This window comes from Oncorhynchus gorbuscha, linkage group LG22, assembly GCF_021184085.1.
Source record: "Oncorhynchus gorbuscha isolate QuinsamMale2020 ecotype Even-year linkage group LG22, OgorEven_v1.0, whole genome shotgun sequence".
In the NCBI taxonomy this organism is placed as follows: Eukaryota; Metazoa; Chordata; class Actinopteri; order Salmoniformes; family Salmonidae; genus Oncorhynchus; species Oncorhynchus gorbuscha.
The window spans coordinates 9044224-9305389 of record NC_060194.1 but is presented as its reverse complement, the minus strand read 5'-3'; the positions used below and the strand labels follow the sequence as shown (position 1 = coordinate 9305389).

Sequence of the window (261166 nt, the reverse complement as noted above, 5' to 3'; positions counted from 1 at the left end):
TGGACATACACTACCGGTCAAAAGTTTTAGAACACCTACTAATTCAAGGGTATTTCCTTATTTTTACTATTTTCTACATTGTAGAATAATAGTGAAGACATCAAAACTATGAATTAACACATATGGAATCATGTAGTAACCAAAAAAGTGTTAAACAAATCAAAAGATGTTATATTTGAGATTCTTCAATTAGAAAACCTTTTATATTGATGACAGCTGCGCACACTCTTGGCATTCTCTCAACCAGCTTCATCAGGAATGTTTTTCCAACAGTCTTTTATGAGTTCCCACATATGCTGAGCACTTGTTGGCTGCTTTTCCTCTGCAGTCTGACTCATCCCAAACCATCTGAATTTGGTTGAGGTCGGGGGATTGTGGAGGCCAAGTTATCTGATGCAGCACTCTATCACTCTTGATGATTTCAATAGCACATTATTAAACAATACTGCTACAGCACTATCGATCAGCAATTTCATGTCTTCTTCAAGTTCTGTCAAGTTGGTTGTTGATCATTGCTAGACAGCCATTTTCAAGTCTTGCCATAGATTTTCAAGCCAATTTAAGTCAAATCTATAACTAGACCACTCAGGACCATTCCATGTCGTCTTGGTAAGCAATTCCAGTCAATATTTGGCCTTGTGTTTTAGGTTATTGCCCTGCTGAAAGGTGAATTTGTCTCCCAGTGTCTGTTGGAAAGTAGACAGCCAGGTTTTCCTCTAGGATTTTGCCTGTACTTAGCTATATTCCTATTATTTTAATCCTATAAAACTCCCTAGTCCTTGCCGATGACAAGCATACCCATAACATGATGCAACCACCACAATGATTGAAAATACGAGGAGTGGTACTCAGTGATGTTTTTTGTTGGAATTGCCCCAAACATAAAACTTTGTATTGAGGACATAAAGTTTTACTTTAGTGCCTTGTTGCAAACAGGATGCATGTTTTGGAATATTTTCATTCTAAAGGCTTCCTTCTTTTCACTCTTTCATTTAGGTTAATAATGTGGAGTAACAACAATGTTGTTGATCCATCCTCAGATTTTTCCTATAACACCCATTAAACTCTAACTGTTTGAAAGTCACCATTGATCTCATGGTGAAATCCATGAAATCCATGAAAACCAAGTGATAATGCCCTTGAAGCCAATGTCTTGAGGGTATAGTGGCACGGTCGACTATTTACTTTGTCTCAGGCCTAACATACCTGAAGGGCACTTTTCTGCATTTGCTGTATGATCGATGAGAATCTCCATATTGCAAATGTAATGTCCCTTACTAGACGTCCGCGAATGTGTTTAACATTCGCTGACGGTGTTGGGCCGTGCACCGGAGCCAGATCTTCCGGGAAGTCATCAAACGAAGTCTCTCGGACATAGTAGTAGTAGTAGTATATGCCATTTAGCAGACGCTTTTATCCAAAGCGACTTACAGTCATGTGTGCATACTATCTGTGACATTAGGTTTCCATTTGATAAAATGTTCAGATTTTGGTCATTTTTCCACTGTCCCAGTAAATTCCACCAGATGGCGAATGGATTCTTATTGCAAATGTACAAAACGTCACCAATCACGACATGGCCATTTCTCCTAAACGGAAAAGTCTTCAAAGACGAAACTTGGTGAGCATAGGTTTGGCCTAATGGGCTGTTACCCCAGAAACAAAATGTGTTGAGGCCTCAACGCTTTTTGAGTTAAGGCCATTTTTCTGGGATTAAAGGTCAAAAATGAAAATAGAGCGCTAATTTGACCACCTTACGTCAAAGTACATGAACCTTCGGTGTCAGGAAAAAAGGACCAGCCATTTATCTATCCTAATTTTAGAAAAATTGTACAATGTACAATCGGTGATGGTCAAAGAAATGTATTTTTGCGGCATGTTCAGACAAATCTGTTAAGGTGGGTGTTGTAACGTCGTTCGTCTATTGTAAGAAGAGAGTCAGACTGAAATGCAGCGTGTAGGTTACTCATGACTTTAATGAAGATAATAGCGGTACATGAAATAACTGTATATGAAAACAACAAACGAAACGAAAACCTATTACAGCCTATCTGGTGACTACAACACTAAGACAGGAACAAACACCCACAAAATACAACGCGAACTCAGGCTACCTAAATACGGATCCCAATCAGAGACAACGATAAGCAGCTGACTCCAATTGAGAATCGCCTCAGGCAGCCAAGCCTAACTAGAACACCCCTAATCATACACAATCCCAATTAATACAAACCGCAATACGAATACAACATATAAACCCATGTCACACCCTGGCTTACCCAAACATATACCAAAAACACAAAATATAATGACCAAGGCGTGACAGAACCCCCCCCCCCCCTAAGGTGCAGACTCCCGGATGCACCTCAAGAGCATAGGGAGGGTCCGGGTGGGCGTCTGTCCATGGTGGCGGTTCTGGCTCGGGACGTGGACCCCACTCCATTAATGTCCTATTTCCTCTCCTTCGCGTCCTGGGATAATCCACTTTCTCCGCCGACCATGGCCTAATAGTCCTCGCCCTGATCCCCACATAACTGAGGGGCAGCTCGGGACCGAGGGGCAGCTCGGGACAGAGGGGCAGCTCAGGACAGAGGGGCATCTCAGGACAGAAGGGCATCTCAAGACAGAGGGGCAGCCCGGGACTGAGGGGCAGCTCGGGACAGAAGCAGCCTGAGAGGAAGCTCAGTACCGAGAGGAAGCTCAGTACTGAGAGGAAGCTCAGGCAGGTATTAGGCTCCGGAAAATCCTGGCTGGCTGGTGGAACTGGAAGATTCAGGTTGTCTGGCCGATCTAGAAGATCTTGGCAGACTGGCACTTCTGGCGGATCCTGGCAGACTGGCACTTCTGGCGGATCCTGGCAGACTGGCGACGCTGGGCCGACTGGCGGCGCTGGGCAGACTGGGAGCACTGGGCAGACTGGGAGCACTGGGCAGACTGGGAGCACTGGGCAGACTGGGCAGACTGGAGACAGGCTCTGGCTGTGCTAAACAGGCGGGAGACTCCAACAGCGCAGGAGAGGAGAAAAGCTCTGGCTGCGCTAAACAAGCGGGAGACTCCGGCAGCGCAGGAGGGGAGAAAAGCGCTGGCTGCGCTGAACAGGCGAGGCGCACTGGAGGCCTGGTGCGTGGTGCTGGAACTGGTGGTACTGGCGCGAGGACACGCACAGGAAGCCTGGTGCGGGGAGCTGCTACCGGAGGACTGGTGTGTAGAGGTGGCTCTGGATAGACCGGACCGTGCAGGCGCACTGGAGCTCTTGAGCACCGAGCCTGCCCAAGCTTACCTGGCTCGATGCCCACTCTAGCCCGGCCAATAGGAAGGGCTGGTATGTGTCGCAGCTGGCTCTGCACCCGCACTGGAAACACCGTGCGCTCCATAGCATAACACGGTGCCTGCCCGGTCTCTCTAGCCCAACGGTGAGCACAGGGAGTATGCGCAGGTCTCCTACCTGGCATAACTATTCTCCCCTCTAGCCCCCCCAATACATTTTTTGGGGTGACTTTCCGGTTTCCAACCGCGTCGCCGTGCTGCCTCCTCATACCTGCGCGTCTCCGCTTTAGCTGCTTCTATTTCCTCCTTGGGACGGCGATATTCTCCCGGCTGCGCCCAGGGTCCTTTTCCGTCTAATTCCTCCTCCCATGTCCAAATCTCCAAATGGTGCAGTCTCTCCCACTGCAACTGCTGAAGCGAATCCCAGGCGGGCTCCTGCACTCGCTCTGGGTCGGCCGCCCACCTGTCGATTTCTTCCCACGTAGTATACTCCATGCTTCTGCTGTCCATAACGTCCTCCTTCAAATTCTGCCAGTTCACACGCTGCTCGGTCTGTGAGTGGTGGGTGTTTCTGTAACGTCGTTCGTCTGTTGTAAGAAGAGAGTCAGACTGAAATGCAGCGTGTAGGTTACTCATGACTTTAATGAAGATAATAGCGGTACATGAAATAACTGTATATGAAAACAACAAACGAAACGAAAACCTATTACAGCCTATCTGGTGACTACAACACTAAGACAGGAACAAACACCCACAAAATACAACGCGAACTCAGGCTACCTAAATACGGTTCCCAATCAGAGACAACGATAAGCAGCTGACTCCAATTGAGAATCGCCTCAGGCAGCCAAGCCTAACTAGAACACCCCTAATCATACACAATCCCAATTAATACAAACCCCAATACGAATACAACATATAAACCCATGTCACACCCTGGCTTACCCAAACATATACCAAAAACACAAAATATAATGACCAAGGCGTGACAGGTGTTGAAACTCTACGTGATTTCCGTGATTTTCTGAAATAACACTCACTCATTCAACCCTCTGTAAATAAGTCAGTTCTTAACGTAAAGACTTAAAACTCAAAATTGTGTATGTGTTCCCTTTCAGCTTCCTGTGTCAACCGGAAGTACCTGAAATTGGGTACCGGAAGTACCTGAAATTGGGTACCGGAAGTACCTGAAATTGGGTACTTCCGGTTATAGGGGCTGTTTGGAAGGGTTAAAAAGGTCAGATCATTCCAAAACTTGTGTGATTAGGCAACCCTCATGAACTGTAAATCAGTCATTTCTCCCAACAGATGTCAAAGAAAAAACTCACACATACACACACATAAAGGATGGAGTGACACAGTGCGGGGCTTAAAGACACACAGAGCCTGCAATAGTTACCTTTGTTCAAACTATCTAAGAACCATCCGACCTAGAGCTCTGAAACTTTAGAAACCTGTTCTAGAGGTCAAGTCGATATGTGGCTCTAGAAGGTTCTCAGACCGAGAAACAGCCTCTTACATTAACCATCATGAAAATTATGACATTTAGAAAAGTCCCAGAGTCACAAGACTGGGTGCATTGAAACCGCCTCGGCCCATAGAGGCGGACCCTAACGTTTCTGTCCGATAGCTTATTCAAGGACCCCGTAGCAAGGACCCCGTATTCAAGGACCCTGTAGCTTCTCGGGCTCCAAATGACCTATTGAGCCGAAACTTGGGATTCAGGGTCGCCTCAGCTAGGCCTACACATAATGTCAGAACTGGACCCGCAGCTAGAACGTAACTATGTGTTTTATGTTTTTATTATGGTTTAAACAGAAGGAGCTGTGAATTATGGACCTGCTCTGAAATATGTGATAGTTGGCTTCAAAACGAGTAGGAAAAAGTGGTTGTGGTGTCAGTTTGTATCAGTTTGGTATCAGAATGATATCTAATTAACTGATGGACGGTGACTTGCTGGCTGACTTTGTCCAATTGCAATATGTTTAAGCAGTGATAGACCATTACCAAATTGACATTCTAAAATCAACACCAACGAGCGATGCAGAGGAACCACTATCAATGTCCGGCCATCCCAAGCTCATCGGGCCAGTCAATTTTGCATTTCTGCAGTATTTTTTGAGTGTGTCAAATTTGTGATGGTAAATGCCCATTGAAACATACTGCGAATGGAAATCTGTGCACCTGGTGATTGGAATGGGTTACCAGAAGCACATTGGGAAGGGAGCAACGGTTGGGAAGGGAACACCCACCACCCGTGCCCATCCCTGGTCATTTTGGATGTTTTTCAAAAAATCGTTAAAAGACAACAGAGTCCCTCTTCTTCCTCATCATACATGACAAATAGACCATCTAGGTTGATTCATGGCTTTGTTATATATCATTTGGGCAGTATAAATGCCATTTGGACATTTGGGTTTGGAAACCGAATTCCTATGATCGTACATTGCAAATGGACATAACATCCTGATTTGGCACTTTCAATACTTTCATATTGCATTTGGACACTTCTTATGGCATTTGGCAATGGTTCACTGACTTTTGACTTCGATATTGTAAATGGACAGAACAGGAACATATGCCTTATGACAAAGGTATGTTCATACAGTTCTTATACATGTATAAATAACAAAGAAAATTGAAAAAAAATCGAAAAATGGTCCAGAAAGCACTCTTTTACAGGATGATACATTTTTTTTGTGCAAATTTATAAAAATTGACCCTTGGGTCTTGACTTGATGTGCATTTGCAATATGAAAATCTACTGTGGAGCACCCGTCATCTTTTGGATTTTTGCTGTTTGACACTTGGCATTTGCCATAAGCTTTGAATGAAATGCCGTCAATTTGAGTGGTATTGGACATCATGTATATGTTTCGTATGGTGCCAATATGTTCGCATTCATTTTTGTCCATTTTAGGGGGGTCTTCCCTTACAATACCTGTGACAATATGTGACTGACCAGCTCAAATCGGTCTTATGTAGAAAAATTTGAAATTGGGTTTTATATATTGGATAAAAGTAGAGACTCAGAGCTACAAAATGGTATATCGTACACTACATTTTTTTAGGAACAACGGGAAAGTAATTCTGCTTTGAAAGTTGATAAACTTTTAATCTCACTTTTGAGAAAAGGGCCTTTGAAAATTTTGGTACCCACTGGAGAGCTCTCCTTTGTATACACCCATTCAATCATTTAATCAATAAAATGTATTTATAAAGCCCTTCTTACATCAGCTGATGTCACAAAGTGTTGTACAGAAACCCAGCCTAAAACCCCAAACAGCAAGCAATGCAGGTGTAGATGCACTGTGGCTAGGAAAGACTCCCGAGAAAGGCCGTAAACCCAGGAAGAAACCTAGAGAGGAACCAGGCTATGAGGGGTGGCCAGTCCTCTTCTGGCTGTGCCGGTTGGAGACTATAACAGAACATGGCCAAGATGTTCAAATGTTCATAGATGACCAGAAAAGAAAGAAAGAAAGAAAGTGAGAAAGAGAGAAAGAGAGCAAGAAAGAAAGATAGAAAAAGAGAGATAGTTAGAGCATACTTAAATTCACACAGGACACCGGATAAGACAGGAGAAATACTCCAAATGTAACAGACTGACCCTAGCCCCCGAGACATAAACCATTGCAGCATAAATACTGGGGGCTGAGACAGGAGGGGTCGGGAGACACTGTCCGACGATACCCACGGACAGGGCCAAACAGGCAGGATATAACCCCACCCACTTTGCCAAAGCACAGTCCCCCACCAATAGAGGGTAATATCTTCAAACACCAACGTACCATCCTGAGACATGGCCGAGTAAAGCCCATGAAGATCTCCCCCACAGCACAAACCCAAGGGGGTTGTCAACCCGGACAGGAAGATCCTGTCAGCGACTCAAAAGAAGAGTCGGAAGAGCATCAGTAAAATGCTCTTAAGAGCACCATTAAAGAGTCGGAAGAGCACCAGTAAGCCAGTGACTCAGCCCCTGTAATAGGGTTTGAAGCAGAGAATCCCAGTCCCCTGCCTCCAGCTGTTTGCTTAGAGATTCTAGGGACAGTAAGGAGGTACGGCAGGACCAATTCGGAACGATAGGTAGGAGAAAGCCCATGTAATGCTTTGTAGGTTAGCAGTAAAACCTTGAAATCAGCCCTTGTCTTAACAGGAAGCCAGTGTAGAGAGGCTAGCACTGGAGTATTATGATACAGTTTTTTTGTTCTAGTCAAGATTCTAGCAGCTGTATTTAGCACTAACTGAAGTTTATTTAGTGCTTTATCCTGTTAGCCGGAAAGTAGAGCATTTTGGATAGAAGATTTCAGATTTTTGCAATGTTACGTAGATGGAAAAAAGCTGTCCTTGAAACAGTCTTGATATGTTCGTCAAAAGAGAGATCAGGATCCAGGGTAACACCGAGGTCCTTCACAGTTTTCTTTGAGACAATTGTAAGATTCATCAGAAGATCTCTTTGTTTCTTGGGACCTAGAATTAGCATCGGTTTAGTCCGAATTTAAAAGTAGAACATTTGCCGCCATCCACTTCCTTATGTCTGAAACACAGGCTTCTAAGGAGGGCAATTTTGGGGCTTCACCATGTTTCATCGAAATTTACAGCTGTGTGTCGTCCCCATAGCAGTGAAAGTTAACATTATGTTTCCTAATGACATCACCAAGAGGTAAAATATATAGTGAAAACAATAGTGGTCCTAAAACGGAGCCTTGAGGAACACCGGCATTTACAGTTGATTTGTCAGAGGACAAACCATCTACAGAGACACACTGATATCTTTCTGACAGATAAGATCTAAACAAGGCAAGAACTTGCCCGTGTAGACCAATTTGGGTTTCCAATCTTTCCAAAAGAATGTGGTGATCGATGGTATCAAAAACAGCTTTTTCAAACATTTGTGAGAGGAATGGGAGATTCGATATAGACCGATAGGTTTTTTAATTTTCTGGGTCAAGGTTTGGCTTTTTCAAGCAAGTCTTTATTACTGCCACATTTAGTGAGTTTGTTACACATCTAATGGATAGAGAGCCATTTATTATGTTCAATATAGGAGGTCCAAGCACAGGAAGCAGCTCTTTCAAGTAGTTTAGTTGGAATAGTGTCCAGTATGCAGCTTGAAGGTTCGGAGGCCATGATTATTTTCATCAATGTGTCAAGAGATATAACATGTAAAAACTTGAGTGTCTCCCTTGATCCTAGGTCCGGACAGAGTTGAGCAGACTCAGGACAACTGAGCTTTGGAGGAATTTGCAGATTTAAAGAGGAGTCCATCATTTTCTTTCTAATGATCATGATCTTTTCATCATGATCCACTGTGGCCCCTCATGACAAGTTCCTTTTTTTGTGGCCCCAAGCCCCATCAAAGATGCCCATCTCTGGCCTAGCTCAACACCTAATTTAATGTGTGTGTACTTTCTAAAGGCACCGTATAAAGCAAACATTATCCCTTATGTCAAGCTAAGCAAATACTTAAATTGTTAAAGTATGTTCCAGAACAGTGAGTACAATATTTTTTTTCAGAATATTTACTCCCGCCCCCCATGTTTAAGGGCCATCAGTGCCATTTTTGCCCCTAACATATCAGGTCTTTCAGCAGTCTGACGAAGTTGATGTTAGACAAAAATCTGACGGAGCTCATGCTTTACGGAGTCAACAAAAAAATAATTTATCTTCCTTTCAAGTGGTATAGACAGTAGCAATTTACACTGAACAAAAAATGTAAAACCCAACAACTTCAAAGATTGTACTGAGTTACAGTTCTTATAAGGAAATTATTCAATTTATCATTCAATTTGGGAATTAACATATACATCTGTTGGTCACAGATACCTTAAAAAAGGTAGGGGCGTAGATCAGAAAACGAGTCAATATCTGGTGTGACCAACATTTGCCTCATGCAATGCAAAACATTTCATTCACATAAAGTTGATCAGGCTGTTGATTGTGGCCTGTGGAATGTTGTCCCACTCCTCTTCAATGGCTGTGCCAAGTTGCTGTCATACACATAAATACCGAGCATCCCAAACATGCTCCATGGGTAACATGTCTGGTGAGTATGCAGGCCATGGAAGAAGTGGAACATTTTCAGCTTGCAGGAATTGTGTACAGATCCTTGTGACATTAGCCCGTGCATTATCATTCTGAAACACAAGGTGATGGCGGTGGATGAATGTCACAACAATGGGCCTTAGGAGCTAGTCGTGGTATCTCTGTGCATTCAAATTGCCATCGATAAAATGCAATTGTGTTTGTTGTCCGTAGCTTATGCTGCCCATACCATAACCCCACCGCCACCATGGGGCACTCTGTTCACAACGGTGACATCACCAAACAGCTCGCCCACACGACGCCATACACGACGTCTGCCATCTACAGTTGAAGCCGGGATTCATCTGTGAAGAGCATACTTCTCCAGCGTGCCATTGGCCATCGAATGTGAGCTTTTGCCGACTGAAATCGGTTACGACAATAAACTGCAGACAGGTCAAGACCCTGGTGATGATGACGAGCACGTAGATAAGCTTCCCTGAGACGGTTTCTGACAGAAATTCTCCTGTTGTGCAAACCCACAGTTTCATCAGCTGTCCAGGTGGATGGTCTCAGACAATCCCGCAGGTGAAGAAGCTGGATGTGGAGGTCCTGGGCTAGCGTGGTTACACGTGATTTGCGCTTGTGAGGCCGGTTGGACGTACTGCCAAATTCTCTAAAACTTGAGACAACATGTGGTATTGTGTTGTGTGACAAAACTGTATTTTATTGTCCCCAGCACAAGGTGCACCTATGTAATGATTGACATGCCACACCTGTCAGGTGGATGGATTATCTTGGCAAAGGAGAAATGATCACTAACAGGGACATAAACAAATGTGTTCACCAAATTTGAGCAAAATAAGTTTTTTGTGCGTGTACAACATTTCTGGGTTCTTTTGTTTCAGTACATGAAACATGGGACCAACACTAGACATGTTGCGTTTATATTTTAGTTCATTCAAGTATTTCCTCAGTTGCTTTATTACTCTAACACCTAATTAAAATGTAACATATCTGAACAAAAATGCAAATGATCTTTTATTCTATCAGGCAGATGAAGTTACATTACAAATGGCATTTAGTCTTACTTTTGATAAGGAAAGAGATAAACAAGTAATATAATAATAATAATAAAACAATAACTTTATTTAAAGAATAAGGTTATGGGAATATTTTGTCTCATTCAAACCTGAAAAAGTACATGTTATATCATGCTACCATAACAATATATACACAACATTGATCAAGGATATTGTCATCAAAATTGAACTGGAATAACCAAATATTGTTAGGCATATAATAACAATAATTGGCTTTTCCAACTTTCTTCTACATATATTCCACTAGGCCTAAAGACTAATACACGGAGTCAGAATGGGAACAAATTAAAATCCAAGCAAGAAAGGTTAAATGACCAGTGACTGTCTGAGCTACTGGGTGAAGACTAAGAGACGTCCCACTACTAGTACCTACTGTATGTATGATATGTACAATCAGGGATCAAGGTAAGACCCAAGTGCAGACTGTGTGAAGTAACAATGTTTATTGTAACAACAGGGGCAGGCAAACGACAGGTCAAGGCAGGCAGAGGTTGGTAATCCAGAGGTGGAGCAAAAGTACCGGACAGCAGGCAGGCTCAGGGTCAGGGACAGGCAGAGTGGTCAGGCAGGCAGGTACAAGGTCAGGACAGGCAAGGGTCAAAACCCAGGAGGACGACAAAAGAGGGCAATTGGAAAAAGCAGGAGCTGCGACACAAAACGCTGTTAGGCTTGAACAAACAAGACAAACTGGCACAGACAGATTTTAGCCTTGTCCGATCTAACATCTCTGGAGAGACCTGAAAATAGCTGTGCAGCGACGTAACAAAAGCCAAGGGGTCTGAACACTTTCTACATGCAGCGATTCAGGAGTTAACAAGTCACATAATAAGTTGCATGGACTAACTGTGTGCAATAATTTAACAAGATAGATTTTTTATTTTATTTTTACCCCCCCAATTTCGTAGTATCCAATTATTCGTTGTTACTATCTTGTCTCATCGCTACAACTCCCGTACGGGCTCAGAGACGAAGGTCGAAAGTCATGCGTCCTCCGAAACATAACCCAACCAAGCCGCACAGCGCTTATCCAACCCGGATGCCAGCCGCACCAATGTGTCGGAGGAAACACTGTGCACCTGGCGACACTGCGCATGGCCCACCACAGGAGTCGCTGGTGCGCGATGAGACAAGGACATCCCTACCGGCCAAACCCTGACGATGTTAGGCCAATTGTACGTCACCCCACAGACCTCGCAGCCGGCTGCGACAGAGCCTGGGCGCAAACCCAGAGTCTCTGGTGGCACAGCGCTGCAGTGTCTTAGCCCACTGCTCCAAATATTTTTGAACCCGTACCTAATCTCTGTACCCCACACATACACACCTGTGTTTATACCTGTGTTCTCTGTTTGTCTGCCAGTTACTTTTGTTCATCAAGCCTACCAGAGTTTTTCCCCTTGCTCCCGTCTGTTTCTACTTCCTGTTTTGTCCATTCTGCCTGCCCTAACCTTGAGCCTGCCTGCTGTCCTGTACCTTGCCCCACCACACTGGATCATTGACCTTTGCCTACCCTGAGACTGCCTGCCTTTCTGCACCTTTGGACTCTGATCTGGATTACTGACCTCTGCCTGCCCTTGACCTGTCGTTTTGCCTGCACCCTGTTCTAGTAAAAAACTTTTGTTACTTCGACACTGTCTGCATCTGGGTCTTCCCTAAAACATGATAGAAGCTGTGGCATTTTTTAAAAGTAGCAGACAAAGAGAACAGCTGCACATTACCATCAAACACAGTTGATAAACTATTCTTCCTAAATAGGCCTATGTTACATGAACTATTTCACTTGTTGAATCAGTCATGCACATATACACAGGCTCAAAATACAATGTTTTGAGAGATAAAATAGAATGGGTATTGAAAAGATCCCAAGAAACTGGAGGAGGAGATGAGGATGCGAGACAGAGGTGACGGGTGTGGTCTCCTGCTCCTATCCCATCCCACCAAATCCCCCTGTGGTTCTCCTCTCTCTCCCAGTGGTATAATTTCCAGCCCTTAGCTCTCCTCCTCTTGAACGGTCTACTCTTCCATAGACACTCTATCTCCGCTTGCCTCCTTTGGTAAACACAGAATAGGGCATGATTCACCCATGGATTATGCTTCTTCCATAGACAATGCACTCTTTGAAAAAAAGGTGATATCTAGAACCTACAGAAAAAACAAACATTTTTTCACATGTGGAAAGTCACATGAAAAAAATGATTTCTGAACACATCACGTGATCACGTTTTCACATGTGTAGTTTCATGTTATCACGTTGCTTTACATGTCACATGTTATCATACAAGGTCACATGTGATCGCATGAAAACGTGTTCATGTGGTTATTCTGTAAGGGCTAAAAGGGTTCTTTGGCTGTCCACAAGAGAACCCTTTGAGGAACCCTTTTTGGTTTCAGGTAGAATCCTTTTGGATCCAGGTAGAACCCGTTTGGGTTCCATGTAGAACCCTTTCCACGGAGGGTTCTACATGGAACCCAAAGGGTTCTAGCTGGAACCAAAAAACAGTTATCCTATTTGGACAGCCACAAGCACGGTGGCCAGCACTGTTATTAACAATAACAGTAACAAGCACTGTTATTGGCACATTGTTCATGTGCCAATAACAGTATCTGAAGATGATGATTGAAAAAGTCAAGATGATTCTGGGAGGGCCGTGGAGTTGTTATACAGGAATAAAGCTCAAGGACGGCTGCCAGAACCACTCTTTAAGGCTCACCAATCCAATGAGTAGGTTCTTCACCAGAGAAAAGAGAAAAAGAATCATAATAATCTAAAAAATAAAATAAAAATCCCCTGGAACAATGTGCCAGAAAAATCTAGATCAAGCATGCCTTGGACTTCTTTCCACAGTCCACAGACTCATCAGATGTATATTTGACATCTTATGTGTCGTATACTCATAAAGGGCACAAAACATTAGGAACACCTTCCTAATATTGAGTTGCACCTTTTGTGCTCTGAACAGCTTCAATTCGTCGGGGCATGGAGTCTACAAGGTGTTTAAAGTGTTCCACAGGGATACTAGCCCCAATGTTGATGCAAATGCTTCCCACAGCTGTGTCAAGTTGTCCTTCGGGTAGTGGACCATGGAAATTGTTGAGCACGAAAAATCCTGCAGTGTTGCAGTTCTTGAGTCACTCAAACTGGTGCACCTGGCACCTACTACCATACCCCATTCAAAGGCACTTATATCGTTTGTCTTGCCTAATCACCCTTTGAATGGCACACATACACAATCCATGTCTCAATTGTCTCAAGGCTTAAAAATCCTTCTTTAACCTGTCTGCTCCCTTTCATCTACACTGATTGAAGTGGATTTAACGGGGATTAAAGTTTTCACCTGATCAGTCTATGTCATGGAAAGAGCTGGTGTTCTTAATGTTTTGTACAGTCAGTGTACGTGTGGTTGGACGTTGTATGTCAGTGATTATTGAACTAAAACATAATAACGTATAAGACCTTGCTTACTCAGTGGAAAAGCAGGTTTGGGTGGCATATACTGTAGAATCTGCAGTGAATACAATACAATGTACATGGGCTGCTCTCACACATAAAGAATGGACATGAATATGGACATGCTTGAAAAGTAGCCTTGAAAAGCAGCCTTTCCTTTCAGTCTCTCTTTGCTATTAGAAAGGCATTTGGCGAGGTCAGCCACACATTAATGGTACCCTGGTTACCATGTTAAAAAGGGTTTTTGAGGCTCTTGAGTGAAATGTCAAACCTAATTACCATAAATTATGCGTGCAAGATGGGTCCATTAAACCACCCGCTTTGGGCTGGATGTGTCAATGTGCAGTTCATATATGCATAATCTATGAGCAGAATTATTGTATTACCTCAATTAGCCACGAAATCTCTATTTTGAAAGCAACTATTTTTCTGGACATTTTCCCAACATTGTTCCCCACCTGGGCCAGCCCCCTAACAATTCGTGTTCATAGCCAATGAGCTTAGCTCCGCGACAGCTAGCAAGATGCACACACAGCAGAGTGAGACAGAGAGACCAATGACGTGGTGCACATATCTGCATGTAACATAGTACGCGATTTTCGGGGACCACTTTTGGCTTGTGAGCACTACTTTCAGAACTACTGGCTAAAAAGTATGCAAAAGTACTGAAGAATCTCTTTAATTACATTACCGGCATTCAACCTCTCTAAAGATTGAAAAACATCTACATGGTTCAGATCCTCTTATGTTTATTACTTACTCACTCACTGATATGCATATGGAACATGTAGAACCAATACCAAAATAATAATTGTAAAATTAATTAAATAATTACTTTGTTGATCATGTTTAAGAATATTCCAACTATGTGAAGCATATGCCATTTACTACTACATCTTTGGTATGAATTTTGACAATTTGTAACATTTTGTACCAGTTTCATCTCAGGACTTTTATTTTGAAAGTGAACACATTCTTGTTCTTGCTAGTTCTTCTTACTCTTGCTTGGATCACACAGCTGACAGTCGGTGCTTTTTGTGCCAGGCAGCTTCCTTTCTGTTCCCATCCCAGAATGCATTGTGACTATCAACAGACCACAATAAAGCCACTTACAAAACCTCTGGGTGGACATTGTGCACTGCTGAAGGAAAAACACAACAGTGATTGAAAACAAATGTGCAAAACCGAACAGACCAAGTAATACTATGAGCAGAGTCACTATCCTGGCATCCAAAGCGCTGGTCGGTGCACTAGGTGTTGGATATACAGTGTTTTCAGTGATTTCCACAGGAGAAGAAAGGAAGAAGGAATTAATTCAAAATTTCCCTGAAGCTAACACAGTGAGAATGGAGGATACAAGGAGGAGAAATGCCCTTGTGATGCAGTCGCTTAAAGATGCTGCTGAGGACAGTGACTTGGACAGAGCATTTGAGGTGGCCAGAAATGGACCATGGGTGTGCAGAAAAGGACACCAGAAATAGAGAAATGATCAACCTGCTGCCTTCTATTGAACATCCAGATGAAGGGACAGATGACTTCAGCAGAGTGGAAGTGTAGGCCCTGCCTCAAACTTATGTGCTCTCTGTCACCTGGGGCTGCATGGGAATTTGCCCTAAAACAGCCCTTCCCACTTTTGAGGGGCCAAAATGTATCTCTCCCTCTCTACAGTATCCAGCCGACTGACTATTGGAATGTGTGAGAATAATACTATAGCATCCATGTTTGTTATCTATTTGAAAGTTGTTCATTGAGAAGAACTAACTAATACCTTGGATTCTCTTCTCATTACCATTTCTTAATCTTATTGCACATGGTTTTACTATATTAAATGGAGTCAGATAGTAAGATGTATTAAATGTAGATTGTTAAATATTATTATCCCTACAGTAGTTACTGAGGCAAATCGTCTGCCATAGGCCTATAATCTTGATGTTCACTTCCTGTTAAAAGACACACGATGTTTGCTCTGACTTTGGGTATGAATGTAAAGGAGTACAAGTGCTTTGTTTCATCGCATAAGATAGTGTTAAAAATAAAAATATCAGTTTGCAAAATCCATGATTACTTGACCAAATCCTGTGTTACAGGGAAACAAAACATGTATTATAAGAATATTGTTGTTGGGTGATTAGCCATTGTTGCTGTAGATACTTTATTGTATGACGAGAGATCGTAAGGCACCTATAGGGTCATTACAGATAAGATAGTACTTTATTAATCCCCCAGAAGGGAAATGTTGATTGCACCAGCCAATACAGAGAATGCCAATAAATACATAATAAAACACAACTAAAAACACACTAAACGCAGCACATACAGTACCAGTCAAAAGTTTGGACACACCTACTCATTCAAGGGTTTTTCTTTATTTGTACTATTTTGACAAACTATGAAATAACACATGGAATCATATAGTAACAGAAAAAGTGTTATATTTGAGATTGTTCAAAGTATCCACCCTTTGCCTTGATGGCAGCTTTGCATACTCTTGGCATTATCTCAATCAACTTCATGAGGAATGCTTTTCCAGCAGTCTTGAAGGAGTTCCCACATATGCTGAGCACTTGTTGGCTGCATTTCCTTCACTCTACAGTCCAACTCATCCCAAGCCATCTCAAATGGGTTGAGTTCAGGTGATTGTGGAGGCCAGGTCATCTGATGCAGCACTCCATCACTCTCCTTCTTGGTCAAATAGCCCTTACACAGCCTGGAGGTGTGTTTTGGGTCATTGTCCTGTTGAAAAACAAATGATAGTCCCACTAAACGCAAATCAGATGGGATGGCGGATTGCTGCAGAATGCTGTGGTAGCTATGTTGGTTAAGTGTGCCTTGAACTCTAGATAAATCACTGACAGTGTCACAAGCAAGCACCCCCACACCATCATACCTTCTCCTCCATGCTTCATTGTGGGAGCCACACGTGGAGATAATCCGTTTACCTACTCTACGTCTCACAAAGACACGGCGGTTGGAACCAAAAATCTCAAATTTGGAGTCATCCGACCAAAGGACAGATTTCCACTGGTCTAATGGCCATTGCTTGTGTTTCTTGGCCCAAGCAAGTCTATTCTTCTTATTGGTGTTCTGTAGTAGTGGTTTGTTTGCAGCAATTAGGACCATGAAGGCCTGAATCACGCAGTCTCCTCTGAACAGTTGATGTTGAGATGTGTCTGTTACCGGAACTCTGTGAAGCATTTTTTTGGGCTGCAATCTGAGGTGCAGTTAACTCTAATGAATTTATCCTCTACAGCAGAAGTAACTCTGGGTTTTCCTTTCCTATGGCGGTCCTCATGAGAGCCAGTTTCATCATAACGCTTGTTGTTTTTTTCTGACTGACCTTCATGTCTTAAAGTAATGATAGACTGTCGTTTGGTCTTGGTCTTGGTCTTTTACCAAATAGGGCTATCGTCTGTATACCACCCTTACCTTGTCACAACACAACTGATTGGCTCAAACGCATTAAGAAAGGAAAGACATTCCACAAATGAACTTTTAACAAGGCACACATGTTAATTGAAATGCATTCCAGGTGACTACCTTATGAAGCTGGTTGAGAGAAGGCCATGAGTGTGCAAAGCTGCCATCAAGGCAATGGGTTGCTACTTTCAAGAATATCACAAATAAAATATATTTTTATTTGTTTTACACTTTTTTGGTTCCTACATGATTCATTTCATAGTTTTGATTAATTTCCTAGTTTTGATGTCTTCACTATTATTCTACAATGTAGAAAATAGTAGAATTAAAGAAAAACCCTGGAATGAGTAGGTGTCCAAACTTTTGACTGGTACTATAAGTGTTCATGTTAAAATCCCTCATAGCATAAGGTAAAAATGATCTGTGGAAACATTCTGTTTGACTCCTAGGTAAAATTCATCTGTCTACCATTACACTGCAACGGTCCGAACAGATACTGTGGAGAGGTTGGCCAGTGTTGGTCTCTATGCTTGAGGATCGGCTTATTCAGAATGAGGTCTAGATTGTCCATGTGGGTGCTGATTGAAGAACCAGCTTTCTTTATGATTTTGTTCAACCTGTTGCCATCCTCCCTTATGATATTAATCCTTAACAATGCATCATTACAATGATTTTATATTGACAAATTCCATGGTCCAAAATATAATCAGTAAAATAAAGGTATTTCATAAGATACCATTCAAATGGAAACACATGGACCTTCATAGTGGAGACTGAACCACCACTAGAGAGCAGCAAATGCTTGGCTGTTACTCTACAGGTTGTGGAGGAATATGACACTGGCAAATCCTATTTAAACCTATAGCATATGAGAGAGTGAGTGTGTATGTCTTTGTCTGTCTGTGTATGTGTGTGTGTTTGTGTGTGCAGGTGCTCTGTCACAGCTGTGGAAGGCGGGTGGGTTGTGCTGTTGTGTTAGCACTTCCAAGTTCTCAGGAGGCCTTTCTGTAGTTTTACACCTGCCTGTTCACACTTTAGTCGAGCCAGACTGCTCACGTCACTACCGCACCTCTCAAAACTCCATCACACATTTCAGCCCATCTGTGAGAAGACTGGCCGCTATTTTTAACTGGCTGGTATTTTTCCTGTTATACTCCTCACAAAAGTAACACATTCTTCGAGTAATTTGATTGACAGTGATATAGAAGGGCTTAATTAAGAAAGGTGTTCCTGGAACATGCGGACTGTGTGTGTGTGTGTGTCCAAATGGGTATGTTTGTATGTACTGTGTGTTTGCATGCATATGTACTGTGTGTATGTTTTTACATTTGTTTGTACAGCGAGTAATTTAGTTTAATTTAACTGTACAGGGGAGAGGATCCAATGAAGGATTAAAAGGAAGGGGAAGCCAAGCCTGGGGAAAAAGGCATATTACAGCCTACGTGTTGTGATAATTGTTTGCTCATTGTTTGCTCTATAACCAATTAGTTAATACACCACTGTGATATACAGTGCCTTCAGAAAAAAAAATCATACTCCTTGACTCATTCCACATTTTGTTGTGTTACAGCCTGAATTCATAGTTTATTAAATTGATTGTTTTTCTCACCCATCTACATGCAATACACCATAATGACAAATTGAAAACTTGTTGAACATGAAATACAGAAATATCTCATTTATATAAGTATTCACACCCCTGAGTCAATACATGTTAGAATCTCTCTGGGTAAGTCTCAGAGCTTTGCACACCTGGACGGTACAATATTGGCCCATTATAATTTTTTAAATGATTAAAATTCTATCGAGTGGGAGAAGCAAGAGAGAGAGAGAGAGCTGGAGAGAGAAAGACATTTTGTCATTTTTTCCCCCAGTTTCACCTACATAGCTAGAAAATGCAGCTGGCTAGTTTAGTTAAACAACACGGCTCAAACAGAAGGATGCTATCTTAGCTAGCTGGCACTCTTCCAAGTCAAGGTAAGCTTTTGGTTTTATTAAGTTATTACCACCGTGGCCCGCCTGTCTAACTGCTTACTGACTATACACTGTAACATTACTGCATGATTGTAGAGGGTTTACTAATGCATTAGTTATATTAGCTATGCTGACTAGGATGTTATTTTAGCTAATATGGGGACAATGATGTAGGCTGTGTGTAGCGGTTATGACATGGTTGGGCTTCGAAAGGTTTTTTCGTCTGGTCACATACAGCTGATGTGTTGTTCAAGTCCACAAACGAAGGGAATAGCAGGAGAGTGCATAGAGGATAGAATGAATACAACGTGGCTGCTATGAAGTGAACTCTGTTCTGCTGATTCTGTTGAAAAATGTTTCTTAAACGGAAGCAAGTGAAACAGGGATAAAAATACCTGAATTTGTCCAATAGAAACACTCGTTTGCACCCTAGATAAGCTAGATGCAGGAAAGAGTGTGCCAAGCGGTATTGAATGTGTCACTGTCTGTCTTTTCAAATTTCTCTCTCGACCTGTTTGCACCTAAGCTGTAAACTTTCATTCATAGGCTAGGTTGTACCAACATCATGATGTGTATAGGGAAAATGTGAGACCTATGTAGGGGCCTAAATCTATTGATATTACATTGAACTAGGTGAATGGAACATGAATGACAGTCATCCAACATGCTGTAATAGAAATAAGGCCATGCTTATGAAAAATAAATTGTCCTCCGTCATCATAAACGGCACAGATCACCACTGACACTGTCACATGTCTTGTGTTCAAGATCCTAAATGGCCTGGCTCCCCCTCCACTTAGTACTTTTACTAAAACAGAAAACCCAAACCCATGGCAGCAGATCCAAAACGTCTTCCATGAGAGGTGACTGTATAGTTCATTCTGCTTTCTCTGTGAGAGCTTCCCATGTCTGGAACACATTGCCATCAGACACACACAACTGCACCACCTATCACACCTTCACAAAAACATAAAGACATGGCTAAAGGCCAATCAGACTTGAACATAATCCCTAGCTGTGTATTGCTGCTCTCCATGTTATCTGCACCATGCTATTGGGGCTCCCGAGTGATGCAGCAGTCACACAATTGGCCCAGCGTCGTCAGGGTTTGGCCGGGACAGGCTGTCATTGTAAATAATAATTTGTTCTTTACTGACTTGCCTAGTTAAATAAAATAAAAGTAACAGATGACAACCTTGGTATTCATGGTTTTGAGTAATCTCTCAGTGCAAGATATTGCTTCTATTTCTGTCTTACTGAGAAAGACGACTTTTAGACAGAGTTTAGTGAAGACAGTCCCAAGAGAGTATTGCAAACTAGAGATGCATGTGGAACAGTGCCAAACAATGGAGAGAAATCCCACTCTGCCCTAATGGGATGGGTAATCTTGCTGTCATGGCAGATTTCCTCCTCTTCCTCTGAATGAAGAGGTGAAACAAGGATCCGACCAATATGTGGCGTGGTAAGTGTCCATGGTATTTAATATGAAAACTCACCGTGAACTGACAACGAACTGACAAAAAACTGACACAGGATCACAATCACCCACAAAATACCCAAAGAACATGGCTGCCTAAATATGGTTCCCAATCAGAGACAACGATAAGCACCTGCCTCTAATTGAGAACCAATCTAGGCAACCATAGACTTACATAAACACCTAGAAAGGAAACAGCCCCATAAACATACAAGACCCCTAAACAAGGCCACACATACATCACCCATGTCACACCCTGACCTAACCAAAATAACAAGGAAAACAAAGAACACTAAGGTCAGGGTGTGACACTTGCCTGCTAAATTCATTACAGTACTTTCATACAAGTGAGAATTTTTCAGTTGATATCATCAGCAATATGAGGTGAAATTGCTACTACAACACATGCAAAAATGAGAATTTAACCTCAAAAGAAATTGACATGAGAATTTAGAGCTTCAACTATGGTTATATGGAAAGAAACAACTGCAGTAAAGTTACTTGAGGGTTCCAATGATTTGGGCTTAAATGCCATTCAGTCTTGGCGTCTACTATACAATCTACCACTTACCTTTGGTGAGTTGGTGTCTCCAAATGATCAACACTGGCATTTGCTGCTTTTGTTGCTTACAATAGTCAACATTGTATTTTCTCCAGTGTTACAGTCGATTTGTCTACTTGAATTTGAGTTAATTTTTTTACAGGGACAGATCACATTAATCAATGTTTCAATAAAAGTGACAGTTTTAGCCAGCCGGCTAATTTTCAACAGCAGTCCCTTTGCAGGTTATTAAAATCCATTACAAAACAATATGAACAAACAATAAGCAGTGAGCACATGCAGAGCAACATAGGACCGGCAACACGTAGCACGCAGACAGAGCAACAACACAAAATCCATAACAGCAACAGTGTTTCCACACCTCATAAGCTACAGCAACAGATTTAATTTTTATTTAACTAGGCAAGACATTTTCTTATAGAAAAGGACGGCCTACACCGGCCAAACCCAAATGACGCTTGGCCAATTGTGCGCCACCCTATGGAACTCCCAATCACGTCCGGTTGTGATACACCACGAATTTGGTGATCGTACAAGGGAACCTAACAGTAACTCACTTTACAAAATGTTTATATCTCATACAATTGGGTCAAGTAGTGAGTGAAACCCATAGGTTTTTATGTCTTGAGCATGAAATAGAGAAACCAGGTGAATATTGAGCAGAGAAATTCCAATTTGGAGACAGTTCTTAAAGTAAATTGAACCCAATTTATGCATGCCACGCGTCGATCCAAGAGGATTAGCGATTTCAAAGTCTTTTTGTGAATAAACTCTAACAGATGTTAGAGATGTTACAAAATGGGGTACGTACATTAGTTTATCTGTAACAATAAACTGGTCATATGTTCCAGTGGTTCTATTGCATTGTGCCAAGAACATATTCAACTGGATATTTGGTGGTTGAAGATATCCCTCTCGTGGTGTGGGGGCTGTGCTTTGGCAAAGTGGGTGGGGTTATATCCTTCCTGTTTGGCCCTGTCCGGGGGTGTCCTCGGATGGGGCCACAGTGTTTCCTGACCCCTTGTGTCTCAGCCTCCAGTATTTATGCTGCAGTAGTTTATGTGTCGGGGGGCTAGGGTCAGTTTGTTATATCTGGAGTACTTCTCCTGTCCTATTCGGTGTCCTGTGTGAATCTAAGTGTGCGTTCTCTAATTCTCTCCTTCTCTCTTTCTTTCTCTCTCTGGGAGGACCTGAGCCCTAGGACCCTGCCCCAGGACTACCTGACATGATGACTCCTTGCTGTCCCCAGTCCACCTGGCCGTGCTGCTGCTCCAGTTTCAACTGTTATGCCTTATTGTTATTCGACCATGCTGGTCATTTATGAACATTTGAACATCTTGGCCATGTTCTGTTATAATCTCCACCCGGCACAGCCAGAAGAGGACTGGCCACCCCACATATGCTCTCTCTAATTCTCTCTTTCTTTCTCTCTCTCGGAGGACCTGAGCCCTAGGACCATGCCCCAGGACTACCTGACATGATGACTCCTTGCTGTCCCCAGTCCACCTGGCCGTGTTGCTGCTCCAGTTTCAACTGTTCTGCCTTATTATTATTTGACCGTGCTGGTCATTTATGAACATTTTAACATCTTGGCCATGTTCTGTTATAATCTCCACCCGGCACAGCCAGAAGAGGACTGGCCACCCCACATAGCCTGGTTCCTCTCTAGGTTTCTTCCTAGGTTTTGGCCTTTCTAGGGAGTTTTTCCTAGCCACCGTGCTTCTACACCTGCATTGCTTGCTGTTTGGGGTTTTAGGCTGGGTTTCTGTACAGCACTTTGAGATATCAGCTGATGTACGAAGGGCTATATAAATAAATTTGATTTGATTTACAGTTCCCCACTTCTGAGAAATATTTCAACCTTTTTTCTTTCAGAATTCAATACACTGAAAGAATTTTCAATTTGCCCAAAACATTCTATTGTACACCCAATATAATTGTTGCCAGTTTCCTGTAAAGACTGACTCTTTAGCTTGACTGTGGATATCATCAACTATCTCTTCCATGGAACTGACTGTTGTTTTACCAACTCCCGCTGATTTGAGTTTAGCTATTGTTGCGGCACAATTATCTGCAATACTCTTATTATACAGAGCTGAATCACAATGTGAGCTTGGGGCTAGCACATCACCAAAATAGTTTGCTGCAAGACTGTTAGCAGTGTTTGAGGGTCCTCCACCATAATTACCAGAAACTGCTACAGATCGCTCTTCATTTTCCTTGTTATGATACTTTCTAAATCCAGAAAAAAGTGACAAATACATGTGAACAACCAACCTGACCACACTATAAACACAGAGATTTCCCTGGACAAAGACTGTGGATTAACTTCAGATGTTTTACAATGCTGTTGGCATTTGCCTGGCGGCATTTGCAAACAAAACAAAACATTTCTGTGTCTCAAACAGATCTGTTTACTGCAACATCCCTCAGCTCTGCTACCCAGGGATCCGCCTTAGTTGTATCAACGTCAATGTCAGAAATTGTCATTTGGAGAAAAGTGTACATGACTTTATGACTTTATGAGGTACCAAAGTGAGCTTTGAAAAGCTCATCAAAACTGCCCAGTGAGCCAGATGCCTTACAAGGTACTGCATGTTTATCAATCACTACTACATCAAGATGCTGCTGGATGCTGGTCCCTGCCTATAATAAGACAATAATGTATTGTTATAACATCTACTATTAATGATCATATCTACTAATAGTCTCCGAAGCCAGACAGTAGGGATTCTAATATGTATTACAGTGTTATAATGCCACATAGATATTATAGGGAAAGAGGGGTGAAGTGGAAGAGGGTGAAGGAAAGGGGGGGGGGGGGTCAGGGATCAGTATAGTTTGTCTACAGCAATTTGTGTTGAATTGTAGCCTGACCTTGATGAACTTCAAAAGATGTTCAGCTGTGTGTTTTGCTGACATCTTTCCCGGATTGTTGCGGCCTTGAGAGGAGGGAGGCAGAAGATGGATGATAAGAAGAATGGACGACATGTCACTGTCACAGCCTAGAAACACACATTGTAATTCTGACATTAGAAAACTTTCAGAACATGTCTGCCAGTGCTGGTGTGGTTTAACATTTAACCCACTTCCCTTTCAACCACAATCCTAAAATTCTTCTCCCTCCCACATGTACATACTAGAACTTCATATTACAGTGTAAAGTGGTATGCCTCTGCCATTTTCCACATCAGCTGTGAACTCAGCGTTGTGTAACAGGTCCTCTCAGTGCCAACCACCTGACCAGCCTGTTAGTGATCTTCGAGGGGACTTTATTCTTCCCTCTGCAGGCTCCTTTTGCAGGTGCTTCAGTCTCCATGCCAAGTAGCCACTCCCGTCTTCTGCATTGTAATAGTAGGCCTTGATAAACACAGAGAAATAGGAAACAAACGTTTTCTGGAAGAAAAGTTTAACAGTTGCAGTTTAACTGTTTAATATTTAACGCTCCTCAGTCACCTTGCCACGCCCTGACATTAGAGAGCCTGTTTATTTCAGCCTGTTTTCCACCTGAGTTTGTGGGATCTTGTTGTTGCACAGTAGCTGTCTAGCCCTGCAGAACTTTATGTACCTTTATATTTTGTTGTTTTGTCTGTGTTTCATTATTCAATTTATCATGAACACTTTCCACACTGCGCTTTGGTCTCACTCATTCAACGACGGACGTAACAGAAGATTCCACCACCAAGTCACCAAGCAGCGTGCCCAGGAGTGGTGGACATCCTGGACCTGGGAGGAGGTAACGGCAGGGGACAAGACCCTGCCATGTAAGCAGGCAGAGGCAGTGAGAGAGGAATGGCGACGAGACCAGGAATCAAGGACACGACGCAAGCATGAGAGGCAGCCCCAAATATATTTTTTTTTGGTGGGGGGGGGCACGGAGTGGTCGACGGAGCCGAGGGGTGAACCAGAGCCAGTCAGGGAGTCGAGTGAGGAGCTTGACGCAGGATTCCGGAGAGAGGTGCTGGAGTTGGGAGTGCTGCAGAGCGGGCGTGCTGAGGAGCTTGACACCAGTCCGGTGTCATGTGCACCGGTTTCACGCATCTGGCCTCCGGTGCACCTTCCCAGTCCGGTGCATCCTGTATCTCCTCTGCGAAATCGCCCTGGGGTGTGTGTCACCGTTCCGGTAAAATGTGAGCCGGTTCTTTGCACCGTGTCTCCAGTGCGCCTTCACAGCCCAGTGCGTCCTGTGCCAGCGCCCGGCACTTGCAGGGCTAAAGTGAGCATCCAGCCAGGATGGGTCGTGCCAGCTCTACGTTCCAGACCTCCAGTGCGCCTCCACGGTCCAGTATATCCGGTGCCAGCTCCACGCTCCAAGCCCCCTGTGCGTCTCCCCAGCCCGGTGCGTCATGTGCCTCCGTCCCGCACTCGCCCTGAGGTACGTGTCACCAGCCCGGTGTCACCTGTATCAGCCCCACGCATCAGGCCTCCAGTGCGCCTCACCAGTCCAGAGCTTCGGACGACGTTTCACAGTCCAGAACCTCTAACGACGGTCCACAGTCCGGCACCTCCTACGACGGTCCACAGTCCGGACCTCCAACGACGGTTCACAGTCCGGAACCTCCACCGACGGTCCACAGTCCGGAACCTCCAACGACGGTCCACAGTCCGGAACCTCCTGAGGTGATCCATGGCCCGAAGCCTCCAGTGATGATCCATAGCCCGAAGCATCCAGTGATGATCCATGGACCGAAGCCACCAGTGATGATCCATGGCCCGAAGCCTCCAGTGAGGATCCATGGCCCAGAGTCTCCAGCGACGGTCTGCAGTCCAGAGCCTCCAGCGACGGTCTGCAGTCCAGAGCCTCCAGCGATGTTCTGCAGTCCTGAGTCTTCAGTGACGGTCTGCAGTCCAGAGCCTCCAGCGACAGTCTGCAGTTGCCTCCAGCGACGGTCTGCAGTCCAGAGCCTCCAGCGACGGTCAGCAGTCCAGAGCCTCTGGCGGTGATCCACGGTCCAGAGTCCCCGGCGACGATCCACGGTCCGGTTCCTCTGGCAATGATTCACAGTCCGGTTCCACGGAATCAGCAAGCGGAGCGGGGTCTACGCCCCACCTGGACCCTCCCTCATAGTCAGGTTTTGTGGCTGGAGTCCGCACCTGTGGGGGGGGGGGGTACTGTCACGCCCTGACCTTAGAGAGCCTGTTTATTTCTCTATTTGGTTAGGTCAGGGTGTGATTTGGGTGGGCATTCTAGTTTTCTATTTCTTTATTGCCCGGTATGGTTCCCAATCAGAGGCAGCTGTCTATCGTTGTCTCTGATTGGGAATCATACTTAGGCAACCTGTTTTCCACCTGAGTTTGTGGGATCTTGTTTTTGCACAGTAGCTGTCTAGCCCTGCAGAACTTTACGTTCCTTTATATTTTGTTGCTTTGTCGGTGTTTCATTATTACATTTATCATGAACACTTTCCACACTGCGCTTTGGTCTCACTCATTCAACGACACACACAAAGCCTGATGTATGCCATCTTCAAAAGCAAGTGACAGAGGAGAAGCATGTAAACTATGTAAACTAGCATGTAAACTTAGACAGCTTTGTAACTTGAAAAGAGACTAGAAAAATGCTGTTTATCATTTGAACATCTGGTGATGTTGCAGTGGCAATTTCACTATCAGCAGTTTGAGCCTTCAAAACAGCAAAACCATTTTAAAAAATTGTCTACACCACTCCCCCTTGGCCATAATGTGTGCAGATCCATACCATGACAGCTTCACGACTACACTGCTTATGTCAATCCACACCCTTCAAATCGGCAAACATCAAAGGGTTAGCGCTAAGGGGAAGTGGTAGGGAGTGAACTGGGACCCAGGTTTATTTCATACTCACATAGTCAGTCATGCTTTTGGGGTCATCCAGGTACGGAAAGAAGGAAACTATTCCTCTTGCATATGCTTCCATCACATGTCGTGGGGGACTTGTTATGAACCAAAAATAATAATAATGACTAGATTGATCGAATTACGTCTGGTGCGGTCAGTCAAGCTTTTTGTCCGAGCACACTCGTTCATGATCCTTTCCCCTCCAGCTTTTCACTGGAGAATGTGCTCAATCATCTAACAAAAGGCACAACAGACACAGACCCTAGTACACCAGGGTTCTTTCTCAAAATATTTTTTTGTGATTCCTCGCCTCCTTCTCAAATCACATTTAATAATAAGACCCAATGTTCCTCTCCTAATTCTTTGTTCCATAGTTGGTTTTCAGAAGGATGAGACGAGGACACAAGGAGACAAGGATAGACAAATTGAGAAAGAGCTCAGTGTTAGCCAGCCATCCTCCCGGAGAGCTACTGTGCAAGCATTGGTTTCAGCCCTGCTCCAACACCTGGCTATATCACTAAGCTGCACATTAGGATCTTCCAAGATGATTTAAGTTGATAAGAGCAGGACTGAAAAAAAGCCTACATACTAAGTAACTCTCCTGGAGTAGGCCAACCCAATATCACAAAGATGGAACCTCAGGAAGATCAATACAGTTTTGAATGATAAAAAAGACAATCAAAGCAAATAATGAAAGGCTTACTTTGGCTGCTATCTTCCTCTGCTCTCCTGTTTCTGCTAGGAATTTGTGTCAGAGTAACAGTGTCATCAGAATCTGATAAACCAACAACATCCACAGTGCAGCTTGCAGAAGAGTTAAAAGAATCTGCTGATCACATGAATAAATAAATGCTCTGTTCTCAACAATGCTACAGGGATAATACAACCAAATTGCATATCTGTGTCTTTACATTTTAATGTTAGTCATATACTAAACCCCATTTAGCATGCTATAAATGGCAGGCCCAAATAATCTGTTGAGAAATCAAGAACCTACAATTCTATATAGGATGTTGAGAGAAGACACACAATTAATAGGGCCTGATGTGATCTGTAACATGCCACAGAATGTGTGACGTGTGACTCCATCCCTCCAAACCTTGGACCTCTGGTAAATTTCCCCCTCCGAAAAGTGTGTTTGGCATCTAAAAGTTTGTTTGGCATCCGTTTACACGGAATGGCATAGCTAGCACAATACATTTGGTTATCAAAAGTAGCTAGATGAGATGTGAAACAGTTGATTATACTTAGGCTAAAACCTAGCTTTTATATTTGTTTACTTAGCTATACAAGCAAGCTAAAACTGCACACCTCTTAGAACAAGCCATCTAATTATGATAGCTAACTAAATCAATGAAGAGGGTGTGAGAGACATCCGCACGAGCTCCGCCATGCACACAAAGAGACCTGCTTGCAATTATTGACTGGGAGCATTTTTAAGCTGTGATATGTTTTACAATCACAACACAATCAGAACGATTGGGATCTATTTCACGCTGTGAAGATTTTTACATGACAACCTGCTTTTGGGACAAAGTTACAACATTAATTTTAAAGAGCATGGTCTTCAACCATTATGTTACAGCACCTTCATAAAGTAGTCACACCCCTTGACTTTTACCACATTGTGTGTTACAGCCTGAATTTAAAATCGATTGAATCAAGAATTTGTGCCACTGATCTACACACAATGTCATTTTTACAAATTAATAAAAATTAATTGTCTTGAGTCAATAAGTATTCAACCCCTTTGTTATGGAAAGCCTAAATACGTTCAGGAATAAATATTTACTTAATAAGTTGCACAGACTCAGTGTGCCATAATAGTGGGTAATAGTGGGTAACATTATTTTTGAACGATAACCCCATCTCTGTACCACACACATACAATTATCTGTAAGGTCTCTCAGTCCAGTAGTGAATTTCTGTAACGGTTCTCTTGTGGTGAAGGAGAGTCGGACCAAAATGCAGCGTGTAGATTGCGATCCATGTTTAATAAACAAATGTAAAACACGAATCAATACAAACACTACAAAACAAAGAACGTAATGAACGTAACGAAAACCGAAACAGCCTATACTTGTGTAAACTAACACAGAGACAGGAACAAGGACACTAAGGACAATCATACACGAAACACACAAAGAATATGGCTGCCTAAATATGGTTCCCAATCAGAGACAACGATAAACACCTGCCTCTGATTGAGAACCACTTCAGACGGCCATAGACTTAACTAGAACACCCCACTCAGCTACAATCCCAATACCAACACACCACATACAAAAACCCATGTCACACCCTGGCCTGACCAAATAAATGAAGATAAAAACAAAATACCTCGACCAGGGCGTGACAGAACCCCCCCCCCCCTAAGGTGTGGACTCCTGGACGCACCTCAAAACAATAGGGAGGGTCCGGGTGGGCGTCTGTCCATGGTGGCGGCTCCGGCGCGGGACGTGAACCCCACTCAATCACCGTCTTAGTCCCTCCTCCCCGCGTCCTTGGATAGTCCACCCTCGCCGCCGACCATGGCCTAGTAGTCCTCACCCAGAACCCCACTGGACTGAGGAGCAGATCGGGACTGAGGGGCAGCTCGGGACTGAGGCAGCTCGGGACTGAGGGGAAGCTCGGAACCGAGGGGAAGCTTGGGACCGAGGGGAAGCACAGCACTGAGAGGAAGCTCAGCAATGAGAGGAAGCTCAGCACTGAGAGGAAGCTCAGGCAGGTAGCTGAATCCAGGCAGATCCTGGCTGGCTGGCGGTTCTGGCAGATCCTGGTTAACTGGCGGATCTGGAAGAGTCTGGTTGACTAGCGGATCTGGAAGAGTCTGGCTGACTGGCGAATCTGGAAGAGTCTGGCTGACTGGCGGATCTGGAAGAGTCTGGCTGACTGGCGGATCTGGAAGAGTCTGGCTGACTGGCGGATCTGGAAGAGTCTGGCTGACTGGCGGATCCTGGCAGACTGACGGATCTGGCTGCTCCATGCTGACTGGCGGCTCTGGCTGCTCCATGTAGGCTGACAGCTCTGGCGGCTTCTTACAGACTGGCAGCTCTGGCGGCTCCGTGCAGACTGGCAGCTCCGTGCAGACTGTCAGCTCCTTGCAGACTGGCAGCTCCTTGCAGACTGGCAGCTCCTTGCAGACTGGCAGCTCCTTGCAGACTTGCAGCTCTGGCTGCTCCATGCAGACTGGCAGCTCTGGCTGCTTCATGCAGACTGGCAGCTCTGGCTGCTTCATGCAGACTGGCAGCTCTGGCTGCTCCATGCAGGCTGGCATCTCTGGCTGCGCTGAACAGGCAGGAGACTCCAGCAGCGCTGTAGAGGAGGAAGGCTCTGGCAGCGCTGAACAAGTGTGAGACTCCAGCAGCGCTGTAGAGGAGGAATGCTCTGGCTGCGCTGAACAGGCGGGAGACTCCAGCAGCGCTGGAGAGGTGAGGCGCACTGTAGGCCTGATGCGTGGTGCTGGCACTGGTGGGACTGGACCAAGAACACGCACAGGAAGCCTGGTGCGGGGAACTGCTACCGGAGGGCTGGGGTGTGGAGGTGGTACTGGATAGACCGGACCGTGCAGGCGCACTGGAGCTCTTGAGCACCGAGCCTGCCCAACCGTACCCGGTTGAATGCTCTCGGTCACCCTGCCAGTGCAGCGAGGTGGAATAGCCCGCACTGGGCTATGCAGGCGAACTTATAGAGTCCATGCCGCAAACGGAGGCTGTTCTGAGGTCAAAAAGGGGTGCAACTATGGTTGTTATGATCATATTACCGCCACACCACCAGTCAAATTCCACAGGTCAAATTCCACAGTTTAGTAACAGTAATTAGGCTTATCCAAGCTCTAATGCTGCTGATGGTCATTAGTAGCCTACCAAACTTGCTAACTGACTGGTACTCCACACTCTATTGTCCCTCTAATCACTCTGACATCAATGCAAATGTAAATCTAATCAAACACTTCATGAGAGCCCATGAGCTCATGTTGCACAACATTTCTATAGGCCATCAGCTTTCTATAGGCTAGGCCTACTATATTTATTTATCAACTTTCCAAATATTAAGCACATTGCTTCTCTTTACAACAGGAGTATAGCCTACCGGGCTGGCATGAAAATGAACCACGGGAAAAGCGTCCTCCCATTTGCTTAGATGACATGTATTTTTTCCGCTGCCCCTGTTTCGAGACAGGTGCATGATAATGGTCCCTTTTAAATCATAAGAAATTTCACACATATATTATTTAGTATTGTAGCGGGTCTTATATGTACCACAGGGGAACCAAGAAATGAAGAGTGACACCTTGGCTGTCTTTTTGGCTTTTATGTTGATCTGTAATAGTATTGTGAAAAGACAGAACAGGAACACATCAGTCTCCAATGCACCATCTGACAAGTTGTTCTTTCTCTCTCAGTGTTTTTTTCGGACCCACACAAATCACATTCATACATAAAGCCATAGTGTATAGTATAAAATAATAACCCGTCCTTAATACAACAAATGTATAATCTTAATTCTTAGACAATAGAACCATACCTGCAATAGTATTGTGAAAAGACAGGACAGGAACACATCAGTGTCCAATGCACCATATGACAAATTGTTCTATACAGGAGCATGAAGAAAGGTAAAACACATATCCTATCTCAGTTCCCCAATACATTGCTAGGTGCTTTCAGTGTTGACAGTACCAAAATACAGTACCAAAATACAACAACTCATGTACAAAAACACTGCAACACAAACAAGTTACAACATGAAATCACCTCTATCCCATTCAGACCTTAGTGGGCCAAAACTACATCTCCCATAATGCAATGCCAGCACCAGTCGGCAGCTCAGCTAACCGTCTGCATCACAGAAAGGCATGCTAGCTAGCAACAGCAGCATTTTTAGCACTCTGTAAACTATATTAATAACAACAATAACATTCTGAAAGTTACATGTTTCAATAGGCTCACACTCCCTTATAACAATATACACAGCATTAACCTTGGGATGTTTTATTTATTTAATGTTATGGACTTCTACAAAGGAGTAATCTGCAATATAACTTTCTCTCAGTGTTTTCTCAGACTGAGGAGAACGAGAGCAACGGGTAGTACCAGGGTGTTAGTAGGTGCCGCAAGCACCCAGATTAAATCAAATGCATTTAATGAAACAAAACCCTCATCAAAAGTTCCTGGGGATCATAGCGATCTGACTCCCCCTTCTGTCTGAACTTGGAATATTCCTGTTTGTGGGCTTTGGCCACTGACCCTCAACCTGGTTGTTCTGTTCTGCGTTGTGTACTATTCTAATAACTTGAAGTTTGATGGAATAACCTTTAATTCTCCTACAGTATATGTAAAGACAAGATAAAATCAATAATAGTGTAATGCGTGACAATATTAGCCTTGTGAATTATATATTATCACTTGTGAATGATGCCCAGTTTAAGGCCGAAACATAGAAATACCCCAAAACATAGAAAAACAAACATAGACTGCCCACCCAACTCACACCCTGACCATACTAAAATAAATACAAAACAAAGGAAATAAAGGTCAGAACGTGACACAAAAAAACAAACTATTCTTGATATCTTGTCTAAATAACCGATGGAAAGGTTTGTTGATACCCACTCTATAGACATTTCTGTCAGTAAATAATATCGGCACACGCACTTTTAATCAAGCCCCTGCAATATCAGCAGCTCTTTTAATCAAGCCCCTGCAGCTGGACTACCGGGGAGAAAGGTAACATTTACCATTTGTTTAACACTTCTTTTGGTTACTACATGATTCCATATGTGTTCTTTCATAGTTTTAATGTCTTCACTATTATTCTACAATGTAGAAAATAGTAAAAATAAAGAAAAACCGTTGAATGAGTAGGTGTGTACAAACGTTTGACTGGTACCGTACATCGTTTTGAAATTAAACCAACCTGGTTGGTTGAAATCAAAGGGTGAAACACTTTCCTAAGTCTGTTTGAAATTAATTTAGAAAAAAAATCAACATTCTACGAGACAGTTGAGCTAATGTGATTAGCATGACGTAACAATAAAATTTCCCAGGACATAGACATATATGATATGGGCAGAAAACTTAAAATCTTGTTAATTGTCCACTTTATACTGTCCAATTTATAGTAGCTATTACAGTAAAATAATGACAAGCTATTGTTTGAGGAGAGTGCACAGTTATGTACTTGAAAATGTATCAATAAACCAATTAGGCACATTTGGGCAGACTTTATACAACATTTCGAACAGTAATGCAATGGTTCATTGGATCAGTCTAAAACGTTGCACATACACTGCTGCCATCTAGTGGCCGAAAATCTAAATTGTCTAAACTGCAATAATACATTGTGGCCTTTCCTTTGCATTTCAAAAATGATGAAAAAAATGTGTTATACATTTATCTAGTGTGTTATATTCTCCTACATTAATTTCACATTTCCAAAAACTTCAAAGTGTTTCCTTTCAAATGGTATCAATAATATGCATATAGGCATATAGGAAAAAATCCTATCCTAAAATTAAAATAATTTTTTATTTGTCGCACAATTTCTCTGTTACATTAATCTATAACGAGCCTTTGGCTGATCAGTGGGCAATGGCCGACCACCCTACCAAGATGGGCCGCCCGGTTTTCTTATAGGCTGAGCTGAGGTCACACAAACTCACATTCAAAGTCAAACACAGCCTCAGCAAAGGAACCTTTTCATGGACGGGTGGGAAGAGTACTGAAATATCCTACTCAAGTAGAAGTACTGTTACTTAAATGACATTTTGCTCATGTAGAAGTCAAACTACTGATGTAAAAAACTACTCAAGTAAAAGTAAAAAGTAGCTAATAAATCAAATTACTCAGAGTTAAGTAATTTATTTACTTTTAAAATAAAAACATTGACCTTATAGCTAATTTTGCTAAGGTTACCTGAACGTTGTTACACCTTATCTTTTCCATGTAATAAATGTAAAAAGGAAGGGAGGAAATTAATGTATAGTCTGAACTAAGTTAATTTATGGTTTGAGTTGCCGCATGGCACATCAATACTATAAATATTTGAAAATAAATTAAACATTCAAAGCAATTCAAATGTATTGATGAATTATAAGCAATACAAACTAAAGTACATAATCCTTCACACCCTCCCTCATTGTAACGATTGTCGTCGGGAGAAGGAGAAGAGGATCAAGGTGCAGCGTGGTAAGTATTCATAATACTTTTAATAAATACGAATACATGAACAAGAAACAACAAAATGACAAACGAACAGTTCTGCAAGGTGCAATACACAAAACAGAAAACAACTACCCACAACCCATAGTGGGAAAACAGGCTGCCTAAGCATGGTTCTCAATCAGAGACAACGATTGACAGCTGCCTCTGATTGGAACCATACCAGGCCAAACACATAGAAATCTAACACACAGAACAAAACATAGAATGCCCACCCCAACTCATGCCCTGACCAAACTAAAATAGAAAGTGCTTTCAGAAAGTATTCACACCGTTGACTTTTTCCACATTGAGATTGTTTTGTCACTGGCCTACACACAATAACCCATAATGTCAAAGTGGAATTATGTTTTTCAAAATTTTCACACATTAATTAAAAATGAAAAGCTGAAATGTCTTGAGTCAATACGTATTCAACCCCTTTGTTGTGGCAAGCCTAAATAAGTTCAGGAGTAAAAATGTGCTTAGCAAGTCACATAATATGTTGCATGGACTCACCCAGTGTGCAATAATAGTGTTAAACATGATTTTTGAATGATGAGCTCATCTCTGTGCCCCACACAAATTATCTTTAAGGTCCCTCAGTCAAGCAGTGCATTTCTAACACAGATTCAACCACAAAGACCAGAGAGGTTTTCCAATGGCTCACAAAGAAGGGCACCTATTGGTAGATGGGTAAGAAACATTGAATATCCCTTTGAGCATGGTGACGTTATTAATTACACTTTGGATGGTGTATCAATACACCCAGTCACTACAATGCTACAGGCGTTCTTCCTAAACTATTACCGGAGAGGAAGGAAACCTCTCAGGGATTTCACCATGAGGCCAATGGGGACATTAAAACAGTTACAGATTTCAATGGCTGTGATAGGAGATAACTGAAGATGGATCAACATCATTGTAGTTTCTCCACAATACTAATCTAATTGACAGAGTGCAAATAAGGAAGCCTGTACAGAATACAAATATTCCAAAACATGCATCCTGTTTGCAACAAGCCACAAAAAAATTGGCAATGCAATTAACTTTTTGCCCTGAATGCAAAGTGTTATGTCTGGGACCAATCCAATACAACACATTACTGAGTATCACTCTACATATTTTCAAGCGGCATTAATGTTATGAGTATGTTTGTAAAGACTAGGGAGTTTTTCAGGATACATTTTTTTATGAATGGAGCTCAACACAGGCCAAATTATAGAGGAAAACCTGGTTTACCAGACACTGGGAGATGAATTCACCTTTCAGCAGGACAATAGCCTAAAACACAAGGAGTTCAAATCTACACTGGAGTTGTTTGCCAAGAAGACAGTGAATGTTCCTGAGTGGCTGAGGTACAGTTTAGACTTAATTCTACTTGAAAATATATGGCAAGACCTGAAAATGGTTGTGTAGAAGTGATCAACAACCAATTTGACAGAGCTTGAACAATTTTGAAAATAATAATGGGCAAATGTTGTACAATCCATGTGTGGAATTTTATTTGAGATTTACCGAGAAAGACTCACGGCTGTAGCGCCGCAGAAGGGGCAGACGGAGTGGTCTTCTGGTCAGGCTCCGTAGACGGGCACATCGCACACCGCTCCCGAGTATACTACTCGCCAACGTCCAGTCTCTTGACAAAAAGGTAGACGAAATCCAAGCAAGGGTTGCTTTCCAGAGAGACATCAGAGATTGTAACATTCTCTGTTTCACGGAAACATGGCTCACTCGGAATACGTTATCAGAGTCGGTACAGCCACCTGGTTTCTTCACGCATTGCGCTGACAGAAACAAACATCTCTCTGGTAAGAAGAACGGCAGGGGTGTATGCATTATGATTAACGAGTTGTGGTGTGATCATAACAACATACTGGAACTCAAGTCCTTTTGTTCACCTGACCTAGAATTCCTTACAATCAAATGCCAACCGCATTTGCTACCAAGAGAATTCTCTTTGATTATAATCACAGTCGTGTATATCCTCCCCCAAGCAAACACCTCGACGACCCTGAAAGAACTTAATTGAACTCTATGTAAACTGCAAACCACATATCCCGAGGCTGCATTTATTGTAGCTGGGGATTTTAACAAGGCTAATCTGAAAACCTACATTTTATCAGCATACCCGGGCTGTCAAAATTCTGGATCATTGCTACTCTATCTTCCACGACGCATACAAAGCCCTCCTTCACCCTCCTTTCGGCAAATCTGATCACGACTCCATTTTTGACTCCATGTGCAGACCAGCTGGCTGGTGTGTTTACGGACATATTCAATAAATCCCTATCCCAGTCTGCTTTTCCCACATGCTTCAAGAGGGCCACCATTGTTCCTGTTCCCAAGAAAGCTAGGGTAACTGAGCTAAATGACTATCGCCCCATAGCACTCACTTCCGTCATCATGAAGTGCTTTGAGAGACTAGTCAAGGATCATATCACCTCCACCCTACCTGAAACCCTAGACCAACTCCAATTTGCTTACTGCCCCAATAGGTCCACAGACGACGCAATAGCAATCACACTGCACACTGCCCTAACCCATCTGGACAAGAGGAATACCTATGTAAGAATGCTGTTCATTGACTACAGCTTAGAATTTAACACCATAGTACCCTCCAAACTCATCATTAAGCTCAAGACCCTGGGTCTCGACCCCGCCCTGTGCAATTGGGTCCTGGACTTTCTGACGGGACGCCCCCAGGTGGTGAGGGTAGGAAACAACATCTCCAACCCGCTAATCCAATCCTCAACACTGGGGCCCCACAAGGGTGCGTTCTCAGCACTCTCCTGTACTCCTTGTTCACCCATGACTGCGTGGCCATGCACGCTTCCTACTCAATCATCAAGTTTGCAGACGACACTACAATGGTAAGCTTGATTACCAACAATGACGAGATGGCCTACAGGGAGGAGGTGAGTGCCCTCAGAGTGTGGTGTCAGGAAAATAACCTCACACTTAACGTCAACAAAACAAAGGAGATGATTGTGGACTTCAGGAAACAGCAGAGGGAGCACCCCCCTATCAGCATCGACGGGACAGTAAGGTGGAAAGTTTTAAGTTCCTCGGTGTTCACATCACGGACAAACTGAAATGGTTCACCCACACAGACAGCGTGGTGAAGAAGGCGCAACAGCGCCTCTTCAACCTCAGGAGGCTGAAGAAATTTGGCTTGTCACCAAAAACACTCACAAACTTTTACAGATGCACAATCAAGAGCATCCTGTCGGACTGTATCACCGCCTTGTACGGCAACTGCTCCATTCACAACCGTAAGGCTCTCCACGGGGTAATGAGGTCTGCCCTCCAGGACACCTACACTCCCCGATGTCACAGGAAGGCCAAGAAGATCATCAAGGACAAAAACCACCGGAGCCACTGCCTGTTCACCCCGCTAATATCCAGAAGGCGAGGTCAGTACAGGTGCATCAAAGCTCGGACTGAGAGACTGAAAAACAGCTTCTATCTCAAGGCCATCAGACTGTTGAACAACCATCACGAACATTGAGTGGCTGCTGCCAACATACTGACTCAAATCTCTAGCCACTTTAATAATTAAAAATTGGATGTAATAAATGTATCACTAGTCACTTTAAAACAATGCTACTTTATAATGTTTACCCTACATTACTCATCTCACATGTACAGTGCCTTGCGAAAGTATTCGGCCCCCTTGAACTTTGCGACCTTTTGCCACATTTCAGGCTTCAAACATAAAGATATAAAACTGTATTTTTTTGTGAAGAATCAACAACAAGTGGGACACAATCATGAAGTGAAAGGACATTCATTGGATATTTAAACTTTTTTAACAAATCAAAAACTGATTGCGGTATGCAATTGGAGTGGGTCTAGGGTATCCGGATGTGTTGACGTTAGCCATGACCAGCCTTTCAAAGCACCAGCTGTTCTGGATAACTGTGTGATAACGGTCTCGGTACCCGATGTGAGCAAGACCTTTAAACAGGTCAACATTCACAAAGCCGTGGGGCCAGACGGCTACCGACGTGTGCTATGGGGCGGTAATAATTTAGGCAAGGACAAATTAGCTAGCAACAGCAAGCTAGCAAAATAGGACAAATTAGCTAGCAAGTGCAAGCTAACTAGCTAAATTGCCATAAATGTTTAATGCTTTTCGACCTGTTCCCAAATTAATGTAATTAGTTAAGAGTTTGTTTTGATATTTTAACCTGCCTGTCTTTATCGCGTTTGGTGTAGGGGAACAAAATACATTTTTGTTACACGATGGTGCATGCGCGCAGCCGGTTTGGTTCCGTGTTAGTCAGAGAGGAAGTTTGATACTATACTTACTATACTTACCTGGTTAGTCAGTCCTTCCTCTCTGGTAACATGAGCAGAACCCCCTCCATTGAGCATAGGATTTCCTCACATTGCTAAATACAGTGATGTAACCATGCAATTTCAATACATGTGCAATTTGCCCCAAATACTGCAGATGTAGTTATTCCAGCTGTCAGTTTTTTTGTGGGAAGGAAATCTAAAGAATCCTGTGGGAACATACATTCTACGTCCCAAATGCCACCCTATTCCCTATATAATGCACCACTTTTGACTAGAGCCCTATCGGGCCTGGTCAGAGTAGTGCACTATATAGGGAATAGGGTGCCATTTGGAACGCATCCAGAGAGTGAGGGTGAATGCTTTACTAGTAGTGCTGCTACTGCTACTGTCAGAAAGGCCCCAGTTGTAAGGCATGTAGATGAAGCACCCGATGGCCATGAAATATTCATAAGGCCATAAGAGGTTGTGGTGATTACAAGAGAGGAAGATGAAATGGAGAGAGCATGAGGAGTCTGCTGTCCCAAGGCCTGTATGCACTGGAACACACTGTCAGTATAGAAATGAAATAGTTAGATCCGTTAACACAGTATTATTACAGTAATCTGTGATTATAGGAGGGTCGGATAATGATGTAGGACTAGATGGTGAGAAAAGACTGTGAAGGAGAAAAGAGGATGCCGACTTGTAGTCTGTACTCTAGAAATGAAATGAATAGAACATAGAAACAAACATCCTGCCAATTTGGTTGGCTATTTTTAATACTAATCTGAAATTATGTAATTGATTCCTTGCAGTGTGCTTATCACAACCAATTACAAAGAAGAACCTTTATCACTGCTCAGTGCAGATGCAACACCAATGCATCTTTAATGGTAAATATGAATGTGTCCAATGCATTACATTACGTTCTCCATTTTACCTACCATTTTACCTACCTACCTACCTACCTACCTACCTACCTACCTACCTACCTACCTACCTATTTGTCCGTTTCGGTGTGTCAGTGGAGCTGACCTGGAACTAGTGGACTGTGCCAGATGCACTGAACCTGTGAGGCGTGTTCTGCTCCAATGACTTGAATGCGCTTGCATGGGGGCCTCGGTCACCATGGTTAAGGCCCATCCTTCACCCCAGGCGGCATGCCGCTCTCCTGGAACTGGCTTTAGATGAGCCCTAAAGACTACAATGAAACAGGATGTCTGTGTGCGCAACACACACACACACACACACACACATCATTGTTTCCCCTATATTAATTTAGCAGTGGCGGGTCATAATATTGTATTTATTAATTTGTTGTTGTCCATCATCCATTTGTATGATATGTTATGAATTACAATTCGTATTGTCACGTTCTGACCTTTATTTCCTGTGTTTTGTATTTAGTTAGTATGGTCAGGGCGTGAGTTGGGTGGGCAGTCTATGTTTGTTTTTCTAGGTTTTGGGAATTTCTATGTTTCGGCCTAGTATGGTTCTCAATCAGAGGCAGGTGTCATTAGTTGTCTCTGATTGAGAATCATACTTAGGTAGCCTGGGTTTCACTGTGTGTTTGTGGGTGATTGTTCCTGTCTCTGTGTTTGCACCAGATAGGACTGTTTTGAGTTTTCACATTTATTGTTTTTTTTGTAGTCAGTTGTTCATGTGTACCTTAACGTATTAAAAAGAACCATGGACACTTACCACGCCGCGTATTGGTCCTCTGATCCATTTCGCCTCTCCTCTTCGGAAGAAGAGGAGGAAATTCATTACACGTATGATGTTACGTATTCCAATTTGTACAACATATTACAAATTTTCAAAATGTATACATAAAAATTCCAATTGTAGCTAATGTTAGCTTGGTGGCTAACGCTAACATAAAGTAGGTGCTAACCTTAGCTAGGCAAGGGGTTAAGGTTAAGGGAAGGGTTTGCTAGCATGCTAAGTAGTTGAAAAGTAGCTAAAAAGTAGTAAGTAGTTGTAAAATGCTAATGTTGTCTGTGATGAGAATCATACACAAAACCTTTGGGTTGCTAGATATTCACATTATATGCCTACCCATCCACCCTGACCAACCACCCTACTTTTGTTTTTGCCTTAAAGAACCTTCTGTCTTCTGTAATCATACCAAATGTAAAACTTTGTACAAATGTGAGTGTCCTTGAGTAAGCTAAACTAGCTAGCTCCATTCGCTTGCTAAGAAAGTGAAAGTGAAAAATTATCTGATTCTTTGATTGGGTGGACAACATGTCAGTTCAAACTGCAAGAGCTCTGGTTATCACGACTCAGGATATGAGCCAGATGCAGACACGAGGAAGATGGTTCGGTTATCAGAATATTTATTATTACCAAGGGCCAGGCAAAAGGGCAGGTCAAGGGCAGGCAGAGGTTCGTAGTCCAAGGTAAAATCACAAAGGGACAGAACAGCAGGCAGGCTCAGGGTAAGGGCATGCAGAAAGGTCAGAACCACCGGAAAGACTAGAAAACAAAAACTAGGAGACAAAGGGCTGCGAGACAAAGGTTTAATCCTAGAAACATGGAAAGTGGGATGTATACAGAGCGTACGGGGCAACAGAAGATGAATAGCAGAGGGGCTAAGGACTTGGGGAATGGACCAACAAAATGAGGGAAACGTTTTTGAGACTCCACCCAGAGGGGCAGATAAAGGGTGGACAGCCATACCCTCTGCCCGGGCCAATAGTGGGGAGCCGGGGTGGCGATCCGCCTGTCAACGATACCTGGAGGTGGTCTTAAGAAGAGTGGACCGGGCTCTCTTCCAGGTATGCCGACAGTGGTGGATGAACATCTGGGAAGAGGGTATGTTGACCTCTTCCTCTTGCTCAGGGAAGAGCTGGGTCTGGTAACCCAATGAACACTCGAAGGGCATGAGTCCAGTGGCAGGAAGGGAGTTGTGGGCCTACTCCACCCACACAAGTTGTTGGCTCCAGGTGGTGGGGTTGGCAGAGATGAGGCAGCAAAGAGTAGTCTCCAGGTCCTGACTGGCTCTGTCCGATTGGCTGATGGACTGGGGATGAAACCCTGAGGACAGGCTGGCCAATAGCCCAATGAAGTTACAGAATGCCTTCCAGAACCTGGACGAGAACAGAGGATCCCAATCGGAGACCATGTCGACCGATTGAGGGTAACTTGGGAAGGGGAATGAAATGTGCGGCTTTGGAAAACCTATCCAACACAGTAAGGATGGTGGTGTTGCCATCTGACGGAGGGAGACCAGTAACAAAGTTCAGGGCTATATGGGACCAGGGGCGATGATGAACGGAGTGAAGGAGGCGAGCTTGAGCTTGCCCCAGGGTCTTGTTCTGTGTGCACACAGTGCAGCCGGCGATGAATGCGGAGACATCTGGAACCATGGTGGAACACCAAACATGTTGGCGGATGAAATCTAGGGTCCAACGGGAGCAGGGATGACAGGTTAGTGTAGAGAAATGTGCCCATTCCAGGACCGAATCAGGACCAGGACCAAATCTGGGACGAACATCCGGTTAGTCTGGCCCCACCTGGAATGCGGCGCCTTGCAGACCAGGCTCTCAATACCCCAGACTAGTGTAGCTGCTCGACAGGAGGTAGGGAGGATGGGCAGCAGCTGGGGAACACATGAACTGAACCTTGGGAGAAGTGAATGCAGAGAGGTAGGAGGCCAGGGTACTGTAGCCCCGAATAAAGCGGCAGTAGAAATTTGCAAATGTCATGAAAAGTTGCAGCTGCACTCTGGATGTGGGTTGGGGCCAAACCACCACCACTCTCATCTTGTCAAGATCCATCTGAATGTTCCCTGCAGCGATGACGTATCCAAGAAAGGAGTGGAACGATGGAACGATTTTTCCGCTTTAACAAACAGATGGTTCTCCAGGAGGCGCTGGAAGACTTGTCAGACAAGGATTTCGTCGAGATAGACAAACACAAACCGGTTCAACATGTCACGGAGCACATCGTTGACCAGGGCCTGGAACACTGTGGGTGCGTTGGTCAGACCAAACGGCATAACCAGGTACTCGTAGTGTCCGCTAGCCGCATTGAAGGCTGTCTTCCACTCATCTCCTTCCTGTATCTGAACCAGGTGGTAGGCGTTCCAAAGGACCAACTTCGAAAAGATAGTCGCCCCCTAGAGAAGCTCGAAGGCCGAGGAGTGGTGGCGGGTACTGATTTTTTACAGTGATGTCATTAAGGCCCTGGTAGTCGATACCTGGGCGCAGGATTTTGTCCTTCTTCTCCCCCAAAAAAAATCCTACACCAGCAGGGGAGGCAGAAGGACGCATGATTCCGGCAGCTAGAGAGTCCTCAATGTATACGTCCATGGTCTTGGTCTCCGGGCCAGTGAAGGAATAAAGCCGCCCCTGAAGTGGTGTGGTCCTTCATTCCCGCAGGCGCCCATTGATCCTTATAGTCGATGCTATGAGGGAGTCGAGGTCCCTGGGTAACTCCCGGGCTTCGAGCTTGTCTTTGAATACCTCCGATAATCCATGAAGGAAGGTGTCGAACAGGGACTCCGGATTCCAGGCACTTTCGGCAGCCAGCGTGTGAAAGTCTACCACGTAGTCTGCCACACTGTGGGAGTCTTGACGCAGAAGAAGTAGCCTCCGAGGCGCCTCTCTCTCGGACAAAAGGGAATCGAACATCTTCCTTACCTCTGCCACAAAATCCTCCAGACTAAGGCAAACAGCGGATTTCTGATCCCACACTGCCGCATCCCAAGTAAGCGCCCTTCCGGACATTAGCGTTTTAAGATACGCTATCTTTGATCGATCTGAAGGAAAGAAGGAGGGCTGCAAATCAAAGATGAGGGAGCACTGGGAGAGAAACGGCCGGCAGGTTCCAGAATCTCCAGCATAGCGTTCCGGAGGAGGAAACCGAGGTTCTCGGGAAGCCGGGGTTGGCTGGGGAGAAGCATCGCTAGTAGTGAGGTTACTGAGCACCCGGGAGGCTTCCGTTGTGGCTTGCTCCAGTACTGAGCTGAACATATGGTCATGGTGTTCCAATGTATGGAGTTCTTCCATAAGGTTCTGAAGTAGCTCATCGTGTCTTCCAATGGTGACTCCTTGTAGGGAGACAGCTTTGTGGAGCTGGTCTGAGTCTGCTGGGTCAGTCATGGCCTGTTCGTACTATCACGAATCAGGATATGACCCAGATGCAGACACAGTAGGTGGATGGTTTAGTTCTCAGAATATTTATTATAACCAAGGGGCAGGCAAAAGGGTAGGTCGAGGGCAGGCAGAGGTTCGTATTCCAAGGCAGAGTCAAAAAGGGACAGAACGGCAGACAGGCTCAAGGTTAGGGCAGGCAGAAAGGGCGGAACCAGGAGGACTAGAAAACAAGAAGTAGAGAACATGAGAAACACGATGGTAAGACCTGACAAAACAAGAGAAAATTGGCAACAGACAAACAGAAAACACAGGTATAAATACACAGGGGATAATGGAGAAAAATAGGAGACACCCGGGGGGGAGACAAGCACAAGACAGGTGAAACAGATTAGGGTGTGGCACTAGTAGGTTGGAGGTAGTCCTCCTGAGGTTTTCATAATTACTGTGTAATTCTATGGAAGGGGGTGAGGACCCCGAGCCTCCTAGGTTTAGTATTGAAGACAATGTACTCAGAGGAGGACGGAAACTATATGTCCTCCGGCTACACCATGGTGCTACCCTACAGAATGCTGTTGAGGCTACTGTAGACTTTCATTGCAAAACAGTGTGTTTTAATCAATTATTTGGTGACATGAATATATTTAGCATAGTGTTAATGTTAATGTTTCACTATTTTTATGAGGATGAGGATGGTCCTCCCTTTCTCCTGAGGAGGAGCCTCCATTGCACAATAAGCACTTTACTCCTCATCCACTACAATAGGATAGGAAAAGCTTGTCTAAGCAACCCAATCGCTGACAATGTTTGAAAAGTATTTCTGTGTGGTATACATACACCGTTATGAGCAACTGGGTTGTAGTCAGACCTACACATTTCTGATTATTCCATGCAAAACAATTGCCCACATTTAGCTCTGTCATCAAAGTTATACTGAAAGTAACTGTATGCTTTTCATGATCAGTAAAAATCAATTCATCATGTAATTTCAGATACGTAGGGTAGCCTCATGATACCTCTCAATATTGGCCACCATTAATTGAATATTTCAGTGATATAAAATAAAATTAAACTATACCTGACATGTATGAGTGGTTTAGGTTAACTTCTTATCTTTTTTGGGCTCTGCCTGTCAAACAGCAGAAGGGTGCATTTGCTGTGGTACTGTTAGCTGATAATGTTTACTTTGTAAGCTACCAGTAAAAACTTTGTACAGATGGATAAACATATGGTGAGTGGTAAGTAGACCTAATGTACTTTTTCTCCAACCAACGGAGGCCTACCTAGCGAAATTAGGTAACGTGATCCCCTTTTCAACATTGTTTTTAATTATGATTGCTGCTGACAGACATGATTTAGGCTACATTGATTGATGTAGCTCAGTTGGTAGAGCATGGCGCTTGTAACGGCAGGGTAGTGGGTTCGATCCCCGGGACCACCCATACGTAGAATGTATGCACACATGACTGTAAGTCGCTTTGGATAAAAGCGTCTGCTAAATGGCATATATTATTATTATTATTATTATTGATGGACCATGTCAAATTGGCTAGTTAGCTACAGTAATAACAGTTGTCAATATAGTTAGTTAACAAGCAAACTTTCAGGGGATAAACTAGATGACAATATCTAAATATTGTTTTATTTGCATGCCATCTATAGTAGTGATGACAATAGTACGAATGACAACTTCACCAGGAAGAGGACTAGCCGATGTCAAGCTCTTTCCAAAAGCCTAACCTCTGATGAAGCAAGCTAAATTATGTTGTTTGCTGAGCTAAATGTGTGCTGTTTTGCATGGAATAATTGGACATCTGTAGTTCTGACTATGCTCAGCAGGTGATGATATGAAAACCAAATAGTTATAACATTTATTTAGGGCTGACCCCAATTTGTCGACTGGTCGATTGTTTGGTGTTAGGCTGTTGGTCAACCGAGATCTCAGTGAATTTATTCATTGCGGAGGCCTACACTAAAAGCCAATTTATGCTTGATTCAAAAATGGGGTGTGAGGCTCCATATGGAGGGTGTGATGCAATGGCGGAGCCTCCAGAGGCATGCAGAGGCCAAATCGAGCTCTGTACCGCATCGCCATTCGCCTCCCAAATTTTGTAACAATGCAGAGGGCTCTGTATAGCTCCGCATCTGAACTGCTCCTCGAAGCGCAATAAGTATTAATGTCCTTATTTCTGCTGAGGCCATTCTCTCCCTGACTTCTGCTGAGGCCATATTACCTTGAATGCTGCACAGTCAATGAAGACGTTGGATTGACCATGCGCCCAGATGCACAATGCACTTCTCTCTAGAATGCACTCTCTACCACCAATTTGTGCACATACATTGTGTGAATTGTTTGCATTTTATATTTAGTGAATATCAATTCCCCATTACATATATCATCAGTAGCACATGTACCGTTTTGTTACTTTGGTTACAGTAATTTATTTTAATGCATTCACTGTTATTACTCCTGTCTCCTTGTTCTCATTGTCAGAGTGGACACATTGTTTGCAGAGTGCACAACCTATTCTACACTTGTGAAAAACAAGTTTAGGTTTGTTTAATTCCATTTACGAGTTCTGTCAATTTAGTCATTGTCTTTTGTTTGGAGCGCTCCTGTAAATGTTGAGTAAGGATGCGCACACAATGAAGTAGGCCTATAGGCTACCTGGCCTGTGCACAAATGTACGCATATAAATGTAACCATTTCGGGATCTGATAGTATTTCTGATTGGCTTAACGCACGCCCACTAATGACATGGAGCTTCTCAAAGTAATGGTTTCTTCACCTCAAACAGCAAGCAAACAAAGTCTGTTTTCACATCCATTGAGAATTACAATTGTTCCTCAGTGTATTTGAAAAATCTTTCCAGCTCTCTCCCTTTCAATAAACACTCAGAGTGAAAGGGAAACATGTCATGCTCTGATCCAGTGGAAATGTCATAAAATAGGCTTCTTATCAGTGCTTGACTTGGAATGAAATATGTTTTGATACTCATTTTGGGTGCTGGTACTGTTTATATTTAGGTGCACGAGCCCCACAATACTTTTGAGGTAATATTCTATAAGAGGAACAGGAGCTCAAGCAGTAGAAAATTTGAGGTGCCGGCTGCCCAAGTCAAGCACTGATTATTATCCCTTGTGCAAATAGATGTTTCAAGTTCGTTGCAGACAGGCAGGGGCGCAACTTTGGTTTTATTTTTTATCCAGTCTGATAAACACTCCAAACAGCCTACCCGACCGCTCAGAGATCATCCACATGGTCCTAAACCACACCGTTCCCTCCTGTTGTATCCAATTCCAATGATAAAACTGGGAGGGGGACAAAAATGCAATTTCAAAATGTCCTCCCCGTCCCCAGTGAAAGTTGCACCCCTGCAGACAGGCCATGTGTAGCCAATGTGATTTATAGAATATTTATTTTTATCAGGATATTTTCTACCTGCAGGCTGCAATGGTAGCCTAGTGGTTAGAGCGTTGGGCCAGTAACCAAAAGGTTGATGAATTGAATCCCCAAGCTGACAAAGTAAAAATTGGTTGTTCTGCTCCTGAGAAACGCAGTTAACCCACTGTTCCCAGTGCGCCGAAGACTTGGATGTCGATTATGGCAGCCCCCCGCACCTCTCTGATTCAGAGGGGTTGTGTTAAATGCGGAAGACACATTTCAGTTGAATGCATTCAGTTGTGCAACTGACTAAGTATTCCCCTTTCCCAATGTATTTATTTGTTGGCTTTATGTAGGCTATTTTGACAAAGTTGGCAATGGAAGTTACTTTTTAGGTTTTCATTTAGATTTGGATAGAATTTTGATTTACCACATGACAGTGATTTTGAGATATTAAAATTTTATTAAAAATAAAATTTAACTGTTTCATGAAAATGTGCATAAGAACACCATAACTGGCACGCAGATCTGTAAAAATGGTAAGATAAATTGGCATTTCACATGAGAAAGGTTGCTGACTCCTAGTGTAGGCTATTCAAATCAAATCAAATGTATTTATATAGCCCTTCGTACATCAGCTGATATCTCAAAGTGCTGTACAGAAACCCAGCCTAAAACCCCAAACAGCAAGCAATGTAGGTGTAGAAGCACGGTGGCTAGGAAAAACTCCCTAGAAAGGCCAAAACCTAGGAAGAAACCTAGAGAGGAACCAGGCTATATGGGGTGGCTAGTCCTCTTCTGGCTGTGCCGGGTGGAGATTATAACAGAACATGGCCAAGATGTTCAAATGTTCATAAATTACCAGAATGGTCGATTAATAATAAGGCAGAACAGTTGAAACTGGAGCAGCAGCACGGTCAGGTGGACTGGGGACAGCAAGGAGTCATCATGTCAGGTAGTCCTGGGGCAAGATCCTAGGGCTCATATCCTCCGAGAGAGAGAAAGAAAGAGAGAATTAGAGAGAGCATATGTGGGGTGGCCAGTCCTCTTCTGGCTGTGCCGGGTGGAGATTATAACAGAACATGGCCAAGATGTTCAAATGTTCATAAATGACCAGTATGGTCGAATAATAATAAGGCAGAACAGTTGAAAATGGAGCAGCAGCACGGCCAGGTGGATTGGGGGCAGCAAGGAGTCATCATTTCAGGTAGTCCTGGGGCATGGTCCTAGGGCTCAGGTCCTCCGAGAAAGAGAAAGAAAGAGAGAAGGAGAGAATTAGAGAACGCAGACTTAGATTCATACAGGACACCGAATAGGACAGGAGAAGAACTCCAGATATAACAAACTGACCCTAGCCCCCCGACACATAAACTACTGCAGCATAAACACTGGAGGCTGAGACAGGCTGATTTTTTTTGTCAATATGGGGTATCGTGTGTAGATTGCTGAGGATTCTTTAAAAAAGGCTGTTATGTAACAAAATGTGGAAAAAGTCAATTTGTCTGAATACTTTCCGAAGGCACTGTAGTTTATTTTATTAAAACACATAGGGTGTGTCTATATATGGAAAAATACACCTTTAAAAATGTTGAGCAATCGATTGGTCGAAAGAACAGACGACTTTCAGTCAGCCAAGATGACATTTTTGGGGGGACAGCCCTACTTTAACAAACCCTTGAAAATGGCACGTCTTTGGTTTTTGCAGAGCTAGGGGTCTTCTTGCCTCCCAGCAGCTAAATCTAACGTATTATGACATTTTATTGAAACATTCAATAAAATCTACTTCATGAAAAGAGGCATAGTATTTTCAATTAAAATGTTGAAAGTAGTTGATTTAATGATTGAAGACATGGATTTTTACAGGCAATCAGTTCCTACAGTGAGCGCCAGGGAACTAACCTCTGGTGGGCCAGATGGAGACCAGGACAACAACACAAGGTTCGTGGTTTAATGATGACTTACACATAAAAAAAAACATTGTAACAAAGTCTACTGTGTATAGTGTTAAATTTAACCCTGCCTTATTTCAAATTCTGCTGCCTTAAATAAAACTTACAAAATGAATAATTGCAGAAGAGCACTGTAAATCAGATGAGTAAATAATAGGTTTAATGACAGCAAATTAAAATACTTTTCTACATTGAAACCTGTCTGTCTGTGTTTTTATTTTATTTTATATCCACTGCTTAAAATTGTGTAAGTGTGTGTGTGTGTGTGTATATATAGAGTGAAATAGATATTTAAATACATTGGTAACTAGTCTTTATGCGGCCGATATGAAATGGCTAGCTAGTTAGCGGTGGTGCGCGCTAATAGTGGTTCAGTCGGTGACATCAATCGCTCTGAGACCTAGAAGTAGTTGTTCCCCTTGCTCTGCAAGGGCCGTGTCTTTTGTGGCCCGATGGATAACGATGCTTTGTGAGTGACTGTGGTTTATGTGTGCAGAGGGTCCCTGGTTCGAGCCCAGGTTGGGGCGAGGAGAGGGACGGAAGCATTTACATAATGCTCAATCCTGCTATAGGAGTTCACTAATCTACACAGTACAGTATGTTGTCCATTGACGTTGTTGTCTCTGGCTCTTTTGATATCAGATCCAGAATGAATAATAACAAGGTTTGTGGTAGTTTGAAAGGGCTTGATCCACCTGAGGCCAGGAGTGTTTCGAATTCACATGACCGGAGAAGAAAAACACCAGCCCTGTAGTCACAGATGAAAAAGGAAGCTATCTATAATGATACTATTTTGTAATTGCCTACAAATAGGAGCCAGAGTTTTACCTGACTAGGTCATGAGATCAGGAAAATCCAGGCTCCAGAAAAAACATGTACAAATTTTGCCACACCACTTTTGAACACTTTTGTCATACACCTGACATGCATTTTAGTAATGATAAAATAAAGATATCACTGTGGGAGATTACTGGCCAGTTACCAAGGAAAATATAAAAATAATAGGCTCTATTTCATCATCTACAAAATCCCAATTAAAAACCTGCACGTTTCACTTTACTTGTCATGCATAAATCGGTCAACGTCCTTTCCCATACTGACAGGCTACTTTCAGCACAGAACAGCTCCTGCAGGTCGCTCCACCCATATTATACCACTTCACAAAGAGGATTGGCAGCAATATCAGCCACACGCGTGTGTCTACGACACTTCAGGTGCCCTATGCGATATTGGAAGGGATGGGACTATGAAAGCAATTTGCTCGAGCCTCCAGTATTTCCACTCTAATTCTCCTGCCTGCTCTAGGAGGATTGAAATAGTCGGCTTGTGGTTTACCTCGCCCATGGCTCTGTGTAAAAGCGACTACCAGAGCTCACCGCTGCAATAACATAGCTGTTTATAATTACCTGCTTGGAGTTGGGAAGGCGTCACGTCCAACTAAAAATGTCTGGGCAGTAAGAAAATTGGTTGACTGTGAAAACATCTGCCTGACACTCGGTTGCAAAGCGTGAACGGCGGTTGGTGGAAGCAAGTGAAGTCGAGCATCTCTGTATCATGGATAAGTAGCAAGTAGCCTAAAGGTTTTGGTAGAAGGCTATCTTTAAATGGCACCTTATGTTATAAAATAGGGAAGATACGAAGATACGAACGGATTCTTCACTGTGTCGGTAAAAGAAGTCAAAGTATGTGTTTTTTCCTTATTCAAATGCTTTTGCAAATGGGATTTGTTTTCGGATCCAATTATGGGTATGTAGAATGGTCGGATAACGACAAAGACGCAGAAATACGAGGAAAGAACCCTTCTATTTTCAGCACTCAAAATATCAACAAGGAATCGCTGCACCATCCAACTTATAACCCAGGATCCGCCACCGAGCGCACGGTGGTGGCGCACAAAATCGAGGAGGACCTGCCTAGAGTGGTGACAGCTTTCCTGCACACTGGAGACTCTTCGGCTCTTGAACAAGTCAACTGTTCTCGGAGGTATGAGTTGAGTAGCCTCCGCGGTGGAACCAATGTGGCCTCTCATTATTCTCTCCATAGCGTGCTGGACACTATAGCGCACGCGACCAACTTCCTGAACATGATTTTACAAGCCAACAGGTCGCGAGAGTACAGCCTTCGGAGGGATATTCACTGGTACCACGCGCTGGTTCGGAGTATTCTTGAAGGGGACCCCAAAATTCACAAGGCAGTGGTTACATTCCATAATGATGCTCCAACACCGGGTCCTCACGTTTTCCTTCAAGCGACAAGAACTGACAGGGAAGTGGTCCTTCAGGACCTTTCCAACTCTGCTCACCACCGTCTCAAGAGCAGGAGCCCGGATTCTGAGTGGTTTAACGAGTTCAGGGACCGAAAGAAAATGCACAGTCAGAGAAGGGCGTCAGGCAGAGACGCCACAGCCACTCAAAATAGCTACATTCTGGACAAAAGTCAAATCAAGTGGTCTGCGCCTTACCTGGAATGCGAGCATGGGAATTTCGTACCACACTGGTTACTCACCTTGTCTGCGGGGTTCTATGGGTTGAAGACAAATTCCGCACCCGAGTTCAGGTGAGGCTAACTAAGGCTGTCACTCGTGAATGTTTGTTTGAAAGTAACACATTCGGTTAAAATGTACCGCATCTATTGTTTATTGATTGAAGAAATGGTAGGTAGGCCTAAATATAGTTTTTCTGGCCCTGAGTAGACAGCATTGCTGAACTGACCGCGCGCTTCCCGCGCTTTGAAGGGCCCTCATACATCCTTTCAACACAAACAGTAGGATAAAGCTGCTTCCCCACAACAACGTTTTAAAGTTTAGCTAGAGCATCTTATTACGATAGGAACATTCGACCTATCCTCTATTCTGATGCTTGTGAATAGTTTGCACAGAGCTAGCCATTTTTGAAAACAGCGTTTGGTCCTGCTGTGGTAGTCGAATCTTCAGTAGTTTATAATTGAGAAAGCCAAAACAAACATAACCCATAATATTCCCTCTACTTTACAAAGAATAGGTCCAGTGAATATGAAATAAAACTTACTCGGTGAATAACTATGAAAAAATGATTAGTCCCATCCAGTGATATGCACAGCAAGAGGGCAATACATAACATTGAGGATAGGATAGACATTGTGGGACGTTTGAGTAGCCTATAGTTGTCTTCCTGCTTGTCTGATGCTTGTGCAATCCAGAAATCAGCCCAAGTGGAAGGAACAGATGGCTTGATAGAATCTCAAAGAGATTTAACATTATACTGTCTATGAACACTGCTGTCTGTCAAAAACAGCTCATGTTTTTTTTGTAATCACACTGGAAGATTACACTTCCTTTTTGTGTTTGCTGTAAAAACGTAAAACTGAAACAGGCCTAATTAGTTTAACTTTGCTATCATAGCTTGCATGGTTCGAAAGACCTGGCTTTGTTGTATGTTTTTGTGCGATAGGTGTTTGAAAGTGTAGGTTAGTTAATTAGGAAACACAAAGTACTTCATATTTCAAGGCTCCAGTCCAAGTGTGTCCAAAAATAGATTTAGTCATGAATAAATTATAAAAGACATGCAGTACAATGGCAATCTGAAACCACTTTGAATTTCAAGTCCACTTTACTCCCACTTAAATTTCAGTGCTGCTGTGTCCACATAATAATTCCAGCATGGTAGCTTATCACTGAGTTTGATTTGTTTATGCAGGACTACAAATCTTAATTTGAACCATTTCTCACAGCAGGAAAATAATCTTTCAGCAACAGGAAATGTGAATTATTATGTGTGTTATAACTAATATACATTTTTGTAGGGGTGATATATTTTTAGTTAGTCTGATATTTCTAAGTGGAAATTACAAACTTTTTAGAAGTCTTTTTAAACCATGAATACACTACACATTTGCATATCAAGTCGTGAAGGATAATTATCTGCGACAACAGAGTGATCAAATTAAGATAGTACATCTGTATGTAAGTTAGTCAGTTTTGTGCATTTCTTTTGCATAAATGCAAGATGATCTCAAAGCGGTTACCAAGCTGTGGGAGGACTGGCTCGTTGTAATGGCAAAAAAAAAACATATCATTAAGCCAGGGGCTCTGGTATGGAGTGCTGTAGGTACAGCAAAAGTTTAGCCTAAGTCCTAATCAAGCCCCACAACTGACTACTAATTTACAACACCAACTAAGCTGATCAGTGATTGGCAAAATTCCAGCTACCTGGCCTCCCAGGGATTCCATGACCAGGATTGCCCACACTTGCTCTAGTCCCTTGTTGAAATCTCTTCACAGATTAAAAAGGTTTTGATAGGTCTCTGCAATAGGGTAGGAACTGTCATGATGCTTGCTCACACCGATCCAGATAATTCAGATCTGGAAGGGGATAAACAAAGGCCTATGTGTTGAAAGGTATTATTTGGCATTGGACCATTGTTGATGTGTCTCCACTAAAAATTTGATACATTAGCAGCCAGACAAAGACCCCTGCTGTTGCTGCTTAGCATAAAATCATAGCAATCAACTCGAGCTCAACCATAAAGGAGGCATTATCGACCTTGGAGCTGCTTTTAAGAATTTTCGGATTTCAAGTCCAATGTACTTGATTTTTTAAAGTTCGGTCCTCTCTTTTTATGGCCACGAACACAACGTGACAGCCATTTTATGAGGACATTGGTATTAAGCCATCGGCAAGATGACCTTTAATTAGCTGCGAAAGTTACTGCTTCTATTGGTTTTTAAAGAGCTGGTTACTGTTCAAAATTTCAGAATGTCCAGAGGGCACATTAAAACTCAATTGACATTCCCACAAATGGATGTGGCATAGTCGTCTCGTGATTACCAGCAGCAGCATGACTTTAAGAACAGGCCTGTGGATTTGGTTTTACAACTACAACCCCAACGTGTCGAGATCAAAGAGAATCCCACTGCACTGTCTCGTCTTTCTTCCTTTTTCTGAGAGTTTGTGGGCCAACTCTTTAGATGTACATCCAAAGCAATCTATTCACCCCAAGGATAAAAGAAACCAAGACGGATCATGTTTTTTTGTAAACCTAATCAAAATGTAAATGATGCCAGTGTGCTTTTTTGGAGGATATGCAGAATGAGAACATTGGCTTTCAGCTTGAGGTATTGGTCCATGTCCTCAGAGGCGTCTCCTCTCTTTCCTCCCAGCTGGATACAGGTTCATTTAGATCTCTTTGAAAAAAAAAAAAAAATAAGCCTATAACACATTGGTCGAAAGATGATTTAATATAATGGCTGTTTGGTAATGGTTTGTTTGGATTAGACTGTTAGGCTAATCAAATATGGTTAAGTACTACTTAATTCATTTTTTGGGGTATCTTTACTATTTATATTTTGACAACTTTGACTTTTACTCCACTACATTCCTATAGAATATAATATACTTTCTACTCCATCCAATTTCCTTGACACCCCAAAATACTTATATTTTGAATGCTTAGCAGGACAGGAAAATTGTCCAGTTCACGTACTTATCAAGAGAAAATCCATGGTCATCCCTACTGCAACTGATCTGGCAGACTCATTAAACACAAATGTTATGTTTGTAAATTATGTCTGAGTATGGCCCTCCCTGGCTATCCGTACATTTAAAAAACAAGAAAATCATGCCGCCTGGTTTGCTTAATATAAGGAATTTGAAATTAGTAACACTTTTACTTTTACATTGGATACTTAAGTAAATTTTAGCAATTACATTTACTTTTGATACTTAAAAAGTATATTAAAAATCAAATACTTTTAGACTTTTACTCAAGTAGTATTTACTGGGTGACTTTCACTTTTATCTGGTCATTTTTTGGGGGCGGCAGCGTAGCCTAGTGGTTAGAGCGTTGGACTAGTAACCGGAAGGTTGCGAGTTCAAACCCCCGAGCTGACAAGGTACAAATCTGTCGTTCTGCCCCTGAACAGGCAGTTAACCCACTGTTCCCAGGCCGTCATTGAAAATAAGAATATGTTCTTAACTGACTTGCCTGGTTAAATAAAGGTAAAATAAAAAATAAATACAATTTAAAAAAATCTATTATGGTACAGTATCTGTGATTTTACTCAAGTATTGGGTACTTTTTCCACCACTGGTTATGTATGGCTGTATGGTTTTGTTTCTAGCAGAGTGACTTAAAAATAAAATCCCTCCTGCTTGGTGGTTACCCCATGAGTCCTCACATTCTCACACATTTTTTCTCACCTTCCTTCTCTCCCTAACTCCCTCCCACATGCACACAGATTATTCCGCTTATCAACACTTCCTCTATCACAGTTACATGTTCTTTCTTTCCCGTCTTATTCTTGCGCCAGGGGAAAGATGGCATGAGCCTCAGCATTTTTTCTTCATTGGTGTTTGTTCCAGTTCCCAACAGACAGATGGAGCTAATGGTTGTCAGACTCCTCTTGAGAATAACCCCTGAGGCCTGGGCATTATAAGATAGAGGGGCAGACAGACAGACTGGGTGAATTGGGAGATAATGTTTGATTTTGTAATAAAGAGTGGCAAGATTGCCAGACAGAAATACAGAGATCAGGGAGATTAGTGGCAGACTGAGAAAAAAAAGTTAATAAAGAGAGAGAAAAGGAAAGTGAAAGAGACTAACAGACAGACTGAATAAAGAGAGCGACCCACCTGGGGCTCATTTGATAATCTTAAACTTCATGAAAGAGAACACCTGATGGCAGGCTGGGAGCTAGCACCTCCCCGTCCATATAATCATATTTACTGTAGTCTAGAAGTCTAAACTAATCCTAGATCAGCACTCATACTCTCAGACTTTTTATGTATACAGGGCCTGAATAATAGCTAGCCTGATTTAACTATAGCTTACTCAATATGCATCCAGCAGTCCATCTATCCAGTTGTCCAAATGCAAACTGTGGTTTTATGAAGGTGATTTGGATGCACACCAATGCAGTAGCCTAATTAACCATGTGCCAGTAGATAGTGTGTGTGCAATATTGTCTCCCAGAGGTAAACAACATCAAGCGCACCATCAGTCTATTGATTTACTGTAAGCCTAAAATATATTTATGTTTTGGTTACAGTAAACATGATGCTCAGAGCTGGAGTCAACATAATTCAATTGGGCTATTTAAGCTTGGCTACTTCTCTCATTAGGGAACATTTAAATAAAGATGTTTATTTTACATAACATATAAACCAGATACACAGGATACATTTTTGTTGTTGTTGCAGTTGATGTTAAATTGGACAAAATACTCTGGCATTCAATGCTCATACCAATTTTTTCCTTGAATAGTTTATTTCCCTCAATAGTTCACCTGTAGACATTGGACCAATGTAGAGACTCTGTTATAGATGAGGTCACAATGGATTGCAACATTTGCCTTTCTTTCGTTCTTTCTTTCGTTTTCTTTCTTTCTTACGCTAAAAGAGACGTCTGAGTGTAAGCTAACTGCTCTCTCTAACCTCTATCCACCCCCCTCTCCCCCTCTCTCTCTGTTTCTTTCTCTCCTCTTACAGGGGTGTGGTTCGAGTGGATGTCAACCTACAGGATGTGGACATTGACCAGTGCTCCAGCAGTGGCTGGTTTGCTGGAACTCACCGATGTAACGTGACCAGCATGGACGTGAGTCTACTTCCATCCATCCATCCATCTATCTATCCATCCATCCATCCATCCATAGTTCATACATTTGTGGTGTGTGCTTCCTACACTTTACATGCAAACACAAACACCCCCTCTTGGTTAAAACATGGTTGTAATTGTTAATCCCAGTACTAAATCTAGTGGCACTTCCACAAATGTTTTGCTAACAACGAAAAATCATACAGTGCATAAATCAAATAAAATCAAATCAAATGTATTTATATAGCTCTTCGTACATCAGCTGATATCTCAAAGTGCTGTACAGAAACCCAGCCTACAACCCCAAACACAAGCAATGCAGGTGTAGAAGCACGGTGGCTAGGAAAAACTCCCTAGAAAGGCCAAAACCTAGGAAGAAACCTAGAGAGGAACCAGACTATGTGGGGTGGCCAGTCCTCTTCTGGCTGTGCTGGGTGGAGATTATAACAGAACATGGCCAAGATGTTCAAATGTTCATAAATTACCAGCATGGTCCAATAATAATAAGGCAGAACAGTTGAAACTGGAGCAGCTGCACGGCCAGGTGGACTGGGGATAGCAAGGAGTCATCATGTCAGGTAGTCCTGAGGCATGGTCCTAGGGCTCAGGTCCTCCGAGAGAGAGAAAGAAAGAGAGAAGTAGAGAGAGCATACTTAAATTCACACAGAACACCGACTAGGACAGGAGAAGTACTCCAGATATAACAAACTGACCCTAGCCCCCCGACACATAAACTACTGCAGCATAAATACTGGAGGCTGAGACAGGAGGGGTCAGGAGACACTGTGGCCCTATCTGAGGACATCCCCGGACAGGGCCAAACAGGAAGGATATAACCCCACCCACTTTGCCAAAGCACAGCCCCCACACCACTGGAGGGATATCTTCAACCACCAACTTACCATCCTGAGACTAGGCTGAGTATAGCCCACAAAGATCTCCCCCACGGCACAGCCCAAGGGGGGGGCGCCTACCCAGTCGGAATGATCACATAATATAATATAATAATATATGACATTTAGCAGACGCTTTTATCCAAAGCGACTTACAGTCATGTGTGCATACATTCTACGTATGGGTGGTCCCAGGGATCGAACCCACTACCCTGGCGTTACAAGCGCCATGCTCTACCAACTGAGCTACAGAAGGACCCATCACATCAGTGACTCAACCCCCTCAGGTGACGCAATGCAAACAATGTACTGTATGTCACTGAATATAATTGGTAATGCATATAAAAATTCTGGGTACTTGTCAAGGTAACAAATACACATCCTATATCTCTACTTCTACTGGGGAAATCAATGAAGGCATGAGAACAAAAACAATCGTGCTCTCAGTATTGTTTCTCTAGGTGTGAAGTTTATGCTTGAAATGTTGCTTGTCTCCATGTAGACAGTAAATTCACTATTGTCAGCAGCAGTGCATGTTTATTTTTGTGTAGGTTTATCTTTGTTGTTATGTAAAGAATAGCAAGATTAACAGAGCTCTGAAGCAATATTTGCATTGAATATGCAGGAAGGATACTGCATATAAGCCTTTGCTTGTGGGCGTGTATTGTTCACTGCTTAATACAGTGTAAAACACTCTGGAAGTGAAATGAGGTTTTTACTAGTGTTTTCATTACTGGTACCGGAGAGACATCATGTTTTATCATACTCAGAGTGCAGGCTATATCGATACAACCATCCGTCTTCCAAGTTGTTGATGCTATTTGGGTGAAGTAGGTGTGTGTGTGTGTGTGTGGTTTGGTTTGGTTTTACTATCCTTGTAGCGACCAGAAGTCTTCACAAGGATAGTAAAACAAGGAATATTTGGATGTGTGGACATTTCGACAGTCCCCACAAGAAAAATAGCTTTTTTAGGCTTAGGGGTTAGGTTTAGGTTTACAATTAGGGCTAGGGTAAGAATTACAGTTACAGGGGGAAAATGGGGGCACACTGAGGGTACGCGTTGTGCATAGCGCTCTGAGAAGTTCATAGATAATTCCGTTTTTCAACCACATTTATGCTGTTAACCTACTAAAAAAGCAAGTAGACATAACGCTATCACTTACCAGCTCCAAAACAAGATCCCTCCTAAAAAGACAGACCTTCCTAAACCCTCAATTACCTCCCCGTCAAAGACGGACAATGAGGCAGCGCCTGCCTGGTTCAAGATGGAGATGGATAAGACCATCGTTCAAATAGAATATCTGCCCGACTCAACAAAATTGATTAAATCATGCATCAACTACACCAAAACCAACTGGCCACAAGTGAGCGGTTAACCCAGTTGGAAATCAGGCACTCCAACCATGAAATCGCAATTGTTGATGTAGGCAAATATGTGGAGGAAACAGACAAGAAGCTAGTTGACTCCATCTTTAATCTAGAGAAAAAGGTTGATGTCCTCTAAGCTTGATGTTCAGGTTGGAGTTTTAATAACATCAACTTAGGTTGGAGTCATCTTCTGACTTCAACTGTGTGTGTGTGTATATATATGTATGTCAATAAATGAAGGGATTAGGAGTAAGTCACTTTAGAGTATCGAGAATGATGCACCCAAGGTGTCCGGTGTGGCCATTCTGGTGAGGGGTCTCATTTTATATATATATGGATGATCTAGAGGAGATCTACATGGAGGAATGGGCCAAAATACCAGCAACAGTGTGTGAAAACCTTGTGAAGACTTACAGAAAACGTTTGACCTCTGTGTCATTGCCAACAAAGGGTATATAACAAAGTATTGAGATAAACTTTTGTTATTGACCAAATACTTAATTTCCACCGTAATTTGCAAATAAATTCATTAAAAATCATACAATGTGATTTTCTGTATTTTTTTTTCTCATTTTGTCTGTCATAGTTGACGTGTACCTATGATGAAAATTACAGGCCTCTCTCATCTTTTTAAGTGGGAGAACTTGCACAATTTTTGGCTTACTAAATACTTTTTTGCCCCACTATATATATATATATATATATACAGTTGAAGTTGACGTCAGAAGATATACATATGTATTATTCAACAGAGGTGATGGCAATACACAATTTAAAGATGTATAATTTAATTTATCTTGGGGTCACCATGCATAGCAGGGCTAGGTAAGTGGGAATGTGTTACCACTTAGCTGTAATAGCCTCGATAGGGTTGGGTTGTTTTACTCTCTCTGTTGGGGAGAGAGTAGACAGGGTTGGGAAGGGGAATTAATACTAGCTCACACAGGTTGGAGAGATGTATGCTTATATACCAGTTATTGTACCTTTTCATTTGTTTTACATTTTTCTCCGCACTCAATATATTTACATCTCTCATTATAATTTGCTTCAATCAAACCCCTAAACGTCTGCCCCTAACACTCATCATCTCATAATTTGGAATGTGAAGGGTATAAACAGACCTGTGAAATGTATCTTAAGCTACCTGAAGCAGCATAAGGTGGATATGGCCCTTCTACAGGAGACTCATTTAACAGACGCTGAGCACAGCAAGCTTAGAATAGAATGGGTTGATCAGGTGTATTTTTCCTCTTACTTCTCACTCTAGCCATGATAAACCATAGTGCTTGTTGGCTTAAATTACAATCACAGATTAAGGACAAGTAGGTTTGTGATCATGCAAGGCTGTATTGATTCTGTGCCCTTGTACATTGTGAATGTTTATGGGCCAAACTATGATGACCCTACATTTTTATCAAGATCTATTTCTCAAATTAAATTGCCCATCGTCACAGATTATCATTGGAGGAGACTTAATTTGGTTTTGAACTCAGCCAATTATAGATCCTCCTCTAAGGTGACTAACCTCACACAAGCAGCTAAGAATGTTGAAAAGGGACATTTGGACTCGTAGATATATGTCAGCCAAGTAATACTAATTTTACTCTTCTGGCCATAACTGCTATTCAAGAATGGACATTTCCTATTACCGGTGGGTAAGGCCTCTTGATTCTCATTTGTGAATATCTAGCCAGAATCCCTATTGGACCATTCACCGCTGGAGGTTAGGGTCATATCTCCTCAATGACACTAACTTTGTAACATTTATAAATGCACAAATTTATATATTTGTAAGTATTAATACTAATTCTGCATCCCCTGCAATTGTATGGGGGACCCTAAAAGCATATGTAAGGGGACAGATCATCTCGTATAGAGCCAGTGAGTGGAAGATGTATACATCCAAAGTAGAATTCTTGAAAAGAGAAATTAAAGACCTTGAGAACAAACACAGCGCAACATTTGAGGATGCAACTAAACAAAAACTGACCTCAAAACAGCTAGAATACAACACCTTAATGACGTGTAAAGCAGAACATGCGCTCACTAGACTTAAACAGAACTATTACGGACATGGAGATAAAGCAGGAAAGTTACTTGCCTGGCAAATAACAAGGGAAGAAGCTAAGAGAGCCATAGGTTCAATTACATTGCCTAGTAATGTTGTAGTCTAGAGTACTGATTATATTAACTTGGCATTCAAGAGCTTTTATGAGAACCTATACATGTCAGAGTTAGAGAGAGTGATTACAGGCCTCTCTCATCTTTTTAAGTGGGAGAACTTGCACAATTGGTGGCTGACTATATACTTTTTTTGCCCCACTGTATATTCATACATTTTAAAACGCCCAGAAGAAATCTCCAGATCAAATTATTTTTCCGCATCCAAGGCAGCCATCAGGCTCCTGTATACCCTCCACACAATACATAATATTGAATAATCTCCAAATATTATTATGATTCGTACAAAGCCTGTCTGATCTACATTAACCAGGCCTGGTAAGACCCCATCGAGTCTATGGGTTAACAAGATATTTTTTTAACAAGAATTTTAGTTGCACTGGGCAGGGAATACAGTAATGAGGGCTTGATGATATTACACGTGGGTCAATTAACTTGGGAAGGAAAGCCTTGTGAAATTAAATGGAAAATCCATCCAGCCCAGGTTGCTTCTCCCCTGCAATGCAAAAAATGGCCTCCTGAATTTCATCAGATATAATTACCTCTTCAAGGTTATCTCTGTCCTCATTAGGAAAGGACTTTAATTTTTCTCTATGCAGAGACCCCTGCATCATTTCTGACGAAACCTCCTTTAGACATTTATTTATTTAACTAGGCAAGTCAGTTAAGAAGGCAAAAGGCCTCATGTGGGGACGGGGGCTGGGATTAAAAACAATATATATATATATATATAACTCATGCGAAGCAGCCACAACTGTCAGTAATTGTCCATGATTGAGTCTTTGAATGAAGAGAGAGAACGATCCAGTTTGAGTGTTTTTTGCAGCTAGTTCCAGTCGCTAGCTGCAGTGAACTGAAAAGAGGAGCGACCCAGGGATGTGTGTGCTTTGGGGACCTTTAACAGAATGTGACTGGCATAACAGGTTTTGTATGTGGAGGATGAGGGCTGCAGTAGGTATCTCAGAATAGGGGGGAGTGAGGCCGAAGAGGGTTTTAGAAATAAGCATCAACCAGTGGGTCTTGCGACGTGTATACAGAGATGACCAGTTTACAGAGTAGAGTGCAGTGATGTGTAGAGAGTGCAGTGATTAAGGAGCATTGATGGCAATTCTGATGGCCGAATGGTAAAGTACATTTTATTTATTTTTATTATTATTATGTTTCTTCTTGGGCCTCTATAACTATATCTATTGTTTTTTATTTTTCTTTGTTTTTTTGTTGTTGTTGTGTGATTTGGACTAATCCCCTCTACCACACGGAACCCCACTAATCTACTGACGGAACGCAAGAGGTGGCTAACAACAGACCTCCATCCTATGCTAGCTTGCTACCGATGTCCTGGCTAGCTGTCTAAATCGCCGTGACCCCCAAACCAACCTCTCCACTCACTGGAACCGTTTGATCACTAGACTAAGGATGCCTCTCCTTAATGTCAATATGTCTTGTCCATTGCTGTTCTGGTTAGTGTTTATTGGCTTATTTCACTGTAGAGCCTCTATTCCTGCTCACTATACCTTATCCAATTTATTAGTTCCACCACCCACACATGCAATGACATTTCCTGGTTTCAATGATGTTTCTAGAGACAATATCTCTCTCTTCATCACTCAATACCTAGGTTTACCTCCACTGTATTCACATCCTACCATACCTTTGTCTGTACATTATACCTTGATGCTATTTTATCGCCCCCAGAAACCTCCTTTTACTCTCTGTTCCAGACGTTCTAGACGACCAATTCTTATTGCTTTTAGCCGTACCCTTATTCTTCTCCTCCTATGTTCCTCTGGCGATGTAGAGGTGAATCCAGGCCCTGCAGTGCCTAGCTCCACTCCTATTCCCCAGGCACTCTCTTTTGATGACTTCTGTAACCGTAATAGCCTTGGTTTCATGCATGTTAACATTAGAAGCCTCCTCCCTAAGTTTGTTCTATTCACTGCTTTAGCACACTCTGCCAACCCGGATGTTCTAGCTGTGTCTGAATCCTGGCTTAGGAAGACCACCAAAAATTCTGAAATTTTAATTCCAAATTACAACATTTTCAGACAAGATAGAACTGCCAAAGGGGGCGGTGTTGCAATCTACTGCAAAGATAGCCTGCAGAGTTCTGTCCTACTATCCAGGTCTGTACCCAAACAATTTGCTATAGACCACCCTCTGCCCCCAGCTGTGCTCTGGACACCATATGTGAACTGATTGCCCCCCATCTATCTTCAGAGCTCGTGCTGCTAGGCGACCTAAACTGGAACATGCTTAACACCCCAGCCATCCTACAATCTAAACTTGATTCCCTCAATCTCACACAAATTATCAATGAACCTACCAGGTACTCCCCCAAAGCCTTAAACACGGGCACCCTCATAGATATCATCCTAACCAACTTCCCCTCTAAATACACCTCTGCTGTCTTCAACCAAGATCTCAGCGATCACTGCCTCATTGCCTGCATCCGTAATGGGTCAGCGGTCAAACGACCTCCACTCATCACTGTAAAACGCTCCCTGAAACACTTCAGCGAGCAGGCCTTTCTAATCGACCTGGCCGGGGTATCCTGGAAGGATATCGATCTCATCCCGTCAGTAGAGGATGCCTGGATATTTTTTTTAAATGCCTTCCTAACCATCTTAAATAAACATGCCCCATTCAAGAAATTTAGAACCAGGAACAGATATAGCCCTTGGTTCTCCCCAGACCTGACTGCCCTTAACCAACACAAAAACATCCTATGGCGTTCTGCATTAGCATCGAACAGCCCCCGTGATATGCAGCTGTTCAGGGAAGCTAGAAACCGTTATACACAGGCAGTTAGAAAAGCCAAGGCTAGCTTTTTCAAGCAGAAATTTGCTTCCTGCAACACTAACTCCAAAAAGTTCTGGGACACTGTAAAGTCCATGGAGAATAAGAACACCTCCTCCCAGCTGCCCACTGCACTGAAGATAGGAAACACTGTCACCACTGATAAATCCACCGTAATTGAGAATTTCAAGAAGCATTTTTCTACGGCTGGCCATGCTTTCCACCTGGCTACTCCTACCCCGGTCAACAGCACTGCACCCCCAACAGCAACTCGCCCAATCCTTCCCCATTTCTCCTTCTCCCAAATCCATTCAGCTGATGTTCTGAAAGAGCTGAAAAATCTGGACCCCTACAAATCAGCCGGGCTAGACAATCTGGACCCTTTCTTTCTAAAATTATCTGCCGAAATTGTTGCCACCCCTATTACTAGCCTGTTCAACCTCTCTTTCGTGACGTCTGAGATTCCCAAAGATTGGAAAGCAGCTGTGGTCATCCCCCTCTTCAAAGGGGGGGACACTCTTGGCCCAAACTGCTACAGACCTATATCTATCCTACCATGCCTTTCTAAGGTCTTCGAAAGCCAAGTTAACAAACAGATTACCGACCATTTCGAATCTCACCATACCTTCTCTGCTATGCAATCTGGTTTCAGAGCTGGTCATGGGTGCACCTCAGCCACGCTCAAGGTCCTAAACGATATCTTAACCGCCATCGATAAGAAACATTACTGTGCAGCCGCATTCATTGATCTGGCCAAGGCTTTCGACTCTGTCAACCACCACATCCTCATCGGCAGACTCGACAGCCTTGGTTTCTCAAATGATTGCCTCGCCTGGTTCACCAACTACTTCTCTGATAGAGTTCAGTGTGTCAAATCGGAGGGTCTGCTGTCCGGACCTCTGGCAGTCTCTATGGGGGTGCCACAGGGTTCAATTCTTGGACCGACTCTCTTCTCTCTATACATCAATGAGGTCGCTCTTGCTGCTGTTGAGTCCCTGATCCACCTCTACGCAGACGACACCATTCTGTATACTTCCGGCCCTTCTTTGGACACTGTGTTAACAACACTCCAGGCAAGCTTCAATGCCATACAACTCTCCTCCCGTGGCCTCCAATTGCTCTTAAATACAAGTAAAACTAAATGCATGCTCTTCAACCGATCGCTACCTGCACCTACCCGCCTGTCCAACATCACTACTCTGGACGGCTCTGACTTAGAATACGTGGACAACTACAAATACTTAGGTGTCTGGTTAGACTGTAAACTATCTGTCATGTTTTGTCTTATTTTGTCTTGTCATTTTGCTTTTCCCTCTTCGTTTTCCCCCTGCTGGTCTTTTTAGGTTCGTTCTCCTCTTTTTCTCTCTCCCTTCCTCTCTCTCTTCTCTCTATCGTTCCGTTCCTGCTCCCAGCTGTTCCTATTCCCCTAATCAATCATTTAGTCTTCCCACACCTGTTCCTTATCTTTTCCCCTGATTAGAGTCCCTATTTCTTCCCTTGTTTTCCGTTCCTGTCCTGTCGGATCCTTGTCTATTGATCACCGTGCTATGTCTATGTATTGCCCTGTCGTGTCGTGTTTCCCTCAGATGCTGCGTGGTGAGCAGGTGTCTGAGTCTGCTACGTTCAAGTGCCTTCCCGAGGCAACCTGCAGTTCTTGATCAAGTCTCCAGTCTGTTCTCGTCATTACGAGTAGTATTATGCCTTTTGTTTGTATAGTAACTTTACTGGATTAAAAACTCTGTTTTCGCCAAGTCGCTTTTGGGTCCTCATTCACCTGCATAACACTATCCTTCCAGACCCATATCAAACATCTCCAATCCAAAGTTAAATCTAGAATTGGCTTCCTATTTCACAACAAAGCATCCTTCACTCATGCTGCCAAACATACCCTTGTAAAACTGACCATCCTACCAATCCTCGACTTTGGCGATGTCATTTACAAAATAGCCTCCAATACCCTACTCAACAAATTGGATGCAGTCTATCACAGTGCAATCCGTTTTGTCACCAAAGCCCCATATACTACCCACCATTGCGACCTGTACGCTCTCGTTGGCTGGCCCTCGCTTCATACTTGTCGCCAAACCCACTGGCTCCATGTCATCTACAAGACCCTGCTAGGTAAAGTCCCCCCTTATCTCAGCTCGCTGGTCACCATAGCATCTCCCACCTGTAGCACACGCTCCAGCAGGTATATCTCTCTAGTCACCCCCAAAACCAATTCTTCCTTTGGCCGCCTCTCCTTCCAGTTCTCTGCTGCCAATGACTGGAACGAACTACAAAATCTCTGAAACTGGAAACACTTATCTCCCTCACTAGCTTTAAGCACCAACTGTCAGAGCATCTTACAGATTACTGCACCTGTACATAGCCCACCTATAATTTAGCCCAAACAACTACCTCTTTCCCAACTGTATTTAATTTATTTATTTATTTTGCTCCATATCACCCCATTATTTTTATTTCTACTTTGCATATTCTTCCATTGCAAAACTACCATTCCAGTGTTTTACTTGCTATATTGTATTTACTTTGCCACCATGGCCTTTTTTGCCTTTACCTCCCTTCTCACCTAATTTGCTCACATTGTATATAGACTTGTTTATATTGTATTATTGACTGTATGTTTGTTTTACTCCATGTGTAACTCTATGTCGTTGTATCTGTCGAACTGCTTTGCTTTATCTTGGCCAGGTCGCAATTGTAAATGAGAACTTGTTCTCAACTTGCCTACCTGGTTAAATAAAGGTGAAAAAAAAAAATTAGCCGCTCGAGAGCACCCTTACCCGCCGATCTATAAATTACCTCTCTGTAATCTAGCATGGGTAGGATGGTCATCTGAATCAGGGTTAGTTTGGCAGCTGTGGTGAAAGAGGAGCGATTAAGTCATCTCGCCACACCCCAAGTACTTGTATGGGGTGACTGCATCAAGCTCTAAAGCCTCAGAGGTAGTAATCACACCGGTGGGGAGAGGGACATTCTTCTTACCAAACCACATCACCTTAGTTTTGGAGGTGTTCAGAACAAGGTTAAGGGTAGAGAAAGCTTGTTGGACACTAAAGAAAGCTTTGTTGTAGAGTGTTTAACACAAATTCCAGGGATGGGCCAGTTGAGTATAAGACTGTATCATCTGCATTATACATGGATGAGAGAGCCTCCAACTGCTAGAACTATGTTGTTGATGTAAATTGAAAGAAACGTGGGGCCTAACATTGAGCCTTGGGGTACTCCCATGGTGCCAGGCTGTGGCTGAGACAGCAGATGTTCTGACTTTATACACTGCACTCTTTTCTGAGAGGTAGTTAGCAAACCAGGCCAAAGACCCATCAGAGAAACCAATACTCCTTAGCCGGCCCACAAGAATGGAATGGTCTACCGTATCAAAAGCTTTGGCTAAGTCAACAATTGCAGCCAGATCACAGTCAACCAGGGGCTGAACCTAGAATGCTCATTTTCTTTATGGGCACGTATTTGTAAACGATACCACTGAAAATATAAAAAAAGAAGGTCAAAGCATCTTCGACAGAGGGGATCAAGCTGATTCTATACCCATTTAAATCAAATCAAATCAAATTTTATTTGTCACATACACATGGTTAGCAGATGTTAATGCGAGTGTAGCGAAATGCTTGTGCTTCTAGTTCCGACAATGCAGTGATAACCAACAAGTAATCTAACTAACAATTCCAAAACTACTGTCTTATACACAGTGTAAGGGGATAAGGAACATGTACATAAGGATATATGAATGAGTGATGGTACAGAGCAGCATACAGTAGATGGTATCGAGTACAGTATATACATATGAGATGAGTGTGTAGACAAAGTAAACAAAGTGGCATAGTTAAAGTGGCTAGTGATACATGTGTTACATAAGGATGCAGTCGATGATGTAGAGTACAGTATATACATATGCATATGAGATGAATAATGTAGGGTAAGTAACATTATATAAGGTAGCATTGTTTAAAGTGGCTAGTGATATATTTACATCATTTCCCATCAATTCCCATTATTAAAATGGCTGGAGTTGGGTCAGTGTCAATGACAGTGTGTTGGCAGCAGCCACTCAGTGTTAGTGGTGGCTGTTTAACAGTCTGATGGCCTTGAGATAGAAGCTGTTTTTCAGTCTCTCGGTCCCAGCTTTGATGCACCTGTACTGACCTCGCCTTCTGGATGATAGCGGGGTGAACAGGCAGTGGTTCGGGTGGTTGATGTCCTTGATGATCTTTATGGCCTTCCTGTAACAACGGGTGGTGTAGGTGTCCTGGAGGGCAGGTAGTTTGCCCCCGGTGATGCGTTGTGCAGTCCTCACTACCCTCTGGAGAGCCTTACGGTTGAGGGCGGAGCAGTTGCCGTACCAGGCGGTGATACAGCCCGCCAGGATGCTCTCGATTGTGCATCTGTAGAAGTTTGTGAGTGCTTTTGGTGACAAGCCGAATTTCTTCAGCCTCCTGAGGTTGAATAGGCGCTGCTGCGCCTTCTTCACGACGCTGTCAGTGTGAGTGGACCAATTCAGTTTGTCTGTGATGTGTATGCCGAGGAACTTAAACTAGCTACCCTCTCCACTACTGTTCCATCGATGTGGATAGGGGGTGTTCCCTCTGCTGTTTCCTGAAGTCCACAATCATCTCCTTAGTTTTGTTGACGTTGAGTGTGAGGTTATTTTCCTGACACCACACTCCGAGGGCCCTCACCTCCTCCCTGTAGGCCGTCTCGTCGTTGTTGGTAATCAAGCCTACCACTGTTGTGTCGTCCGCAAACTTGATGATTGAGTTGGAGGCGTGCGTGGCCACGCAGTCGTGGGTGAACAGGGAGTACAGGAGAGGGCTCAGAACGCACCCTTGTGGGGCCCCGTGTTGAGGATCAGCGGGGAGGAGATGTTGTTGCCTACCCTCACCACCTGGGGGCGGCCCGTCAGGAAGTCCAGTACCCAGTTGCACAGGGCGGGGTCGAGACCCAGGGTCTCGAGCTTGATGACGAGCTTGGAGGGTACTATGGTGTTGAATGCCGAGCTGTAGTCGATGAACAGCATTCTCACATAGGTATTCCTCTTGTCCAGGTGGGTTAGGGCAGTGTGCAGTGTGGTTGAGATTGCATCGTCTGTGGACTTATTTGGGCGGTAAGCAAATTGGAGTGGGTCTGGGGTGTCAGGTAGGGTGGAGGTGATATGGTCCTTGACTAGTCTCTCAAAGCACTTCATGATGACGGAAGTGAGTGCTACGGGCGGTAGTCGTTTAGCTCAGTTACCTTAGCTTTCTTGGGAACAGGAACAATGGTGGCCCTCTTGAAGCATGTGGGAACAGCAGACTGGTATAGGGATTGATTGAATATGTCCGTAAACACACCGGCCAGCTGGTCTGCGCATGCTCTGAGGGCGCGGCTGGGGATGCCGTCTGGGCCTGCAGCCTTGCGAGGGTTAACACGTTTAAATGTCTTACTCACCTCGGCTGCAGTGAAGGAGAGACCGCATGTTTCCGTTGCAGGCCGTGTCAGTGGCACTGTATTGTCCTCAAAGCGGGCAAAAAGTTATTTAGTCTGCCTGGGAGCAAGACATCCTGGTCCGTGACTGGGCTGGATTTCATCTTGTAGTCCGTGATTGACTGTAGACCCTGCCACATGCCTCTTGTGTCTGAGCCATTGAATTGAGATTCCACTTTGTCTCTGTACTGACGCTTAGCTTGTTTAATAGCCTTACGGAGGGAATAGCTGCACTGTTTGTATTCAGTCATGTTGCCAGACACCTTGCCCTGATTAAAAGCAGTGGTTCGCGCTTTCAGTTTCACGCGAATGCTGCCATCAATCCACGGTTTCTGGTTAGGGAATGTTTTTATCGTTGCTATGGGAATGACATCTTCGACGCACGTTCTAATGAACTCGCACACCGAATCAGCGTATTCGTCAATATTCCCATCTGACGCAATACGAAACATGTCCCAGTCCACGTGATGGAAGCAGTCTTGGAGTGTAGAGTCAGCTTGGTCTGACCAGCGTTGGACAGACCTCAGCGTGGGAGCCTCTTGTTTTAATTTCTGCCTGTAGGCAGGGATCAGCAAAATGGAGTCGTGGTCAGCTTTTCCGAAAGGGGGCGGGGCAGGGCCTTATATGCGTCGCGGAAGTTAGAGTAACAATGATCCAAGGTTTTACCACCCCTGGTTGCGCAATCGATATGCTGATAAAATTTAGGGAGTCTTGTTTTCAGATTGGCTTTGTTAAAATCCCCAGCTACAATGAATGCAGCCTCCGGATAAATGTTTTCCAGTTTGCAAAGAGTTAAATAAAGTTCGTTCAGAGCCATCGATGTGTCTGCTTGGGGGGGGATATATACGGCTGTGATTATAATCGAAGAGAATTCTCTTGGAAGATAATGCGGTCTACATTTGATTGTGAGGAATTCTAAATCAGGTGAACAGAAGGATTTGAGTTCCTGTATGTTTCCTTCATCACACCATGTCCCGTTAGTCATGAGGCATACGCCCCCGCCACTCTTCTTACCAGAGAGATGTTTGCTTCTGTCGGCGCGATGCGTGGAGAAACCCGTTGGCTGCACCGCCCTGGATAGCGTTTTCCCAGTAAGCCATGTCTCCGTAAAGCAGAGAACGTTGCAGTCTCTGATGTCCCTCTGGAATGCCACCCTTGCTCGGATTTCATCAACCTTGTTGTCGAGAGACTGGACATTGGCAAGAAGAATACTGGGAAGTGGTGCGCGATGTGCCCTTTTTCGGAGTCTGACCAGAACACCGCCGCGTTTCCCTCTTTTTCGGAGTCGTTTCCTTGGGTCGCTGCATGCGATCCATTCCGTTGTCCTGTTTGTAAGGCAGAACACAGGATCCGCGTCGCGGAAAACATATTCTTGGTCGTACTGATGGTGAGTTGACGCTGATCTTATATTCAGTAGTTCTTCTCGACTGTATGTAATGAAACCTAAGATGACCTGGGGTACTAATGTAAGAAATAACACGTAAAAAAACAAAAAACTGCATAGTGTCCTAGGAACGCGAAGCGAGGCGGCCATCTCAGTCGGCGCCGGAAAGTAGGGTACAGAGGCCTGATCAAGAAGGAAGGGTTGCTCATGAAAGTGTTTAGCAAACGTCTATGACAAGTCAGGATAAGTCGTTTCACTGAGCAGCCATTGCGAACACAGGCTGTAAAATAGTGATCACTTAAGGTCACCACAGAAAACACCAGACTGATACCTATCAGGATTATTTGTAAGGATAACATCGAGGAGAGTAACCTTTTCTGGGTGTTTAGAGTCATACATTGTGGGATTGGTAATAATCTGAGAAATGTTTAGGGAGTCCCATTGTTTTAGGACCTGGTCAGGTGGTTTAAGCATGTCCCAGTTTATGTCACCTAGCAGGACAAATTCAGACTTAGTGTAAGGGGCCAGGAGAGAGCTTATGGCATTTAGAGTAAAGGCCGGAGCTAATGGTGGGCGATAACAGCCAGCAACAGTCAACAAAGAGTTATTTGAAAGTTTAATGCGTTAAACCGACAAATCAAATTGTTAGGGGACAGACTTGGTGGAGACAAACGAGCACTGAAGGTGTTCCTTGGTAAAGATTGCCACTTCACCACCTTTGGAAGATCTGTCTAGCCGAAAAAAGGTTATAACCAGAAAGGTTAACATCAGTGTTCAAAACACTCTTTCTTAACCACATCTCAGTAATGACCAACACATCTGGATTGGAGCAGTAAATCCACACTTTCAATGGATCAATTTTAGGTAATAAGCTTCTAGTGTTACCGTGCAGAAAACCCAGGCTTTTACAAGGGCTAGCAACAGTGATGGGCCAGGGTGTACATGCACATTTCCAGATAAAATCAACAGTAATACAAGCAGGGCACAGCAGAGGACAGGGAAGCTCTGCAATGTTTATTTATAACATTTGAATGTGCATTAGATGGCAACAACATCATATTGTACAACAATTTCATCAGGTAACATGAATACAAAGCTGGTGAGAAGTGGTTAGAATAGGATGGAAGGCCAAGAGTCTGTAACCAAACGAGAGTCAGAGTCCCGTGTGTGGGAAAAAACAGTGTCCCACAGTTGGGTAAACAAGCAAGTTCATAGTCAACAAAGCATGCAGGAGTCATGAGGCAAATAGCATAAAGCACAAGCAAAAAATATGGCAAATTGGGGCTAGCCATTGTAAGTTCAGAATCACTCGCCTTAACAGTGCATGTGTGCTGGAGGTAAGGGAAAGTTCGGGAGAGAGGGGGAGTGTGTCGGGGGTACATATACCTGACAGGGGAGACAGGCCAGGGCAGACAGTGAACAGATTGCCAGGTTGAATCCAAGCAGCAGTGCAGCAGGCAACGGGAGTAGGAGAAGCTTTTTCAGGAGGCAGATTCCTTGTAGAAAACCCCAGCAAGCTAGCTAATGTAGCTAGCACGTCTCTATCTGTCTTTTCCACTTGGAAAAGGAGGTCGTTAGCTAGCTATATCAGTATCGGCGAATGGTCCTTTACGACATCCAAACAAAGTTGTCCAGTGGCTGTTGTATTTTGGGGATTCTGAGGACGATATCTTCTCTGCACAGATGAAGGGAGCTTCAAAGGCCTCTGCATTTGGGTGGGGAGGGGCTGTGAAACTCTTCTTCCATTGTTAGGCTCAAGAGTTTTTACACCTCTAACTTCACACTTCAGTGCTAATTTCAGTCAGTTCTTTCCTAGCAGCTTGGTAGCCTTATATATAGTTATATATGCTTATATATGTTTTTATCTAATTAATAATTGGAATGAAGGTTTTGATGTTGAGGTTAGTATCCTGTATAAGCCCATGGGAAAACAATTATAGTTTATCTACATTTATCCAACTCTAATTCTATATTTTTGCAGAAGAACTCAGGAGCTCATGCTCTCTGAAAACCTTGTGAAGACTTACAGAAAATGTTTGACCTCTGTCATTGCCAACAAAGGATATATAATAAAGTATTGAGATAAACTTTTTTATTGACCAAATACTTATTTTCCACCATAATTTGCAAATACATTCATTAAAAATCCTACAATATGATTTTCTGGATTTTTTTTCTTCTCATTTTGCCTGTCATAGTTGAAGTGTACCTATGATGAAAAGTACAGGCCTCTCTCATCTTTTTAAGTGGGAGAACTTGCACAATTGGTGACTGACTAAATACTTTTTGCCCCACTGTAGGTCCGAAATATGTATCAGACTACAATATATATACAATAAGTCCTGTTGCCCAGATTCTGACTAACAACAATATTTCCTCTCAGTTTAAGCTTTTTCGTGGGATCAGGCAGAAATGCCCCCTTTCACCACTCCTTTTTGTCCTGCCTATTGAACCCTTAACGGAAGCTATTAGGTAGCTATCCATGGTATTTGGGTAGGTGAACGGGAACACACTATTTCTCTCTACGCGGGCAACATCTACTTATCCAAACCAGAGCAATCATTCCAAGCACTAGTAGAAACGTTTAATTAATTCAGTTCCTTTTTCAGGCTACAAGATCAATCTGACGAAAAGCATAACCCATTTCCTGGAGGTCTCAGATAATTACTTATTTAGGGCAACAAATTCCCACAGAAATGACTAACACCTGTAAAGTAAATGATGTGCCGTTACTTAAAAAGGCTGGGGAAGAACTAGATAGGTGGCATGATGTCACAAATGTTACTAATTGGACGTGTTAATTGTATAAAAATTTATATTTTGCCAAAAGGTGAATATCTGTTCCAAACGCTACCCAAACTTGAAATACTTTTTCTGACAAATTACAGTTTTTCTTAATTGTTAGCACACGTTTGCTGAAACAACATCTCAGGTACTCAAAACTCTAAACAAACAGTTAGCCAATTTCCCCAAAGCCCACACAGACATCTTGCAAAATGAAACACAGCAGTTAAAATCATATACTCTCTGCTAAAAAGGAAAATCTGCATACAAGTGAGACACACACACATCAAATTAATCTATCTAAGTGAGAACTAAGATCACACTGTGACGTATTCAAAACACTGCTATTATAACCTATTTCAGTGTAAAGACTAATATTTTGTTGTTATACTGTGTATTGTTTGTGTGTACTCAAACAAGAAAGGAACACAAATGCAAAAATGGAAGTTTTATATTTCAACATGACTCAATTCATGTCAAACAGCATACTGTAAGCACACATACAGTAAAAATGCAAACATACAGTAAATATATTTAGCATATGCTTTGGAACTAAATTAGGCCTATTTGTAACTACTTTACTGTATGTTAGATCAATTGAACGGAATAGATAAAGACATTTACATTTACATTTAAGTCATTTAGCAGACGCTCTTATCCAGAGCGACTTACAAATTGGTGCATTCACCTTATGACATCCAGTGGAACAACCACTTTACAATAGTGCATCTAAATATTTTAAGGGGGGTGAGAAGGATTACTTTATCCTATCCTAGGTATTCCTTAAAGAGGTGGGGTTTCAGGTGTCTCCGGAAGGTGGTGATTGACTCCGCTGTCCTGGCGTCGTGAGGGAGTTTGTTCCACCATTGGGGAGCCAGAGCAGCGAACAGTTTTGACTGAGCTGAGCGGGAACTGTACTTCCTCAGTGGTAGGGAGGCGAGCAGGCCAGAGGTGGATGAACGCAGTGCCCTTATTTGGGTGTAGGGCCTGATCAGAGCCTGGAGGTACTGAGGTGCCGTTCCCCTCACAGCTCCGTAGGCAAGCACCATGGTCTTGTAGCGGATGCGAGCTTCAACTGGAAGCCAGTGGAGAGAGCGGAGGAGCGGGGTGACGTGAGAGAACTTGGGAAGGTTGAACACTAGACGGGCTGCGGCGTTCTGGATGAGTTGTAGGGGTTTAATGGCACAGGCAGGGAGCCCAGCCAACAGCGAGTTGCAGTAATCCAGACGGGAGATGACAAGTGCCTGGATTAGGACCTGCGCCGCTTCCTGTGTGAGGCAGGGTCGTACTCTGCGGATGTTGTAGAGCATGAACCTACAGGAACGGGCCACCGCCTTGATGTTAGTTGAGAACGACAGTTTGTTGTCCAGGATCACGCCAAGGTTCTTAGCGCTCTGGGAGGAGGACACAATGGAGTTGTCAACCGTGATGGCGAGATCATGGAACGGGCAGTCCTTCCCGGGAGGAAGAGCAGCTCCGTCTTGCCGAAGTTCAGCTTGAGGTGGTGATCCGTCATCCACACTGATATGTCTGCCAAACATGCAGAGATGCGATTCGCCACCTGGTCATCAGAAGGGGGAAAGGAGAAGATTAATTGTGTGTCGTCTGCATAGCAATGATAGGAGAGACCATGTGAGGTTATGACAGAGCCAAGTGACTTGGTGTATAGCGAGAATAGGAGAGGGCCTAGAACAGAGCCCTGGGGGACACCAGTGGTGAGAGCGCGTGGTGAGGAGACAGATTCTCGCCACGCCACCTGGTAGGAGCGACCTGTCAGGTAGGACGCAATCAAGCGTGGGCCGCGCCGGAGATGCCCAACTCGGAGAGGGTGGAGAGGAGGATCTGATGGTTCACAGTATCGAAGGCAGCCGATAGGTCTAGAAGGATGAGAGCAGAGGAGAGAGGTTAGCTTTAGCGGTGCGGAGCGCCTCCGTGATACAGAGAAGAGCAGTCTCAGTTGAATGACTAGTCTTGAAACCTGACTGATTTGGATCAAGAAGGTCATTCTGAGAGAGATAGCGGGAGAGCTGACCAAGGACGGCACGTTCAAGAGTTTTGGAGAGAAAAGAAAGAAGGGATACTGGTCTGTAGTTGTTGACATCGGAGGGATCGAGTGTAGGTTTTTTCAGAAGGGGTGCAACTCTCGCTCTCTTGAAGACGGAAGGGACGTAGCCAGCGGTCAGGGATAAGTTGATGAGCGAGGTGAGGTAAGGGAGAAGGTCTCCGGAAATGGTCTGGAGAAGAGAGGAGGGGATAGGGTCGAGCGGGCAGGTTGTTGGGCGGCCGGCCGTCACAAGACGCAAGATTTCATCTGGAGAGAGAGGGGAGAAAGAGGTCAGAGCACAGGGTAGGGCAGTGTGAGCAGAACCAGCGGTGTTGTTTGACTTAGCAAACGAGGATCGGATGTCGTCGATCTTCTTTTCAAAATGGTTGACGAAGTCATCTGCAGAGAGGGAGGAGGGGGGAGGAGGATTCAGGAGGGAGGAGAATGTGGCAAAGAGCTTCCTAGGGTTAGAGGCAGATGCTTAGAGTGGTAGAAAGTGGCTTTAGCAGCAGAGACAGAGGAGGAAAATGTAGAGAGGAGGGAGTGAAAGGATGCCAGGTCCGCAGGGAGGCGAGTTTTCCTCCATTTCCGCTCGGCCTTCCGGAGCCCTGTTCTGTGAGCTCGCATTGAGTCGTCAAGCCACGGAGCGGGAGGGGAGGACCGAGCCGGCCTGGAAGATAGGGGACATAGAGAGTCAAAGGATGCAGAAAGGGAGGAGAGGAGGGTTGAGGAGGCAGAATCAGGAGATAGGTTGGAGAAGGTTTGAGCAGAGGGAAGAGATGATAGGATGGAAGAGGAGAGAGTAGCGGGGGAGAGAGAGCGAAGGTTGGGACGGTTGGGATAAAGAAACTGTCAAAACACAGTAAAAATCTAAATCATAAGTCAAGACACAAATACTCCATTGCTAAAACAATATCATTCATGCATGTTGTTTTTGTCTGGCCACAGATCTTTAGCAACATCACAGGCGATATTCTCCTTGGCCAAACAGAAGGAGAAATATCTTCTGGCATGACGCATCCACCCCTGACAGGACTCTGTTGAAATGTCACCACAGAAGGGCATTACTTTCATGGGGTTTGCGATCATACACCTTCCACCGCCATGCTGAAAACAACTTTTCAAAGGGTTTGAGAAATGGAGAATTGTAAACCTGGGATGGTGATGGAACCAGTTGCGGACCTGAGCAGCCCGGTAGAAACTCACGTTGTCCCAAATTAGAACATAGAGTACATTTGCTGCTCAGGATCACCTGGACCTCTCTGCACTGACTTTAAAAAAACTGTCATGTAAGGTGTTCAGGGCATTAAAGAGATTGGCAGTGTTGTATGGTCCAAGGGTGGCATGGAGGTGGAGGATCCTATTTTGGCTCATAGCTGTGCATACATTTCCCCTGCACTGGACAGGTACCTCAATGATGGTGCATTGACGAATGATGTTCCTTCCCCTCCTCCTCATCTTCGCTAAATTGAATCCAGCCTCATCTATGAATATGAGGTACCTGACCAACGCAGAGGGAACTCCATGATTATCAGAAATTACAGTAAATACTGTAATTGCTGTATAGTAAAGTTCACTGGCAACATCAATGAGTCTGTAATGTTTAAAGAGTGTAATACTACTTACTTGCACATGCACATATTCGTACCATTTGTGCTTCACTCTTTGGGAATTCCTTAAATGGGACTGTAGATTTGCTTCGTCCGGAGATGGTGTTTCTTAAGGATACGGGGCTATAAGCTCACTCTGATGTTATGGAAGATGGCAGGGTTTTTAATAATCTGTTGTTGGATTTCCCACAGTCTTAATGGCATTATTTTCAACTTCCATTTTCCCAATGGTGGCCTCCTGTTCATCTGTAAATAGACATGTTCTAACACCACGTGGTGGTCATCTTTCAGTTGTACAAAAACAAAATAGCATACAGTACAGTAAACACTATGGTAATATAGTATACAAGATAAACATGTTAGAAAGTAATATAACTCCCAATTTCGTACAGTAATGCATGAAACATTTACTTTGTTGCCCCTTACAGTATGTATTAGAATATACAGTCTTTACTGTGCTTTATGTTGTACTACTGTTAAGTAGTGAAAGTAGTAGATAGATCCAATGAATGCAGTACATACCTATTCTCATTTTGGAATGGATGCTACGGTGAAGCGGCTCAGATTGGCCTGCACTCTCTGCCCACCCTCTCAAGGTCAAACCATGGTTGGCCACATGGTCCACCACAGCTGCCCAAATTTCATCAGAGAGTACTCTCCTTGTACATGGTCTTCCTCCACCTCTACCTCTCAGCCAAGTTTGCTTCCATTGTTCTCCAAACACAGGAGTACTCACCTGTGGCATTTTTATCCATACCAAAGGTCTGATTGCAAAGTGAACATTTATGCAATTAGTGTTTGTACATGTGAAAGTGATCAATTGGTAATTGAGCTTAGTTTGTTGAACAGTGTTGCTTTTCATTTGCACACAATAGATTTGTGGTTGTGCCAAAGGTAGAGAATTGTGTGTTGTGTTTTGCCAAATGTTTCTTATAAAATTGCAATCTGAGTGTAAAGCAAAACGTGTGCCAGTATTATTGCAGATTTGGTGTATGGTTCTGCTAAATGAGTTACAGGTTTGGGTCATTGTGCCTCATGGACCAGTTTTAGTGTGTAAACAATTGGGAAAAACTGTAACACTGATTTTTAAATTCTTATGGAAAAAGGAAACCCCCCAGAGTTAAACTCAATACTTTGTGCAGACCATATTAAACACCAGTTCTGATCCACTGGCTTGGAGGCAAATAGAAGAAAACTCTCTTCATTCCATGTCACCAGGCAACCGTGCCTTATCACCACCCAAAGCATTTAGTAGCTCCATAAATAATCCCTTTATAAAACATTACCTTATTGACAGAAGTTCGCACGCTGACTGGAGGAAATAAATCAGTATATAAGCGAACTCCATTTCATGGAAATCCTATTTTACCAAAAACCTTAAGAGATGGTATCACTCTTTTCTGGTTCAAGAAAGGTACAGTATAAGGTCAATTGGTCAATTATGTGAGGTTGGGGTGATGCTCTCTTTTCAAATATTGGCCTCAGGGTTCCAACTTCCCCAATCTCACTTTTCAAGTATTTACAGGTCAGACACTACATAGCTTTTCAACAGGGAAGAAGATTATAACCTTTGGCCTCAACTGCAGCTGACAAGCTGTGGCAGGATAGAATGGGGTGAAAGGCTTTATAGCATGCATATACTCTGGTCTACAGACCTTGATAGAAAATGAAGCCCTGAATGTATAATATAATAATAATAATATAATAATATATATAATAATATATGCCATTTAGCAGACGCTTTTATCCAAAGCGACTTACAGTCATGTGTGCATACATTCTATGTATGGGTGGTCCCGGGGATCGAACCCACTACCCTGGCGTTACAAGCGCCATGCTCTACCAACTGAGCTACAGAAGTTCTAAATGGCAAGACGACCTTGGCCTTATTATTGAAGAAGAGACGTGGGAGACACTTTTCTTAGATACCCAACAGTTGTCTTTTAGCACTAGGCATAGAATGATGCTGTTTAATTTGCTGCATAGGGTATACTTCACCCCAGAGAGGCTTCATAAGATTTACGCAAAATACTGAAAATACTGCCCTGTGTGAGACAGGTGGGAACCCTCGTAAATATGTTTTTGGCATGTCCAAAACTTGATGTATATTGGGAGGTCATATCTCACGTGACCTCTTTTGAATATTTCAATAATTCCTTCCCTGGTACTTTTAGGAGATGAGTCTCTATTGCCAACTAGAAATCAATATCAAGCTAAATTAGTTCAATTAGCAATTATAGCTGCTAATAAATGTATTGCTCTGAATTAGAACACTAATTCCCATGTGAAAGGATAACATACAATACACTGAAGAAACCTTATGTATTTATGGTGGTTTGGGGAGACTTCATAGACTTACTAGATTATGTAATTAGGGTTGACTTTGGATGTGGGGCTTTAAAACAGATCCTTTTTTATTGAATAATGTATATTTTTTAAATATATCTTTAAGTTAGCTAGGTTGATTTGTGTTAAGTAATAAATTATGTATCTAAAACCTTATTCATGTGTAAATACGACTTGATGACTGTGTTTATATAAATCTAATTGGTTTGTTTATGCATTTTTTCTCACTGCAATTTTTGTATGTAGGACTTTCTGTCGAGCTAGTACTGGGGGAATAGGGAAGGGAGCTAGCCCTACGTGCAGTTAGGATACTAGGGACTCGGGGAGGGGGATAGAGGAACTGGTTGTTCTTGTTGTATGTATATGGATGTTTATATTGGAACATTTTCAATAAACAGAATGTAAAGAAATAAGACAAAAATATAAGAATTAGGGTTACAAGTTAGGGTTAGGATTGATTTTAGGGGTTAGGGTGTTCTGGGGTTAGTGTTAGAGTTAAGGTTAGGTTAAGCATTTAGGGAAAATAGGATTTTGAATCGGAATTAATTGTTTGGTCCCCAACAAGGGTGTGTGTGTGTGTGTGTGTGTGTGTGTGTGTGTGTGTGTGTGTGTGTGTGTGTGTGTGTGTGTGTGTGTGTGTGTGTGTGTGTGTGTGTGATGTGTTGCAGCTCAATTCAATAGTGGGGTCGGGCTTGCTGTTCAGGCTTGCGTGGCATTGCCCTGGCTATATAATGTATTATAAATGCAGTGTAATGGATTGCAGCAAGAACACTGAATTATTGACCATGCTCTTTGTCTGTGTGCTCTAGGCTTCTCCCCTCTTGTGGGAGTTCCACTGAAGGAACATTCCAAGATTCCATGTATACCACCAACCTGTCAGGATGTGTTCTATTGTTCCATTTTTAACCTTCTAGAGTCTAACGGGGAGAGGGGTGTCTGTCTCATATCTAAGAGGTATAAGAAAGTTCAGGAATTGTTGTTGTTTTATACACCTATTTTTACACCTATTTATTTTAGGCACTAAACTATAGTACTTCCATATATACTTCCATGTATTTTTTAAACTTGTACCGGGGTACCTTCAGACGAGGCTTGTCTTTCCGTAGAGGGGTCATATTAGTGTGTAGCACAAACTGTTTGGATGCTACAGACAGAAGTTGGCAGATCTGCAATATTGTTGGGGTCATAGAGGCTAAACCGTTCGGACGCTACAGACGTTTTTGTGAGAAGACAGATTTTCAGGATGTCTCATGGTATGAACAACACCGCTGTATCTCTGTCACCTTTCACTGCCGATGCGGAGGTGTGACATCGTTGAATGCAATGCATGTGTGCTCAGCCCCTCCTGTACTCCCTGTTCACACATGACTGCGTGGCCAAGCACGGCTCCAACTCAGTCATCAAGTTTGCAGACGACACAACAGTAGTAGGCTTGATTACTAACAATGATGAGACAGCCTCCAGGGAGGAGGTGACGGCTGTGGGAGTGTGGTACCTGGAAAGCAACCTCTCACTCAACGTCAACAAAACAAAGGAGATGATCGTGGACTTCAGGAAACAGCAGAGGGTGCACCCCCTATCTACATTGACGGGACCGCAGTGGAGAAGGTGGAAAGCTTCAAGTTCCTTGGCTTACACATTACTGACAAGCTGAAATGGACCACCCACACAGACAGTGTGGTGAAGAAGGCGCAACAGATCCTTTTAAACCTCAGTCGACTGAGGAAATTTGTCTTGTCACCTAAAACGCTCACAAACTTTTACAGATGCTCAATTGAAAGCATCCTGTCGGGCTGTATCACCACCTGGTACCACAATTGGGTGGTGCAGTCTGCCCAACTCATTACCGGGAGCAAACTACCCACCCTCCAGGACACCTACAGCACCCAATGTTACTGGAAGGCCAAAAAGATCAACAAGGACATCAACCACCCGAGGCACTGCCTGTTCACCCTTCTATCATCCTTAAGGCGAGGTCAGTACAGGTGCATCAAAGCTGGGACCGAGACTGCAAAACAGCTTCTATCTCTAGTAGAGGTCGACCGATTAATCGTAATGGCCGATTAATTAGGGCCGATTTCAAGTTTTCATAACAATCGGAAATTGGTATTTTTGGATACCGATTTTTTTAAAGTTTTTTTTTTACACCTTTATTTAATCCTTATTTAACTAGGGAAGTCAGTTAAGAACACATCCTTATTTTGAATGACTGCCTAGGAACGGTGGGTTAACTCCCTCGTTCAAGGGCAGAATGACAGATTTTCACCTTGTCAGCTCGGGGGACCCAATCTTGCAACCTTACAGTTAACTAGTCCTTGTGCACTCCACAAGGAGACTGACTGCCTGTCACGTGAATGCAGTAAGCCAAGGTAAGTTGCTAGCTAGCATTAAACTTATCTTATAAAAACAATCAATCATAATCACTAGTTAACTACACATGGTTGATGATATTACTAGATATTATCTAGCGTGTCCTGTGTTGCATATAATCTGACTGAGCATACAAGCATATACATATCTAAGTATCTGACTGAGCGGTGGTAGGCAGAAGCAGGCACGTAAAACATTCATTCAAACAGCACTTTCGTGCGTTTTGCCAGCAGCTCTTCGTTGTGCGTCAAGCATTGCACTGTTTATGACTTCAAGCCTATCAACTCCCGAGATGAGGCTGGTGTAACCGAAGTGAAATTGCTAGCTAGAAATTGCTAGCTAGTTAGCTCGCGCTAATAAAAGTTTAAATCATTTCAAATTCCTTATTAAGCAAACCAGATGGCCCGATTTTTCTTTTTTTAAATTATTTACTGATAGCTAGGGAGACACACTCAGACACACTCACACACTCAGACATAATTTACAAACAGAGCATTTGTGTTTAGTGAGTCCGCCAGATTAGAGGCAGTAGGATGACCAGGTATGTTCTCTTGATAAGTGTGTGAATTGAACCATTTTCCTCTCCTGCTTTCAAAATGTAATGAGTACTTTTGGGTACCTGGTGAAATGTATGGAGTAAAAAGTACGTAATTTTCTTTCGGAATGTAGTGAAATAAACACAAACACATCTGGTGAACCAACACATCAAACATGGCCGGGAGAATCTCCTGGCACCTTACTTATTGGCTTAATACACCAACCAATCATCTCCCACAACACCTTCCCTTATAGGTCCGATATCTTGGTAATAAAGAGATTGTGTTTGTAACTCTTATTGGGATAGTGTTCCCCACAAGTGCGACACATATAAACCACAGATTTTAAGGGTGTAGTCTTTCTTCTTCTTCTCTGTGAGGCCATTCGCTAGCTAGCTATGTCTTTGCTAATTAGCTAGCTGGAAGGTAGGACCGATAGTTTTCTTCTCCCTTGAGGCCAGGGTGAATGTTTTCCAATAGATAGCACAGCCATAAAGTCAAGTGGCTACATCATAAATTTTTATTTTATTTTACATAAAGGCTAAGGGAGTTTTCACAGCTAAAACAAATAAAGATTAAAGACAAGTTTAAACCATACATTTAAAACAATGTAAATATATAAAGTTTCAAAAAGTCCAGCAATGCAATAACATTGAACATTACACAGGGCTGTGAATAGTGTAGCTTGTTCCTGAGGTGGTGGACAAATGTTTCTTGCCTCTCTGCCTGATGGAGGTATTTAATGTTGATTTCAACCTTTATAAGTAACAACAAATAAAGTAAGCAGGTCTGTTAGGATATGCATTTGTCACACCATCTGGATAAGGGCATGTCTGTTCTGCACGGAAATACTCTAAATGGGGAGATGAGGAAACTCCATTTTATTCTTACTATTATATTCCTCTTTATTTTACAAATCTCATGACTTGACCTATAGCTGTAGCTAGCTAGCTAACAATTGCTGTGAAGTCACCAAAATTATTTGCAATAACGATTGAGGTAGCTATGTCATCTAACTCAACACTTAAATGCTACAGACTAATTTAAATGTACAATAAATAAAGGTTAACTTACTCAGTTTTCTCTGTCCAGTGGCACCACAAGTCAGCATTTGATTTGCAAACCTCATCACCTGTGTGCACTGAATTAAAGTGTAATTACACTTAGATTTTTCCCAGACCTCCAAAGTGGTCCCTTGGTGTGGTTTAAGCATTGCTGTGAACACAAGAACAAAAAAGATTTGTTGTTCTGTTAAACTGTTGAAAAAATGCCTCCCGGGTGGCGCAGTGGTTAAGGGCGCTGTACTGCAGCGCCAGCTGTGCCACCAGCGACTCCTGTGGCGGGCCGGGCGCAGTGCGCGCTAACCAAGGTTGTCAGGTGCACGGTGTTTCCTCCGACACATTGGTGCAGCTGGCCTCCGGGTTGGATGCCTCTGTGTTAAGAAGCAGTGTGGCTTGGTTGGGTTGTGTATCGGAGGACACAAGACTTTCAACCTTCGTCTCTCCGGGAGCCCGCACGGGAGTTGTAGCGATGAGACAAGATAGTATCTACTAACTAAACAATTGGATACCATGAAATTGTGTAGAAAAAGGGGTAAAATTAAAATGGTAAAAAGTGTGGAAAAAATGGGGGAATAAATAAATAAGGAAAATCTGAAACCTGGAAAAACAAAACCGCCAAAGCTGAAAAAAAATGGAATTAAGTTTTTTTAAAGGCCCTAACAATGTTTTTTTTTGAGCGGGTGTCATCCTGCAGCACAGCATTTTGGGGAAAGTTGAGGTCTGGTCCAATATTGCCTAGGTTGGGCCATCATAGAAATGTTAAAGAGTAATATAATATAAAATAATATATGCCATTTACCAGACGATTTTATCCAAAGCAAGTTACAGTTATGCGTGCATACATCAGAGTAAATTGGCACCCGCAAACCATTTCTCAAGCACAGACTTTCACTTTGTGGAGCACTGAAAAATACCCATAGCTATTCTGAATGCTCTGTGTCCTTCTCTTTGAAGAAAATTGATTAGTCACCATAGCGCTTGTCTCCAGTAGACTGGAATCCATGGTTACGGAGCTCAAGGTGATTGTAATACCACAGCGAGTCAAGTCATAATCATGCCTGGCGATCTCTTATGAGCTCATTTGAAAGAGGGAAACAGTTATTACAGTAGGGATCGATATGGAACCGTATAAATCTGTCAGTCAGGTACTTGGTAAGTGATTCTAAATCACATTAGTGTTTCACATTGTTCAGGCGGGGCACCCTACGAAAGGGTTAGCTGTTGATTTTGGGGTTTTGTGCTCTAGCTGGAAAATAATTAAGGATGAACACGATCACATAGGTGATATTAGTAAGCCTATGTCAAGCACAAAACCTGAGCTGGTTTAATTGTATCTGTTTTCAAAGCTCCCTGTCCTCTTCTCTTACTTGTTGTATTATCTTCTCTACTTTCCCCCATTCAGTATCTCAGTGCTTCTACCTATTCATGACTCATTGGCCCAATTCCCCCCTATTATCTCTATTATCCTACATTTGCAACATGGTTATCTGGTTGCAAACTGCCTTTTTGGTTGAGAAGACATAATAGAACCAGATTATAGCCAATTGGTCTCTGTATAAACCAGGTAACGACATATTTGTCATAGCAAGATCAAGACATCATGGGAAAGACGTCATAAAAAACGTTAACAAAATTTCCCTTTACAGTCTGACAATGTTGCAACCAGTTTTGCCCAATGGGATATTATTATCAGACCAACATGTTTGTTGAATAGCTATAGAAATCGTATGCAGGGCTCATCAAGTCCCCAAAGACTACAAAGACCTCCTCAGGCGCTACCCAAGATACCTCCCTTAAAAGAGCGATTTGCTGCTCTATCCTGACGCAGGGGAGCTGTCATGGACCGACAAATAACCAAAATATTCCCTACACACAACGTGCAACTTTGTGCCAACTATTTTATGTGGTTATCTGGTTGTAACAGAGAGCTGTTGGTTATTCTGGTTGTCTGACGCCTTCTCAACCAGACAACCAGTTTACAACCAGAAAACGATGTCATTACATGACATGGTATGCCAAAAGTTCCCCGTAGGTTCAGTATCTGTGTGTGCCACAACCTGACTTGCTATCATCTGGACATTTTGTGTATGAACTTTTACTTGTGGTTCCATCCACACATCTACTACTTCATGCAGAGGAGCTGCTGTTGCCCTTTTCTCATTTGCCCCGAAACAGGGAGCATGCATAGGAAGTGCCTGTGTTAAGAAAACAAACACAAGCGCTCATGCATTATGGAGCCTCTGTTGTAAGGAAGTATGTTACAAAAGGACTGTAGCATATGTAATTAATGGGAGTTAAGAATGTTTTGAGTCTGTATTAGGTGTGTGTGTGTTTTCCCTGCAAATCCTCTGAAACCTGGCGATGGAGATAAACAGCTTCAAAGTGGTCGTTTTGCTTATGAGCATGAGCTGCTGTGACAGCTAAGGAGGGTAGTCCGCCTTCGACTCTCCTCCATTCCCCCCTTCCTCTATTCATCTGCAGTTTCTTCTCTCTCTTTCTCACTCCATCTTCATGGAGGCACTTACAGTTTTTCTCAATTGCTAAAACACTAAAACCCATTGGCTGAACAAAGTGCTCAGTTGCCTGGACTCATTTAGCTAATTATGCAGTCTGTTTTTAATACCTTAAACCATTTCACATGGTAAAACACAATTTGCAGATCTCACTTAGACTTTTCAGGATAGAATGGATAGAAGAAACAATGTCAGAGGACGAGGACGAGTGCGTATGGGAGGAGGGGGAGGAGGGCAAGAAAGAGGAAGAGGAGGATGAAGAAGAAGAAGAAGAGGAAGACAAAGATGGAAATATCTGATGAAATTCGAGCAACAGTTATAGATGTTCTTGTCCATGGACTGACAATGAGGGAAGCAGGACTTAGAGTGCAACCCAATTTGAGCCGATTTTCTGTGTCCACCATAGTAAGGACATTCAGAGAAGAGAACAGGTACAGTATACTACTGTATTTTTGTAATTGCAAATTTATTGTACTACACTATATGCAGCTGTTTCAATAGACATTTTTAAAGTTAATCACTGTATGTATTGTACTACATGAATATGTTTTGTAACTGCACAACTACTTTTTGTAGAATTGCAAGGCTGCCACATGCAGGTGGAAGGACAGCTATATTCAATCGGGAGCAAGAGGCCATTATAGTTAGCATGGTCCTTCAAGATAATGCAATACGACTCAGAGAAATCCAGGAACGAGTGATACAAAACATTATTTCCACAATTGACCGTATCCTCCATCGTAACAGGATGCGAATGAAACAAGTATACAGAGTACCTTTTGAGCGCAACTCACCAAGGGTGAAAGAACTGCGAGCTCAGTATGTGCAAGTAAGTGTACATTCAGAAATATTTACTGTAATTCAGATTGTCTACAGTACTATGTGAATGACATTACTCTTCAGTACATACAATGTATGTGAATCAGAAGCCTAATTGTACTCTACAGTATAGCACTGTCTCTGTACGACTTACAAAATCCTACATACAGTATATTTTATTCCTACACAGACAATATTTGACTTGGAGTCCTTGGACAGACCCCATGAGTTCATCTTTGTCATTGAAGCAGGCTTCAATCTAACAAAGAGGAGAAGGAGAGGCCCAAACATGATTGGACAGCGGACCATTGTTGAAGTCCCTGGTCAACGAGGTGGCAATGTTACAATCTGTGCTGCTATCAGCAACCATGGTGTTCGACATCACCATGTTACACTCGGGCCATATAACACCCAGCACCTTCTAAGATTTATTGCCAATCTAAGAGAGATTTTATTTGAGGAGCAGGGTCAAGAGCTAAATGAGAATCCCATTCCCACCTATGTGATAGTGTAGGACAATGTCAGTTTCCAACGAGCTGCTCAGGTAAGGGAATGGTTTAACATCAATGGGCAGTTTATGAACTTGTACCTCCCTCCATACTCGCCTTTCCATAATCCGATTGAGGAGTTTTTCTCCTCTTGGAGATGGAAAGTGTATGATAGACAACCCTACCACAGAGTAAATCTGCTGCAAGCCATGGATTTAGCCTGTAGTGATATAGGTGAGGAATCATGTCAGGGCTGGACATGGCACTCAAGAGGCTTCTTCCCCCGTCGCCTCAGGAGGGACAATATTGCTTGTGATGTCAACGAAGTGCTCTGGCCTGACCCAGCCCAAAGACAAGAAGAAGTACATTGATCACATGTTTACTCCTTTGATTTTTGTCCCTTTTGGGACAAATTGGGTTGTTATTGTATACTGTAGTACAGTGCATTGTAGGCTGTATATTGTACAATGGACAAATTGTATGGGCCTGAACATTGTGCTTTCCATTTATTACAGTTTTTTTCCAATTGCTAACACACTAAAATGACATGCACAGCACAATTATTTAAACTGACACACAGAGAGCAAAACCTCTTCTCAAGTCTCCAAAAGTCTAAACACATTTTCTGCTTTACACACATTTTGCAATTCAAAATGGCACTTTTTAAATGCACTGCACACAGTTCTCTGCATAAGACACAACAATCTGACATAAAGTCACATGTTTGCCATTTCAAAACACTGCCATTCAAAATTACACTACATGGGCTAACTGGCCAAACACCTCAATGGTTAATTGTTACCACTTCAATCAGGAAGTAAGCACTATGTAAAGACCACAGGTGAGCACCTTTTGTTTTACAACAACAATGGAAGCCGTTGCAGAGAGAGAAAGAGAAAGAGGGAGGGTGAGAATGAGAGGGGGAGGGGGAGGAAGAGTGAGAGGTATGGGTAGAGCTGGTAGAGGAGTTCATTGCCAAAGAAGACAACATCTTTCAAATGAAATCAGAGCAACCGTAGTTGATCATGTCATCAACCATGGGCTGACAATGCGAGAGGCTGGACAGAGAGTGCAGCCCAACTTGAGCCGTTTTACTGTCGCCTCTGTCATCCGGACATTTAGACTAGAGTACAGGTATGTAACCAAAATTTATTTCACACTATGTAGTACACCCCATGTCATAGTGTATCAGTTGGGTGACACCTGTTTACTTCATGAATGGCTGATGTCATACACTAACTGCACAAACTTCCTGTAGAATTTACTCTACTGTGGGGGAAATATCTTTAGGCTGCATTGTCCAAGCCCTATTTTTTTGTTTTTCTAAAGGACTGAGAGATGCAACCATGGTAGAGGAATAGGCCAAATGTTCACCGGGGTACAGGAAGCTAACATTGTAAACTTGGTTTTGGAAAATAATGAAATCAGATTACGAGATATTCAAAGCCACATCATCCAAGACAACACCATATTCAACAACATTCAACGAGTCAGTCTGTCCACATTGGCTCGCATTCTCACGCGAAACCAAATCAGAATGAAACAACTTTATAAGGTGCCGTTTGAGAGAAACTCTCAAAGAAACAAAGAGTTCAGACGAGCATATGTGGATGTAAGTACAATATTGACTGCAGTACACTACACGCAACATTGTTTCCCAGTGTACTGGATAACACCATATTGACTGCTTTTGTTCTTTGTTTTCAGGGAGTACTGGAAATGGATGCTCATGCAATCCCACATGAGTTCATCTGTATAGATGAGGCTGGGTTCAACCTAGCAAAGACCAGAAGAAGGGGGAGAAACGTCATTGGCCACAAAGCCATTATAGATGTTCCTGGCCAACGTGGTGGGAACATCACAATGTGCGCTGCCATCTCCAACGTGGTCCAAGGTGTCCTCCACCGTCATGCCAACCTTGGACCATACAACACAGCCCATATTATCACATTTCTGGACAGACTCCACAACATTGTCATACCACCAGAGCGTATGAATGATGCAGATCATCAAAGAACCCGGTACGTTGTAGTATGGGACAACATGAGCTTTCATCGTGCAGCCCCAGTCCAAAACTGGTTTGCTGACCTCCCACCATTTCTCATGCAATTACCTCCCACCATACTCACCATTTCTGAACCCCATAGAAGAGTTGTTTTCGGCATGGCGGTGGAAGGTATACGACCGGCAGCCCTTTGTGCTCATGCCTCTTGTGCAGGCTATGGATGAGGCATGTGATGAGATTGATGTGGGTGCGATTCAGGGATAGATAAGGCACTCAAGGCACTTCTTCACTCGATGTCTGGCAAGGGAAGATATTGCCTGTGATGTGGACGAGGCGTTGTGGCCAGACCCAGCTGTGCGGCAAGATGCTGCCTCTTTTTTTCTATATATTTTTTCTGCAATTTTCAGTTTACTGTTTTTTTGTGAGCATATTTTTGTTCAGTCCAATGTAAATATATCTGCTGTGCATATGTTGCACTGACTTGTTTGGTTTAAAAATTGTAAAAAATGTAGGTGTATCTGCAAATATTTCTGTGTATCTGAAGATTTTCTACAATTTGAACTATTTTAGTATTATGGCAAAGCATACTAAAGATGAGAGTGCTTTTCATTATGCCCAACAGTGTGTAGTTGGTTAGACAAAAATCTGGTAATATGAATGAAGTGTGTGCCATTTCGTGCAAACGTTTGATTTTGATAATGCTATATGTAGTTTTGGTTGCAGTGCTTCATTTTGCAGGATATATGAGGTATTTTGCAGTTTGAGTGTGTGGTTTTGTGAATTGTGTTAAGTATTTTGATAAAACCAGCCTAGTTTGCAAAATTGTGTCTTAGCGATTGGGAAAAACTGTTAACAGTACTGACTGCTCAATAGATTTTGACTGGTTGCAGGTTCATATGAACAAAGAACAAGAATTACAGTATCACAGAGACAAAGGACAAGTTTGTGAGATGCAGGGTACAGTACTGTAAAAATAGGGGTACAAGGGGTGGAAGAACAAAAAAACATAATTGCAAAGAGCAAAGCAGAGTAGTAATTTCTGATCAATTTTGAGCTACTATGATAGAACATGTTTTCATTCATCAAAAGACAATGAAGGAAAAATATTATATTTTAGATTAAAAATGAGAATTGTATGTTTTGAATTGTATGTTTTGAACAATGTGTTTTCTATTTTTCGGTGTATTGTTTACTGACTGCTTGAGAGTGTATATCATTTTGATCACTTTGTTTATGATTTTAGAGCAGTGTTTGATTTTGAACACAGGTAAAACTGTTTTGAGGCGAATGTTTCATTTTGCGAGAGGAGTCAGAGGTTATGTAAATAGTGCTTGAAGATGAGGTTTTGTGTTTAATGTTTTCAGGAAATGAAGCAAGGTTTCAGAAATTGTGTTTTAGCAATTGAGAAAAACTGTAACACTTCAGAGAAGCCCAGAGACAGAATCTTCAAGTCATTTCCTTACCCGTTAATACCTCATTCTCTTTGTTTCTCTCTCCCTTCATTTTGCATCATCATGGTGACACTTTTTGTCTTGAAAGTCTAATATCTTGAAAACTTGACTGCTGACATGAAAAATGTTTTCGGACTGTATCAACAGTGGACTAATGATAAAATAAAATACATTTATGGTTTGCTTTGCAGTCTCAACCTTGTCTCAGCGCAACAACAGGAGAAGGCGCAATGTAAATATTTATGTTTCTACCTAGCTGCCTCCTTCACTTCCCTTATCATCCCTCGCTCAAGATGAGAGGAGAGTAGTGGATATTGACAAAAAAATATTGTGGCAAAGAAATAAACAAAACCTTTCTCGTTGTGACGTACGTGCCTGCAATGTACCATCACTAAAATACTCATGTTTTGTCATGTGTTCCACCACAATCAAAAGAAGTGCATCACTGACCCTGTCTGTTTTCTTTTGTTGTACTTTTCACTTTGGTGACTCATCATCTTGACTTCTTTCAAATTGAAATGTCAGATTCTACGAGTCATCCTATTATGTGCTGGAGAATAAAATAAGAATTGGCTGCCTTGCTGTGAATATTCACAAACCATAGGCTCAATGTCGCATTATTCTATCAAAGTTGTCATAAGGATTACTTCAAATCTTTCTGTTAAAATCATCTTAATGCACAATGTTATCACTCAGAATTCAAGTTGAGGTCATTTTCGATTACATAAAGCACAAAGGCTGTACTCTATACTGTTGGGGCCTTTCAGTCTGAGAACCACACAGGTTGTGTTTTATTTATCACCACAGCAGAATGGTCCAGTGAATGCAGTTCTAAAGCTGAACAGTCTCTGGATGTGTGTGCTGGCTCCGACAGAGTAGCATAGTTCCAGGCAGGCACGAACATCCATCCCCATTTTATCTCCAACAGATAAAAAAAACTGGCAAGCGGAGGAAAAAGCAAAGAGACAAAAATAGAGTTCTGTCAGAGTCCCCTCGTATCTCATCTTTCCAGAGGGAGTTTCAAACAAAAAAAGTTGGCTGCTTTGGTATGGCAAACCTTTATTTGGGAATTTGTATTTTTCCCTGTTAAAGTAAACCAACAAAAAGGCCTCCATAGCCTATTCTGGCTGAAGCCACTGAAGTCTCAAGCTGCCTGTTCATCAACCGTAATGAAGATGGTACATTCACAGATGCTCATTATGAAATGCCAAATTGCATTTCCGGTTGACTGTGATAGAATTTAACAGCTGGATGATAGGAAGCCCCAGCTATAGCCGTGGCTATAAGAACCCTTATGAAACACATGGGGCTACCCTAACAGACTTGGAGAGTGAATTGAGTGAATTAACATTACCTCATCAAAGCTTTGTTGTTTATTAATTCCACTCATCCTCATACTACACATTCTCAGATGTCTTGAACACACCTTAAGGGATGTGACAAGATGGCAAATAAGCCTAGGATGGAATGCAGCCTTGCAAATAAGGCAAGGCTGCTCAAAGAGATGGTGGGAATTAATAAGCTCAAGACTTAAGTTTCAAATGACTTTCGGATATTGGACCTAGGCTACTTGCTTACATGCTGGCTACACCGGGCACGCGCATGCATCTGCGTACGCCATCACCCGCATGTTGATTTCGTCCATCCACACCAGATGCGATCAGGACACGCAGGTTGACATATCAAAACGAACTCTGAACCACTTATATTAATTTAGGGACAGGTCGAAACGCATGAAACATTCATGGCCATTTAGCTAGCTTGTCCTGGGATATAAACATTGGGTTGTTATTTTACCTGAAATGCACAAGGTCCTCTACTCCGACAATTAATCCACAGATAAAAGAGTCAACCTAGTTAGTTTCTAGTAATCTCTCCTCCTTCAACCAACTGGACTGGAGTGTGGACCTCAGCTCATCTTTCAATCACCCACGTGGGTATATGCTCCTAAAAACCAATAATGAGATGGGAGAGGCAGGACTTGCAGCACATCAAGTGTCAAAAATAGAACCATGTTTTATTTTAGCGTCTGGCTACGCAGATGCTAGTTGACGTGCCCAAGCAGTTTGGATGTAATTATGGAATAACATGTATGTGTACATTTATTTTGCCACGCTCGTAACGCGAGCAGTGTGGTCAGCATGTTAGAAGCTAAAAACGAGTAAAAACTAAAGGGAGCATAAATGACTTTGTGTTACTGATGTTTTACGGTGTTAAACAGACTGAAACTGGCGGATTAAGAACTGTTTTCTGGCAGGACTGGGATAATGGTGTTATAATTGGTCCTTTGACATTTCGCCGGTGTACACCTCTGACAATGAGCTTTTGGGTGATGATAAATTGGCAATGAAATGCGTGCAACTCCCAGTTACTTACCCTGAGATGAAAAGCCACTATTGATCTGCATGAGTGTTACCACTGTGCAGGCTGAAGAACGATCTGTTGCCAACAGGAACAACTAAACCAACATTTTAGAGTGTATAAAAGACTTGATATTTTACCTACAAAGGTCCAAGCTTATTACAGTTTAATTAATGGCAAAAAAAAGATTACGACAGCAGTCTTCACTCACGTTTCATTATAGCCTATATTGTCAATTCACTTTGCAATTGGAAATTTTAACTTCTGGCAAATTGCATTCAGTTCTTCTACAATCCTATTATGCCATATTGTAAAAGCAAACGTATTCTCAATTACCTACTTGGATGAATAGGTAGTGAATAAGAATAAAAAATACCTTATGCCTGAATTTTTGGGGAAGGTCTGTCATTGTTAAGCCTTAGATACATATTGCCTCTCTTCACTTTCCTATTCTTTGGCTGTACTCCCCTGACAACAGACATGCTGGCAGGATAAGAGGGATTCAGCCTCACGGAAACATAATTTACTCCTAATCTAATGTCTGCAGCTCTGCGGCTGCCACAGCAATATTAAAGAGGCTGTCAACAGAACACCAGCTTATCCTAATTGTCTTGGGCCTCCTGGACCTGACTGTGTGGGGCTCAGTGACCACCCACTAGTGCCCATGGTGGATAACAGAGGCTCGTCTGTCTTATAAAACACAAATGTCAACGTCTGTTTTCCTCTCTGTGTCCGCTTTATAACCTCTTCCATTGCCATTCCATTATGTCCTCTTCCGTTTGAAGTGATTTGCATGTGATGGGAAAGGACTCTTTTCCAGATGTACAGTTCTCTCAGTGTTTGAGGAGTTTATCATTGCATGTATAGCTAAAACATCACCAAATGAGACCCTTAATTAGCCATTTAATTAAGCACAGGTTATGAGGAAGAATGGCTATATATTCCCTTCAGGGAGTTTTCAGTTCACCACCTTCTCATCACCACATTCTTGATGGGATTCTCCTCAGGCTAGAGAAAAGTCTGCTCCCAGAAAACCAACATCGAGTCCTATTTACCGCACACTGTAGTGGTTTGCAGTAGGTGACCATCTAATAGTGGCTAAATTCTTCCTGTCTCATACACCAATAGAGTTTCCAGAGAGTCTAGAGACCAAGGCCTTTCTTCTCAGACATATTTCAGTGTGAGGCTGCAGTCTGCAGAACCCCTGGGGAAAGAGTGATTGCTTTCACGGTTTAATGATCTCAGGGATATTTTCAGATTTTGGAGGAACAGCGTGTTCTCTCTCCCCTAGCGTCCTGTTTACCGCTTTCTTGCCCAAAGTTGCATTCAGAGAAAACTAACATTGGACAGAGAGACTAGCGACTCTTTCTCAGGAAGCCCACAAACCACACAAAACAATCTATTAAATTTGACCTCAAGAAACACAAAACCTTGCAGAGAAACTCCCTCTGCGAGGTGGGGATTTTATTTTCATTATCTTGGAGCTTTACCTCCAAAAATGTCTTACTTGGTCCTTTTCATCTCGCTTTGGGGTAACTAAAGCCACCACAAGGTTGTCCATTTCAAACTGTCATTTTAGTCTTGTACTGAACATCAGGTTATGTGCATCACTACCACATCATTACCACATATTGTTTTTGTCCAATTAGGATTCAATACAACGATAATGTCGAGGTATGGTCCCAATGCATTCTGAGGGCATGTCCCAGCCAACTGATACATGATCTCTTGACGAAAGATACGACTATTGAATCCTCCACTCTAAAACGTTCTAAACCTATACCTCAGCGCTTCCCAAACTTGGTCCTCGAGACCCCAAGCGGTGCACGTTTTGGTTTTCGCCCTAAAACTACAGTACACAGCTGATTCAAATGATCAAAGCTTGATGATTAGTTGATTATTTGCATCAGCTGTGTAATGCTAGGGCGGAAAAAATGTGGGTGTCTGAGTTTGGAAACCCTGCTATAGCTGAAGCTGAAATGATTGCAACATGCGACTTTCACCCTATTAATGTCTATTGTTACATGCTGCAACTCTAACTCACTTCTCACCCTGCCTTCCCTTTCCCCCAGGGAGTGTTTGCACAATCTATTTCAGTGTAATGATACTCATTTTTGAAGACACAAGCTCAAGTACATAGTACAAATATTATGAAAATACAAAATAGTGGGGCAATAGGTCTTGAAATTACTGAAATGCTTTCTAAATATATTAACAATCAAATAATAAATGACTTCGTACTTAGTGGAAGTAAAATATTGTCACTATTTTAAAACTGTCAACAGAGGTACCATTCAAATGTGTGCAGACTCATTATAACTTCAACTTTAAGCACACAGTGATTTCGTCCATCTGTGTCCAAGATAAAGTGGTCTTCTTTCAATTCTATGAAATGTTAAGACCTCTAAATCGGGTTGAGAATATCACAGCGAGATGAATGGCTGGACTTGCTACACTGTCATCATTCATTTGCTGTCTCGCAAGCTGGGCTCACTCACTTAGAGGAAGAGAATCTATTTGTGCTAGGATAGGCTAGAAAATGTGACACGTCACTTCCTATGCAAATATGGGGTCTGAAACCTGACACTTCAAGTCAGCTCCTTAGAGAGTGGAAACAGAGCGTAGACAGATGGGTCTTTTTGGCATTATAAGGCATGGGAATGTACACCAAAATGTTAGTCGGAACCGGTCCAGAACTGCTCAAAGTCCCCGATATGGGGGACTTTAATGTGCATGTCTGAAATGTAGACTTTCTTGCTGCACTTTGTAAGACCTTGCCCATTAACGAGCCACCAGTCTATTAAAGACCAGGGTTAAATATAAGAAAGTTGCTAAGAAGATGAGGGGCATAATGCAGATTCCAAAATCTATTTAGAGACAAGGTTAGACAGTTTTGGAATAAAGGTCAGAGTAAGTACCTGGCTACACATTATTCAAAGGGAAATTCCAAATGGCGTAACACAAAAGGGAATCCCCCTCTAATTTGCATATTGTCTGCATTTGGTTGACAGCACGCCACGGGAATATAGACTCAAGTTCTTTAAAGTCATTGTAAGATCCTAGTCTCATTCCAACAATTTTGACAATGAGGTGCATACACCAAGATTAATGTTAACTTTTCTGTTCTCCCTTGAAGTATTCTCATGGTTGAATTAAGATTTAATGGGTTGCGCTTTTCTTGACTGTTTCACAATAGCGTCTGCTAGCCCTGTCACATGTACGTGGTAATATGTGAAATAACATGTTACCAAAATAGCATGGGCACAATCACATATTAGTTCACTCTCCTTTTACAAGATAAAGGTGATATAATAAACTGTGACATATCTAAAGACTAATTCACACATTTTCGTAACTCCAGAAGAACAATGAGAGACCCTGGCACCTTTTAATTCCAGCCTGGAGCCAAGTCAGTATAAAAGACTTCCCTGATTAGTGATGTATGGAGAGGTACTGTTATTCACTGTTAAAGGAAAACTCTACTCAAAAACTATATGTTGGTATTTTTTAAATTAGTCCACTGTCAGCAGTCAAGTTTTCAAGATAGAAAAGTGTCACTTGGCACATCATCATGATGATGCAAAAAACTTGACTGCTGACAAACAAAACATTTTGGGGCGGTATCAACAGTGGACTAATGAAAAAATATATATATATCGTTTTTGAGTAGGTTTTTTCTTTATGAGCCTTGAGGCACAGTTTCAAACTCCCATGTCAATCTACTGTATCACACACATGGCACAACCAAGAACCACATCAACCCTTGTCACATGTGTATCGTTTAAATACACTGCAGGTGGCTAAAGAGATGAATTTGTGCTCTAGATGTACCCTTAACATGAGACACAGTGACAGATGTCATGTCACCGAGCACATACACAAGCTGTTATTTCAAATTGATTATAAATTCTTCCATTGACTTGGATAATCCCACACAATAAGCATACTTCCATGCGCTCCATGGCCCTTGGTGGGTGTTATCTTAATGAGTTTCTCCTTCAGAGCTAACGTAAGCACAAAATAAATCCATAATAAAGCTTTATTTACCCACACTCCCCTGCTGGGCGGAAGATGATATTAACATGCTTGTGCGCTCTCTGCAGATGTTGGAAGTTCATGCAGTCTGACTCTCGGAACCTCTTGGGAGATCAGTTCTTTGCCGCCTGCTCCAATAGTAGTAGCAGCTTGCCCATTAACTCGTTTCGCTTAGTTTTCAACACACCCAGTTATTCAGATCGATGCCCTTTTCAAATCAACCGTTCCTCATTTTCGGGATCCAATTTCTGACACCAATATGCAACGAATACAGTTGTAAACTATTTATCCCAGTAAATGTACAGTATTTGTCAGATAATGTAACAACGGCGTGTTCAGGGGGTGGCCCAGGCCTTGCAAAATAAATATCAGCCCCTGCAGAGAAGCATGAGATTGAACTTCACTCAACTTTCTGGAGTTTTCCCCATTAGTTGACAGTCTCAACGTATCCCTTTACTGTGGCAATTGTGATCGAATCAATACAATATTAGCCACTTTCAATGCAACATACCGAAGCGAATCAAACTATGCAAGACTTGGTATGCTAAAGGACAAGCGGATAAACAGGTTAATGTCAAACCCTGCATGTATTTTTCAACTCTCATGCAATGTAGGCCTACAGTACATTGAACACCACACATTGACTGCTACTGTAGGCTGAACAATAGAACAGCTATTTCCATGTTAAAATGTTATGGGAGGCATTTTCCATTGTTTTTGATGGTAGGTCCTACATTGTGGTCAAATAGCCACAGTAGCCTACTTGACCACTGTTAAAACTAATTTAAAGATGTTACAGCGCCAGTGTTCACAGTAAACGCGTACCAGAAGTTTCAAAGAGCTATGGGCCACATATACTAAGACAGAGGGGAGCTGTTTTGCTTGGATGCTTTCTCCAGTGAGATTTATGAGTCTTGCTATCAGTGTGCATCTTGGTCAAAATTATCAATATATTCAGCAACGACCTATCAGATCTCAGACTTCCTGGAGGGGCCTCGCTCGGACTCTTTCTTTGGTTAAATAGATTTAGCCTCTTCCAAATTCAAGTAAAATGATGAAACACGGATAGACACGAATGAGAAATAATTGTATACGTTGGGTTATTTTTGTATTGTTCAAATTTATGGGGAAGCCTGGTTTCCCTTGGAATCGATCAATACACACCATTTTGTAGGCTGAATGTCATTACACATGGTGTTTATAATGTCGGTTTCCATTCAAATGGCGGGTACACATTGCACTGTTCGGATGTAGATTAATTTTGGAGTAGACGAACGTTCGCAGGTAACCTATTTTTAAGTGATTTGTTTGACAATCAGATGAAAAGATCATGACTGGTTGTGTTCATGACAGATTAAAAGGTCATTCATTTTTACAGTTAAATGATGTCTTTACTATAAAGCCCACAAATTAGGAGGTCCCCTTAAAACATTTTAGACCCCCCGAATTTCACAGGATAATTCTCACTCTGGGTGGCACTTTGAAATGTTATGTGCCCCAACATGACCACCCCATTCAAAATGTTCTGGACACGCCACTGGAATGTAAGAAACAAAGTGTTGATCAACTTGCCAAGGGATATCTCACACTGCTTCCTCAAAACATTGGTGATAAAACATTCATTACATTTTCCCCTAAACACAGTAGAGCTTAACAGCAAGGTTTTATCTGTTTGTTTTTGCCAGGCTTTCACACTTCAAATCAGACATTACAAAACCTTCTCCTAGTAGAATATGATTAGTGGAGAAGGGAGCTAGTTCTCTAGGCTCAAAGACAATTGATCTAAACCACTACAGTTTATGCTTCAAAGTAACTAACATCAAGGCGGTGGCCCGTTCCTGTAGGTTCATGCTCTACAACATCCGCAGAGTACGACCCTGCCTCACACAGGAAGCGGCGCAGGTCCTAATCCAGGCACTTGTCATCTCCCGTCTGGATTACTGCAACTCGCTGTTGGCTGGGCTCCCTGCCTGTGCCATTAAACCCCTTCAACTCATCCAGAACGCCGCAGCCCGTCTGGTGTTCAACCTTCCCAAGTTCTCTCACGTCACCCCGCTCCTCCGTTCTCTCCACTGGCTTCCAGTTGAAGCTCGCATCCGCTACAAGACCATGGTGCTTGCCTACGGAGCTGTGAGGGGAACGGCACCTCAGTACCTCCAGGCTCTGATCAGGCCCTACACCCAAACAAGGGCACTGCGTTCATCCACCTCTGGCCTGCTCGCCTCCCTACCACTGAGGAAGTACAGCTCCCGCTCAGCCCAGTCAAAACTGTTCGCTGCCCTGGCCCCCCAATGGTGGAACAAACTCCCTCACGACGCCAGGACAGCGGAGTCAATCACCACCTTCCGGAGACACCTGAAACCCCACCTCTTTAAGGAATACCTAGGATAGGTTAAGTAATCCCTCTCACCCCACCCCCCCTAAGTTTTAGATGCACTATTGTAAGTGACTGTCCCACTGGATGTCATAAGGTGATTGCACCAATTTGTAAGTCGCTCTGGATAAGAGCGTCTGCTAAATGACTTAAATGTAAATGTAATGTAACAAGTAGGTTTGACTGCCCTTCCTTCAAGGCATACCCCAGTTTCTCTACATCACCACTGAAATACAATGTCTCAAACCGTACGTAATGCCATCACACACACACAGTATAATCCACTATTCATGAGCATTCATATCATTGCAAATCTATTTCGGACGGAGCTCAAAACTGCGCATTTTTAAGGAAAGTGTTTCCTCCCAGTCGATCCAGATGGTCCATGAGCTCATAGCCAGCCATCACTCAGTCTCCAAGCTGGAATTATGCAGCGAATTTAAAGTCTGCAAACAGGTTTTAGTTCTTAATTTAGATATTAATTAGACTCCTTCAACATGGCAAGGGTGTGTTATTTCCCCCCGACGCTGTTCTCAGGATCATTATTGGTCCCGTTTGCTCGGGTTCTACTCGTCAGAAGAAAATACGCTTAATTTAATAACAGGGTTGAGACGAGTTCAATTAGACAAATCGCTCCCAGTGTCTGAATAATGATGTTATGTGCAATGCAGAAATCAAGAGCTAAAATGTGCATGGGAAAATGGCATCCTGTAATATGGTTCACATTGTTTTTGGTAGTGGGCCCCCTCTGATGATAAATAAATCTGACTGAATGTGGCTTTAACAATTTTCTAATAAAAACATTCTGCCAGTTGTCTTTATGGAAAGTTGATTGAACTGTATGGAATTCTATGTCAGTGTTATGGGACAGTGTTGTAGAGGCATTTCGTCAGGATGCTTTAAGTTTGACCTAATACCCAGTCTTGTGTTGTCATGATTAATGTCTACATCCGCTGTAGTGTTTGTCTGTGATTATATGATTACACAATGTAAATGTTAATGTATAGCTGAGGAAGGTAAACTAGGTTCTGTTTAAATAACTGAATTCCAAGGCTGTTAGTAAAGGCCTGTCTGAGTTTAATTTGAATTGAGTTGAGATTTGAATAGGAAATGAGAGTGCCTTTTCAAAGAGCACAGACCAGAATAGGCTGAAAAAAGTAAGAGCTAGGGACTGTTCTGTCGTATAGACATTTTCCAACATTATATAACCAACCCAAATATTTCAGTTTTTGACGGAATTTGCGGTAACAACGCCACAGGGTATTTCATATCATTTTAGCAATACACAAAACATGTTTTTTTGTGAGTTTCAAGAAACACAAACAGAAGGCTGAGTCACATTCCCTTCATTCTTGCCTCCATCCTGTTTACCTGGCTTTCATATAAACACTCTTTCATTATTTCTCTCTTGCTTTCTCTCTCGCTCTCTTTTTTCTCTCTTTTCTCTCTCCCTAGTGCACTCCCATTGTCGGCCATGGATTCGTGCTGGACAAGTACAAGTGCCAATGCAGGAGAGGCTTCTACCACCCTAGCAGAGTGGCACTCAACGGTTTCACAAGTAGGTTTGCGGTTTCCCTACCCAGAAACATGTGGCATCTGTTCCCTCCTCTCTGATTTCAATCACTTTATTTTAGCTATTGCAGCAGATGTGTGTGACGGAACAATATGGAAATCAAGGAGCACCTGTGCATTCGTTTTCATTGATATTGGTTTGGCATCATGATTATTTTATTCATGTAGGTTTAATAAGTGATTATAAAATCCCTGTTTTGTTGTTGATATTGTTCAAATCAAATTCAAATCAGATGTATTTATATAGCCCTTCTTACATCAGCTGATATCTCAAAGGGCTGTACAGAAACCCAGCCTAAAACCCCAAACAGCAAGCAATGCAGGTGTAGAAGCACGGTGGCTAGGAAAAACTCCCTAGAAAGGCCCAAACCTAGGAAGAAACCTAGAGAGGAACCAGGCTATGAGGGGTGGCCAGTCCTCTTCTGGCTGTGCCGGGTGGAGATTATAACAGAACATGGCCAAGATGTTCAAATGTTCATAAATTACCTGCATGGTCAAATAAAAACAATCACAGTAGTTGTTGAGATCAGCACCTCAGGAGTAAATGTCAGTTGGCTTTTCATAGCCGATCATTGAGAGTATCTAAACCACTCCTGCTGTCTCTAGAGAGTTGAAAACAGCAGGTTTGGGACAGGTAGCACATCCGGGACAGCAAGGAGTCATCATGCCAGGTAGTCCTGAGGCATGGTCCTAGGGCTCAGGTCCACCGAGAGAGATAAAGAAAGAAAGAGAGAATCAGTGAGAGCATACTTAAATTCACACAGGACACTGGAGCAATATTCCAGATATAACAGACTGACCCTAGCACCCCGACACAAACTACTGCAGCATAAATACTGGAGGCTGAGGCAGGAGGGGTCAGGAGACACTTGGCCCCATCCGATGATACTCCCGGACAGGGCCAAACAGGCAGGATATAACCCCAACCACTTTGCCAAAGCACAGCCTCCACACCACTAGAGGGATATCTTCAACCACCAAACTACCATCCTGAGACAAGGCCGAGTATAGCCCACAAAGATCTCCGTCACGGCACAACCCAAGGGGGAGCACTAACCCAGACAGGAAGATCAGTCAGTGACTCAACCCACTCAAGTGACACACCGCTCCTAGGGACGGCATGGAAGAGCACCAGTAAGCCAGTGACTCGGCCCTTGTAATAGGGTTAGAGGCAGAGAATCCCAGTGGAGAGAGGGGAACCGGTTAGGCAGAGACAGCAAGGGCGGTTCGTTGCTCCAGTGCCTTTCCGTTCACCTTCACACTCCTAAACCAGACTACACTCAATCATAGGATCTCCTGAAGAGATCTTCAATAAAGACTTAAAGGTTGAGACCGAGTCTGCGTCTCTCACATGGGTAGGCAGACCATTGCATAAAAATGGAGCTCTATAGGAGAAAGCCCTGCCTCCAGCTGTTTGCTTAGAAATTAGGCCTGCATCTTGTGACTGTAGCATACGTGTGGGTATGTAGGGCAGGATCAAATCAGAAAGATAGGTAGTAGCAAGCCCATGTAATGCTTTGTAGGTTAGTAGTAAAACCTTGAAATCAGCCCTTGCCTTAACAGGAAGCCAGTGTAGCACTGGAGTAAAATGATCAAATAATTTGGGTTCTAGTCAAGATTCTAGCAGCCGTATTTAGCACTAACTGAAGATTATTTAGTGCTTTATCCGAGTAGCCGGAAAGTAGAGCTTTGCAGTAGTCTAACCTAGAAGTAACAAAAGCGTGGATTAATTTTTCTGCATCAATTTTGGACAGAAAATGTCTGATCTTGGCAATGTTTACGCAGATGGAAAATAGCTGTCCTTGAAACAATCTTGATATGTTCGTCAAAAGAGAGATCAGGGTCCAGAGTAATGCCGAGGTCCTTCACGGTTTTATTTGAGACGACTGTACAACCATCAAGGTTAATTGTCAGATTCAACAGAAGATCTCTTTGTTTCTTGGAACCTAGAACAAGCATCTCTGTTTTGTCCGAGTTTAAAAGTAGAAAGTTTGCAGCCATCCACTTCCTTATGTCTGAAACACAGGCTTCCAGCGAGGGCAATTTTGGGGCTTCAACATGTTTCATTGAAATGTACAGCTGTGTGTCATCCGCATAGTGAACGTTAAAATGATGTTTCGAATGACATTCCCAAGAGGTAAAATATATAGTGAAAACAATAGTGGTCCTAAAACGGAACCTTGAGGAACACCGAAATTTACAGTTGATTTGTCAGAGGACAAACCATTCACATAGACAAACTGATATCTTTTCGACAGATAAGATCTAAACCAGTCTTTATTACTGCCACTTTTAGTGAGTTTGGTACACATCCGGTGGATAGAGAGCTGTTTATTATGTTCAACAGAGGCCCAAGCACAGGAAGCAGCTCTTTCAGTAGTTTAGTTGGAATAGGGTCCAGTATGCAGCTTGAAGGTTTAGACGCCATGATTATTTCATCATTGTGTCAAGAGATATAGTACTAAAACACTTGAGTGTCTCCCTTGATCCTAGGTCCTGACAGAGTTGTGCAGACTGAGGACAACTGAGCTTTGGAGGAATATGCAGATTTAAAGAGTCCATAATTTGCTTTCTAATGATCATGATCTTTTCCTCAAAGAAGTTCATGAATTTGTTATTGCTGAAGTGAAAGTCATTCTCAGTCATGCTGCTTTTTAGTTTGCTTTACCACAGTATCAAAAATGAATTTTGGATTGTTCTTATTTTCCTCAATTAGGTTGGAAAAATAGGATGATCGAGCAGCAGTGAGGGCTCTTCGATACTGCACGGTACTGTCTTTCCAAGCTAGTCGGAAGAGTTCCAGTTTGGTGTGGCGCCATTTCCGTTCCAAATTTCTGGAAGCTTGCTTCAGAGCTCGGGTATTTTCTGTATACCAGGGAGCTAGTTTCTTATGACAAATGTTTTTAGTTTTTAGGGTTGCAACTGCATCTAGGGTATTGCGCAAGGTTACATTGAGTTTCTCAGTCAGGTGGTTAACTGATTTTTGTCCACTGACGTCCTTGGGTAGGCAGAGGGAGTCTGGAAGGGCATCAAGGAATCTTTGGGTTGTCTGAGAATTTATAGCACGACTTTTGATGTTCCTTGGTTGGGGTCTGAGCAGATTATTTGTTGCGATTGCAAACGTAATAAAATGGTGGTCCGATAGTCCAGTATTATGAGGAAAAGTATTAAGATCGACAACATTTATTCCATGGAACAAAACTAGGTCCAGAGTATGACTGTGGCAGTGAGTAGGTCCGGAGACATGTTGGACAAAACCCACTGAGTCGATGATGGCTCCGAAAGCCTTTTGCAGTGGGTCTGTGGACTTTTCCATGTGAATATTAAAGTCACCAAAAATTAGAATATTATCTGCTACGACTACAAGGTCCGATAGGAATTCAGGAAACTCAGTGAGGAACACTGTACAGTGGGGCAAAAAAGGATTTAGTCAGCCACCAATTGTGCAAGTACTCCCACTTAAAAATATGAGAGAGGCCTGTATAATCCAGAAAATCACAGTGTAGGATTTTTTATAAATTTATTTGCAAATTATGGTGGAAAATAAGTATTTGATCACCTACAAACAAGCAAGATTTCTGGCTCTCACAGACATGAAACTTCTTCTTTAAGAGGCTCCTCTGTCCTCCACTCGTTACCTGTATTAATGGCACCTGTTTGAACTTGTTATCAGTATGAAAGACACCTGTCCACAACCTCAAACAGTCACACTCCAAACTCCACTATGGCCAAGACCAAAGAGCTGTCAAAGGACACCAGAAACAAAATTTTAGACCTGCACCAGGCTGGGAAGACTGAATATGCAATAGGTTAGCAGCTTGGTTTGAAGAAATCAGCTGTGGGAGCAATTATTAGGAAATGGAAGACATAATAATATATAATAATAATAATATATGCCATTTAGCAGACGCTTTTATCCAAAGCGACTTACAGTCATGTGTGCATACATTCTACGTATGGGTGGTCCCGGGGATCGAACCCACTACCCTGGCGTTACAAGCGCCATGCTCTACCAACTGAGCTACAGAAGGACCACTGATACAAGACCACTGATAATCTCCCTTGATCTGGGGATCCACGCAAGATCTCACCCGTGGGGTCAAAATGATCACAAGAACGGTGAGCAAAAATCCCAGAACCACACGGGGGGACCTAGTGAATGACCTGCAGAGAGCTGGGACCAAAGTAACAAAGCCTACCATCAGTAACACACTACGCCGCCAGAGACTCAAATCCTGCAGTGCCAGACGTGTCCCCCTGCTTAAGCCAGTACATGTCCAGGCCCGTCTGAAGTTTGCTAGAGAGCATTTGGATGATCCAGAAGAAGATTGGGAGAATGTCATATGGTGAGATGAAACCAAAATATAACTTTTTGGTAAAAACTCAACTCGTCGTGGTTGGGGGACAAAGAATGCTGAGTTGCACCATACCTACTGTGAAGCATGGGGGTGGAAACATCATGCTTTGGGGCTGTTTTTCTGCAAAGCGACCAGGACGACTGATCCGTATAAAGGAAAGAATGAATGGGGCCATGTATCGTGAGATTTTGAGTGAAAACCTCCTTCCATCAGCAAGACCATTGAAGATGAAACGTGGCTGGGTCTTTCAGCATGACAATGATCCCAAACACACCGCCCGGGCAACGAAGGAGTGGCTTCGTAAAAACATTTCAAGGTCCTGGAGTGGCATAGCCAGTCTCCAGATCTCAACCCCATAGAAAATCTTTGGAGGGAGTTGAAAGTCCGTGTTGCCCAGCAACAGCCCCAAAACATCACTGCTCTAGAGGAGTTCTGCATGGAGGAATGGGCCAAAATACCAACAACAGTGTGTGAAAACCTTGTGAAACCTTACAGAAAATGGTTGACCTCTGTCATTGCCAACAAAGGGTATATAACAAAGTATTGAGATAAACTTTTGTTATTCACCAAATACTTATTTCCCACCATAATTTACAAATAAATTCATAAAAAATGTGATTTTCTGAATGTTTTTCTATCATTTTGTCTGTCATAGTTGAAGTGTACCTATGATGAAAATTACAGGCCTCTCTCATCTTTTTAAGTGGGAGAACTTGCACAATTGGTGGCTGACTAAATACTTTTTTGCCCCACTGTATATGGCCCAGTAGGCCTGTAAACAGTAGCTATAAAAAGTGATTGAGTAGGCTGCATAGATTTCATGACTAGAAGCTCAAAAGACAAAAACATAGTTTTTCTTTTTTTGTTAATTGAAATTTGCTATCGTAAATGTTAGCAACCCCTCCGCTTTTGTGGGATGTGCAGGGGATATGGTCACTAGTGTAATCAGGAAGTGAGGCCTCATTTACATTCATCAGGCTTAAGACATGTTTCAGTCAGGCCAATCACATCAAGATTATGATCAGTGATTAGTTAATTGACTATAACTGACTTGGAAGTGAGGGATCTAACATTAAGTAGCCCTATTTTGAGATGTGAGGTATCACAATCTCTTTCAATAATGGCAGGAATGGAGGAGGTCTTTATTCTAGTGAGATTGCTAAGGTGAACACCACTATGTTTAGTTTTGCCCAACCTAGGTCGAGGTACAGACACGTCTCAATGGGGATAGCTGAGCTTACTACACAGACTGTGCTAGTGGCAGACTCCACTAAGCTGGCAGACTGGCTAACAGCCTGCTGCCTGGCCTGCACCCTATTTCATTGTGGAGCTAAGGGAGCTAGAGCCCTGTCTATGTTCGTTAGTAAGATGAAAGCCCCCCTCCAGCTAGGATGGAGTCCATCACTCCTCAACAGGCCAGGCTTGGTCCTGTTTGTGGGTGAGTCCCAGAAAGAGGGACAATTATCTACAAATTCTAACTTTTGGGACGGGCAGAAAACAGTTTTCAACCAGCGATTGAGTTGTGAGACTGCTGTAAAGCTCATTACTCTCCCTAACGGGGAGGGGGCCAGAGACAATTAATCGATCTTTCTAGCTGATTTACACGCTGAAGCTATGTTGCGCTTGGTGACATCTGACTGTTTCATCCTAACACCGTTGGTGCTGACGTGGATAACAATATCCCAATACTCTACACTCGCCAGTTTTAGCTTTAGCCAGCACCATCTTCAGATTAGCCTTAATGTCGGTAGCCCTGCCCCTGGTAAACAGTGTATGATCGCTGGATGATTCGTTTTAAATCTAATACTACGGGTAATGGAGTCGCCAATGACTAGGGTTTTCAATTTGTCAGAGCTAATGGTGGGAGCCTTCGGCGTCTCAGACCCCGTAACGGGAGGAGTAGAGACCAGAGAAGGCTCGGCCTCAGACTCTGACTCGCTGCTTAATGGGGAGAACCGGTTGAAGGTTTCTGTCAGCTAAATGAGTGACACCGGTTGAGCATTCATACAGCATTTCCCTCCAGAAGCCATGAGAAAGTTATCAGGCTGCAGGGACCGTACGAGGGGATTTATACTACTATCTGAATTTACAGGTGGCACAGACGCTGTTTCAGCCTTTCCTACACTGAAATTACCCTTGCCTAACGATTGCGTCTGAAGCTGGGCTTGCAGCACAGCTATCCTTGCCGTAAGGCGATCGTTCTCCTGTATATTATGAGTACAGCGACTGCAAGGATGCATCATGTTAATGTTACTACTTCGCTTCGGCTGTTGGAGGTCTTGACGAACCATGTCCAGATAAAGCATCCGGAGTGAAAAAGTTCAATGAAAAAAAAGTTGAGTGAGGGAAAAACTAAAAATATAAACGGTAATTAAAATGTAAAAACTGTAATGTTGTCAGGTAGCAAAGTAAGGTTAGCACCAAACGCACAGCAGCACGTAAACAAGTCTGCAAGTTGTGACTGGAAATGACACCACCTCAAGCCACCAACTCTGTCATTGTTCATTTGAAGTTTGTAGGATACTAGTCTGCTAGGTTGGTTGGAGGGATGAAAGAATGGATGGAATGGTGATGGATGGAACAATGGTAGAATTATTTTATTTTTGATTCCTCTGTACAAATACCTTGGATGACTTTGCAAGCACAGACATATGCACCAGGGCATATGGAGTAAAGTATTAGTATGTATACAGTCCTTTTCATAAAATTTCCTAGACAGCACCCCTGAGGATGTGACAGCCTTATTGGAATGCAATGAGAGACTTGAAAGTAGCATTGAGGGGTACAAGTCATCTTCAAAAGCCCACAAACACGTCATTAAAAAAATATTTCAAATGCATCTCTCCGGCTTAGTTTGGATTGTAGGAGAGATACTCATTTCCACTTCCACTGAATTGACCTGCCACTGTTATTCTTCACAAACCGATTTCATGTATTGTTGTTTCCCAGAAACTATCAAGACAATAAAGAAATAAAGCATTAAGTAAAAACTGGCGGGGAGAAGGTCTCATCTTCCAAGGCATGGCAAACCCCATGAATTTAGATGCTGACAAAAAGTGAAAAGATTTCCTTTAATATTTCTTTGATTAGTCAATGATTTTTCTTAATTTGATTCATATAAGAGAGTTCATATAAGAGGGTGTCTATGCATACGTAAATATGATCAGCAACTCTCAGACAGAAATATAAGATTCCCAAAGGGTTCTTTGGCTGTCCCTCTAGGTTTCTACCTGGAACCAAAAATGTTCTACCTTCCTCCTGTGGAAGGCTACCCGAAATGTTTGACCCAAGTTAAACAAGGCAATGCTACCAAATACTATTTGAGTGTATTGTATGTAGAGTGTATTCACTTCTGACCCACTGGGAATGTGATGAAAGAAATCAAAGCTGAAATAAATCATTCTCTCTACTATTATTCTGACATTTCACATTCTTAAAATAAAGTGGTGATTCTAACTAACCAAAGACAGGGAATTTTATTAGGATTAAATTTCAGGAATTGTGAAAAACTGAGTTTAAATGTATTTGGCTAAGGTGTATGTAAACTTCCGACTACAACTGTATGTGCTGATGACACTGTTGTTGTAAGTGAGCCTGAACAATGATTTGGGTTGTGTACCTATTCAAAGTAGCCTACCACCAATTTGGCTATATCAATCTTTTGGTCAATTTCACCTCACCTGGAAGTTGTGATGCTTAAAGGGGCACTTAATAGCCTTTTTTAACCTTTAACCTCTACATATGGGAAAATAGCAAACTGTCAAAAAAATACAAAATATCCCAAGAAAACTACCCCCTTTTATTTCAGCAGGGGTAGTTTTCAGACAGAAGTTTCCAGAACATCTATCAAATCAAATCTATCAGCTCATTAGCATAACACAACGTTAACTATTCATGAAAATCGCAAATGAAATGAAATAAATATGCTAGCTCTCAAGCTTAGCCTTTTGTTAACAACACTGTCATCTCAGATTTTCAAAATATGCTTTTCAACCATAGCAAAACAAGCATTTGTGTAACAGTATTGATAGCTAGCGTAGCATTTAGCGTTAGCATTGAGCGGGCAACATTTTCACAAAAACAAGAAAAGCATTCAAATAAAATAATTTACCTTTGAAGAACTTCGGATGTTTTCAATGAGGAGACTCTCAGTTAGATAGCAAATGTTCAGTTTGTCCAAAAAGATTCTTTGTGTAGGAGAAATCGCACCGTTTTGTACATCACGTTTGGCTACCAAAAAAAAAACGAAAATTCAGTCATCAAAACGCCTAACTTTTTTCCAAATGAATTCCATAATATCGACTGAAACATGGTAAACGTTGTTTAGAATCAATCCTCAAGGTGTTTTTCACATATCTCTTCGATGATATATCGTTCGTGGAAGTCTCCTCCCTCCGCTGAAACACATGGATGAATGCGTGCAGCTTGGAGATTACGCACCAATTTCGACAAAGGACACCGGGCGGACACCTGGTAAATGTAGTCTCTTATGGCCAATCTTCCAATGATATGCCTACAAATACGTCACAATGCTGCAGACACCTTGGGCAAACGGCAGAAAGTGTAGGCTCGTTCAGGGCACATTCACAGCCATATAAGGAGACAATGGAAAACAGAGCCTCAAAAATTCTGCTCATTTCCTGATTGAAGTTTCATCTTGGTTTCGCCTGTAGCATCAGTTCTGTGACACTCACAAATCATATCTTTGCAGTTTTGGAAACGTCAGAGTGTTTTCTTTCCAAAGCTGTCAATTATATGCATAGTCAAGCATCTTTTCATGACAAAATATCTTGTTTAAAATGGGAACGTTTTTTTATCCATAAATTAAAAGAGCGCCCCCTATATCCAAGAAGTTAACCAAGAGTTAAGACAATATTGACCAAATAAACTAAAGTTGACATTTTTTTTAAATAACACATTAAAATAACAATAACAAAGCTATGTACAGGGGGTAACGGTACTGAGTCAATGTGCGGGGTACAGGTTAATCAAGGTAATATGTACATGTAGGTAGGGGTGAAGTGGCTATGCATAGATAATAAACAGCGAGTAGCAGCAGTGTACAAAACAAATGGGGTGGTCAATGTAAATAGTCCGGTGTCCATTTGATTCATTGTTCAGCGCTCTTATGGCTTGGGGGTATAAGCCTTTGGGTCCTAGACTTGGCGCTCCGGTACCGCTTGCCGTGCGGTAGCAGAGAATACAGTCTATGTATAACTTGTGTTACTGGAGTGTCTGAACATTTTTAGCTTTCCTCTGACACCGCTTATTATATAGATCCTGGGTGGTAGGAAGCTTGGCCCCAGGGATGTACTGGGCCGTACTCACTGCCCTTTGTAGAGCCTTACTATACCGAGCAGGTGCCATACCAGGCGGTGATACAACAGGTCAGGATGCTCTCGATGGTGCAGCTGGATAACCTTTTGAGGATCTGGGGACACATGCCAAATCTTTTCAGTCTCCCCCAGGTGGTGAGGGTCCAACGACGAGTTGAGTTTTTACCAAAAAGTTCTATTTTGGTTTCATCTCACCATATGACATTCTCCCAATCTTCTTCTGGATCATCCAAATGCTCTCTAGCAAACTTCAGACGGGCCTGGACATGTACTGGCTTAAGCAGGGGGACACGTCTGGCACTGCAGGATTTGAGTCCCTGGCGGCGTAGTATGTTACTGATGGTAGGCTTTGTTACTTTGGTCCCAGCTCTCTGCAGGTCATTCACTAGGTCCCCCCGTGTGGTTCTGGGATTTTTGCTCACCATTCTTGTGATCATTTTGACCCCACGGGGTGAGATCTTGCGTGGAGCCCCAGATCGAGGGAGATTATCAGTGGTCTTGTTTATCTTCCATTTCCTAATAATTGCTCCCACAGTTGATTTCTTCAAACCAAGCTGCTTAACTATTGCAGATTCAGTCTTCCCAGCCTGGTGCAGGTCTAAAATTTTGTTTCTGGTGTCCTTTGACAGCTCTTTGGTCTTGGCCATAGTGGAGTTTGGAGTGTGACTGTTTGAGGTTGTGGACAGGTGTCTTTCATACTGATAACAAGTTCAAACAGGTGCCATTAATACAGGTAACGAGTGGAGGACAGAGGAGCCTCTTAAAGAAGAAGTTACAGGTCTGTGAGAGCCAGAAATCTTGCTTGTTTGTAGGTGACTAAACACTTATTTTCCACCATAATCTGCAAATAAATTCATAAAAAATCCTACAATGTGATTTTCTGGATTTCTTTTCTCATTTTGCCTGTCATAGTTGAAGTGTACCTATGATGAAAATTACAGGCCTCTCTCATATTTTTAAGTGGGAGTACTTGCAAAATTGGTGGCTGATTAAATACTTTTTTGCCCCACTGTACATATGAGATGAGTAATGTAGGGTATGTAAACAAAGTGGCATAGTTTAAAGTGGCTAGAGATACATGTATTACATAAAGATGCAGTAGATGATATAGAGTACAGTATATACATATGAGATGAGTAATGTAGGGTATGTAAACATTATATTAAGTAGCATTGTTTAAAATGGCTAGTGATATATTTTTCCATCAATTTCCATTAAAGTGGCTGAGTTGAGTCAGTGTGTTGGCAGCAGCCACTCAATGTTAGTGGTGGCTGTTTAACAGTCTGATGGCCTTGAGATAGAAGCTGTTTTTCAGTCTCTCGGTCCCTGCTTTTATGCACCTGTATTGACCTCGCCTTCTGGATGATAGCGGGGTGAAAAGGCAGTGGCTCGGGTGGTTGTTTTCCTTGATGATCTTTATGGCCTTCCTGTTACATCGGGTGGTGTAGGTGTCCTGGGGGACAGGTAGTTTGCCCCCGGTGATGTGCAGACCTCACTACCCTCTGGAGAGCCTTATGGTTGTGGGCGGAGCAGTTGCCGTACCAGGCGGTGATACAGCCGACAGGATGCTCTCGATTGTGCATCTGTAGAAGTTTGTGAGTGCTGCTTCTTCACGACGCTGTCTGTGTGGGTGGACCAATTCAGTACTACCCTCTCCACTACTGTTCCGTCGATGTTGATAGGGGGGTGCTCCCTCTGCTGTTTCCTGAAGTCCACAATCATCTCCTTTGTTTTTTTGACGTTGAGTGTCAGGTTATTTTCCTGACACCAACACTCCAAGGGCCCTCATCTCCTCCCTGTAGGCTCGTCGTTGTTGGTAATCAAGCCTACCACTGTAGTGTTGTCTGCAAACTTGATGATTGAGTTGGAGGCGTGCATGGCCACGTAGTCGTGGGTGAACAGGCTTTTTAGGAGAGGGCTCAGAACGCACCCATGTGGGGCCTCAGTGTTGAGGATCAGCGGGGTGGAGATGTTGTTACCTACCCTCACCACCTGGGGGCGGCCTGTCAGGAAGTTGCACAGGGCGGGGTCGAGACCCAGGGTCTCGAGCTTGATGACGAGTTTGGAGGGTACTATGGTGTTAAATGCTGAGCTGTAGTCGATGAACAGCATTCTCACATAGGTATTGTGGCAAAATGGCTTAAGGACAACAAAGCCAAAGTATTGGAGTGGCCTTCACAAAGCCCTGACATCAATCCTATGGAAAATTTGTGGGCAGAACTGAAAAAGCATGTGTGAGTAAGGAGATCTACAAACCTGAATCAGTTACACCAGCTCTGTCAGGAGGAATGGGCCACAATTCACCCAACTTATTGTGGGAAGCTTGTGGAAGGCTACCCGAAATGTTTGATCCAAGTTAAACAATTTAAAGGCAATGCTACCAAATACTAATTGAGTGTACGTAAACTTCTGACCCACTGGGGATGTGATGAAAGAAATAAAAGCTTTACTATTATTCTGACATTTCACATTCTTAAAATAAAGTGGCGATCCTAACTGACCTACGATGGAATTATTACTCTATTTAAATGTCAGGAATTGTGAAAAACTGAGTTTACATGTATTTTGCTAAGGCGTATGTAAACGTCCGACTTCAACTGGCCACATGGCTAGCTAGCCACAGTAGCAGGGCAAATTGTCTGCAATTTGTGTAGTGCTTCTTTGGGCTGATCATACAATCATGATTAGTTGGCTCACTTAGCTAGCAAGCATGCTGGATCAACTGCCAGGCAGGAGCCTATTGCTGTGAAGTTCCAAAAAACTAAACCAACAACATCCTAACAAACCAAAATTAGATACATTCTAAATGCAGGACCAATGAGGAAACTAGGCTAGCTAGCATTAATTTGTTTATGCAGGATCTTATGATGAGGGAAATGCATACTAGGTCCTCATTTACAAAATGTGATGCAGTCATGACATGTGCAATCAACTGCTCCTACGTTCAAGTACTCCTAAGTTTTACCGCTTGTTTTTCCTCATAAATTTGGTGGTTAGTGGATAAAGTATCTATGATGAACAAATTTTTCTGAAAATGAACTAGTCATCAGCCATCAGCTCACGAGTGTAGCTGCGTCTAGCTAGAAAGCTAGCTATAGTCATCTCGAACTAGCACTTCACATAGGCTAACTGAGCTGTTTTATTAGAAAACAGTTGAGATTACTCAAATCCTGTAGCTAGCTAGCAAGTCCACCTCGGCGACAATGTTGTTGGGTACGGAAATGTTAGATTAGTCTTAATTTTAATATAACCTGATTTGTGATTACTACTGGTTATGGATATGAGGCAACATACATTGTCCCCCATGTTTTTTGTTTTGGACAGGGCTCGGAGTTTGGCGTATTGATATTTTGAAAACTGGCACTCATTCAGTGAGTCATTAGTCTACTTCAAACAGTTTGGAAAACAGGGCATTGTCAATGGCTTGGAACCCTATTTCACCCAGTCAGATTGCAGGTTTTTCCAAACCTGTTTTATAGCGAGCTTTAAAGATGATAACAGTATGACTGATGAGGCTCTATTGTTGTCTCTGTTAGCAATTAGGCTCTTTTTAGTGAGGGATTATTTGAGCTGAATTCTCTATCAGTTCTTTGTCTCGTTTAGTTTTTTATTGTCGATCCAAAGTGTGCATATCTTTAGTTGGGGACTACATTGTCATCTCAGCCTGCGCTTGGTAACTGTGTTCTTAACAGACAGTATGCCTATTGTGTGTGTGTGTGTGTGTGTGTGTGTGTGTGTGTGTGTGTGTGTGTGTGTGTGTGTGTGTGTGTGTGTGTGTGTGTGTGTGTGTGTGTGTGTGTGTGTGTGTGTGTGTGTGTGTGTGTGTGTGTGTGTGTGTGTGTGTGTGTGTGTGTGTGTGTGTGTGTGTGTGTGTGTGTGTGTGTGTATTTGTTTGTTCGTTTGCAAATACGCTGCAGCACTTTACTTCACTAAATCGAAGCACTGTTTTACTGTGACTGGGTGTTTTGTGGGTTGTCCACTCCACATGATTGGGTGTTGTCTAAGACAGGGAACAGACCGTTTTTAGCTTGTTATGGTTTGGTGGCCTGGGTTGTGGTCAGTAGGATGAAACGGTGCGGTATTACATGAACTTCCAATAAGAACACAGTTTTTTGTAACACTTAATTTAATGCATTATTATGCCGTTATAATGCATTGTAAGACTTGACATGCATACAGTATTTTCAGCTTTATTATAAGAATTTACATACATGCTTATAACAAGTTATAACTAATTGTATCTGCAGGGTAGGCTTTAAGTAAGGTGTTACCCAACATGTTTTTCTTCAGTGTCCCCCACTCAACACAACCCTGGTCTTTCTTCACACATGAATCAGAACAACAAATTGTGAGAAGATACACAACCCACTGCCCCTGTTCTCTTTAGTGATATAACCATAACCAGATAACCTATAGAGGGCCACAGCAGTTATGACTCAGTGATGCTCTTACCCATTGAAACACCAACAGAAGGTTATAAATGGTCTTGAAGAGAGAGCATGATTACAAAACCCACTCTTTGATTAGTTTTCCACTGAAGTTGACTTCCTTTTGCTAAGGCTATCTTTTCAGCACTACACACACACACACACACACACACACACACACACACACACACACACACACACACACACACACACACACACACACACACACACACACACACACACACACACACACACACACACACACACACACACACACACACTGTTGTTCTAAATGTTTTGACTTGAATGTTTCACTGTAGATCAGATTGTAGGCTTGTTATTGCCAGCTGTTTTCCATCTGTAGTACTTTTGTACTCATTGGCAGTGTACTCATTGTTTATTTCGATTCCAAACAGCTACTCTTGCTGGGGTCAGTACAAATTATACACAGAAAGAACGACATTGAGAACACACTTTTTTTACGTAACTCAAATACACCATTTTATTGCCTCCACAATGCTTCCACAACACATCATCCTCTACTGTATCTCCTCGAAGTTCTGTCTATCTGCCCTTTCCAGGGAAAGAGAGCAATGGTCACGCTCACAGCGAGGACCCCTCAGAGGTGTCCAGTAAGTGCCTGCCGTGCCGTGAGGGCTGCCCCTACTGCCGGGGCGACACACCCTGCCTGGCTCAGGAAGACGGGGCCCTCCGGCTTTCTGTAGCCTCCTTCCAGGGCCTTTGCATGCTGCTGGACTTAGTGGCCATGGTGCTGGTCTACCACTTCCGCAGGAACAAGGTAAGGGCTCAGTGGGAGGAAGCATGGGTTAGGGGTCAAGCAGGGGAACTCCATCCAGAAAACTGGTATTATGTATTAAGACTGGTATTATGTTTTTCACTAAAGGTATTACTGGTATAGGTTGGTGTTTCTATTTCATACACTTGTGATTTCTGGTATAATTTTATTTAAATGTTTTATTATTTGTTATAAGCATGTTTGAGCCCTTATAATGTATTTCTATGCTACAACATACTGAAAATGGCTTTTATTGAATTAGTTAAGATCATTATGAGATGATTTCAAGACATTTTAAGTTAAAGGATACATACAATTTGTAGTAGCATCCACCTGGAGAATGCATGGTAGCCATTTTGTGCCAGAATGTTCATCACACGAAATCCTGTTGGACTTCAGTAAACTGTTACTGGATTGCCATTTTTGAATGGTAAGAAAGAGAGACCAAAATATCTACTGATTCCTACCCTCCAAGACCTGCATTGATGAACACAGCTGCTTGGAGGTTGTTACCCAAATGGCACCCTTTTCCATATATAGTGTACTACTTTTGACCAAGGCCCATATGGCTGTGGTCAAAAGTAGTGCACTATGTAGGGAATTAGGAAGCAACTCAAGTGTTGTGCCAGAACTCCTAATTTACCGTTTGTTTTACTACCAAATGACTACCACAGTCGTGTCGTCAGCAAACTTGATGATGGAGTTGGAGTCGTGCGTGGCCACACAGTCGTTGGTAAACAGGGAGTACAGGAGGGGGCTAAGCACACACCCCTGGGGGGCCCCTGTGTTGAGGGTCAGTGTGGCGGATGTCAAATCAAATCAAATTTTATTTGTCACATACTCCGAATACAACAAGTGTTGTTCACCTTGCAGTGAAATGCTTACTTACAAGCCCTGAACAAATAATGCAGTTTTAAGAAAAATACCTAAATAAAAGTAACAAATAATTGAAGAGCAGCAATAAAATAACAATAGCGAGGCTATATACAGAGTGTACCGGTACAGAGCCAATGTGTGGCGGCACCAGTTAGTTAAGGTAATTTAGGTAATATGTACATGTAGGTAGAGTTATTAAGTGGGCTATGCATAGATAATAACAGAGAGTAGCAGAAGCATAAAGTGAGGGGGGGCAATGCAAATAGTCTGGGTAGCCATTTAATTAGATGTTCAGGAGTCTTATGGCTTGGGGGTAGAAGCTGTTTAGAAGCCTCTTGGACCTAGACTTGGCGATCCGGTACCGCTTGCCGTGCGGTGGCAGAGAGAACATGCTATGACTAGGGTGGCTGAAGTGTTTGACAATTTTTAGGGCCTTCCTGTAAGGGTTTTCTTCTGGTGAAAGAGAGGCAGACCAAAATGCAGCGTGGTGGTTATTCATGTTTTTAATAAAGACGACTATACATGAACAGACTATACAAAACAAGAAAAGTGAAAACCTAAACAGTCCTATCTGGTGCAAACACAGAGACAGGAACAAAGACACTAAGGACAATCACCCACGACAAACTCAAAGAATATGGCTGCCTAAATATGGTTCCCAATCAGAGACAACGATAAACACCTGCCTCTGATTGAGAACCACTCCAGACAGCCATAGACTTTGCTAGATACCCCACTAAGCTACAATCCCAATACCAACACCAAAACCCCAAGACAAAACACACCACAATACAAAAACCCCATGCCACACCCTGGCCTGACCCAATACATAAAGATAAACACAAAATACTTCGACCAGGGCGTGACACTTCCTCTGACACGGCCTGGTATAGAGGTCCTGGATGGCAGGAAGCTTGGCCCCAGTGATGTACTGGGGTGTACACACTACCCTCTGTAATCCCTTGTGGTCGGAGGCCGAGCAGTGGCCATACCAGGCAGTGATGCAACCCGTCAGGGTGCTCTCGAGGGTGCAGCTGTAGAACCTTTTGAGGATCTGAGGACCCATGCCATATCTTTTCAGTCTCCTGAGAGGGAATAGGTTTTGTCGTGCCGTCTTCACTACTGTCTTGGTGTGCTTGGACCATGTTAGTTTGTTGGTGATGTGGACTCCAAGGAACTTGAAGCTCTCAACCTGCTCCACTACAGCCCCGTCGATGAGAATGGGGGCGTGCTTGGTCCTCCTTTTGCTGTTATCCACAATCATCTCGTTTGTATTGATCATATTGAGGGAGAGGTTGTTGTCCTGGCACCACACAGCCAGGTCTCTGACCTCCTCCCTATAGGCTGTCTAGTCGTTGTCGGTGATCAAGCCTACCACTGTTGTCATCTGCAAACTTAATGATGGTGTTGGAGTCATGCCTGACCGTGCAGTCATGAGTGAACAGGGAGTACAGGACAGCACTGAGCATGCACCTCTGAGGGGCCCCCATGTTGAGGATCAGCGTGGCATATGTGTTGTTACTTACCATTACCACCTGGGAGCTGCCCGTCAGGAAGTCCAGGATCCAGTTGCAGAGGGAGGTGTTTAGTCCCAGGGCCTATGTTGTTGAACGCTGAGCTGTAGTCAATGAATAGCATTCTCACATACATGTTCCTTTTGTCCAGGTGTGAAAGGGCAGTGTGGAGTGCAATAGAGATTGCGTCATCTGTGGATTTGTTGGGGCGGTATGCACATTGGAGTGGGTCTAGGCTGTCTAGGATAATGGTGTTGATGTGAGCCATGACCAGCCTTTCAAAGCACTTCATGGCTACAGACGTAAGTGCTACGGGTCCATGTTTCATTAGTCAGTAGTCATTTAGTCAGGTTACCTTAGTGTTCTTGGGCACAGGGACTATGGTGGTCTGCTTGAAACATGTTGGTTTACAGACTCAGACAGGGAGAGGTTGAAAATGTCAGTGAAGACACTTGCCAGTTGGTCAGCGCATGCTCGGAGTACACATCCTGGTAATCCATCTGGCCCTGCGGGCTTGTGAATGTTAACCTGCTTAAAGGTCTTACTCACATCGGCTGCGGAGAGTGTGATCCCACAGTCTTCCAGAACAGGTGATGCTCTCATTCATGTTTCAGTGGCACTTGCCTCGACGCAAGTATAGAAGTCATTTAGCTCATGTCACTGGGAAGCTCTCGGCTTTACTTCCCTTTGTAGTCTGTAATTGTTTGCAAGCCCTGCCACATTAGACGAGCATTGGAGCCGGTGTAGTACGATTCGATCTTAGTCCTGTATTGACGCTTTGCCTGTTTGATGGTTCTTCGGAGGGCCTAGCGGGATATCTTATAAGCTTCCGGGTCAGAGTCCTGCTCCTTGAAAGTGGCAACTCTACCCTTAGCTCAGTGCGGATGTTACCTGTAATCCATGGCTTCTGGTTGGGGTATGTACGTACAGTGTCACTGTGGGGACGACGTCATCGATGCACTTATTGATGAAGCCAGTGACTGATGTGGTGTACTCCTCAATGCCATCGGAAGAATCCCGGAACATATTCCAGTCTGTGCTAGAAAAACAGTCTTGTAGCTTAGCATCTGTTTCGTCTGACCACTTTTTTAATGACCGAGTCAGTGGTGCTTCCTGCTTTAATTTTTGCTTGTCAGCAGGAATCAGGAGGATAGAATTATGGTCAAATTTACCAAATGGTGGGTGAGGGAGAGCTTTGTGTGCGTCTCTGTGTGTGGAGTAAAGGTGGTCTAGATTTTGTTCCCCTCTTGCTGCACATTTAACATGCTGGTAGAAATTGGGTTAAATGGATTCAAGTTTCCCTGCATTAAAGTCCCCGGAAACTAGGAGCGCCGCCTCTGATTGAGATTTTTCCTGTTTGCTTATGGCCATATACAGCTCATTGAGTGCGGTCTTAGTGCCAGCATCGGTTTGTGGTGATAGATAGCTACGAAGAATATAGATGAAAACTCTCTAGGTAGATAGTGTGGTCTACAGCTTATCATGAGATACTCTATTTCAGGTGAGCCAAACCTCGAGACTTCCTTAGATATCGTGCACCTGCTGTTGTTTAACAAATATACATGGACTGCCACACCTTGTCTTACCAGAGGCTGCAGTTTTATCCTGCCGATACAGTGTATAACCCACCAGAGGTATGTTATTCATGTCGTCGTTCAGCCACGACTCGGTGAAACATAAGATATTACAGTTTTTAATATCCCGTTGGTCGGATATATGTCCTTTGTCCACTTTATTATCCAGTGATTGTATGTTGGCCAATAGTACTGATTGCAAAGGCAGAATAGCCACTCGTCTCACCGGGTGCTCACAAGGCACCCTGATCTCCTTCCGCGATACCTCTGTCACTTTCTCCTGCGAATGACAGGGATGAGGCCCTGTTCGGGTGTCTGGAGTAAATCCCTCTCGTCCGACTCATTAAAGAAAAATTCTTCGTCGTCCAGTTTAAGGGGAGTAATCGATGTTCTGATGTCCAGAAGCTGTTTTTGGTCATAAGAGACTGTAGAAGCATCATTATGTACAACATAAGTTGTACAAATTGTACAACAATGTGAAAAAAAACAAAAAAATAGCACAGTTGGTGTAGAGCCCATAAAATGGCAGCCATCCCTTCCGGCGCCATCTTCAAACTAGTTTTGTTACCTACTCTCACCACCTGGGGTCAGCCCGTCATTAAGTCCAGGATCCAGTTACAGAAGGAGGTGTTCAGTCCCAGGGTCCTAAGCTTGGTGACGAGCATGGAGGGCACTATGGTGTTGAACGCTGAGCTGTAGTTGATGAACAGCATTCTTACATAGGTATTCCTCTCTTCCAGGTAGGAGAGGGCAATGTGGAGTACAGTTGAGATTGCATCATCTGTAGATCTGTTGGGGCGGTCAAATTGGATTGTGTCTAGGGTGTCTGGGATGATGAAGTTGTGTGCCATGACCAGCCTTTCAAAGCCCTTCATGATTACAGATGTGAGTGCTACAGGGTGGTAGTCATTGTGACAGCCTTAGAGTTCTTGGGAACATTTGACGGTCTTCTGTTGTGGTAATGGATTCCATTGACATAGTGCTTTTCATCTGGTCTCAAAGCACTTTACCTTGATCTGGAGTAACTCATTATTCCATCCAACACCAATTTGTAGTAACATCCACCCAGGTGATGCATGGTAGCCATTTTGTGCCAGAATGTACATCACACGGAATCCATTTCCACTGTGGAGAGGTGATGAGTGATTGGGCCAATTTGAAACTGGGGAGGGCCCAGGGTGAGTATAGCCAGAACTCTGGGGTTAACAGCCATAATCAAGCATTAAGTGTCATGGGATTTTTAGCGACCACAGAGTCAAGAACTCTATTTAATGTCTCATCCTAAGGGCACCTTTTGCAGTACGTATTCCACAGCAATGATGGTTATTGACACACTATAGGACAGGGTTAAACAAACCTGTATATGATATTCCAATATGGTTGTCTCTTCGAGAGTCTACACATGCCAGGCCATTTGTTTTGTATATCCAGCTATATGCCACGATTCGAAGCTTGGGTTGTTCCATATAAGAATCTTTCAGAAATGCAGTTCAGATGAGATGTCCCTTGAGGTGTGTGAATTTACATATATACATAAAATACATTGCCTTCTAGGATATAATGAGTAATTAAATTAAGCCCAGAGTTGTCCAGTGGCCCTCGCTCATTTTCACTAACATGATTGGTAAGCAGAGCAGTTCAACAAAGGGACTATCTTGATAATGTATATCCATTGTGTTGTGCCATTGAGTCAATTTCTTTATTTATTTTCAGCCGAGTAGATTCAGAATGAGTGAATGGATGACAATTTCTCTCATGTAATATGATTGTGTAGATCATCCTAGTAACTCTATGACTTACATTTGGCTCATTCATCCCCCTCCTCTCCCCTGTAACTATTCCCCAGGTCGTTGCTGTAAATGAGAACGTGTTCTCAGTCAACTTACCTGGTAAAATAATGTTAAAATAAAATAAATAAAAATGGATGTTACACTACATGGCCAAATGTATGTGGACACCTGCTCTTCAAACATCTCATTCGAAAAATAATGGGCATTAGTATGGAGCTAGTCCCCCCCCTGCTGCTTTAACAGCCTCCACTCTTCTGGGAAAGCTTTCCTCTAGATGTTGGAACATTGCTACGGGGACTTTCTTCCATTGAGCCACACAAGAATTAGATAGGTTGGGCGATTAGGCATGGCTCAAACTTGTCCGTTCCAATTCATCCCAAAGGTGTTAGATGGGGTTGAGCTCAAGGCTCTGTGCAGGCCAGTAAAGTTCTTCCACACCGATCTCGACAAACCACTTCTGTATGGACCTCGCTTTGTGCATTGTCTCTGTTTGTGGCAACTCTGTTGCAAGTACAGAATCGTCTAGAATGTCTACGTGCTTCAGTGGACCCGTTCTCTGAGCTTGTGTGGCCTACCACTTCCTGGTTGAGCAGTTGTTGTTCCTAGACGTTTCCAATTCACAATAACAGCACTTATAGTTGACCGGGGCAGCTTTAGCAAGGCAGCAATTTGACGAACTGACTTGTTGGAAAGGTGGCAAACATTCTACTGCCAATGTTTGTCTATGGAGATTGCATGGCCGAGTGCCCTCTATTGTTCTCTACTGTTGAGTCTCTCTCTCTCTCGCTCTTTTTTTTGTAGAGGATCCGAGCATCTGGTCTTATCCTCCTGGAAGCCATCTTGTTTGGAGCCTTGCTTCTCTACTCTACCGTAAGTCTCCAATTTAGACGTGTGTTTGTTTGTGACTTTGTGTGTGCGTGTGCATTTGTGTGTCTCTGACCGTCTGCATGCCTGTCCATTGTCCACAGTCCCTCTGAATTCATATATCACAGCGATATTTTAAAATGACACAAAAAAACAAGCCACAGACATCCTGGATGACAACACAGCTGGTGTGTGTGAGTAATGCTTTAAAGTGTGTCGTACAGTCCAACCTGGAGCGCCACACAGAGTTTTAACAGACGGGGAGCTTACAGCCAACGTTGCATGGCGTTTTTATGGAGCTACAGGGATTTCAAATTCACTCACTTCAAATACCTTCAATGGCTGCCAACAGCAAAACACAGCTGTCTAGAGAACACATTTGGAAAATTATAAAAGAAAAATGGAAAACAAAGCCAGAGAAGTAAACCACACAGGAGGGACTATTAAAAGTTTGTTGACAAGGGTGAGGTTCGGTGTTGTTGGCTAAAGTAAGCTTTAGAGATTGGGCTTTTCCTCTCAGGCTAGAGTTGTAGCAATGTCTCTGTGGCAGTGTAGTATTTACATAACTTAGTAATAACGTAACTTAGTAAAAACGTAACCTAGGAATAATGCAACTTAGTAATAACTCAACTTTATTATAACGTGATGTAGTAACAACGTAACGTAGGAACAATGTAACATAGTGACAACATGGTAACAACGTTATATTGTAACAATGTTACGTAGTAACCACGTTATGCACTGGGAGACCTCACCTCACCATGTTTTTTTTACTGAACATTATTTTTGTTGCATTCCACACAAATGGGTAGATAAACCTAAGCTTATCAACAATACTACTATGGTTTGGTTGTCATCATTATCGTTGTGATATACTTTTAAACCAGGGGTGCACCACTCCAGTCCTCAAAGTTTCTGCACCTCAGGCTATTCCTGGAACAAAGTGGAGTGACTCCATCCCCCCAAAATATACTTTCCCCTTTTCATCTCTTCTGCCACAGGACCCAGGAACTCCTCACTCCAATGTGCTCATGCAACCCTGGTTATCTCTCTCTATTCTTTCTCTCACTCTCTCTCACCCTCCCTCTCTCTCTTCCACAGTGATGTGCTCTCCTCCTGCTGCTGCTGTCGCCACAGCCGCAGCTTAGTGCAGCTGCTCTGCCGTGGCGCTCAATTTTTAAAGAGTCCGTCAAGTTCTAGTGCAACTTGTATTAAAAATACATCTGCTGGTTAATTTATTGGGAGGAGTTGGGGGTATGGAGAGGGGAAAGAAGAGGAAGCCACCTTAGCAGGTTGATGCTGGAAACAAACATGTAGCTCCCTTCTCTTTCGCTCATTTGAGTGGCCCATGCAAGTTATACTCTGCTGGGTATTGCGTGTGTGTGCTATAGCACGTGTGTGCTTGCGTATATTTGGCCTAGTTGTACGTCTTGTTTGGGACGTGATGTATTTTGACTTGTCATGGAGGAATGTGGGACTTGCTGTTCTACATGGACAGGGCTTGGTTACTACAGAAGCCTGGATACAACTAATACTAGCCGGAGGTTATCAGTACAAGTGAGTTTATTGTCACGAATCTCGCCGAAGGCGGTGCCTCTTCCTGTTCGGGCGGCACTCGGCAGTCGTCGTCGCCGGCCTATTAGCTACCATCGATTCCCTTTCCGTTTGTTTCTGTTTATTGGGTTTAATTGGGTACATCTGTTTTGAGTTAGTTTTTGTTTGTAGGCTATTTAAGGGCACTAGGCCCGCTGGGTATTTGTGCGGGCTTGTTTCCTGTTATCTATGTATGAGTGTGATCAGTATTTTTCCAGACAGGTTTTAGTCCGGTGTATTGTACTGAATTAACTGCTCTCTGCGCTTGACTCCTCCACTCACCATCATTAGAAGTAACATTTAACATGTAACATTTATGAAGAACATGATCAAATGCAGTTAATGAGTATGTAACTGGTGGCTATGTTTGGGAGGGGTATACAATATGAATCCCATTGTTGTCATTTGAGTGTTGTTGTGATGTTGCTGTTGGGCGTGCTGTATGTGTATGTGTGTGTGTGTGTGCGTGCTCTGTACACTGTTACATTTCGCTCCTCAATCAAACTCATAACATTCCCGTTTCTAGCCTCAGATACTACTGTACATTAGGAACATATAAGTAACTTTGAAGGAAACCAACTTGGCAACACATGTATGAAATACAGGAGTCTGTCTCTTGCCTGTGTACCAACCAGTTATTGTGTCTCATAAGTGACTGCAGTCATTTACTTTACCAATAGCGTCACCACTCTAATCCCTCCACATATGGACGTGGCTTTATATACACTTTTCATGACTCGCATGCAAATGGAAAGCTTTGGAACTTTAAAAGCCAGCATACAACCAGGGATGTATGTCAGCTGACTGCAGCAATTCCTTGATGCCCTCGATCACATTTACAGTCATGATGCATGATGAGCAGGAGCCCGTGCTGAAAAGATATTGATAGTATTTCTTCTTAATGTATGGGATATAAATGCATCTTGGACAATTAGGGTACACTCACTTACTTGCTTTTTTATTCCTGGAGGAACATAAACTTAAAGAACTCCAGTGCTGCCAGTCTTGTGTTAATTTTATTGCTTCTGGCCATGACAAGTGGATGCAATTAGGGTGTACTAGTAGTAATTGTGGATCTTTCCTACATTATGCACATGTATTTAAATCCATAGACTGTAGGTGTACCTATTTCCCTATCACCGAGATGAGAGATGTGTGCGTAAATCAAAACTTTGTACAAATGTTCTGTTGACAGTGCTTGATATAGGCAAAACTTTGGGTAAAGGATTAATAATGCAGGCAACTGACATAAGCATCTATGAAGTGCCTAGATGTACTGCTTATGAATGGCCTATGGATGGCCTAATGTGTTATGAAGTCCTTATGCAGGTACCCTTCAAGAAAAGTGCAGCTTAAGCTTGTCATATCATCATGTAAGTGTCCTTATGTATTGCTTATGAATGTGGTATGTATGGGTTATGAATGTGGTATGTATGGGTTATGAATGTGGTATGTATGGGTTATGAATGCGTTATGAAGTCCTTACCTAGGTACCTTTCAGGTAAAGTTTTACCAACATTTTCTTTCAGTGAATTCTGCAGCTAAATAAGGCCTCCTCTCATATCATGGAAGTGTGATATGTGCTTTGCGGGTTGTGTGTGGCACTGTGCCATTGTTTCATCCCATATCCACGAGAACATTTCCCCTGTTTGCGAGTTAAGCAAGCTGGTTGCCGATGTTCTGCCATCTCGCCGCAGGGGACAGGTGCTGTCGCTCTGCTTAATTATAGAGGATACCTGCCATCTCTCAAACGGCCACACTGCATACCTCGAATTGTGGACTATACCATAGAGACAAGATAAAACTGTATCTCTGGGAGCTATAGTGTATATCTGTGGAAATGTGAAGGTTGTACTAAACCTGGATTAGAAATGGTATTTGTTGCCTCTCAAATGCTTTGAGTGTTTTGATTTAGCCAAACTGAAGGGCCAGATGCCTGGGGTTTTCACTTTTTGAGACTATTCCATTGGTTCCATTGTGTCATGCAAGTTCAATCGAGTGCACCTTTAGAATAAAAAAACTTTAAAAACTATTTGAACGCAGGTCTGATTTGTAGAGTACATACAATATGTAAACAAGGAAGGAAATGGGATTGGGTTGGCTATCACACTTATTTGCAGGGATAGGTTGTGAGTATCGTGGAAGAGTCTAAAACCTGGTGCTTGTTATTTTTCTGACAGCCAGCAAAGCAGTTCAGTCTGTGGAGCTGGGACAACAGCTCAACTTGAACATTCTCAAATATGTAGACTAGCTCATGAGAAGGACGTTACTACATTGGCTGACATACTGGTTGTGTGGTTGACATAATAGTTACAGTTGAAGTCAGAAGTTTACATACACCTGAGCCAAATACATTTAAACTCAGTTTTTCACAATTCCTGACATTTAATCCTAGTAAGAATTCCCTGATTTAGGTCAGTTAGGATCACCACTTTATTTTAAGAATGTGAAATGTCAGAATAATAGTAGAGAGAATGATTTATTTCAGCTTTTATTTCTTTCATCACAATCCCAGTGGGTCACAAGTTTACATACACTCAATTAGTATTTGGTAGCATTGCCTTTAAATTGTTTAACTTGGGTCAAACATTTCGGGTAGCCTTCCACAAGCTTCCCACAATAAGTTGGGTGAATTTTGGCCCATTCCTCCTGACAGTGCTGGTGTAACTGATTCAGGTTTGTAGGCCTCCTTGCTCGCACACGCTTTTTCAGTTCTGCCCACAATTTTTTTATAGGATTAAGATCAGAGGTTTGTGATGGCCACTCCAATACCTTGACTTTGTTATCCTTAAGCCATTTTGGCACAACTTTGGAAGTATGCTTGGGGTCATTGTCCATTTGGAAGACCCATTTGCGACCAAGCTTTAACTTCCTTCTTGAGATGTTGCTTCAATACATCCACATAATTTTCCCGCCTCATGATGCCATCTATTTTGTGAAGTGCACCCGTATCTCCTGCAGCAAAGCACCCCCATAACATGATGCTGCCACCCCCGTGCTTCACGGTTGGGATGGTGTTCTTCGACTTGCAAGCCAAACAGTTTGATTTTTGTTTCATCAGACCAGAGGACATTTCTCCAAAATGTACAATCTTTGTCCCCATGTGCAGTTGCAAACTGTAGTCTGGCTTTTTTATGGCGCTTTTGGAGTAGTGGCTTCTTCCTTGCTGAGCGGCCTTTCAGATTATCTCGATATAGGACTTGTTTTACTGTGGGGGGGACAGGTATAGATACCTTTGTACCTGTTTCCTCCAGCATCTTCACAAGGTCCATTGCTGTTGTTCTGGGATTGATTTGTACTTTTCGCACCAAAGTGCGTTCATCTCTATGAGACAGAACACGTCTCCTTCCTGATCGGTATGTCAGCTGCTTGGTCCCATGGTGTTTATACTTGAATACTATTGTTTGTACAGATGAATGTGGTACCTTTAGGCGTTTGGAAATTCCTCTCAAGGATGAACCAGACTTGTGGAGGTCTACAATTTATTTCTGAGGTCTTGGCTGATTTCCAATAAACTCAAATGATATCAATTAGCCTATCAGAAGCTTCTAAAGCCATTACATTTTCTGGAATATTCCAAGCTGTTTAAAGGCACAGTCAACTTAGTGTATGTAAACTCCTGACCTGCTGGAATTATGATACAGTGATTTATAAGTGAAATAATCTGTCTGTTAACAATTGTTGGAAAAATGACTTGTGTCATGCACAAAGTAGATGTCCTAACCGACTTGCCAAATCTATAGTTTGCTAACAAAACATTTGTGGAGTGGTTGAAAAAACAGTTTTAATGACTCCAACCTAAGTGTATGTAAACTTCCGACTTCAACTGTATGTACCGCTGTAGGTATGGGTTTGAATCCAATCCGCTCTAGCACACTCTCCTTGCTTTTTCACCACACTTTTTCACTAGGGAAAATACTAAAGGAGTGGGACTGCCCTACTCTTTTTTTAACATAAATTAAAATATAGTCAAAGTAATGTGCATCTCCACTTGTCTTTAGGTGATGATACTGTACTTCAACCCCAGCATGTTCCGCTGTATCCTCCTGAGATGGGTGCGTCTCCTGGGCTTTGCCACAGCCTACGGAACAGTGATCCTGAAGCTTTATAGGTATGTTTGTATGTTCATTCTATTTTTGGAGTTTGCCAAAGGAACCTAAATCACAAGGGTGTATTCATAAGTACACACAACAACAATATGTTTTGCACCGTAGAAAACGTTTTGCAACTGCATAATCAGGTAGGTCCTTCTCCGTTACGACCTATCCTAGTGAATACACCCCAGATGTATCATGCAGAGAAACCAATGACATATGGCCAAATTGGATAACTTCTGCAGTATTCAGCCCAGAACATTGAGTCCTTCTCCCCCCAATTTTCCCAATGATGCTCCTTGATGAGTTTGCCCTGTGGAGCGCTCTCTCATATCCAGGTTCTTCTCAGAATTGGTCCTGGTTTGCAGTCGTTCTATTTTGCTTCTTAGTAGTCGAAGCGAGAGGACTTAGAGGCAAAGGTAGCACTTTACATCTCAATCACACAGAACTACTTACCGTAGCATAGAGTTTTCTCCACTCTCCTCTTCTGGAAATGAGTTGGCCCTCATGTTGGCCTTTTTACATTTCACTGAGACAGTAGAGAAACAACTCAATCTTACCATGTGTGTGTAAGAAATAGGCGTGTGTGTGTGTGTGTGTGTGTGTGTGTGTGTGTGTGTGTGTGTGTGTGTGTGTGTGTGTGTGTGTGTGTGTGTGTGTGTGTGTGTGTGTGTGTGCGTGCGTGCGTGCGTGCGTGCGTGCGTGCGTGCGTGCGTGCGTGCGTGCGTGCGTGCGTGCGTGTGTGTGTATTTGCGCCTGTGTGTGTGTGTTTGCTCCTGTGTGTTTGGCGGGAGGGGGTACACCCCCACTTCAGTCAGTATAGTTTTGAGAGCAGTGCACAAAAGAGGGGCCAAAGGGCAGCCTGCTACTTCACCTGACAAAATTACCAATTAAATTCCTCCTGGTGTAGAAAGCTCGAACCATGACCTCAGTGTCAGTACCCTCTAGGGGAATCCCACACACAGATCTGAGACAGGATCAATCATGGTTGTTCCCTCTGAGAACCCAAAAGTCAAAATATCTCCTCTGTCACGCCTTGGTCATAGTATTTTGTGTTTTCGTTATATATTTGGTCAGGCCAGGGTGTGACATGGGTTTATTTTGTTGTATTTCGTATTGGGGTTTTATAGTTATTGGGATTGCGGCTGAGTAGAGGTGTAGCATAGGTTTGGCTGCCTGAGGCGGTTCTCAATCAGAGTCAGGTGATTCTCGTTGTCTCTGATTGGGAACCATATTTAGGCAGCCGGGGTTTCCTGTGTATTTCGTGGGTGATTGTTCCTGTCTCTGTGTAGTGTTCACCAGATAGGCTGTAATTAGGTTTTCACGTTCCGTTTGTTGTTTTGTATTTATTTAGTTATTTAATATATTTCGCTATTCGTCATTAAAGAACATGAGTAACTACCACGCCGCATTATGGTCCGACTCTCCTTCAACAAACGAACGCCGTTACATCCTCATTATATATCTATGCTAATCTAGCCCACACGTCTCAGTGAGATACTAGTGCTTGCAGGGGCTTGTAGCAGTACAGGTAGTATAGAACAAGTAATAACCAAAACGATAGAAAGTGCAGTGGTGGAAGGAGTAATGTTGGGATGGTAGTGGTGGTAGTACAGTAGTTGCAGTTAAAGTAGTGTTAGTTGTGTCAAGTTCCATAATTTGTCAAATACATAATGATAAAGCACTAATGAAAAGGATATCTTTACCTGTTTATAACAGAGACCTGTTGGTTATAATCAGTTATATGTTTTTCTCAATGAGAATCATAAAACCACAAAATGATGCCATTAGATGCCAAATTTTGCCTGTTGGGATTTGGGAACAACAAAAACCTTCTCTCTCTTCCCTCCTCCAGGGTGCTGAAGGTGTTCCTGTCCCGTACAGCCCAAAGGACCCCATACATGACCAGCTGGCGGGTGCTGCGTCTGCTGGGGGTCATCTTGCTAGTAGTGCTGTGGTTCCTGGTGGCCTGGACCTCGGCCGTGTGTCAGACACCTGTCCTGACATTGGCTCTTATCAACATGGGCCTCACCCCCGATGGGCTGCAGTTCAGCATGTGCCTGCTCGACCGCTGGGACTACATGATGGCAGTCGGTGAGTTGTGACGGAAGTGTGGACCCCTAGTCAATACCCAGTGGGTAAATGACATCATTAAATCTAAAAATCTGGTTGAAATTATGTAATTGTGACGTTCCGTTTTATGTTTGTAGCGGGTTACGCCAATTGTCATTTTCATTATCTTGGTTTTATAACAGTACCCAGTACCCTGCCCTGTACATTAGTCACTGTTACTAGACGGCTACCACCCCGTACTCTACCCTTCACCTTCCCCCCAGTCTCAGGTCCTGAGTGCTTTGGAGCAAGTTGTTATCAAGGATCTTTCTGTTCATCTTTGCCTCGATCCTGACTAGTCTTCCAGTCCTTGAAAACATCCCCACAGCATGATGCTGCCACCACCATGCTTCGCCATAGGGATGGTGCCAGGTATCCTCCGGACGTGATGCTTCTCATTCTGGCCAAATAGTTCAGTCTTGGTTTCATCAGACCAGAGAATCTTGTTTCTCATGTTCTGAGAGTCTTTAGGTTCCTTTTGGCAAACTCCAAGTGGGTTGTCATGTGCCTTTTACTGAGGAGTGGCTTCCGTCTGGCCATTCTACCATAAAGGCCTGATTGGTGGAGAGCTGTAGTGATGATTGACCTTCTGAAAGGTTCTCCCATCTCCACAGAGGAACTCTAGAGCTCTGTCAGAGTGACCATCGGGTTCTTGGTCACCTCCCTGACCAAGGCCCTTCTCCCATGAATGCTCAGTTTGGCCAGGCGACCAGCTCTAGGAAGAGTCTTGGTGGTTCCAAACTTCTTCCATGTAGGAATGGCACTGTACATACACTGAACAAAATTATAAATGCAACATGTAAAGTGTTGGTCCCATGTTTCATGAGCTGAAATATAAAATCTACTAAATTTTCAATACGCACAAAAAGCTCATTTCTCTCTAATTTTGCCAACAAGTTTGTTTATATCTCTTTTATTGAGCATTTCTCCTTTGACAAGATAATCCATCCATCTGACAGGTGTGGCATGTCAATAATCTGATTAAACAGCATGATAATAACACAGGTGTACCTTGTGCTGGGGACAATTAAAAGCCATTTAAAAATGTGCAGTTTTGTCACACAAAAGAATTCCACAGATATCTCAAGTTTGCTGACTGCAGGAATGTTCACCAGAGCTGTTGGCAGAGAATTGAATGTTAATTTCTCTATCATAAACTGCCTCTAACATCGTTGTAGAGAATTTGGCAGTACGTCCAACCGGCCTCACAACCGCAGACCATGTATAACCCCGCCAGCCCAGGACCTCCACATCCGACTTCTTCACCCGTGGGATCGTCTGAGGGGGGGTGGGGTGTTTGCTGAGGAGTATTTCTGTCTGTAATAAAGCCATTTTCTGGGGAAAAACTCATTCTTATTGGCTGGACCTGACCCCCCAGTGGGTGGACCTGGCTGCCAAGTTGGCGGGCCTATGGTTGCACCCCTGCCCAGTCATGTGAAATTCATATATTAGGGCCTAATTAGGGCCTGACTGATTTCCTTATATAAACTATAACACTGTAAAATCTTCAAAATTGTTGCATGTTGCCTTTATATTTTTGTTCAGAATACATTTATATTCCGGACTCTGGTATTGCTCATTCTAATATTTCTATATTAAAAAATATTATTTTTAGGTATTACTACACTGTTGGAGCTAGGAACATAAGCATTTAGCTACACCCGCAATAATATCTTCAACCAGTAAAATTGTATTTTATTTGATACTAGGCCCTACTCCTATTATCATCGCCACTGGAGCTGTTGTTTGTTTCATCATTCCCAAAAGCCAAACTGTAGGTGGGAACACAAATGGACTCATCCAGTCTCCGAATAACAAGAGAAGAATTGGAGAATTGCCAAGCCCCTTCTAGAGGGGAATGTGACAGGCAGCTGAGACACAGGACCTATCATCCAATCCTTTTTAAAGAGGATGGATCCCTGAGAAGCAATGTGCTCTGCTCTGTCAGAGGACCTTGAGAGAGATATGGACAGCGATGCGGAGAGTGTTTTCACCAACGGATTTGAGATAAGGCGTAAGAACATTGTGCAGCTTCGCAGGGGAGGCAGAGACAGCTAGAGTGCCTGTAAATAGAAATGGTGAAGAGGAGAGATCGGTCTGCGGTCGGGGGTAGGGGGTCAGCCGCCCTGCTGATTGTTCTGACAACTTCTGGAAACGCGTGGGTGATATCCACCCTTCTAAGGTGCTAAGGTGCTGTACAGGAAAATAATTTTAAAAAGAGAACATACAATAATGATAAAAATGATTTATCAGTTAATGAAAAAAGTGTTGATCTAATAAGAAATGACTTATTCCTCCCACCAGCATTTACAAACAGCTCACCATGCATACTGATGACATATTAAATAGCTTATAATTAGTCATCATGATTCACAAAACATTAATAATAATACACTCTAATCACTATTTACAGATGACAATCCACAATCCGACATGATCCCTGTTGTCTTTGGTGTTAATTATTGAATGAATGTAAATTAGGGCTGTTTTTATGGGCAGACAATAGAGGGCAATTCTGAGAATGTAGAACAAAGGAAAGATGAGAGACTCGGACTGCTTTACAGTTCTGATAACAGTTCTTGGAAATGGAATATAAATTAGCATCACCGTTATGGGCTCCCGAATAACAGTGAATCAGTCAGTTGGTAGAGCATAACGCCAGGGTAGTGGGTTCAATCCCCGGGACCACCCATACGTAGAATGTATGCACACATGACTGTAAGTCGCTTTGGATAAAAGCGTCTGCTAAATGGCATATATTATTATTATTATTATAAGTGGGTCGTATTCATTTGGGCATGCAACGGAAAATGTTTTAAACAGTTTTGAGCTGTTCTGAGAATAGTTCTAAAAACATAGAATAAAGGAGAGACGAGAGACTTGGACTGTCTTACAGTTCTGAGACCAGTTCGGAGAACTTAGGATAATGCCAGTTCTAAGTACAGTTCTTAGAATGTAGAATAAACCAAGATGAGAGACTCAGACTTCCTTTCTCTTTGCTAACTACCAGCTACCTTTGGACAATAGAGAGGATCTCTATCCAGCAGGAGATCTGTCAATGAGGCAGTGGGCTGGCAGTCAAGCAGTGGGAAATCACTGTTGACAGAAAGGGGAACTCTCACGGGCACAGCAAAATTAGTAACTGTCAGTGGCTAGTGACTACATGATGTGCAGCCATCAACACTTGACAGGCTGAGGTCCTTGAATTTTGCCAATTCTTTCCTGCTGAATTGTGGCCTTTTCAAAACGGACAGGACATGAGGATAGGGCTGTGACGATTATGGAATTTTGGATAACGATTGATTGTCATGTAAATGGTCACGGTTATGGTCATAAATGTCATTTTTGTATAACTTTTTTTCAGCTTGTAATGTATCATAATGCATATTTGAACATTTGTTAAGACATACCTAATGAATACAACACAGCTTTGATGACACCCCTGTCTCAAAAACAAGTGGGTGACCGTGCCATTTTGCTCATAAAATTATTACAACTTTTACCCACTTCATGTGAAAATGAAAAACTGCTATTGAGTAAACTATATCTACTTGAATTTGAAGTTGAATCCCTCCTTCTCCTAAAATGTATGTATTATGACAATTTTTTTTTTTTTACACAATCATATGATAATTGTGCCAGCCCTACACGTGGAGACCCTTGAATTGTATTGCTAAATAACAAGTTACATGTATGCCATTTTGTGCAAACCAAAGCAAACAATGGTTGTCGTAAATAATGCAGATCTTACAGAATATCATTTTAAATTTCCAGTCATTGTATGTTGTGTATCTCTACTATTTGTGTGTTAGAGTTAAGGACAATGAATTGTTGACCTCTCCTTATCTAGCTGAGTTCCTGTTTCTCCTGTGGGGAGTGTACCTCTGCTATGCTGTCCGGACCGTACCGTCAGCCTTCCATGAACCACGCTACATGACTGTTGCCATATACAATGAACTCCTCATATCGGCAATATTCCACACCATTAAGTAAGTAATAAGAGAGAGAAAGAGAGAGAATCCATACTGTGTATGCCCTTACAAATGTGTGACAGTATAGTTTATAATCATAATCAAGAAGCGATATAGGCCTCTAAGCAGGAGAATAACAGGAGAAGAACATCCCCAGTTAAAAGGCAGGATAGAGCGCTCCCTCCCATCAAGCAAATGAATAGTCAGCAGGACAGCTTGGATAAGCCACTTGAACAGAGGTGAATAAAATATGCCTGCACCAGGCAGACAGTGCATAAATCTGCCAAGGCTTAAAATAAACTCCTTATGCCCTGTAACTGTTCCTCTACTTGAATCTGCTGGTGGAGCTGACACTGGTTGGTGGCACTGGCTTGATGAGCCACCTCCTCATTTGACCACCAGGAGAACTACAAGTGTGTTTGGGGAAGGGGGGTGGGGGGAAAGAGGGTTGTGTGTGTGTGTGAGAGAGAGGGTCGTGTGTGTGCTGCTCACAAACAGCTGGGTCCAATTAATACCTTTTACAAATCCCAATGAAAGGGATTGGTGTACGTACAGTATGAGCATAAACAAGTCTATTGTCATGCGTAACAAACCAGCAAGGTTATGGCATACCCATCAATTTAACCCCGGGGTTGTATCTGAAGAGGTTATATAACATGCTGTCATGCCTCACCCAATAACAAACCAGCTGTGATTGAATATGCCTACATTGAATATTACAACAGTGACGGGAGGGGAGGGGAGGGGGGGGGGAATCGATTACTGTAAATCTGTCCCCTAAATGTAAAATTCTAAACAGCACCCTTATGAATGTCTCAGATGAACCGAACCCCAAAAAGAAACTCTTCGCCATCTCTGAGGGATCGGAGAGAGCAGCTAGGTTGCTGGAGCCCAGAGATAAGGGCTGGCAGACTAAGGGAGGAGAGGAGGAGGGGCTGGAGGGAGGAGAGGAGGAGGGAATGGAGAGAGGAGAGGAGGAGGGGATTGAGGGAGGAGAGGAGGAGAGGAGGAGGGATGGAGGGAGTCGTGATGTTGCTTTTCAACCAATGCCAAAAACATGACTAAGACTGCTGAACTCTATTTCTTGAACTGCATTGTTGGTTAAGGGCTTGTAAGTAAGCATTTCACGGTATTCGGCGCACATGACAAATACGATTTGACTAACATGATTAATGAGGTTGAATCTTATTATTGGAGGAGCAGTTGATAGAGGGATGGAGGGACGGAAGGACAGAGACTTTTGTGGCACCTTGACCACCGTCCCTCGGCGCCATGATCCCCGTTGAATTAGTCAAGGATATGAAAAAGCCCAAATTCTTGTAAATTCACTTGCCTCATTTAAAGTTTGACGCTTAGCCCTTATCCTAACCTTAAACTTAATCCGTACCTTAGCCCTAACTCTAACCCTAATCCACAGAATTGTCTAGAATGTAATTTTATGCTGTAGCGTTAAGATTTCCCTTCAATGGAACTAAGGGGCCTAGCCCGAACCATGAAAGGACAGCCGCAGACCATTATTCATTTTCCACCAAACTTTACAGTTGCCACTATGCATTGGGGCAGGTAGCGTTCTCCTGGCATCCACCAAACCCAGATTCGTCCATCGGACTGCCAGATGGTGAAGTGTGATTCGTCACTCCAGAGAATGCTTTTCCAATGCTCCAGAGTCCAATGGCGGCAAGCTTTACACCAGTCCAGCTGATGCTTGGCATTGAGCATGATATACTTAGGCTTGTGTACGGCTGCTCGGCCATGGAAACGCATTTCATAAAGCTCCCGATGAACAGTTTTTGTGCTGAAGTTGCTTCCAGAGGACAGACGACTGCTACGCGCTTCAGCACTCAGAAGTCCCGTTCTGTGAGCTTGTGTGGCTTACCACTCCGCGGCTGAGCAGTTGTTGCTCCTAGACGTTTCCACTTCAGAATAACAGCACTTACAGTTGACCGAGGCAGTTCTAGCAGGGCAGAAATTTGATGAACTGAAAGGTGGCATCCTATGCCACGTTGAAAGTCACTGAGCTCTTCAGTATGGGTCATTCTAATGCCCATGTTTGTCTATGAAGATTGCATGGCTGTGTGCTCGATTTTATACACTTGTCAGCAACGGGTGTGGCTGAAATAACCGAATCCACTCATTTGAAGGGGTGTCCAGATACTTTTGTATATATAGTGTATATGCAGAGTACGATAGAATCGAATATGGGATGAAACAACAAGGACTGTACCTAATAATGACCTAATAACCATGTATTCCATAGTAACACCAGCTTAATGACTAGCATGACAATAGCACAGTAAGAATAATGTGTGTCTGGGAATGCCACTGTGCTAGAGCAGAGTCCAGATTCTACTACTTGACAGAGGTGCTGCAGATAAAGTTGAGCTCCTGGGTGTCAGGCAGACTAACCCACTGGTGACATCCATCTCTTTTTACTGCCCCGGTTCTCACCAGTCAGGTTCTCCCACAGTTCTCCATGGCAGTCCCATTTCCTGGAGCCCAGTTGTGGTGGCTGGTGGGCTCTTCACTGACCCCGAACCACTGCAGCTAGAGTGCAGAGCCCAGTGAGCATGTAGTTAAGTTCCTTGCTCAAGGGAATATTGACATTAGGTGGCACCTGAAATATACAGTAAGACACACCTACTCATTCAAGGGCTTTTATTTGTACTATTTTCTACTTTGTAGAATAATAATGAAGACATCGAAACTATGAAATAACACGTATGGAATCATATAGTAACCAAAAAGTGTGAAACAAATCCAAATATATTTTATATTTGAGATTCTTCAAAGTAGCCACCCTTTGCCTTTGTAATGAATGTCATCGGGAGAAGGAGAAAAGGACAAAGGTGCAGCTTGGTAAGTATTCATAATACGGTTAATAAATACGAACACTTGAACAAAACCAACAAACTAACAGTTCTGCAAAGTGCAATACACAAAACAACTACCCACAAACACAGATGGGAACAGGCTACCTAAGTATGGTTCTCAATCAGAGACAACGATTGACAGCTGCCTCTGATTAGGAACCATACCAGGCCAAACACATAGAAATACAACACACAGAACAAAACATAGAATGAAAAATACAGAATTCCCACCCCATCTCACGCCCTGACCAAACCAAAATAGAGACGTAACAAAGGAACTAAGGTCAGGACGTGACAGCCTTGATGACAGCTTTGCACACTCTTGGCATTCTCTCAACCAGCTTCATAATGTAGTCACCTGGAATGCATTTCAATTAACAGGTGTGCCTCATTAAAAGTTCATTTGTGGAATTTCTTTCCTTCTTAATGCAATGGAACCAATCAGTTGTGATGTGACAAGGTAGGGTTGGTATACAGAAGACAGCCCTATTTGGTAAATGTCCATATTATGGCAAGAACAGCTCAGATAAGATAAATGACAGTCCATCATTACTTTAACACATGAAGGTCAGTCCATCCAGAACATTTTAAGAACCTAGAAAGTTTCTTCAAATGCAGTCGCAAAACCACAAGCGCTATGATGAAATTGACTCTCCTGAGGACCGTCACAGGAAAGGAAGACCCATAGTTACCTCTGCTGCAGAGGAAAAGTTCATTAGAGTTACCAGCCTCAGAAATTGCAGCCCAAATAAATGCTTTACAGAGTTCAAGTAACAGACACTTCTTAACATCAACTATTCAGAGGAGACTGCGTGAATCAAGCCTTCATGGTCAAATTTCTGCAAAGAAACAACTATTAATGGACACAGATAATAAGAAGAGACTTGCTTGGGCCAAGAAACACGAGCATTAGACCGGTAGAAATCTATCGTTTGGTCTGATGAGTCCAAATTTGAGATTTTTGGTTCCAACCGCTGTATTTTTGTGAGACGCAGAATAGGTGAGCGGACGATATCTGCATGTGTGGTTCCCACCGTGAAGCATGGAGGAGGAGGTGTGATGGTGCTTTGCTGGTGACACTGTCAGTGATTTATTGAGAATTCAAGGCACACTTAATCAGCATTGTTCCCACGCATTCAGCAGTGAAATCCCATCCCATCTGGTTTGTGCCATTTGTCTTTCAACAGGACAATGACCCAAAACACACCTCCAGGCTGTGTAAGGGCTATTTGACCAAGAGGAATGGAGTGCTGCATCAGATGACCTGGCCTCCACAATCACCTGACCTCAACCCAATTGTGATGGTTTAGGATGAGTTGGATCACAGAGTGAAGGAAAAGCAGCCAACAGGTGCTGAGCATATTTGGGAACTCCTTCAAGAGTTGGGAGAATGCCAAGAATGTGCAAAGCTTTCATCAAGGCAAAGGGTGGCTCCTTTGAATAATCTCAAATATATTTTGATTTGTTTCACACTTCTTTGGTTGTATTATTTCTCCTTCCAGACCCATATCAAACATCTCCAATCGAAAATCAAATCAAGAATCGGCTTTCTATTCCACAACAAAGCCTCCTTCACTCACGCTGCCAAGCTTACCCTAGTAAAACTGACTATCCTACCGATCCTCGACTTCGGCGACGTCATCTACAAAATTGCTTCCAACACTCTACTCAGCAAACTGGATGCAGTTTATCACAGTGCCATCCGTTTTGTCACTAAAGCACCTTATACTACCCACCACTGCGACTTGTATGCTCTAGTCGGCTGGCCCTCGCTACATATTCGTCGCCAGACCCACTGGCTTCAGGTCATCTACAAGGCCATGCTAGGCAAAGCTCCGCCTTATCTCAGCTCACTGGTCACGATGGCAACACCCATCCATAGCACGCGCTCCAGCAGGTGTATCTCATTGATCATCCCTAAAGCCAACACCTCATTCGGCCGCCTTTTGTTCCAGTACTCTGCTGCCTGTGACTGGAACGAATTGCAAAAATCGCTGAAGTTGGAGACTTTTATCTCCCTCACCAACTTCAAACATCTGCTATCTGAGCAGCTAACCGATCGCTGCAGCTGTACATAATCTATTGGTAAATAGCACACCCATTTTCACCTACCTCATCCCCACAGTTTTTATTTATTTACTTTTCTGCTCTTTTGCACACCAATATCTCTACCTGTACATAATCATCTGATCATTTATCACTCCAGTGTTAATCTGCAATATTGTAATTATTCGCCTACCTCCTCATGCCTTTTGCACACATTGTATATAGACTCCCCTTTTTTTCTCTGTGTTATTGACTTGTTAATTGTTTACTCCATGTGTAACTCTGTGTTGTCTGTTCACACTGCTATGCTTTATCTTGGCCAGGTCACAGTTGCAAATGAGAACCTGTTCTCAACTAGCCTACCTGGTTAAATAAAGGTGAAATAAAAAGTAATAAAAAATACAAATTTCATAGTTTTAATGTCTTCACTATTATCTACAATGTAGAAAATAGTAAAAATAAAGGAAAACCCTTGAATGAGCAGGTGTGTCCAAAACTTTTGACTGATACTGTAGGTGCCAGCAACCCTCCAGTTGCCAGCTCACTCCCTCCTGATTTTTCATCCTGTCAGTACTTTGATTTTGAACCGGCCACAAGGCTATGACATATAACTACTATATCAACAGTGATTTGTAGAATATTTTATGATGGATTGTGTGATTGAGATTGCTTACCGTTGTAGCAGATAAACCAAATATGTAGACCTTAGCATCAGTGATCTTTCCAACAAATACTTTTTCTCATAAACACACATTCCTCCTTCCCTATTTAACACTGTAAGTGTTATCTGACCACTATCACTTTCTTAACACTGTGCCCTTCTCCAGCCTGCTTCAGTATAGCCACTGTCCACAGTTTTAGTCAGCCTGTCCATGTCCTCCGTGTTGTCTATGGTGGCCAAGTCAATGTACTTGTCTCTGCAGTAACGCTGTGCTTTAGTCCACAGCTTGTTTTCGTTCAGAAAGTGATACTCTTCATGAAGGGAAAGGGAAAACTTGTTGTTAGGGGTTAACTGTCTTGCTCAAGGGCAGAACGGCAGATTCTCCCACTTTTCCGGCTCAGGGATTCAAACCAACAACCAAAAGTTACTGGCCCAACGTTCTTAACCGCTAGGCTAAGCATACATCTGAGCCAGGGGTTCCATAGTGCTCAAACAGAGAATCCAACAGCCTTGTGCACTGTCTATCAGATTTGAAAGAACACATCAAATGTCAAGAAATGTTTAATGCAAAGGGTAAGTTGAAGAAGAGTGGTAAAGAAAAGAGAAGGTAACTCTGCACTGGAAGGTGTGGGTCTCTCCTGCTGAGGTGTGGAAGAGGACAGCACATCTGGGGTTTTTGCCATTGTTCCAGTGAGTTACCGATGAGGATCTCAGCGCCGTCGAGCTTCTCAGGATTGTGGTATCCTCTGTTGGTGAGAAAAACAGCAGTCACTCTGTACACACCCAGCAGGTCATCTCTCCACCAGAGGTTGGTGTCCTTCTTAGTGAAGCTGCATATCCAGGAATATACTGGGTTTCAATTTCCGATTATTGGCATAAGAAGCTTCATATTCACCAAACTGTGATGACTGAGTGGCCACTCGTTTCAACGCCACGTTTACTATTGGGGTACTTCCTAATAACACAACTCCCATTAAAGAGCAGAGAGACTCCACTGCATAGGTAGTGGTGGAGCAAAGTCTTGAGTTTGCATGCATCCTGGTACTTTTGTCTTCCCACACTGTTTTTTTTGCTCCATGCAAATCATGCAAATGTTTGTTTTTCCTGCTATTTGGTATTAATTAGGATCCCCATTAGCTGCTGCTTTTTCAAAAAATCTTATTCTCTGCTGCCTGTGACTGGAACAAATTGCAAAAATAGCTGAAGGGAGTCTTTTATCTCCCTCACCAACTTCAAACATCTGCTATCTGAGCAGCTAACCGATCGCTGCAGCTGTACATAGTCTATCGGTAAATAGCCCACCCAATTTTACCTACCTCATCCCCATACTGTTTATATTTATTTACTTTTCTGCTTTTTTGCACACCAATATCTCTACCTGTACATGACCATCTGATCATTTATCATTCCAGTGTTAATCTGCAAAATTGTAATTATTCGCCTACCTCCTCATGCCTTTTGCACACAATGTATATAGCCTTTTTTTTGTACTGTGTTATTAACTTGTTAATTGTTTACTCCATGTGTAACTTTGTGTTGTCTGTTCACACCGCTATGCTTTATCTTGACCAGGTCGCAGTTGCAAATGAGAACTTGTTCTCAACTAGCCTACCTGGTTAAATAAAGGTGAAGTAAATAAAACAAATAAAAAAAATAGGATTCCAATAAGTAAAAAATCATGTTAGAATCCTAAATAAAAATGTATCCGATTTTGGAACCTGTCAAATAGGGTTTGTTTTATTATTTTAGATTCTAATACTATTTTTTATTGAAATGCTGAAGGATTAGGGTAAAAATGTGTTCTTTATTAGCAGATTGGGAAATATTATTATTTATTTTTTTAGGGACAAATGTAAGTTCAGATAGGGAGACAGATATAGAGAAGGGTACAGAAAGTGGTTTAGGGAAGACAGTCGGCCGAGCCGGGGCTCGAACCCCCGTCGAGGAGGGGGCATGGAAACACGTTGTTTCCATGTGGTTGATACCACTCCATTGACTCCATTCCAGCCATCATTATGAGCCGCCCTCCCCTCAGCAGCCTCCTCTGCACCCTTGTCACTTGAGATGGTGACCCTATAGTGGGAAACCACTGGCAATGTCCCCTCTAACCAGTACCTACCTTATATAAACAAAAGTTTGTGGACACCCCTTCAAATTAGGGGATTTGGATATTTTAGCCACACCCGTTGTTGGCAGGTGTAAAAATTGAGCACATCGCCATGCAATCTCCATAGACAAACATTGACAGTAGAATGGCCTTACCGAAGAGCTCAGTGACTTTCAACGTGGCACCGTCATAGGATGCCACCTTTCCAGCTGCGAAGTGGTTGTCACGTTCGTTGAATGGAGGAGACCAAGTGATATGAATACATGTTACTTTTAATAAAGACGGACATTAAACAAACTATACAAAATAACAAAACTAACATGAAGCTATAATATAAAATGTGCAGACACAGGCAACTAGACATAGACAATGACCCACAAATTACCCAAAGAATATGGCTGCCTAAATATGGTTCCCAGTCAGAGACAACGATAAACAGCTGCCTCTGATTGAGAACCAATCCAGGCAACCATAGACATACAAAACACCTAGATAGTAAACAACTGCATAAACATACAAAATCCCTAGACAGAACAAAAACACATATATCACCCATGTCACACCCTGACCTAACCAAAATAACAAAGAAAACAAAGAATACTACGGTCAGGACATGACAGTGGAAGAAAACAAGCAGAACGGGACCGCCGAGTTCTGAAGCGCATCAGCACAAGAACGTCAGCACAATAACTGTTTATCGGGTGTAACGGTTTTCTTTTGGTGAAGTAGAGGCGGACCAAAATGCAGCGTGGTTGTTATCCATTGTACTTTAATAAAGAAACTGTACACGAATAAACTAACAAAACAACAAACGTGCGAAAACCTAAAACAGTCCTATCTGGTGCAAAACACAGAGACAGGAACAATCACCCACAAACACACAGTGAAAACCAGGCTACCTAAATATGGTTCCCAATCAGAGACAATGACTAACACCTGCCTCTGATTGAGAACCATATCAGGCCAGACATAGAAATAGACAAACAAGAGATCCAACATAGAATGCTCACTCAGATGACACCCTGACCAACCAAAACATAGAAACATACAAAGCAAACTATGGTCAGGGTGTGACAGTACCCCCCCCCAAGGTGCGGACTCCGGCCGCAAAACCTGAACCTATTGGGGAGGGTCTGGGTGGGCATCTGTCCGCAGTGGCGGCTCTGGTGCTGGACGTGGCCCCCACTTCACTGTAGTCTTAGTCCCCCACCTTGTCCGCTTCCGTGGCCTCCTAGCCACAGCGAACCTACTTAATGACCCCACTTGACTGAGGCGCGGCAGCTCGGGACAGAGGGGTGGCAGCTCGGGACAGAGGGGCGGCAGCTCGGGACAGAGGGGCGGAAGCTCGGGACAGAGGGGCGGAAGCTCGGGACAGAGGGGCGGAAGCTCGGGACAGAGGGGCGGAAGCTCTGGCGCCTCTGGGCTGAGCGGCTGCGGCTCCTCTGGGCTGAGGGGCTCCGGCGCCTCTGGGCTGAGGGACTCCGGCGCCTCTGGGCTGAGGGGCTCCGGCGCCTCTGGGCTGAGGGACTCCGGCGCCTCTGGGCTGAGGGGCTCCGGCGCCTCTGGGCGGAAGACTCCGGCAGCAGCGCCGGACAGGCGGGAGACTCCGGCAGCGCTGGAGAGGAGAAGGCTCCGGCAGCGCTGGACAGGCGGGAGCCCCTGTAAGGATGTGACGGATTGCCCGGACCGTGCAGGCGCACTGGAGCTTTTGAGCACCGAGCCTGTCCAACCTTACCCGGTTGAATGGTCCCGGTCGCCCTGCCAGTGCGGCAAGGTGGAATAGCCCACACTGGGCTATGCAGGCAAACCGGGGACACCGTGCGCAAGGCTGGTGTCATGGAAGCCGGCCCAAGGAGACGCACTGGAGACCAGATGCGTAGAGCCGGCTTCATGGCACTTGGCTCGATGCCCACTCTAGCCCGGCCGATACGCCTATAGGATTGATTTCCAAAAGGGGGAAAAAATAGTCCAATAAGATTCCAATAGATTTTTGACAATGACATAACATTTTATAGGATTTTGAGAATCCAAGAGGATCCATTAGGATTACTTTTGATTTACAAAAGGAAAAGAATAAGCCAATAGGACTCTGGATAGGATTCGGATAGAAGTGACACACAATAGGATTGTGAGAATCCTATAGGATTCTATTGGGGGAAAAAAATCACAAAACAGGTTCTTTGACTAGGGTTGTGAGTTCCAACCTTGCTCAGGGCAGAATGGAATGCACTCTGTTACACTTCAATAAAATTGTCCTATCTGTTGCTATCTATCTGCAGGTTCACTCTGGCCCCTCTGTGGCACCCAGACTGGATGCTCATGCTGGTCTTCGCTCACACACACCTCACCGTGACTGTGACTTTGGGGCTTCTGCTTGTTCCAAAGGTAACCCTGCTCTCTCTCCTCTCCCTTTCCCCTGAATACATGAGCATTACATTTTACAGCTTCTTACTGCAATAATAATTATGGTATTGTGATTTAAGTGCACATCTGGGTATTTTTAAGTCTTAGTGGGGAATAAACCGTTCATTTCTCAAGATTTAATTAGATGACAATTAGGAACAGTGGGATGATGTCAATGTTTCCTCCTGAAAATACAAGCACGCCGTGAACAAATGCACTATAACATTTTAAATAATGTCACCCTAAGTAGGTTTTTTCCCCTCTCGTTAGTTTCTGTCCACAGGGACTCAGGCAAGGGATGACATTGCCACCGAAGCCTATGAGGAGGAGCTGGACATGGGCCGGTCTGGGTCCTACCTCAACAGCAGCATCACCTCAGCCTGGAGTGAGCACAGCCTGGACCCTGAGGACATACGTGTGAGCAGGGTCCCTCTCTCTTTTTTTGTTCTGTAAACAAATCAAATAAAATGTTATTTGTCACATGCATTGTAAGGTCTACACAACAGGTATACAGTAAAATGCTTACTTACAAGCCAACAATGCAGTTTTATGACAAAAAAAGTGTTAAGAACGTATTTACTCAAATAAACTGAAGTGAAAAATACGAAAAATAATTAATTAAAGAGCAACAATAAAATAACAGTAGGAAGGCTGTATACAAGGGGTGCTGGTACAGAGTCAATGTGCGGGGGCACAGGTTAGTCGAGGTAATTGAGGTAATATGTACATGTAGGTAGAGGTAAAGTGACTATGCATAGATAATAAACAGAGAGTAGCAGCAGCGTAAATGAATGTAGTCCTGGTAGCCATTTGATTAGCTGTTCAGGAGTCTTACGGCTAAGGGATAGAAGCTGTTAAGAAGCCTTTTGGAAACCTAGACTTGGCGCTCCGTTACCACTTGCCAATCGGTAGCAGAGAGAACAGTCTATGACTAGGGTGGCTGGAGTCTTTGGCAATTTTTAGGGCCTTCCTCTGACACCGCCTGGTATAAAGGTCCTGGGTGGCAGGAAGCTTGGCCCCAGTGATATACTGAGCCGTACGCACTATCCTCTGTAGTGCCTTGTGGTCGGAGACCATACCAGGCGGTGATGCAACCATTCAGGATGCTCTCGATGGTGCAGCTGTAGAAACTTTTGAGGATGTAAGGACCCATGCCAAATAATTTCAGTCTCACTATTTCGTTTTTACTTGTCAGCAGGAATCAGGAAGTTATGGCCAGATTTGCCAAATGGAGGCTCGAGGGAGAGCTTTGTACATGTCTCTGTGTGTGGAGTAAAGGTGGTCTAGAGTTTTTCCCTCTTGTTGCACATGTAACATGCTGGTAGAAATTAGATAAAATGGATTTAAGTTTCCCTAAAGTCCCCGGTCACTAGGAGTGTTGCCTCAGCATGAGAATATTCTTGTTTGCTTATGGCCTTATTCAGCTCGTTGAGTGCGGTCTTAGTGCCAGCATCGGTTTGTGGTGGTAAATAGACAGCTACAAAAAATATAGATGAAAACTCTCTTGGTAAATTGTGTGTTCTACAGCTTATCATGAGATACTTTACCTCAGCCGTGCATAACTAGAGACTTAATTTATATTAGATTTTGTACACCAGCTGTTATTTACAAATAGACACAGACCGCCACCCCTTGTCTTACCGGAGGCAGCTGTTCTATCTTGTCGATGCATGGAAAACCCAGCCAGCTGTATGCTATCCATGTCGTTTTTCAGCCATGACTCTGTGAAACATAATATATTATGGTTTTTAATGTCTCTTGGTAGGATACTCTTGATCAGAGCTCATCCATTTTCTTATCCAATGATTGCACTTTGGCTAATAGGACTGATGGTAGAGGCGGATTACCCACTCGCCGTCGGAATCTTACAAGGCACCTCGATCTACGAACCCGATATCTCTGTCTCTTCTTCATGCGAATGACAAGGATTTGGGTCTGAAGTAAATCCTTCACGTCCGACTCGTTAAAGAAAAAATCTTTGTCCAGTATGATGTGCGTAATTGCTGTTCTGATATCCAGACGCTCTTTTCCGTCATAAAAGACGGTGGCAGAAACAATAGGTACAAAATAAGTTACAAATAACACGAAAAAACACACACAATAGCACAATTGGTTAGGAGCCTGTGAAATGGCAGCCATCTCCTCTGGCGCCATTCAGCTTATTTTACAGAGAAGAGACTGGTTAGATTAAGTACCCATTTGCTGCGTCTTAACAAAGGAAAATACATTTTGTTTGGGAACATGCCTAATCAATGAAGGCGTATCACTCACAGCACCACGTTTTAGTAATTAATTATCAATTTTAATTTGTATAGCGCAGTTCATTAGAGCAGATGCCAAAGTTTGATAAGGTAGAGATGTTGTGTCCCTTTTGTTTTTATGTATACGTAGGTATTTGGTTTGGAGAGAGCATGTAGATTAAAAACGGTATTGGCCCCGACACTGACCCCTGTGGGAAGTCACTACCTTGTGGCAATGTTCTGGTCTGTCAAGGAAATGGACCATGGTTAGTTTGTGTCTGTGATGTCAGAAAATGTCTGTAGCACAAACACTTTGAGTAATCATTTTCCTCCTTATGATTTCTCATCCACTTTTCTCTCTCTCAACACCTCTCTCTGTGTTGCTATTTTAGGATGAGCTAAAGAAGCTCTATGTCCAACTGGAGGTCTACAAGCGCAAGAAGATGTTGGCCAACAACCCCCATCTCCAAAAGAAGCGCAGCTCCAAGAAGGGCCTGGGCCGCTCCCTCATGAGGCGCATCACTGAGATCCCAGAGACTATGCACCGGCACGGCAGCCATGGCAGTCGTGAGGATCGTGACTGTAGTGAGCATGGGAGCAACCGGAGCACCCTTCGACGGAACCCCTTTGACCCATCCCACTCTGGTCACAAGTCCAGGGAAGACTCTCTGAAAAACAAGGTCCTTGGCCTGAAGAAATCGCACAGCTACGACCACGTCTGTGACCAAGGGGAGGAAACTGCTGACGGAGAGAGCTCGTGTGGGGACAAAATGGCTGCCGGTGAGGGTTCCTTGCTTGGATCCCTCATGAGGAGACAGGTGAAGAAGTCACCAGAGCATGCCCCAAGGGTTGAACCTTCCGAGTCCACTGAGTCAGTGCCCTTGGTCTGCAAGTCAGCCAGCGCGCACAACTTTACAGTGGATAAAAAGCCCATCCACCTGAGGACGTCCATCATGCAGAAGTCACTGAGTGTCATAACCAGTGCCAAAGAGAAGATGCCCGGGCTCACCAGCAAGACACATTGCGTGGAGGAAGCAAGCAAGAAGGGACTCAAGGGCTGCGATGGGAGGATGCTTTCTGAAGTGGACGAGGCGGAAGAGAAGGAGTGTTATCCCAAGATGATCATCAGCCAGTCGGTGGAGTACTCCAAGACGCCCATGGGCAAGATGGGCATCATGAAGCAGCAGGTGAGTGGCAGCCAGCCGTCCATCAATACAGAGCCAGGGAGAAACCTGTATGACCTCTCCGAGGTGTGCCCTTGGGATGTAGAGGACCCCCCAACCCCCTCGGAAGGAAGGTCACAGAAGCATGTGTCCATTGCTCTGGGAGAGACCACCACGGTCCACAGGGGGGGTGGTGGTGGTGGTGCGGTTAGCACCAAGGGCAGTCGCTCCCAACAGAAGCAACAGGGAGCCGCAGGGCAATCACCTGCAGGCCGACGTCGCTCCAAAGGTAAGGGTTGTGAACCAGACGAGGCCAGAGAAACAAGGAAGCCCAGGTCTCCCAGATCTCCGCTCCCCCTCAAACCAGAGGTGTGCCCCTGGGCCTTTGAGGAGCAGCCGGTGTTGGGAGGTGACTCAGACTCCATCTCCCCAGAGAGGATCAGAAGTAAGAAGAGTGTTACACCCACCGATGGGAAGCCCAAGATCCTCCACTCAGACTACTCCAAATCCACAGGGAGTCTGCTGCAGCCGCCCACCCTGATGGTGGACATCTGTCCCTGGGACTACAATGAAGCCCCTGCCCCGCCCTCCCCCAGCCAGGAGAAGAACTGCTCCAGCCCCACGCCTCACTCCAAGCGGAAACGAAAAGGCTCATGCTCCTACAAAGAAAGGGGTGAGAGAGAGAAAGGAGGGAGGGACAGGGAGGAAGAGAAGCAGCACAGGTCAAAGAGCAAGGAGAGGAGGAGCTCCTCCAGCAAGCCCCCGGAAAGACGACGTGTCAGCCAATCCTCGGAGGGCGGTTCGGTCACCGTGCCCGCGTCTGGGAGACGGAAAAGCTCGACAAGAGACCCGGAGGCGTCGGAGAACAAGAGAGCGGAGGCATGCCCGTGGGAGGTAGAGAACGCGCCAACCAACATGGCACAGACAAAAACTTCTCCAGCGAAAGAAAACTCTTTGAGTTCTAATTATAAACAACCCATGAGCACTGCCAAAAAGGTTGACGTTTGTCCGTGGGATTTTGAAGACAATGGGTCAGAGAAAAGTGCATGATATTTGACATAATGAACTTTATATGTTTTGTATTCACTGCACAAAAGCCCTGCGAACTGGGTTTTAAAGATAGGGAAAGTGTGGTGAAAAAAACAATGCACAATTTGCCTTGTGGTTATGTCAAAATCATATTGTGAAGAAAAACATGACACTACCATCTCTTAAAGCATTCCAAACAAAGTATTTGTTGTTTTGTTAGTTGTGTAATTATGCAACTTAAAGTCACTTTTCTGAAATGTAGAGGAAAGTGTTGTCGGTACTATTTGCTGGTAGATTTTCTCAGTTTGCATTTGTGCACGTTTTTTCACATTCTTCAATACATTAAATTGTGTCCTAAGAGTTCTCTTTGGCCTGAATCCTGCTTCTGTGCCATTTTTGTCAAGTAATGGTTGGAGTATGAGTTCAGAATGTTGGTCATTGGGAAGTACATCATGTCATTTCCATATTACGCACAGTGCATAGGTAATTATGCCTTCATTTTGGGCCTTATAGATTATACAAAGGATATGCATTTTGAGTGTTGAGCAGGAGAAATAGGTACATAGGTGAACCGTACATAGTTAACATTTAGTACATAGGTGGCAACATGATGATACATGCCCTGAAGGAAAAGTATCTCACCTGGTCTCCATTTAGTCAAACATGCTTTATGTTTGTAAAAAAAGGCAGAAGTTTATATTTGATGTATTAATTTCTCAAAAAAACTGCTGTAGCATGTGGCAAAGCACTTCCAAAAGTGTATTTATGTCCATTTGTCAACTTACATCCCAAAAATGTGGTAATGAATATGTAATACTTGATGTTGCCTACTATAATTCAATGTTCAAGTTCAAAGTTAAAATACAACTTAAACCATAAAGCTTTCAAGAATGTTTCTATGTGCATTCATCTGAAAATATGATATGGAAAAAATATTGAAGCAGTATTGTAATCCCAAAGGTTCCCCCCTCTTATACAATGTTGACATTCATTTACATATGTTAATTTTAGGTGAATCATTAACAAGTTTTGTCTTGTACTTTTCCCAAACATTTTTATTTGAAGGTTTATGTATAATCACTTCAGTGCTCTCTTATGGACCAAAAGCAAAGAAAAGTCAGATGGATTATACAGCATACAGTATTTGACTTTTGCTTGCTTTCCAAAATCCATGCAATTGCTTGATAACACCTTATAGTTGTTCACCTAAAATCAAATGCTTGTCAAAATAGTGTCACCATAGATTCCACACGGGTAGGTGTGTGTGTGTGCATTATTGCATGTGTGCGTGGGTGTGTACAGCGTGTGTGCATTATTGCATGTGTGTGTGCGTGTGTACAGTGTGTGTGTGTCTGCATCATTGCATTGCATGAAAAACGTTTAGCCACTTTAGCATTGTTACCGATTCCCTCTTCCTTTATTTATATGGCCTTTGTAACATTTTAGTGGTGGTGATTTGATCTACTCCACCAGTAACTAGTAACTCTTGTTGTTGAATGTTGTCAAAGACATAAGGGTCATGTTCATTATTGCAATGGAAAACTTTCGCAATGGAAAGAAACATTTCTTATTGGACAAGTTCGGTTTATTTCCTCCCTGTTTGTCTGTTTCCCTCCATTTGGTATCCTAGTGAATAAGATCTAGGTAATCAGGAACACGATGATGCTGTATGAATGCTACAGTGGCTTCTGCATGACACTAAACATGTTGGCCCAGCGTCTCACTGCTCTTCGCAAACCCTGCTCCATCAGACTGTTATGACTTGTTTGTTAATAAGTGAACTTGTACCACTATTGTATGCTTGCAATAAATATTCATATAAAACTCAATCTTATTTTCTGTTGTTATTTGATGGGTATTGTCGAACAGAGCTGACTAACCATGGTCTGGAGAGAATACCTACTACTTCATCACATAGAACAACACTAACCCCTGGTGGAGATAAGCATACATAACTGTAGACATAATGTTTTCTGTCATACCAAATCATTTCAAAGTCTCTGGAAGGGATTGTGTCGCTACTTAATTTGTTTGAATTTTGGAGAACATTGATTTTGGTTAGAACATACAAATATTACTGGCAGTGACAAGGTAAGCAAAACCAAAGGGTGGATTGCAGTTTTCTCCTTGTCCATAGACTGCTTTCAATAAGCAAAAAAATATGTACATTTGCAATTTGGCTGGTCTATCCATTTAAGGGGCTCATACATGCTTATGACAAGTCTTAAAATGTTACCTCCTCATCCTTGAATTGTTTTTACAGACTAGAATTTCACCAGGAGCCTAATATCAGTCTAATGAAGTCCTAGCAATATAATTTATGGTTGAACCAAACCGATTGCTCATCTGTAATGACCCTTAAGTTTTTAGACACTTAACGCATTAAATAAAATAAATGATTGAATATTGAATATAATGAAAATGAATGAATATGTATTGATATTGCATATCAGAGAAGGAGAAGCTTTTGGTCAGTGCTGGGTCAAGCTGGATACACAGAGGGACTGTGGGCTGTAGTTATTTTGTGTTCTGACAATGAACAAGAGAGGTTTTGTCTTGGTGACAACATGTAAACTATATTTTGTCTCCAATGTTTATTGAAAACATACAGTGCATTATGAAAGTATTCGACCCCTTCACTTTTTCCACATTGTGTTACGTTACAGCCTTATTATATAATGGATTCAAATGTTGTTGTCTTTCCCCTCATCAATATACACACAATACCCAATAATGACAAAGCAAAAACAGGTTTTTAGACATTTTTGCTAATTTATTAAAAGTAGCTCTTAGCCGTGGTATATTGGCCATATACCACACCCTCTCGTGCATTATTGCTTAATTATAAACCATATAGTTTGGGTCCTGGATCCTGATTAGTGGAATCAATTCAGAGTGTGTATATCAGACAACATACCACAGGTGTGATGGAAAAACAGTTGTTTACTGTTCTATTTATGTTGGTAACCAGTTTATAATAGCAATAAGGCACCTCTGGGGTTTCTGGTGTATGGCCAAAATACCACGGCTAAGGGCTGTACCCAGGAACATTGTTGCTTAAATATATAACAAACATTCCAACCATAATTAAAATATGTAGCCTACAGTCTTGTTAAAGCAGAGTTTAATGACCTTGATAAGCATGAGGTTTGGTGTCACAATGTTTACAAATGTGTGTATTACGGCAGTAAAGACTGGCACTTTGGCTGGTGGCATAATTGCTATTCTTATAACTCTAATTAGTGGTCATAGTAAGCCTACTATCTACTGGAATTAGCCACACATGTCTCTAAATGTCATGCTAAACGTGTGCTAATGCGAAGAGACACTAAAGCAGCAGCATAGCACATCTGGTATTACAAATGCATTTTATTGGAATCACTGTAAAAGAAATATATATACATATATATATATATATATATATATATATATGTATATATATATATATATATATATATATATATATATATATATATATATACATTTTATTCCAGCTCATTTGGGGTAAACAATATGTTTATATTACTTACATACTGTGTCCATGTTAAAACAATATAATTGTTTGTGGATGTCTAACACAACAGTGTACAACCCTAGTCTGGTAGTCTAGGGTCTCCTGAAAATTGTCATTATATGTACAGTATACATGTTTTTTTTTGTATTTAACCTTTATTTAACTAGGCAAGTCAGTTAAGAACAAATGGTTATTTGCAATGACGGCCTACCAGAAGGCAAAAGGCCTCCTGCGGGGACTGGGGCTGGGATTAAAAAGAAAAAAGAAAACATCACACACATCACTACAAGAGAGACACCATAACACTGCATAAAGAGAGACCTAAGACAACAACATAGCATGGCAGCAACACATGCCAACACAGCATGGTAGCAACACAACATGACAACAACATGGTAGTAACACAACGTGGCAGCAGCACAAAATGGTTGCAGCACAAAACATGGTACAAACATTATTGGGCACAGAAAACAGCACAAAGGGCAAGAAGGTAGAGACAACAATACATCACGCAAAGCAGCCATTATATAAGGCATGCAGAGGACACTCACATTAGAATATGGTTGCTAACATGAAACATACAGTGCCTTCAGAAAGGGCCTCACACCCCTTTATTTTTCCCACATTTTGTTGTGTTACAGCCTGAATTTAAAATAAGTATTCAACCCCTTTGTTATGACAAACCTAAATACGTTCAGAAGTTACAAATGTGCTTAACAAATCTCATAAGTTGCATGGACTCATTCCGTGTTCAATAATAGTGGTTAACATGATTTTTGAATGACTACACCATCTCTGTACCCTACGCACACAATTACCTGTAAGGTCCCTCAAGTACATATTCAGCCACAAAGACCAGGGAGGTTTTCGATGCCTCACAAAGAAGGGCACCGATTGGTGAAAATAAAAAAAGCATATGCTGAATATTCCTTTGAGCATGGTGAAGTTACTATTTAGGCTTTGGATGGTGTAACTATTACACCCAGTGACGACAAAGATACAGGCATCCTTCCTGACTAAGTTGCCGGAGAGGAAGGAAACTGCTCAGGGGTTTTACCAGATGAGATTTGACTTAAATTGGCTTGGAAATCAATGGAAAGACTTGAAAATGGCTGTCTAGCAATGATCAACAACCAACTTGACAGAGCCTAAAGCTACAATATGTCACTTTTTGGGAGAGTTATAGATCTTTCATTTCCATTGAAAGAAAGTCTAAGAGGCGGTAGAACTGTTCTATGTGGGCTGATTCTATGCTTCCTGTTCTGAAGTTTCGTTTTTGCGTCTTTTACATTTGGTTTTGTACACCAGCTTCAAAACAGCTGAATATAAAAAATGTTGATCATAGAAAACATATTTCACTGTGGTTTACATGGTACAATGATTCTCTACACAAGATACTGCTTGTTTTATCACATAATTTCAGTTTAGTAGAACTAAGTGAATTTTTGCAACCAGAAAATGTCAGAGCGATTTCTGCATAGTGCACCTGTAACATCTTAATAAAATAATAATAATAATGTGCAAATATTGTACAATCCAGGTGTGCAAAGCTCTTAGAGACTTACCCAGAAACACTCACATTTCTAATCGCTGCCAAAGGTGATTCTAAAATGTATTGACTCAGGGTTGTGAATACTTACATAAATGAGATATTTCTGTATTTCATTTTCATAAAATGTGCAAAAATTTCTAAAAACATGTTTTCCCTTTGTCATAATGGAGTATTGTTTGTAGACGGTGAGAAAAAAATATATTTTAATCCATTTTGAATTCAGACTGTAACACAGCAAAATATGGATTAAGTCAAAGGGTATAAATAAATTCATTAAAAATCCTACAATGTGATTTTCTTTCTCAGTTTTGTCTGTCATAGTTGAATTGTACCTATGATGAAAATTACAGGCCTCTCTCATATTTTTAAGTGGGAGAACTTGCACAATTGGTGGCTGACTAAATACTTTTTTGCCCCACTGTACGCTCACATACACATATATATGCATATTAGTGTCACACACGTTACATTATATTTCTGTATTTCATTTTCAATAAATTTGCTAATATTTAAAAAAAATGTTTTCACTTTGTTATTATGGAGTATATAGATGGTTGAGAAAACAAATCAATTAAATCTATCTTGAATTCAGGCTATAACATAACAACATGTGGAATAAGTCAAGGGGTATGAATAACTTCTGAATACCTCACTGTACATCAAATGTTTTACTTCAGTTAAATGATGCATTCTTGAAGAATGTAACAAAAAAATGCCTCACGAGCTTAATTCAACATTCCAACCCCATCAGAACCCCAAATATAAACAATAATTGTAAACAAATGAAATATAAACAAAACTTGTATAGCCTCAAAACTTGGGTAAAACTCTAATTTTGATATCATGAATGGTCAGTCCTTGCATCCATAGCTCTATGTCCATGAATTTGAGAGTGGTTACATTTCTCCATCCCATCCCATCCACAGTGGTGGGGTGTTGCTCTGTTATTGTTTGAACTGCTGATTTCCACAACCTATAGTCAAATTAAACAACACCTTTGATTTTCAGACTGAATATTAAATCCTCTATCAAATCTGGACAGGCGCAAGCAAATTCACAGTAAGTGTCAACCATTTTGTTGGCACCTATCCTGCGTCTTCAGACCAGTGCAGATTAAGGAGACAAGAAGAGGAAGCCACCTCATTGTTAGACACAAACCAAGCCTCTTCCTGAGTCATGTGACAGTAAGAAGGTCAACTTTCGCATAGAACAGGAAATAGAGCCCCTATCATTCAGTCTCAGTAGTCATACCATTTCCAATTCAACCCCACATGTGCAAGGTGCACATGTACTTAACGATACAATATCTTATATCTAATCTATTACCGAAGAGTAATCCAGGAGAACATTAAACTAGAAAAGGTAAACTCTCTGGTGATTTTTGACAGGATGCTGTTTATCTTTGACATTTGTGTCTTTTGACTTTTATTACATGACTTTGCTTCCTTAATATGTCGGTGAATAGATGCTTAGCATTACTTGTAGAGTTATGTTATGTTATGTTACCTTACAGTCTAGATTTGAGCTTTAATGCTTCTTCATAGTACTACCAAAGACAATTATGTGATTGTTACATTCAACTTTCTCATATTGGGCATTGTATTACTCTCATGTTCTGATGCAATGTGATAAAAAAGTTATACAATATTGTACAATACTCAGAAATACAGCCCATTGGCCAGTTAGGAAATACTTCAACAGCCACCGTTGGTTAAAGGGGCAATCTGGAATTGGTACATCCACTCTGGACATTTAAATGAATAAGATTGCCCCTTTAAAGTGAACACATCTTTCTACAGTAGCAGCCAGCAATTGTTTATGTACTCAATTATAAAACAGTTATAAAACAATTATAAAACAGTTATAAAACAAGTATAAAACAGAGGGACCATTTGAACACAAGAACATTCAACATATGTAGCCAGCCTATCGAGAACCACAGTATCTCTTTCTATGTACACTAAGTCATTGTTGATGATTAGGCATTGGTCACTCTCTCTGTCTGAACTTTAGTGAGTCACTTTATTGTGTCAGGGCAGAAGTAGCATGCCCACAGACCACATGTGGCATCCTTATGCTATTTTAAAAATCAAATACAATTTTATTGGCCACATGCGCCGAATAGAATTGACTGTGAAATGCTTACTTACGAGCCCATTCCCAACAATGCAAAGTTAAAAAGTAAGAAAAATATTTGCTAAATAAAATACAAAAACAAAATAGTAACACAATAAAATAACAATAATGAGGCTATATACAAGGAGTACCAGTATGTGTGTGTGTGTGTGTGTGTGTGTGTGTGTGTGTGTGTGTGTGTGTGTGTGTGTGTGTGTGTGTGTGTGTGTGTGTGTGTGTGTGTGTGTGTGTGTGTGTGTGTGTGTGTGTGTGTGTGTGTGTGTGTGTGTGTGTGTGTGTGTGTGTGTGTGTGTGTGTGTGTGTGTCTGTGTGTTAGAGTGTCAGCGTAGTACTGTATGTGTGTGTGTGTGTGGGTAGAGTCAATAGAGTGTGCATAGAGCCAGTGCAAAAAAGTCAGTGCAAAAAATAAAATACCCCAAAAAATGAGTAGTGGTTGTAGAAGGCCTCTCAAATTTGGTGAGACGATGCTCGTATCTGAACTGCATACTTGGAGAGATGATCCATTTGGCCAGAGCTGCCTGCTACACACGTACTGGTGCTTTTTTCCCTTCACGTTGACTAAATCATCCGCTAACCTGAACAGGCCTCGCTCAAAGAGCAGAAGACTTTGCTTATGGGATCGTTTATTGTTCAGTGTCACCCTCTGTGTCAATGCAGCTCTACTTTGATGGCCTCTAATGAAAACGTGTTTGTCTCTCACAGTCCAAGCAACATGGAAGCAACAATAGTGGTCACATAACACATTGTCACATTGCAGACTCTCCGTGGTACTATGGGCATGTTATTTCAAACATGCTAACTGGAGCACATTGGTTTAATTTGTAAGTCGCTCTGGATAAGAGCGTTTGCTTAATATAGCTCAAATTAGCAGTTATTGGCATTGGCTAGTATTATTTGATTATTTATTTATCCTTTATTTTACCAGGTAAGTTGACTGAGAACACGTTCTCATTTGCAGCAACGACCTGGGGAATAGTTACAGGGGAGAGGAATGAATGAGCCAATTGTAAACTGGGGATTATGAGGTGACTGTGATGATTTGAGGGCCAGATTAGGAGTTTAGCCAGGACACTGGGGTTAACACCCCTACTCTTACGATAAGTGCCATGGGATCTTTAATGACCTCAGAGAGTCAGGACACCCGTTTAACGTCCCATCTGAAAGACGGCACCCTACACAGGGCAGTGTCCCCAATCACTGCCCTGGGGAATTGGGATATTTTTTTAGACCAGAGGAAAGAGTGCCTCCTACTGGCCCTCCAAAACCACTTCCAGCAGCATCTGGTCTCCCATCAAGGAACTGCCCAGGACCAACCCTGCTTAGCTTCAGAAGCAAGCCAGCAGTGGTATGCAGGGTGGTATGCTGCTGGCAAAAGCCAAGGATGGATTACTGCCTCTCTTTGTCCATAGACTGCATTCAAAGTTCTGAAAGAAATATGGACATTTATAATTTGGCTGAACTATCCCTTTAATCATGATTATACAAGTTTAAGTGGCATTGGTTGTGCAGACCTATTCTCTGTCTGCCACAATAATGGTCCTTAGTGTTTATGTCAACATCAATGATGTCATGTTTAGGTATATAGGGCTCATTGATGGCCTTCTAGTGTGCAGACGCTTGTCTAAAATATGTCTGTTTGTTATCTGTAACAGATGGATGATATAGACTCCATGTTCACTGACCTGCTGGGAGAGATGGACCTCCTAACACAGGTGAGTTCTCACTGGGACCATTCTTATAAACTACACTTCCCCTGATTCATCAGAAGTGTTTTACCAGAAATGGACAAACCAGACATACGTCAGCTGTGTAAAAGTAGTTTTTGTTGAGACTCAGCAATGTAGAGGTGTAACCCAAAGCCTACAGTTGGAAATTAACCTTTGGGCTAAATCTGGAACATTTACAGAGGGTGTTGATTATTATGCATTAGCACTGTCAAATAAATAAAATAAAGTCAAATGAATGACGAGAAACATTATCTGGGTTGAGTAATGGACACAAGCCTGATATTAAGGTCATGGCACCAAGGTGTCCTCAAGCACTTTGTCCCTCCATGACACTAGTATGTACAGTATGTGGCTTGCCAGATGAAACATTAGATGCCATTAATAGAATCCTGGCTAATACCTATGTGCATGGTACATTGTATTCAGCAGTAAACTCCTCTTAAAGGGGAAGTTCAGTATTTTACAACTTTATATAAGATGGTTTCTCACCCTGTACGCAGTCTATGGGACCAGACAAACTGTAATCGATGGCTGAGTTTTCATTAAACAGCCACTAAAAACTACAGCTAACTTGAGACACTGCTAGCAAACAATCAATGGAAGTGATAGGGGCAACCGAGCAAATCAAACAACTCAATATCTGGTTTGATGCTGCCATATCACTTCCATTGATTTTTAGCTGCTAGCAGTAGATCGTGTTAGCTGTAGTTTGTAGTGGATGTAAAGAAAACCGAACGATTAATTACAGTTTCACCTGGCCCATAGACTTATTTCAGGGTGAGGAACCATAAAATACAGAACATCCCCTTTAATGAATGTAGCTCTAAGAACAAGAGTAGTAATTAGACCAAATGGCATTACGTTTAAATCGAAATCTACGGAATGGTTATTTATGTCAATTCAACCTCATATGGGCAGCCATCCTTTTGGAGAGCCACAAATATTGTGTCACTGTCTACAGTCTTATGCAAATTAGGAAGATAACCATTTGATTAGAATAATCATTCATCCTGAACTTAAGAGATCAAATGTTTTCAAATTTGACCATGATTGGATTGATACATAATTTGGATTACTTTCTGGGAGCATGGAGATCAACAGACCTCAGAATCCATCCATATGTTTCTCTCTATATTAATCAGGGTTCAGTTATATGCCAGGGGAGATCATATGTAGGTCACCCAGTTCTATAGACGGTTTACGATAGAGTGCATTCGGAAAGTCTTCAGACCCCTTGACTTTTACCACATTTGTTACGTTACAGACTTATTCTAAAATTGATCATCAATCTACACACAATACCCCATAATGACAAATTGAGAAAAGGTTTTTAATTTTTTTCCCAAATGTATTTAAAAAAGAACAGAAATACCTTATTTACATAAATATTCAAACCCTTTGTTGTGAGACTCAAAATTGGGCTCAGGTGCATCCTGTTTCCATTGATTATTGTTGAGATGTTTCTACAATTTGATTGGAGTCAACCTCTGGTAAATTAATTTGACTGGACATGATTCGGAAAGGCACACATCTGTCTATATAAGGTCCCATAGTTGACAGTGCATGTCAGAGCAAAAACCAAGCCATGCGGTCAAAGGAGTTGTCCGTAGAGCTCAGAGACAGGATTGTGTCGAGGCACAGATCTGGGGAAGGGTACCAAAACATTTCTACAGCATTGAAGGTCCCCAAGACCACAGTGGCATCGATCAATCTTAAATGGAAGACGTTTGGAACCACCAAGACACTTCCTAGAGCTGGCCACCTGGCCAAACTGAGCAATCGGAGGAGAAGGGCCTAGGTCAGGGAGGTGACCAAGAACCCGATGGTCACTCTGACAGAGCTCCAGATTTCCTCTGTTGTGATGGGCGAACCTTCCAGAAGGACAACCATCTCTGCAGAACCCCACTAATCAGGCATTTATGGTAGAGTGGCCAGACGGAAGCCACTCCTCAGTAAAAAGCACATGACGGCACGCCTGGAGTTCGCCAAAAGGCACCTAAAGGACTTTGGGACCATAAGAACCAAGATTCTCTGGTCTGATGAAACCGAGATTGAACGCTTTGGCCTGAATGTCAAGATTCACATCTGCAGGACACCTGGCACCATTCCTACGGGGAAGCATTGTGACGTCAGCATCATGCTGTGGGGATGTTTTTCAGCTGCAGGGACTGGGAGACTAGTCAGGATCGAGGCTAAGATAAATGGAGCAAAGTACAGAGAGATCCTTGATGAAAACCTGCTCCAGAGTTCTCAGGGCCTCTGGGGTGAAGGATCACCTTCCAACAGGACAACAACCCTAAGCACACAGCCAAGACAATGCAGGAGGGGCTTCTGGACAAGTCTCTGAATGTCCTTGAGTGGCCCAGCTAGAGCCTGGACTTGAACCCAATTGAACACCAGGGGAGCTAATGCAAGTCTTCAGATCTCAACTAAGATTACAGAACTATTTCTGTTTCAAATGCAGAGGTGCACAATATCAGGCCCTTGAGTTCTGCAGTTCTATAGATTTGCATATCAAGGCATCTTACCTTTCTGTTTTTGTAGCTAATTACTGCCAATATACAGTAAACTGTACTATGGTATAATGACTATGGTATTCACTGTAGATTTTTTTGCACAAAAACACTACAGTGAATACCTAGTATTTTTAGTATTGTACTACAGTCCCTAAAAACACTACAGTGAATATACAGTATAATACAATCTGCAAAAACCATACTTTCGTTACTTTAGTATATACTACAGTTTTACAGTATTTTTATACTAAGGTGTATTAAAAAATGTAAAATAGTGAAGTAATGAATGTAGGGTTTTTGCAGATTGTATTAAACTGTATATTTACTGTAGTGTTATTGAGGACATCAGTGTAGTATTTACTATGGTGTATTTGTTTTATTATCTTTGACATAGAGTGGAGGTTTTCTCCTTCAGGAAACCTACTGGAGAAATGCTAAAAGAGCACATTTCTGGAGAGACCTGAAAATAGCTGTGCAGCGACTCCAACCTGACAGAGTTTGAGAGGATCTGCAAAGAATGGGGGAAACTCCCCAAATACAGGTGTGCAAAGCTTGTAGCATCATACCCAAGGCGACTCGAGGCTGTAATCGCTGCCAAAGGTGTTTCAACAAGTACTGAGAAAAGGGTCTGAAAACTTATGTTAATATAATATTTATTTTGTTTTTTTCCCCCATACATTTGCATACAAATTACAAGCTGTTTTTGCTTTGTCATTACTGGGTATTGTGTGTAGAGTGATGAGGAAAAATGTTTTGAAATCAATTTTAGAATAAGGCTGTAACGTCACAAAATGTGGAAAAAGTGGAGAGGTCTGAATCCACTGTGTATGTTTTGCTGGAATTGCCTGCTGGGGACATTTATGAAAATATGACATATCAGATTAAATAATCACTTTCCTATGATATCACATCCTGACCGTAGTGCCGTTTTTTTGTTGTGTTTTTTGCATTCGAAGTATAAGGTTTGAATTTTGACTGTGTTCTGCACAGCTTATAAATGTGGCTTCTGAGATGGTCGTTGAAGAGGGTGTTCTTAGAATTCATGTAAAAATGTTGCAGATATTGTTGTAGTGTTCTCTATCTGTATTAGTGTTATGTAAAACATACAATTTCTTTCTGGTTCTGTACTATGCCAACATTTAATCTGAAACCATTTTTTTACAGAGTCTTGGGTATGAAATGGAGCCCTCAGAAATGTCATCCAGCTCACAGAGAGAAAACAACTTCTCTATTGGGTTCACAGATTTGAACGGTGAGAAACATAATGCAACAGTACATCAGCAAACAGTGGAAATTGTATCTTGACGCAGTAAGACCCAAGGGGGTGTAGTATATTGGCCATATACCACAAACCCAAAGTTTCCTTATTGCTATTATAAACTGGTTACCAACATAAATAGTACATTAAACAAGTATTTTTGCATCATACCGGTGGTATACAGTTGAAGACAGAAGTTTACATACATTAAGTTGTAGTCATTAAAACTAGTTTTTCAACCACTCCACAAATGTATTGTTAACAAACTATAGTTTTGGCAAGTCGGTTAAGACATCTACTTTGTGCATGATACAAGTCATTTTTCCATCAATTGTTTACAGACAGATTATTTCCCTTATAATTCATTGTATCACAATTCCAGTGGGTCAGAAGTTTACATACACTAAGTTGACTTTGCCTTTAAACAGCTTGGAAAATTTCAAAAAATGATGTCATGGCTTTAGAAGCTTCTGATAGGTTAATTGACGTCAATTGGAGGTGTACCTGTAGATGTATTTCAACGGCTACCTTCAAACTCAGCGCCTTTTTGCTTGACATTATGGGAAAATCAAAAGAAATCAGCCAAGACCTCTGAATTTTTTACCTCCACACGTCTGGATCATCCTTGGGAGCAATTTCCAAATGCCTGATGAAACAAAAATAAACCTGTTTGGCCATAATGACCAATGTTATGATTGGAGGAAAAAGGGGGGAGGCTTGCAAGCCCGAAGAACACCATCCCAACCGGGAAGCTCATGGGTGGCAGCATCATGTTGTGGGTGTGCTTTGCTGCAGGAGGAACTGGTGCATTTCACAAAATAGATGGCTTCATGAGGAAAGAAAATTATGTGGGTATATTGAAGCAACATCTCAAGACATCAGTCAGGAAGTTAAAGCTTGATCGCAAATGGGTCTTCCAAATGGACAATGACATCAAGTATACTTCCAAAGTTGTGGCAAAATGGCTTAAGGACAACAAAGTCAAGGTATTGGAGTGGCCATCACAAAGCCCTGACATCAATCCCATAGAAAATTTGTGGGCAGAACTGAAAAGTGTGTACGAGCAAGGAAGCCTACAAACCTGACTCAGTTACACCAGCTCTGTCAGGAGGAATGGGCCGAAATTCACCCAACTTATTGTGGGAAGCTTGTGGAAGGCTACCTGAAACGTTAGACCCAAGTTAAACAATTTACAGGCAATGTTGCCTAATACCAATTGAGTGTATGTAAACGTCTGTCCCACTGGGAATGTGATGAAAGAAATAAAAGCTGAAATAAATCATTTTCATCTACTATTATTCTGACATTTCACATTCTTAAAATATAGTGATCCTAACTGACCTAAGATAGGGATTTTTACCAGAATTAAATGACAGGATTTGTGAAAAACTGAGTTTAAATGTATTTGGCTAAGGTGTATGTAAACTTCAGATTTCAACTGTATTTAAGCAATAAGGCCTGTGGTACATGGCTAATATTTCACGGCTAAGGGCTGTTCTTAGGCACGACGGAAGCCAATCAGCATTCAGCCAATAGCAGTGGTATATTGGCCATGCACCACAAGTTCCCGAGGTGCCTTACTGCTATTGTAAATTGTTTCCAAACGTAATTAGAGCAGGAAAAATGTATGTCGGCTCAAACCACATTTCTAGCTATGCCAGGCAAAAAACTGGCATCGTCAGCTCCTTATGGATGTATCCACATGATTGTCAATAGGAAACAGCTTAAACAAATGCAAATGCAGCTACTTTGCTGTTGTTTAATATTTAATATCAATTAAAATGTTTCATTTCTACCAGTAAATGTGTACTTTAGTATTGTTTTCTTTGGAAACTGTGGTATTAGCGGATGAACGCCTTCGTTCTGTACATTACCTTGGAAAAAGGAACTACACAAAGGGACTCAGCTCCACCTCATCATGCTTCGTCGTCCCTTATCTCCAAGGTACAATCTTAGAAAAAAAGGTGCTATCTAGCACCAAAAAGGGTTCTTCAGCTGTCTCCATAGGAGAACACTTTGAAGAACCCGTTTTGGTTCCATGTAGAACCCTTTCCACAGAGGGTTCTAACTGGAACCCAAAAGGGTTCTCCTATGGGGACTTCCGAAGAACCCCTTTGGAACCCTTTTTTCTAAGAGTGTAATGTACTGAACATCTGCATGTATCCCTTACATATACATATGGCTGAAATACTGGACCCAAACTACCTGGTTTACAATTAGAGTTGATGCATATAACAAATATTGTAAGTCCTGCTTGCCAATAGCAACCTTATTAAGCACATTTCACTAGTACATGAGTTAGAATGGTAAAAGTATTCATAAGAAGGGAAGTGGTTGCGTTATCACGTCTAAGACCCCTCATTTCCCATCTTCCTCTGGCAGAATCTCTAAATGCGCTAGAGGATCATGACCTGGACGCTCTGATGGCTGATCTGGGGTCAGATTTGTCAGAGACAGAGGAGAAACTGAACGCAACCAAGACGGGACATGTCCACACACAGCAGCACAAGTCTGGCTATTCCACCCAACAACAACATGTCCAAGCACCTATCTCCTTGTCCCAAATGTCATCGCTGGCATCCTCCTCATCCTCTCTACCTCCTGAACCCCCCAAACCACTTCCACCGGTAACTATGACTGTGTAACCCTATGCATTAGCCAGGGCAGCTAATGCAAGTCTTCAGATCTCAACTAAGATTACAGAACTATTTCTGTTTCAAATGCAGAGGTGCACAATATCAGGCCCTTGAGTTCTATTGATTTGCATATCAAGGCATCTTACCTTTCTGTTTTTGTAGCTAATTACTGCCAATATACAGTAAACTGTACTATGGTATAATTATCTATGGTATTCACTGTAGATGTTTTGTACAAAAACACTACAAAAGTGAATAATTACTAAGATGTATTAAAATACTGTAAAATAGTAGTATATACTAAAGTAATGAATGTAGGGTTTTTGCAGATTGTATTATACTGTATATTTACTGTAGTGTTATTGAGGACATCAGTGTAGTATTTACTATGGTGTATTTGTTTTATTATCTTTGACATAGGAGTGGAGGCTTTCTCCTTCAGGAAACCTACTGGAGAAATGCTAAAAGAGCAAATTCTCCATAACCTATAGCTAGGTATGACTGTGGTCTGAAAGGATAGTTCTATGAACGGATAGTTCAGAGCCTCTGCTCTTTTCTATAAACTGTACGGAACACAATGTATGTTCTATACTCTGCATGTAGGTTTCTCAGTTATGGGTGGCACGAATTGCGAATGAGCGGAGTATATGCAAATAAGATACAGTAGTGTTTTTGCTAGTGTTTTTGCTGACATTACTGTAGTATTTACTACAGTGTTATTTTGGTTAATACTGTAGTATTTACTATAGTATTTTACAGTATACTATAGCATTGTATGGTAAGTACTACACATGATCAAGGGATACTACAGTGTGTAGTAGTATGGTATTCTACAGTATACTACAGTTTACTATAGAATTCTACTGTAAGTACTGTAGTTTTCTATAGTAAACTAATATTTTTTCATGTGGGTGTGGCACTTTTTCACATTCCTGCTCTTTTAATCAAACAGTATACTAAAATTTTTCCAGGGAGAGGCCGAAGCACAAGCCAAAACGGACAAAATCAAGCTGGCTCTGGAGAAGCTAAAAGAAGCCAAAGTTAAGAAGGTATAGTGGGTTAATTTCACTAAACCCGGCTATAACAGCTTCACATTGTAAGGATTTGAGCTACCCCTATATCATGCAAAGAACTTTGAATTGGCTAAAAATGCAAATATATGCAAATGTTTCTAGTTATCATTGTTTATTACTAGAATGGCAATCCCCATTTAAGTCAACATTCTGTGATGGGTGGGCCAGCAGTCATATTGAGTGTACTCAATAAGTACTTACATTTCAATGGCTATTTGTGTGTACCTCCTGGTAGTTGGTAGTGAAGGTGATGATGAGTGATGGCAGCTCCAAGACACTGATGGTGGACGAGAGACAGACGGTCAGGGACGTGCTGGATAATCTGTTTGAGAAGACCCACTGTGACTTCAGCATGGACTGGAGCCTGTGTGAGACCAACCCCGAGCTGCAGACGGGTGAGAATCATACACACCAGACCTTGGTTCAGGTGGTATTTGTTTTCTGTCTGGCTGAAGCCCGGCTGAAGCTGGGCACTTCTGTCTGGCTGAAGCCCGGCTGAAGTGCCAGTTGGGTCAGGTTTGCACTTTTTGGGCTCTTCCATTGGTTCCATTGCACCAAGCAAGCTCAATCAAGTGCAGTCAAGGTACACTATATATACAAGAGTATGTGGACACCCCTTCAAATGAGTGGTTTCAGCTATTTCAGCCACACTCATTGCTGACAGTTGTGTAAATCGAGTACATAGCCATGCAATCTCCATAGACAATCATTGGCAGTAGAATGTCCTTACTGAAGAGCTCAGTGACTTTCAACGTGGCACCGTCATAGGATGCCGCCTTTCCAACAAGTCAGTTTGTCAAATATCTGTCCTGCTAGAGGTGATGTTATCATGAAGTGAAAATATCTAGGCGCAACAACGTCTCACAAAATGGGACTGCCGAGTGCTGAAGTGCGTAGCGCGTAAAAATCATCTGTCCTCGGTTGCAACACTCACTACCGAGTTCCAAACTGCCTCTGGAAGCAACGTCAGCACAATAACTATTCGTCAGCAACTTCATGAAATGGGTTTCCATGGCCGGGCAGCCACACACAAGCCTAAGATCACCATGCGCAATGCCAAGCGTCGGCTGGAGTGGTATAAAGCTTGCCACCACTGGACTCTGGAGCAGTGGAAACACGTTCTCTGGAATGATGAATCACGCTTCACCATCTGGCAGTCTGACGGACGAATTTGGGTTTGGCGGATGCCAGGAGAACGCTACCTGTCCAAATGCATAGTGGCAACTGTAAAATTTGGTGGATGAGGAATAATGGTCTGGGGGTGTTTTTATGGTTCGGGCTAGGCCCCTTAGTTCCAGTGAAGGGAAATCTTAATGATACAGCATGCAATTAAATTCTAGGCGAAGAGGACTGGCCACCCCTCAGAGACTGGTTCCTCTCTAGTTTTCTTCCTAGGTTCCTGCCTTTCTAGGGAGTTTTTCCTAACCACTGTGCTTCTACATCTGCATTCATTGCTGTTTGTGGTTTTAGGCTAGGTTTCTGTATAAGCACTTTGTAACATCTGCTGATGTAAAAAGGTTGATTTGATTTGTGCTTACAACTTTGTGGCAATCGTTTGTGGAAAACCCTTTCCTGTTACAGAATAGCAATACCCCTGTGAAAAAAGGGAGGCCCATACAGAAATGGTTTGTCGATATCGGTGTGGATGAACGACCAGGTGTCCACATATGTTTGGTAATTTAGTGTACTTTAGGTATGATTTAAGATATGACATTGTATGATTGATGTATATCATTTTCATAAAGAAATGAGGCTCCTCTTTTGTTCTCAATGCAGAAAGGGGGTTTGAAGACCATGAATATCTAGTGGAGCCTCTTTCTGCATGGACACGAGACAGTAAAAACCAAATCATTTTCCTTCTGAGACCCAACAAATATCTCTTCTTCAAGGACCCCCAGGTGAGTACAGTAGGGAACTGGGCACCAAACATTAAGCACCAAACGGAAGAAAATAGACTGAAACAGGGAGAAGTTACCTGGACTTCTACCCCCCCAATAAAATATTTGTTGTTTTCTGTTGCAAGCTCTTTAAAACGGTTTCCATTTCGTGCCCATATGAACATGACCCATGTTCACAAAATAGTGCAGTTAACTGTGCTTTCTAATTTAAGCCAATGATCTGTCTCTACTTCTGCCAACGTTTTACCAAACAAAAAAAGTGGTTTAAGTAGAGACAAACTAGCAACCAAGCTCTTTGTTTTAGTTCCATTATTTATATCATTGTGCTGACATTGTCTTTTCGCTTTTTTTCACGTCAACTTCAAGATATTCTACCTATGGAAGAAAGACCAAAAATGTATTAATGAGATAAAAGAAAGGCATAAGGAACTTCTGCTAAAGGTGAGTTATCACAAACACACCTGTAGTCTTCTCTATAGCCTATACAGTACACACATTTACTATACCAATATTTTGTTGGTGTTCTCCTTCCTCTTGAGCAAATCAGGCTTATCTAAACCCTCAAACACTTCCACAAACCTTATTTTTTATTTCTGAGTCCAGGAAAACTTTGATGGGCCTTCTCTCATCGTCCCAGACCTGGAGGGGCTGCTGTATCTGAGAGAGGACGGGAAGAAATCGTGGAAACGTCGCTACTTCCTGCTCAGGGCATCTGGGATATATTATGTGCCTAAAGGAAAGACAAAGGTACAGGAAGTGAAAGGAGTACCAAGGCACTCTAAATATAATTTATTAAAATGCATGTATTTGTATGGCATGTTCAATGGGAAACAAAGATTATGAACCCAGATGCATTTCGGCTGCATGTCCTTCGTCACAGCAAGTTGAGTAAACATCTTGTCAATACATATTCTTGCACATAAAGTATATTGTATAGGCAGGAATTAATATAAAAACGTATTGTATTCAGACCCCTTGACTCTTTCCACATTTTGTTACATTACAGCCTTATTGATTACATTTTTTTTAATCCTCATGAATCTACACACAATACCCCACAATGGCAAAAACTTCTACAAATATATTAAAAATAAAAAACAGAAATACCTTATTTACATAAGTATTCAGACCCTTGGCTATGATACTCAAAATTGAGCTTAGGTGCTTCCTGGGGATGTGACCAAGATGTGACCAAGAACCCAATGGTCACTCTGACAGAGCTCCAGAGTTCCTATGTGGAGATGGGATGGGAGAACCTTCCAGAAGGACAACCATCTCTAAACCACTCCACCAATCAGGCATTTATTGTAGAGTGGCCAGATGGAAGCCACTCCTCAGTAAAAAGGCACATGACAGCCCACTTGGAGTTTGCCAAAAGGCACTTAAAGGACTTTTAGACCATGAGAAACAAGATTCTCTGGTCTGATGAAACCAAGATTGAACTGTTTGGCCTGAATGCAAAGCGTCACGTCTAGAGGAAACCTGGCACCATCCCTATGGTGACGCATTGTGGTGGCAGCATCATGATGTGGGGATGTTTTTCCGAGACTAGTCAGGATCGAGGCAAAGATGAATGGAGCAAAGTAACTCTGCAGCGATCCACCAATCAGGCATTTATGGTACAAACAGTGTAGTTATTCCCTCAGCAAGGCAATCAAACAAGACAAATTTCAGTGTGGAGACAAAGTGGAGTCGCAATTCAACAGCTCAGACACGAGACATATGTGGCATGGTCTAAAGACAACCACGGACTACAAAAGGAAAACCAGCCACGCCACGGACACCGACGTCTTCCTTCCAGACAAACTAAACACCTTCTTTGCCCGCTTTGAGGATAATACAATGCCACCGACGCGGCCCGCTATACCAAGGACTGTATTCACTCCTCCTTCGTGGCCTACGTGAGTAAGACATTTAAATGTGCTAACCCTCGCAAGGTTGCCGGCCCAGACAGGATCCCTCGCTGCGTCCTCAGAGCATGTGCAGACCAGCTGGCTGGTGTGTTTACGGACATATTCAATATCTCTCTATACCAGTCTGCTGTCCCCACATGCTTCAAGATGGCCACCATTGTTCCTGCACCCAAGAAGGCAAAGGTAACTGAACTAAATGACTATCGCCCCGTAGCACTCACTTCTGTCATCATGAAATGCTTTGAGAGACCGGTCAAGGATCATATCACCTCCACCTTACCTGTCCTCCTAGACCCACATCAATTTGATTACAGTCCCAATAGGTCCACAGACGATGCAATCGCCATCACACTGCACACTGCCCTATCTCATCTGGACAAGAGGAAAACCTATGTAAGAATGCTGTTAATTGACTATAGCTCAGCATTCAACACCATAGTACCCTCCAAGCTCATCATTAAGCTCGAAGCCCTTGGTCTTAACCCCGGCCTGCGCAATTGGGTCCTGGACTTCCTGACTGGCCGCCCCCAGGTGGTGAAGTTAGGAAACAACATCTCCACTTCGCTGATCCTCAACACTGGGGCCCCACAAGAGTGCGTGCTCAGCCCCCTCCTGTACTCCCTCTTCACCCATGACTGCATGGCCATGCAAGTCTCCAACTCAATCATAAAGTTTGCAGATGACACAACAGTAGTAGCCTTGATTACCGACAATGATGAGACAGCCTATAGGGAGGAGGTGAGGACACTCAGAGTGTGGTGTCAGGAAAACAACCTCTCACTCAACATCATCAAAACAAAGGAGATGATCATGGACTTCAGGAAACAACAGAGGGAGCACCCCCCTATCCACAACGATGGAACAGCAGTGGAGAAGGTGGAAAGCTTCGAGTTCCTTGGCATACACATCAAGGACAAACTGAAATGCTCCACCCACACAGACAGTGTGGTGAAGAAGGCGCAACACCGCCTCTTCAACCTCAGGAGGCTGAAGAAATATATCTTGTCACCTAAACCCTCACAAACATTTACAGATGCACAATTGAGAGCATCCTGTCGGGCTGTATCATCGCCTGGTATGGCAACTGCACTGCCCACAACCATATGGGTCTCCAGAGGGTGGTGTTCAAAATAGTTTCTGATTTTCATAATTGTATGTTCGTTAATAATGGGAAAATATGGTAATTTTCACAATTTCCTGAAAAGTCTAAATTTTTAGAGATAAGATGTTTTCATCAGACAGAGACGATATAACCTAAAGTCTACTTATTCAGGTTTTCTCATGTTTTTCTTCTTTGACAGACATCCAGGGACCTGGCGTGCTTCATTCAGCTTGACAAAGTCAATATCTACACCACCACTGATTACAAACAGAAATACAAAGCACCATCTGATTTCTGCTTCATCCTCAAGGTAGGCCATCCATCTTGGAAGAAATATTAACAGATGTTATCAGTGTGTCACAGTGGAAATTTGTCTTCTGCTCTTCTCCAATCGACTCGCTGAGGTAACAGACCGGGTAACACACACACACACATCTTTGACAGGCTGAACAAATTCACAGTGCAATGGTCCTGGAGCACATTTGGGGGTTTAAACCAGGTTCAGGGTTTAGACTAACTGGGTGAAAAGTTAGTGTCCATGTTTGGCCAATTTGGCAAATCGATTTGTTGAAAACTATTTGAAGACTGATAGTCAGATGTTATGGGAAAAATCTATTTCCACCTCAATACTGTACATTTGCAACATTTAAAAATGCAAAGTTTTGAGGGCCAGCAGGGAAGAAAATAAGCTGATAACTTAATTCTGAATATTTGCATGTTTAAATATAGGCTAGATGTGTTCGACAGGAAGTTGTGCACTGCAACTACTTTAACATATTGGCAATGCACCACCACACACAGACAGACCCACATGTTTCCCACGGTGATCTCTAAAGGATCACACAAAACCAGCTGTTATGTGGAACGAGAGAGACTGAGAATACAAGACAATCAGAGAGACAGACAGGGGTCAACTTAAACGACGTAATGTCAGTCTTCAAGGAGGAGGCATTTTAATAAGGAATATTTTCCTTACCCAGAATAGGACTTGCTCAGACAGAACGAAAGCAGGGGGAAGTGAGGTGTTAGTTGGTTGAAGTGTAAAGCAGCTCTGACATGCTGGGTTGTGGTTTCCCTTCAAAATAATGATTGGTGTCGGGTATTTAGAACCTTGCAACTTGGTTAAACTGTGTATGTTGGTCTTTACTACAACAACTACAATTTACCGCTCAGCCCCTATGTGCTCTCCAGAACTGGATTCAAATGCTATTTAAAATCTTTCTAATACTTTGTGTTTGCTTTAGCCTGCTTGGAGTGTCAGAAGAGCAGGATTTTCCCTTTTTGCTATTATTCTATTGGTTCCATTGTGCCAGGCAAGCTTAATCAAGCCCAGCTAAAATATTTGGAAAAATTTGACATAGTTCGTGATCCCAGATCTGCCCCCATGTTCTCTCTACAGTTACACCTCACATTTTCAGGAAATTAGTTAAGTTTATGATAGTGGTGGTTCTCATGGTAAGGTCACACCAGCAAGGAAATAAATGTAGAAAATAAAACCCCTACAAATCAGCCGGGCTAGACAATCTGGACCCTTTCTTTCAAAAACTTATCTGCCAAAATTGTTGCAACCCCTATTACTAGCCTGTTCAACCTCTCTTTCGTGCCGTCTCAGATTCCCAGAGATTGGAAAGCAGCTGCGGTCATCCCCCTCTTCAAAGGGGGGGGGGCACTCTTGACCCAAACTGCTACAGACCTATATCTATCCTACCCTGCCTTTCTAAGGTCTCCGAAAGCCAAGTCAACAAACAGATTACCGACCATTTCGAATCCCACCGCACCTTCTCCGCTATGCAATCTGGTTTCAGAGCTGGTCATGGGTGCACCTCAGCCACGCTCAAGGTCCTAAACGATATCTTAACCGCCATCGATAAGAAACAATACTGTGCAGCCGTATTCATTGACCTGGCCAAGGCTTACGACTCTGTCAATCACCACATCCTCATCGGCAGACTCGATAGCCTTGGTTTCTCAACTGATTGCCTCGCCTGGTTCACCAACTACTTCTCTGATAGAGTTCAGTGTGTCAATTCGGAGGGCCTGTTGTCCGGGCCTCTGGCAGTCTCTATGGGGGTGCCTCAGGGTTAAATTCTTGGGACGACTCTCTTCTCTGTATACATCAATGATGTCGCTCTCGCTGCTGGTGAGTCTCTGATCCACCTCTACGCAGACGACACCATTCTGTATACTTCTTCTTCTTTGGACACTGTGTTAACAACCCTCCAGACAAGCTTCATAGCCATACAACTCTCTTTCCGTGGCCTCCAATTGCTCTTAAATACAAGTAAAACTAAATGCATGCTCTTCAACAGATCGCTGCCTGCACCGGCCCGCCCGTCCAACATCACTACTCTGGACGGTTCTGATATGTGGACAACTACAAATACCTAGGTGTCTGGTTAGACTGTAAACTCTCCTTCCAGACTCACATCAAACATCTCCAATCCTAAGTTAAATCTAGAATTGGCTTCCTATTTCGCAACAAAGCATCCTTCACTCATGCTGCCAAACATACCCTCGTAAAACTGACCATCCTACCGATCCTCAACTTTGGCGATGTCATCTACAAAATAGCCTCCAATACCTTACTCAATAAATTGGATGCAGTCTATCACAGTGCCATCCGTTTTGTCACCAAAGCCCCATATACTACCCACCACTGCGACCTGTATGCTCTCGTTGGCTGGCCCTCGCTTCATACTCGTCGCCAAACCCACTGGTTCCAGGTCATCTACAGTATATATATATATATATATATATATATATATATATATATATATATATATATATATATATATATATATATATATAATATTTATGGGGGTTATTAGTGAGAATTAAATCAATCAATGAGTTAACAGGGTTTCTCACATTTGGTCGTGTGCATTTGTCCGATTGAAATCAATGCATATACTCTTAAATTGATCTGTGGCCGGGCATAGCAATCCAGACTCAAATCCCCTCAAATGACCAACTCCGAGGACAAAAAAAAGTGTTAAACACTCAGCTATACCACCAATAACGTTCGCCATGGCAGCAGGGGGAGGCGATAAATCCCAAACAAATGTGTATTCTAGTTTATGGACACATCTACAACCAGGAGCTCAATTTTCTTGGGAACAGAAATATCTAAAGATTGGCACTCCATGAAATTAGATTTGACATATATGGCCACTCCTCCCCTTTCTGTAATCTGTCACACCTAAATACATTATAATAATTTACTTCAATGTCTTCATCAGATACAGAGCCATTTGACCATGTTTCCGAGAGAACCAGAATGTCAGGACGGACAAGAGTCCTGTTCCCAAATATCAATTGTGTCCATATTTTCAATCCTACTTCGCACATTTAGGTGCATTAGCCCAAGCCCCCTACTAGATTTCAAGTCTGGGGGGTAATTCAGCTCATTTCCATAAGAGCTGACAGGCATAGTGTCATCTGCAGCTATTTGTTGAGTGAGCTGAGACTTTGCCAAGGTCCCTGGCCAACCACATGAGAGCAGAGTAGACTGAGCATTTGACAGACATCCCTCAAGTCACTGGATGCAGGGGCTGGAGTGAGAACTGGGAGAGCAGTGTTGGCAGAGCTCAGTCCACCCTGATGAAGCTCCCGCCAATGCTCCATTATGGGTGTGCACAGGAGGCTTTGGTGTGGCTCCTGTTGCAGGGTTGGGGTTGCCATGGGGGGAAGAAGTGTCCCAGGCCTGTCCTGGGGATGGGAGTAGGGAGGGTAACCAAAACTAGCCTGGGAGGGAGGTTGTAGGGGGAATTGAGGGTGGTGTGGAGGGCAGTGTGACTGGCAAAGCTCAAAACTCTCAGCACATGAGGGCTGATGATGTGAATGATACATGGTGTGGACTGTATCACCATCTGTGCACTACCCTCGACAGTGTTTTGCCACATCCTAGGGTAGTGGTTGGTGCTGCGTAGAGCTGGGCAGTTGAGGTGGGCTTGGTCTAGTAGAGCTGTGCTGTGCTGTGATGGGCCAGATCTGGTAGAGCTTTGCTGAGGTGGGCTGGGTCTTGTTGAGCTATGCTGTGATGGGCAGGGTCTGACGGATCTGTGCTGTGAAGGGCCGGGTCTGGTAGAGCTGTGCTGTGATGGGCCGTGTCTGGTAGAGCTGTGCTGTGATGGGCCGGGTCCGGTGGATCTGTGCTGTGATTGGCCGGGTCTAGTGGATCTGTGCTGTGACGGACCGGGTCTGGCAGACCTGTGCTGTGATGGGCCGGGTCTGGTGGATCGGTCCTGTGATTGGCCGGGTCTGGTAGACCTGTGCTGTCATGTGCCGGGTCTGGTGGATCTGTGCTGTGATGGGCCGGGTCTGGTTGAGCTGTGCTGAGGCGGACCTGGTCTGGTAGTATGAGAAGGAGGTTGTAGTGGGAATTGAAGAGGGTGGGCAGTGTGACCCTTTTCACAAATCTTTCTGCTGTGATGGCACACTGTGGTATTTCCCCCAGTAGCTCTCTCTGTTGTGGGGCACCATAACTTAGACACCTTTTTATTTTGGAAAAGTTGATTCTCTATATAAACTTTCCATTTGAGTCCATCATTAATATAACGTTGGGTTTTTCGTCAAGTCTATGGAGGATGGTAGGAGTGATGGGAGTAATTACAGGCCGTGAGATGGGCATGGAGAGGGTCAGCTGGGTTGGTGCATTGGTTGGTTGGGTTCTGATTCAGCTGTTGGCCTGGTCCTGCGTAGTTGTGTGACTCTTTGTAGATGGATGGTGGTGGCTGAGAAATTCCTGCCTTAGGTCATGTACTGTAACTCCTTCTGGAGGTCGTGCATGTGGCTGGTGTTGTCTGTGCTGGACAGTTCCTCTCTAAGACTTCCATCCTGAGAGCCTGGTTGTCCTCCTCAACATTTTTCATTGCACACTGCAGCTCCTGGATCTCACCCCTATGCCGACGCACCAGGCTGATCTCCTCCTGTATATGATGCAGGTGTCACGTGTGAGAGAGGCATGCTCAGGGCTGTGTCTGCTGCAGGCGAGGGAGGGAGAGGGACACTGGGGACTACATACTGGGGCACAGAGGGAGGGGAAGCTGTTGTAGGTAGTGACAGTGGAGCGGTTTTAAGTTCAGCAAGAAGAGGTTTTATTTGGTCGAAGTAGTAAACAAATTGATCCAGACTGGCCTCTGAACCTTGATCCATCACAGTGCCGTTATTATGAATATCAATGTTACATTTGGGGGTGGAATCAATGTACAGTTGCCTCATTGTTCTGTTTTCTGACATTTTAAGGCCTTATGGAGAGCTGTGTACAGGCATTAGGATCATCCGTGTTCACTTTTAGGATGAAGTGTGCCCTCAGAGTCTCTGGGGATTCTCTTCTCTTAGCAATTTCTTTTTGAATGTCTTTTTTCCTGACTCACTTGTAACATTTTCAGGATACGTGATGGCATGGTCTCTGAAACAATGCTTAGAGAATGCATCCATATTCATCTCCATGGTGACCTGTTTTAACAATCCACTCTGCTCTAGAATGTTGTGAAGTGCTTACCTGATGAAAGTGCTTATTTATAAAATGCACCTAATGATAAATGCACTTTTAAAACAATGCACGTTTTATTAATAGTACAAATAAAGATATTGAATGTGTTTTTCAATGAAACAACACATTACACATAAATTAAGATACTCTCTCAATGTTTGGAATGTTTCTACCTCCTTTCAAAGTGCTATTTTGCTTGTTTGTTCGTCTGAATGCTTGTTTCACTATCAAGGTCTGAACTGAACTATCCTCCAGAAATCCCTCAGAGATCCTTTCTCTTTCTCCCTCTATTGGTTTTGTTTGCTTATCTATGTCCTAATTCTTGTTGTTGTCCTTGTTGGGTTTGTGGTCCTCCTATCCGATTCCTTCCTTGTGTTGCCTGAGGATTCAGCAGGGGAGTCCAGCAAGAACCAAGTCGATAAATCTCTCAAAATCGCTCCAAGCTATTTCCACAAAAGAAAAGTATCTTCCAATTCTTCTAGATGGGCAGAAGACAGCAATGCAATAACATAATAATTTGTTTTTACAAAGATTGCAATTTAAGAAGGACCTTTTTTCTTAAGTGCTGCTGCTCATGGAATTGGTTGCTAGGAGATGAATGTCCACAAAGGAGAAAGGTTGGCGGGAGGAGGTGAGAACATTCTAGCTAATGAGAGGGCAGATACGTGTGTGAGCAACAGACATAACTCCAATATAAAATATTTTTCTCAAAGTTGTCACAAGCGTCAACTTATCTTTCCATTTGTAAAAACCTAAACATTACGAAAGTTCTATTGGATCAAATAAGCTTCACGTGGCAAATTAGCAATAAATGTTGTGGACCAAATATGACACTCTCTCATAGACGTCCATACAAAAAAAATCCTCACTTGGATCTTATTCTAAACTTAACCCCATTCACCAGTGGTGGCTGGTGGCACTTTAAATCGGGGACGGCTTATAGTAATGGCTCGAACGGAATTAATGGAATAGTATAAAACACAGTTTCCTTGTGTTTGGTACCATTCCATTCACCATGCCAACCATTATTCTGAGCCGTCCTCCCCTTACCAGTCTCCTTTGCCGAACCTGCTACGTAAATTCACCTAAGCTTTGTCGTTTTAGTTCCCCTAACCTTTTTCCATAAATGAACCTAACCTTTATCGTTGGTTCCTCTAACCGCCAATGTAAATGCTCCCCGTATTTCTCCTCTGTTGTTACAGTGCAACATGCAACCTGGTCTCAGAGAAAGAGGTATAATACTATACCTGCTGATTCAGGATGTATGTATGATAAGTTACATTATCCAATCCGTATGCTATTCAAATCAAATCAAATTGTATTAGTCACAAGTGCCGAATAAAACAGGTGTAGACCTTAAAATGAAATGCTTATTTACGAGCCCCTAACCAACAATGCAGTTTAAAAATATACGGATAATAATTAAAAGTAATAAGTAATTACGTAATTGTATTGCCGGGTGAGACATGATACTATACTGTACGTCCTATAATTTGTTTGATATTGTACGACCGCTATTACATTCATAATGTAACCTACAAGTAACTTAATATATCATACTAAAATGAGTGCCACAGATTTATGTACAGAATAATACGAATTGCCCTGAGACCACGTTTGAAATATTTTATATTTATGTTAATTCATAAGTAAATGGACAGTGTGGATTTCCCATGTTTGACAGGTACTTTGGTGGCTTTTCAATATTGGTTGCTTAATATTTGTCAGTTACTTGCAGAACCATGTCTGACAATGATCTGTTTTTAAAGGTACATTAAAGAAGTTAACTTAGCGTATATTTAGCGTATATTATAACTGTATGGTTCGTAACAACAACATATGACCAGATTATATTTCTGTCCATTTTGGAGAAAAAAATATTCCTCACCAGTGTCCCTAAACTCCAAAAGGATTCTTCAGCTGTCCCCATAGAAAGAACCCTTTTTGGTTCCACGTAGAACTCTCTGTGGAAAGGGGCCTACATACAAGCCTAAAGGGTTCTACCGGAAACCAGAAAAGATTATTCAAAGTGTTCTTCTATGGGGACAGCCAAAGAACCCTTCTAGGTTCTAGATAGCTCCTTTGTTTCTAAATGTAAAGCCAAACATTAGTTAAAAAAATAGTAATCTTCAAGTTTGATTTCAAACAGGAAACAAAGTTATGGTTCAAATTAGGGCATTCTTAACATGAATGAGAAAGGTTCTTAATGTGAGAGGGTTTGAGAACATGGTAGTGCAACCCACATGGATGTAAACATTTCGTTGGACAGTGTGTGTATCCTGTACGTACGACTAATCAAACATGGTAGTGCAATACAAATAGTGCTCCTCTAATGGCTTGACTCAAGTGAGCATTGGCTGCCCCCTATTGTCTCTTTGATGAACTACAACAACAAAAATACTGGACCACTTGAACAAAGACGGAGAAGTGAATCAAGCATCAATACAGTATTTTGTGACAGACAATGCATGCACAGAAGATGTTGCTCTAAGAGCAGAGATTACCATCAATACCATTTGTTCTGTTCTTTTCCTTTCAGCATCCTCAGATCCAGAAGGAGTCCCAATACATCAGATTCCTGTGTTGTGATGATGAGCACACTCTCTCCCTCTGGGTCAACTCCATCAGAGTAGCCAAGGTCAGGCTTTATTAATAGTCTTTTCCCACTATCCTGCCAACCTGAGCTGTACTGTGCTGGCTCAGTTATTAGTTTTATTCCTTTCACATTATTCTTTCCAGCATGGTCCTAGCAACTCCCACATGAAAAAATACTATAGTATACTATGGTATAAATACTATATACTGTAGTATTTACAGTAAACTATAGCATAAATACTCATTTAAAAGAAAATGGTAGTATAATACTATAGTAATTAATGAAGTATTTTTGTAGTATACTGAAGTATTTACTGTTGTGTTTTTGCGGAGAATGCTGTAGTATTTACTATAGTGTTTTTGTTTTATCATATTTGACTTGCTAAAAGAGCAGATTTCCACAATCTGTAGGTAGGTAGGACTGGGTAATTTTTGTATTACATTTTTAATAAATTTCTTTACAGGTAAAATGTCACAAGTTAAAATTCAATAATCATTAATTTAAAAAATAGAGAATCAGTCCGTTGATCAGTCAGTCCACAATGTGTCTGCTTCTTTGTGTTGGGGGAGGGGTGGGATCTGGGCTGGCAGTTGCTGTATGGAGGTGGCAGTTGAGGTTAGTCGGTGCTGTGTCCAGAGTTTTTGCGTGTTTTGTTGCTGGGACCGGGAGAAAACTGGGTTGGTGCTGGTGTTGGGGCCGGGACTGGAAGTCGTGCTGAGGTTGAAAACTGGGGGGGTGGGCAGGAACCGGGAACTCGGTCAGGATCTGGGTCTGTAGAGGGGAGGAGGACAACCTGAGAAGCAAGCAGACACACAAGCGAGCCCTAGACTCAATGGTGGTACTTCCCAGTGGTCTGCTCACTCCAGATGAAGGTTAGATCTTTAATCCCTCCTCCTCGCCTCTTCCGGTGTTCTGGTATAGGGGTTGGTTCTGGATCTGTAGCAGAGGTAGAATTAAGGTCTGAACAGAACTGGACAATAGTTTGTGCCAGGTGTGATATCCCTCATAAACAGCTCAGACTAATGTTCCTATTATTGGTATGTAACTGTAATGAATGTTGTATTGTCAACTTGTTTTCTACTGCATTTAAACACTACTTTAAACGTGTACTACAACTAAATTTCCCCATGGGGACAATGACATCAGTAAAGAGAGTTCAGAGCTTGTGCTCTTCTCTACAACCTGTAGGGAACCTGTAGGGAACACAACATTTGGTCTTTACTTGGCATGTAGGTTTCTCAGGTTCCATTTATCTAATATTAGGTTTTGGTTGAATATCTGATAACATTCAGTATCAAAAATATGCAAAAGTAGAGAAAATTCAAAAGGTGGAAAATACTTTTCCACTGCACTATATGTTGTGTGTACCTATTGTATCTATCTTTGTTTAGTATGGGGCCACCCTGTACAAGAACTACCAGATGGCAGTGAGGAGAGCATCAACCATCAGCTCCACTCTGCACCTGACTAGTCTGCCTGCCTCCAGCCCTTCCACACCTACTGTGCACAGAGGTGACACAATTACACACATACAGTTGAAGTCGGACGTTTACGTACACCTTAGCCAAATACATTTAAACTCAATTTTTCACAATTCCTGACATTTAATCCTAGTAAAAATTCTCTGTCTGAGGTTAGTTCGGATCACCACTTTATTTTAAGAATGTGAAATGTCAGTATAATAGTAGAGAGAAATATTTACTTCAGCTTCAGCTTTCATCGCATTCCCAGTGGGTCAGAAGTTAACATACACTCAATTGGTATTAGGTAGCATTGCCTTTAAATTGTTTAACTTGGGTCAAACGTTTTGGGTGGCCTTCCACAAGCTTCCCACATAAGTTGGGTGAATTTTGGCCCATTCCTCCTGGCAGTGCTGGTGTAACTGAGTCAGGATTGTAGGCCTCCTTGTGGGCAGAACTTTTTCAGTTCTGCCCACAAATGTTGTATGGGATTGAGGTCAGGGCTTTATGATGGCCACTCCAATATCTTGACTTTGTTGTCATTAAGCCATTTGGCCACAACTTTGGCAGTATGCTTGGAGTCATTGTCCACTTGGAAGACCCATTTGCAACCAAGCTTTAACTTCCTGACTGATGTTGCTTTAGATGTTGTTCAATATATCCGCATCATTTTCTTCCCTCATGATTCCATCTATTTTGTGAAGTGCACCAGTATCTCCTGCAGCAAAGCATCCCCACAACATGATGCTGCCACCCCCCATGCTTCCCGGTTGGGGTGGTGTTCTTCAGCTTGCAAACCTCTCCCTTTTTCCTCCAAACATAACGATGCTCATTTTGACCAGAGGACATTTCTCCAAAAAGTACGATCTTTGTAACCATGTGCAGTTGCAAACTGTAGTCTGGCTTTTTCATGGCGGTTTTGGAGCAGTGGCTTCTTCCTTGATGAGCGTCCTTTCAGGTTGTCGATGTAGGACTCGTTTTTACTGTGGATATAGATACGTTTGTACCCATTTCCTCCAGCATCTTCACAAGGTCCTTTGCTGTTGTTCTGTGATTGGATTGCACTTTTCGCACCAAAGTACATTCATCTCCATGAGACAGAACACGTCTCCTTCTTGAGCAGTATGACAGCTGTGTGGTCCCATGGTGTAATATACCTGCTATTCATCTGTACTATTGTTTGTACAGATGAACATGGTACCTTCAGGCGTTTGTAAATTGCTCCCAAGGATGAACCAGACTTGTGGAGGTCTACAATTTTTTTCTGAGGTCTTGGCTGATTTCTTTTTCCCATGATGTCAAGCAAAGAGGCACTGAGTTTGAAGGTAGGCCTTGAAATACATCCACAGGTACACCTTCAATTGACTCAAATGGTGTCAATTAGCCTATCAGAAGCTTCTAAAGCCATGACATACTTTTCTGCAATTTTCCAAGCTGTTTAAAGGCACAGTAAACTTAGTGTATCTAAACTTCTGACCCACTGGATGTTCTAACTGACTTGCTAAAAACTAGTTTGTTAACAAGACATTTGTGAAGTGGTTGAAAAATCAGTTTTTGCAACATAAGTGTATGTAAACTTCCGACATCAACTATACGCACATCCTTATGGGGACTAAAAATGTATTCCCTTTCAAAATCCTATTTTCCCTAAACCTTACCATAACCCCTAACCTTAATCCTAACCCTAATCCCTATACCTAAAATAGCCATTTTCCTCCTGTCTGAATTTACCTTGTTTTTACAATCCTTTTGAGGATTTCTGGTACCCATAAAGATAGTTAAGCAAAAACCACACACAAATGGAATATAATATGGTCAACCCCAAAACATAATCTAAATAATATTGTTTTATTTCCCTCAGCAAATGGACACACCCCTCAGGAGGACCGCCCTGAACCTCCCCCGGACTTTATTCCCCCGCCCCCTCCTGGTTGGGGCTCTGGGGTCTAGGGAAGGAGCTCCACCCCCTCAATGCACAACCATGACTACCATAGGACATTCTCAACCTACCTAAAGACAGGCAGATGGACAATAATATTTTCAATCAGATTTAGGTCAGAACTGAGACTACTAGACTATTTAGGAACACTCAACACCTCTTAGAAAGCCATTCTGGTGTATCTTTATCATTAGAATTTGTGCAATTGTTCCGCAAAAATATATAACTATAGCTATTCAGAAGACTATGGTGGGTTTTCCTCTAACTTTTTAACTGTCCTTTGCTCTTTTCATATTTATTTTTATCCTAACAAACTCCCCAGCCCTTTCCAGCAACAAGCATACCCATAGCATGATTCTGCCACCACAATACTAATCTTATTCAAAATGATTCACATCTGTAATGGCTGCCAACAGTGCTTCCATAAATCAAATCAAACTTTATTTGTCACATGCGCTGAATACAACAAGTGTAGACCTTACCGTGAAATGCTTACTTTACAAGCCCTTAACCGACAGTACAGTTCAAGAAGAAGCACCTTATCCTCAAGGTCACCTCAAGGTCGCCTATCCTCTTCACGTTGTACACAAACCTTTGCATCTGCTCTGCAAGCACCGCAACAACTACGTAGTTCAGTTCTCAGACAAAACCGCTGTCCTCGGACTCTTAAACAAAGGCTCTGACACCAACGGCTACAGGGCGGCAATTGAAGGATTCGTCAGATGGTGTGATGAACATCACCGACAACTGAATGTGAAAAAAACTGAGGAGATGATCCTTGACTCTAAGTCCTTTGGAGACTACATCCCCATGGTGGTACACGGACAGAACATTAGGCAGGTAAACTCATACAAGTACCTGGGGGTCCACATTGACAGTGGGCTTTGCTGGCGCACCCATGTGGAGAGCGTGTGCTCACGCATCCAATAGCGTTTGCACTTCCTGCGTTGACTTTAGGGTCTATGGAGGCTGGTGACCATAATTTTAGGAGGATGGGAGACCCACGGTATAGGCGCGTAAACGCACGGAGACGACAAAATGTGTTTCAAAAATCGGCAAAGACTAATTACTTTAACCTAAAGCATTTCATAAAGACATTTATAGTACAATATTATGGGGAATGAGAGGGCTGAGCGGGATCACATAAGTGATTGAATGAGGGTATGAGGCATGAGTTGAGGTGTTCAGAGGCTTGACCAGTGCAGGACAGGATTTGACTGGGAAGACAAAAAACAATAACACAACACACTACATAGATAGACAAAAGGGCTAAAAATGAGTTTAGTCCAACCAAGGAGTAAAATCATAGATGTCTAATAATGTGATTGTGTACGTGATTGACTCTAATGAGTTGACAGGAATTAGAGAAAATGTATAGGGGTACTCCTTGGTGAGGAAACATTCAATGTGCCAGTGGATGAGTGGGCACGAGACGTGGCTTCAGTTCATGTCAGGAGAATGTTGACAAAGGTAGAGGAGTGGAGTACTCATCTCCTCTTCATCAGGGAACAGGAGGGGACTTAGCTGTAAATACAAATAACAGATATATTCCATTACAGCTGCGCCATTGTAGGTTTGGACAACAAGTTTCTCTATGAACTTAAACATCTCAAACTACATAAAGTCAACCACAGACTGCACATTTTGCCCACATGACTCATCAAAGAATCCCAAGAAACGTTCCTGAATAAAGCCCTGATCGTCCACATACCTGACGCTAACGGACTACTGCAAGCAGACTGGTGCCACCATAGGTCCCAGAGCTGTGGGGCAATTTTTACCCCCTGGGGCCTGGAGTTTTCCTTATATGTTAACCTAACTAGGAATACTCTGGACCCTATAAGGTTATGACAGTGATTAATCAGTTGTAAAACGGTTTTATATGGGCTATGACGGGACCAGTTTTTCACAATCAGGTCACATTTTTTTTTTTTTTTTACTCCTGACTACAAATTGCAGCTATCTTATATTTGTTCATATAAATTATATTCAGACTAGATTGGGAGGGGGATTTCCTCTACCCAGACATAGACAACAATTGATACGACAATACAACTCACAGGGCTGAGCTTGCTTTAGGCATGTTTGCATCATGCAGGTCTATGCAACTGTAGGCCTTACAAAACATTTACTCACATCCGTCATCACTATTATGTTGATTCGTTAATTCCAGTTAATCATTATGGATTAAACACGTATAGGCAGCCTAGCCAGCCCAATTATAAATATACACTCAATTTCATCCCATTCACATTTTCTCCTGACACACAAATGGACTATAAATAGATAACGTTACCATTAATTTATCCTGACCAGATGGACAGGGCGCATGGGCTGTATGCAGCTGCTCTTATTAGTAGCCTACAGTTGATCAGACTGAAAAATAGTCTCGTTTTTATCCCATACAGCGTGTCAGATTTCGAATGTTTAGGTGTAGCCTAGGCTGCTGCAACCTTTATATCGTGAGTTGTTTCTTGTGTCTGTCCGGAGTGATTATGTGTTATCATCTTTGCTAAATGTATATTGGATGCAAGTGGAAAGCCTACTTGAGCGCACGCGAAAAAATGCGCTGCGTCAAAAACTCTCTCTTTTATTTTTAATGGATGATGAGATGGAAGCATTGGGAATTTGGAATTGTTTTCGATATGCCAGAAAAGACAGTCGAAAGTTCGATATGTTCAGCAAGTGAAGCATCGTAACGTGCAATTACCTCTGCAAGCTCCTTGTAGTTCCCCTGTCGGTGGAACTTTCCATCTCAAAATCTTGCAAGGCCAGCAATAGAGGCGGCTTGATGAAAGGCTCCCTGTTTACCAGCTATACTGTTGATACCAGATTCCATTGAACACCCTCACCTTTTCACCCTTCTTCGTGAAACTGATCTCAGGCAAAGGTCGACTCTCGCTTTTAATTCGCAGCTTTTCCGTGTACCTCAGAGAATGGAAGGGGTCAACAAAAAGTCCACAACATTTTCGGCAGCGTTGGCCATTCTAACGTTACCATTATGGCACAGAAAACAGCACACTCGCTCTGGTAGCTGGCTATAGCTAAGGTTAGCTAAATTACTGAAGTTAACAAGGCAAATGTAAATAAATTGCACAAACTGGACGCAAAAATAAAGTTAAGAAAACAATTGATAATATTTCACCTATGTCTCCTGTAATTTGAAAAAACTAATTTTAATTGAATAATTTCCAAAAAATGCTCAACAATCACTTTTCACTCTTAATCTCTATCCAACAATGTCCCCAAGCTTCTCAACACATAGAACCCCCATAATGTTCTGTGGCACAATCCCAATACAAATCATGGGTTCGTTCTTTGATCCTAATTCTATGACTGGATGGACAACATGTCAGTTCATACCTCAAAAGCTTTGATTGGATGGAGGACGTCCTCCAGAAGTAGTCAGAATTACAATGTATGTCTATGGAAGGGGGTGAGGCCTACGAGGATCCTAGGTTTTGTATTGAAGTCAATGTTGCCAGAGGAGGAACATCCAGGAGGATGGACTTTGCTATAAAATTCTGTGGCTCAAATCCACTCGTTGGGCTCTCAACGAATCACCTACGGGGGGCTCTTTGACAAGCTCCATTATTTCATTAATTAAATATGAATAAAATTAAGAAATTTTAAAATCTCTCCATTTGATTACAATAATTCCACGACAGTAGGCTTATCCTGGTGTGCCGTTTTGATATCTGTGTAACTATTTCTAGGACAAGGTGACTTATACCAATATATTTGCCTGCACTTACCCCCAAAATGAAATGCTAATAAGCTGAAAATGTGACTATCGTAAACAACTACAAACACCATGATGATCTGGACAAAACTGCCAAATCAAGGCAAAGATAAGAATACATTTAGTAATGAATAAATTGGCAAAAGTTATTTATATGGACAATTCTGTGAACTGTCTTGTGCACGTTTTAAATTGACACAATACCCACGCAGGGTATTAACACGCAGGAGCTTGCAGGGATTTGTATTTTTGCATGATGTTTACTTTGATGCTAATTAGCATTTTCGAATCTGAGAGTAAATAAAGCTGAATATATTGATAAAAGTCACCTTGTCTGAGAGATTTACATGGTTATCAAAACATCCCACCAGGCCTACACAAAACACAGCCCTTATGTTCAGTGTTTTTAAAATCCCCTATGGGAAAAATGAATGGTGGAAAAATTATTGGAACCATTTTCCTGTTTGACTGCTAGGATTTATGGGTATTATGACACCCCCACTGTGGGGCTTTATTGGCACCCTGTCACGCCTCCTAGATGGCATCAGCTGAAACTCAGTGCCTCAGTTTGTATGATGGCAAATTTGCATATACTCCAGAATGTTATGAAGAGTGATCAGATGAATTGCAAAGTACCTCTTTGCCATGCAAATGAACTGAATCCCCCAAAAACATTTCAACTGCATTTCAGCCCTGCCACAAAAGGACCAGCTGACATCATGTCAGTGATTCTCTCATTAACACAGGTGTGAGTGTTGACAAGGACAAGGCTGGAGATCACTCTGTTATGCTGATTGAGTTCAAATAACAGACTGGAAGCTTCAAAGGGAGGGTGGTGCTTGGAATCATTGTTCTTCCTCTGTCAACCATGGTTATTTGGAAGGAAACACGTGCCATCATCATTGCTTTGCACAAAAAGGGCTTCACAGGCAAGGATATTGCTGCCAGTAAGATTGCACCTATAAATCAATCATTTATCAGATCATCAAGGAGAGCAGTTCAATTGTTGTGAAGAAGGCTTCAGGGCGCCCAAGAAAGTCCAGCAAGCGCCAGGACCGTCTCCTAAAGTTGATTCAGCTGCGGGATCAGGGCACCACTAGTACAGAGCTTGCTCAGGAATGGCAGCAGGCAGGTGTGAGTGCATCTGCATGCACAGTGAGGCGAAGACTTTGGAGGATGGCCTGTTGTCAAGAAAGGCAGCGAAGAAGTCACTTCTCTCCAGGAAAAACATCAGGGACAGACTGATATTCTACAAAAGTTACAGCGATAGGACTGCTGAGGACTGGGGTAAAGTCATTTTCTCTGATGAATCCCCTTTCCGATTGTTTGGGGCATCCAGAGAAAAGCTTGTCCGGAGAAGACAAGGTGAGCGCTACCATCAAGTCCTGTGTCATGCCAACAGTAAAGCATCCTGAGACCATTCATGTGTGGGGTTGCTTCTCAGCCAAGGGAGTGTGTTCACTCACAATTTTGACTAAGAACACAGCCATGAATAAAGAATGGTACCAACACATCCTCCGAGAGCAACTTCTCCCAACCATCCAGGAACAGTTTGGTGATGCCTTTTCCAATGCCTTTTCCAGCATGATGGAGCACCTTGCCATAAGGCAAAAGTTATAATTAAGTGGCTCGAGGAACAAAACATTGATATTTTGGGTCCATGGCCAGGAAACTCCCCAGACCTTAATCCCATTGAGAACTTGTGGTCAATCCTCAAGAGACGGATGGACAAACAAAAACCCGCAAATTCTGACAAACTCCAAGCATTGATAATGCAAGAATGGGCTGCTATCAGTCAGGATGTTTCCCAGAAGTTAATTGACAGCATGCCAGGGCGGATTGCAGAGGTCTTGAAAAAGGAGGGTCAGCGCTGCAAATATTGACTCTTTGCATCAACTTCTTGTCATTGTCAATAAAAGCCTTTGACAATTATGAAATGCTTGTAATTATACTTCAGTATTCCATAGTAACATCTAAAGACACTGAAGCAGCAAACTTTGTGGAAATTAATATTTGTGTCAATCTCAAACTTTTAGCCACGACTGTAGACACTTTTATCCAGTTACTTACAGGAGGAATTAGGGTTAAGTGCCTTGTGCAAGGGTACATTGACAGATTTTTCACCTCGTCAGCTCCGAGATTCAAACCAGCGACTTTGCGCTTACTGGCCCAACACTCTTAACTGCTAGGTTACCTGCTGCCTGACATTAATTTATTAACCTTTTGTGTTGGAGTGGGGTATATGATGGGTGTCACGGCTTTCGTCGGATGAAGAAGGAGACCGAGGTCCAGCGTGGTAAGTGTTCATGATGTTCATTCCAAACACTCGAACAAAATAACAAAGAGTGAAAACCAAAATAGTCCTGTCAAGTGCAGACACTACACAGAAAATAACTACCCACAAAACCCAAACGAAAAAGGACAACTTATATATGATCCCCAATCAGAGACAACGACAGACTCTGATTGGGAACCACACAAACATATAAATAAAGAAACTAGAATGCCCTAGTCACACCCTGGTCTAACCAAAATAGAGAATAAAAACCTCTCTAGGGCCAGGGAGTGACAATGGGGTATTTGTTATGCAGGTGAATGAGGACCCAAAAGCGACTTGGCGAAAACAGAGTCTTTAATCCAGTTTAAGGAAATAGCAATACTCCTAGACAAATCGGAGCGGTAAATAAAGCATAAAAACAATTTCACTCGTAATCACGAGAACTGACTGGAGACTCGATAATAAACTGCAGGTTGCCTCGGGAAGGCACTTGACCGTAGCAGACTCAGACACCTGCTCACCACGCAGCATCTGAGGGAAACACGACACGACAGGGCGATACAAAGACACAGCACGGTGAACAATATACAAGGATCCGACAGGGCAGAAACGGAAAACAAGGGGAGAAATAGGGACTCTAATCAGGGGAAAAGATAGGGAACAGGTGTGGGAAGACTAAATGATAGATTAGGGGAATAGGAACAGCTGGGAGCAGGAACGGAACGATAGAGAGAAGAGAGAGAGGAAGGGAGAGAAAAAGGGGAACGAACCTAAAAAGACCAGCAGGGGGAAAACGAACAGAAGGAAAAGCAAAATGACAAGACAATATAAGACAAAACATGACAGTATTATTCTCAATCGATCCCATGTATTTATATGGAAGCAGCAGCCCTCTCTATTGTCTCTATTGTATTTCCCCATTTCCCCAAGTATCAAATCATATTAACTATGGGTTGTGAAGACATACAGAACGAAATAAAAATTATTACTTAGGAAAATGTTGTCTCATTTAGAAATGTGGGGTATCTTGTACACATAAACAAATATATATCATACCTTTTTTACATTTTATTTTAAGGCAACAAAATATGAAGTTTCTTGGTGCTCTCTCGCCACCCTCATCATTGACATGCAAAGCACCAGAAGCTGGTTTGTCTTAATAATGCTAAATATATGCTAATATTTGCAGAATTCATTATCAATAATTTGAAGTTTGTATATAAAATCATTATTTATTGACGTAACTTTTAATTCCAAAAATGGAATTATCGATATATATACTACAGGTAAAGGTTTTTGAACATATACTCATTAGAGGGGTTGTTATGTATTTTTACTATTTTCTACATTGCTGAATAATAGTCAAGACATCAAAACTATGAAATGACACATATGGAATCACGTAGTAACCAAATAAGTGTTAAACAAAATTTAAAAAATAAAGAAAAACCCTTGAATGAGTAGGTGTTCTAAAACTTTTGACTGGTAGTATATATATATTATATAAAACATTTAATTATCAATATAAAAAATAGGTTCATCCATTGAAGCCTATGGGGAATTATGGATATATATTTTTTTAATTATATTGATTTAAAAAATGATGTTAGAAATTAAATTATTGATTTTGAAAATAAAATATTTTTCATATAAATAATGTCATGAACCAAATTAAATTGTATTGGTCACATACACATACAATTGAATTCGGAAGTTTACAAACACCTTATCCAAATACAATTAAACTCAGTTTTTCACAATTCCTGACATTTAATCATCGTAAAAAATCTCTTAGGTCAGTTAGGATCACCAATTCATTTTAAGACTGTGAAATGTCAGAATAATAGTAGAGAGAATTATTTATTTCAGCTTTTACTTCTTTCATCGCATTGCCAGTGGGTCAGAAGTTTACATACACTCAATTAGTATTTGGTAGCATTGCCTTTAAAAGGTTTAACCTGGGTCAAACGTTTTGGGTAGCCTTCCACAAGCTTCCCACAATAAGTTGGGTGAATTTTGCCCCGTTACTCCTGACAGAGCTGGTGTAACTGAGTCAGGTTTGTAGGCCTCCTTGCACAACATTTCAGTTCTGCCCACAAATCTTCTATAGGATTAGGGTCAGGGTTTTGTGATGGCCACTCCAATAGCTTGACTTTTTTATCTTTAAGCCATTTTGCCACAACTTTGGTAGTATGCTTGGGGTCATTGTCCATATCCACATATACACATCATTTCCCACCTCATGATGCTGATCTATTTTGTGAAGTGCACCAGTACCTCCTGCAGCAAAGCACCCCCACACATGATGCTGCACCCCTGTGCTTCACAGTTGGGTTGGGATGGTGTTCTTTGGCTTGCAAGGCTCCCCCTGTCACGTTTGTCATAAGGAGTGGACCAAAGCACAGCGTGATCTGGGTTCCACATCTTTTTATTTCTAAGTGAAACACACAGCAAAACAATCAACTCAAAAGAAACGTGATGCTAACATAGTGCCCACAGGCAACTATACAAAGTCAAGATCACATAAAGCACAATGTGGAAATGGCTGCCTAAATATGATCCCCAATCAGGGACAACGATAAACAGCTGCCTCTGATTGGGAACCATACCAGGCCAACATAGATCATTAAACACCTAGATGACCCACCCCAGTCAATGTCACGCCCCAACCAACATAGAGAATAATCATCTCTCTATGGGTAGGGCGTGACAGTACCCCCCTCCAAAGGTGCGGACCGCAAAACCTGACTCAATAGGGGAAGGTCCGGATGGGCAGTACCCACTCCGATCTTCCATGGTGGCTCTGCTGCGGGGATCGTCGCTGGAAGCTCCGGACTGTGGATCGTCGCCAGTTGGCTCCAAACTGGGAACCCTCGCAGTAGGCTAGGGACTAGGAACCCTCGCAGGAGGCTCCGGACTGGGAACCCCCTCTGGAGGCCCTGGAGCGCAGACCGTCGCTGGAGGCTCTGGACCGCAGACCGTCGCTGGAGGCGCTGGACCGCAGACCGTCGCTGGACTGCGGACCATTGCTAGTGGTTCTGGACCGCAGACCGTCTCAGGAGGTTAGGGAACGCGGACCGTCTCAGGAGGTTCCAGAACGAGGACCGTCTCAGGAGGTTCCGGAATGCGGACCGTCTCAGGAGGTTCCGGAACGCGGACAGTCTCAGGAGGTTTCCGGAACGCGGACCGTCTCAGGAGGTTCCGGACTGCGGACCGTCTCAGGACGTTCCAGACTGTGAACCGTCGTTGGAGGTTCCGGACTGTGTCGCCGGAAGCTCTGGACTGGAAACTGTCGCCGGTTAGCTTGGTGCATGGGGCCGGCACTGGTGGTACCGGGCTGATGACACCCACCTCAGGGCGAGTGCGGTAAGGAGGCACAGGACGTACTGGACTGTGGAGGCACACTGGAGGCCTGATGCGTGGTACCGGCACTGGTGGTACCGGGCTGGTGACATGCACCTCAGAGCGAGTGCGGGGAGGAGGCACTGGACATACTGGACTGTGGAGGCGCACTGGAGGCCTGATGCGTGGAACCAGTACAGGTGGCACCAGGCTGGTGACAAGCATCTCAGGGTGAGTGCGAGGAGCAGGAACAGGATGGACCTGACTGGGGACACGCACTTGAGGGAGAGTGCGAGGAGCAGGAACAGGACGCACCTGACTGGGAAAGCGCACTTGAGGGAGAGTGCGAGTAGTAGGCACAGGACGTACCGGGCTGTGGAGACATACCGGAGACCTGGTGCGTATAGCCGGCATCAATGGTACCGGAACTTTAACACACTTCACACGGCAAGTGCGAGGAGCTGGCACAGGACATACTGAGCTGTGAAGGTGCACTGGAGACCTGGTGTGTATAACCGGCATCAATTGTTCCGGAACTATAACACCCTTCTCAGGATGAGTACGGGGAGCTGACTCAGGTGGCACTAAACTGACAACACGTTCCTTTATTCCAAATTCGTGAATCCTCAACCAACTCAACCCCCATTTCTCTCTCCTCCAAATTCTCTTTCTTCTCCCAGACTGGCTCTGGTTCACTTCTCGGCTCCGCTCCATGTGCCTACCCCCACATTTTTTTTGGGGGGGGGGGGGTTTCTGTGGCCTTCCTCACCGACTTCGTCGCTGTCCCTCCTTCGCTGCTTCCGCCTGCTTCCACAGCAGGCTCTTCTCTCCTGCCACTATGTCGTCCCATGTTCAGGATGCTCTCTCCCTAATCTTGTCCAAAGATCAGGATGCCATTACCTCCTGGGCACGCTGCTTGGTCCGTTGTTGGTGGGATCTTCTGTTACGTTCGTCATAAGGAGTGGACCAAAGCGCAGGTTGATCTGCGTTCCACCTCTTTTTATTTCTAAGTGAAACACACAGCAAAACAAAACAATAAACTCCAACAAAATGTGAAGCTAACATAGTGCTCACAGGCAACTATACAAAGACAAGATCCCAAAAAGCACAATGGGGAAATGGCTGCCTAAATATGATCCCCAATCAGAGACAACAATAAACAGCTGCCTCTGATTGGGTGCCACACCAGGTCAACATAGATCATTAAAGACCTAGATGACCCACCCTAGTCACTGTCACACCCCAACCAACATAGAGAATAAGCAGCACTCTATGGTCAGGGCGTGACACCCCCTTTTTCCTCCAAACATAACGATGGTCATTATGACCAAACAGTTCGATTTTTGTTTCATCAGACCAGAGGACATTTCTCAGAAAAGTACGATCTTTGTACCCATGTGCGGTTGCAAACCATAGTCTGGCTTTTTTATGGCGTTTTTTTTTGCAGTGGCTTCTTCCTTGCTGAGCGGCCTTTCAGGTTATGACGATATAGGACTCGTTTTACTGTGGACATAGATACTTTTGTACCGGTTTCCTCCAGCATCTTCACAAGGTCCTTTGCTGTTGTTCCGGGATTGATTTGCACTTTTTGCACCAAAGTACATTCATCTCTATGAGACAGAACACATCTCCTTCCTGAGCGGTATGACGGCTGCGTGGTCCCATGGTGTTTATGGTTGCGTACCATTGTTTGTACAGATGAACGTGGTACCTTCAAGTGTTTGGAAATTGCTACCAAGGATGACAAGACTGAGGTCTTGGCTGATTTCTTTTGATTTTCCCATGTGGTCAAGCAAAGAGGCACTGAGTTTGAAGGTAAGCCTTGAAATATATCCACAGGAACACCTCCAATTGAATCAAATTATGTCAATTAGCCTATCAGAATGTAAATGTAGTCAATGTCAACTTCTGACCCACTGGAATTGTGATTAAGTGAATTATAAGTGAAATAATGTAGCGAAATACTTGTAAGTTAAAATATGTATGTGTGTTAAATATATGTTATAACGGCTTTCCATACTTGCATTATCCATTCATTTGTTCAGATGCACAATAACCACCTCATCAAGGAGTCCTGTGACTGCATTGATTGCGATGTGCTCGTGGGGCGTTTAAGCCCTGAACGATACCTGATAGGCAACTATGTCTACCAGGCTGCGTGTCGCCCCCAAGACCACAGCCAATTGCATGCAAGGAACAAGCTATTCTTGTAACATGGCTAGTTAGCTAGGTAGTCTTGTTATCTAACTAGCAAACTAGCTTGTTATCTGTGCTGGTTGTTAGCTTGCTTACCTGATATGTGTATAATGATAAGGGACACTTCATGTTTTGTGGATATTATTACAATTTACAATGGGTGAGCTCCATTCTTGACAGGCTAATCAGATGCAGTTTCAGCCTCAGATGCTGATAAGTCAGGATGCTGCCTTATAGGCTGTTTCATAGGTCAAATTTCTTTATAGGCAGATGTTGTTATCTGTTATACAAGCTAACAACCAGAATAGAAAACAACCTAGCTAGCTAGATAGCTAACAATACTACCTAGCTAACTAGCTCGCTCGTTCACAACACTAGCCAAATTAGCTGTGTTGTTGCTTACATGCGAGTAGCTATCGTCATGGGCGTGACGCAGACTGGGAGACAGGGTTGCCTGTCAGGAATGGTTCAGGGCTTAAATGCCTCACAAAGGCTTAGCTGGCCCATGAGCTCTTAGCTCAAGGTAAGAGCTTGTTAACATTCTAACTTATAAACTGATAATGAGCTCCACACAAATGAAAGCATGATGTTAACATGAAATGTTCCATCCCTTGGTGCAGCAATCAACAAATACATTAATCCACCATGGGCTCTGCCATCTCAGCCAATCTATCATCAATACATCCACTCATATCACCTCTACTCCACACACAGAGACGAGTACAAAGCTCCCCCTCGCCCTCCATTTGGTAAATCTGATCATGACTCTATCCTCCTGATTCCTGCTTACAAGCGCAAACTAAAGCAGGAAGCACCAGTGACTCGGTCTATAAAAAGTGGTCAGATGAAGCAGATGCTAAACTACAGGACTGTTTTGCTATCACAGACTGGAACATGTTCCGGGATTCCTCTGATGGCATTGAGGAGACACCACATCAGTCAATGGCTTTATCAATAAGTGCATCAAGGACGCCGTCCCCACAGTGACTGTACGTACATACCCCAACCAGAGGCCATGGATTACAGGCAACATTCACACGGAGCTAAAGGGTAGAGCTGCCGCTTTCAAGGTGCGGGACTCTAACCCGGAAGCTTACAAGAAATCCTGCTATGCCCTGCGACAAACCATCAAACTTGCAAAGCGTCAATACATGACTAAGATTGAATCATACTACTCACGCTCCGACGCTCGTTTTACGTGGTAGGGCTTGCAAACTATTACAGACTACAAAGGGAAGCAAAGCCGCGAGCTGCCCAGTGACACAAGCCTACTGGACGAGCTAAACCACTTCTATGCTCGCTTCGAGGCAAGCAACACTGAGGCATGCATGAGAGCATAAGCTGTTCCGGACGACTGTGTGATCACGCTCTCCGTAGCCGTCGTGAGTAAGCCCTTTAAACAGGTCAATACACACAAGGCTACGAGGCCAGACGGATTACCAGGACGTGTGCTCCGGGCATGTGCTGACCAACTGGCAGGTGTCTTCACTGACATTTTCAACATGTCCTTGATTGAGTCTGTAACACCGACATGTTTCAAGCAGACCACCATAGTCCCTGTGCCCAAGAACACAAAGGCAACCTGCCTAAATGACTACAGACCCATAGCACTCACGTCCGTAGCCATGAAGTACTTTGAAAGGCTGGTCATGGCTCACATCAACACCATCATCCCAGAAACCCTAGACCCACTCCAATTTGCATACCGCCAAAACAGATCCACAGATGATGCAATCTCTATTGCACTCCACACTGCCCTTTCCCACCTGGACAAAAGGAACACTTATGTGGGAATGCAATTCATTGACGACAGCTCAGCGTTCAACACCATACTACCCTCAAAGCTCATCACTAAGCTAAGGATCCTGGGACTAAACACCTCCAGGTGGTGAGGTGATAGAGGAAAATATAGTTTAGATGATCAATTATGTATTCGTTAATGATTAGAAACCATTTATTCTAATACTATTATGTTATGATATGAAAAGTAAAGGTTATTGGTTAAGCTGTTACTGAAAATGTAAGCAGAGCTAATTTGATTGTCTGTGCCTCTTGGGAAGGTCAAGGGGGAGAAAAAGCTTTTCAGACAAGATAATAATTTTTAGTGTTTTGTTCCATTGTTGAGAGAAATCTGTATCTTTTAGACAGGTTGTAATGTCTGGTTTATGAGGGAAGTAGAAAGCATCTCCGGACCTAAACAAAAAAACAACGGGGCTATCGTGGGAAAATGTCATTTTGAGTTTATAACCTGTGGAAATCTGAGTATGGGTTAGTACTCTCTGGAATTAAACGCTCTTTAACCTGGCTTTTAAGACTGGTCTCAATCTATTTCATGCATAATTAATGAACTTACAACTCATTAAATGAATTAGAAATGAGTGCTAATTGGTATTGGCAATTAAAACATTAAAGGAATTTAGAATTCCTCTATCAATTTGGTCCTTCGAGCCGGATCTAAACAACTCTACCTGTTATCTGAAGGTAATACGCTGAAAATCGTGCACGGACGAGTTTTTGACTCGTTTTACTAAAGACCTGACCTCTGAATTGAGGTTAAAATTAAAACAGGCCTGCGTATTATCACGGAGGACAGGAAGGGTGACTAGATACAACGAACAATGCTTATCCCAGTCGGCAGCAGGTAAAGTAGCCTTTATTCTCGAATTTGGAAGGGATTATTTAGGATATTTATTGATTAAAATGTTATAAAGGAGTTGAATTTGATCAATAATAGGTGCTTGAATATTCCGAACAAATAAAATGGGTTTCTACCGGGGGTATTAACCAGGATATCGATAAAAAGGAAGCAGGGTCCGAAATTGACCCTGAGGTAAGGTGCACTACCATCAAATAAACTAGAGCTTAATAAAGCCTGGTCTTGCAAGCCAGAAGGATTATTAAGGAGTGATATAGTACGCATTGGAGAATTAGGACGCTTGTTCCGTACAAATAGGATGGCCAATAATTCAATAAACATACCTAAATAAAGTTTTTACCTGATAGTCTATCTGTATATGGGAAGCTGACTGCGGAAAGTAGCAGATAGGTATGTTAAAATAGGTGAGGATAAATTAGGCTTGGTGAGAAGGCAGGGTAATTCTAGGCGAACAGAATAAATGAACCTGTACAATGCTGAAATAAATTAATATCAAATGATAAGTGATTAGTCTAGATTAGTGAGATTCGAGACATTAACGATTGAAAGTCCCAAAAAGAATATCCTTTGGGTGAAATGTTATTGTCCGATCAAAAGTCTTCTATAGACGTGGTTCACAGGAGAGGTCAACTTAGTCTAGAGTAGTGAGATTTGAGACATTTTACGTTGAAAGTCCCAAAAGGAATATCCTTTGGGTGAAATGTTATTGTCCGATCAAAAGTCTTCTATGGACGCGGTTCACAGGATGGAAAATACATACTGATTATTTTTAAAGGAACACACACATAGGTAGACAGGATAGTAACTAGAAGTAACGGTAAATTACAAATTTATAGAACTGCACGCACATAGAATTTAAAATGATATAGAAAGGCATAGATAAGTGTTTAAAAACATTGCTACTAGATACATAAGATTAAGAATGGGGAGGAATGCCTCGAAAGAAGCCCCAGAACTAATGGGAGACGAGCGATACATGGCACAGAAAGACAAGAGAAACATCGATTTCTGTCTAAGATGGAAAAAGAAATACGATTTTGATGGCCGTCTAAATGTAGAAAAGCTGGAATCCCTTATAAAACAGATACATAAGGAATGTGGTAATAATGTGAAAAAGCAGAATAAACAGGGGTTATACACGGCCGGAGTTTGGCTTTCGGAAGCAAAAAAAAGAATGGGACGTGCCGAAAAAGAGATTAAATCTAACAAGGTTCGAGAGACACTACCCACTGCTCCCGCAGATAGAGAAGTTAACCAATTGAGTGGGGGCGAGGATAACAAACTATATCTTCCTAGATTATACCAACAATGCAGAGATAATCCAGTTGACGAATTTGTGATTATAAGAATACGGGTGCTGGAGCAACCGTTGAAATTACCACCCAAGTATGTGGATCCCGCGGAAACTAAGAGAGGTATAATGAAGTTAGAGAAGGAAATAAAGTCGAGAAAAATGAATAAGGTGGGTCAAAAGAAAAATACAAGATGTTTTAATTGTAACAAAATTGGACATTTCGCCCGGGAGTGTAACACTCCACGAAAAAATCGTCAACAGGTTGTAATTTAAATGTAGGGAATAACGGAGAGATACGATACAATTTCGGGCTATCTGGACGTTATAGCATGGTACGTTAAATGTTAGGGTAAATTAAATTGAGAAGTTCGGTTGGGTTTACTCTGATGATTAGAATTCAAAACTGAACTCAATCTGAATAGGAATATATATTTTACAAAGGCAGGCAGATTTGTGTCTATAGCCAAGCAACGGAATTGCTAGACACTCAAATGGGGCTATATAGTGCAACGCTTTGGACTATAAATTAGGTGAGAATAGTTTAATCGTAAGAAGTTGTGATTGTTTTTCTAATTATTGATTTTTGGTTAAGGTAACGCCAGTGAAATTGAACGAAAAGTAACGTATTCTAAAAATGATCTGATTTCCGACCTCATTGTGGGGAACAAATGAAAAGTCTTATCTTAAAGGGACAGTGCACGGTAATCACAGTGGTTTGAGTGTATGACAGTGGAAAATATTGTGGGACGACAATTCGAAGATAGAAAAATAAGTTACATGATACCTCAAGGGATTTAAAACAAACAATGTGAGGGGATTATCAAAATTATTAGGTTTTGTTTTTGTAGTAAACGTTTGGGTTAAGGGGATTTCCCTGTTCCCAGAGACAAGGCATTTTAAAGGCGTACACTCACTAATGCTGGTCTGAGTTTGTAATTAGACAAGTGAATAATGTATTGGGAATAGAGTGTAATTAAAAATACTAAGTCAAAGACGAGACAGGTACTTAGAGCAAAATGGATTCTAAATGATAACAAAGAGACAACTATAATTCATGCCCATTATGCCCATCGAAATGTTTTTATAAAATTAGCGAATTGAGAGATGTTGATTGATGTTGTAGAATAATTCAGGGTTCAACAGAGGTGATGAATTAGGTTTGGTTTATCGAACCCGAAATACTGTTGTTACAGACAGCCAACCATTATTTACAATGAGTTGAAAATCGTTGCGATATGAGTCAAGGTTGAACGCTTGTTGATGACGTCACTAGCGAGACACTTTTGTCACCAGGGACTGGGGATAACGGAGCAAATCGTATCTAGGTTTCCAGAAGTGATATAAAAATGTTTTGGTTATTTGTTTAATGGTTATGGCCAATTTTAGGGGTTGATAAAACTGGAACAGTGTGTTCTGGCGGTTTCAGATAGAACTCTTTGTTCCGGAACGGATGAGAGTTACCCAAGATAAGTAATTTAAAGGAGCCATGAGAGGATGCAAATGCATATTTATTAAATATCGGGGATTAAATTACGGATTCCTTACACTGTGAAATGTATGACATTTGCGGCAGAGAGAAAAAGTAATGCATTGGATAATAATGTTATCGGGTTAATTGTATCTAAAGGTTGCATGGTCATTTAAGTAAACATATCCGTAGACGATGTTTAAAACTTATGATTAATGATTTGAGTCAAAGGGGAACTATCATTAGGTTTAGTTATAGTTCACTTATTGAGTTTCTGATTCGAAATAGCATTAGGGAATGATAGTTAGGGGTGTGGTGGCTCACTTTAGATTATAACTTTGAATTATACAGGTGACTATTTCTATTCAAAAGATAAAGGGTTCTTTATGCCTAATATGGTATGACCTTTTGACCTTATCATGACTGGCTCCCAAGGTCTGATCAGCCTCGGGGGAGAGTCATTTGTATAATGAATGGGGTCATATTGAGTTACTAGTTTTAAGGTAAATTCATTAGAAATAAAGCAGTTTTGGTTGAGGGTTAGAATTACTGTTTGAACCGCAAATGAGAAAGTGGTTCAGGATTCTGTCTTATAACATTAGCTGTGAAGTTTTTTTGAATGGGCTATTAGGGATTTGGTATTGTAACAGAGAGAAAGTCATATTTATCATTGAGAATAAATAGGGGAAGATAACATATTTTGAGCCAACAGGGCAGGGAAGAAATTGAGATATTTTTGTTTGGTTTTAACACTCGGTTACAGGAGTGTCAAAAGACGGGAGACATTACCTGTGTAATGGGGGAGGGTGTCCGTATGATAACCAACTTGGGACAGTTTTGGGACTGGAGAAGAGGATATCTTTATAACATAAGGGATCCCACAAAGGTGGATAGGCTTTCCATGATATGGGGGAAACCTGGGAGCACTGTTGAACTTTGTAAAGGTGATGAAATCCTACTAAACCATCAAAACTATTAAGCTCTCTGATGCAGGCACTTACACCCTCGGACTACAAAGGACGAGGACAGACATGATGGGTGTTTTAAGATGCTCCAGTTGGAGAGACTGAGGATGATGAGGGTAGGTAGCAACACATCTACCACTCTGATCCTGAACACTGGAGGCCCCCAGGGGTGCGTGCTCAGTCCCCTCCTGTACTCAAATCAAATCAAGTGTATTTATATAGACCTTCGTACATCAGCTGATATCTCAAAGTGCTGTACAGAAACCCAGCCTAAAACCCCAAAAAGCAAGCAATGCAGGTGTAGAAGCACGGTGGCTAGGAAAAACTCCCTAGAAAGGCCAAAACCTAGGAAGAAACCTAGAGAGGAACCAGGCTATGTAGGGTGGCCAGTCCTCTTCTGGCTGTGCCGGGTGGAGATTGGAACAGAACATGGCCAAGATGTTCAAATGTTCATAAATGACCAGCATGGTCCAATAATAATAATGCAGAACAGTTGAAACTGGAGCAGCAGCACGGCCAGGTGGACTGGGGACAGCAAGGAGTCATCATGTCAGGTAGTCCTGAGGTATGGTCATAGGGCTCAGGTCCTCCGAGAGAGAGAAAGAAAGGGAGAAATAGAGAATTAGAGAGAGCACACTTAAATTCACACAGGACACCGAATAGGACAGGAGAAGTACTCCAGATATAACAAACTGACCCTAGCCCCCCGACACATAAACTACTGCAGCATAAATACTGGAGGCTGAGACAGGAGGGGTCAGGAGACACTGTGGCCCCATCCGAGGACACCCCCGGACAGGGCCAAACAGGAAGGATATAACCCCACCCACTTTGCCAAAGCGCAGCCCCCACACCACTAGAGGGATATCTTCAACCACCAACTTATCATCCTGAGACAAGGCTGAGTATAGCCCACAAAGATCACCGCAGGGGGGGGGGCGCCAACCCAGACAGGATGATCACATCAGTGACTCAACCCACTCAGGTGACACACCCCTCCCAGGGACGGTATGAGAGAGCCCCAGTAAGCCAGTGACTCAGCCCCTGTAATAGGGTTAAAGGCAGATAATCCCAGTGGAAAGAGGGGAACCGGCCAGGCAGAGACAGCAAGGGCGGTTCGTTGCTCCAGAGCCTTTCCGTTCACCTTCCCACTCCTGGGCCAGACTACACTCAATCATATGACCCACTGAAGAGATGACTCTTCAGTAAAGACTTAAAGGGTGAGACCGAGTTTGCGTCTCTGACATGGGTAGGCAGGCTGTTCCATAAAAATGGAGCTCTATAGGAGAATGCACTCCCTGTTCACCCACGACTGCAAGGCCAGGCACGACTCCTACACCATCATTAAGTTTGCAGACGACACAACAGCCTTTAGGGAGGAGGTCAGAGACTTGGCCGGGTGGTGCCAGAATAACAACCTATCCCTCAACGTAACCAAGACAAAGGAGATGATTGTGGACAACAGGAAAAGGAGCATGTCTCCATTCTCATCTACGGGCTGTAGTGGAGCAGGTTGAGAGCTTCAAGTTCCTTGGTGTCCACATCACCCACACACTAGAATGGTCCACTACAGAGAGTAGTGTGATCGGCCCAGTACATCACTGGGGCTTAGCTGCCTGCCATCCAGGACCTCTACACCAGGCGGTGTCAGAGGAAGGCCCTAAAGATTGTCAAAGTCCCCAGCCACCCCAGTCATAAACTGTTCTCTCTACTACCACATGGCAAGTGGGACCGGAGTGCTAAGTCTAGGACAAAAAAGCCTTCTCAACAGTTTTTACCCCCAAGCCATAAGACTCCTGAACAGGTAATCAAATGGCTAACCAGGCTGTCTGCATTGTGTCCCACCACCCACCACCCGCAACCCCTCTTTATGCAACTGCTACTCTCTGTTCATCATATATGCATAGTCACTTTAACCATATCTACATGTACATACTACCTCAATCAGCCTGACTAACCAGTGTCTGTATGTAGCCTGGCTACTTTGATTTGATTTGAAAACAACTCTTGTATTGTAGTGATCATCAAATAACTAAGTTGTGATCTCTCTGGATTTCCGTACAGTTCCACCTCCAAAACTGTCTAAACAACCGCTATGCCACTGGAAAGGCAATCTTTGTAGCCAAACAAAAATGTGCATTATGTTGGTATTACGCTTTTTCATCATAGGTCATGTAGCCACTCCCCTTTTCAAAAATGGAGATAAACTGGGCTAAGATCGATCAATCCCTACAGTATTATTACATGTTGAATGGCAGATAAACATGCCTTTGGCATAGTGCTTAATATACAGTATGTATATCGTTAAAACTCCTGTTACTATCTGATAGTTTACAATGAACCTTATTGTTCGTCATTGATCTTACTTAAATAAAAAATTGATGTAGAGTTGCTATGGTTAATATTTGCAATAAAGTGGTTAAGTTGTGTGTGTGTGTCTGTTTGGATGTGTGTGTGTGTGTCAGTGGCAGTCGGTGCCGTTTAAGAATTATAAGCATGGCCTTATTTCTAGAGACTAGTCAAGGACCATATCACCTCCACCTCCATATCACCTCCACCCTACCTGACACCCTAGACCCACTCCAATTTGCTTACCGCCCAAATAGGTCCACAGACGATGCAATCTCAACCACACTGCACACTGCCCTAACCCACCTGGACAAGAGGAATACCTATGTGAGAATGCTGTTCATCGACTACAGCTCGGCATTCAACACCATAGTACCCTCCAAGCTCGTCATCAAGCTCGAGACCCTGGGTCTCGACCCCGCCCTGTGCAACTGGGTACTGGACTTCCTGACGGGGCGCCCCCAGGTGGTGAGGGTAGGCAACAACATCTCCTCCCCGCTGATCCTCAACACGGGGGCCCCACAAGGGTGCGTTCTGAGCCCTCTCCTGTACTCCCTGTTCACCCACGACTGCGTGGCCACGCACGCCTCCAACTCAATCATCAAGTTTGCGGACGACACAACAGTGGTAGGCTTGATTACCAACAACGACGAGACGGCCTACAGGGAGGAGGTGAGGGCCCTCGGAGTGTGGTGTCAGGAAAATAACCTCACACTCAACGTCAACAAAACTAAGGAGATGATTGTGGACTTCAGGAAACAGCAGAGGGAACACCCCCTATCCACATCGATGGAACAGTAGTGGAGAGGGTAGCTAGTTTTAAGTTCCTCGGCATACACATCACAGACAAACTGAATTGGTCCACTCACACTGACAGCGTCGTGAAGAAGGCGCAGCAGCGCCTATTCAACCTCAGGAGGCTGAAGAAATTTGGCTTGTCACCAAAAGCACTCACAAACTTCTACAGATGCACAATCGAGAGCATCCTGGCGGGCTGTATCACCGCCTGGTACGGCAACTGCTCCGCCCTCAACCGTAAGGCTCTCCAGAGGGTAGTGAGGACTGCACAACGCATCACCGGGGGCAAACTACCTGCCCTCCAGGACACCTACACCACCCGTTGTTACAGGAAGGCCATAAAGATCATCAAGGACATCAACCACCCGAACCACTGCCTGTTCACCCCGCTATCATCCAGAAGGCGAGGTCAGTACAGGTGCATCAAAGCTGGGACCGAGAGACTGAAAAACAGCTTCTATCTCAAGGCCATCAGACTGTTAAACAGCCACCACTAACATTGAGTGGCTGCTGCCAACACACTGTCATTGACACTGACCCAACTCCAGCCATTTTAATAATGGGAATTGATCGGAAATGATGTAAATATATCACTAGCCACTTTAAACAATGCTACCTTATATAATGTTACTTACCCTACATTATTCATCTCATATGCATATGTATATACTGTACTCTACATCATCGACTGCATCCTTATGTAACACATGTATCACTAGCCACTTTAACTATGCCACTTTGTTTACTTTGTCTACACACTCATCTCATATGTATATACTGTACTCGATACCATCTACTGTATGCTGCTCTGTACCATCACTCATTCATATATCCTTATGTACATGTTCCTTATCCCCTTACACTGTGTATAAGACAGTAGTTTTGGAATTGTTAGTTAGATTACTTGTTGGTTATCACTGCATTGTCGGAACTAGAAGCACAAGCATTTCGCTACACTCGCATTAACATCTGCTAACCATGTGTATGTGACAAATAAAATTGGATTTGATTTGATTTGATTATAGCATATTTGACTGTCATTCATATTCCATTCACCTAGCTCAATGTAACATTGATAGGTTTTTACTACTACATGATACTAAAATTTTCCCTGTACCCATGAGGTTGCTACAACCTAGCCTATGAATGAAAGTGTAAAATGTAGGTGCACAGGTCGAGAGAACTGGCTGCATCTTGGTTGTATCTAGCTGATCTAGGGTATAATCATCAGTCCAACAGTTGCAAACGAGAGTTACTATTGGACAAATCCAGGTATGTTTATCCCCGTTTCGTCCGTTTGCTCAGTGGTATGAATACACCCCTGGATCACATGCAATCCGTTCACTTTCATAGTAGTCACATGATCAGGATCACTTTGCTCGTTTGTATATATGATACTTTCTCGCAACCATCTACACGCTCTCGTCCTGTCACCTTTTCCCTTCACTTGTAGACTTCAGTGCACATCATATCAGCTGTCATATCAGCTGTGACTTTCCATGCCAAACATTCCTATCATAACTGCTAACTGCTACACATAGCCTACATCATTGTCACATCATAGTCAACTAGAACTACTAGAACTAAGGCTTTAGTAAACCCGCTACAATCATGCAGTACAGTGTACAGCCCGGAAGCACTTTAGCAGTTACACCGGCAGGCACCGGAGGCAATAAATTAATAAAACCAAAAGCTTACCTTGACTTGGAAGAGTTCCAGTGTCAGATGCCCATAGCCAGTTAGCTAACATAGCATCCCTCTCTGTTTGTGAGCCAGGTGTTTGAGTATGTTCAACTAGCTAGCTGCATTTGCTAGCTAAGTGAAAGCAACATTTTAAGAAAAATACAGCCAAATATAGCTAGCTGGCGCTCTCTCTCGCTCCTCCTTAATTTTGGAAGAAATGAATTTGTTCAAAGCCGTTCAACAATTTCTCTCTCCCTTTGAGTCAACTACTCACCACACTTTATGCACTGCAGTGCTAGCTAGCTGTAGATTATGATTTCAGTAGTAGATTCATTCTACGATCCTTGATTGGATGGACAACATGTCAGTTAATTTTGCAAGAGCTCTGATAGTTTGGAGGACGTTGTCAGTCCCTGGTCAGGGTGTGATTTGGGTGGGCATTCTATGTCCTTTATTTCTATGATTTGTGTTTCTATGTGTTGGCCGGGTATGGTTCTCAATCAGGGACAGCTGTCTATCGTTGTCTCTGATTGGGAATCATACATAGGTAGCCCTTTTTCCCTCCTTTTAGTGTGGGTAGTTATCTTTGTTAGTGGCACTATAGCCCTGTAAGCTTCACGGTTGTTTTTCGTTCGTTGTTTTGTTAGCGACATTTTCTATAATAAAAAGGAAAATGTACGCACATTGGTCCACTTCTTACGACGCCCGTAACAGACGTCCTCCGGAAGTTGTCATAATTACTGTGTAAGGCAGGGCTGCCCAACCCTTTTCCCGGAGATCTACTGTCCTGTAGGTTTTCAGTCCAACCCTCATTTAGCATATCTGATTCAGCTAGCTATTGTCTTGTTGAGCAGCTAATAAGTAGAATCAGGTGTGTTAAATTAGGGTTGGACTAAAATCCCACAGGATGGTAGATCTCCAGGAAGAGGGTTGGGCAGCCCTGGTGTAAATCTATGGAAGGGGGTGAGAACCATGAGCCTCCTTGATTTTGTATTGAGGTCAATGTATCCAGAGGACAGAAGCTAGCTGTCCTCCGGCTACACCATGGTGCTACCCTACATAATGCTGCTGAGGCTACTGTAGACCTTCATTGCAAAACATTGTGTGTTTTAATCAATTGTTTGGTGATGTGAATATTGTATATTTATATCTAAAAGGATAACTTTTTTAATGTTTTACTATTTTTATGAAATTCCCTGAGCATGGTTCTCTCTGCCCTCCTTTGAAAAGCTTCCACTGAGTGTGTGTGTGTGTGTGTGTGTGTGTGTGTGTGTGTGTGTGTGTGTGTGTGTGTGTGTGTGTGTGTGTGTGTGTGTGTGTGTGTGTGTGTGTGTGTGTGTGTGTGGCTTTATGGGCAGTATTATCTGGTGTTAATTTGTTTGGCAAAAAGCCATAGAAAGTCATTGGATTTCCAATGCTGTTCTTTAACTGTCCCAAGGAGAAATCCCCCACCAAAGACCAGCTTCATTTGTTGTTTCGGCGAGCTGTTTATTACAAAAGGACTGTACATACATTTCAATTAACACATTATATATACAAACCAAGAGGAAAGAAGACAAATCAGATTATGTTCCCATGAACATTTAAGTTACAGATCATCACTTTTTCCACATTTCATATAAGAAAACATACATAAAATCAAGATGCCTTGAGCCCTGGTGCCCTGAAATGTTTTAGGTTTTTAGTGGTAAACATACATGCAACGTTCTGCTGCATGTGAGAGGTTGTCTCATATTTTTCTAGGAAAATATAAATAAATAAAAACACACCGCTACTTAACCATGTACAGCAGTCTCAGACAAAGTATTTCAAAACAACAAAATGGAATGCTAAAAATGCTTAGGTAGGAAAAGTAGTTTTTTCTCTCACAAAAATGACCAAAAATGATGGAAGAGTTAAAAGTACAGTCAATAACTGGATGTAGTGGCAAATGATTATTCTCAGTAAAAAATGTATGCATACATTGAGGTTGAATACTGTTTGTGTTGAAGATTTTCTCCCCAATTTCATGGTATCCAATTGGTAATTACAGTCTTGTCTCATTGAGCCAAAAAGCCAAACAAACGTCTGTACAAAGCAATGCTCCGAACGAAAACGGATTTTGTCATGTCTGAGTCTTTAATTAATAAAAAAAAGCCACAATAACAGAGTATACTATATTTGGAACCAGGGGACGACAGGTTTCTCTCTCTCTCTGCTTTCTCGCTTACTTTCATTCTCTCTCTCTCTCCTCCACTGTCTCTCACTCTAGTTCTTTTTCATTCTTTCTCTCTCACACACACTTTCCCTCTCTTTCTTTCTATCTTTATCCCTTTCTCTCTCTCTCCCATTCTCTTTCTCTAGGTCGAGAGCTGTGCGTCCTCTGAAAAAAACAGACCAAGCCGCACTGCTTCTTGACACAATGTCCACTTAATCCGGAAGCCAGCCACGCCAATGTGTCAGAGGAAACACGGACATCCCTGCCGGCCAAACTCTCCCCTAACCTGAACGACTCTGGGCCAATAGTGTGCCGCCACATGGGTCTCCCTGTCGTGGCCAGCTGTGACAGACCCTGGACTCGAACCCTAAATCTCTAGTGGCACAATGCAGTGCCTTAGACCACTGCGCCACTCGGGAGGCCGCACGTGGCCAGCTTTAACTTAACTTTGTCTGTGCACCTTAACGCCTACTCCATGTGGTCACAACCTATTGTCATAACCGTAACATCACTGATGACTCATGAAAAATAAACCTCAAATGACAGGATGTAAGGCCATCCAACTACAAGCAACCTACATATTTGCATGGAAGTATTTAGTTATAATGTCATCATGTCATGTTTACAATAAAGTTGTGTAGGCATTACTATGCACTGACAATGTGTGTGGAATATTAGTTCATCATAACTGTGTGGCACAAATGTGTCTGCATCTTTTAAATACAATCAATGTAGTACATTTGAGTCCACAATGCACTGCTGAATTGCCTACATTCATTGTGATAGAAATGATAGAGCAAGGTTACATTCAAGATTGAATGTTTACCACTGTTAGAAATCACTCTATTCTGCTCAATAAGTAGGCTAGTAGCCTACACCATTTTTTGACAGTCTTGCGTCCTTGTTTTGAGGTTGTGTTGATGATGGTTATCAAGTACCAAAGATAAGCACCTAACCAGAGCCCACTGTCAAAGCCAGGTTGATATAACAACGATAATGCAACGTTTGGATAGCCAGAACGCAATCAAATGTGTGTTGCAATCAAAGCCATGTGATTGATGTCATATAAAAAGCCATTGAGAACTAATCAGTGCAGACATTCCAACACAATGGAACCATGATGGAGTAGAACGTACAATAATCCATTTCTTCACGTTTTGCTACAGTAGCCTGACAGCATAAAATAAGAAGATATCATTTTTTTAAATTACATTTAAAAAACGACATTAAAAAAGTGTAATATCAAGTGACAATTGGTTAAACTAAGGGTAGAAATGGCACTAAAAGTGAAAAATCAAAGAGAACCCCACCAATGACTAAATAAGAGCGAGTAACATAATCCCTGCCTGGCACAACTTTGCATGCCATTGACCCCTCAAAAGACAGATGGCAAATCACAGGTAAAACACTACTGACACACAAACTGGCAGCTTCTCACATTACAGTATATATGTACATATACAGTGCATTTGGAAAGTATTCAGACACTGACTTTTCCCATATTTTGTTACGATACAGCCTTATTCTAAAATGGATTTAAAAAATTATAATTTGATTTGATCTACACACAATACTGCATAATGACAAACTGAAAACAGTTGTTATTTTTTTTTGCAAATGTATTACAAAATAAAAAACAGATACCTTATTTATATAAGTATTCAGACCCTTTGTTATGAGACTTGAAATTGAGCTCAGGTGCATCCTGTTCCCAATGATCATCCTTGAGATGTTTGCACAACTTGATTGGAGTCCACCTGTGTTAACTTCAATTGATTGGACATGATTTGGAAAGGCACACACCTGTCTATATAAAGATCCCACAGTTGACAGTGCATGGCCATGAGGAATTTTCCGTAGAGCTCAGATACATGACTGTGTCGAGGCACAGATCTGGTGAAGGGTACCAAAACATTTCTGCAGCATTGAAGGTCCCCAAGAACACAGTGGCCTCCATCATTCTTAAATGGAAGCAGTTTGGAACCACCAAGACTCTTCCTAGAGCTGGCCACCCAGCCAAACTGAGCAATCGGGGGAGAAGGGGCCTTGGTCAGGGAGGTCCTGTACGGACTCCGGGGTGGGGGCGAAGGTCGAGAGCCATGCGTCCTCCGAAACATGACCCTGCCAAGCCACACTGCTTCTTAATCCGGAAGCCAGCCGCACCAATGAGTCGGCGGAAACACTGTTCAACTGGCAACCATGTCAGCGTGCATGTGCCTGGCCCGCCACAGGAGTTGCTAGAGCGCGATGGGACAAGGACAACCCGGATGGCCAAACCGTCCCCTAACCCATATGATGTTGGGCTAATTGTGCGCCGCCTCATGGATCTCTAGGTCGTGGTGGGATTCGACACAAATCTAATTTTAGTAGTCACATGCGCCGAATACAACAGGTGTAGACCTTACAATGAAATGCTTACTTATGAGCCCCTAACCAACAGTGCAGTTTCAAAAAATATGAATAAGGGTAAGAGATAAAAGTGAAGTAATTAAAGAGGAGCAGTAAAAAATAACAATATAAACAGGTGGGTGCCGGTACAGAGTCGATGTGCGGGGCACCGGTTGCAGTAGTATGTACGTGTAGGTAGAGTTAATTAAAGTGACTATGCATAGATGACAACAGAGAGTGGCAGTGGTGTGGAGAGGGGAGGGGGGCAATGTGAATAGTCTGGGTAGCCATTTGACTAGATGTTCAGGAGTCTTATGGCTTGAGGGCAGAAGCTGTTTAGTAGCCTCTTTGGCCTAGACTTGGCGCTCCGGTACCACTTGCCGTGTGGTAGCAGAGAGAACAGTCTATGACTAGGGTGGCTGGAGTCTTTGACAATTTTCAGGGCCTTACTCTGACACCACCTGGTATAGAGGTCCTGGATGGCAGGAAGCTTGGCCCCAGTGATGTACTGGGCCTATAACACTACTCTCTGTAGTGCCTTGCGGTCGAAGGCCAAACAGTTGCCATACCAGGCAGTAATGCAACCAATCAGGATGCTCTCGATGGTGCAGATGTAGAACGTTTTGAGGATCTGAGGACCCATGCCAAATCTTTTCAGTCTCCTGAGGGGGAATAGGTTTTGTCGTGCCCGCTTCACAACTGTCATGGTGTGCTTGGACTATGTTAGTTTGTTGGTGAGGTGGACACCAAGGAACTTAGAGCTCTCAACCTGCTCCACTGCAGCCCCGTCGATGAGAATGGCGGCGTGCTCTGTCCTCTTTTTCTAGTGGTCCACAATCATCTCCTTTGTCTTGATCACGTTGAGGGAGAGGTTGTTGTCCTGGCACCACACGGCCAGGTCTCTGATCTCATCCCTATAGGCTGTCTCGCTGTTGTCGTTGATCAGGTTTACCACTGTTGTGTCGTCTGCAAATTTAATGACGGTGTTGGAGTCATGCCTGGCCGTGCAGTCATGAATTGAGTGAACAGGGAGTACACGAGGGGGCTGAACACACACCCCTGAGGGGCCCCTGTGTTGAGGATCAGCGTGGTGGATGTGTTGTTACATACCCTTACCACCTGGGGGCGGTCAGTCAGGAAGTCCAGGATCCAGTTGCAGAGGGAGGTGTTTAGCCCAGGGTCCTTAGCTTGAGCTTTGAGGGATGGTGTTGAATGCTGAAGTCAATGAATAGCATTCTTACATAGGTGTTCCTTTTGTCCATGTGGGATTGGGCAGTGTGGAATGCAATAGAGACAGCATGATCTGTGGATCTGTTTGGGTGGTATAAAAATTGGAGTGGGTCTAGGGCTTCTGGGATGATGGTGTTGATGTGAGCCATGACCAGCCTTTCAAAGCACTTCATGGCTACAGACGTGAGTGATGGGTCGGTAGTCATTTAGGCAGGTTACCTTAGTGTTTTTGGGCACAGGCACTGCTTGGTCTGCTTAAAACATGTTGATATTACATACTTGGACAGGGAGAGGTTGAAAATATCAGCGAAGACACTTTCTAGTTGGTCAGTGCATGCTCGCAGTACACGTCCTGGTAATCCGTCTGGCCATGCAGCCTTGTGAATGTTGACCTATCTAAAGGTCTTACTCACATCGGCTGCAGAGAGTGTGATCACGTAGTCTTCCAATACAGCTGGTGCTCTCGTGCATATGAGTATAGAAGTAGTTAAGCTCGTCCAGTAGGCTCTTGTCTCTGAGCAGCTCTCGGATGTGCTTCCCTTTGTAGTCTAATGGTTTGCACGCCCTGTCACATCCGAAAGAGCGTCAGTGCCGGTGTAGTACGACTCGGTCTTAGTATTGTATTGATGCTTGCTTGTTTGATGGTTCGTTGGAGAGTACAGCGGGATTTCTTATAAGCTTCCGGGTTAGAGTCCGGCGCAGAAACCCAGCCTAAAACCCCAAACAGCAAACAATGCAGGTGTAAAAGCACGGTGGCTAGGAAAAACTCCCTAGAAAGGCTTAACAGAACATGACCAAGCGGCAGCTCTAGCCTTTAGCTCAGTGCGGTAGCAGCCTGTAATCCATGGTTTCTGGTTGGGGTATGTATGTACGGTCACTGTGGGGACGATGTCATCGATGCACTTATTGATGAAGCCAATGCCATTGGAGGAATCCTGGAACATATTCCAGTCTGTGCTAGCAAAACAGTCCTGTAGTTTAGCATCTGCTTCATCTGACCACTTTTTTATTGATCAAGTCACTGGTGCTTCCTGCTTAAATTTTTGCTTGAAAGGAGGAATCAGGAGGATAGAATTATGGTCAGATTTGCCAAATGGAGGGCGAGGGAGAGCTTTGTATACATCTCTGTGTGTGGAGTATAGGTGGTCCAAAGTTATTTTCCCTCTGGTTGCACATTTAACATGTTGATAGAAATGAGGTAAAACCGATTTAAGTTTCCCTGCAGTAAAGTCCCCGGCTACGAGGAGTGCCGCCTCTGGGTGAGAGTTTTCTTGTTTGCTTTTGGCGGAATACAGCTCATTCAATGCTGTCTTGGCGTCAAGTCTCTGACTGTGGTGGTATGTAAACAGCTGCAAAGAATATAGATGAAAACTCTCTCGGTAGGTAATGTGGTCTGCAGCTTATCATGAGAAACTGTACCTCAGGCGAGCAATGGCTCGAGACTTCCTTAGATGTTGTGCACCAGCTGTAAAACACATACTGTAGACCGCCGCCCCTTATCTTACCACACGCCGCTGTTCTATCCTGCCCGTACATCGTATAACCAGCCAGCTGTATGTTGAAATTGTCGTCGTTCAGCCACGACTCCTTGAAGTTACAGTTTTTAAAGTCTGGTTGGTAGTTTAATCTTCCCAATAACTCGTCAATTTTACTGTCCAAAGATAGCATGTTTACGAGCAGAATTGAGGCGAGTGGGGGTTTATTCAATCGTCTCCTACTCCTCAGAAGGCAGCCCGCCCTCCGGCCTCTCTTTCTCCGCCTCCGCATCACGCAGATCACTGGGGTCGGGGCCTGTTTCCGAGGGAGCCGTATATCCTCCGTCTCGGGCTTGTCAGAGTCGTGAAAGACGAAAAAATGGAGTCTGCTAGTCCGTGGTGAGTAATCGCAGTCCTGATGTCTAGAAGTTATTTTCTGTTATAAGAGACGGTAGCGGCAACATTATGTACAAAAATCATTTAAAAAACTAAGTCACAAACAACGCAGATAAACAAACAAAAAACACAATCGGTTGTGGGCAGGTAAAACATCTGCCTTCTGCTCCGGCGCCATTTTATAAAGACACGGCCCGGGATCGAACTCGGTTCTGTATTGACACCTCTTGAGAGGATCTGCAGAGAAGAATGGGAGAACTTCCCAAATACAGCTGTGCCAAGATTGTAGCGTCATGTCCAAGAAGACTCAAGGCTGTAATCGCTGCCAAAGGTACATTAACAAAGTCTTGAGTAATGGGTCAAAATACTTATGTATATGTGATATTTAAGTTTTTTTTTTTCTAAATGAGCAAAAATGTATAAAAACCTGTTTTTGCTTTGTCATTATGGAGGATTGTGTGTAGATTGATGAGGAAAAAAATCTATTAATCAATTTTAGAAAATGGCTGTAAACTAACAAAATGTGAAAAATGTCAAGGGGTCTGAATACTTTCCAAATGCACTGTATATATACAGTACAAGTAAAAAATATGGACACACTTACTCATTCAATGTTTTTCTTTATTTTACTATTTTATACATTGTATAATAATAAAAGAACACATATGGAATCATGTAGCAACCAAAAAAGTGTTTCTTCAAAGTAGCCACCCTTTGCCTTGATGACAGCTTTGCACACGCTTGGCATTCTCTCAACCAGCTTCACCTGGAACTTTTATTTTTGGTTACTGCATGATTCAACATGTGTTATTTCATAGTTTTGATGTCTTCACTATTATTCTGCAATGTAGAAAATAGTAAGACCCTTGAATGAGTAGGTGTGTCCAAACCTTTGACTGGTACTATAAAGAAAACTAAATAACTTCACCAGAAATAAGCAAATTAATGTTCATATCTTTTAGCATTAAAAACTCCTATTCCCTATCCCTTGGCCCACCTCCCCAACCCACCCCTCCCCTCCCTCCAACATGTAGCATAGTAAATTGAATATTTAGCTTGTTTTGTAACATTGCAATTTGGACACTGACAAAAACAAACATTCGGTCATTCATGTCGCAATGCACTTCTTTATGTTTGTTTGTTTGTTTATTCTTTCTTATTTTTTTTCTGTAAAAGTAAGATTGACGTTTTTCTGTGTGGATAAGAGATGGGGGGCTTTCAGGACAATTTGACCGTGCAAAACAAATGCCAAAATCTTACTAAAAGCTACCTTATCGTTTCAAATACTAAACTCAGCCCGTTTCTTTGTAACATCCTGCCGTTTTTGCACTGTCAAAATGTCCGCCCTTAGTCTGCATAGTGCATGATGGACTCTACGTAGTTGCCGGGGAAGAGGCCAGTGACGCCGTTGCAGACGCCCTCGTACCAGCCGTCGTCGTTCTTCTTGATGATATAGATGATGGAGCCCTCCATGAAGGACAGTTCGTCCTCCTTGTCCTTGGAGTAGTCATAAATGGCCACCACTGTAAAAAACATTTGATTGATTTATTTAACCGGGTAAATGATTGAGAACAGATTCTCTTTTACAATAACGACCTGACCATAGACAGAACAGAGTGAGGGGGAACACCTGGTGGGAATAGGGCTGTACGTGAAATAATTACTTAAAGAGATACAGCACTATAATATAGTATAGTATAATATAGTAGGCCTACACCCAAGAGTGACAATTTGTGGGTGTCCCTTAGTAGTATCTGTACTGTAACTGTCTAATACTACTTAATTGGTCCTTTGGATTTGGATTAGTATGATACTTTGTCTCCACAGACACTTGTTTTGCACCGTTTAAAACAAGCTTATAACAGCATGTAAATCATGCTCAAACTGGTATCAGTGTATGACGTCACTAAAGTTCCGGAGGTACCAGTCAAACTCACCCTTCTCTACGTAGGACTTGGGGGCCCAGTGGGGGTCTTCGTCAGCATAAGGGTCATTGTAGTGCACCACGGCCGCCTCCTCATCCCCCTGGTAGTCCACTGGTGGGGGCGGAGGAGGGGGCGAGGGCTCCTCAAACATGACGACGTCCTCGGGAGGTGGCGGTGGAAGGGGGTCCGGACTGTCTGTTACTGAACAGGAGGGGAGATGAAAATAAATTTGACATTATGGAAGCACAATTTCATAGTGTCTGTTATAGGTCTGTTATAGTAATTATATTTATTTGTGTGATATCAATAGCGCTCGCTAGCTTGTAGTGCTAAAAAAACGGAAATGAGTTACCTCTGATTCGTTCAGCCATTCCTATGGGGAAAGAATAGGGTTTTGGGATAAACGTTGAAAATAAGGTCTGAACTTAACACAGCCTTGGCAGATGTTATTCGTTTGTTCTATGAGATAATACCAGTCAGTTAACTTTATGCTTTGTGCTTTGTTTAACTACATAAATGCTTAAAAATTCACAAAAAAGTGACGTTAGCTGATGAAGATGATCTCATAGAACAAAACGTATGAGATCTCCTAAGCCTGTGTTTATCACACATACCTTATTTTCGGCGTATATCCAAAAACCCTATCAAAAACACCACGCATTTCCCCATAGGCTTTGTCCAACGAACCATGGCGGAGTTAGTCCGGACAAAAAGATGCCATTGTAATTTCTCTATACTATGGCCTGGGGTTTCCCCTGACCATGTGACCTGACCAGGAAAAACTCCTAAATATATATACTGTAGCGTAAACAGGGACAACTGTTTAAGTTTATTTCCAAAATGCTATATCCACACATTTTTCATATTTGTGTTTTTTCATCAGAAATGATTTCTTATGGGTACCTTAATGTATGTGTAAAATATGACTGTTCTCTGATTTTTAATTAATTGAGTTTCAATGTTTTTTTTGCTAAACGCTACATATCCATTGTTCAGCTGGAATGCAATGTTTGTATCCTGTACATTTTACTGTGATATGTGGTTGTCTCACCTAGCTATTTTAAGATGAACACACTTACTGTAAGTCACTGGATAAGAGCATCTGCCTCATAACTAAAATGTCAAATGTAAATGTTTTACATACAGATCTCATATTGCTGTATTGAATTATAATTCTTTACAAATAATTATATTGATGTCACAAATATATAATTTGTAGATGTCTTTATTAAAAATGAAGTTATTTGCTACATTTGACTGTGTAAAACCTAGCAGTACTACTTATTTCTCTGACAGTGAGGCAGATATATAGCATTTTGCAAAAAAACAAGCTAATTTGTCTTTCTGAAATGAAACCATCAAGTGATAGATTTGAAACAAATGTCTGTCACAACCCCATGCCATGATGAAATAGTGAAAAAACACACCAATCTCTTTCATGGTTTCTTTAAATAATAAAGCTAATTATAACATTTTGGAAATGGTCTTAGCTCCGCCACTCCAAACTAAACAAATAACTTAATTCTGCCCCTACCAGTGTGTTGCTCCTTAACATCATACAAACAAAACATGAATTCATATACAGGGAGTGTACAAAACATTAGGAACACCTGCACTTTCCATGACAGACTGACCAAGTGAATCCAGGTGAAAGCTATGATCCTTTATTGATGTCAACTGTTAAATACCACTTAAATCAGTGTAGATGAAGGGGAGGAGACAGGTTAAAGAATGATTTTTAAGCCTTGAGACAATTAAGAAAATATTTAAGTGCCTTTGAACGGGGTATGGTAGCAGGTGCCAGGCACAGTCTAGAACTGCAACACTGCTGGGTTTTTTACTCTCAACAGTTTCCAGTGTATCAAGAATGGTCCACCACCAGCACTGGCAAAAGTGGGTGCAACTCAATATTAGGAAGGTATTCCTAATGTTTTGTACACTCAGTCTATATTACATTCTATTCTACCAGTATTATATTCCATTCCATTATATTATATTCTACCTGTATTCTATTCTACCGCAATTGTATTCTATTATACCAATATTCCTGTCTATTCTATTCAATTACATTCTATGCCATACATGAGCCTGATCTTTCAGACGTGTGATGACCTATACTGGCCAGCAGATAGCATGACAGAACAGTGTCTTCTCTTATTATACCATGCATTCGGAAGGTATTCAGATCTCTTGACTTTTTCCAAATATTGTTACGTTACAGCCTTATTCTGAAATTGATTAAATCATTTTTCCCCCTCATCAATATACACACAATGCCCCATAATGACAAAGGAAAAACAAATATTTGCAAATGTATTACAAATAAAAAAATGAAATATCACATTTACATAAGTATTCAGACCCTTTACTCAGTACTTTGTTGAAGCACCTTTGGCAGTGATTACAGCCTCAATTCTTCTTGGGTATGATGCTACAAGCTCGGCACACCTGTAATTGGGGAGTTTCTCCCATTCTTCTCTGCAGATCCTCTCAAGCTCTGTCAGGCTGGATGGGGAGCGTTGCTGCACAGCAGTTTTCAGGTCTCTCCAGAGATGTTCAATCGGGTTCAAGTCCGGGCTCTAGCTGGAGGAGGACATTCAGAGACTTGTCCCCGAAGCCATTCCAGCATTGTCTTGGCTGTGTGCTTAGTGTCGTTGTCTTGTTGGAAGGTGAACCTTCGCCCCAGTCTGAGGTCCTGTGCATTTTCATCAAGGATCTCTCTGTACTTTGCTCTGTTCATCTTTCCCTCAATCCTAACTAGTCTCCCAGTCCCTGCCGCTGAAAAACATACCCACAACATGATGCTGCCCCCACTATGCTTCACCGTAGGGATCGTGCCAGGTTTCCTCCAGACGTGATGCTTGGCACTCAGGCCAAAGAGTTCAATCTTAGTTTCATCAGACAAGAGAATCTTGTTTCTCATGGGTTCTTTGGGTGCCTTTTGGCAAACTCCAAGCGGGCTGTCATGTGCCTTTTACTGAAAGGCCTGATTGGTGGAGGGCTGCAGAGTTGGTTGTCCTTCTGGAAGGTTCCCAAATTTTCACAGAAGAACTCTAGAGCTCTGTCAGAGTGACCATTGAGTTCTTGGTCACCTCCCTGACCAAGGCCCTTCTCTCCCAATTGCTCAATTTGGCCAGGTGGCCAGCACTAGGAAGAGTCTTGGTGGTTCCAAACTTTCTCCATTTAAGAATGATGGGGACGCTGTGTTCTTGGGGACCTTCAATTCGCCAGACATTCCCCAGATCTGTGCCTTGATACAATCCTGTATCTGAGCTCTACGGACAATTACTTCAACCTCAAGGCTTGGTTTTTGCTCTGACGTGCACTGTCAACTGCAGGACCTTATAGACAGGTGTGTGCCTTTCCAAATCATGTCCAATCATGAATTTACCACAGGTGGACTTCAATCAAGTTGTAGAAACATCTCAAGGATGATCAATGGAAACAGGATGTACCTGAGCTCAATTCCGAGTCTCATAGTAAAGGCTCTGAATACTTATGCAAAGAGGGTATGTCTGTTTTTTATTTTTAATACATTTGCAAAAATGTCTAAAAACCTGTATTCGTCATTATGGGGTATTGTGTGTAGATTGATGAGAATGGTTCTTTAATCCATTTTAGAATAAGGCTGTAGCGTAACCAAATGTGGAAAAAGTAAACGGTTCTGAATACTTTCCCAATCCACTGTATGTATAAAACAGACACAGTAGTTCAGATATGGCTAGTAGGGTTTCTTGAGGTGAAATGCAAATGCAAAATAAGGAAAGTAAGGATCAAACTGTCATTTGAAAGCTGGATTAACAACTAAAGTTACCTGGACAAGGAAACAGCTGCTGTGTACAGTAGGGATTTTGGAGGATCCCTGAGACGTGCCCTGTCTGATTAAAACCGTGTTTGACTTGGCTGACATTATGCGGTTTTCCAAACGTTAAGTCACGTGTTTTCAGTGGACAAAGGTAGAACCATATATAACTCTCTCAGTGACCATGGCAACAGACAAAACATTGGAGGGGTGTGTCTAAAGGCAGTAGCCAGCGTATGAGAAAGGCATGACAGACACAGCATAAAAGAGCACTAATAGGCGACAGTGTGAAATGTAAGGCTGAGGTGCTGTTACCTGTGTGTGCGTTGGTTCTTCTATCCTTTTGGGGAACTAAAATCGACAAATGTCCCCACAAGGATAGAAAAACAAGGAAAATTCTCTCTCGTGGAGAAATTTCTCACGTCCCTATGAGGACAAAGGCTATTTTAAGCTCAGGGGTTAAAATGACTGTTAGGTTTAGTTTTTGGGTTTGGTTAGGGGTATGGTAAGGGTTAGGTTTAGGGAAAATAGGATTTTAAATGGAAATACATTTTAGGTCCCAACGGGGATAGAAGAACATAACGTGTGTGTGTGTGTGTGTGTGTGTGTGTGTGTTTGATTGTGTGCGTGTGTGTTACTTACTGGTCTCCTGTACTCTGGCCACAAAGCCCGTCAGAGGAATCTGAGGAGTCAGCTGGACCATAGGAGGGGGAGGAGGAGCCACAGACACTAAATGCAGCAACACAGACAGGCAGACAGATGGACATACCAGAGAGAGAGAAAGAAAGTGAGATAGGGAGATGGAAGGAGAAACACAGGAAAAATATGCTTGTCAGAGAGCAAAACAAAGCAGTAAGAGTGCATACCCACTTAAGAGTAAGAATATTTTATTCTCTCAATTCAACCACTGGACCTTGTGATCTATCTAAAGGATAGCCAAAGCTTTTATCTATGATAGTTGCTTGCAATTTACTGATATACAAAGTGCGGTTCTGTAACAAGACAATAAGAAAGCTAGGCGAATAGAAAGGCAGTGTGGGACGCTGTGACCCCATTAGCTCATAGACACCAAAACCTACCCTTCAGGCAAAGCTGGTTGAAATTACGTTTTTTTTACAACCACAAACTGGTTGAAATTATGTTATTACAACTACAAACTGGTTGAAATGATGTTATTACAACAAACTGGTTAAAATTAGGTTATTTTGATGTTATTTGAACCAGTTTTGCCTAAACAAACAACATTCAGCATTGGCAGCATGATATTTCACAGTATACTTACTATACAGTGTTTATTTGTGTTGTAACAATTTAGTTTCACCACTTATTATTACCAAATGTCCTCGGTTTCTTTGGGATTAATCGAAATGAACACCATGAGGTACCATTTCATACAGAGTAGTCCCCAATGTTATAGGAATGATTTTAAATAAGTGTCAAAATGTATTTTGTATTGTGTAATAATACCAACTTCTAGTTTACTGTGCAATAAAATTCAAACAGCTACACTGTACATTTCTGTTCTTCAGTTGAAAAATACACGTTTTTTATGACCCTCCTTTGTCTTCCGACAAAGACAATGATTATGCCCTTCATTGTCATTGAATGACCGTCACCCTAACCCCAGTACAGTGTTGTAATGATTGTTCCCACCCAAAGGCATGATGTCATAAAGCACTGGTTCCCAACATTTTTTGATCAGTGACACACCTTGATGGGCTAAAAAATGATGTGGCACACCAAAACTTTTTCTAATCATGTATTAAGTGTTAATGACCTTCATCTCATCTGATCCATACTGCAAATAATTCATTTTCTGTGACAACCATTTTTTCATAGATTAAATTGGGTGTATTTAAACTATTTTCATAGTTCCTTTGGCCCACTCATGATGGTTCATTTGTGTGTACCCCTTTAAGAGCATCCCGCAAATCTCAGATAGAAAGCAAAACATAAAGCTCTGGTAAAATAGGTCTTACTTTGAATGGAAAGGTCTAGAAACTAGCGGTTTCCTGCATTGTAAAGGTGCATCCACAGGCACAAAGCCAAGCTCCGTTTGTTTCTATGGAAGAGGCTGTGGTACTGCTAAGCCTCAGACTTGCCTGTGTTAATGGTTCTCACAGGCAAAGTAAAATGATGCTAATTTCTTTGCTCATGATACGCGCCCCTCAAATGATCCAAATGTAAAAACAGCTGCAGCGCACCGGGCTTGAAACAACGATACAGATTTGTAACCATGTGTGCCATTCAATCAATGGATTATCTGATTCATTTTCTTTCTCCCGGCACTGGTGCAAGTCACAATCCCACGTTCATTCCACAGGTAACATTTATAAGCGAGTGTTATCAAGAATTAGAAAAGTTTTGCGGCACACTGGTTGAAAACCACTGTCATAGAGGGTGACACATCATCATGAGGGTGATTTTCCTCTCTGACTCCCGGGGCATAAATCAGCAGTAATGAAATGGTTGTCTCTCAACTAGTCACGTCTGATTTATTTTCGCCATCATAGAGCTGCCTTCAGATACATAGATCAGTCACTGTCTCCCCTCTCCAGACTAGTCTACCTCTTATGGGTCAATGTTATGTGTGAGAGCTAACAGCGATACTGTATGCCTTGATTTTATGTTTGCGACGTTCGTCCTAAATCTCTTCGTCTGACAGCTAATGTCGGCGTGTGTATATGTGTGTCCTGGATTTCCCTTTGTCTGACTGCTAATGGGAGTGTGTGTGGATTTATTTCCGCTTCCTCTTTTACCTGCAATTTTAATTTTTTAATTTTATCTTTATGTGTACAGGTTTTTTTCTCATTGAGTTAACATCTCTTTTCCAAGAGAGACCTGGTCCAATAGCAGCAGAGGGAACAACGTTTCAGACAAAATAACTTACATACACAAACACAACATTAAAAAAAACTATAAACACACATACAGTACAGCAAAAATATTGTACATTAAAAACACAAATGTCTTGACTAAAAACAGCTGGATTAAAAACAATTACTCTCTTCTTCTTCCAACGAAACTAGATCATCACATTTTAAAATGTTCATGACAGAATTCCAGGACCATGGAGCTAAGTAACTAAAACTATTTCTACCATGTCCTGTTCTAATTTTTGGTACTGTTAGAAGTAAATCAGAATGGGACCGTAATTGATATTTATTTATTGACCTGACTAAAAAAGAACAGAGATAAAATGGCATTTTACCCAACATGGCCTTGTAAATCAGTGTATACCAGTGTTTAAGCCTACGCAAGGTGAATGACGACCAGCCAACAGCTCTGTAGAGATTACAATGATGTGTTAGATGTTTCTGATTTGAAATTAACCTGAGGGCTGCATGATACACTGAATCAAATGCTCTCGGGGTAGTGGCTGAGGCCTGCATATATATATATATATATATATATATATATATATATATATAACATCACTAAAATCTAAAACCGACAGTAATGTACATTGTACCAGGTCCTTCCTGGCCTCAAAAGAAAAACAAGCCTTATGCCGGTAATAAAATCCCATTTTCAGCTTGAGCTTCCTTATCAAGTTCTCCACATGCACAGTGAAGCTCAGCTTATCGTCAACCCACACACCCAAATATTTGTACACTTTAACTTGCTCTATAGTATGTCCAGCCAATGTAGCAATGACATGATTTGTAACATGCCTGGCATTTGAAAATACTGTGCATTTTGTTTTACCCGAATTTAGAATCAGCTTTAAATCATACAGATTCTGTTGTATGATGTTAAATGCTCTTTGAGCATTTTCAAAGGTAAAGATAAACTACCACTTGAATAAAGAACAGTATCATCTGCATACATTTTTTTATCTTTTATTTATCCGTTATTTTACCAGGTAAATTGACTGAGAACACGTTCTCATTTGCAGCAACGACCTGGGGAGTAGTTACAGGGGAGAGGAGGAGGATTAATGAGCCAATTGTAAACTGGAGATTATTAGGTGACCATGATGGTTTTTTACCAGATTGGGAATTTAGCCAGGACACCAGGATTAACACCCCTACTCTTACAATAAGTGCCATGGGATCTTTAATGACCTCAGAGAGTCAGGACACCCATTTAACATCCCATCCGAAAGACAGCACCCGACATGGGGCATTGGGATATTTTTTAGACCAGAGGAAAGAGTGCCTCCTACTGGCCCTCCAACACCACTTCCAGCAGCATCTGGTCTCCCATCCAGGAACTGACCAGGACCAACCCTGCTTAGCTTCAGAAGCAAGCCAGCAGTGGTATGCAGGGTGGTATGCTGCTGGCTCAATGAGATCCCCAATGTTGTTGATATACAAAATGAACAACAGTGGGCTCAAAATAGAACCTTGCGGAACACCGGAACACACCTCTATGGACACAGATTTACAAGCATCCGCCATTACACATTGTGTAAGATTTGATAGGTAATTTATAAACTAATCTAGAGTATGACCAGTAATTCCACAACATCTGAACCTTTGCACTAACACAGCATGGTCCACGGTGTCAAAAGCCTTCGACAAATCAGTAAATGTAACTTCTTATCAAGAGCACAGTGGATGTCATTTAAAACCTTCAATGTTGCTGAAACAGTGCTGTGGCCAGACCTAAAACCGGATTGCATTCCATTTAATATGTGGTTTTCTTGGAAGTAGACCTTTAGCTGCCTACTAACTAAGGACTCCAGTACCGTTGACAGTACAGACAATTTTGATATGGGTCGATAGTTGTCAAGTAGCGAAGGATCTCCACCTTTCAGGAGAGGCAGTACAAAAGCAGATTTCCATAACTTGGGGATTCCCTTAACATTAAAAATACATGTTAAGGGGGGAGCAATGATGTCAGCAGCTAGGTGTAGGAGGCGGGGGTCTAGTTCATCAGGGCCAGGGGATTTTTTAAAATCAATTTCTTTCAGGGCTTTGCACACTTCTGAAACAGAGAAGCATAAAAAGGAGAACCTGGTGAAGGAGTGCACAGGGATTTCATGTAAATTCATAGGGGTCTCAATTATACCATTGACCTTTTCAAATAAACTGCCTGCATCTAAATGCGTATTCAAGGCTTTCAGAATGGAGGTTCTCTCAGTTACAATCTGTGTATCGACCAACAATTGTTTGGGAAGCTGTGTATCTTTTTGCACTCCAAACCCTTCACTACTTGCCAAAATTTGGATGGATTATTTACATTTTGTGAAGTAGATTTCAGGTATTGGTCTGCTTTCAATTTATGGATCACACCCATATTTAGAAGATGTTTAAAAGCCTTCCAATCATCTGGCAAACCAGTCCCTCTTGCTTTAGCCCACATAGCATTTAGTTCCCTTATGATTTTTGTAAATTCCTGAGTAAACCAAGGGTTCTCTTCGCTCTTAATCCTGAATCTTTTAAAAGGGGCATGCCTATTGCATACATCCTAGAATGCGTTGTGGAAGTAAGAAAAGGCTAGTTCAACACCAGGGATTCATTCCATTCTATTCCATTCAATGCTAGATACATAATGTAAAAAACCTTGAATATCAAACCACTTCCAGGAATTTTACCATCTCTCACACACGCAATAGCACAGTGATCACTTATGTCATTTGCAAAAATACCAGAAGCATTAAAATGATGGAGAGTATTGGTTAAGATCAAATCAATCAAAGAGGATTTCAGAGGATAGTTTATATTCAACCTAGTTACACTGTTGACAATCTGTAGGCTCATTAAAGTGAGCTACCTCAAACTGACTCCTATCCAGGACACACTGAGTCGACGGTCTATTGATGTTGCTCTTTGGTCAGTTACAAACATTCAACCATAATCCAACTACGGTCTATTAACTTTCTTCTTTGGTTGGACATAACATTACTTCAACCATAATCCAACAAAAATTATTCCCGTGGTCTTACCTAAGTTCTGGGGGTATGCGGGTCCCCCGTTGAGGTGGGGCTGCTGGGACATGGAGAAATGGGAGCTGCCGGAGGGCGCCCGGCGGTAGGTACCTGTGGCCGACACCATGGAGGCTGAGGTGGCGGTGGAGTTGTGGCGGGAGACCTGCCTCGAGATGGTGCCAAACTGGGACATGGGGATGGGACCCAGGCCTGGGCCCTGAGGGACTGCTGCGGTCGTTAAGGAGGTGGGGAGAGAGGTACGGAGAAAGAAGGTAGGGAAAGGAGAGTGAGAGAGTTTGTGAATTCACTGAAATTGGCCCGGTCTTAACTGCACTTATTTAGTGTGTGGTTGGATGGAAGTGACTCAGCTGTGGCTAGTGTACAAACAACCAACCAGACAGAAAAAAAATACTTCCATGAGAAGATATACTGTGCTGCCAAAATATCATCAAAATATGCATATGAATCTAGGTCTAAATGGACAGCTGAATTGTATGGAAAACTGATGCATAATATGAGGCTAAAACAAACAGACAAACACCATTGTTTGCCAAAAGAGATGCCAAATTGACAGAACAAATAGGCAGCTAAGCGTATGAATATGAAACGATTAGCTGACACAATAACCAGACACATGCTAAGTTGAAGACAGGAAAGGGCCTGATAGAAATAGGCGATACTGCTATACTAAAAGAATAAGACTGGTCAAACAGAAAGGACAGCTAAATGCTATGCTAAATAAAATAAGAAGCTAAGATAACAGAATGGAAAGCTAAATGCTAAGCTAACAGAGAAGAAAAGGTACCAAAATGGAAGTCTAAGGTACCAGAGATCATATACAGAATGGAAGGCTGAATGCTAAGCTAACAGAAAAGCTAGACAGAAAGGCTAATGCTAAGCTAACAGAATGAAAAGGCTAAAAAGCTACACTACCAATAGGTTAACAGAGAAGCTAATTTGACAGTGCCAACAGCTAATTGCTGAACTAAACAATGCTAACAGAGAAGCAAACAGAATGGAAGGCTGAATGCTAAAATAGGCTAAAAGAGAAGCTCATTCAATGGAATGGACACCTAAATACTAAGCTAGCAAAGAATCTACAATAATAGAATGGCAAGTTAAATGCAAAGCTAATCTAAAGGCGATGTATCGCTGGGTTCACCTGGTCCCAGGCTGGGAGGGGAGGGAGTGGGCACGGCCAGAGGAACACTTATGCTGCTGCCACCGCTGTTCTCTCGCCCGCCACTACCCCCACTGCTGCCACTGCACAGAGAGAGAGAGAGAGAGAGAGAGAGAGAGAGAGAGAGAGAGAGAGAGAGAGAGAGAGAGAGACATGGAGACATAGACAGAGACAGACGGAGACAGATGGAGACAGCGAGAGAGAGAGAGAGAGAGAGAGAGAGAGAGAGAGAGAGAGAGAGAGAGAGAGAGAGAGAGAGAGAGAGAGAGAAAGATGGTGGGGGAGAAATTGGGATGGGGAAGAGGTAAAGAGAGAGTCAGAGAGAGAGAATAAAAGAGAAGGATGACAAAAGAAGAGAGAGTGTCAGATAATCTGTAATTATATTGTCAGCATGAGCTCCTATCACAATTCAGCTGTAGAGCATAATGGGCTCTATTTTAACAAACTTAACACAATGGCAAGTCTTAGACTGGTGGTAGCTCTATAGGTCCGGGGGTGTCTCAGAATTTGTTTAGCTATTTAGCGAATAGGCTGGGTTATGATGAACACATTTGTTGTAGGTGTGTCGAGGCTTGACTCTTCACTGGCCAATCAGAACATGCTCTGTCCCTAAATATGTGGCTTCTTCAAGTTGTGTATTTACATTTTTTTATGTATTGCGTTGTCATCAACTCCAATTCTAATGTTAGTCCGTAATAACCTAGTCTGATAAATAGCCAACAAAAACAAAATAACAAAATTTGGGGCTATCCTATCTTTGCTAAATATGTTGAAAATGTTAACACATTATTCTAAGTTATTTCATGGATCGAATATGTAAATATACAGTTGAAGTTGGAAGTTTACAAATACCTTTGCCAAATACATTTAAACTCAGATTTTCGTAAAAAATCACCTGTCTTTGGTCAGTTAGGAGCACCACTTTATTTTAAGAATGTGAAATGTCAGACTAATAGTAGAGGGAATGATTTATTCCAGCTTTTATTTATTTCATCACATTCCCAGTGGGTCAGAAGTTTACATTCACTCAATTAGTATTTGGTAGCATTGTCTTTAAATTGTATAACTTGGGTCAAATGTTTTGGGTATTTTGTGAAGTGCACCAGTCCCTCCTGCAGCAAAGCACCCCCACAACATGATGCTGCCACCCCCATGCTTCACGGTTGGGATGGTGTTCTTCAGTTTGCAAGCCTCCCCTTTTCCTCCAAACATAACAATGGTCATTAGACCTCTGGTCATCAGACCAGAGGACATTTCTCCAAAAAGTATGATCTTTGTCCCCATGTGCAGTTGCAAACCGTAGCGGCTTCTTCCTTGCTGAGCGGCTGTAACGGGATTCTTCCTGGGAAGGAGAGGCGGACCAAAATACAATGTGGTTGAACATAATACAAAACAATAAACGTGGAAAAACCGAAACAGCCCTATCTGGTGCAACAAACACAAAGACAGGAAACAACCACCCACAAAACCCAACACCAAACAGGCTACCTAAATATGGTTCCCAATCAGAGACAATGACTAACACCTGCCTCTGATTGAGAACCATATCAGGCCAAACATAGAAATAGACAAACTAGACACACAACATAGAATGCCAACTCAGATCACACCCTGACCAAACAAAACATAGAAACATACAAAGCAAACTATGGTCAGGGTGTGACAGCGGCCTTTCAGGTTATGTCGATATAGGACTCGTTTTTACTGTGGTCATAGATACTTTTGTTCCGGTTTCCTCCAGCGTCTTCACAAGATCCTTTGCTGTTCTGGGATTGATTTGCACTTTCACACCAAAGTACTTCCTTGCTAGGAGACAGAACGCGTCTCATTTCTGAGCAGTATGACGGCTGTGTGGTCCCGTGGTGTTTATACTTCGGTACAATTGTTTGTACCGATGAACGTGATACCTTCAGGCATTTGGAAATTGCTCCCAAGGATGAACCAGAGTTGTGGAGGTCTACAATATCTTGTCTGAGGTCTTGGCTGATTTCTTTTGATTTTCACATGATGTCAAGCAAAGAGGCACTGAGTTTGAAGGTAGGCCTTGAAATAAATCCACAGGTACACCTCCAATTGACTCAAATGATGTCAATTAGCCTATCAGAAGCTTCTAAAGCCATGACATAAATTTTCTGGAATTTTCTGAGCTGTTTAATGGCACAGTCAACTTAGTGAATGTACATTTCTGACCCACTGGAATTGTGATACAGTGAATTATAAGTGAAATAATCTGTCTGTAAACAATTGTTGGAAAAATGACTTGCATGGGAACAGGTGGAGGCAGTGAGGAGAGCAGAGAGAGAGGAGCCGGCGATATGAGGGAACACGGTTGGCAAGGAAGCCCGGGAGTCAGCCCCAAAAATTTATTGGAGGGAGGCTCACAGGGAGTATGGCTACGCCAGGTATGAGACCTGCGCAAACTCCCTGTGCTTACCGGGGGGCTAGAGAGACCGGGCAGGCACCGTGTTATGCTGTGGTGCGCACGGTGTCTCCAGTGCGGGTGCATAGCCCGGTGCGGTATATTCCAGCTCCGCGTATCTGCTAGATTGAGCATCGAGCCAAATGTCATGCAGCCGGCTCTACGGATCTGGCCCCCAGTGCGTCTCCTTGGGCCGGCTTACATGGCACCAGCCTTGCGCTCGGTGTCTCCGGTTCGCCTGCATAGCCCAGTGCGGGCTATTCCACCTCGCCGCACTGGCAGGGCGACCGAGAGCATTCAACCGGGTAAGGTTGGGCAGCCTCGGTGCTCAAGAGCTCCAGTGCGCCTGCACGGTCCGGTCTAGACAGTACCACCTCCACACCCCAGCCCTCCGGTAGCAGCTCCCCGCACCAGGCTTCCTGTGCGTGTTCTTGTTCCAGTCCCACCAGTGTCAGCACCACGCATCAGGCCTACAGTGCGCCTCGCCTCTCCAGCTCTGCCGGAGTCTCCCGCCTGTTCAGCGCTGCCAGAGCCTTCCTCCTCTACAGCGCTGCTGGAGTCTCCTGCCTATTCAGCGCAGCCAGTGCTGCCAGCCTGCATGGAGCAGCCAGAGCTGCCAGTCTACATGGAGCTGCCAGTCTGCATGAAGCAGCCAGAGCTGCCAGTCTGCATGGAGCAGCCAGAGCTGCCAGTCTGCATGGAGCAGCCAGAGCTACCAGTCTGCATGAAGCAGCCAGAGCTGCCAGTCTGCATGAAGCAGCCAGAGCTGCCAGTCTGCAAGGAGCTGCCAGTCTGCATGGAGCAGCCAGAGCTGCCAATCTGCATGAAGCAGCCAGAGCTTCCAGTCTGCATGAAGCAGCCAGAGCTGCCAGTCTGCACGGAGCTGCCAGTCTGCACGGAGCCGCCAGAGCTGCCAGTCTGTAAGAAGCCGCCAGAGCTGTCAGCCTACATGGAGCAGCCAGAGCCGCCAGTCAGCTTGGAGCAGCCAGAGCCGCCAGTCAGCATGGAGCAGCCAGATCCGTCAGTCTGCCAAGATCCGCCAGTCAGCCAGACTCTTCCAGATCTGCCAGTCAGCCAGACTCTTCCAGATCCGCCAGTCAGCCAGACTCTTCCAGATCCGCCAGTCAGCCAGACTCTTCCAGATCCGCCAGTCAACCAGACTCTTCCAGATCCGCCAGTCAACCAGACTCTTCCAGATCCGCCAGTTAACCAGACTCTTCCAGATCCGCCAGTCAACCAGACTCTTCCAGATCCGCCAGTCAACCAGGCTCTTCCAGATCCGCCAGTCAGCCGGGATCTGCCAGTCAGCCGGGATCTGCCAGAACTGCCAGTCAGCCAGGATCCGCCAGTCGGCCAGGATCCGCCAGTCGGTCAGGATCTGCCAGTCGGCCAGGATCCGCCAGTCAGCCAGGATCCTCCAGTCAGCCAGGATCTGCCAGTCAGCCAGGATCTGCCGAAACCACCAGCCAGCAGGATCTGGTAGATCCATCAACCTGCCTGAGCTTCCTCTCACTCCTGAGCTTCCTTTCACTCCTGAGCTTCCTTTCACTCCTGAGCTTCCCCTCAGTCCCGAGCTTCCCCGCAGTCCCGAGCTTCCCCTCAGTCCCGAGCTTCCCTCAGTCCCAAGCTTCCTCTCAGTCCCGAGTTGCCCCTCAGTCCCGATCTGCTCCTCAGTCCAGTGGGGTTCTGGGTGAGGACTACTAGGCCATGGTCGGGGGTGGACTGTCCAAGGACGCGAGGAGGAGGGACTAAGACAGTGTTTGAGTGGAGTCCACGACCCGCGCCGGAGCCGCCACCATGGACAGACGCCCACCCGGACCCTCTCTATTGTTTTGAGGTGCGGTCGGGAGTCCGCACCTTAGGGGGGTGGGTTCTGTCACGCCCTGGTCGAAGTATTTTGTGTTTATCTTCATTTATTTGGTCAGGCCAGGGTGTGACATGGGTTTTTGTATGTGGTGTGTATGTATTGGGATTGTAGCTTAGTGGGGTGTTCTAGTTAAGTCTATGGCTGTCTGAAGTGGTTCTCAATCAGAGGCAGGTGTTTATCGTTGTCTCTGATTTTGGGAACCATATTTAGGCAGCCATATTCTTTGTGTGTTTCGTGGGTGATTGTCCTTAGTGTCTTGATGTCCTTGTTCTGTGTGTATGTGCACCAGTATTAGGCTGTTTCGGTTTTCGTTACGTTTATTGTTTTGTAGTGTTTGTATTTAGCTTTGTGTTACGTTAGTTGAATAAACATGGATCGAAATCTACACGCTGCATTTTGGTCCGACTCTCCTTCACCACAAGAGAACCGTTACACTAACTGACTTGCCAAAACTATAGTTTGTTAACAAGACATTTGTGGAGTGGTTGAAAAACAAGTCTTAATGACTCCAACCTAAGTGTATGTAAACTTCCGACTTCAACTGTATACATAGCATCCACACTGATATTGGGGTTTTATTTTTTATATTTAACCTTTATTTAACTAGGCAAGTCAGTTTACTTCTTACGGCTGAAATTCCGCTAACGGGATCGATTTGACAACAGCCAGTGAAAGTGCAGGGTGCCAAATTCAAAACAACAGAAATCTCATAATTAAAAATCCTCAAACATACAAGTATTATACACCATTTTAAAGATAAACTTGTTGTTAATCCCACCACAGTGTCCGATTTCAAAAAGGCTTTACGACGAAAGCATACCATGCATTATGTTAGGTCAGCGCCTAGTCACAGAAAAACAGCCAAAGAGAGAAATCACAAAAAGCAGAAATAGAGATAAAATGAATAGATGATATATATATATGATCTTCATCAGATGGCACTCATAGGACTTCTTGTTACACAATACATGTATGTTTTGTTGTTTGTTCGATAAAGTTCATACTTATATCCAAAAATCTCAGTTTACATTTGCGCGTTGTGTTCAGTAATGCTTTGCTTCCAAAACATCCGGTGATTTTGCAGAGAGCTACATCAATTTACAGAAACACTCATCATAAATGTTGATGAAAATACAAGTGTTATGCATGGAATTAAAGATATACTTCTCCTTGATGCAACCGCTGTGTCAGATTTCAAAAAAGCTTTACGGAAAAAGCACACCATGCAATAATCTGAGTACAGCGCTCAGGCACCAAAACAAGCCATACAGATACCCGCCATGTTGTGGATTCAACAGAAGTCAGAAATAGCATTATAAATATTCACTTACCTTTGATGATCTTCATCGGAATGCACTCCCAGTAATCCCAGTTCCACAATAAATGTTTGTTTTGTTCAAAAAAGTCCATCATTTATGTCCAAATACCTCCTTTTTGTTTGCGCATTCACAAATCCAAATTCACGAGGCGCAGGCACTTAGTCCAGGCGAAAAGTCAAAAAGTTCCATTACATTTCATAGAAACATGTCAAACAATGTATAGAATCAATCTTTAGGGTGTTTTTATCATAAATCTTCACTAATGTTTCAACCGGACAATTCCTTTGTCTCTAGAAATGAAAATGAACGCAGTTCACTCTCACGGCCGCGCGCATGACTTAGCTCATAGCATTCTGCCAGACCTCTTAGTCAAACAGCTCTTATTCGCTCCCCCTTTACAGTAGAAGCCTGAAACAAGTTTCTAAAGACTGTTGACATCTAGTGGAAGCCTTAGGAAATGCAATCAGACCAAATTCACACTATCTTGGATAGGCAAAGACTTGAAAACATACAAACCTCAGATATCCCACTTCCTGGTTGGGTTTTTTCTCAGGTTTTTGCCTGCCATATGAGTTATGTTATACTCAGAGACATTATTGAAACCGTTTTAGAAACTTCAGAGTGTTTTCTACCCACATCTACTAATACTATGCATATCTTAGCTTCTGGGCCTGAGTAGCAAATTCTTATTTACAATGACGGCCTACCCCAGCCAAACCCGGATGACCCTGGGCCAATTGTGCGCCGCACTATGGGACTCCCAATCACGGCCGGATGGGATGCAGCCTGGATTCGACCCAGGGATTGCAGTGGGTATCCCAAATGTTGTCAATAGGCAAAATTACATTTACTTTGAAAAGGCCTAAAAAGACAGTGAATAATTCCAATAAAATTCTAATAAAAACAAAACAACAACTTGTTTTAAATAGGCTGTCTCAATACAGTTGCAGGCTCCGTAATTCCCCTACAGTGGGCATATAATATTAAAGCAACAACGACTGGAGGGTTTTACACACATTCAAAGTTTTCACAGAAGCTGGATAATAATCCGAATTCAAGAGAAAGGGGAAATGTCCACTCAACTTTATACAGCTCCCAAATGTAATGTTTTATAAACTGTAAGGAACGACGCTGGAGATGAGAAGCAAGTACAGGGAGTGAATAAACGGGCATCAAACAAAATGACATTATGACAATAATGAACAAAATGACATTACGACAATAATGCTGACACTGGGAACTAAACTGAGGAACAGACAGATATAGAGGGGGCAATCAACAACATGAAGGAGTCCAGGCGAGTCCAATGAGAGCAGATGCGCATAGTAATGGTGACAGGTGTCAGTAATAAAGGGCAGCCGAGGGAGAGAGGGAGCAGGGGTGACAGTACCGCCTCCCCCTATGGGCGCCTGGCGTCCCACCTGGCATCCCACTTGGGCGAGCCTGACGGGCCGGCCGAGGCATGGGCGCTGGCCTAGCCGGTTGAGGAGTAGAAGCCCGACGAGCTGGCTAACGCGTGGGAGCCTGATGATCCGGCTGAGGTGTGAAAGCCTGACGATCCCGCTGAGGCAAGGGAACATGACGAGCCGGCTGAAGCTTGGGAGCCTGGCAGGCCGGCTGAGGCATGATGTGGGATGGGAGCCTGATGATCGGCTGAGGCATAGGAGCCCGACAATCCGGGCCGAGGCATGGCGTGGCATGGGAGCCTGCCGAGCCAACCGAGGCAAGGAAACCTCTAGCCAGCTAAGGCATGGAAGCCAGACGAGCCCGCTGAGGCACCCCCAGTTCCATCGGCGGCACCCAGACCCAACGTCACCACCAAAAACAAAAAACAAGATCTCCCTGATGCTTCAAATAGGGGTGTCAGTATTCTGTAAGGACCAACGCTGGAGACGAAAAGCAAGTACAGGGAGTGAACATTTAATGGAAAATGGACAGCGTATGGACAGGGGAAACAAATTTACAATATGACAAATATATTGACACGGGAAACAAAACTGAGGAACAGATGATCAATCAACACTGTGAAGGAGTCCAGGTGAGTCCAATGAGCACAGATGTGCGTAATGATGGTGACAGGTGTGCGTAATGAATGGGCTACCTGTAGCTCGAGAGCGAGTGCGGGAGCAGGCGTGACATAAACATAATGGACTAATTTACCAATCTAAAAAGAAATGCTGACATGGGCTAATTAAGTGACTGCTGATGCACAACCAAATTTTGAAATTGCACCTTGTGTATTCTATTAATCTAACAGTAAGTTGAGACCCCGAAGTTGAGTCAACCACCCCAAAATAAAAATTGGGTCCGGGGGCCACCAGCGGCCAATTCCTGGCCTAGTGTAAGGGTAGCCTGAGGAAGGCTTGGTTTTTAATCATATGAAATAAAAAGCAAGCAATAGTTCAAATAAAAAAATGGGAGCTAGATAAAATAATGTAGGCCTACAGATAAAAAGGGGATGTCCGCTCACTGTTTTGCTGATCACAATCTTGATATTTTAATAAAGCTGTCTTGAATAAGATTTATTTCAAAGTAATCTCACGACCCTTTATTGATCAGCTTGGCTACTTGACGAACAAAAAAAGGCCAAAAAAAGGACCACTTCTGGGGGACAAAAGAAAATCAGCCTTCATTGAGTGGAACGCTTGGTTTTTAATCACATGAAGGCTCTTACAGACGAGCTGCGGTAAACAGCTATTGAACTGCGAGTAAATCCGGCTACCGTGTGTAGAGACCAGCGGCCCCCTTTGTTGTCAGCACAAATTTTGTCATTAAAACATTGTTTGATTGGATGACAAGATGAACTGGGCTCATTGGTCAACCATGCAGGCTTTGTTGCTGGCAATACCTTTCAGACATAAAGAAAAGTCTGCAAAACGTTGGCTTCACCACGTCTTGGTTTGAAAGGTGTAAAACACACTAACACACACACGCTCCAGTGGCCCACTGCAAATTAGGGGTGTGCAGTGTGTTTTACCTGTGTGTTCTGGGTCGCTGGTTGAGGGAGGCAGTGCGTGCAGGGCTGTGCTGGCTGCCTAGTCGTGCTGGGCTGGTCATATAGTCGTTAGGCACCGTTGGAGGCTTGACTGGCTCCAGGGTCTTATATGGGGTGTTTCGCCTGGAGAGGACACACACATTTAGAACATTAAGCGTATGTCAACACAACACACACCAAAAACATTTTGCACGTTAAGATAACACACATGTGCACAAACACACCAATAACTTAAGTGCACATCAGCACAACACAAGCTCACACAGGCACACACACACTCATACACACATTTTTGGGATACCATACCCAAGAGTTCCACGACCAGCCATGGGTGGGCTCGGGGGTTTCTGTGTCGGTGGATTGGTCCTCGATAATGTCCCCCCTCCTCCTCCTCCCCTCGCTGGCTGGTTGTTGCCATGTTGCTATGAAAAAGAAAAACATGGATACTCAGTCATAGGTGGCCTACTGTTCAAACCTTTACAAAGGCAATTACTGTATGTTACATTGTGCAAGTATCCTATTACAGTACGGTGCGGTTTATAGTTAATATTTTGCTTTCACTTTTAGTGTTTTGTGATGGTATTGTAATGGTATCTATATTGTTTAATTGAGAGGTAATTTAGATCATTTGGAGACATAACAAGGACCTTATATTAGGACTACATTCTCTCATAAAGTTTTAATGTACATACAACATATACTGATGTTACGAAATGAGGCGACTCAGAGTAATGGGGGCTTAGAGGGCCAAAGCATCATGGGTAGGGGGAGAAACACAGCTCTTACCTTGGCTTTAAGCCACTGAGTGCAGGCAGTAAAAAAGAGAAAGAGACAAAAAAACAACATGCTCATTGGTTAAGAGTAGCAGGTGATTAACACATGTGCTTATTGGTTAAGAGAAGAGACAGAGTGAGAACTACAGCTGTGCTCATTGGTTAAGAGTAGCAGGGGAGTAAGACCTAAGGAGTAACACTTGGGCTCACTGGAGGAGACATAGTAATAACTATTGTACTTATTGGTTAAGACAAGAAAGATGACAAACACTTGTTTCATGTCATTATCATGTGTTGACAGCCTGCGGGACATAAAATAGAATGAATATGAACACACAGCGTTAACTAGGGAATATATAATTTTCCCAAGTGGTGTTCCCTGCATTTTCTACTGTCAATTTTAAGTTACGTGCAAACAACATTTCGGAACCACTGGATTAGAGAGTATTATTTTGTAACTATTCTAGTTAGGAATACAGTGAAAATATAATTTAAAAAGAGATAGAGGTAGCAGGGATAAAATACTTGAGTTCTCAATGATTAAGTTCCTGAATTAGCCTGAATAGTGAACTGTAACCTCTGAATTTCCTACTCTATTTATCCAACACCTAATATTGAACCTTATCAACGACAGCTAGCTCCCGCTAAAACCTGCACCCTAATTGAGATAGCTCACAGTTCAGTCTGTCAAATGCCTGATTTGGATTCTACTGGAAGCCAGCTGTTGTAATCAGTCAGTCAGTCAGTGTGGTCTAACACATGACTTGCATTTACAGTGACTGATGAGTCGACTACCCTGTCTCTCTAAAATGTCTCCTGATTCGTAATTGTTGCGAAGCTCACTGGGAAGACACACGCCTCCATCTCCAGGGGCAACTGTCTGTCAGTAATGACTATTGGGAGGATACCACGGTAACCGGGAGGCGAGGAGAGTGATTTGGTATTCATTGTCCAAGGCGAGCCCCCGGGGACTTCTCCAGTCCCAACGAAGGGGAAATAGGCTGTGAGAATGAGTTGGGCTAATGAACTATTCACACGCGCATGCACATGTATACATACAGTACATGAGCCCCACACACACACCACACAAACTCCAATCCCATACATAACACACACACAAAAACGCATGGCGCTCATACTACACAAGTCTGCTTAAACATACATCCAAAAACACACACACATCCAACCACTTGGGCCTCATCGGCATTAAAATGTGTATGTTTAATGTATGTATATTTAATGTATATATATGTATATATGTAGGTATATCCACACACACACACACACACACACACACACACACACACACACACACACACACACACACACACACACACACACACACACACACACACACACACACACACACACACACACACACACACACACACACACACACACACACACACACACACACACACACAGGTGTGGCTGTTGTAGCACTGGGCTGATATCAATGGCTCTGAATTATTATAACACACAAATGTTTCGGTGGAGAGAGGGGAAATCTGAGAGGGCTCCCTCTCTGTCTGACTGTCTGTCAACCATGAAGCAGACACAGTGAAACCCGAGGAATCAAAATGGAGGTGCATCAGATTCAGTACATTACACTACAGAGTCCTGAGAAGCATGAATCTGACAGCTTTCTGTACCAGACACAAGAAACTTATCTTAAAAGGTGCACTTCACCACTTTTTAAAATCATATCCATTATCTTCGGCATCATACTAGTTTCTACATATGTGAACTTTGTGAAACTTTTGTGCGTTTTGTAATCAAAAAGATGAGAAGAAAAGGTCAGAAGAAAAATACCCCGTATGATGTCATCGGGGGTCATGACTGAAATGATGTTGATCTCTTTGTGTTCTTGAGTAGCTGGAATACGTTAACAGTACAGTACCAAAGTGTAGACCGAGAAGTCATATTGTAAATTTGGTCACTATAGGAAACCCCAATATAGTGGACAGACATATTATATACTATATGCATGTATCCATTCACTAATTCTGTATGGCTGCAAATTCTCAAATCCATTTGTATCATGAGACTAAGACAAAATGTGTTAATAGGGCCTCTTTTGGTTAGAATTGCTTTACAGCGGATGTTAGAAGCATATCAACAAACAAACTCATTATCTAACATAAGACACAGTCACAGCAAGAGTAATATAGTGATTCATTCATGCATAGCACACCATGGCAAATAAAGGACTATCAATGACAGGCAGCAACCAATACACACAACAAGCTCAAAGGGAGAGAAAGAGAAGGAGGGAGGGAGGGAGAGAGAGAGAGAGAGAGAGAGAGAGAGAGAGAGAGAGAGAGAGAGAGAGAGAGAGAGAGAGAGAGAGCGCAAGAGAGAGCGAGAGAGAGAGAGAGCGCGCAAGAGAGAGCAAGAGAGAGAGAGAGAGAGAGAGAGAGAGAGAGAGAGAGAGAGAGAGAGAGAGAGAGAGAGAGAGAGAGAGAGAGAGAGAGAGAGAGAGAGAGAGAGAGAGAGAGATCCAAGGGAGGGAGAATAAAAAAGGAAGACGGAACCGGAAGATAGCTGAAAGATTATTTTCCCACAATTCACGGGGGATATGGTGGCGTCAGAATTCCCAGCCAGTAACCTCCTAGAGTTCTTGGACACAGACAGAGGTTAGAGGAGCCAAGCTTGTAACCACTGATGGCTTCGCCTACTACACTGACAGCTACAGTGTTATGTTAAATCTTCACATGCCCTACTGCACTTCATTAACTAAAAAGGGCAGTTTATTGATTAGCATGATTTAATTAAGTGGAAGTAATTAAATGGCAATAAAATGGCTAGACAGACCACTTACATGACTGTTCCAGGCGTGATGGATTTGGATTTATACAGGGACTAGTACACACCTAAGGGAATGAGGACTAACTGTGTAAACTGTGTAAGCCGAAACCAGCATGATTACTGGAGACATCAATGCAGTATTACATATAGAGTAGTGTTTCTTTCTGAAAAAGTCAGTATGAGGCACTAGGGCTGAGGATGATGTGACTCCAGTCTGTTGCTTTTACTTTGAGAAGGGGCGGGGGGGGCTCTTACTTTGACACCATGGCCCACGTCGTCCAGCAGCGTGTAGTCGATGGGCTTCCTGATATACCGGACTGGCCGCTCCATGTTGCCCGGGGCGATGATCTTGTGCGTGCGCGACGTGTTCTTGTTGGTGGTCAGGATGCCGATCTCTCGCCGTGCCACCTTCTCCTTGTGGATGTCCACTGTCTGAATGGAGGGAGGGGGAGAGAGAGAGAGAGAGGATTAGAAGCAAGGAAGAGGAAGGAGTGCTCTGCTAAATGTAATTACAGTGACTTTACACTGTCATATGTTTGGTGTGTCTGTCATAGATTTTTACTACAGTCTTAGATCATTACATTTTACTATGATTGTTTAACACCTCCATTATGTCATTTTTACGGCAGCATTAAGAAAGCGTATAAACTATTCATATGGACTACAACAACAGTATTTCACATTTAGTGGCCCTTAGGGGTTAAAACAGGGAGGGACTGCCTGGAAATGTCCAATAACTCCACTGGACGTGTCCTTTTTTGTTGCAAAACGTTTTCCTACTGTGTGCCCTAATGAACACGACCAAAGAACACTGTCTTTAACTTGGAGACCATTCGAAACACGACTCCCGTCTGGGTCAGTTGAAGCTGCGAGTGCTCCCCATATCCTTTTAAATTACAGTCATAAATGACATGATCTCACAGCAGGTTGCCTGTCTCCTGTTAGAGCCTCAGAGGGTTGATTCTTATGAACGATAGATGAAGGAATGAGGGTGGGTGGATGTGTATGTCTCTAGGCATTTAGGTCACACTTCAGTCAGTAAGAGAGAGATGATGATGTGTGTGTGTGAGAGGGGGGGGATTAGATGGTGCGTGTGTGTGTGTGTGGAGGTATTTAACTACTCTTGTGAGGACCAGACATTTTGTTACAAGGTCAAATGCTATTTCTAGGGGGTTTAGGGTTAAGGCTAGAATTAGTGTTAGGTTTAGGGAAAATAGGATTTTGAATGGGACTGAATTGTGTGTCCCCACAAGGTTAGCTGTACAAGACTGTGTGTGTGTGTGTGTGTGTGTGTGTGTGTGTGTGTGTGTGTGTGTGTGTGTGTGTGTGTGTGTGTGTGTGTGTGTGTGTGTGTGTGTGTGTGTGTGTGTGTGTGTGTGTGTGTGTGTGTGTGTGTGTGTGTGTGTGTGTGTGTGTGTGTGTGTGTGTGTGTCCCTAGGCAATGAGGTCACACTTCAGTCACTGTTCATCCAACTGGGTTAACTACTCTTTAGGGATTCCATTGCTGTAGGAGCTAGAGATGGAGAGCAAGTGTCACATCCCGACCTTAGTGTCACACTCGTCGTTGGAATGAAGTGAGGACCAAAGCGCAGAGTGGTAAGTGTTCATTATATTTATTAAACAGAGAACACTAAAGAAAATAACAAAGGAGAACGAAATGAAACAGTTCTGTAAGGAGACATACACATACTGTAACAGAAAACAATCACCCAAACCACACAGGTGGGAAAAGGCTACCTAAGTATGATTCTCAATCAGAGACAATGAACGACACCTGCCTTTTAGGTTGGTCAGGGTGTGAGTTGGGGTGGGCATTCGATGTTTTTGTTCTATGTTTGGTATTTCTATGTGTTTGACCTGGTATGGTTCCCAATCAGAGGCAGCTGTCAATCGTTGTCTCTGATTGAGAACCATACTTAGGTAGCCTGTTTTCCCACTCTTGTTTGTGGGTGGTTGTTTTCTGTTTAGAGTATGTCATCTTGCAGAACTGTTTCGTTTCTTCCATTCACTTCATTATTTTGTTTTATGTGTTCGGTTAATAAATTAACATGGATACTTACCAGGCTGCGCATTGGTCTGATATTTCATACTCGTCGTCAGACGACGAAGAGATCCGTTACAACAGGTGAGAGATAAAGGGAATATTTAATAGACAGGTAGTTCATTTGACCCTCTGGAACGAACTTAAAGAAGTCCCTGAGCTGCAGCCAAACAAACCTCTCTGCATTCAATGCTACACATTTTATGTGCCGTGTGATAAAATAGAAAACAAGGTTGTAACTTATTTTTGGAGAGGAAACAACATGGTCACGCCCAGTTTCATCTTGGAACCAGCACCAAACCCTTCATGCCCATTTCCTGTCTGAATTAGAGATAGGGGGCTAACAAACAGTTCATACAGAGAGCAACAACAAAAAATCCCAAACAAAATGAGAATGAGAGGGCAGGAAAGAAAAGAAAGAGAGAATGAAAGGTTTAGCTACAGTGGGGCAAAAAAGTATTTAGTCAGCCACCAATTGTGCATGTTCTCCCACTTAAAAAGATGAGAGAGGCCTGTAATTTTCATCATAGGTACACTTCAACTATGAAAGACAAAATGAGAAAAAAATCCAGAAAATCACATTGTATGATTTTTAATGAATTTATTTGCAAATTATGGTGGAAAATAAGTATTTGGTCAATCACAAAAGTTTCTCAACACTTTGTTATATACCCTTTGTTGGCAATGACAGAGGTCAAATGTTTTCTGTAAGTCTTCACAAGGTTTTCACACACTGTTAATGGTATTTTGGACATTTCTCCATGCAGATCTCCTCTAGAGCAGTGATGTTTTGGGGCTGTTGCTGGGCAACACAGACTTTCAACTCCCTCCAAAGATTTTCTATGGTGTTGAGATCTGGAGACCGGCTAGCCCACTCCAGGACCTTGAAATGCTTCTTACGAAGCCACTCCTTCGTGGTGTGTTTGGGATCATTGTCATGCTGAAATACCCAGCCACGTTTCATTTTCAATGCCCTTGCTGATGGAAGGAGGTTTTCACTCAAAATCTCACGATACATGGCCCCTTTAATTCTTCCCTTTACACGGATCAGTCGTCCTGGTCCCTTTGCAGAAAAACAGCCCCAAAGCATGATGCTCAGTTGGTAGAGCATGGCGCTTGTAACGCCAGGGTAGTGGGTTCGATCCCCGGGACCACCCATACGTAGAATGTATGCACACATGACTGTAAGTCGCTTTGGATAAAAGCGTCTGCTAAATGGCATATATTATTATTATGTCTCCACCCCTATGCTTCACAGTAGGTATGGTGTTCTTTGGATGCAACTCAGCATTCTTTGTCCTCCAAACACAATGAGTTGAATTTTTACCAAAAAGTTCTATTTTGGTTTCATCTGACCATATGACGTTCTCCCAATCTTCTTCTGGATCATCCAATTGCTCTCTAGCAAACTTCAGACGTGCCTGGACATGTACTGGGTTAAGCAGGGGGACACGTCTGGCACTGCAGGATTTGAGTCACTGGCGGCTGTAGTGTGTTACTGATGGTAGGCTTTGTTACTTTGGTCCCAGCTCTCTGCAGGTCATTCACTAGGCCCCCCCCCCGTGTGGTTCTGGGATTTTTGCTCACCGTTCTTGTGATAATTTTGACCCCACGGGGTGAGATCTTGCGTAGAGCCCCAGATCAAAGGAGATTATCAGTGGTCTTGTATGTCTTCCATTTCCTAATAATTGCTCCCACAGATGATTTCTTCAAACCAAGCTGCGTACCTATTGTAGATTAAGTCTTCCCAGCCTGGTGCAGGTCTACAATTTTGTTTCTGGTGTCCTTTGACAGCTCTTTGGTCTTGGCCATAGTGGAGTTTGGAGTGTGACTGTTTGAGGTTGTGGACAGGTGTCTTTTATACTAATAACAAGTTCAAACAGGTGCCATTAATACAGGTAACGAGTGGAGGATAGAGGAGCCTCTTGCGGACCTGGCATCCTTTTCCCTTCCATTTTCCTCTGTCTCTGCTGCTAAAAAGAAGTTACAGGTCTGTGAGAGCCAGAAATCTTGCTTGTTTGTAGGTGACCAAATACATATTTTCCACCATAATTTGCAAATAAATTCATTAAAAATCCTACAATGTGATTTTCTGGATTTTTTTTCTCATTTTGTCTGCCATAGTTTAAGTGTAACTATGATGAAAATTACAGGCCTCTCATCTTTTTGGGAGAACTTGCACAATTGGTGGCTGACTAAATACTTTTTTGCCCCACTGTATGTGTGTATGTGTACGAAAGCTGGGACGATAAATCGGAAATTATCGACACTGACCATATCAATCACATATTGCAGGCATTTTGCTGATATCGTTCATTTCGATAAGTAGCCTATACTAGAGAAATGTGAAGTTTGAAATGAAATGTGTTTGCTAATATGAGTATTTATTAATAGAACAATTGATGGGTACAACAATCAAACTAGTAAAGGATAATAAAAAAAACTGTGGTGCATATTAATGGTATAAACATTGTTCTATTTATCAGAGATTGCTGAGCCAATGGATTTAGTTGAAGTGAGTACCTAAGAATTTCTAACGTTCTATATGGATTCTGTGAAGATATGAAAATATGATGAATTGTATGTGTGTATAATCGATAACTAGAGATTTGATGAAGTAATACTGGGAATATAAAGAGATGCAACTTAAACAACCCATACGTAGATGTACGTAGGTTTTGAGTTGTTCCCTTTAAGCATAAATTCAGAAAATGTGTTGCGATATGGATTTATTTCCATAACTCCCAGCTCTAATGTTTATCTCTCCTGACCTGAGAGATGTGGTTGATGGAGGACTCCATCCGGCGCAGCTGCGAGGCCTGGATGTCCAGCAGCTGCAGCACGTTGTTGGCTAAGGCATTGATCTGGTAGGCAACGCTCGCCAGAGACTGGGTGGTGTAGGCTTTAGTCTCCTCCAGAGCTTTCCTCTTATCCTGGGCCTAGAAGATGAGGAAGATGAAGATGACTACACAAGATCCAATGGAAATTTGACTTCCACTTTATCCCAAACCCCCCGAAAGACACATGCACATACATAGGTTGGAGAGGTTGGAGCAGGGGGAAAGACCATTGTATACATTTATGTACATGTACATTTTGTAGATTAAATTCATGCATATGGTCATTTCCATGTAAAAGGACCCATGAGCACCAACATGTAAAGTTCATAGGAGCATGTCAAATTGGGTGTCAAATGAAAGTTAAGCTATACATTTTTCAACCATTTTCCATCGTAAAAATTATGAATAAGCAATGGTTGATTTCTTGTTAAACAGATCTGAGAAAACATCAACCAGAAAAGTCTTCAAAGGTATTATAAATACATCAAAACATAATACTGTTAAAGTAAAGATCCCTGCCAACTAATATCAACACTTTATTTAGTTAAGGAGAATTTATTCTGCCTTCTGTAATTTTAAGAAACATTGTATTATACCTTGAAATTCCGTTAACAAAAACCCACATATCTTTAAGATATTTTCTAATGTCTCTCCCTCATGACAAGGAAGGATAGTGAAAGTGCATAGAAGTAACAAGTAAAGGTAGACCTATCAATGATTTATAGTGTTTTTATTGATATCAATTTTGTTTATGAATTATTAAGTGATTCAAACTCAGAATTCTGTTACCAAATTTGTAACGAAATTTCAGAAAAATTTGCAACCAAATTTTTGGAATTGAAATTAATGTCTAATTAATGTCACCTCTCTCGGCTCTTACTGACACCTACCCATGAGCCCGCTCTTTCCATTTACCGTAACTAGCATCCTCACCCACTGAGCACCGACAAACACCGGACGTCCATGGATGTTGATAAGTAGTTAAAACTTGTGAAACTTAAACAAATATGATTGGTTCAGATTTGCTTGGTCCAGACCCACCAAAGCTGGTCTTGTTTGGTGGTGGAGGTCATAAAAACAATAGCCAGTGTGTAGAATCATACCCAAATATTCAAAGGAGGATATTGCATATTTCTACCTTTGTGTACCTATTTAGGATACATCACCATGAAGAGAATGACATTTGGATCAATAATTATGCATTTCTGTAGTACAGATCAGGGACCCATGATGAAATTCCGTTACCGCAATTATGTTACCGGGTGTAAATCCACGTCACTTTCTGTAGTTCAATAACCAATATAATTTTTTTCAAAGGCAAGGTGTCGTCTAAGCTGCCACCCCATTCCTTCTGCAGACATCTTTGAATCTTTAATTGAGAGCAGATATTAAGCAACGTTTTTGGGAAAAGTGGTCGCAAAAAAACAAGGGCGAGTTTACAGAAATTCGGTTTGGAAACTTTGCATTTGCACAGATCTTCCAGTAAATGTGTTTTTGAAAAATGTTTAGTGTAAATAGTTATAAGTAGTCCATGTGCATCGAGTTGTATGGTTTGTTAAAATCTGAAATCAGTAGTTTTTGTTTGTCGTACATTTTAAAAGAGAAATCTGATTCTCAGCGCAATTCCGTTGAATTTGTAGAGTTGTAGATCCACAACAATGTTTTGCAAACCTTTCCTTGGGTACCCCCTCGGATGTGCTAGCACTGGAATACATTAAATAAATGAAACTGGCAGGGGGTACTTGAGTAGAAGTTTGGAAAACAGAAAACTGTTGTAGATCATCAACTATTCTGCTTTGGCATATAGCTAGTATTTGTTGCTTTATTGAATTTAATTAAAACGTGAGAAAGCGAGATTTGGGAGATTGGGCTCCTGTGTGGCACAGCAGTCTAAGGCTCTGCATCTCAGTGCTAGAGGCGTCACTTCAAACACCCTGGTTTGAATCCAGGCTGTAAGACAACCGGCTGTGTTTCGGAGTCCAATAGGACGGCGCACGATTGGCCCAGCGTTGTCTGGGTTTGGCCAGTGTAGGCCGTCATTTTAAATAATATTTTTTTCTTAACTGACTTGCCTAGTTAAATAAAGGTTACTTTTTAAATAACGAAATAAAAATATATAACGGGAAAGGTGGAAGGACAGAGATATACAAAAGGAGGAGAAATAGACGGCATACAATGTAGGGGGACACAGGCCGAGTCAAATTAACTTGTGAAAAACAAATACAGAACACGAATTCACCCAGGGGACAACATAGGAAAACAATGATAAAAGCACTTAGGTGGTGCTCTAAAAATACCTCTGCCTAAACGAGGACAGGGTTTTTCTCCATATGTTACTTGACATTTCTGATAAGGTGCAAAGCAATGCAGGCTGAGTAGAGTGGAATTCACACCGCCACTTCCGAATAGACAGGTGCACATTGGGACGTTAGCCTCCGGGAATGCTGGGACATTGGTTAAGAAGCGAGTCCCTCCCTGCTGCAAGAGCCATCTGTCTGAGCCTACAGCCATTGCTCTACACACAGTTCCGTTGTAAGTATAGGCCTATGAAGTGCATGAAGACTACACCACACACACAGCAGACCTGGGTTCAAATACTATTTTAATTAATTTCAAATACTTTATCGGTGCTTGATTAAGTTTGCCTGGCTTAATGTACCAATAAAATAGTCCCTAAACTGCATACCCCTCTCATCTGGCACTCCAGGCAGACTAGAGCAAATGCTCAAGGTATTTGAAAGATTGGGTTCGATACAACAGACCCTGTTACAGTGGTTTTGTGTAAATAGAAAATTCCCTGAGTGTACGCAATGCATCAAAGCAAGTCCACACAGTGCAGACAAAGAGATTCTGACAACACATACTCGCACAAACACAGACATTTAAAAGGCCTATGTCTTACAATGTAATCACAGCACAAACCTGGCACCAAAATGTACATACACAACGGCAACACACACGCACACACACATACACACGCATGCATGTCCTCAGGCACACACACACACGCACACATCTAGAAAGCACCTTGTATCAGTGATCGCCATCTCCATATACGGTATGTCCCCATTCTTCCATTCATCTGAATAAAAGTACATTATGAATGTGTGACTTAAAGTACTCTTACATTATGCACTTAGAAATCGAAACATGGCTAAAGCCTTGTTATCATTGAAAGCAACTTGGTCGGCGCAATTAATGGGTTGAGTGAATAAATTTGGGAGAATGTCTGTCTCATCTGCATTGGTGTCTATATTTGTCTACAAAGCAAGGGCACACACTTTTAATTCAGGGTCATTGAGGACAAGTGGTACATCTTGTGGTGGAGAGAGAAGGATTAGGTTGTGTTACCACCTTTTAAACATTGACTAACATTCTAAAAAAATCTACACAGTCCCAATTTTATTTTTGCAACATTTGGGATGAAGTTGTATTTAGGCTGTTGAATGCATTTCGAGTGTATAAATACTAATTCAACAAAGCTTGAGTGTTTAGAAACCATATACAACATAACAGAAGCACTCAGTCATTATATGTACATTTGGTGGCCGTGGTGGGATTACCTAAATTCTCAAACTGGATTTGGTAGATCCAAGATTTTTTTATATGTTAGATATTTCCATTAACCAACACATCAGGGCACAATATAGGTAGAGCAGTACAAATTGAACACTGATCTTACTCAACCTGCAGTACAACAGTTTTTATGGTGGAGTACTGCTCGCCCAAATGGAGAGCAGTTTGGAACCCCTGTTGCTGCTGAGCCAGAAGGGAGTTATTGCAAACTGCTATTGGAGATTGGCCTAGTAACCCAAGGGTCAAAGAGAACATTCTCTATAACATTGGATACGTGTGGAGCAGCCCATGGCATGTACAGTAGGGCTACAACCCTCTTGGTAGGTAATTGTATACAAGAAGGTAAAACCACAACAAAACACTCCCTAGAGTCCCTACTGAAGTTAATAGTAATTCTAATATAAAAATCTTCTCCAGGGGACATGATTGTTTGAAGTCGTTTAGCAACTGAATTAATTTCATGATAGAAATCACTAAGTGATAGTAGATTGAAACACAACACTTCTTGGTCTGAATCCATAGCACAGGGGAAATTGACAGGACAAAAACATCTCACTCAACATCTCTTTGACCCCTTTCCCCTCCTCTTCATATCCTGTGTAAACTAATAGTTGTATCAGGGATTCTATGCATAGTTGATTGACAGTTTAGTTACCCAATGGTGTGTACAATACTCACTGTTCTGTGGTGTTCATTTCTCATCAAATGTTCCACTAATTTCATGTGTTAGCAGGCGACCTGTTCAGAAACTAACGCTAGCTAGCAAATACACAAAATATATATATACACAAATCGATACTTGGAGTTAAGGAATCAGTATAATATCGGCCACAATAATATTTCAATTTTTTTCCCCCCATCATTAATGGTAGGTGGTACCTTTTGATGGAAGACACACATGATACTAACCTGATACAACTCTTCTAATATCCAACCCCTATATCTCTTCATTTTCAACTCCTTTACCAATACTAACCAGTCTCTTTTCTTGGTATTTGGTAGCCTACCTTATGATGGGAGACCCACAATGTACTAACCTGGTACGTTTGAACTAGTACCCCATCATCTAACGATACTTGTCAGACAGGCCTGCTGCTACTACTGTGAAAAAGACTTGAAGGGACTTAAAACATTAAGTCCAAAAACGAATGACTCGTGAGAGAAACATCCAGTCAGTAGGATATCATGTGAAGGGGGATTTAAAGTGGGGGCTCAGCTGTGACAAATACTGTTGCTTGTGTGTTTCCTTCCTTAATGGGATAGTTTGTGATTTTGGCAATGATTTTCTTTGTCTCTGTTTGAAAGAAGGTGCCAACATGCATTAGCGCAACAACTGGAAGTCTATGGGGATAGCTATTATGCTAGTTTGCCTGTCATTGCGGATTATGGCATTTATCAATGGGCATTGTGTTCTTTTATGATATGATTATAAAGGTGTTATAGCAGGCAACATGACCTGTAGTTCTCCTCAATGATGTCACTGATGACGAGCTGTCCATCTGCACAGTTGGATTTATCTGGATTCTACAATATGGCATATCTGGTGCCCACAATGGGTGACCATTAGATCTACAAATTGCTATTCCGTTAAGCGTCGTTGTCATAGCCTCAACAAAATGGCACTCCTGAGTGCATAATCTGGCCCAGACTTTTTTGTTGTTTGTTTGTTTATTAATATGATACACTTCCTCTGATCCTGGGGCTCTTGTTAAGGTCAACGGCATTATGAACTTGACCCAGTACCAGGACATTTTAGATCAAAACCTGGCTGCCTCTGCCAGGAGGTTGGAACTTGGATGCAAGTGGATCTTCCAACAAGACAATAATCCCATGCACACATCAAAATCCACAAACAAATGGTTAATTGACCACAAAATCAACATTTTGCAATGCCCATCTCAGTCTCTGGACGTGAACCCCATTGATAAACAAATTTTGCCCCCTATCTTTTTGAGATTTTTTTTTCTTGTTAAACAAGAATCTTTCTCTGAGTAATTGTATTAGTATAAAAATAATATTATATTCCAAAAATGTTGAGCATACAATATACAGGTAACTGCCAATATAATGGAAACACTTGAGTAAATTAGGGATACAAAGTATATTGAAAGCAGGTGCTCCACACAGCAGGTGTGGTTCCTGACTTAATTAAGCAATTAACAACCCATCATGCTTAGGTCAAGTATTGGCTGGGCAGGCCATTATTTTGGCTACCATGTCTATGACCCCACAGGGTACGAGTGATCACTGAATAGTTTGATGAGCATGAAAACGATGTCATATGCCATGGCCGTCTCACATGCTGACTACACCGGGCGTGTGCACATGCGTGTGGGTGCGTCTACGTGCGCCATTGCTCGCATGTTGATTTTGTCCATCCACACCAGATGCGATCAAGACACGTAGGTTGAAATATCAAAACAAAATGAACCAACTAAATGAATTTGGGGACAGGTCGAAAAGCATTAAACATTCATGGCAATTTAGCTAGCTACAGTAGCTTGCTGTTGCTAGCTAATTTGTCCTGGGATATAAACATTGGGTTGTTATTTTACCTGAAATGAACAAGGTCCTCTACTCCGACAATTAATATACAGATAAAAGTTAAACAGAGTTTGATTCTAGTAACCTCTCCTCCTTCAGGCTTCTTCTTCTTTGGACTTTATATGGCAGTTGGACACCAACTTTAAGGTGCATTACCACCACCAACTGGACTGGAGTGTAAACCTCAGTTCATCAATCAATCACCCATGTGGGTATATGCTCCTAAAAACCAATGAGGAGATGGGAGAGGAAGGACTTACAAATTGGTGCATTCACCAGACATCCAGTGGGACAGTCTTAACAATAGCATCACAAATTAGAACCAAGGTGTCTCCGGAAGGTTTTACTTTCATTGAAGTGCGCAGGCAGTGTGGATGCAATGATTGAATAACATGAATGTGTGTGGTCAGCATGTCAGTCACCAGGTCTCAACCCAATTGAACAATAATGGGATATTCTGGAGTGGTGCTTGAGATAGACTTTTCCACCACCATCAACAAGACAACAAATTATATAATATATTGTGGAAAAATGATGTTGCATCCCTCCAATATAGTTTCAGCCACTGTTCTGGCTAGTGGTGGACCAACACCCTATATTAAGACACTTTATGTTGGTGTTTCCATTATTTTGTCAGTTTCCTGTAGCTCTTTATTTGTATTATTAACTTTCTAGAGTTTTTTAAATTATCTTTGTCAATGGTGCCACTCATTTTGGACCGGACTGTAATATCAGTGGGGAACCAACAAAGCCTTCTAATAATTGTTGTATTTTTTAAATATCAATGTCTGAGAAAACTGGGGAGGTACATCGAGGCAAAACTGTGTGTTTATATTTATGTAGCTTTGCGCTGTTGTTTTCACACCCAAAAAAATTGACACTTCCTGAATGTAATAATAATAATATAATAATAATATATGCCATTTAGCAGACGCTTTTATCCAAAGCGACTTACAGTCATGTGTGCATACATTTTACGTATGGGTGGTCCCGGGGATCGAACCCACTACCCTGGCGTTACAAGCGCCATGCTCTACCAACTGAGCTACAGAAGGACCACATTGTGGGAATGGGCTGTGTTTAAAAGGGGTACTACAAACTAACAGGGTAGAAAGTGAAATAAAGGACACAGAAAATATTAAATACAATAACAATAAATACAATCATCATTAAAAAAAGTTTTTGATGAAAGATTTTAAGTATAATTATAAAATAATGAAGAAAGATGTTTTATATTTAGTTATTTAATGGCTTATATTTCTCATAGAAGTTGATGAATAGCACCCGGAGACATGGCAAAAACATCTGCAACCACCAAAAACAAAAAGCATAAAATGTTCTTTGAGATACGTCCTAATATTTATACAATTATTTCACTTTTGTATCTGGGTGTATTGTTGTGAATTTTAGATATTACTGTACTGCTGGGGCTAGGAACGCAAGCATTTTTCTACACCTGCAATAACATCTTCTAAATATGTGTATGAAACCACTAAAATTTGATTTGAGTGTTTATGGTAAACGATCTAAAAATGAATGGAATCATGTTTTGTAACAATTATTGTGGGCTTTGTGTTTTGCAGTTTGCACGATCACGCACACTACCAGCGAGTAGATATGGTTGTCCTTGTTCAATAGAACCGTTGGACTTGTCTCAATGTTCCTATCTCCCAAGACATTGCAGGATATCTAGGTTGACTCATTATCCTAGTTTACAGGTTCACAGAAGCTATGTTACCATGCACTCCCTCTCAAAAAAAGATTGCAGTTTTGAAACTGCAGTAATATTCTGTCATGTTCTTTTATATACAGCCCTAATTATTTGAACCGGAATAAACTGGAGAAGAGTTGAGACAACGAGAAAAATAATTGCGAGACCAGCAAGCAGGGGTGGCAGCCTAGACCAGCTGGACCAGGACTCAGGCGGGCAAATGACAAACGTGTAAGTTGTTTTGCTGTCGGTAGCTAGTGTTAGGAAGTGCTATTTCTTATGTAAGTGACCAGCATACTGCTATTGCATTGTTATAACTGAGACAACACATAGCAACATATTCTCACAGTAAAGGATGTGGGGCCCCCTACAGGATAACTCACGCACACACACACACATAACTGCTAGGCCAGCGTACACACCAAATTTCCCCCTTTAGCTGAACATTGTGTGACGGCGGGATTCTAGAGTGACGGACGGCCCAGCTGAGCCAATGGCGGAAGACTACAGACTACACCCCAGATGAACCAATCCAAAGATCCGATCTCCCAGGATCAACCTACTTTCTGTTTTGTATAAATTGTGTTGTAACGGTTCACTCTTTCTCTTTTCCTGCTGTTCTGTGCGAGCGAATGGAAGGGCCGTATTACGTGTACCAGATATTCTCACTCTGAAATAAACTGTCGCTTGTCGTACAATTTTAACACCTTGTCTGAATCGATCCTTGACCGACTCACCCATCTACATATCCTTTTATCAACACTAGCTAGCAATAGAAGCTCTCTTTTTACACGAAGCAGTGTTGGTCAGTACAGTACAATTGTGTAATTGATTCGTCCATGACTACAATACAAGCTAGACAAGTTCAGCTACCTAGCTGTGTATTTACTATACCTAAAATGTACTGTAGTCTAATGTTATCGCTTGCTAGCTAACTAGCTTAGCGCGTCTCATTAAGAGCAAAACTGGATAAATGTTTTGAGGATGGTGGAAAGTAAAGGAATGACTTTGGTTTTATGACTCATATTAGTCTTGGAGTAACTATACCTGTGTGCTGTAGCTAACTAGCTAGCTAACCTGTTTCTACGAGATGTCTCATATTCTACACCATGCTGCTACAGTATGAATACATACCGTATACAATGATTGCCCATATGAATGTGTACTAGCATTTTCGTGTTTCCCTCACAGACAAAAGGATACGAAGAAGTTTGTGACTCTCAAGAGATGTGAAAGGTTCCATAACAACAATCTCCCCTGTATCAAAGTGACATTGAACACCTCATTGCATCACCAAACACACAATATGCAAGTATTTCCTATGTAGAACTGTAGTATTTATTATAAGCGTTCGTGTACAGTAAAATAAAAAATATACTGTCATACATTGTCATAACTGCCCCTGCATACTGCTTCGTAAACTCACCTCGGTCTCCAGAGTAAATATGTTTTGTCTTGAATACAAGCCATGTCTACTTATTTGCTATTTTGACAGACTAATCTATTGAAGCATGTTCACTTGCCAACAAATTTCAGTTTGAATGATACACCAACTCCCTACATAATTTGTTTTTATCAGTAAGACTGAAGCTAGTTTATCCAAATATATTTCACGAATATCACAATGTATTGAGCCAGAAGTTGAAGTCAACACTTTATTGCTTTCATTTAGTCACTTGTAAAAAATAAATTTAAAAAAAGATCATATATAAAAACACTATGTACAAAAGCTAGCAACATCTATACCACATTGCAGTTTTGAGCATAGTAGGCATTTTATATTATACTACTATATCAGTCAAACTGAATATGGATGTTGTGTTGGTTGAATGTTCCAAGCAGGTTCCAGAATGTTCTTCAACTGGTGAGCCTCTTCTTGTGTTGGGTAATGGCAGCTGGTTGAGCAGGCTTTGGCGCTGTGGCGATATTGGCAGGGATGTTGGGTTTGGGGAGCTGTGAATCAGGCTTCTTGTTGACAACTGTCTGGTCCTTTCTGCACACCACAGCCAGGTGTACAAGCCTCTCATACACTTTCTTCACCACCCACTGCTTCAACCTCTAGTTGTGCTGTTAAGCAGACAAGCACTGCCAACAATCGAGTGAATAGGCTAGAAAAGTATACTAACAGCCCCTCTCCCCCATGCCAAAGAATTGACTACAGGGGTGTGAAAGGTTTGAGGAGCTCTCGTCTTGAAGACAGTTAATTGTATTGGTGATTTAGTTTTCTCAAGAGGGTAGTGTACTTTCATAAATACCTTTGGCTGTCCTGGCTTGTTTCTAAGTCAGATGATGTTGAGATTAAGCTTATTCCAGGCTGAAAGCTTTCATCCAATGGGTCTACAGGCGCTGTACTACTAAAGCTGGTGTTAAGGTCATCATCAGCAGGATTAGTCTGTAGGACACAGTAGTGAGTGATAAGCCAACATGTTACTACTTTCCCCCCATCAACACATGCTCAAACAAGGTACTATATCCACCCAACCCCCTCATGCCAATAGATCATGCATACTAACCTTCACATACAATACCCACCCCAGTCAGTCACCCACACCATCCCCTCCTTACTAATGCATAATTTACTCCAATTTAGACTTCAAGCCTTGCATGAGTAATCAACTAAGATTCCATAATACAGAGAAAACTACAGTAGGAAAACTACAGAAGTTGTAGCCTACTTGTAAACACACCAACTATGACAACAACATACAGACCATGTTAATCCCTAGCTCCAATATATTTGCTAATGCATAGAGTCATTGAAAGATTTAGTAGATTTTAGTAAGATTTTTCAAGGTGACTTACAATATTTCCTGGTGCTGAGCTTGATGCCTATGCAGATGTTGATGGGATCGGACTCTAAATTGAACAAAGTCACATTAGCCTCTGCGGTAGTTACTTAGGTTACCGTAACCTAATGAAGCTAATGTCAGCTTGCAAAGTTACATTGCCAGATAGCAGCTGGCTAATTAAATTTATATGCTTTGGAATGTCTAGTCAGCGTATTATGAAAGCTAGATTTTGGTTGAGATACAGTGCCTTCAGAAAGTATTTATAATGTTGTGTTACAAAGTGGAATTAATTGCCATTTTTTTGTCAACAATCTACACAAAATACTCTGCAATGTCAAAGCGGAAGAAAAAGTCTAATGTGTAAAAAAAATTGAATCAAAAATAAAATACTAATATATTTTGATTACATAAGTATTCACACCCCCTGAGTCAATACATGTTAGAATCACCTTTGGCAGCAATTACAGCTGTGAGTCTTTCTGGGTAAGTTCTTGAACAGTTTTCCACACCTGGATTGTGCAAAATTTGTCTATTAGTCTTTACCTTTACCTTACCTTTACATGATGCAGCCACCACTATGCTTGAAAAGTGGTACTCAGTAATGTGCTGTATCGGATTTGCCCCAAACATAACACTTTGTATTCAGGACAAAACATTAATTGCTTTGCCACATTTCAGTATTGCTTGCAGTATTACTTTAGTGCCTTGTTGCAAACAGGATGGATGTTTTAGAATGTTTGTATTCTGTACAGGCTTCCTTCTTTTAACTCTGTCAATTAGGTCAGTACTGGGGAGTAACTACAATGTTGTTGATCCTCAGTTATCCTATCACAGCCATTAAACTCTGTGCCCATTTTAAACTCACCATTTGTAAGGACAGATGCTGGGAGATGAGAAGCAAGTACAGGGAGTGAACATTTCAATAAATAAGAAACAAAATAAGAAACAAAAAAGGACAGCTTCTGAACAGGGGAAACATAACGACAATATGCTGACACGGGGAACAAACTGAGGAACAGACAGATATAGAAGGGGCTATTAACAAAGTGAAGGAGTCCAGGTGAGTCTATATTGCACTGATATGGTGACAGGTGTGCGTAATGATGGGAAGCCGACATTTACGACATTTCAGCTTTTAATTTCTTATTATTTTGTAAAAATGCTGAAAAAAACATGAATCTACTTTGACATTATAGAGTACTGTGTGTAGGCCAGTGAAAGAAATATCTAATTTAGGCTGTAACACAACAAAAGCAAGGGGTGTGATTACTTTCTGAAGGCACTGAAAGCAAATGTAGTTCGCTAGCTAGTTAGCTAGGTAACGTTAGCTACGTTACCTCAGCTTGACTTCTTTTCTGCTGCTCTGATGTTGGCTGATCGGATGCCTTCCTCTTCGAAGTGAAAGAGAAAATCGATGGAACAGCATCACCTTTCAATGTTCGACGACATGGCAACCCCATCAGTTGAGAATTCAGTTCCTTTTCCAAATCCTCTGTCTGAAAGTGCTGGCTACAAACACTTTGATATTTCTCCCATAACTGGATACACCTCTACCGGGCAGTACTATGTCCTAAAATCACTATGAATTCTGGATAATGTGCTTTGCTTATAACCAAGAAATGTAGCAGGCCCATTTCTACTAGTGCGCTCATATTTACGTGTAGTAAGGAAATTCAAAATTTTTATGACACATATGATATGTTAATAACATTAACAGACATATATAGTGTAATAGAATAGCAGTGAAATTTCTCATTAAGTATTTTTTTGTTGTGGTGGGGACAGTAACATTAGAACTTTTAACAAAATTATACTTTAACTCTTTAGGACCCATAGCAGCTGTCTACGGACTTTCTTTAAATTACTACAGCGGCCGCGAACAGCCATATTTTTCTAACAATAATATCTGTGTCAATATCGCAAAATGAACTTGCTAACAACCTGTTGTCGTTTTTGCGTGGCTGCTGTCATTTGACATTTCAACGTTTTTTAAACTTCATTACTCAAAATGACGCCACCGAAGCGTACACAACATTTCACTGTGAAAGAGGCTGGATCTATATTGGTCGGTGATATGGATTAGGACACGTCTTTGCATTTTGAAAAGCAATGACGTCGAGGTGAGTGAAATAAGTAAACAGCAGATATATGTTTGGTGTTGTCTATGTTTGATGCTGTGAAAGTTAGGGAATAGCTCTAAGATTAACAAGTCCAGTCATGTCATGATAACTTGGTTGGTACAGGCAAGCACATCAGCAGTGGAGCTCAAATAATTGCTCTCCGTCTCTTGGAAATAGTTGCAGTGTTTAGCTGTATATAGTCAGATAACTAGTTAGTTGTTTTGTCTTGTTTGTACCAATGTAATTCACGTATAAATGGCTTGCTATAACTAGTTAGTCTTGTCAGGCAAGAAAACTTGTGGGTAGCGGTAAATTTGGGCTGCGCTGAAGCGCCAACCTCAACTGTCACTTTCACCAGCTAGCCATACAGACAACCAGTTAAATAGCCTCCAAAATTAAGGCTAGAGTAATTTGTGATTATCTGTTGGGCTTAGGTTATGATATGTTATGTTTTCTAGGTGCAGATATTCGTAGGATATACAGTGCATTTGGAAAGTATTCACTTTTTCCAGATTTTGTTACATTACAGCCTTATTCTAAAATTGATATAATTTTTTTTCAATCTCATCAATACCACATAATAACAAAGCGAAAATTATTTTTTGCACATTTATAAAAAACGAAATACCTTATTTACATAAGTACTCAGACACTTTGCTATGAGACTCAAAATTGAGCTCAGCTAAGTTCAATTGATTGGACATGATTTGGAAAGGCACACACCTCTATAAAATATCCTACAGTTAATAGTGCATGTCAGAGCAAAAACCAAGCTATGAGGTTGAAGGAATTGTTCGTAGAGCTCCGAGACAGGATTGTGTCGAGACACAGATCTGGGGAAGGGTATGAAAACATTTCTGCAGCATTGAAGGTCCCCAAGAAAACAGTGGCCTCCATCATTCTTAAATGGAAGAAGTTTGGAATCACCAGGACTCTTCCTAGAGCTGCATGCCCGGCCAAACTGAGCAATCGGGGGAGAAGTGCCTTGGTCAGAGAGGTGACCAAGAACCCGATGGCCACTCTGACAGAGCTCCAGAGTTCCTCTATGGAGATGAAAGAACCTTCCAGAAGGACAACCAACTCTGCAGCACTCCACCAATCAGGCTTTTATGATGAAGTGACCAGACAGAAGGCACTCCTCAGTATGAAACCAACTCTTCGGCCTGAATGCCAAAAGTCATGCCTGGAGGTAACATGTTGGTGGCAGCATCATGCTGTGGGGATGTTTTTCAGCGGCAGTGACTGGGAGACTAGTCAAGATCGAGGGAAAGATGAACGGTGCAAAGTACAGAGAGATCCTTGTAAAATACCTGCTCCAGAGCGCTCAGGACCTCAGACTGGGGCGAAGCTTGACCTTCCAACAGGACAACAACCCTAACCACACAGCCAAGACAACACGTGAGTGGAATTGGGACAAGTCTCTGAATGTCCTTGAGTGGCCGAGCCAGAGCCCGGACTTGAACCTGATCGAACATCTCTGGAGAGACCTGAAAATAGCTGTGCAGCAACGCTCCCCATCCAACCTGACAGAGCTTGAGAGAATCTGCAGAGAAGAATGGGAGAAACTCCCTAAATACAGGTGTGCCGTGCTTGTTGCGTCATACCCAATAAGACCCAAGGCTGTAATCGCTGCCAAAGGTGCTTCAACAAAGTACTGAGTAAAGGATCTGAATACTTATGTAAAAGTGGTATTTCAGTTTTTAATTTTTAATACATTTGCAAAAAATGGCAAAAACCTGCTTTTGCTTAGTCAGTATTGTGTGTAGATTAATGAGGGGGGGAAACAATTCGATCAATTTTAGAATAAGGCTGTTACATAACAAAATGTGTAAAATGTCAAGGGGTTTGAATACTTTCCAAAAGCACTGTACATTGCCTAGTATTCATGTTATTAGACAGCTTAGCTGTCATGTTAGGGTAATAGTAGATGCCTGTGCAGTGGAGCTCATATGATGAGTTTGATATTTGTTTACATTGCCAGCTAGCAAGTTGCATGTTTTGTCCTGTTTCTACCGATGCATTTAATTTGAAAACTGTCCCTGCTTCGTAACTAATCAGCTAGCATTGGCTAACTCTGTAGTTAGTCTGTCAGGCAAGAAAGTTGATTGGAGGAGAGAGAGTGTGTGTGTGTGTAACTGTATCACACAATTTATTATGGAAACCCTTTATTAGCAAGAGTGAATGTGTATGGTTGAGAAAAGGAGAGAGGAAGGAAGAGACACAGGGAGAGAGAAAGATTAAGTTCCTGACCACAATTGTATCCTATTTGTTGCTCCTCTCCCTCTGTTAATCTAAGTCAATGGAAGTGATGTGGAGAGTCAGGGCTCAGCAGCAAAAGGCAGGGAGGAAGAGGAGTTAGAGATGATTGGAGGATAGAAATGTGGAGCCATTGCCTGGCTATTAGTAAATCCTCTTAGATGTAAAGACCTGCATGGTTCTGGTACCTGTTCCGACTGACATTTTTGCTTATACATTGATCTGTGGACACAGTCGATTAAAAATAGCTTGCCTTGAGCTATACCCCTAGGTCAGGTGGAAACAATACATTTCCTGAGCCCTGGGCCAGTGTAATGTAGGATGTGAAATCTGAAACCACTTGAAGCTGGGATGTCCCTTCTCACATTTAATTTGCTCTTCCGACTGTCCATCCACTCCTGGCTGAACCCTACATCCCAGCCACTGACATCGCACATGCATGTAATCTTTACATCATAGTGCAGCAGGAGAGCATGGTTTCATCACAGTACTCCATACAGAGGTCGATTTATAGCCACTAATCTAAAATAATTCATAGATTTTAAACAAAAATCACTTCCTGTGTCCTAGACAGACACGATTAATAGGATATGAAAGGTGATTTCCTAACGAATTCAGAAAGCTATGCCAGAGCTCTGTGAGACGTTCAAGTCGATGGCACAGACGTTTTGATCAATAGAGGCCTTTAGAAAACATGCACATTTTCTCTTACACTAAACATACAAATTGGTATTTTACAGTTAGAAGGAAAATTAAATCATATAGTTGGTCATTTTATAATTTGATTATACTATATTTAGAAAGCACACAAGTAATTCCATGCCTTATTCATACATTCTTGTTGAATAGGAAATACATATAATATTTCATATTTTTATCACATTTGTACAGTGACAACAGCTCCCACCATTTCAGTAGACCACTACTGGGGCGCAATTCAACTATTCAAATTATCTGAAAGACTGAGGATGAAACAAGTGCATAGGACTACGCTTTATCCATCAATCTGGAATGACAGGTATCACGATGCAGTCCCTTCTTTTGGGTAATTACAATTCAGGCAGCCTCAACCAAGTCGGGCAATAGATTTGATAAATGGTAGTTTATACACACATACGGCGCTTGCACAGAAACCTATCCAGGGGCAATAAACTGCTATACCTACCAATTTCTAACTAATGTTAAGCTAGGCACACTGTCGGTAAAAAAAAACAGAGACCAGTCACGCATTTATTACATGCATGATACAGAATGATGGGAACTGCTTTGCTGGCTCTACTGTGCTGCTCTCAAAGGCATATAGTACATTGGTGGAAACTGCAGTAGAGCGACCATTGTTGCCCTAGTAACACCATTCGGTGGCGAACGATGCCAATAGACATCAAGCCTATAATGAAGAAACGATTCAAACCATTTGACCTATTCGATATCCTAGGTTTGGAAAGCGATACATTTTTCTTTTAGCCCTGGCTACAATTGTAATAGCATTGCCTAGGCTACAGTTCTAGCCTACCTATCAAAGAGAACGACACACCCTCTTCAGCAGCTTTGTAAATGCATATCAAATAGCTGGTTTAGAATGGTCGTAAGAGTAGACAACCACCCGAACACGGTTGTTATAGGAGAATAGAGTCAGCATATAATGATGAGGTAGGCTTTTTTTTTTACATTGCCAAAGCCTGTTTAAATTAGTTAAATATCAATGGTTAGCGGTCATTGGTCTCAGAGACACATTTCCTGTCTCCGGTTTCACACAGTTCTATAACATTACTTATACGACGAATTCCGCATATAATTCAACATTTTATCCTTACCTGTACATAATTGTTTTCACAGTATTCTGCAACCCTCGACAGATTTTGGTAGCTTTCCACGAGTGCTCGTTTACCGGCTGGAATTTCTTCCTCTAGCAACATTTGTAGCTCTGCCATCATACATCCCTCTGCATTTCCTTTCTTTCTTTCTTTTCAATGAGGCCAAGCGTTGTGGCTTTCCGTGTGGTGAGAGAGAAAGGGGCTCTCCGCCTGGTATTGTGAGATTTCTGGCCTCGATTTTATAACTGTCCCAAAAATTATACGCGCTCTGGGGCTCGTTGTTAAATGTGATTGGTTCAAATGCTGCATCGATTAGTTGTTGACCAATTGAATTTCAGTGCGATATTCGCTCGTGAACCTAAACCCAAAAGTGATGAAGGGTGATGTACAATCCGGTCTAGTGATACAAGGTAGCCTATCCAGTGTTCCATCGATGGCACCCAGCTTTTGTTGCATTCTATATGCTACTTTGTAACATTTTGTCCTTGTGCGTGTGTATCAAAAATATATGCTTTTTTTAAAGGTAAGCAAAACTGAGTTGTTCCAGTCAGCCACAGATTATCCGTTATATTGAACAGATACTCAAGTGGCAGCTCTAACAATGAATATACGTTTCTTTAAAAATGGAGGGCAGTCGGAAGGAGGCAAGAGCAGGTGGGACCATTCTAGCCAATGAGATGGCAGATACGCGTGTGAACAACAGGCCCAACTCAGATATTAAGTGTTTTTTCTCAAAGTTGCCGGGATGTCACGTGTCCTATATAAGTACATTCGTAACAACCTAAGCATTACGACACTTCTATACGATCAAATAATACATTAAATATTTTGTTGACCAAATAGACTCTCCATACAAAACTCATCGCTTGGTGAGCGAAAACACGACAAAAAGCCACCTGCTGGAGAATACAGATTTTGGGCCCAGTTATCCCTTTCACCTCTTTCTGAGTCAGCACAACATCTCACATATGAAATCCCCCATGAAGAGCATTATGGGACTTGTAGAAAAGACACTAGGCCTACAACTCCCTAGCAGTTTTGGGGATTATATGTTTTGTTTGACCGAATATGAGAGGTCAGTATCGGACTGTCGGCATAGGGCTATATGCAGGCAGCAGAGGAGTTAATCCATCCAAACATACATAGGGTCAATTCACCTTCTATCGACTTGGTTCTGTTTTTACATTCACTCATATATTAACATTTAATGTTGAGAATGTTTGCAACAACTGAATAGCCTCAAGTGAAAATAATATGTAACAATCATATTATATAGGCATGTAGCCTATCCATATAATACCTTGACATGGTGCGAGGGTATTGAATAGGCCTATTGATTTCAATGACACATTATGAAAGCCTGTTGATTTAATACCATTTAAAAATGGACATTATTGCTGCCATGTAACTTTGTTGTCACAGAGGTGACTGAATGTTAAATCTGTGTATCATTTACATTTACATTTAAGTCATTTAGCAGACGCTCTTATCCAGAGCGACTTACAAATTGGTGCATTCACCTTATGACATCCAGTGGAACAGTCACTTTACAATAGTGCATCTAAATCTTAAAGGGGGGGTGAGAGGGATTACTTATCCTATCCTAGGTATTCCTTAAAGAGGTGGGGTTTCAGGTGTCTCCGGAAGGTGGTGATTGACTCCGCTGTCCTGGCGTCGTGAGGGAGTTTGTTCCACCATTGGGGGGCCAGAGCAGCGAACAGTTTTGACTGGGCTGAGCGGGAGCTGTACTTCCTCAGTGGTAGGGAGGCGAGCAGGCCAGAGGTGGATGAACGCAGTGCCCTTGTTTGGGTGTAGGGCCTGATCAGAGCCTGGAGGTACTGAGGTGCCGTTCCCCTCACAGCTCCGTAGGCAAGCACCATGGTCTTGTAGCGGATGCGAGCTTCAACTGGAAGCCAGTGGAGAGAACGGAGGAGCGGGGTGACGTGAGAGAACTTGGGAAGGTTGAACACCAGACGGGCTGCGGCGTTCTGGATGAGTTGAAGGGGTTTAATGGCACAGGCAGGGAGCCCAGCCAACAGCGAGTTGCAGTAATCCAGACGGGAGATGACAAGTGCCTGGATTAGGACCTGCGCCGCTTCCTGTGTGAGGCAGGGTCGTACTCTGCGGATGTTGTAGAGCATGAACCTACAGGAACGGGCCACCGCCTTGATGTTGGTTGAGAACGACAGGGTGTTGTCCAGGATCACGCCAAGGTTCTTAGCGCTCTGGGAGGAGGACACAATGGAGTTGTCAACCGTGATGGCGAGATCATGGAACGGGCAGTCCTTCCCCGGGAGGAAGAGCAGCTCCGTCTTGCCGAGGTTCAGCTTGAGGTGGTGATCCGTCATCCACACTGATATGTCTGCCAGACATG

General features: G+C 42.6%; 4 protein-coding genes, 1 long non-coding RNA gene and 1 other non-coding gene across 15 annotated transcripts; 3 read left to right on the top strand and 3 right to left on the bottom strand.

Annotated features, from left to right (window-relative positions):
* Positions 1-50171: 50171 nt before the first annotated feature.
* On the top strand, positions 50172-150690 carry LOC124009624 (probable G-protein coupled receptor 158). The gene is made up of 11 exons (XM_046321615.1): positions 50172-51558; positions 56466-56571; positions 100927-101029; positions 115746-115963; positions 122516-122584; positions 128173-128282; positions 130121-130359; positions 134228-134366; positions 144312-144417; positions 144706-144852; positions 147068-150690. The coding sequence occupies exons 1-11, from the start codon at positions 50687-50689 to the stop codon at positions 148886-148888; spliced, it is 3930 nt and encodes a 1309-aa protein (XP_046177571.1). The 5' UTR covers positions 50172-50686; the 3' UTR covers positions 148889-150690.
* LOC124009625 lies at positions 83968-90212 on the top strand. Its single transcript, XM_046321616.1, has 4 exons — positions 83968-86767; positions 86948-88379; positions 88575-88857; positions 88953-90212. Exons 2-4 carry the CDS (start codon positions 88114-88116, stop codon positions 89472-89474), a joined length of 1071 nt encoding a protein of 356 aa, XP_046177572.1. The 5' UTR covers positions 83968-86767; positions 86948-88113; the 3' UTR covers positions 89475-90212.
* Positions 150691-155152: 4462 nt separating the features above from the next.
* Positions 155153-185628, top strand: LOC124010207 (amyloid beta A4 precursor protein-binding family B member 1-interacting protein-like). 4 transcript variants are annotated; one of them, XM_046322625.1, is made up of 14 exons: positions 155153-155295; positions 157722-157781; positions 161477-161564; positions 163416-163514; positions 163953-164197; positions 165178-165255; positions 165515-165674; positions 167056-167177; positions 167544-167618; positions 167781-167924; positions 170392-170502; positions 178226-178324; positions 179674-179794; positions 181604-185628. In XM_046322625.1, the coding sequence occupies exons 2-14, from the start codon at positions 157722-157724 to the stop codon at positions 181690-181692; spliced, it is 1491 nt and encodes a 496-aa protein (XP_046178581.1). In that variant the 5' UTR covers positions 155153-155295; the 3' UTR covers positions 181693-185628. The 4 variants fall into 4 exon arrangements, with proteins under 4 accessions (XP_046178581.1, XP_046178583.1, XP_046178584.1 ...); XM_046322627.1 differs by lacking the exon at positions 163416-163514; XM_046322626.1 differs by lacking the exons at positions 155153-155295; positions 157722-157781 and adding an exon at positions 160814-160853.
* On the bottom strand, positions 164631-164685 carry LOC124010275. Its single transcript, XR_006834411.1, has one exon. It is a non-coding gene; the product is annotated as a U7 small nuclear RNA (small nuclear RNA).
* LOC124010209 lies at positions 177867-184715 on the bottom strand. The gene is made up of 3 exons (XR_006834388.1): positions 184392-184715; positions 182540-183205; positions 177867-179218 (listed from the first exon to the last, which is right to left on the bottom strand). It is a non-coding gene; the product is annotated as an uncharacterized LOC124010209 (long non-coding RNA).
* Positions 185629-213174: 27546 nt separating the features above from the next.
* Positions 213175-259394, bottom strand: LOC124009891 (abl interactor 1-like). 7 transcript variants are annotated; one of them, XM_046322127.1, is made up of 14 exons: positions 258793-258930; positions 253940-254031; positions 252616-252669; positions 252069-252205; positions 241914-242081; positions 237357-237533; positions 234307-234321; positions 233827-233942; positions 233503-233643; positions 224903-225003; positions 223759-223968; positions 218508-218594; positions 214076-214264; positions 213175-213661 (listed from the first exon to the last, which is right to left on the bottom strand). In XM_046322127.1, the coding sequence occupies exons 5-14, from the start codon at positions 241941-241943 to the stop codon at positions 213486-213488; spliced, it is 1242 nt and encodes a 413-aa protein (XP_046178083.1). In that variant the 5' UTR covers positions 241944-242081; positions 252069-252205; positions 252616-252669; positions 253940-254031; positions 258793-258930; the 3' UTR covers positions 213175-213485. The 7 variants fall into 7 exon arrangements, with proteins under 7 accessions (XP_046178083.1, XP_046178082.1, XP_046178084.1 ...); XM_046322126.1 differs by having other exon boundaries at positions 253940-253993; positions 258793-258925; XM_046322128.1 differs by lacking the exon at positions 253940-254031 and having other exon boundaries at positions 258793-258897.
* Positions 259395-261166: the final 1772 nt, after the last annotated feature.

Coding starts and splice junctions, on each gene's coding strand:
- LOC124010207 (XM_046322625.1), top strand. CDS start 157,722: ATGGATGATATAGACTCCATGTTCACTGACCTGCTGGGAGAGATGGAC. Junction 157,782..161,476: donor AGATGGACCTCCTAACACAG/GTGAGTTCTCAC, acceptor ATTTTTTTACAG/AGTCTTGGGTATGAAATGGA. Junction 165,675..167,055: donor CAACCCCGAGCTGCAGACGG/GTGAGAATCATA, acceptor TTCTCAATGCAG/AAAGGGGGTTTGAAGACCAT.
- LOC124009624 (XM_046321615.1), top strand. CDS start 50,687: ATGTGTTTTTTCCTTATTCAAATGCTTTTGCAAATGGGATTTGTTTTC. Junction 101,030..115,745: donor GGCACTCAACGGTTTCACAA/GTAGGTTTGCGG, acceptor TGCCCTTTCCAG/GGAAAGAGAGCAATGGTCAC. Junction 130,360..134,227: donor GGACTACATGATGGCAGTCG/GTGAGTTGTGAC, acceptor CTCCTTATCTAG/CTGAGTTCCTGTTTCTCCTG.
- LOC124009891 (XM_046322122.1), bottom strand. CDS start 258,912: ATGATGGCAGAGCTACAAATGTTGCTAGAGGAAGAAATTCCAGCCGGT. Junction 218,595..223,758: donor CGCATACCCCCAGAACTTAG/GTAAGACCACGG, acceptor TGCTGCATTTAG/TGTCTGTGGCTCCTCCTCCC. Junction 214,265..218,507: donor GGCCAGAGTACAGGAGACCA/GTAAGTAACACA, acceptor CCTCCTGTTCAG/TAACAGACAGTCCGGACCCC.
- LOC124009625 (XM_046321616.1), top strand. CDS start 88,114: ATGGAAGCCGTTGCAGAGAGAGAAAGAGAAAGAGGGAGGGTGAGAATG. Junction 88,380..88,574: donor ACATTTAGACTAGAGTACAG/GTATGTAACCAA, acceptor GTTTTTCTAAAG/GACTGAGAGATGCAACCATG. Junction 88,858..88,952: donor TCAGACGAGCATATGTGGAT/GTAAGTACAATA, acceptor CTTTGTTTTCAG/GGAGTACTGGAAATGGATGC.